The sequence below is a fragment of the Penicillium solitum genome (assembly GCF_028829755.1).
Source record: "Penicillium solitum strain IBT 25940 chromosome Unknown utg000005l_segment0_segment0, whole genome shotgun sequence".
Lineage (NCBI taxonomy): Eukaryota > Fungi > Ascomycota > Eurotiomycetes > Eurotiales > Aspergillaceae > Penicillium > Penicillium solitum.
This window is the reverse complement of record NW_027072125.1, coordinates 1,034-265,451: the sequence shown is the minus strand read 5'-3', so window position 1 is coordinate 265,451 and position 264,418 is coordinate 1,034. Positions and strand designations below refer to the sequence as shown.

The following is a 264,418-nucleotide window of genomic DNA, read 5'->3' as shown; positions in this document are numbered from 1 at the left end:
AGAACTGTCAAGCAAACACGCTATGGGCAGCGTTTTCAATGGCAACAAATCATTTCAAATCTACAATGCATGCGCTCAATCCAAGTTCAAGCCTCGTAGTTGCCGATGAGGTGGTGCAGCATTGTTGCTGCCCCTGCGGTGGAAGTCATGTCCGTTTTCTGCACCTAGTGCCGACTGGTACATGAGAGCTTCTTGGGGCCAATCGTCGACTCTCCCGCTGTCCTGTGTGCCTGGACGTGCTGGCTCAGCATGGGCTGTGCCAATAGGCTGGCCATTGTTTTGGTTCCATCCCTGATGGCTAGGAAGTGGCTCTCGTCCCATCGAGGGGTGTTCATCGCTAGGATATCCATACGATTGAGACTGGGCGGGGGTGTCGGCCATGTCAAAACTGAACCGGAAATCCCGGTCCGCATTGGCGGTACTCGCGGTGGAATCCAATGTGTCATAGTGATGGTCGTCAAACTCGGTTACAATCGTGGCGGACTGTGGCTCCTTGATGTGAGGCACACCGGGGCTAGGCTTCGGAACAGGAGTGGCAGCCACACTATTGTCAGTGGCACTCCCAAGTTCATGCGGCATAGACCCAGAGCGGTCGCCGTGATAACTAGCCGCGGGATGATTGGTCTCCACCAGTGTCACCCCAGCTGGAGAACGAGGGACACCCGCGTCGATATCCGGATTCATTGTAGACTGTCGGATGCTGGTGCCCATGGTGCTTCCAGGCTTGGAAACTCGGCTCATACGATGCTGAGGCAGGTCCGCAAATGGGCTATCGCCCTCCAGGTCACGAATGCTGAACTGAGCAATGGTTCGCAGCTTCCGGGTAACCCACGAGGCGAGAACCTTTCCGCGCTGCTTCTCGCCTAGACGGGAGCGGGGGAAGTCGCCACGGGAGACGAATGCGACAATATCCGCAACAACCTGGTGCTCCATGAGGATAGCATCAACAATGACGGGGACAAGGGCGGCTAGATAGGCCTTGCGGGTAACCTCAACAACGACGACAACCAAGCCACCGGCTTGGAAAATAGCACTGAGAATGTTATGTTAGCCTCTATGTCTGATCTGAGAGGAATGCTATTTACTTACCATCCTCCAGTCACGATGTTGCGGTGGCAATTCTCTACGGAGTTTTCAAGGTCCATAGGGAAGTGGTTGAGTCCATTGACCTCGAAGGTCTCGCCGATGTTGCCAAGGAGGAACAGCACTTGCATATCAACTGGCTGGCCGCCAGGACCGATCGGCCGAGTAACGGTGTGAAGGAAACCAAGATCACCAGTACGGACGTAAGGCACGCTGGGATCGCCGTCTGCAACTCTGCCGTTCAACCGCTCCGAGTCAAATTCTTGCTTTGACTTATAGAATCCCTGAGCGCAAGCGTCGGACTGGACCCAGATCTCACCGTACTCTCCAACATGTGCGAGAGTGCAGGTCTCCGGGTTAACAATCGCAATCTGTGTGTTAACTGGTACCATACCCGAATCCTGCAGCAAAAGCGCGGTGGGATCGGCATCGGGGTCTACGGGGTAGATAAGACCTTGACGGAGGCTTCGCAAGTCGAGCCATAGCTCGATCGGCTCAATGCACATGTATGACCGTGTGGTAACCATCGGGTTGAGAACGTGCGAGTAAATGACGTTGATCGAGGTACGGTCCAAGCTGGCGTTGGCGAAATGTAGGCGTACCTTTCCATCTGTGTAATCGGATTAGCTTCTCTTCATGGCAGTAATGGCGATGACACGTACAGATGTCCGTTCTAGGTCGACCCTCTGCGGAAATCATGAGGTTCTTCAATTCTTGAAGCTGGAAGCCTTTTCCAGCCATGGCACTCATCGCATAGTCCAACATCTGACTGGTGGCATAAGTGTCCTTGATCTTGTATCGAGCAAGTGTTACGAAGAGTGTCATTGGGTTTTGAGCGAAGTCGACTGGCGAAACAAGATATGTAGGTGCACCTGGGGTAACACGTTAGAATGGAAATCTTTATAGGTTAACAGCAAACTTACCGACGAAAATGCCCATCAGACAAGTGTGTAAAAATCCCAGACCCAAGGTACTTCGGACGCTTCCAAGCACTGGCCTCGAGCTTGTCATTTGGCAGGTTTCTTTTTGAACCTTGCACATGCCCATGATGGTTTCATGGGAAATTTGGACCGAGATTCTTCGCTGATCTGGGGTCCAATAAGTCCAAACCAGAGCGGGCTGGTTGGCCTGGAGCCAGGTATCCTTCACAGTGTAGCCGAGCTCGCGACATCCGTGGGACTGCTTCGAGGGCTTTGTGGTGTTGTAAATAGCAGGTACACCAATGTGAAGAACCTGGGCGGACTGCTTGATATGTTGCGACACAAGCTTCTGCCTCATGACATGGTCAACCTCGGTATTGACGATGATGGCCTTGACGTTGAAGTCGCTGATGATGTGCAAGAATGCAGGGGCATCCTCTGAAAGACGGTTTTGATCGATAGGAGCCATCGGGATGACAACGGCACCTAAGCACAGACAAGCATGAATGGCATAGATGTACTCTTCTGAGTGGGTGTACATCAGCACAAGATGATCTCCTGGTCGTACTTTCACCTTGTTCTTGAGGTAGGTCGCCACTGCAGAGACCTTTAGGTCAAACTTCTTCCAGGTGACGCCCTTTCCTTCCTTTCCACGACCATCGATAGAGCAGTAAGCCAGTTCTTCGGCTTGACGGGAAACTCGCCATTGAAGAAGGTCGACAATAGTTTTGAAGTTATTCAATGGAGTGGAAGTTCGGTCATCCATTACCACATCGCGATAATCCACACCCGAGTATTGCTTTTCTTGATAGGCAAGCAAGTCTTGTCTTGATGCCAGAGCAGTAGGGGACCAGATTCCACCCTCGGGGTCAACACCGATGGGCAGATTCAACACTGAACGTTCAACTCCAAACTTGACATGCACCGCTTGCAGCATGCCGGACTCGAAATCTTTGCGACAGAGCATGTTGCCAATTTCTTGTCTGCCGTTCTTGGTGACGCGCGGCAGACTGTTTGGGGCTGTAAGTAGAACACAATACACTCGCAGATGATGCTCTTGGTACAATACCTCCATACACCTGTCGGCGAGCGAATCAAGGAGAACCGAGTCGAGCTGCCTTGGCGGACCACCAGAAGTTGTTGGCGCCGTCGAGGCCGAGTAAGACTCCAAAACGATAACCGGAAGATGTTCTTCATTGACAAACACATCAAAGGCGGTACAATCATGAATTTTCGGCACCTTCTTGAGAATGCTAACAGTTAAATGTTGAACGAAGAAGTATCGATGTTCCACAATCTCTTGGCCGTGTTCAACCCACTCGACCTTTTGGCGGAGACGATCCTCGTAGAGACCAAGTATGAAAAGTCTGCCCTCAATCACACATCCGAGCAGACCAGTGCGCAGGAACTCAGGTTCCACGAGTATCGGGGTGGGGTTAGGCTCTTCGAATTTGTAGGGACGAGCATGGAAAATGGCCTCTGTGTGTTTTGGCAATGCCCAGAAGCCACCAGAAAGAGAGGGCGAATCAACCCAGATCTCACCAATAACATTTGGCGTACAGAGGAGATTAGTCTCCGGATCAACGACGGCCAGTGTTGCATCGGGAATTGGGTAGCCGAAAGCGCCAACGCGTACAGCATGCGGCATACTGCTGGCGTACTTTCGCGCATCCTCGCCCATGGCCAGTACAACCACTTCATTGCTCTTCAAGGCCTCTTTGTCTAAAAGGACTTCACTGAGCTCGTTCTTGGGGCTCTGCTTGATCGTAGAAACTCGTGAGCCACCGCCCAGAAGACTACTTCCGAAGCCAGTTTTAGTCTCAGATTTGGTGAGGCTCTCGTCTTCTTTTTTAGCGTCATCGCGACTGGCTGGGTCCATTTCATGGGTCAAAGCACATCCCATTCGCTCTTCACCACCGAGCCAATCACGCATACTAATAACCATACCTCCATGTTCTGGCAAGCAGAGCATCGGAGCCACAATTTCTCTAGCCCGTGGGTTCCTCATTGGACGGAGCCATCTGTCTGCTAGGATTTCATGGAACTCAGGGTCGAGAGTAAGGGTGTCGATGAGACAAATTTTGACGCTGCTGAAATTGGGCTCCGAGTTCTTCTTGAAATGTCTGGTCGACATCGGATCTTGCTGGTAGTTGTAGGTGGCGATCTTCAAGCCAGAGTAATCGGTCGCCATGACTGATGCCTTGTACTTGGTGATGAGATGGGCATACAAACCGGGTGTTTCTACCGCCCGGTCCTCGTGCCAAACGGTCGTATGGCCGCCGTAAACGGTCAAGAGAATGGCTATGATCATACCAATTCCTTGTCTTGGATCAAGGTAACTGATGATAGTCTCTCCCTTAGTGCCATACTGCCTGGCGTTTGACTCCGCAGGGACTGTAGAAATGATCGCACTCAGGCATGCCATTTGGTGCATGATAGTTCGGTGGCTCATCACAACACCTCGCATATCACCCGTTGGGGCTCTTGCAAACTCGATATAGGCCAGATCAGGGACCTGCAGCGCAGGCGTATCGTCCTTCTTCTTTGGATTGAAACTGCCGAACTCATTCGTCTTCCACCACTCAACGCCTCGTGGCCAACTGAGCTTTTGTGCTGTGATATCGCGTTGGAAGTTCTTCAGGTTGTTCTCGGTTGTCAAAGCTAGGTGTGCCTGGGTCGAGGTGAGCACGATATTCAGACTTGTGTAGTCATCCAAACTGTTGATAGGCACGGCGACAACTCCTGCAATAAAGCAGCCTAAGAGCGCGACAGCGAACTCGATAATCTCAGTTTCGCGATAGATGAGAGCGACGCGATCTCCGCGATATAGATTACTCTTATCACGAATGACTTGAGCAACTTTCTCTGCGCGGCTAGACAGCTTTTCCCACGTTATCGACGCAACCTCCTTGCCCTTTGCATCCAGCACCCAATATGCGGCCTGCTTGGGGTGAGCTCGAGCACGGTGCCGTAAGACCGTGGGAAGGTTGTCGAAGTTGGACATGGGGATATTTTTGTCGTGCGGATCGTTCAATGCGAAAGGAATCTCCCGAGGTTCGAGGGGAAGTAAATGCTCAATAGTTGGTCCATGGTGAAGATCCGCCCCGGCGGGCATCAATGGCGGGGCCATGTTTGCTGTTGGCGAAAAGGCTTCCCCGGACTGAGAATAGCGGTGGAAGCCACCGCCATAGCTATCCCTATAATCATCATGCTGTTGCCCCGCAAAGTCGGAAAAGTAGCCTTGTTGGGAATCAAGCATTGTTGACTGTCGCGTGGGTCCTCCAGATGCTGGATCGTAAGGTGCCACGCCGTCGTCCGCATACTCAGGTTGAGCGTGTTCGGCGGGGGCATACTCCTGGGGATATTCCTGAGCGTACTCCTCGGCGTACTCCTGAGTATACTCGGGCTGAGACATATACTCGGGCTGAGAATTCGGGTTGAACGCGTAGTTCTGACTCATCAAGGTTGCCGTTCTGGAGCCATCCTGGCCTTGCGACACTGGGATCGGGGGTTTAGGAAGGAATAGGGAGTCGTAAGAGCTTCCTGAAGGCGCGCGATCATGGGCTTGGAGCATGCCTTCTCTGCTATGAGACCCTAGCGATGCCTGCGACTGATCTTGCGTATGTATACCAGCACCTTGGGTATATCCGACGCCTCCGCTGCCCTGCGAGCCGTTGTAACTGCCTGCGTAGATAGGGGAAGCGATGTGTGGCAGGGAAGAATCGGCAGTTGGTGGGCGAACGCTCAAAATGGCCGGCGGGGCCCTTCCAGGGCTGGCTGGGGATGCATCATAGCCAAGACCGGTCTGTTGATTAATCTCAAGGGGCTTGTTGGGACCGAAATATTGCGAGAGTAGGACCGTACGTCGCTTCTGGTATCTTCTTGTTGTTAGTTTTCCAATGTATTTGCTGGTCCAAACAGCCCCTGTCGAAATAACCGTATCTATGACACGGAACAACTGGCTTGTAATACTGCTTGTGGCCTGGGATGGTGTATTTAGGCAAGTCGCTTACCCTTTCTCGGTGATATCGCCCTCCTGTCATGGATCATGCATGAGCAAAAGGATACAACAATTGCACAAAGTGTACATACCTCCAATTCGCGATCTAGGTTCCGCAAAGCGGCCTGGATCTCGGGAGACTCTTCCGCCATTTGGAAGGAGGGTCGGAAAGCCTCAATTCGGGGGAACGTATCAAAAGCGCGGGGGAGGGATGGGGGGTACGAAGTCAAGAACGCCTCATCGCAATGAGCGTCTCGAGGGCGCAGGAGAGGGGTGGCGGATTTGCCAAGTGCAGCCCTGATAGCCGCAGATTGTAGTTACCGGGGTGTAAGTCGAATAACAGTCAATCCGTCGTGTCTCTAGTCTCCGCGCAAGACACCCGCAACGTCACCCGCTAAGGCGGTCAGGCGAGCCGAGAGCCTGAGACATGCGATGGAGAGACTATAGCTCCATACAGGTATGGCTGTCTCAGTTATATATAGAACAGAAAGACCACATACTATGTTGTACATCTATAGTATGGAAGCCTATTACATTGAGTTCCGATGGAAATTGTGGCTGCTCAGGTACTGTCTGACTTGGGTGTATCGCGTGTCTTAGTCCAGGCTCGGAACTACTAGAAATGAGACACCAATTTTACACCAATTCGGGACTAGGTTTGTGTATTCAGACGGACAATTTTGTCTTGAATTGCACAAACATAGGATTGAGATTGGATCAAATACTAGTACTGTTCAGTAGCATTAGTAGACAAGCAATGTGATCAATATAAGGCTGTGAGTATTTGGTTTTCCCCGGTGTCAGGTGCTGATCATAATAAAGTTTGATTCTTCAGGCAGTAAGGCAGCAAGGCCACAAGGCAAAGATCAGGTGATCTCCACTCTCAGCCTACCCTAATCACATGACCCCCGCACAACCTAAGCGAGTCACACCAATTTCTTTCTTGGATACCCGGAACCTCATCGACGTTCAACCACCAAACGACAACCCGGTCATTTTCCCACGAACCCCTCCCGCACAGTCAACATGTCCGACAACGGGGACGTCGAGGTCGCCGCCTTCCCTGTCCTGCCCAAGGAGGTTCTGGCCGAGCAGGGCAGCATCAAGCTGTTCAACAAGTGGAGCTACGATGATGTCGAGATCCGGGATATTTCCCTGACGTGAGTCTTTCTATCAGGTCGTCTATGCGCCGAGTGAATTCCTGTTGTGTGCGAGAGAAAAAAAAACGAGTTGAATTGGTGGAATGGCAAGACTTTTTCGACAACTTGAAGGGGATATCGAAATTCTGTATCGGAGGAAACACAACACGACATGGGACTGGTTTTCTCTTCGCACACAGCAGGAAATCAACAGCGCACACAAGGACCGGCAATTGCGCGACTATCAGATTTACAGAGGTGCTGACCCGCCATCATAGCGACTACGTCCAGATCCGCTCCCCCGTCTACCTCTCCCACTCTGCCGGTCGCTATGCCGCCAAGCGTTTCCGCAAGGCTCAGTGCCCCATCATCGAGCGTCTCACCAACTCCCTCATGATGAACGGCCGCAACAACGGAAAGAAGCTCCTCGCTGTCCGCATCGTCGCTCACGCTTTCGAGATTGTATGTGCCACTCCGACCGATTCAACCATTACAACTATCCAATTCAGACACTAATCTTCAACTCTACAGGTCCACATCATGACCGACCAGAACCCTCTCCAGGTTGCCGTTGACGCCATTGTCAACTGCGGTCCCCGTGAGGACTCCACCCGTATCGGTAGCCAGGGTACCGTCCGTCGCCAGGGTAAGTGAAGAAAAAGAAGTCTCATCTCGCCACTGATATCAAATGCTAACTCCATTCCAGCCGTCGATGTGTCTCCCCTCCGTCGCGTGAACCAGTCCATCTCTCTGCTCACCATCGGTGCCCGCGAGGCCTCTTTCCGCAACATCAAGAGCATTGCTGAGTGCCTTGCTGAGGAGCTGATCAACGCTGCCAAGGGTTCTTCCAACTCCTACGCTATCAAGAAGAAGGACGAGCTCGAGCGTGTTGCCAAGAGCAACCGGTAAAGGGGTTGTGTTGGATTTGTTCTCCGTTTGGTCCTCTGTTTGCGTATACTGGAGTGGACGGGGTTTTAACCGGGATTCAGTGGATTCGCATGCATCTGCAAGGCTGTACATAATGTGATACAGTCAAGGAGGAAGCACGATCTTAAAAGGGAACGCATTCGGACGGCTTTCTTTGTAGTTGTGATGCGATCATGAAGACCTTGGGTCGTAAAGGCCTATTTCCTAAAAAAGAAAAAATTTCTTTTATTCTCGTTTTTGAATGGATCTAGCAATATAGATCGAACGTGGATCAGAATGTAGAATGTAATAAATGATCAAATATCTGATGTCTTAACGGCTTAAATGTTTACAATTTGATATTTTGATAGTTCTAGCCAAATCAGATATTGCCAAGGTTGAGATTTTCCATCGCTTATCGATACGGAGAATACGGAGAAAAAAAAGTTTCGGACCTCCAACATACCCTTTCCCAACCACCACATTCTTATTACCACCGTCAAAATGGTGAAAAGAAAGCTTGGAGCCTTGGAAAAGGTCGAGGCTGACCTGTATGTTCATCTTGTCTAAACCGATGCGCCCATGATCAATCGATCAGAGGCTTCAGTCCCGTGATACTAACATCATTTCTTTGCGATTTGCAGGCCCAATTTACAGCACAAGATTCGCAGGGATCCCAAGTAGGTTATACGCAGAGATTTTTCATGATCTATTGCACTCGATCGGGGACTAATTACCGCTTTGCGCTATTCAGGTCTTATATCGAGGATTTCCGCGCCCAACACTACCAATATGAATCCCACCGTGAGATTTTCATGGCGGCACCCTCATCCGCTACGGATACCGGTGTGATCTCCCTTCGGGATCTCATTGACTTCATTTCTCATGTGGCCGACTGCTACCCAGGGATCTGCAAGGACTTCCCGCAACAGCTCATTGACATGCTCATGCAGCACCACTTGGTGTTGGAGACAGAGTTGCGGGAGAAGCTGGTTGGAAGTTTGGTGCTCTTGAAGAAGAAGGATCTTATGGATTCAGCAACGTATGTAGACCCACTTGTCCTTACTTCCCTGCTATTGATTCTAACCGCTACTCCAGGCTACTCCACACTCTCTTCCCCATCCTCATCTCTACACCTAGCAAGACCCTACGCGCTCTGCTCTTCCAGAAGATTCTCTCTGAGCTGCGGACCGCAAACTCAAAGACCACTAACCACAAGCTGAACCGAACTATGCAAACCGTTCTATTCAACTTGGTCACATCAGACCGCACATCGGCTAAAGGCCTGTGGGCAATCAAGATCACCAGAGAGCTATGGAAGCGCCAAATCTGGACCGAGGCTAAGGCCGTTGAAATCATGAAGGAGTCAGCCTTGTCGCAAAATGAGAAGGTCATCATCGGTGGAGTTCGTTTCTTCCTTGGTGGCGATAAGGAGCGCGAGGAATTGGAGGACGAAGATAGTGACGAAGAGGTCAATGTTGGTCAAGTTAAGCACCAACTTACCATCAACAAGAAGACCAGAAAGAAGGCCCGTGTCGCCGAAAAGGCCATCAAAGCGGTCAGGAACAAGGAGCGCAAGAAGGGAAACCCTGCTCCCCTCAACTTCTCCGCGCTTCATTTGCTGCATGATCCCCAGGGATTCGCGGATAACATGTTCTTCAAGCATCTCCAGAACGGCAAGTCCAAGTTAAATTTGGAGCAAAAGCTCCAAGTGCTCCAGCTGGTCTCCCGCCTGGTCGGCTTGCACAAGTTGCACATCATGCCGCTCTATTCTTACTTCCAAAAGTTCCTTACACCCCGCCAACCTTCTGTGACTTCATTCCTGGCATCCCTGGCCCAAGCCTCCCACGACTTGGTACCCCCTGATGTTCTCGAGCCTCTGGTTCAGAAGATTGCAAACGAGTTCGTGTCCGAAGCATCTGCAGGTGAAGTTGCGACAGCTGGTCTGAATGCCATTCGTGAAATTTGTGCTAGACAGCCTTTGGCTATTGAAGAGACTCTGTTGCAGGATCTTGTCATGTACAAGAAGAGTAAGGATAAGGGTGTCATGATGGCCTCCAAGGGTCTCCTCAGTCTTTACCGCGATGTTGGTGCGCAGATGCTGAAGAAGCGTGACCGTGGCAAGGAGGCCGCAATGAGTCTGCGCTCTGGTGAGAGACAAGAGAGACGCTACGGTGAGCAGGCGGCTGGCGAAATCGAGGGCCTGGAACTCTTGGCCAAGTGGAAAGACGAGGAGCGCCGCAAGAAGAACATCGAGAATGGTCTTCCATCTGATGCCGAAGATAACGAAGAGGAGAACGATGAAGCCGACTGGGCAGCCTGGAACGTCGAAGATGACGAGGACAGTGATATTGATGGAGAATGGATCAATGTGGAGGAAGATGTTGAGATTGTACTGAGCGACTCCGAAGATGAAGGCAAGCCGGCATCCAAGAAGGCCAAACAGGAAGAAGAGGCCAAGAAGGCCTCCGAAAAAGAGGTGGAAGCCGACAAAGCCATTGATTTCATGAAACTGGCCACCACCCGCATTCTCACTCCCGCTGATCTCGCCAAACTTACGGAGCTTCGCGCCCAGGCAGCAGCTGAGGCCACTCTTCCAGGCAACAAGGGCCGCGTCGCTGCCCCATGGACCTCCCGCCATACCGATGACCCATTGACCGCTGGCGAGATCGAGGGTCTTGCTGCCCTATCTGCCGCCAAGGCCACTCGTGAGGAACGTATTGCCCACGCCAAGGAGGGCAAGACCGATCGCTCTGATCATATGAGCAAGGAGGCTCGTCGCAAGGAGCGCAAGGAGGAGCAAGGAAAGAGTACTACCAACAAGGAGAAGGCTCGCAAGAAGAACTTCCTCATGACGCTGGGTAAGGCGCGTAGCAAGAACAAGAGAAGTTTGGTGGAGACTCGTGCTGTGCTTCGGGCTCACGTCGACCGTGGCAAGAGAGGTGGACGCAGAGGAAACGTTGGCCAGTGATAGGCCTTTTATGTCCTTTAAAAATAATGATTTGTTATATACAGTACATTACTTTTGTTGCAGGCTCGCAGGATAGATTATAAAGAGCATATACTACCCTCATGACCATGGTTTTACTACATTCGAATCCGACCAATATAGAAAGACTGTGTACGGAGTAGTATCTTTGTAAAAGAAGTCCACTAATCAAATGTAATAGATTGGCTCCAAGACGCGATCTAAGTGGGGGTGGTAATATGCGATCAACGCGTACCGCGTTAAGTGGCGGTCCCGTTGCCCGAGCAGCCCTCGATTTTCCTTTTTCCCCTCTTTCTTCCCTTTTACACTCCACTACGTCACTCCCTGGACATTTTTGAGAGAATACTATCCTGAGATCTGAAATCACATACCTCATTCTATTCAAATACATATCTCCCGTGTCCCAAACCCCTATTCCAAAATGCCGATGCCACCCAGCACCGACTTGTCGAAGCGTCGACGCTTCCAACCTCCTATCACAACCTTCTTCACATCTGCCTCGGAACCAGTGTCTTCAGATACCCCTGCGGTATCGCATCACCACCATTACGCCGCAGAAACATTCTCTGCCCACCCCGTCGTGCCTGCCAAAGTTCAATCCTCACTCCTGTCCGTCGGAATGCGGGTCCGGAAATCTGTCGCAGATGGATATAGAACCCACATGTCCAAGACAGAACAAAAGGCCCCACTCCCTGCACCTGTCGCTCAGACCCCTCGTGCTCAACCTTACTATGACAGCAGACCTTCTGAGCTGCCGCCGTTTTCTGGCGCTGGCAAATCCTCTTTCAGCCACGATGACTACCTCGTCACTGACGATGGTGACGCATACTCGATCCCACCAAGCAGCCAGGACTCGACTGTGTCATTGGCCTTGGGCGGTCAAAAGCGGGCTTTGGAATTAGATGGTGATATTCTCGTCGATGAGGATGCTGATGAATCATTCAACAATTTCGGCGCATCCTGGCGCGAGAACTCTCATGGACGAGCCATCCTGTCTCCGAATTTGGGCCAAAATCGACGTATCCTTGCGGTGCGTCACACCAAGATTGAACAACCCACTATGGAGATGGATGATTTCGAGGAAGCTACGTTCCTCCGCCGCCGCGAGGAAGTTGATGCAGAGGATGTGCGGATGTACGGTGCTTAGACTGTTGGTTCTCGCTCCTCGTTTTCCTTCTGTTATGAGCCCCTGCATGGCATAACCTTTTATTTTCTTGCTTGTTCTCGGGGCCTGGAATCGGCTTGGTCTCTTTTGTCAGACTTGTATTATACCCCTTGTTGTTCTATGTTTCTATGTTGTATCATATTGTCTTGTATCATTATCTTTTCCCACCTGCAGAGCAGTGAATGTGACTTGTCAAGGCCGTTAGTTCATACTTTTAGATTCTTGTAATCAGGTTTGTAGTTATTTAACTTCAGGGTCTACTCCAACAAGGGGGTAGATGTCATGGATGCTCCAAAATAATCAGTGCAATTGTTACCAGGCATCACCTGGACTAGCCGCCCTCAAACTAACACTGAAATAAATAACACAAAAAATAAAGCAATTAGCTACATTTTGTATATAAAAGAACGGTCACCAAACGTTAGATATATCCCTACGTCTCGAAATATAGTCCCAAATTATTCCAAATCACCAACCTAGCAATCTTGTCCAGTATACTTGAATCTTCAAAAATCTCGGAAGTCGGAGAGGGGGATTATTATCTGATAGCACCAAAACAGTCTCCTTTTTGCGAGTACGATGGTCATCATTGACAACGTTAATGGTGTCCTTCAAGGTAGCGCCGAAATCAGTATCAACGTCGCCAAGCTCTCCCAACTCAATATCTGGATCTTCTTGCATGTCTTGCTTGAGCGAGTTCCGGTTTATTCGATATCGAACGAGAGGAGTTATCCAGGTGTCACTCGAGGCCATGGTTTAAACGTACAGGTATTTTAGAGATGAAAAGTGTGGGATAGAAAAGAGAGGTATGTAGATAGTATGCGGTATGTAGTAGTTATATATATATCTACATCCGTATATGTGATAGTAGCTAATTGACTTTCCACTTCCGTTGTATCGCCGCTTTTGCTCACGGAGTAAAGTATATTATGTTGTGGTTCATAGGTTATATACCGGACTACTGCATTTTCATTCCAAGGTTATGCTGTTAATTGTCTATATATGTAGCAGTATGTACCGGATTTTAGGCCGATGCCCGATTGGGATGGCCCCGCTTTATGTTTGGAATGACAAGCCATGCTTAATAATGCTCATATCATGCTCAGTGAACGTCCAGGATGTATGCAGTCAGTACTCAGGTCATCGAGTGCTTAGACTACAGTGTTGATGACCTCGGGACCAATGCCCAGGTGGTCCACAGGTTGGCTCCACAATTATTAGTCCGGGCAAACCAGTTTTGTTTGTATAGTTTGTATAGTTTGTTTGTATAGTTTATACTGTTTGTGCTGTTTGTGTCAGTTGCATAGTCCGTGATTTGTATTGATCGATAACTTAGGGCCTAATAAATGCTGATGAAAATCATAAAGAGAATTAACTCTCCAGCTGACGAGACAATTAACTATCCAGCTTACCAACCGTTCGGCCTTCCTGGGTACCGAACTGAGTAATTCATGTCCTGATGTTCCCGCCATTGGAGTATACCGGTGCTTATAAGCAGACCAACCCTCGATCCTTGTTGTCTCTGTATCAAACTATCTTCCTCCCAATTAAACAATCATTAATTTACTCGCCATGTCTCTCCAAACCATCACTCTCTGGACCCTCAAGGGCCACGCCGGCACGCCCAATCCCTGGAAGGTCCTCATGATCCTGGAGGAGCTCAAGCTTCCCTACGAGCCCAAGTTGGTCGATCTCGCCGACCTAAAGAAGGAACCCTATGAATCTATCAATCCCAATGGTCGTGTCCCCGCCCTCGAGGATCCAAATACCGGAATCACCATATGGGAATCCGGCGCCATCCTCGAGTACCTGGTGGACACATACGATAAGGAACACACCATCAGCTTCCCCGCCGGCTCAAAGGAGTACTACGAAAGTAAGCAGTGGCTACACTACCAGGTGTCCGGCCAGGGACCGTACTTCGGGCAGGCCGCCTGGTTTACGATCTACCACCCCGAGAAGGTCCCCAGTGCGGTCGAGCGCTATGTTAACGAGATCCGGCGTGTTTCCGGTGTGCTCAACCGATCTCTCCAGAACAAGGAGTACCTCGTTGGCGGAAAGTACAGCTATGTTGATGCTGTTTTTGTGCCATGGTTTGAGGTGGCTGGGCTTCTCTGGTCGAACGAAATAGATCTCGAGAAGAACTTCCCGCATGTTAATTCCTGGTTGAACCGTATAAAGGCTCGTCCGGCTGTTGCCAAGACCATTGATGATAAGGCGAAGGCCGCGGCTGCTGCGGAAGGGAAATAAGGCAATGTGATGGAAGTTGAAACTCCTAGATAGTAGGCAAAGTTATTAGTGTTGAATCCAAATATTGAACGGTACATTTTGCATTGCCAATTCAATATCGAGTCTGATAATAGTTAGATGAGAATCAATCCTGGAGCATGGTAGAGGCGGTAGAGCTCTGCTATATTCTTCTGCTTAGTGGATCGGCGGTGCTCGTACGGAGTATTCTTCGCATGAACGACGCGCCTGGTAGAGCAGCGTATCCCGCTGGGACTATGGTCAATGAATTGCAGCAAAACGGTGATAGCGTCATGATATTCTTATCGCGGGTTGACCCATTCAGCGGGTCTCTTCCAGAATTCTATGCTTTCGATGATGATGGTAAGGGTGTGATGTGTGAACCGATGTGTACTTTGTAACGGTGTGGGTATCACGTGAACACGCCCTAAATAAATCATGCCCACCTGTAGACCGAGCCAATCATTGTGCTTGTTTCCAACTCATCGTGTCTACCTCTCGTCTGGAGGATTTTAAACCATTCGGATGTCTTGTCTAAGATGAAAGTCTCACGCTATGATGGCTCGAGGCAGAAATCATGCCAGCAATGATCATATTCTAAAGCAAGGTGCGATCGTAAGCAGGGGAAATGCACTAGATGCACCCAACGAGACCTCTCATGCGTGTATCCTGTGGACATGGATACAACCTCGGCTTGTCGAATGAAGGCCTTTTTTATTTTCTCCACATTCTTTAATTCTACCTACAGAGTCCACTGCTCTTCTGACCCAATCAAATATGGATTTCAACTCCGGTGGGCCACCTGGACACCTTCTCAACTCACGTAATTCAACTTGTCATGTCCCCCGTTTCTAGGTCTATAAGCACAATGCTTGGCCTCTCAGAGAGAATATAAATTTCCCTTTAACCTTCAGATACCTGCCTATTCCTAACACTCATTTCTCGACAAAAGAATTGACGTCAACTTCATGTCTTCTTCACCCCAAACTGACCAACCAGAGCGTAGTACTTCTGATTCAACGCAAGCATCTACCACCCCAGAGCCACTTTACACAATATTTGATAAAAGACAAAAATGGTTGATTATCTTAATCGTTTCGTTCGCTGCAACTTGTAAGTCTCGCTATATGACATCTTCTCATGCCCATATGTCGCATAATTGATAATTTAACTTTTATCCCAGTTTCTGGCTTTGCATCGAATATCTACTTCCCAGCGCTGCCAACCACTGCAGATGACTTGAAAGTGTCCCTGGAACTGGTGAATTTGACAGTTACCTCGTATGTCATCTTTCAATGAATGGCGCCAAGTTTCTGGGGCCCACTGTCCGACGTTCGAGGTCGTCGGATTGCGTACACATGCACGTTTGTCGTATTCATTGGTGCATGTATTGAACACGCAGAAACCAAGAACTATGCTACTCTCATCGTGCTCCGATGTCTTCAGAGTACTGGCAGTGCCAGCACTATCGCTATTGGGTCTGGTGTCATCAGCGACATCACCACCCGAGATGACCGAGGAGGCTTTATGGGGATTTTACAAGCAGGACTTCTTGTACCCGTTGCCGTAGGACCGGATATTGGCGGTGGTATCATTGGGTCTCTAGGATGGAGGGCCGTCTTCTGGTTCTTGACTATATACGGTGGCGTCTTTCTTGTTTCGCTACTAGTTCTGCTACCAGAGACACTTCGGTCACTAGTGGCAAACGGGAGCTTGAAACCACCTAATCCGTTGACAAAATTTCCTCTTAACACTTATCAGAAGTCTACCAAACTCAAGTGGGACCATGAAGCATCACCACCGGAGCTTGCCGCAAGAAAGAAAATCGACATCTTTGGACCATTTCGCATCCTGAGCAGCAAATTTGCAGCCCCTATCATCATCTTCCTCGCCATCTACCATGCAGTCTGGCAGATGAGCATTACAGCCATGTCTTCTCTGTTCAAAACCCGTTATGGTCTGAGTGAAACCCAGATCGGTCTAACATCCATCGCCAATGGTGTCGGCTCGATGGTCGGAACTTTGATCACTGGCAATATTCTGGATATGGACTACCGCCGCGTTAAAGCCAACTTTGAATCTCATTTATCTGCTGTGGGGGCTGAATCTGGGAATAGTTCGTCAGATGTCCCATTTAACCAGGAAGAAGACTTCCCCATCGAAAAAGCCTGCCTTCGACTTGTTCCCGTTTTTTCTTTCCTGCAATGTCTTTCACTTATTATCTTTGGCTGGAGCATTAAAGACTCCCACCGCGTTCACATTGCCATCCCTATAATTTCCACCTTCATCGTTGGATGGACGGCTGTCTCTACACAGTCGGTCATCATGACCTACCTTGTCGATATTTTCCTAGGTCAGGGTGCTGCGGTTAGCGCTAGTCTCAATCTCGCTAGATGCTTGTTCGCCGCTGGTGGTACCAGCTTCGTAATGCTGATGATCAACGGCATCGGCGTGGGCCTCAGTTTCACTGTTTGCGTTATAGTACGGGCCGTCGCACTGATCGGGCCTCTTGTACAGTGGAAATTTGCTGGTGGTTGGAGAAAAGATACCGCATCTCCATGACAGCGGTGGTCGGTAACTATGCGAATATTTGAATAAATATAGACAACAAGAGCGTGGCTGACTCCGCGGTGGACCCAGCGCATGAAAGAACCCTGGCTTCTCTAGTCCCAGAGTTGGTTTTGACCACCGGGCAGCGGCGAGTGCCTCAGAGGGGTGAGGTAGAGGAAGCACGACCCGACAATCAGGCATTGCCAACACAGCACAGCAAGGTCCATCGTGGGACAGGAAATGAAAACCAGATCAATAGAGTAAGGCGATCCTATACTTAAATGACTGTCACATTGACGGGAAATGGGTTGGAATGGCATGTGCATGGGCATAGGGTGATCTCACAAGACACAGCCACGGACAGAAGATGAGACTTACTGGAGTTTTGTTTGTCTCAGCCATTGTTGCAAAATTGGTTCTAGTTTAAAGTGAATACGATCAGAGAGATGAAAAAGGAATTATGGTGGAGATGCACAATTTCTGTGTGAGTTGGTAGAAAAGAAAGAAAGAAGAAGAAAGAGAGAAAGAAAGAGAGAGAGGAGGAGGGATTGGGAAAGAGAGAATTACACGCGTAGAAATTACCTCCAGGTTAGTGATAGCACATCAAACAATATCTGAGAGTATTCCTCAATTGTCTTTCTACTATATGTTCAGTTTGTATTCACCCGCTGATCAGGCGTCTGTCACCACAACTTGCCTGAGATTCCAGCACTATAATCATCACATTTTTGGATATTAGGGAATAGGCAGTTTATTATGGAAGCTCTCCTAGCTTATACCTAGTTATATAGGCGAGGTGCTACTCAATATATACCACCTATGAATCAAGTTTTAATCCATACAAGGCCCTTGCTTAACGGGCCACAAGATGATCCACGTAGAACAAGATGAAGAAACAGAGATAGATGAAGGTGTTGAATCGATCTACGGCCATAGGGCCCTTTTATGCTCCGTGAGGACAAAGAGAGGTCTGAAAAGCAAGCAAAGCCTGACTGCATCATTGCCTTGTTGCTTGATCCATGTGCACCACAATACCCTTCATGTCACCTTTAGCTCGCCAATCTTCAATAACTCCAATCCAATGCTCAATTCCCGAGCCCCAAAGACCAGACCGCGCTAAGACCATCTGTTGCTCGGGTGGCACACGATCAAGGTCACCCTCCAGATTGAAGTATCCTGGTGTGCATCCAATTGCAACCCCCATCGGCGCAGAATGCATCATCACTTGTATGCCCCAAGCCTCTGCTGCCTCCGTGGACGGCGCAATAACAAAGTTTGCACCATTGGCCCTACGATTCGCTTCTGTCAATATGTACGATATGTGCTTCGCGTACTCGTCGAGGTTGAACCGATAGTTTCCACTTGTAGACGCCTGTTGAGGCCCGGAGAGGAAGAGATTGGGGAACTTGGCATCGATAACACCGTGTAGCGTTGTGGGGCCCGAGCGAGGCCATTCCTCGCTCATGGTGACTCCATTCAAACCTATGACTGACATGTTTGCTTTCTCAGATGGCGTACCAGCCGGTGGTGCGAGGAAGCCTGTCGCGAAAACAACTACATCGGCTTGGTAGGTCTTGTCACCGATAACCATGGAGTCTGCCGTCATCCGGTCGATACCCTTGCCATCGGTATCGACAAGAGTCACGTTGTCTTGGTTGAAGGTCTTGAGGTAGTCGTCGTGGAATAGAGGTCGTTTACACCATACAGGATACCAAGGCTTCAGTTTCTCTGCAATGGCAGGATCCTTTACCTCTTCATGCACGCGAGCATGGATGCGGTGTTGACGGGGAGTGTCAATCTCAACTAATCTCGCCGTATATGCGGGGATTTCTTCGGGCAATTTAGGTCCCTCTGTATGCCCAGTTAAACCAACTAAGCCAGGAGCGCAGGTCCACCCATCGTTGACCAGGTTGACTGCTGGCATTTTGCCAAGAGTGAAATGTTGGTGGAAGTTCCGCATTCGCTCGCGTTGCCATCCTTTCGATCTTGCAACCTCCTTATGGAACCATTCTTCATCTGTCTCTCGCTGGTCACGAACGTCAACCGAGGCCGGCGTCCGCTGTACGACATAGAGGTGCTTGCACCATTGTGCGAGCTGTGGAACGATTTGTACCGCCGTCGCCCCTGTGCCGATAATCACGACCCGCTTATCCCTCAATTTGGCAAGCACTGGGTCTTTTGGAGATCCACCAGTGACATCGTATGCCCAACGAGCAGAATGGAACATATCACCTTGGTAATCCAGAATCCCCGGGATGTTCGGCAGCTTGGGCCAGTTAAGGACACCAGCAGCAATGGTAACAAACCTGGAGCGAATCTGGAGAGTCTCCGGAGATTGGCCCTTGCGAGACTGGATTAGATCGACCCACCATTCTTTGGAATCATCATCCCAAACAATCTTCTGTGCTTGAGTTTGGAAAACGGCACAGTCTATCAGTCCCCATTTCTGCGCAACAAGATTGGCATACTCCCGGATCTCTTCGCCCTGCGAATACCGATGCTTGGGTACGTATCCCGTCTCCTCCAGATATGGAAGATATGTATAGCTCTCAATGTCACACATAAGCCCTGGATATCGATTCCAGTACCAGGTGCCACCAAATCCACCAGCCGGGTCGATGATGCGAATGTCTTCGGCTGGTACTCCAGCCTCTATCATGCGGACGGCATTCTGTATCCCACCCCATCCGGCACCGATAATGAGTATTTCGCTTCGGTTATTGATGAACTTGGCTCGGAGGGGTTGGACTACTGCTGGATCAACCCACGGATCATCGGCGAAACGCTCATACTGGGCTGACTTTGAAACTTCGATAAACTGTGCGTTTCCATCGTCGCGGAGACGTTTCTTTCTTTCTTCCTCGTAGCGGGCTTTTGTTTGGGCCAGTTGGGTGGGATCAACCTCCTCATTGGGGGTGGATAGAGTGTCCCTGTCTTTACTGCTGTTGGACATGGTAACAATGTGTATTGATGAGTTCAAGTTGAATTAAACGCTGGAGGTAAAAAGGAATAAAGCTAGTTTATTTAGACAGTTGCAAATGTTAAAGCTGAAGCCAGCTGCGTCAGCTAATTTCTTTGTTTACCCCGCGGCCCCCTGGGCAGCCACCGGGGGCTGAACGGGGGCTGAACTGTGATTATGGTGGATGGTCGGTTTCATTTATCATCCTCGCGAGCAATATACCGGCTACAGCAACTACATGTATGAGAAAGGCATATATGTAGAGTTGTTTGAGTCTACAAGAGTGTCCCACTTCCTAAAAGAACCTGGGGCCCAAGAAGGAAACCCAGCAAGTTGATAATTAGGCCAGAGAGCACTAAATCCAAGGACACTACTTGCTACCTAATTGGCTTGCTTGAAAGCCTAGCACAATAAACGTCAGCTTTCGCGATACTAAGGGATATACGGTTCGGTATAGCTGCTATCACTTGATGAGCCAAGGTTTTATTTTAAAACCAAGGATAATGAAGAGTCATTGCTGCGTATTGGATCTTTTAAACATCTAGGTCATTACAAGGACCAGTTCTCAACCTTGCGGTCTAGCCGGCGTTCCTCTACAATGTTCTTAATAATTTCTGGCAAAATAGCTGCCAGCTCCTCTACATCAGCATCAGAGAGGAAACCCCGGAACCAAATCAGCAAAGGTGGAACATTCGAGGCTGTATATGCTCTGACATACGGGTCGGTTCCGCACTCACAATTCAGCATCATACCAAATCCTGCATACAAAAGAACCTAAGCGTTGAGCCCAAACAGTGAATTCAGAGAGGTGTAGGGGTGTGCATTCTCAATCGGCAACTATCCCCTAATTGTATCCTCCGTATATCGACGAGTACATAATAAACTGTGCAAAAATAAGAGGGCAGGTTCCCCACTACAATGGGTAATCTGAGTATTGTGATCAACTATGATGGATGCCATCACTCGTTGAGCCAAGATCTTACTTCATGACTGTTACTTCATAACCAAGGATAATGAGGAGCAATGGTGAAAGAAAATCTGACTTTATTGATATCAAAAATTACCCCCGGCGCAGTCCCTGCTGGGCAAATCTCCGGCCCTGTACGAAGCCCGCAATACATTGACATGTCGAGGGATACTAACCAGTGCCGGTCACAGAGCCAGCCTCCGCAGCGACGAGGAGGGCTTTTTCGGCCTCTTTGGCTAGAAGAAATATCAGTACCTGTCTTGCTGTCTCTTGGAATGCATGAGATGCATTGATTCAATCCAGAGACCGTGAGACTTACCTCGAATCACTTTTTGGGACTGCACACATCAATGTATCTCATCATTATACCATCTCAAAGATTGATTGCTCACGTTGGAGGGGGCAGGGGGAGCCATGGTGGCCTGGGCACGGTTGTCAGTTGAGCGCATTGGCATGGGATAGCACACGAGACACGGCCATCAAAATAATATGAGACTTACAGGAGTTTTGGTCTTCTCGGACATTTCGACTCGAGGAGATGGCAACAAAATCAAAGAAAGAAGAGGTTCAGGTCAATTGGGACGGGTTTCTGTTGCTTGTCAAGAGAAAAGAAAGAAGAAGAGGAGGGAAAGGGAGAGGGAGAGGGAAAGGGAAAGGAAACAACCCCAGGAGGAAGGAGCACACTTAGGCAGGAGCACTACACATCACCACACATTCATAGTACTTCACAATACTTCATACTACCACATACTATCTTGAGGGCTGCTAGTATGCCCATCTGCGAGTATTATTAGTCACTTATTTTTTAGTTTGTGTTCACTTATTCCTCACTTTGTGTTCACCACGATGGCTTTCCTTGAAAGAACTACCCTAGCTGACTCTTACAGATGCTTTCTTGTCTCACCAGTCTAGCATGATGAAACCTGGCTCACGCTTGTCGAGTACGAGTATAAACATGTCCAGTATCCGGGAGACAATTTCCCAACCTCCACACCACAAGTCGTTGATTCTGAACAAAACTCCGTTTCTCAAAGCTGCCTCTACCTCGAAATTTGCCGTTCAGCAAGATGCAAGAATACGGCTCATGGAACAGTGAGAAGCGATACCCATAATTCTCATGTCCAAATGTGTTTGTGTCTGAATAAACGTAGACACCACCAACGATGTCTCCGGGGTCCTCTGCCCGATGTAGATGTGGAGGAACTGGCAGCCCTCTTGCCAGGGATTATCAAGAACATTATGGAGGAGCGTCGGCTAGACCGCAAAGTTGAGAACTGGTCCTTGTAATGACCTAGATGTTTGAAAATAAACAACAATGGGTCTTCATTATCCTTGGGTTTGAAGTAAAATCTCGGTTCATCAAGTAATAGCATCCATGATAACTACTTGGTCCAAACATGCATGGTTGCCTAATGAATATGCCTGGTGCATCAGGCTTCCAGTCGAGAGGTGCTTTCACTACAGAATTAACAAAGGATCAAATTTGCCTTCATAGGCCGCTTGACATTGAATGGTACATATTACCATGATAAAATATAATCTGGGATATTAAAATTAGAAAGAAAGACCTTGATAGTATTAACCCTCAAGATCAAATGAATTGGAAGATACCGTGAAACGCCATATACTGTACACCCCGGAACGCCATATGTAAACATTCAAGTCATATCCTCTCAACCAAAGAGATACTTCTGCCAGCTCTGTTTCCAAGGTTTCCAGGTCCCCCCAAACCGATGGTTAATACAAGCATGCTGACTATTGAAGTCCTCCGACCCAGAATGCCGCTGTCCATTACCCCAAGCGTTGACCGGTAGAACACACAGCCCCCCCAGCAGCTTGCCAGCCTTGGCCTCGGGACCCTCAACGCAGACCGGCTTTTGAATCCCGTGGAAAGGAGCCCACGTCACACGCTGTATAGACGAAGCCAAAGACGAGAACTTAGCGTCCGCATCCGCAGACTGCTGAACTAATGGATGCGTAGATGGCAATGTATCCGATAGAACATCGAGAATGGCATCTGTAAACACGCCTGGCCCGGTAATCTCCATCGTATCCATTTCGTTGTATCTCCCGCTCCAAAAATGACTCCCGTCGGTTCGTTTCTTCGTATGCGCTAGGACACGGACGATGATCTCTCTCAGTAGCGGACTGAACCGTTGTGGCGCATACATCGTGTACTGGATGAAGCCGTATCGCCGCGCCCAGTGCCAGTCGCGCATCTTCTGCGGCGATGCGAAGGGCTCGTCGATTTCGATTCCGACGACTAGCGAGACATTTGCGTTGACGGTGTTGTCTTTGAAGAGGGAGTCGCGTAGTGAGGGGCAGGATTTGATGCTTCGTGCAGGGTAGACGTCGAGGTCTGCATAGTACCCGCCGTAGTACCATAGAATCAGGTAGCGGAGGAGATCGCCCCGGTGGACGGAGTGTGGGTATGATTTGTAGTGTCGGGCGATGTCTGGGATGGATTCCAGAGTCTCGAAAACGAATTTGTCCGCCCAGTCGGCTTGGACGAGCTGCAAAATAATCAAGTCAGTCACGGTGACTCAAGCTGGTATTTAATTACCAAGATATAAATTGTTCGTTGTTGGTCTTACCTTGTATTTCCATTCCGAGTTCTTTTGTTCGAATTGGATTGAATCGTCGCTTCGCTCGCTGGCACCTGGTAGCATAATCTGCCACAGTGTGTCTGTCACATCCTCGTCGTGTCGCATTTCCCTTTCTATCTCCATAGTGCGTAGCGCATTGGAGAGGTTGATCTCGTATTCATAGTCTGGGGTCGCGCGAAATGTAGACTGGTGAAGATATCGTGGTCGGTCTTCCCCGTGCGACTTCTCATTGCGGGGGTCGAGCCTGTATGTTGGCGTGGGAACGGACTTGAAAAGAATGAACAGGGTCAGTATCGCGGCCACCAGGACATATTTATGCCGGTTCGGAGAGCCTAGAAACACGCGATTCCTCATGGTGAGTGGTGAAAGGACGATCCATAACACATGCGAGATACGGTAGAGGGGTGGATTTTCTTTGGGCTGTCAGCTTTAACCCCCAAACGAACCTCGGGAAGGCTTCGCCTCATTGGTTTCAGCTGATTGGTGTAACTGTGATGGACCCTGAATGGTGGGCTTTCAGGAGATTAGCTAGTGCTGATTGTGATATTTGGAGATCTAGAAGTTGATAAGACTGTAAGTAGGTATTGTGATTCTTCTCTTTGATTTCCAGTTCATTAACCTCCAATATAAGAATATAAGAATACGAATGGAACATCTGAACATTCCTGCATGTTTTTACTTGGGGGGGGGGGGTTCAGCCCGTGTGGATGTCTTGGCACAGTCTTGGCAATCTTAATCGGGAATTATGGAACGATAAGGCACGAGTAGGAACTCTTCTAGAAAAGCTTGGCTATGCTTTGTATAACATCATAATTTTTCATTTAATATATTTAGAATGAGTGTGAATCTTACAATTAGTACTATTCTCTCATTTCATTCAATTCATTCAATTCATCCAATTTATCTAATTTTTGAAATAGCAAATATGGCCTGAATTAGTTTGATAATCCTCGATTCATCTGGCTACCTAGTCCTCAACACCCAAAACACGTAAACTTCCAGCTTCGAAATCACGTGCCACAACAGCTAAGCAAGTATTGTTTACATCGAGTAGATGGCTCGATTCTCTCTTTCTCTTCGACAAGCCTTCATCCTCAGTCAAACCTCACCGTATATGCTCTCTTCCATAAGGGAGATAGCAAGGCCTCTACGGGTATGCGTGACCTCCAATAAGCAAAATATGAGACGGAAATGAGCTTACAATCTCATTTAGTGCGATGGCAACCAATCCAAGCATCCCCAGACAAGTCGCAAGACAAATTAGGCAACAAAACCAAACTCGAGGCCGTACAACAGGACGTTCCGGCGTCCCGAACTCCCAGAACAGTATCTACCGATCTGACCAATACCACAGCCCTATCAGGCCTGGTATGGGCAGCAGCCGCTTCGCCACTGTTCAAGATGACGTGCAAGATCCTTCTGAACCTGACCCTATGGAACTTGATCCGATGGAAATCGACACTCCTGTTCAAGAACCTGCACCAACTACCACCGAAGCTCAGACGAATGCGCAATCTGGGGAGAATGGAGTTTACAGCCACACCTTCTACATTCCCATTCGCTCTCGCCCCATGCCGACTCTTGACCTGCACGTGTTGACCGCCGCTCGCGTTGAAGTGGCTCACATTCAGAGAGTGGGACTCCCAGTTCTGCAAACCTTCCCCGAGCGACCTGGACCCCATGTCTACATTCGTATTGATACTGACCAGCCAAACCGCGACAATGCCTTAATGGACGCCAATCTTCGGATGGGTACCATGCAGGACATGATTCGCGATGGCTTCGGCTGGTTCTCGGGTTTGCCTTACCGCCATCCGCATTTTGAGGTTAAATTCCTCCGTGGTCGACGCCTCTAGGTTGAGGCTTTATGACTGAATGAATTTCTCAGCTTTATGACCACTGTTTCAGGGTTAGAAGTGGGATTGATGAGCTTAGTATGGAAGGTTCAGTGAGAGGGATTTGAGGTACTTTGACAACCAATGTGGTCTTGGGTGAGCAAGATTCGTTAGTTAGATATTGTTCCTGTCGTTCCTTCTCTTCTGTCTCTTCTCTCGTTCTCCTACTTCTTCTCCCCATTCTTACATCCAGATAACCACAAATGCTATTCTTAGTGATTTTACTTCATCCATGGACCATATAAACCTATCTACCTAGCGTACGGGATCGAGAATAGAGTAATCAGTGACGCATTCCAGAGTTCTACAAACCTAACTTGTGAACTTCGAGTGATCCCAAACACCATAGCATCATAGCTTCATAGCTTCTAGAACGCCATGACAAACTCCCGCAATGCAATTCCCATCCAATTCCACCGAAAACAAAATACAAATCTTCAATCATCCACTGGACGCAACACCAATGTAGTCTCCCTCTTCCCACACCCTTGCCAAGCCCGTTCAACGGCCTGGATAGTAGACCAGACCTGCTCACGAGCATCCTTCCGACTGACGCCCTCGTCGAGCAACTTCTCATAAGGCGTATGAACATGTCGAATATGCGCCTCAACGGCCAAGAGCGTCTTCTTCTCATCGCTGATCATCGCCGTCCGCCCTACACGCCCCGATCCCTTGAGGAAGGCATGCTCTAGGACGATTTTGAGGGTTTCCTTGGGCATAAGCGGGAATTCGGACTTTAGGAGTTCTCGCGATTTCGACAGGTCCTTGGCATCGCGTACTTGCACAGCATTGGCGCGTGATTCTTTGGTTGCGGCAGCTGATTCGAGAACTTCTGTGTGGATTTCTTCCGGCACTCGGATTCCCAGGGTTCTTTTGCCCGTGCGGTTCTGGGGTTGTTAGCGGTCTATCTCTTGGCCTGAAACTGATGATCTGGGTGAGGACTTACATAGACGACATAGACAATTCGCTCGGACTCTTTTGTCTTACTGCGGCAGTGTCGAGTGATGTAGACATCGCCCTTCGGGACTAGAATGTAACCATCTGGCATGGGTACTTGCTCAACAATGTTCTGGGTTCCATGTTTAGTGGAGTGTTCTTCAACATTGATATAGCTCAAACATACCTTTTCAAGTGGATCATCAGAGACAGGAATGAGCGCTGCCCATGTTTTTTTGGGTTTGCGACGCTTCGTCTCGTTGAGTACTTCGGCGAGCGGCTGGACTGGCGAGCCTCCGTCTATTGGGCGTGCATGACCTTCGCGAGTGCGGATACCACGGTTCTTCTTTCTCATACGTGGCTTGCGTTTGCGAACTTTGGGTTTAGTTGTTGGTGCCATGTTGAGTGTTCATGGAGCCAAGGAGGCTGCAGAGTTGATGGATGACACGGTGGTGAGATGCCACTGGCACACCGATTCCATCTAGGGAGACGTTTTGGCAGCACTGAGATCTGATTGTCATTCAATGTTATTTTTGGACCTGAAAGACTTCGGGGTCTTTGATACTTCCACCATTTACGGTCAAAGCAGATCAGGAACAGTGGCACTGTGGCACTGTGGCTGTGCGGCACTGTGGCTGTGTGGAGCCTCGCTTTGGTGTCTGGATAATCAGGCCTTCGGCATGCACAAACTAAGTTCGTCTTTCTGGCATCTACGCAATGTGAGAGATCAACGGTAATTACATATATAGATTATGATGCCATAATTCTAGCGCGAGATACTTGAACTACTACAAAATATAGATACGTAGGTGATTTCGGGTCTCCACCTTAGAACTCGGCTATGACTGTTTTAGACGAACTCGATACATCTACTCCGTACCCTCCAAAAGTACAAGTAGGATCCCGATTTATTCCCGTTGACCCTACAGAGTAGACCAGATGTGAATGGACTGGTCAAACATGGTGATATCACACATGAGATCAGCATAAACTGGAGAACCGATTATCCGGGGCTCATTGGTCGGATCCACCCCCCCTAGAGACAGATTCCATGGAATAAGATTAGGATCAACAGATCTCTAGATTGGGAGATCGGAGTTGACTTTTTGTTGAAGGTCTAATCCAGGACACTCTCGAATGTCCTCCATATGTTGTATCTACCATTCACATATGGAGTACAGACAATCGTCACCAGAGTCAAAGCAAAGCGATTACCGGGGAAAGGCGTGGAGCACGGAGCAAGTAATATGATCTTTGGACAAAGAGACGCCAAGACGGTTTGCTAGGGGCTTAGCTCAATTCTGATTACCCCAGCTGAACACGGGGTTGAATTTCCCCCTTTCACCCACGAGGGGGTTTTCAAGGTGGAACATCCGAATAGTCTGATAGTCTGATAGTCTGATATTCCGAAGCTATGAAGCTGGAAGCTCCGAAGCTCCAATATTGGCTCCTCCATACCACATACAAAGTACAACATTGCAGATACAACTTATATCGCATGTTCGGAGGCTCCACAGCTCCCATGTCGTCATTGGTGAGATTGGTCTTTGATCTCACTGCCTAGAAAGGCTGGACCGGAATCCCCGACGGCTCTTGTCCTTGGAGCACTATTGTAGGTCTAGATCGACAGACAAGGGGAAAGTCTGACTCTTGACTTCTCAAGGTTGATAACTGAACTCAGATGAACTGAACACAGTATAATTCATATTCTGTTCCTGCATGAAGCACAACATACTTCCAGATGTCGTACATACTAGGAACATCGAAGATCGGAAGATGAAAGAGCTTGTGGATCAGTGGATTCTGTTAGAAATAAAAAAAAAGCCGAGTCCCCACGTAAAAGAAAAAGAATTAAAAAGATAAAAAGATTAAAAAGACAAAAAAAGAATTTCAAAAAAGGGTATTTTTCACTTGAGCGAAAGAAAAAAAAAAAGAAACCGACAAACAGAGCAAAAGGAAAACATCTCTCTCCCCTCCGACTCTCCTTCCAATACTCCATTCCTCCCTTTATAAACTCTACACACACACACAATATGAATTAACTAATGACATTACTCGCTATTTCCAATCTCTGTCATTCTCAATCAATTAAAGTTGCCTGGCAGCTTGATCTTCAATGGTTACTGGGTCTGTGTTGCTGACATGAGTTGGGATCACCCTGTCCACAGGTATGCATTCTCCCTTGACAGACCCCCTTGTGTGGGGGTATCACATTTGTAGTCTTCTATTCTTTTTTTATTTTACCAATCTATACTACATGCCTATGTGAAAAAGACGCTCATGGATTCGTTTATGTTTAGCTTCAGCTACCCCAACGGTGAACCTCAAACTCCGACGAGGACTCCGAACACCTTCGACTCGTTTCACACCCCAAAACTCGAATCCAGCTTTTTTGACCCCCGGGTGACCTGGGATACCTCCGATCCATATGCCTCCAGCCCGGAGCTCCATCGCACACCCCAAAAGTTCGGTCTAGGCTCGTCGAATTCACTGAAAGGTCACAATGGGGAGACTACGGGTTACAGGGGGAGGTCTTCGGACCAGACCGATACGGCCAGACGCATTCGCTCGGTGAAGCCTCTTCCGAGTATGAGCGAGGATTACCCTCGGCCAGTGGGGTCGGCCAAGTCAGCAGCCTCAATGCAAACCCCGCCGCCGACGAGTGCATCAAGACGAAAAATCCCCGAATTTGACCAACCCGATGGACATACACAAGGAGCAACGCCGGACATGGGAGGTCATTTGGAAACACCCAGTCGTCTTCTCGGAGCCTCCCCTCGAATGTTCGGCAACCTCCAATCGTCGCCCGATCTTTTTCAGCTGGCTTCATTGGATCCCACGGGCTCACCTTTCTTCCCACAGCAACGACTATTCTGGGATCATGATCTAGACAATACTGCAAGCGAAGTTCCCTTACCTAGCAACGGGACCAATTTCAATGCTCGTCAGAATTCTGCCTTTACAAACGCACATCAAATCCCCCAATTACCAACCATTAGTGGTTCAATTCCCGACTTTGGCAACGGTTTTGGAATTTCAGCACCACCACCCACTGATGCTGCCCTATTTCCTGCGCCATTCTCGACCTCTCCCCGGCTTCCGGTCACTAAGGCTGAGGACCCAGCTCTGTTTCTCAGCTCCCCTGCTCGGAGATTCGGGGGGCCTCAAATGACACCAGAGACACGGTCTCTTCGTGGCCTTCGGCAGCCCTATCACCACCAGGCGGAAGAGTCAAGGCGGGAGGAGCTTATCCGTTTGCAGGCACCAAATGGCCACCGATCCGACCCTTTCACTGCCTTCCCGAGCGAGAGCGACGAGGAGGATGACGACTACACACCGAGGGGGATACGACCAGGTCTAACCCGCAGTATGACCCATAACGGCCTGTCTAGCTCATCCCGGCAGCTCAGTCAATCTGGGGGTTTGATGGCATCTACCAGCGGAATCCGAAAGAGCCCGTGTAAAGGACGTTCGTCTCCAGCAAAGCCCATGCGTCCAGCCCCCTTGACACGATCTAGTTCGACAGCCACCGGCTCCTTGACGCGCTCGTCGTCTGTAGTGCTTCGCATCGGTCGAGATGGCCGTGCAAAGGCTGAAATGGAGCCCCTCAGTGAGGCTTCTACAGGCTTGACTGATCCCCTAACCAGGATTGATCTGGATGGCTCTACAACCGAGAGTGAATCAGATCCAGCCGAGTTCTCGGAATACCCCGTGTTGCATCGCGCTCAGTCGTCCTTTTCACTTTATGACAGCTCAAGGCGGCCACTATCCCGGAGTGATTCAGGCTCCCGGCCTCCTTCAAAGGGCTCATATGCATCCACCGTCGGTTCATCACACTCGGGTCGGATGTCACCCTGGGCTGGCTCTTCTAGGGGAGGGGGGCGAGCAACGTATCGTGGATCTCCTGATATTAAGCGGACACCCAAACGGCATTCCTCTCTGCTGCACTCGGACTCGACATATACTCGGAGTAGCGTAGCATCAGACTTGTTGCCCGGGGAGGACGAAAGTGGTGATGCTCAATCCGCGCTCCGACAGGTTCTTAAAGAACGTGGCCGGGGACCAAGACCTGCCACGAACGCGTTTGGCAACCGACTTTCTCGATCGTCACATACCTTCACTCATCTCCGCTCATCACCGCCCCGCCTTAGCAGTGATTTTGACATACATCCCCGCCACAATACTTCTCCCACGACCTTAACCGACCCTGACCTGGCAACCCCCAGCACAGATCGTCACAGCAACCCCAGTAACGGTACACGATGTGTCTGCCGCTCGATGGATAACGGTGGCCATCTCATGATTCAATGGTGGGTCCCAGTCTCCGTCGGCCTTGATTCCAAAATTGATTGTGCTAACTTTCCTAGTGAATCGTGTACACACTGGCTGCATACCAGATGCGTTGGATTGGAGCGTGCAAACCTACCCTCCGTCTATGTCTGCGTCTTTTGCGCTCAAACACCATCCCGCCAAAACCGTGCCCGAACAACTTATGTCCCCACGGGGCAAGCCCCTCCCTCTCCCTTGGCCCACAAGTCATTCCGCCTCCGGTAACCCTGATGCGTTAACTACCGTCTTGGATGCATATATCTTTTGGAAAGACCTGTGCCTCTTGATTTCTTTTGTGTGATTCTTCCCCCATCCGGGCTCTTTTATACTCTGCATTAGCCGGGCCACCCTGCCCCATCTCATAATCGCGCTTCTGAGACCCCATTATCCCCCTTATGATACCTATGTACTATTCCCTCACAACCCTGGACAAAACCAGAATAGAATCATTTCTATAATTCTCCGCATATTTTCTCTTATCGTGATATGGTGTTGGGCGCTTGGCACGGTTACAATTTCAATTTACTCACAAACAGATGTATTCCAGTCTACCTATAGCCCCCCTGCGCCCACCACTGATTATTTATTTCCCATGTCCAAGATATTTCAACCAATCCGATAGCCCATGACAGAACCCTTGAGCGACGGCCTCATCCAACGCCTCGGGCTGCCACGAAGTCGAAATCGTGAGTCCATCCGATATACTCACAACACTGAGTGTCAACGGTGCCGAGCTCACCATCGCGCTCTGTGTGAAGGTCAACTGTGAGATATCGATATGACCCCATGGCGGCTGAAACGGGGCGACCTCGGATCGTTCCAGATTGATCATGCCCAGGTTTGACACAAACGTGAGCGGCCGCACCTTCCCGACAAGCCTCATATTTCTATATAAAAAAAACACCATATTAATTCCTCAATCCAAATGCCTGGAAGAGAGTCATTGGTGACTTACGCCTACAGCGATTGGTGCTTCCATTCCAGGTACAGAGTGCCCATATAGATGATAACAGAGCATCGTCGGAATAAATCAAGCAACTGCCTCCAGCCTAGCGTTGCAGTCGCTAAGACTATTCAAGTATGGCTAGGGCCCACCTTCACCGGACTCCGGGGCGATCGGAATAGCCGAAACTACCACCTGGGCAGTCAAGGCAGCGAAATAATCTCTTATATGTTGTACTCCGTACTCACTACCATGCAGAGATTTCCCCTCTTATGGAATTTTTGCTAACTAACGCCCAAGACGAAAAGAAAATGGGCCCTGAGTATAACGACAAGTTCGAGGTACGCTTGGAAGCTCTCGCGGATCTTCAAGTTCCCCGTGATCTTTGCATCTCTCCCGATGGGACCCAAACTGCCTATACATTGCAAGCTTACAGCAAGAAGGGCGAGCATGTCACCTCCGCACTATGGATCGCCAAAGTTGGCGAAGAAAACACCATTCGGGTCTATTCAATGATGAACAGCCCCAATGGTCTCCTACGGGAACAATGATTGCGTGGTCGCAGCGCAAGCGCATTATGGCACATGCGTAATGTGAAGACCCCAATCCTGATTCTTCATGGCGAGAACGATGTGCGTGTGCCTTTGGAACAGGCCATCGCGTTCTATCGCGCATGTGTTCGCAACAATGTGCCTGTTGACATGGTGACGTATCCTCGAGAAGGACACCTCATCGGTGAACGGAGACATCTCATAGATATGTGGGAGCGGATGAGGAGGTTCTGTTCTCTGCATTTGCAGTGATCCCGAAGGTCAACAATGGGCTTAGATAGCTATCTAGAGTAAGATATGATTGCGAGAGTGCGTTTCCGTATATAAACTCGATTCAAATGTAATCAAGTGCTTTTTTTGAGATAACATCAGGACAAACTCTTGCAAGTATATTATGGGTAATAGTGTTCTCTTCCTGCTTCTTCAAAACTCTTTTTCTTTTATGGCTCTCAAGTCTGTACTTTTCTTTTATGTGAGTTCGATTCTATGGGTCTTCAATCTAAATGTACCAGACTGACCTGCTGCAGATCCCTCTATGGTTCCAAACGACACGAGGGGTGAGACGTAATCTAGCTAGACGCTTTGCTTTGAGGGATGACGACTATGCGCTATATACAAGCGTTGTACTCAACTATATACATCGGAACCCCAACTACCAACAAGTTCAGAGATCGCCATCACCGTCCCAGGTACCTAAAAGCTCCCCCCAGTAATTTGTACAGCATAGTCCAACCCAGACTTGGCCTCACTAGACAGCTTAAACGGATCATACTGGATCAACTCCGCTGGCGTATTCACAACAACAAGGCTGGCCTCCTCACTCCCACCAACAGTCACCTCACCACTGCCATTCTTTAGATCAACGTATCTCACCGCCCCACTATCCTTGTTCCTCACGGCCAGCGTCGACGTAAACGCCGAGTTCGACTTCACAGTAACACTCACAGCCCCCTCGCCAGAGACTTGAATTGGGTTAATATTCGCCCCAAAGTACTGCGGTTGTCGGGCAGCCTTCACAGTATAGCTCTGGCCACTGCCATCCAGATTCTCATAGCCCAGAGTCTCCCTCTGTTCCAAGAACGCCCGGTTCGCAGCCTCATTCCCAATGTCGACATACGCCATATGCGCCCAGTATCTCCCGACAACCTGCTGAACCGTCGCCCGGTTCCCGAGCAGCCTCTGCAACGTGTGCAACGGAGTCTCGTTACTCCCAACTTCATACTCCAGATTCAACCTGAGCACCGCATCCTGGCCCAACCCGGTAAAGTTATCCGGGTTATTCGTCAAGTAGGCCAAGATAGGCCAGCTCTGGTAATAATTGCCGGAATCCACACTTCCGTCCACAATAACCTGGTGGCTATCCCCAATGACCTTCTTAAGCTCGATGATACTGTTCCCGGCTTGTTGGGAATACTTCTCTCGCGCACTCGCGCAAAGATCAGACGTCATCCACGTATCCGCGAACCAATTCGCCAGCGGCTCCCACCAAGCCCCCGTGGCAGTCTGATCGACCCAGTTCTGCGCGTGATACGTAAGGGCATGTCCGTATTCATGGACCGTAACCGACGGATCGGTAAGGTAGGTGTTCACGACCTGCACGAAGCTGAGGCCTGTCTCCGGGTCTGAGTTCATTACGCCTGCGGCGCTGTCGAGCGAATTCACGGAGTATATGTTCTCCTTGTACCAGATATCCGCAGTGTCGGAGTGAGAGTTGTACGAGAGACCGGAGGAGCGCCATCCGAGGTTGGTGACGAAGCAGGTATATGCAGACTCGAGCATCTGGAGGGTTTTGTCTGCTTCGTCACCGGCTGCGCTGTACACTCTAAAGCGGGCCGAGTCGGTGAACGTGTTGCCACCGGCGCCGACATTGGGGTTTGCTGTGAACTTGGAGGGTTCCGTGCTTGCAGCACTGGGGGTGGTGGAGGCTTGGGGGTTTGGAGTTGCGAGGACGCTGGCGGCGAAGAGGGCCGCTGCCGCGTATTTGGATGGGGACATAGTGGTAATTGGTGTTCACTAATTGGTGTTTACTAGTTACTGGTAGGTAGTATACTGGGCTTCATCGTGCATATATAGTGAGGGCTAAATTAGCCAAGACGGGCATATTATTCTGCAGGATTTGTTTCAGTGTCGATCCGCGCCAAGAGTTTGTGATAAATTGGCAACAAGAGCTTTTAACAGAATTGGACATGTCCATCTTTGCCTGATATGGTCAAGAGCATGCTGTACCTGCGCTAATTCCCCGGGAGCAGTCTGCAGCTGGGCCCCGTGAAACGGACTCACAGTGAAACGCACTAGGGCTGCCTGTGCCCGAACTCTGGCAGGACTGCGGTATTGGCCTTTCAAAGGGGTAATAATAATTACTCCGTAGTCATGCCGAACTGTTCGCAGGAATTGCATCTGCCTTCTTTTAAGTTTGATCTTCTGCTGTGATGTCCAATGTTTCTACGGAGTATAGCATGCCCTTTCAAGAATAATTCTACATTAATTCTTTCTTCTTTAATAAACTCTCTGTAGACCTTGGATCTGGTTAGCAAAACGCCAAGCACTTCTCTAACATGTCATCTAAGTCGTTGTTTAAATATTGCTGCTCTACCCCTTTGCATTCTTCTTCTCTGACTAACTACTCCTTATATCCAGCTGACCTGAAAGACAATGTTTCACAAAGTGCGATGAAGTGAAAAGATGCGGAGCACAATTTAGCTCAAACTAGGTTACTCTCCTATTTTAGGGGTCTCTTTCAAATTTCTTTTACGATCTTCTTTTTTGTTAGTAGTGGTGGTTATCATCGCTTCTGTTTATCTGCTGTAACATCCCCCATATAGAACCTGCCTCATACCCCCTATTAAAATCTCTACTTCCGGCATATATACTCCGTGGTAAAACTCTCCAATTTCAAATAGATTTGAATTATACTAATTAGACTAGTAAAGATCTCGAACTAGTCTTTTATAAGAGCTTTAGTGTTATGGCCTGACAGTAGGTGGGTGCAAAATAGTGCGACTCGTACAAAGTTACGGTGGAAAGACAGCCATTTCTGGCGTCAAAAGCTGTCATTTTCGTTGATTTCACAGGTCCTGATACCATTGTTGAACTAGGTATCTTGAGGGGATTGACAAGGGTAACAGGGGTGACCAAAGCCCCAGCATGGATGGTTACCTTTTCGGGGAGGAACACTGGATTTTTACAGCCATGGTGACTTGAAGAGCAAGCCTATAGCTTCATAGGCCATCATAAGACAATTGCAGGGCAATGCATAATAATTCTAGTGGCCACCAAATGTTTTGTACGGCGGCGACAGTCTGAAACCCGTGTGTTGCCCTAATTCCATAGGATGCAGAGCGTTAGACTGAACACTCGCAGCATTCAAGCGAAAATCCATTCTTCTTTAATAAGATAAACGTGCTGGACAGTGAAATTGTTGACACCGGCTTGTGCTATTAACTAAATATCTTGACAAGCTTCCATAAGAAAGCTAGACTTTCACACCCTCAATGCTTGCGAATCCATCCTTTGGGTCCGCCCCAAGTGCCTTTAACCATGGCCTGGTAGTAAACCCAAGGAAAGAAATCTTTTTTCAGATGGTAAAATGCGCGTCGGGGTACTACCTGGTCGATTCCAAGCATACTGAACGTCTCCTTTGGCACTCCACCATACTTGAACTCGGCGAGAAGAACTTTCCCGTACTCCGTGACTAGCGGACAAGAGGTATAACCATCGTAGGTGGCCTGGGGGGGTTTCTTCTCCAATGCCAAGAGGAGATTGTCGACGAGGGTCGGCGCTTGCGAAGTGATTGCTGCAGTTGTCTTTGATGTCGGCAGACTAGAGGCATCACCGGCAGACCATACATTGTGATAAATTTTGTGGCGAGTGGTGGACTCATCAACATCCACAAAACCAGCCTCGTTTGCCAAGGGGCTGTTCTTGACGAAGAGATGAGGACCCATTTTGGGCACGACATGCAAAAAGTCAAACTGCTTCCTCTGTTCCTTTCCATCTGAAGTGGAAAAGACCGCGGTATTGCCCTGGATAGCAACTAGGTCATGCTGAAACAGCCCCTCCACGCCCCTTTGCTGGCGTAATTCTTCCAATTTGGCATTGTACTTAGGTATCCCGAACATTCTCGGTAAGCCCGTTGCGAAGCTTATCTTGATCGGCGATGAGATGTGGCTTGAGGGGTCGTAAGCCCCTGCTCGCTTCCAATGATCCAAAGCGAGCCACATAGCCTTCTGTGGTGCCCCTGCACACTTGACAATGCCAATAGGTTGAGTGAAAATCGCGTTGCCCTTCCGGAATTTCTGGATTGCATTGAAAACTTTGTCACAGGTTTCATAGCCGTAAATAGTTGATACGAGAGATTCAGGGTTGGCAAGAGCCTCAGGCAAGCCTTCGATGCTGTCATAATTGATTTTGATGCCAGGCACGACGACCAGGTGCTCGTAGCTAATCTCGCTGCCGTCTCCCAACGTGACCGAATTTTCCGCGGGAGAAAATGAGCTCACACTTTCGTTGTAAAATTTGATGGCAGGGTCGAGTAAGCTGGTCAGTGGCTTGCGGAGATCGCTTTTGTTTTTCAGACCTCCGCCGACCAGAGTCCACCCAGGCTGGTAGTCATGCGTTGTTGACGGGTCGATGATTGCGATATCCTTCTTGGAGAATTTGCCAGACCGAAGGAGCTGATGACTGATGGCAAGGCCAGCCGAGCCAGCTCCAACCACGGCAACGCGGTGCTGCTGACCGATAGTACTTTTCAATGAGACTTTGGAGTAACCTCGAGATGTTGAATAGGCCAGTGCTGAGGGCCATGGAACAAAAGCCGCTGCCGTAAGTGTTCGAGGAATCATTTCTAGGACCTTCAAGAGATAGAGAGCAGCAGACGCAATATAAAGGCTACTGGAAGTCTTCGTTACGAAGGGAGTTCGTTGTGCAACAATGAATGGAGTGCATTCTATGATCAGGCTTATTTTATATTTGACATTTGACATTTGACATTTTATATTGATTCAACTATGGTTTCCGGTAAAGAAAATAAAACTGCGATCCTCGGGATCCTCGGGGCAACTGAGACAAAAATTAATATCAGACCAAGTGTTCGGGGACTTCAATTCTCGGGCACTTCACGTATCGGCCGGGCTTCAAAGTCAGTCCCCGGAACCTAAGCTGTTTGCTCGGCGTTTGGCGTATGGGTCGGCGTTCATTCAGCGAGACTCCCTTTCATTTGAGCGCCGATGGTATGAAAAGTTGAGATGAGTACTCATTCCCATTGACATGCTCCGGGAGTCCGCTCCATCAGCTTTCCTCAAGCTTTCACGTTATTCTACCCATAGACAAGAAAGTCATTCCACCCTATCTCTCTGGATCACGAGAAGCTACAGCACAACCAGGATTCGCACAGAATGCTCTTCCCCTTATTTCGTCGCTTATTACCTAGGCCGGTAGCCAATAATGGGTCGCAATTGCGCGACCACCAGGCCAACGAGCGCACTTTTCTATCTTGGAATCGTATGGGGCTAGCTTTTGCCGCCATGTCGCTTGCTCTGACTCGACTCGATCTCATAGACAATGTCTTCAACCGCAAATATCGTGGGGAGGCAACCACGGCTCCCGTGACATCCATGGAAGTTGTCTCTAAAAACCACAAAAACACAGCACAATTTTCCGTGGCTGAACACACATCGTGCCTGCTTGGGTATAGGAATGACGTTGTTGCCAGCCGCATTTGCCAGGCAATCAGCATGTGGTCTTTTGGTTATTCTATTGCTCGATATGTTTCCGTTCGAAGAAGTTTGTTGCTAGGACGCTATGTCCCTGCCATCTGGGGGCCTCTCCTGATCACATGTGGCTCTCTTGGTGTTTTTGGTATCACACTGAAGTCAGAGTGAATTCTAATCTCGCTTGCTGAAAGGAGAATGGGCTGATATCCATGGATGCTAATGGTTGAGGAATGTTGAAAGGTTACATAATGTCAAGGGGACCCGAAAATTGTTTGCCTTCTTGAGAATCACGGCATCGTACATTGATATAGCAACGCATATGAATTCAGACCATATCAAAGCCTATATCCCACATAACTGGTATTGCACGATCATCATGTGCTATCCTCGCGGGCCAAATATAGACCCTGAGGTGTTCTAATTGGAAAGTTTTTACTTCAAATTCTATCGTTGAAAACCGAAATTCACTATAGCCCGTCGAATACACGCGTGTTAGTAGAGCATACAGCGTCACCAGTGGTTGAGGACCTTGGTAAACATTGTCTCAGGCTGCAAAGTTCGCGGACGGTCTACGCTAGGTCTCATATGACAATATTCTTCGGACAACTAAACTCAGTCCCCGAGTGGACTTGGCAAATTAAACCCCGGTACAATGACACTAGTGCTGTCAATCTAGGCGAGTAGTAGAGAAGTTAAATGCGGGAATTCTCGACTCCTATCAATCGAATATCATATTGGTATTCCAGCCTTTCCCTGGAACATACATACTGGAAAGGGTTCCATTAGGGTCGGCGATCAAGATAAATTGGTCTTCCATTGTGTTTTCACCGATTGATACAAGGAGGAAAGATGAAATGCCTAGGTAAGAGACTCCGCAACCATCTCAAGTGAAACACATTACTCAGGAATTCTGCATCCTGTAGGGGATACTACCTCCGATCTACCTACGCCTTGTATGGCGAGCAGTTCCACTCCAACCCCCAAAGTGTGGCCTTACCTGACCGACGATATTCGAGAGGATCTATTGCTAGAAAGCGAGCTAGTCCTACTTTCTTTCGCCACAGGAATTCAGGATGCTGCTTCATGGTCTGACTACGGTTGTTTCGCATCCAATCAGACCGGGAATGCTCTTTTCCTCGCCATTGGGGCCGGGAAACTCGAAGGCAGCGCTTATAACTTGTCTCACGTGGGTATGAGTCTCGGTGCATTCCTCGCAGGTGGATGGGCCGTTGGCCAAATTGGGAATCTCTTCGGGGTTCGAAAGCGACTCTGGCTGATTACGAGCAGTGCATTCCAAACGGCACTGGTCTATGCGGCAGCGGCAATACAGTACAGTCTGCCAAGTCAGCACGGCAGCCCAGCAGCCCTAGCCGGCATCTTCCTCTTGGCATTTTCTTCGGGGGCACAAGTTGCCCTGGGCCGGTCGCTCAAAATCACGGATATTACTACGGCGATGGCTACAGCAGCTTTTATAGATGTTGTAGCCGACCCGGGCTTACTGAAGATTCAGAATCGTCAGCGCAATCGACGAGTCATATTCCTTGTGATGCTGGTAGCAGGTTGCTTTGTTGGAGCTTTTGCGCAAGCAGCTATCAACTCCACATTTGCAATTATCCTCTGTGCTATTTGCAAGACAATTGTTACTTTCGCTTTTTTGATGAACAAACCCATCGAAGAACGTCGATGATGATATCCAGACGTAGTTCCAATCCTATGATCTCTGCTTCTCTCTCACTAAAGCGTTGATCGTTCATTTGCTTCAACTTGGGGGCTTTTTATCTTCAAGCATTATCCTGATTCCTTTCCCCTTCAGTTCTTCCCTTTTGTTTATTATGCAGATCTGCCAAGCAAGGTGCCATAAATATACTTCAGTTATATATACATTTTACGGTAAAAGCCGACACCATGACCCAGAGGAGTGCAACGCTTGAGGAAGAGGGAAAGTCAACTTTCCCGACCATATAATAGAGGCCGCGGAAAAGGAAAAACCAAGCAATCCAAACGCCCAAGGGAAACGACCTAGTATCTTACAGGCGCCCGGCTAGGTAAAACGAAAAGCGAGGGCGTCTAGGCGGGACTGTAAAAGGGAGCCATTTTCGGCGTCGTTTCAGTGGTAGGTGAAATCTAAGGGAGTGACAATAAAACGGGCGCCAAATATCACGGCCGTACGGATGGAAAGATGGTCATTTCTAGCGCCAAAAGGGGTCATTTTCCCAGGTCTTCTTGTTCTACCTAGGTAGCTGTACGTACCATTTTTCCTCTGCCGGGTGAGGCTTTCCTATCTTGGCTGCCGCCGCTTTTATGAGGGCGCTCAGAGTCAGGCTCTCTGAGTAAATTTCAGTCCGGGCTCAGGCTCAGTGAGCGGCTCAGAGCCATCACGTGATAAATCAGTGAGGCCCAATGAACGATCACTGAGTGCTCACTGAGCACTCAGTTACTCTGATTGGCTGCTCACTGATCGCTCACTGATCACTCACTGATTACTCAGAGACTGATCAGAGCCATCTATTGAGCACTCAATCCACGCTCAGTCCATACCCAAAGAAGCCCTTTGCCCCACAATTCTGTTTATTTGCGAACTACTTTTTGATGGCCATCATTTCTCACCGTAAGCCCTACTTTTTGAGGTGCACGATCTTTCGATCTCGTCCCCCTCTCAAATTATAACGCACTAGAGCACGATGACGCAAATTGGAAGGCACGGAGTTCATCTATCACGGGGCGGCGCAGGAGAAAAGTCTTCGGTCATATCAAATTACTAAATTATAAAATGAAATTATTTCCCTACTCCAAGCCTCTAAGATAGTTTTCTCTGTTTTCTACCTCATTCTTTCAGCTCCTCGGCCTTTTTTTTTTTTTTGTATTATATGGGAAGTTTAACTGGCTATAGGCAGTAAACAATTCTTTGCTCAACAAGATGAGATCGCTAAAGAGAAGCGCCACAAACAACTGCAAGAGAGCAGCTACGTTTTTGGCGCTCATGCGGATAAGGATTCCATCCGAGAGAAAGATAAAAGGATACCTAAGACCAAGAGGATGTACTGCCGAGCTATTAAGCTTTGGATGGAGTGAGTTGACATTCACTTGTACATGAGGAATACCCGGCAAATGAGTTACTTACTTGCTGTTAGGTTCGTTGAATAGGAACGAATCGAGGGCTACAAAATGGGGCCAGGCTGTGCGATTCCAGACCATACACTTATCAAAGAATTTCTTCGGTGGTACAGTCATTCAGCGCGAGGGAAAAAAAGTGAAAATGGACGGCTAGTGATGACATCGGTTGTCCTTTGTGCGGAGAGGCTGTTTGGTGGATTTGAAGAAAAAATGTAAATTAAAATTGTGTCGGAAGACCGGAAAGAGATAACTAGTATAAGCCCCTTTATAGATCTTACTTTCTGTGTTCCGGAATGGAAGCCAAACTAACTTAGGCACAGTGGGTAAAGAGAATATTGACAGAAAACGAAGGAACGATTAAGAATGTTGAGGATCCAGCCCACAGCTTTACTAAGAAGGATTTTCTCCGAGTGATATCCTCTATATAGCGAGCGGATCATCGCCGGTTCATACCCGGATTACTTAAGGCTACTATCACGCTAGCTCTTCAACTATATCTTTTTACCGGAGTAAGGATTGGAGCTTTTATACTAGCTTACGAGGACAGAAATATAATAGGCCTAGACTGCGGCACGATCCACAATATCCGCGGATATCCACAATCCATATCCGCAAACTGCGGATATGGATATTTTTTGATATCCAAGATCCGCAGCCTTGCGGATTTGGATATGGACCTCATATCCATTGGATATCTGCGGATATCCAATGGATATCAAACAATACAAACATGCCTAGACTCGTGACCTCAAGGGGTGTGCATTATTATTATACATTCCTGTGTATTTTTCGTGTAATACTTGGTACTCGAGGTTATTGAATATCACCAGGTAAACCGTAAGTATAATTTCTGACCGAGGTCAGAAATTATGGGTAGAAGGTCAAGTACTGTTCTACTCACAGTAGTATACAATTGGAATCTCTGACCACGGTCAGAAATTCAGTCTATGCATTTTTTGGGGGGTTTATGAATTTGAATCTTCTAGGCCCTATTTGCTATTCATAGATCTAACTGGAAGCCATCTGGTAACCTTGGCTGTTTTCGAATCCGCCCTGAACGGCCTAGCATACTCCCATCGACCGGCATCTCTGGAAGCTTATCATCCTCTTCAACAGCCTCGCATGGTCGTTTTTGAGGTTGTTTTCCTTTTGCCCGTCTACGTCGCTCAGCACTATCATCATCCGAGTCATTATCACCGCTCTCAGTGTGCTGGGTAGCCTCGAGTCCAGTCTCTTGATCCTCCTCCTCGTTATCACTGATAGGCTCCAAGACCTCAAGCTGTGGTAATGATCTCCGGGTTTGATCTAGCAAAGCAGCTTCACCTTGGGATAGATGCTCTTTGATAATCCCTAGCTCCTCTTGCCGAAGATCAAAGTTGGTAGCAAACTGATGTAGCATCAGGCCACGGATTGTACTCGGCTTCAATTGACCACGACGGTAATAACAGATGTCACGAGCACAGTTGAATAGTCGTTCAACACCAGCACCACTAGCAGGGATAGATAGAATGTCCCTTGCCATCCTAGCTAGGGTCGGGAAGCTCTTCTCATGTTCCTTCCAGAAAAGTCGAGGTTTCTGTCGCTCAATTCCACGAGCAAGATATCGTGCAATCTCGTCGTCATCTGGTTTTGCAAGCTCTTCCAATGGCTGGTTCTGGGATGCACAAGCAGCATCAAGATCACAGTTATCATTCTCATCAATAGCTACTCCAGAAGTCTCCAGTGCTGCTGGGTCATTAGTATCATAGGTAAGTATCTTCCTATATCGATCAAACTCTCGGCTTAGGACCTCTTGATAACGATTCACATAATCAATATCACCCTGCCAATCAGTCGAGGAAAAGTACCGGAGCTTCTTTGATGGAGAGAAGATTGTTGCTAGAGCATAGATGTTACCATAAGGCTCGTAGTCGGTGGCAGTGTAGTACTTGGAGAGCTTTTTCTTTGCTGTTTGGAGTGCCCGCAACATCCGTTTCTTCCAGATCACACCTTTATTCTTAAGCTTCGCCTCGGCTGCATCGAGATGGGAGAAAAGCTTATTATAGATGCTGTAGATATTGTGTGCGGTAATATCCTTTGTCTTTGACAGCATCATCGTGAAATCAAAGAAGGGCTTTGTCAGAAGAAGAAGATACTCGACTTGACGCCACTCTTCTGGATCGAGCTTGAAATAAAGATATTGATGATCAGTACAATACTGATCATAGAATGGCTGGAGCTTCTTGGCCCGGTTGAGCATCAAAAATGTTGAATTCCATCGTGTCCGAATATCTTGGATTGGAATCAATGTAGGCTCCGGCTGAAGGGCCATAAATGCCTCCCGACGTTGTGGGCTTGTATTAATAAAGACTGCTAGTCCTCGGATCTTCTATACTTTTATTAGTCTAGCTATTATAAGGATCTAGGGGTAGAAGATATACCTTTTTTAATGTATCTGTGATCTGGATACCGCCGGAGGTATTGCGCTTATTCTGGAAGGAGTGGGTTTTTTCCTCGGACCACTCTAACTCGATCTCTTTGTTGCTTGGCACTGCCTTAAGCTTCCCAAGAAGCTCATTCAGACTCAGCTGGATCACATGCGCGATGTATGGGACACGGAAGATTGAGATATCTGATGAATGCTGAGACTGAAGGTAGTCCTGGATACTCTGCATCAAAGTATTGTTGTTGGTTGCGTTGTCTGTAGTCACTGATAGGACACGATCCGAGATACTATGCTCTGTTAGGATCTGGGTCACAGTTTTACTGAGATTTTCACTAGTGTGGGAGCCATAGAGAGGCTCAAAGCCTAGAAGAACCTCACAGTAATCCCAGTTATGATCGATAAAGTAACTAGTGATAGCCATAAAGGCCTGCTGGAAAGGAGAAGTCCAGCAATCTAAGGCTATTGATAGCCGATACCCCTCTGGAAGTCTCTGTAGAATCCCCTTCTGGTTATTCTGGATTGTTATATCGAGATGACGTCGAATGGTTCGTGCTGATGGAATTGTAAGTTTAGTGGATGATTGTTGAGCAACCTCTAATATGCGGTGGAATTGGGGGTGTTCGATCACTCGAAAGGGCAGATGTGCAGTCGAAATGAATCTCAGAATAGCATCGGAGAGATGGTCTTGGGTGAATGATATGCTAGTAGTACCTGGCTAGATCAAAGTACTTAATGTTAGCTGCTAAATTATAAAGAACTTGACTACTGTAGTAATGCCAGTTAAGTGCCCTGGTTAATATACCATTCTTTTGAGAAGCTGGTCGATTCTTGGGCCACTTTTTTTTGAACATGCTCCAGTTTTGAGGTGTGCTGTTATAGGCGAAGAACCAGCACGCCGGAATCTTGGATGGCCAATCGTACAGAGACATGCCTTGCATATAACCTTCGGCTTTCTATTTTTGTCATTTGCAACCTGGTAGAAGCTATCCTAGATATCCGATTTGCTTTTTGATTCCTATCGAATTGTGTTCCTAACATCAGACTGAGATCTATACTCAGTTGTAAGCCACTAACTAACGAATTTATTGCGTAAGTCCTCCATATCATCACACATAGAATCAGATGGATATAAAACCCAGTGCTTTTGAAGGGGAGGTCCGACGCGAGTAAGGGATAAGGGCGCAAGGGTTAAACGAGTTGAACGAGTCGGCGATATCGATGGGACTGGTGTTTGGATACCCAAAAAATCGGAGAAGTTGTCAGGGTAAATCCGATTAGAAGCTAAATCCACATCTGAATTAGTGAACGAGAACTGTGATTGAGATATTAAGAAGTTAACAATTATAATATATAGTATAGTAGGGTGCTTAAAAGAATAGAGAGGCTTATATCTGAAGTAGTAGAGGTTTTCAGGGGTAAAGTAAGCGTACTAGGATATTCTAACTTAGACTTACTTTTGATGTGGTTTACCTAAATGATTGGCTGTATTGTATATTAGTGCGGATAATTGGAGGATATCCTACGGATTTTGAGGATATCTTGAGGATATTGAGGATATCTTGCGGATATTTTGTGGATATTTTGTGGATATCCACAAGATATCCGCAAGACCTCGAAACTCGCAAAGTCCGCATTTCAAGAACTTCTATCTCGGATTTCTCAAGTTCTAGTAGTCAGAACAAATTGAAAAAATAATCAGTAGATAGCTAGGACTCTCGGCTTTTATTTAAGCCTAAGGTTGAAATAATTCATCCAATAATAAAGGTTTTGATTTTCCATGTTCTGTTTCTTACGAAGTTTATCATTGTTAACAGTAGTTAAATATATATTTCTATATATAACTTACAACAAAATCGTCAATCTACGGCCATCTTTACAACAAAACGTCGGACTAAGAAAACTACGACACTACCTACAAATACTGTATAAGGAGACCTTCGATACATATCTATTTCCTAAAATTTCAAAGGGCCGACCGTTGATTAAAGGGGTTGGTTCTGTCAGGACCAAACATGCGTTTATTTCAACGGTAAGGAAATATTGGTAAGCTGCATTAAGATCATGTGACAGGCTACAAGGGGGAAAGTAAGCGAGAGTTATGCTAGTGCGGATATCCAAGGATATCCGCATTGCGGATATGGATATCAACTCATATCCGCAGTGCGGATGTGGATATCAACTCATATCCAATATCCGCAAATTGCGGATATAAGGATCGATCTGATATCCATTGGAGCGGATATGCCGCAGTCTAGTTTAGATACTTAAGAATCTGACCACAGCGCTTATATATAACTTTTGGTGCTCCGTCCGAGATATTTGCTACTTATTGGAAATCATTCTAAGTAGTAGATTGATATGCTACGTCCTAGGGTATATTATGCTTTTTCCTAAAGCCAGTTTTAAGCCACTAGCTTACCTATTCGTTATAAACTATCCCGTCGTAAAGAAGATAGTTTTTCACGCGATTAGGGCTAACACGGGTTAAGCACGATAGAATTGAGAAAGGAATAGCCGGTCGGAGAAAATCCTCGGTTAGTAGAGTCTCCTAGCTCTCTAAGAAATCGGGAGTAAAATGATTATATAGAATAAGATTGTCTAAATCACTATCGTAGATAGACGAAGAGAAGGTTGACTGCTAAGTTTGAGACATAATAAGTTATAGAAGGTAAAATATAAGGGGAAAATAATAGAACGGAGGGAATAATACCTATAGAAAAGCTTTAGATCCTTACAAACGCGACTAATAAATAGGAGAAAGAAGAATTAGTTGATATATCGCGTTTCTAACCTATATCTCGCTACTAATTAGTTGACTAAGTAGGTCAAGCTCCACTATAAACCGCAATAAACCACTACAAACCACTACAAACCGCAATAAACCACTATAAACCGTATATAAACCGCAATAACCCATCGATAAACCGCAATAACCTATCGATAAACCGCAATAACCTATCGATAAACCGCAATAACCTATCGATAAACCGCAATAACCCATCTACAACCCGCAAAAAACCACTAACTCCTCTCAACACTTCGCAACCATATATGATCATCAAAACAGTAGCTTTGAACTTAGATATAGCCTCACCTCTAGTACCTTTCTAGTTAAAAATAATACCTGATTTTAAACTATGGAATTCCCTATCGAATGATACTAATAAGGTATAATAATAAGGGAAATCATAAACTGTAGAACCCCAGCTTTTACTTCGAGGAAAATCACTCAGCTTACACTATATCAAATATATATCTCCATGGCAAAACATATAAAAAATTACAACACTTAATTCAACACACTACTTTTGCTCAAAACTAATAGGAAAAAAGGCCAAATAATACAACCATAACTAAATTTTAATAATATCTGTAAAGCAATATAAAATTCGAATGTTTTGTAGCCCATCCAAGATAATAGTTGGAAGAGTACCTAATACAAGGTTAAAAAACAGTAATTTATGGTGATAAATAAGCAGAATTATGTATGCCAAGACCTTGAGTTTATGCAAAAATGGGTTGTAAATGGGTTTTTTGGGGCCCCAACAGAACCCATCAAAAACCGCAGTGCGGTTGCGGTTTGGCCGATTCCAAACCGCACCCAATGCGGTTTGGGGGTTGGGGCGAAGGTTTGGCCCCAATTGCGGTTTATGGCGAAGTCTAGGGTGGCGCTGGTACAGTTTTGCGGTAGGGTGCCTCGGTTCCTACCTGAGCTGAGAGTTGACCCCCTCGGAGACTGGCAGGTCGAGATAGGAGATGAAGATATCTACTTTGACTGCCACTTCTTTAGAATCACCTAGCTCTATGCGCCGGACGAAAATGAGCCAGTGATTGCAGAGTAAGGACCTGTGCCGTTGTCTATATCTAGAAGGCTGATACTAACTGATAACGCATGATAGTATCATTGCTATTGCCGGACTGGATGGACATTCGTATGGATCGTGGCAAGGAAGAAGAAATCTTGGTCGGATGTGGCTCCGTGACTTCCTGCCGAAGGATCTTCCGTAGTGCCGTACAATGATAAGAAGAGGCAGAAGTACCCCTGGGGCCACTAGTCCAAACCAGTCCTACTAATCCACGAGTCGGCCCAGCCTATTTACACGTCCAGATGTACGCCCAGGGTGACTATTTCCAAATCAATAGTCTGAAGACCAAAGCAAAGCAATACTTCGAGGAGTCGCTCATGAATTCTCCCAGTCGAGAGTCATTCGCCTCTGCTGTCACTGAAGTGTACAACTCAACAGGAGAGAATGATCGTGGACTCAGAGACCTTGTTGTCCGGTTGACGAAGGACAACCTGACGCTTTTGAGGACTATAGAGAATCCTATATTGGACAGTACTCTTTTGAAAATTTCTCCTGCCTTTATGTTAGAGATTTGCCTTTCTGTCCTGGAGAAGTGTGCTATCAAAGGCTATATGAACGTCGGGATTATCATAATTGTAGCTAGTTATCGGTAGAACTTAACCCCCCATTACACCCTGAGCCAATGTGGTATAACAACGGTAGTTTCTTGAGCTGGTTGTAAGTTCCGATATCCGTCACAAAACTGGAACCAGCGCTATACTAATTTTTCAATGACATGAAATAAGCGATGCAACGCAAAGAGGGACGAAGGCAGATTGAGCAGCCCCGATCCCCCAAGTGTTGGGCATTCTTCACCCTGGGGGAACGTCCAACACAATAGCCGCGAGCCTTATGGCTACACGCGTTTGCATTTGCTCGAGGACGAGACACCTGCCGGGCAACCAGGCATTACACTGATACTGCTAGCATGGTCACTTCCCCTGTAAGCAGCAATCGACCCTGACCCAATGGTACCCTGAATATTCGAGTCATATAGCTGAATTTCCGCACCCCACGTGTTCGCGAGATCAGGGAAGTAACATTCGATATCCCGGTCCATCTGTTGATAGTCCGATGCAGTGTTGAGCAAGTACGTGCTTTGCTGATTGTTGAAGCAATCCGTGAAATCAATCCCACCGTCCGAAAAGTATTCGTCGCTGTAAGATTCTCGTCTGGCAATGCTGCTATTGTCGCTCTTGTGACCAAAGCCCAAGGTCATGACGGCATGGTCCTCCTCATACGCAGAGAGAGTGAACTCCATTGTGGCAATCTTTATGCTCTATGTAGTGTCCTACACATTCTTTTAGCGCCATCACTCCCATAACGACCCTATTTTCAATCTCTTCTTTCCCGAACAGCCATGCTGTCTTTCATTCTAGAAATAGAAGGCTTGGATTGAGCTCTCTTTAGAATAATGAACCAGGATCTGTAATCTGCCACTAAACTCGCCCTGGAAGATAACTACTACAGTAGTACGATATACAGTACTAGAGAGCGAATTGAAAGAGTCCAAACCTTATTTGTAAGTTCCAAGGTATTTTAATACTGGTAACTAATTACTCTAAATCAGAGGCTTTATGATTTCTGAGACCATTTTATACAAAGATGTAGTTTATTCGCCCCATGATGGGTTTACGTTTAGCTAGACTCTAGGTCCGTGAAGTGGCAGCTGCGACGGCTTAGTGGCTCAGTTGTTCTAGTGGTTCAAACTTTCTGACGCTCTTCACGAGATCTAACCTTTGTAGGTATTCTCTCCTATAATATCTATTTGATAATTTGACAGCTGGTCTCTATTTATTGCTGTCTTGTTGTATTCAAATCAACGTGAAACTTAGACGCCAGTGCAGACGTAGTATCCAGCCCAGAGGTTACTGCAGCTGGCATCGACTGTGGGGTTCCATTTACGGAATTGAGCGAGAGTAATGCCGGCATCCTTGTTGATGGCAAAGCATCCCTCGCCGTCACCGACCTTATGGTACTTCTTGCAGGACTGGTCGAGCCCAGGCATCTGGGGCTTAGGGCCCTGGTTGCTAGGAGCACCGGGAATGTGAACACAAACGTAGTAGTCCAGCAAGAGGTTGGAGCACTCTAAATAAAAGATCAAACATTAGTTCAAGTTGTGTTTTAACGAGCGACACAGTTGCTAAAATTTGAGACGTACTGGCATCGATGACGGGATTCCAGTTGCGGAATTGCTCGTGGGTGATTTGGTTGCTGGACTCAATGGCGTCGCACTGGTCACCAGCAACAACCTTGTGGTACTTGTCACAGTCCTTAGTGATGCCGGGCTGGTTGGGGGAGTGGCCATCGTCAGTGGGCTCCGGGACGGCGGGAGTGGTCTCGGCGCCTGGGACGTGAATGCAGACGAAGTAGTCCAGCCAAAGGTTAGAGCACTCTGCACATAGAATGTTAGTGAATACTATAAGAATGAACGGTGTTATAGAGATAAGAGAGACATACTGTCATTGATATAAGGGTTCCACTGGGAGAACTGTGTAGGGCTGATACCGGCCATGGCCACAATATCGTCGCAGTTGTCACTATCAACAACCTTGTGGAACGTATCGCAGTTCTCAGCCAGACCAGGCTGAATGGGCTCGGGGTCGTTGGTAGGAGTAGTCGTGATAGACGGTTGGGTAGTCTCAGTAGCGGTGGAAGTAGTCTGAACGACCGTGGAGGTCGTGCTAGTTGTGGTGGGCTCGTCGATGTTGACCTCGCCCATCACGCAGTACTCCTTGTCGCCGTCAAGATTGCTGCAGTCGAGCCCTGGGTTCAGGGACTTGAGCTTGTTGACTGTGATGGCCCAGCTTTCGGCGAAGCTATCACAAGAGTCGCCCGGGTTGGCAGCTATGGCAAAGCTGCAGTCAACGCCGCGACGGGCGTAGGCATTGCCGGCTGAGCGGGCAGCAAGCAGCTCCGGGAGGAGGGCCAGGGCAAGGGCAAACTTGGTGTACATTTTATAGTATACAAAAATAGAAGGACTGAAGATTGGATTGACGTGAAGAGAGCTGATCCGAACTAGTCCCCCTGTTACATCTTATATGTCATACCGGAGAGATATATTCATACGTTTCATCGACCCGCAGCACAATACGCTTTGATAAAAATTCAGTTCCTGGCTTTGTCCTCCGCTAGTATCAAAACTAGCTAGTACTCCAGAAAATGTGGTGTCTTGGTTACTTCGGGCGTTGAACAGGGAAATTAAGGTGGATTCAACTTCACTATCGAGGAAATTGTTGTGCCAAGATCTCTATATGCGATAGCGTATTGAAGGACCTTGCACAACTGCAGGTAATACTACCTACATATGTAGTTAACTGGTGTACTAAGTGTTTTTGCCAAGACAGGTGGTGGCGAAAGGGCCAAGGTTCATAGAGCCCTAGCGGAGCATATCGGAGGATGTTAGCCCGAATTTTACTTTAGGCATCTGGGCCCCGTAACTCAATAGCTTGTCCAAGCGTCATAAATGTGTGATCCGAGACGTGCCCATCTGAGACATAGGGGCGCCAATTTTCGCCGGGGTGCTGATTGGGCACATCAGAATTGCCAAGACCCGACCGCCTCCCAACTCCGGTGGATCGCCAAGCCCTTATCAGCCCTACATGGCCCACCAAATTTTTACACAGACTATATTGTTCTCCCAAGGTCCAAGTGCACATACCACCGGGACTTAAGGGGGTCCGTCAGTCCGTCGATCCGTCGACCCGTCGATACTATACCGTATTTGCCCTGATCAGAGCCTCAGGAGCCGCTCGGTAATTGCTGTTGTGATATGGGGCTGGTGCAGATCAGGAACAAAGCCCCACCATCGAAATTTATTCCCGAGGTGTCTATACGAAGAAGCAAGTCGATTGGAAACCAACTTGGAGCTCATGCTGTATATAGCGCTTCACGTATTCCCTCTGGAAGAATAATTAAAATATACCTCTAAATTACAACAATTGCTGCCAAATTATCATCCCTCTAGCTGCATGTGCTAGAGTTCCATATTTTCGGGACTCGCTGCCCATCCAGGTATAGGTCCGGACGGGACGAAAAGTCCGACTACAGGGTCTGGCATGAAGGCGCATCAGATGGTCATTCTTTATAGTGTTGTGTTGTACTACCTAAATGCCTATGCAGAAGCTGCGCACGTCACCTAGAACATCCTTTCATTCCAAAAATGATGGCTTTATTCCTAATATCTCAACAATAGAGATGTAAGAAGTCTTTTCCTTATAGCCTAAGGCTCTTCAAGTTGTATCTAGGCTATTTAGGGAGTTTTGGGGATTAATTTAATTTAATAACTTAAATATATATATTTCTGGCTTGTGGCAGCGTAATTTTCGATACGACAACAATGTAGCCTTTACATTTCCTTAAAATTTTGATAGAATGCTCATAAGCCTTCTCAATAGCCATTGACAAACAATAAGACAGAAAATGAATGTGGTTGTTAATATATAAGGGTGGCATATATCGGAATTACTATGTGTTTTAGAGATGGCGGCTGGCTTACAATGGCGGTTCGCTCACTGAATACGTTACAGTATTCGAACTAACAAAATGTGTCGGAAAGGAGCCATACCAAGCCAGTGGTCCACCAAGCCGCCTGAACACCTAGACTGTTTGTGGCAGCTCCATTCGTCTTGGCTGGGCAGTTGACAGCGGGTGTCGCCGCGAAGCATTCGGCGCGAGTGAGGCTCGCTGAGATGCTTGAGGCAGCTTCGGGCACCACGCTTGCCCGACAGGGACGGGGAGTGGGCGCCGGGCTGGCTAAGAGGGCGCACGACCTAAGGTAGTCGCCACTTTGGAACCATGAGGGGACCTTTAGGGTCTGAGTAACGTTGAAGGCCAGAGCCTGAGCCTTGCCACAGTCATCACCGGTGGTAAGAGTGGTGAGGTTCGGTTGCCGACCCTCTTTACTAGTAGTGAAGATAATGCTTCCATGTGGCTCATATCCACGCCTATGAAAGCCATTCTGGTCGGAGGACCCGTGTTCATTGTCATAATCGGTACCGTTATCCGAGGTAGAGCAGTTGGTCCATCCTAAATTCCATTCGAATTTCCACGTGTCTTCAATGTTGACTAGGTTGGCGACGCCATTGTAAAGGAACTGTGTGGTCTGGTTGGCAGGCAGATCCTCGATAGGGAGACGCGTGAAGGACGAGAAGGTAGCGTTGCTTGGCTGATGTAGTAGCGACACCCTATACCGCAGTGTTGGGTATAGCTTCTCAAGGGCTGCGTTGTTTTGGACAGCAAAGACAATAGGCATGAGTGGCATAGGCTCAAAGGTGTCGTTACGCGGGAAGACGACGTCGACCTCTCCGAGGCCGAAGCTCGAGCCCATCGAACCCGCCGTAACCAAGGTAAAGACCAGGCTGAGCGCAAGAAGACGCGCCTTCAAGTCAAACATGTTGAGAAGTGGGACGATTAGAATTGGACAAATTCAGTAGGGGTAAGAGAGTAGGGGAAGAATGGAGGCGAGTAGAGAAGAACCCGAGGGTTTAGCAAAGTAGCCAAAATAGAAAACCTGAAATTATGTCAAACTCGTTTTCCCTAATAAAAGGTCTGAGGTTGCCTCGAGGGCGGAGTGCAATGAATATTATAGTGGAGACATGTCGGGGGGCAAGTTATATCCGAGGGCCTTAGCCGCTGCATTGATATCCGGCTAACTCCAAGTAGCCTACTGCATAGTACTATTTACGTACTTAGCAAGATCTTGCCCGAACATATGCGAGAAACAACTCGGGCATCTATCTATCGAAATGAACCGTGAGAGGTACAACTGGAACATTTCCTTGGCAGCCGAAGAATTCTATACTAGTACGACCTAGGGGGGAGCAACAATGTTCTAGTCCGCCTCGGTGGAATCCGAGTGGAAAGAAATTATCCTATATATTGCGGGTGTTCAATCGTCTTTCTATAGTTATTGTAGTCTCTCGCTTTCTTATTGCTCTCGAGACGGGCCTCCTCGTCACCAGTCACTCTTTTTTTATTGTTCTTTACACACTCATTTATACATAGACAATTTCTTTCTACCTTTCTACATAATCTCTCTTTCTTTTTTCATTGTTTGACAAGCCATCACTATGGGTCCTTTTTGGGGCGGCGCGGCCATGAGCCTGTTGCTGTCTGCTGGAGTCGTCTCTGGGCTGACACCATCTAGGCTCGGGGCCAGTCCGGGCTATCAAGGGCTCAGCACCGTCTGCCCGGAACGATGTGTTATCTCAGGCCCCAATCCTTCTAACTGGTCAGTCTACCACAGCATGGACCAGCTTGCAAATTGTAAGCAGACTATGTTTTACGGCTTCAACGTCTACGACAATGTAGATGATGCCGAGTCTCATCACCGCATCTATGCCTGCACTGCGTACGGCAGTGACTGGAACCGCGATGTCAAGGCTCAATCTGCCTTCTCACGCCCTGCCAAGGAGCAAAAGGTCAACTACGAGATTGGTTGGTGGTCTCAGTCCCCGGGCACTGAGTCTGACTACCGCTCTTTGATCAAGCAGATACTTGACTATGTCGCGAATGGGCATGCTTCGTCTAGCAAGACCACCATGCTATACGCTGAGTTTGGCGGTGCTGCCGCTGGCCTCTACATTGGTAATAGTCTCCGCAGCAAAGAAATCAGTTCCGTTGCTCTAGAGTCACTCGTGGACGACTCACACGAGTTTGATGGCCGGCGAGATTCCATGGCGATGCAGCTTTGCGGACCTGATTATGATTCCCAGCATGTCTTTGGCTTCATGGCCTTGAGTAACGGGACTTTTGGTGCAATTCAGTCTGCCTTCAAATCTTGGTCCAATGCCAACTGCCTTGAGTTTGACCACAGCACGAACTTTACTGCCAGTGCTCACTTCACTGCGCCCATGCTGTCGTCAATCAAGGGCAAAAACGCCACCGTTAATTCCATGAGTGCTAGCAACTCAACTTCGCTTGTCAACTCTAAGCGGTCGTTCAAAGGAATATTGGCTGCTAGGGCCGAGTGCAAAACGGAGAAAGTCGAACAGGACGATAGCTGTGCTGCACTAGCCACTAGATGCGGCATCTCGGGTGCCAATTTCACCAAATATAATTCAGAAAAGGGCTTATGCTCCAAGTTAAAGCCTGGTCAGCACGTTTGTTGCGCATCTGGTATCATGCCCGACTTCCGTCCCAGTCCCAACAAAGACGGATCTTGTGTTACGGTCACAGTCGGCGATGGCGAGAGCTGTTCCACAATCGCTGCAGCTAATAGCCTCACCAACGACGATATTGACAGCTTCAACAAACATACCTGGGGCTGGACCGGGTGCAAGAACATTTTCAAGGACGCCGTCATTTGCACCAGCGAGGGCTCGCCACCTATGCCTGCCGAGGTGTCTGATGCTGAGTGCGGCCCCCAGGTCCCTGGAACCAATCCTCCCAAGGAAATGACCAAGCTTGCCGACCTCAATCAATGTCCCTTGAAGGCCTGCTGCAACACTTGGGGTCATGTAAGTCCTACTATGTGTGCCCGCATAGTGCTAGACTGACACGAATGATAGTGTGGCACCACCGCCGAATTCTGTACTGACACCAGTACCGGTGCTCCTGGCACAGCCAAGCCCGGCACTAACGGCTGCATCTCTAACTGCGGCACGAAAGTCATGAAGGGCAATTCTCCTTCTGAGTACCGCAGTATCGGTTACTATGAGGGTTACCATTTCAATCGAGAATGTCTTTACCAGGATGCGATGCAGATTGATGGGTCCAAGTACACGCACCTGCATTTCGGCTTTGGCGACATTTCCCCAGATTACGAAATCAGCATTGGTAATGATATGATCAAGTATCAGTTCAACAACTTCAGATATATCCCCGGTGTTAAGAGGATCTTGTCCTTTGGTGGCTGGGATTTCTCTACTCTACCAGAGACATACCAAATTCTCCGTCAGGGAACCGCACCTGCTAACCGTATGAAGCTGGCAACTAACATCGCCAACTTCATTAAGGACAACAATCTTGATGGTGTCGACATTGATTGGGAATACCCTGGTGTAAGTGCAACCAAGCCCAAGCCGCTTTCCACTAAACTTTAAACAGTCGCTGACGGCAAATTAGGCCACTGATATTCCTGGAGTCCCTCCTGGTGATAAGAGCGAAGGCACTAATTACACGGCTTTCCTTGCGCTTCTGAAGAACCTCCTACCTGGAAAGTCTGTCTCGATTGCTGCTCCTGCCTCCTACTGGTACCTGAAAGGCTTCCCCATCGACAAGATTAGCAAGATTGTTGATTATATTGTTTTCATGACTTATGATTTACACGGTCAGTGGGACGCGGAGAACCCTAACGCTCAAATCGGCTGCGATGATGGGATGTGCCTACGGAGTCACATCAACTTGACGGAGACAATGACCTCTCTTGCCATGGTCACTAAGGCCGGTGTGGACTCTGGCAAAGTCGTCGTCGGTGTTAGCAGCTACGGAAGGTCATTCAAAATGGCATCTGCTGGCTGCGACGGTCCGAACTGCAAGTTCACTGGTGGTAGACTAGACTCAAATGCCAAAAAGGGAGAATGCACTGACACAGCGGGCTATATTTCTAACGCTGAGATCAACAAAATTATCGGCAGCGTGTCAACCCGCATCAAGAGGGGCTCATCCAATACGACGACCAACAGCCTCGGCATCAGGGGCTCGTCCCGTGTCAATAGGCATTTCGTTGATGCCAGCAGCAACAGCAATATCTTGGTCTATGACGATACCGAGTGGGTGGCCTACATGACTCCAGAAATTCGTTCACAACGCACCAATTTGTACAAGGGGCTCAATCTGGGTGGCTCGGTCAACTGGGCTACCGACTTGGAGGAGTTTACCGACCCGCCTGAGGGTGTTAGTAGCTGGGGAGAGTATAGGCGCGAGGTCAAGACTGGCAATGATCCTGTGCGCCGCGCCGGTGAACGCCATGGCAAGTGGACTACGCTCACCTGCAACGACCCGTACTGGGTGGAGACTCCCGACTACACGCCCGCTGAGCGCTGGGCAGCGCTCGGCGTGAGTGACGCTTGGAGCGACCTCATTGACGATTGGAAAAGATACAGGGACACCGCTAAGGGCAACCCGGATTTGAGGTTCTCTGATTATATAAGTTATCTCGTTGGTGGGTTCCAAGATACGCACTGCGAGGAAATCTCGGCCACCAGCAACTGCTGGACAACTCGTCCATGTGAGACACTCAGGAACGACAACAAGACTGGACCCCCCGCTGCTGCTTTAATCTTGAACTCTTTTGTCAAAATCAGCTCGGTATGTGATATTGAACTCTCTTTCATTCTTCTTTCATTTTTCTTTCATTTTACTGACGCGAAGTGCATCTAGACATATGCCCAATACCACGACTCTCTTGTGGCTGCCTCTGCTCTCGTCATTGATAACTCTCTCAAGGACCTCGAGAACAAATTTGCACCTGTTCCTCCCAAAAAGGATGATTCGTGGCTCAACATTCTGCTGGGTTTGATTTCTATGGGCACACCAATGGTTGGTGGAAAGTTCTTTACTGATGGTGAGCTGCCTGCCCAATATATTTGCCTGGTTTCCCATTAGAAAGCCGCTAATAACCCCTTCAGTTCTATCAAAGCTGCCTGCGATGGCTGGAACAAGCGCAGCATCCCTTGAAAAGGGCAAAACAGCGTTCAATACCATCCTTTCTGGTGGTGTCTTGATTGGCACGAACCTAAAGGGTACGCCCAAGGTGTAAGTTTGTAACTTTTACCATCTCTTCATTAGACTCGTGGCTAATCAAATTCACCTTCAGTGATGAGTGGACCGACCAAAAGCAAGATGAATTCTCTAATTATCTGGGTCAAAGCCTCTATGTTTGGGACAGCATCATAACAAAGGACCTTGACGACCTCTTCGATGGCTCCGACAAGTCTATTGAGAGGCTCACGACTCTTATCTCCGGTGGCACATTTATTGGAGGTATTCGGGATAATTCTGATAATCTTGATAAAAGGGCAAATGATAAACCCTCTAGTGGAGTATCAGATGAGCAGAAGAAGACGGTCTCAGCCAGTTTCATTACTGCCTTCTACGGATTCGCCATTCCTGCCGTTTGGAAGGCTTCCGGTCACCACCCTTTTATCATTGACACTGGTCGAAACTGCGACGACAAGGACGGCTCCAAGTATACCAAGGACTTGAAGTCAGCTTGTCATGAAGGACGGCTGTACCAATTGGCTGACCCTGACGGGAGATCGCACCCCTGCTCACATAACTGTGGCATTCCTGGAGGGTGTTCATGCCCCGATAGCTCATTCTCGTCGATGAAGGGCGCGAGTCAGCTAAATGGCAAGCGCTGGGGTGGGGTAAAGGTGGAGGATATCATTATCGGGTGCGTTTGTCGTTTTACCCTATGCTTTTATTCATTTTTTTAATACTAACCTGTCACTTATATAGGGCTGTCAAGACATTTAAGCAAAATGGCGGAGAAAACGGCGGTGGCATCGCAGATCCCACGAACCCTCGCTCGTTTGAAAACCTCGCGAAAGACGACATCACGACTCCCGGCTTTATTCGTTTGCCCGTGTGTAGCGAGACTCTCGCCCGCAAGTCGTGGGAAAACGCCGACAAGACTGACGGCACAAGAGACAAGGAGAGCTTCCCATGTAACGTCGACAACGGCAAGGACTATTGCGGTGCCTCGACCTACATTGACCAGACTAGTGGCGGCTCGCCTCCTGTGTCCGACTGCCTACAGATTGTCAAGAACATCGAGGGCACCGATGGCTCATGGAATAGGGACATCGGGATTCAATACGAAATCCCTCACTTTGGAAAGTGTAAGTTTGGCGTCGAGGGAAAGGGCCGACATGGCAATATCAATTTTAGCATCGGCGCCCAGGACGTCGTCGATATCATCAAGGAGTCCGTCAAGAGGTTTAGTAGTGACGGCAGGGTTGGTGCCAAGGGCACAATGTCATGCAGTGGAAACATTAAAGGGCAGGAGGTAGAATGGGGCCTGTACTAAGACAGCCACAACCGTGGTAACCTTTGGCTGAGGCTGGGGATTGGTCATGATCATTATAAATGTGGAACATATCTGTATAGCAGTACCTAAAGTCTGCTCTCGGCCTTTTTTTGGTCTTGAATATATTTCTCTTCTTGATTACAGTATTGAAATTCTCAGCATCGGCTTTCAAGGCTTCTTTCGGTGTTTGTTAGACAATTAGCTCACCAAGTGTTGAGACAGAGCTAAGATATGTATTACTACGTATATAATGATATATTTCCCCGACATATTCCCAAGTCATGAGTCACTGCCAAACGCCAATCTAATAGACCAGATATACCAGATAGGAAATCAAATAGGCCAAAATCGGCCAAAAGTCCGCGATCCCGCCCCCGGACCAATTGAGGGCTCGGCTTTTCCCCTGCTGTTCCTACCCTTGGCAAGGCTCTGCAGATCCAGGGTTGAGGGGTGGAGGGCGGTGGTTGGTAGTGACTGCTTGCTCGGTTGACAGGTTTAGATATGAGCCTAAGAGATCGTCGATGAGGCATTTTTGCCATTGGATACTTGGGATAGGGCGCAACACCTACAACCACTAGGGAAGCAAGCCACGGTAGAATAGAGCAGCGATCACGACCAGGCACCCCCGGAGAAGCGGGTCACGGATAAGGCACTAGTATAAGGAATTAGCGAGGTGGTAAATCATCGAATCGAGGAGGAGAGAATGATCGAGGGGAATAGACAGAGAATAATCCATTTTGTTGTGGTATGAAGCTGGTGCAGATCAGGAACCAAGCCGCACCGTCGGAATTAACTCCGAGGTGTCTATACGGACAACCAAGTTGATTGGAAATCAACTTGGCACACTGTTGTATATATAGCTTCATATTTCCCTCTGAAATAATAAGTCGATTAATCTTCCTTTGAACTACAACATAAATGTTGAGCCTCACACTCTTGCAACAGGACAATACCATCAGTACAGGGGATCCAACACCGCCTATGTAGCGAAACCAGTCTAAGCCTTTTATGTCCATTCTCGATTTCTCGCCCCTAAAGTAAGCCCGCACTTTATCGCTATTTTTGTATTCATTGATGGTTCGTCTTTAACCTACCGATGTACGAGGTTTAGCAGCAATGGACTTTAGAAGGAATGCCTTCCAGTGGGCAGGTAACTATTTTAAAAGGGAACGTCCCAAAAGGCCAAATCTCTTTGGTGCCATCGAGATTTGCCTATTTGGGATACTCCCAATTGCAACCAAATAACGTGGTTCTCGGCGGGTCTGTCATCCCTACCGGTCTGTCACCCCATCAAAACTTCAAAAATTTTATATTTTTTAAACGCCAATTAAACAACCAAAACACCATTAAATTGACAATTTAACCCTTCTGCGGGCATTTTGTAAAACTATGCCCCTTTACTCCACATTTAGAACATGTAATTTGCCGACGTACAGGGGGCAAAACAGGAAGTGTAGGTTCAACCTGGGGTTCAGGAGCAGGTGCAACATCAGATATATATCTTACACCAACACCTCCCGTAAACGCTTGATTTCATCCCGCATTAAGACATGCTCGTGAACTAGCTTAACCGACATATTGTAAAACTGTTGAAGATCACGTTTTGTAGGCGACGTGATCTTATCAGCAGCTGAACTTACACCAGAATTGAGCCTAGATTTGCGTTTTTCTAGCTGCCTAATCGTTCGAGGGATACCGGTAGAGATATTGCTACCTGATGTTGAACCTTGTGAAACTGGTCGATCCGGTAGAGGCAGAGATTGAAGGCGAATGTTAAGCTTTAATAGTACCCAATCGGGGTCTAATGGCACTAAACCAGTAGCTGCGAAGGCACTTTAAACGATAGACTCTTTGAATGAATCGTTACGAGCCGCTGGAAAGATATCAAGGAAGTCATCTTTCTCGATAGAATCGATGCCTAATCGGGTATATTCCGCAACCCGCCTTCCGTAAGAGCGCTTTAACACAGCAAAACAACCAATATCAAGAGGCTGTAAAAGATGAGAGGTATGCGGAGACATACAGATTGGTATAATATTGTTTTCCTAGCAAATCTTGTCGAATGTCGCTGTGAGATGACTATTATGCCCATTAAGGGCTAAAAGACAATGTTTCCCTTTTATCTGATATTTTATATACGGAATGAAGTGTTTTTGGAGCCAATCAACGCCAATTTTATTGCTCATCCAGCCGTTTGGACTAACGTTAAGAGCCTAATGTTTTGGAAGGTCGTCAAACCATAGTACCATAAAGTTTTTGCCTTTAAAGATAACGTATAGTGGGAGCGCTCGCCCAGAGGCGCAAATTGTTTTAATAACAGTCACCCATTCACGATTGCCAGCTTGTGAAACGCCCCTCCGACCGGTATAAAATGACTGTGTAATAACCTTCGTCGTTGCACTAACTCCTATCGCAAACCCCGATTCGCCAAAGTTATAGATATCATCCGAAGTAATATCATATTGAGCAATCGTTTTTACAACAAGCTTCAACCACTCAATTAGTATTTGGGTCTTCCATTAAGGCGCGTTTATAGTCATATTTGCGAGAGAATCGAGTGGTAAGCTCGGGATGTCATTTGATGTATTGTGTTGGCCAATTCTTACTAACGGTCTGGGGGGTATGATCTCCACGGTTTTTAAGTAGTAAATTGGCCATATCTCTTAACATAGCGATCGTAAGAGCAGCACCTCTATGATCCATAGAGGTTAACCAATCCTGGATCGATTCCTCTTCTAATTGGGTGATTTCATGGCCTATAGCCCTTGTGTCAGACCAACTAGTAATCCCTTTCATCGGGTCTTGTAGCGTAGATCGCGGGACTTTGAAAGAGCTAGCAGCAGCAGCAACGGAGGTAAACCGGCCATTTTTAATAGCCTCAATTGCTAGCAGGATTCTGCCTTCCTGCTCAACTGACTTCTGAGCTTTTTGACCGCGGATTGGCGGCATGGTAGGCGTTTGAAAATAGGAGGTTTGGTGAGGAGAAGAAAAATTGATGGGGTGCCGGAACGGCCGGGATGCCGGAACGCCCAGGAACCACGTTACCTAGTTAGTGCGGGACGACGGAAGATCAATTCGATCACTGCTCAACCATGACCCGCCTTCTCCAATTACCCGCTGAAATACTACTACAAATATACAGTAGTCTTGTTGATATTGACGATGTTCTTCGGTTAGGCCGCAGCTGCAGGAGAACGCACGCTGTCCTGAATCCAGTGGCCTATCGCCTGAGTATTTTCAGATCTGTCATTGTGCGGTCCCTTATGTATCATCGTCAAACCAGACATTGCTTGGATGTTTGATTCACAGGCTACTAAAGTAAAATACCTATGAATATCGAGTTCCCACGGCGTCTATAAGGAAAAGCAAAGATAGGATCGCCGGCAATCACCTGTTCGCGGCCTGCCACTCCACCTCTCCGCCTGTTTATGCAGGGCCTGGAGCTTTAGATGGCTTATAATTCTTTCATCATCTCGCGCTTCAGTCAAAATAAAACTTGATGGCTTTTCTCCCTTTTGTATCTTCGTCACAGGCGTGTATTACGCTTCGTCGTGTTGGGTCTTGGCGGTGGATCCCCGGTTAGTACTAAAACGATAGTGCAAAACGGACAGTGTACGGTCCATCATCCAGGAAGGACACAAGTCCCGCCAATTGCTAAAATTGCCCATTGAAATAATCTACTGCGAACGCAATCACTGAATACACCGACCTGAACTTGTCAAAGCACAATTGCTCGAACCTCGAACGTCTCAGTGACATATATGGGTATTTTTGAGACGAGAACCAACTGACTTAGGTTCAGGATATTTTCCGCGGTGTTGTGGAAGTAAAGATACTGAAAAACAGAAACCTTGATCCCGCATCCTATTTATTCATATAAAAAGAACATAACACCGATTATCATGGTGAAAGATTGGTATTTAGGCACGAGGTATCCAGTTTTTGTAAACCCTATACGTTCCCACGCTTTACTTCTGTCCAAAACCCAACATGGACTGGGCAAGGATTTCAATCAAATTAAAGCACTTCTCGATTGACAATTTATGTGGTGAATTGCATGAGCGACGTGATAATCTATGAATGAATTCAATATACCTGAACGGAAAAATACCCCATATGTAACCTTTTAAGCTTTTATAAAATAGGCAAGCATATATTGGCGATCTCTTGATGTAACATTCTCCACAATGGTAGATTTAGGGAATTTTCTAGTAGCAGAATTAAGACAATCGCTACATAATACTAATGTACTAGGTAATTATTATTATCGCATCTATAGAAAATCTAGCCTCCGTTTTTCTTGTTGACGTACGTACCCAGGCCATCGTCCCGGGGCCCACCAGTCGAGTCCACGTGATGGTTTGAACGTCCTCTTTGCTCCCCTTAGCTTCTATATATTAGCTTGAGGATGGAAACGGGTTCAGGGAGCAACGGAACAGAGTTGGCTTCATGTAATCCCTTGATGTGTGCACTACTTGTACCCACTATTTCTCCCTTTAGGAATTTGCTAGGAGCCGGGGGGCCGATGGACTATTTTGACTTTGGTCCCTCATGGTGTTTCAACCAGGGACGAACACATTTTGATGTATAATAATAACTAGACCTCGCCATATTGCTTTTTTGGGTACCCAGCGGGTACCCGCCAGCCCGCCAAGAACCCAAAAACATGTATTTTACCAGAATACAATCGTATTACATGCAATTCATTATATAAGTTTATGTAATTGGTATATAATACATGTATTCAAATTTCTTGGCGGGTTTTGGGTCAAGGGTCGATACCCGACCCGCGAATTTGGCGAGGTCTAATAATAACCATGGATCCGTCCCCACTTAAACCAGAGAATTCTCGGAATATAATCTAAGTAACCACTCCACACCTTCTTTATTCCAATGGCAGTGCTGTAAAATGCCAAGGATCTGCAGGGACTTAATGGGGTACTATGGTTCTAAGAATAGCTCAGACTAACTACTTGGGCCACGTAGAGCGACCACCCCGACTACAAGCAATCGGCGATCAGCATCAGAATCCCACACAGTAACGTCTCCAGCATTGTACTGGGAGAGGTGACATCTGTTCACTGCATCAATGCATTCTGGACAATGAGCGACTTAAGAAGCAGGGGTTTGCCGAGACTTGGAGCGCCTGGTCAAATTAACCCCAGACACTTAAAAAAAAATATATTTCGTTGGTATCCGCGGAAGACATGTCGCACATCGTGCTGGAAGACAAGCTAGCCTATCCGGTCCCTAATAACCAGGCTCAGTACTTTATTTGGTAACCGCTTTGTGACCATAAGGCACAAACTGTTGTAAAGCGCATCTCATGATAGGTCTCGTTCCTAGCTTGGTGGGATGTTCGGCATGAGCGGCATCAAGACGCAGTGACCACAAAGTAGCCATGGTGTCCTCACCGGTATTGTCAACCAGTGTGGAATAAGATGATAAATTAGGGGACAACCGTTGTCAAATTCAAAATAATAAAAACGTTCAACCAAGCAACCTTTGGCCTAACAGGCCAAACAAACAGGGCCCCACGGTTCATGTGGGGCAACAGGTAAGCGTGCATGCACAGCCAAGGTCGCGGTTGAAACGGTTACAGTTGTTAAGGAGCGCTGTTCTACTGTAAAACATAAACGATATTTGAATTCGAGTCAACCAAATGGCAAAATCCTACAAAATGGGCTGCAGTAGTATGGTCCTGCGAGACCTGGGGTCCAAGACGTTCAGCCTTGGGAAGATCTTCGGACATCAGGCCGTTTGCTTTCAGAAAAAAAAAGGTAGACCTGGAAGGCGCACTGAGATTGCACAATGTATATTAACGGGGAACCAAGGCACTTGGTGGTAGACTATCTATCCTAGGCGGTCGGCTGGTCTGGCAAAAACAGCTCACGTCTCCTATGCAATCGTTATCGCCAAATAAGAGCGAGCGATAAGAATACTCCCGCCCGCTAGTGCCAGTAACCACCCCCTGCATTACGAAACTTGACAAATAAATCAAGGGTTAATCTACTGATCTGGGATATTCTGTATTCAATACCATGGTTGTGTTAAATATATATACACTAACTAGGCCCGTAAGAAGTAAATACCAACTATCCTCCTTTCATCATTTCATCCCGGCCTCCAAGTATGCGAGTATCGTCCTGCTTCGTAGTCTGTGCCATTTCCCTGGATATGAATAGAGTCTACGCTGCACACTCAAGCACCGTATGCAGGATAACCCTCGAATAAGTGACAGCGCTGTAGACCAGGACCAAGTGCATCACATAGAGACTGGGCCGCCAACCATTCACCACGCCCATCCTCTCCAACGGCCGAAGCAGATAAAAGACAGCTCCAAGAGAATTCCAGATGGCGACTCGACCAAAATGTACCGCCAATAGTGGGGGGACTTGGATTGTTCCGGTCATGCATGAATGGTTGGTATCAGCGTAAGTAAGCCCAACGAGACAACTGTACGGGAAACGGTACCGCGCTGCACAGATACTATATAATCCGTGGCACTAGCCATCATTTAAATAAAGATAGTGACACAAATAACTTGTTTTCTATCTGTTTCCTACTCATTGTTCTCTTCTGCCATGCATGAAATCTGGTTGGTATTGGCCTTGATCGATATTCGATTGGTCGAACGGGCTTGCCTTGTATAGGGTTACTAACAGTTGAGATTGATAAGTATCGCTTGACGGATACAAAGTCAATTATAATTAAAATTTTGAAAGAAAGAAAAGGCGAGAACTAAATACCATTGAAAACGCGGTATGCAAGGCCTGAATGAGGGGGTGCTTGCTTTCGCTGGTTTTCCAATCCCATGTCCTAGATATATAAAGGAGCATGACCGTCGAGCAAACGTGCCTTAGTTATTCAAAGCCCATCTACTCATATTTTTCAAGTTACCTCTGTACTATTGTCTACAATGAACATCGTCACCGGAGGCAGTAACCACCACAGTTCTCCCCAGATATCTCTTCTGGATGTCCTCTTTCCTGGTCTCGGGGGGGGGGGGGGGGGTGTCTCTCCTCAGCACAGCAGCTGCTTGCTGGTAACCTTGACAGCTACAGTCGACTTTTCTGCACCTTCGGAATGTTTGTCCTCTTCACCTCCTACGCAGTCCGCTATGTTTGGGAGCTAGTGAGAAGCTACTTCAGTTCGTAATTCTCCCGACGGGATAGGATAGGGCTGACAGTCTGCAGCTTCGACAATTCACGTCCCGTATTATGACGAAGCGTACGACATGCTCGCCGATTGGATAGCTCACCAACCCTTTGTCCGCAATGCTCACTCATTGATTGCTCGTGTGAGATCTCCACAGCGAACAAGCATCCAATATCAAGCAAAGAAAAAGCCATTAACCTTTTCTCCTTGGGACGGGTCTTTCCCTTTCTGGTATAAGGGACATCTGCTCATCCTCCACTGCGCAGTCAAGGAACATCGAGAAGATATCTATATCTCCTCCATTGGCCTTTACCCAAATATTCTCAAAGAGCTCGTTGAAGAATGTCGAAAGAAATATCTCAATGACATTCAGAGAAAAGTCTCTGTCTTTGAATACCACGAAGGAGAGTGGAAGAAGGCTCGACTGAGACCGATTCGACCCATCTCTACGGTCATCATGGACAAGCAGGTAAAGGATGTCCTGTTGAGAGACATGGAGGAGTTTCTGGATGAGCCCACGCAGTGGTATGCCGCACGCGGAATTCCTTATCAACGAGGCTATCTCCTGTTTGGACCTCCTGGGACTGGTAAATCGAGTTTCAGTCTCTCAATCGCAGGGTAATTTGATCTGGATATCTATACCCTCCAATTAACGGGTACCTCCGACAGCAAATTGATGAAACTATTTTCTGAGCTTCCGCCGCACTGTGTCATTCTCCTGGAGGACGTGGACGCCGCTGGATTAGGGCGTAGGGACGACGCCAATGTAGACCAAGAGAACAATTCAAGCTCTGGAGTTACTTTATCCGGCCTCCTTAACGTTCTTGATGGCGTGTAATCTCAAGAAGGTCGGGTGCTTGTCATGACGACAAATCACATTGAACATCTGGACAAAGCACTTATTCGGCCCGGGCGCATTGACAAGAAAGTGCATTTCAAGCTTGCGGATGAGAATATTTCCGCTCAACTCTTTCACACTGTCTTCAAGCAGATGGCCGACCACCAGCAATCCAAGGAGGAATTCGATGATGAGAGGATTGAGGGTCTTGCTAAAGACTTTGCTGCTAAGGTGCCAGAGCACAATTTCAGTCCAGCTGAGGTTTTATCGTTCCTGTTGGAGCGGAAGAACTCACCTATTGATGCTGTTAATGGCGTGCAAGACTGGGCGGCGAGAGCAAAGGAGGCAGGGGGTCAACTGAAGAGAGAGGGTTCTTGGGTACAAGAAAGCGAATGTTAAATATGAGAAAGAGAGGGCGAAGGGAATGGAGGGTCAAAGGGGCGATTTGCTAAGGACTACAGCTCCCCGGATGCTGACGTGGGCCAGGGAGATGGCATTGTGAAAGACGTGTCTCGTGTCTGTTCTGGCAAAGGGTTTGAAAGTGGGTTTGAAAGTGCGCAGTGCTAGCGGTAGAAACGCTTCATTATCACGCAGTATGCAATCGGTATTGAAATACAAAAACACCGCTTCTCTCGTAAACACTTTACATCTTTCTTCCTCTGCTTGCAACAGTTGTCTCTTTGCTCATGCGTTGCTTTGGAGCTGGCCGACATTTCAATCTAGAGCGGGTAAAGTCGATAATTTAATGCCTGCCCGAGCTCTTCTGACATTGACACGCTGGAGGTCTTCCTTCTTAGATGATTCCCAGGGCTTTGATTTCCTTTTTCGATCATGATTTATGAATATCCTGACGAGATGAACGCGCCAGCTCCATCGACGCTGTACTTCCCTCCCCCCAGACATCGCGAGCACATGATGTGACCTGAAGGTGCAGACGTAAACGTCAACTAATGCAGTGGTGCATGGGTCTTAGGGCCGTCATGTACAGACAGTAGTTGAGCTGGACAGGAGCCTTTGTCTGCTTTTCCTCGCCCCGACGCGATGACCATGCGGAGTGTTGCCAACGATTGGTTCAAGAGCCCGAGGGCGCTTCAACCATTTCACGTCCTCCAAGTCAATAACAAACAAACGGCCACCCAGGTCATCCCACAGCATATTGCGCCACTCGTCGTCGCTGTGGATAACGCCGTGCGATCGGAACACGGCCAGAGTTTTGTCGCGCTCTTGGTGAAAGAAGCTAGAATTTTCATTGTTGATGACATGCTGAAGCCGCGTTCCAGACCAGCTCAGGATCATCATCTGAACCATTAATTCACCATGGTACCAATAAGCGACCTGTGGCTGAAAGATTCCAAGACAGACGGGGATCTGATTTCCTTGCAAGCTCCTGAGGTGACGATAATTGTTCGCCTCCGCTTGAAGGCGATGCTGCTTCTCCGTTGTGGTAGCTTTAATGACCACAGTGTACCCGTGTGATAGAAGGGTAGCTTTGACGAGGTAACCCGTCCGACCACGGACGTGAAGTTGTTCAAACCCATGGTTTCGGTTTCGGGCAAGTTGACGGTGAAGCCGGCGTGTGAACTCCTGCGGTCCCATAGAGTGTCTCTGGCCGCCGTGGAGTTTCCAGTTGGGGCATTCTTTATCCAGAGGTTCTCGGTTGACGATGCCGCGGATGCAGGCAATTGTGCAGTAGGGTCGTGCAGATTGCGTATCTTTTCGAGAGGTCTGTTTGTTGTCCCGACCGGCTCATGTTCTTTCGCTTTCCTTAGTTGATTGGCTGTTGTTGCCTCGGCCGCGGCTCGACCTGCTGCGAGCCGCTGCAGCGATAGATGGTGAATGCGATTCTTCATTTTTCGAGACGCGCGAAAAAAAAGGCAAGTAGTCCTGATTGCACATTGAAATTTTTATTTAACCAAGTAATAGGCCAAAACCTACCACTGGATCGCATTTATTGGTGCTCAAGCTATCCGAGATGCCGTACCTCGTCGTTTGCGGCACGTTGTATTTCCTCTGCTGGTGTTTTACTGTTGGCTTCCCGAGTTTACCTGAAATTTCTGGTCATATGTTCTTCCAGATGATCTGTAAGGGCCCTAGAACTTGAGTCTTTGTGCAGTGGCTAACAATGCTGAATCTAGTCTACGAATTTTTGTACACCCCAATCGGCCAGGCCATTGCTGCGTACGCTCCAAATGAGTATTCCGCTTCACTCGTTAATCCCCTTGTCCTTGGAGCTGGATTGGTCGGCTTCTGTGGTGTTGTTGTACCCTACGAGCAAATCAATGTCTTCTGGCGTTACTGGATGTATTATCTGGACCCATTCACCTACCTCATCGGTGGCCTCCTGGGAGAAGTTCTCTGGGATGCTCCTGTGAAATGCGCCGACAACGAGTGGACCTCCGTTGACCTTCCCAACAACCAAACATGCGGTTCTTACATGGAATCTTTCATCGAAACAGCAGGAGGATATGTCCGTGACGTTGCATCCACGACCTCGTGCCACTACTGTCAGTACTCGGTCGGATCAGAATACGCACCACAGTTCAACCTCAAGGCCAAGTATTATTCTTGGAGAGATGTAAGTTCTCACGCAATACTCTAGCTACTGTCAGAGTTACATTATCTGTTTGAGACCAGCCCCCTAATATGCATTTTTTAGACCGGAATTACTGCGCTCTTCTGTATCACCACATACATCTGTGTTTTCATCATGATGAAACTTCGCAGCAAGAAGACCAAGACTGCTTCCGATTAGACTGTCGTCCTAAGTCTCCGATCTCATATTCTTTCGCCCCACACAAAGGGTGTGACTTCTCATTCTCAATTGTTCTCCTTTCCTAACCCCCAGTCTTTCTTGATTTCCTTTGTTATATGTTTCTTCCCACTTTTCCTTTCATTCTATGTAATTGCTTAATTAGACATTATAAATATATCTTAATCTTTTTTCAATTGACCCCTGTGGACATTTCAAATAATCTTGATTTTCATATCGAATAAAATATGTTGAAAAATGCTTGCCTTTCGCATAATTATCGGTCTCCATAGAAACACAGTAGGATAAAAGAGCTGAAACCCACTTGACAATCAGAGCATGTTGTTCACTGGCTGAAACCAAATTCAATTTTCATTGGCGTGATGATCGAAGCATTCAGATTATTTGAGTTATGAAGACCATGCCATCATACTTGGCCCTGTATTGCAACTGTCAAAAAAGATGTTATGGAACAACGGCTTAAGCAAACTTGGCTAAGTCGTAAGCAATCCTCGTCTATGAGTGGCGATTACCATACCACCTATGCTAACACAGACTAACCCCGTTCCGGGCACGAGTCGACAAACAATGTTTTCAGATTATAGCAGTAGTCGATTTCCTGATGGATTGTAGTTGCAAAAGGCGGGAAGTCGAGAATGCCCGGAGCAAGTCATGTATGATATTTCCTACATAGCAGCATGTTAAACCTCGCGGCTTTTATCTAGGCCGTAAAAAACTTCACAGCTTGAATTCCGGCCAGATAACCATTTATCTAGGGCAGAGAATGAAGGTGGATATTAACGTCAATACATTTTGACAGCAGAATGATAATACAACTCTTGACTATCAGTGACAAGAAGGCAATACTGGCAATTAAGTTCCTTGTACAAATGCCGCTTTCTGAACTATGGAATCCAAAAGGGAGACTCCAAGCTTTGCGGTCATATGGATATCATATATGTCTTTCAAAACTCGAAAACATTGATCGAATTTGTTGAAATTCAACATCTGTTCAACCGCGTCCGCAGAGTTTACGAATGACAGATGAATCAGGGCTGCTTGATGCACAGATGTTGCTTTGATATGTGATAGCCGAGGAAGCAGCCCTTTTTCTTGCACGACGTTGCAGATTTCCAGTACTTTGGATGCAACTACCCTTGCTTGATGTTGCGAATAGGCCTGCAAATCGGAGCCCGTCGAGGTTGCATTCTGTACTGGCCACATCTGGGGTCAGTAAAGGGCCATCAAGGTCGTCAAGTGCATCAGGCTTGTCTCTGCCTGAAGCAATAACAGCGTTTCATCTTCGGAGGTGTCGAGTTGGTGACTGGCTTTTGCTCCAGTCCATTGGAATTCTGTATCCTCACATTTTATACAGAGAGCGAGTTTGTGCTCATACAGCTGAATATCTTGTCGCGTCGCTGTTCGGCGAGGAACAACTGTCGCCGAAGGCAATTCTCCGGTGAGGAAAGCTCGTGGTGAGGGTGTGTATTGTAGCATTAATATTTCACCAATGACTACAGACATCGCGGTTGTCCGTATAGTATCAATGCGAGCTTTTTCTAATATTCTGTATCTTGCAGCCCCATGTCTTGCCCTACTACATAGGGAATTGCCAGGTCCCCGCAATGAAGCCCAAAATCGTCGAGGGCAAGAATTGGTACTTGGTAAGTGTCATCTCGGATTCGACAAGGGTACTTCATACCCAAAGCGAGCTGTCTGTCTTGAGTAAACATACTCCACCAGATCTGTCGGGGGAGTCCTTTGTCCCCTTTGCAGTATCCGGGCGTATCCAAGTGAAAGTTCACTACCTGAGCAAAGGAAAGGCTTATACCTAGCCAGTGCCAGGAGTCTTTGGCGGCAGTTGGATCATCTGTCAAAGAGAGAAGAAGCGATGTCTGGATCATGGGTAATTGTTCGGTCTCGTACCCCACATTATATAGAGCCTGTATCAAATATTAGTCATTACGCGGACCCCGATTTTGGCAACGTCAACAGTCAGGACTTTCAAATAATTTATCATGTGAATATCAGTTTGAGCTTCAGCCTTACCATTACTCTTTGAAGAAAAACCTCTTGGGCCTGCTCTCTTGAACAGAAGCCCTCGGCCACAAGTCTGTCAAGTCTCGCGTAAGGAATTGCAGAGAGCATCACCGCTTGGAAAAGCAATAAGCTGATGGAGTGACGACCATCATCTGATACGATTGCCGAAAGGAATTCGAAGATGTTGAGGATTGGAAAAACATAATACACTCTTTGGATGAACGCTCGTAAAAGCTCTCTCCGAAACTCTTCATTTGGCATTAAGAAAGCCCCCTTCACTCTCAGATACTGCATTTCATGACTCTCGAGATGGGCGGGGCCCCTTTTGATGAAGTCTGGTTTAGGCTCGTCAATCAGATAACCGAAAAAATCCCATTCGCTCATAACCGGCGGCGAAGAAAGCATGAGGTCCTGCAAATTGGCCGTCTCGTCTTCAGATTCTCCGCCATAGTCTGTGAGATTTCAGTGAATTGTTCACCCCAATATATCGAGGAAGAAAACATATCGGCATCATGGGACCATAAAAGTTCCAGGCTGGGCATATATTCACCAGCGAGACGCAACGTACCTTCATAATTCGCAATTGATTTGAACAACCCTTCCACCTCGACAGCTTCCCACTCTGGAAGAGAAGCTATTGGCGAATTTCCTTCGTAACAACCCTTAAAAAGTGTCTCAAAGGTCTGCACCGGCGAGCCATTTTTAAATTTCCATGTTTTCGCTGGTACCACACATTCGACTCCAAAATGTGAGCAATTGGTGCAAGGTGATCCACGGACTATAAAGTCACACCGCACTTTTCTTCGCTGACAGTATTGACATACCCTCGAAGAACGCTGGCGGCGCTTTCCATGAACTTCTGAAGATGAGCCCATGGCTGCCAAATATTATGTGTTGAGATTCTTTGATATTGGCAACTATTCTGCCAATACGTAGCGTCGTCGCCTTTTGAATTGAGACGAGCGACAAGCTTTTTTAGTAGAAGAAAAGTACTATTGGACATCTATAGTGTACTACCGACTCGGCACCCCTTTATCAAACTAGCGACGGGTCTGCCGCGTCCGATCGGTATATCCGGCCCTGGGATATCTTTCTCGGTCTATAGTCCCGCATTGCCCCACATTCCATCAACCCCCCCTTTCAGCAGTCCCACATTTTGCCACCCACAGTGCCTCACACTTCAATGGACGATTCTTGGTCTCTTAGTTACTTGGCCAAGAAACAGATCTCGCTCGGGTTATACCCGCGGGTTGGGTTAGGACTGCAAGATCCGCGGGTTATCAGTCATGACGCACTAGCCTCCGACCATCCCGCGGAGGTTTTTTGCCGGTTGTGGTGAGGCCGAACTTGACTTCCCGACTTCATAATCCACGATTGAACGGTCATTAGCGGCCATACTTTCTCAGATCAGCGATTTATATGTTGATGTACCCCTTTGATTGACAGTAAAGGAATTTTAAATATTGAAACCTTTACCTAATTATTTAAGCTCATTCCGACGATACTGACAAGGTTTAGTTCAATGACCAGGTTCTTGTAGTTACTACAGAATTTGTGAGTGCTTAAGGAACATAGATACCAAGTTCATAATGCAGGTGTTTTCGAGACAGTGGTCATCACACATTTCAGCTAGTTCCTTCAATTTTAAGCTATGAAGTTTCGATACAATTGATCAATTGAAGCACATTATTCGATTGGCCTCGAAAACATAATTAGGCTGAGATTAAAGAGATTAGTATATCGTTTAAACTTTTGGGGATACTATATATCGGATACTATATATCGTGCCTGGCATACTTACTTGCCATCCGAATCCTCTTGCCACGGAACAAGAGAATAAAGGGAAAAGGCACGAACAACAAAGTAAGACAGCCAAGAAGGGTACAGGCCCACCCAACTCCCAAATTATGAAACATCGCAGTAGCAAAGAGCGGGAAACCCGCACCGAAAGAAGAGCGCATGAAATCATTTCCCGCAAGCACAGAAGCAGCATACTTTGGATATGCATGCGCCTGATAACAAAAGATACAATTAAAAATTAAACATCCACCCACAGCAAAAAGCCCAGAGGCAACAATGGGCACAATCCAATGGACAGTAACAAAGTTGCCAGTCCAACCAAACCAAAACAACGACATGGGCAAAGCGAAGCAGCCCACACATGCTGGGGGTATCTGTTGCTCCGGTGAGATGTTGCCATCTTTATCAAAGTGGCGCGATTGCCATCGGTATTTCCAGCAGAAGTAGGCTGGAATGGTGATGCATATTGTTGAGATGAGAATTCCCATGAAGGCGAGGCCGCCTTGACCTGGGTTGAAACCGTGAATTTCCTCGAAGACAATAGGAAAGGCTTCGAACCAGATGTATAGGATTCCATAGATTAGAGAGATATATAGATTGAGGAAAAGGACGATTGGCTCCATAAAGCAGAGTTGGAACGGGCGAACTAGGGCTTCAAAGAGGACATCCTGTAAACAAAGGTTTGCATGTTAGCTATGCAATATGGGAATGGGAGAAAATGTTGGCCACCTTACCCTAGGTTTAATTTCTTTGATCTCCCGTTCTGACTCGGACATATACTCAGAATTTTTCGTGATGCGGCGAACCCGACGAGCTCGCCGGGCGAGGATATTCGGTGCAAACGTCTCAGGGAGGAAGAAGAACAGCACAACAAAGGTGAATCCGGAAACCCAGAGTAGCTGCCAAATGGTCCACGTCCAACCCTTCGCAGAAGAGGCGAAGCCACCCAGCAAGGGACCCAGGACTGGCGCGGAGATAGCAAACATGCCCCAGATACCGATCATATAGTCGCGGACCTTGGGACTCCACATATCACCCATGGATGCGGCACCTGTTGCCAATGCAGGAGAACCAATGAATCCGGTCAGGAAACGGAAGGCCAGAAACATTCCGAAGTTCGTTGCGTAGATCACGCCGAAATTGAAAAAAACGAAAACGAAAAGTGTCAGCACGTAGGTCGGGCTTCGGCCAATCATGGGAATTTCCGAGAGAGGCGACCAAATCATAGGTCCTATGGGGGAAGATTCAGGGTTAGTATATTATATCTCAGGTGAATCGTATGTAAGAAGAATCAATGACGAACCGAGTCCGTAGCCAAAGACGAAGAGGGTCAACCCCAGTGTGGCAGCTACCCTGCTTACGCCGAACTGTTCTGAAACACCGGGTATACCTGGCGTATAGATCGCAGAGCCGATATAGATGGCAAATGTGAGCAGCCAAATTTGAGAGCTGACCAAAGTCTTCTTCTTGACACTCCAATTTTGCGGGTTCTTTGTAAACCAAAAGTTAGCTCCTCGAGTTCAACACATAATAGTATGCAAGAGGCCAATGAAGATCACGGCATAACAGTTGAAGCGGAAAACCAACCTCAGGATCGTTCTGCCCACGCCAACTAATCACCAACGCTTGACCACTGTTCCCCAACGTCGACGAAGATAGTCGCCTAGACCGAGTTGTGGCCTGTGACGTAACCGTATAGAGGCCATAGGCCTCGAGGTCCTCGGGGTTCTCATTCGGTGTAGGGTGATATCCTTCCTCTTTCTCCCGGGTCTCCTCTTTGAGATACTCAGGCCAGATTGAGACATCTTGCTCTTCCGGGTATTGCATCCATCGCTGGTGACTGAAGACACGCACCAGCTTTCCAAACGCGGTGTCTCGTATGGTCTCCATGGAGGTAGCAAATGTGCCGGGCTCGAGGAATCACAACAACTGTGATATGAGTGGCAGAATGCTAGGTATAAATGATGTATAGAAATCTTGATATTTAATGTTGCAAGAAAACAATGATATGTCTGGAAATTTTGGGATCATAGTCGCAAGAATGTTACATTTATACGACATTTGATCTTCCATTGCTTGGAGCTGAAATCTGGTTCCGTATCCGGCTTTGTGAGCTAAATTCCCCCATAAAGCCGTATATCCGGCTATTTCAATAACCTTAACAGCACAGCCTTGAAGTAGTGGCAAAGACGGGCCCAGAAGGTCGATATTTCTTTATTTTAGATCGCCAGAAAATACATTGCGATAACTCCCAAGGTAATGTTTGGGGGATTATTACCTATGATAAGTAATGGTCATTATATAGGTAGAGTACAATTCGTTTGGTTGACGTCATGACTGTAATGAACTAACTGTAAATCTAGTAGTATTATCCTACTAAGTTAAAACTATACTGGTAACTTATTTCCTAGCGTAAGTATTAGTTGCATATATTGATATACCAAAACCTTAGTTTGTATATATGATCGATCCATAGATGCATATTGCAAGCGGGATACTTGCTCATCTTGGCAATGCTTCAAGTGGTTTCCCTCGTTGCATAGCTGAATATTCCCGGTCCGTAAATCCTCATTTGTGTATATGTTGCCAGCTGTTGAAAGCGGTTGGTGGAGTTGACCTCACTGAGAATTGCAACGGCGGCCCGCGCAAAGGGCAGGGGAGGATAAGCATCCTATAAGCTATAAGCGTGTGATTGTCAGTAATGCATCTATCCGGAGGCCAAAAGGCATATAGTCCAAGTAAATTCTATCGGTTTGGCCACCTCCGACGCGCTGGTCAAAATAGTACCCGAAGACAACAGTCTTCCCGGGCAATTGCAGCTTCATGATAGTAGTATTCAAGTCCATCATATTCCAAGAGTAATGGTGGGCCTGAGCCCGAACTCCGGTATTGATTTTATAGATTACTCGAACGTCCTTGCTCATTGGTGACTGTGAATATCGGTGTCCGCGTGAAGACTAATATTGACCACAGGCTTTCAGCAGATAATTTACACGTTTGGTCCGCGAGATTCGTTGTGCCATTGTAATTTAGCAGCGCGATTCTTCCCGACGTGCACGTAGGAAGCCACCTTTTGGACGGCAAGCCTGAAGAATATCTTTGTCGGTGGTATGCAACTAACAATAAAGAGAACCCACATCTCAGACCTGATATCCTTGTTACAATTTAGGAAAAGCATGAGGCGCAGGAAATACCTACTGATTCCAGACAATTACCTGAGCCAAGGTCTCTGGCGTATGAAACGAAATAAGCATGTGCGGCCGCAAACAGAGAGGACTTTGAGCTGCTAACTTACACGTTTCGTCTGCTGGTTTCGTGAGTAGGCTTAGCCTGGCGGATTTAAAAGACGCACAGATGGCTGCACTGCTATGGGTTAAAATTCTGCCAACTCAGCTTATTAAACTTTTCAGTGGCAATTACCTGATACCAACTCCCATCAAAGCACAAAGGCCCACTTTTCTCTTTGTTGTGAAGGCTTCGATTCCCCAGAAAAGCAGCATAGGGTACATTGCAAGTGCAATGTCACAAAACACTGACCACGCTGATCCATTAAACAGTACCGTAAGTACATATTGTCAGGTGGTGAGGTTTGTAATTCGGATTTGGGAAAACTCACACCCCTGAACGTAACCAAATATTTGCACTCGTTTCCTCGCCGAACATTCTCCCGGGATACCCTCATCCCAGAGCTTTTGTATTGGCGAACATTGTACAAGGGCTAATATGGCCGCAATACAGTTAACAACGAGATTACTTCCGGCAATGAACCATAAGAAAAATGTTCTCGTCGGTGTGTGGACGCCTTCAATTCGTAAGATAAATGCGACGATAGCAATTTTCGAAAGGCCGATGGCCACGAGAGCAAGCACCTGATTGACCCAGCCGAACAAAATTGCAGAAAGACTATCTTCCGGGGTCAAATGAGACCGAGGTAGACCAAGCCCATGAGCAGCTCCTACGGTGAGAATGGCCATGCTCGCGGTTCCCACCACCTAGTTGACAGATCGTAATCAGTGAATGGAAATTGGGTAATATTTGATGGCTCACAAGAGTTGAACTGGCGAAGTAAAAATCGTTCCCGGTACGCTGTAGGATTTTCCGGCATGTATACCATCTGATACAAAACAGAAGTAATGCTAAACCAAACTCAACCCAAGAAACCACGAAGAAAGGCTGTTGGAAGCCTCTCTTTTCGAAGCCGTCATTTGCCACCAAACGGACTTCCAGGGACTCCGGGCCGTTTGAAAGGGTTTCATCCTTCATCCTGAGATATCATTCTGTCTGCTGTTCAAAATCACAGGTCGAGAAGGCGGAGCAAAGGAATCGAGGATGGGCAGCACATTGGCTGGTTACGTCATACAACTCCGACAGAATGTACCAGCCAGTATTATCGTATTTCATCACGTGGGGTCCCCTGGGGCCCTATACAAGCGAATTCCATTATCTAGATAACCGAAGGAATGACGCAGATGTCAACGTCCCAAAACCCGTGGTATTTCCCACGATAGACGTGGTCCGACGATCGATCTACTCGTGGGAATAGACGTGATCTGACGACCCATCTATTCGTGGTCATATCTAGGTTATAGTCTGTCGTAGGATGCGTAGGATCGTCGTCTCACATCTACCGTGGGAAAGACCACGACTTTGGCACATCTAGATATTCCTACGAATAGAACAATAGTTGGATCACGTCTATCGTGGAAAATACTACGATTTTGGTCGTCTGGGTTTTGGATGTTGACGTCTGCGCCTCTTGAGGGAAGTGTCCCTTGGGGAAATCGTGGTATGTCGTAGGAAGCGAAGCATCGGACGATTTGTCGCACCCCGCAATAGGCCACGCTTGAAGAGATGACTAGATAAAGTCACCTGATTAACCGAGGGACAAATTCGCTCTTATCCTTTCTCCGCCTTGGAGTACTATATCGGGCCGCCTTCTCAACCCGTACTGTGAAATACTCAGTGAGCCTAAGTGCCCTCATAAAAGCGGCGGCACCCCAATCGGGAAATTCGCGACCGTGGCCTAAAATCCGGTACATACAGGTACAGTTGTAAGTGCAGCCCTGATAACAGGCCAAGCCCGGCGTGAAATTCAGCCTATCCTAGACGACCTCTACGCGCCATTGTTGATCGCTTCCGCTGGGAGGACCGGAAACTGTCCCGACCCCACGCCAGCCAACCAGATGTCTCTCCAATATTTTTAGTCAAGCAAACTATCTTTACTAGCCCCGAACTAGTACCCCGCTGTGCAAAAAACCGCGCCCATGTTGGTCACCAATAGAACCTCGGAAATGGCATTCCTGGCTAGACTGGTCGCTGTTTTTTTGGGGGCCGTTCTTGGGGCCGCGGTTATTTGTCATACACAGATCTTTTCAACAGATGAGAATTTGCTGCCCTGCCCATACGCTTCACCCTCCGAACATATTCCCATTCTCGCGAGATGTGCCGCATTCTCAATCTCCCTCCCGAGATTGTTGTGTGGGTATAGACTTCCGCAGAGCCCATAAAGCCCAAAGCCCAACCCAGCCCAACCCCCAAATGGGTTGGGTTTGGGCCCAATTCTCGGGCCCACCGATGGGCCGTGGGCCTATAGTAAGGGCCCATGAGGCTTTTGGGGGGGCCCATTGGGCCCCAAACAGTGCAAACATGCCAATTCTTGGCATTTGCATAAGTGATGTAGAATTTCCTAGTATTTTTGAGTATTCAAATTACCGTCTGAGACCCCAATTGACTGAGTTCTCATGAGAATCGACTGAATTCACTGTTTAATGAGATTGATAAGATCAACTGACGAGATCGATCGATTAGATATTAGTGGAGGTTAAACTATCTACATGGATCTAATAACGTTCATACAAATCATCCTCAACATGCTTCCTCTTCCTCCCCGATGTCCGTACCTGAGACGGTGCAGCAGTGAATCTGATAGTAGCATCGTCATCGTCAACCCCATCGTCATCGTCATCGTCAACATCGATCAGATCCCCAGACCCAGAACCAGGTCCATCACCCTGCTCTTCGGTGTCACTAATCTCTTCAGTATCGACATCATTCGGTTTCTCAACACTTTGTTCTCTCAACACGTCAATCTCATCAGATAAGAGGTCTTCTGCTACCTCCTTTGCCTCCTGGACATTAAGGTCAAACCTTGATGTGCAGAGGAATAGCATCAGCTCTTCAATAGTATCAGAATTCAGTTGACCGCGGCGATAGTGGCAGATATCTCGTGCAGTGTTGAAGAGACGTTCTACCCCAGCGCCCGTTGCGGGGATTGCAAGGACATCCCTTGCAAGTGCAGCAATAGCTGGAAAACGGTATTGATTCTCTCTCCAAAAGGAGAGCGGTTCTGAATCAGTCACATCTATATGAAATTAGTATCAAGTGGAGAGATAGCTATAGAGATAAATATGGAGATAGTTATGGAGATGAATATAGAGATGGCCACGATATGAATAGAATAGTTCAACTTACTACCGTCAAGATACTGCGTCATCTCATCATCTATGACTGGGCCTAGCGTTGATTTAGAGTGAGGCTTCTGTTTTCGAGCCAGGTTACGAAGCAGTGATCTTGATGCCGATCCAGAGGAAGGCCCTTGTGGGCCTTGGGCACTAGTAAGACGTTCCTGGATAGGAGTGAGGGCATCTCGGAACGCTACTCGATACTGATCACGGAGTTCTTTGGCATCCACCCAGTCGTCAGAAAGAAAGAACTGGAATCTACTATCTGGTGATAGTATCGTACAAACCGCATAGATATGCCCGCGCATTGTATCAGTCTCTTTGTAGTAGTCACGTAATTTAGCATGGCTAGCTTCGAGAGAGCTGAGTATCTGCTGTTTCTAAAGGACACTCTTTCGCCGTAGCTGCGTCATTGATTTCTCAAGATGCTCAAAGAGCCTATTGTAGATCAGAAAGACAAGATGCGATGTCACCTCTCGGCTCTTTGAAAGGGCAAGGGTAAAATCAAAGAACGGCTTAGTGAGATATAGAAGGTAGTCAATTTGGCGCTATTGATCATCATTAAGTGCGAAGTCTTTACAGTTAAACTGATCACAGTACTTTATGATGAAGACGCGGAGTCTTTTTGCCCGGCGTAGCATCAGAAACGTTGAATTCCATCGAGTTCTGACATCCTGGATCGGTATAAGCCCTTGCCCTGGGGGTTGGATAGCAATGAAGGAGTCCCGACGCTGAGAGCTCCCGCGGATATAAAGAGCAAGATACCGTACCTTTTTTAAGGTATGCGAGATATCTTGCTTCTTAGATGCCGCGTTTAACTTTGTAAGGGTGAATTGGCTGTCTGTCTATATCTCAGTGGCATCATTCAGTGGGACTGCTTTTAAACGATTAAGCAGTTGGTTCAAACTCAATTGGATCACATGGGCAAGACAGGGGATCCGGATAACATTGATATCATTAGGCAAAGACTGTTGAAGAGTATCAACCAAAGTCTTGTTATTTGATGCGTTGTCAGTGGTCAATCCAAAGACTCGGTGCTTAATACCGTACTCAGTGAGCGTCTTCATAAGCACAGCACTTAGGTTTGCGCCCGAATGCGTCCCATGAAGGGGTTTGAAACCGAGCAGCACCTCGCGGTAGACCCAGTCGGCGTCGATAAAATAGCCAGTGATAGCCATAAATGCATGTCCAAATGGAGATGTCCAACAGTCTAATGCAACTGAGATCTTCGCATGCTCTGGAAGCATCCTAAGTGTATCTTGTTGTCGATCTTTAACACAAGCAGATAGCCGACGTCGAACTGTATCAGCGGAAGGAATGTTCGGGGGGCTTGGGGCGGATTGGGCTCTCGAAATAAGACGACGGAAGGTTGCATTCTCGACGAGATTAAACGGAAGCCGGTTGATTGTGATGAATCGTAGGATTTCATTATCCCATGCCTCTTGCGAGAAAGGTTCTTCGGTCGTATCGCCCTAGTCAAATACTAGTGAGTAGTGTTGATTCTTAAGGGATGATACGTCTTTAAATACCGTTTGAAGAAACCTAGTTATTCCATCCCTCTGCCGGCGTCCACTTGCAGCCCTTTGACAGGAAGAAGTATTGACATAGCGAATCATCGTTGTCGTACCATGACGACTATCCTTCCTCGAGCTCTCACCTTGTCCGGCCCTCTCCTTCCTAGTAGCGTAAGGGTGTTCAAGAATTGCAGAGCAGTTCTTACACATAACCTTTGCGGTACCATGAACAGAGTGCGCGACTTGGTCAAATTCCTTCCAGATCTTCGCCCGACCATGCTGCGAGTCCCAGTTGATCTTGCTCCGAGATCCGTAGTCAGTCTGCAGCCACCAGTCGACCCAATCGTTATGGAGCATCGCGTCGTAAAGAAAATACTGGCCTCTGCTAGGACCGACACGTTGGAAGCGTTCAAGAGGATCTAGGGCGGCAGACGAAGGAACAGACGGCTGAACGAACGACAAGTTGTCAACCTGCCGAGACGAGAAGCTGTCAACCTACCGAGAGGTAGACGGGGTAGCTGGGCAAACAGAAGGCGTAGCAAAAGACAAGTCGTCTGGCTCAGAGTCGAATAGACTTAACTGAGAGGATCTAAACTCCTGGCTTTGCGGCATAATCAGTGACGGTCAATGGATTCAGAGTTGAATGAATGGCTTTAGGGCAATGGCTTTAGGGGAATCAGGGTCAGGGAGGAAGAACTGACCTACCTTCTTGGTGAGAGAACTGCCGACGCGGTAGGCAAACAGAGGATGTAAACAGAGGATCATACTCCATAGTGCCAGTCGACATTGAAACGGAGGGTTATAATACTGGCATCTCATTGGCTAGATAATGCATATTCAGTGGATTCGGCCCATCTAAAGCCCAAGGAAGCCCATAGATAACCCATCTCCCCGCCCATTTTATAATTTGTTCGCCTAAACATTTCACCCCATGGCTCATGAAATATCTTCAAACCTCTCTTACCTCCGGAATAGCTAGAATATCACGGTTCTGTAAAAAGCAGACGTCGAGAGTAAGAGATTGGCTGTCTTTTGGTATAAAATTCAAAGCTGTAAACCTACAATTCATAGATTTGACCCTTAAAATGATAGTTCAACAGAAAGATGTATCTACTGTTTAGATGAGATATATATATATATGCATATTGACACTTAGTAATTCTCTAAGTGCTTGAATACTACGAAAACTTGGTGAAATTGTAAGTTTTTTGGGTAATTTTAGTAAGCTGTAGTGCCTAGTGTAGCTGCTTTTATCCATGATCTTGATTACCAGGTCGCCGCGGTTGAATCTTGATATCTTGATTCTTGGGGGAGTTGAACCCCCAGATTAGGCATGGTAAAACGTCGGCCCGAGGTATGGGCTTACAGACCGGAACATGCGTAAAAAACAGGCATTAATCATCAGGTTTATGAACGCCAAGACTGTGCTTATGCATGAAATTGGGTTTTTGGGGGGGCCCAAAGCCCAACCCCCATGGGCTTGGGGGTTGGGTTGGGCCTTAGAGAATGGGCCCAAAGCCCATGGGGGTTGGGCCTTGGGCCTAAGATCTAGGCCCAATGTTGGGCTTTGCGGAAGTCTATGTGGGTATTTGAGTCGCTTGATAACATAGATGACGCCTTACATCTTGCCCGATGCTGCAAATATGCCTTTTCTGTTTTTGACGCGACTAGCGTTCGATTGAAGATTTTTAGATCCATCATCATAAGAACACCACTTCTGCTGAACGCGATCTGGTGATTGTCTGACTGTGAAATAGTCACATGCTTCTCAACACCAGCATGATCTTGAACTCAATCAAGCTGTCCATATGCATGGCCATTTCTCGTCTGAATTTTACAGTACACCATCAATTCCAGGAAATGCCGTTCGTCGCAGATGGCATCTCAATATGCTGGAACCTCTGGAATATGGCAAGGATATACCAGAGGAGGTTGTTTGGGACATAGTGTCAGATGGCATGGAATGCGTCTTCTCTTTGCTATTTACCTGGATAAAGCCATAAATGAAGCCTAAGTGAATTCGACTTTCTCATATACGTCCGGTGTGAATAGACCGGATACAACGGAGGCATCGGTTTGAAGCCACCAGTTAACGAATTTCGCGTACATATCGGTAGTGAAGACGATATACTCGTTAATACTATCTGGCTTGATTCGCGTAAGGGTGTCTAGGGCCTGAGGTCCTGCGCGAGATCGGACTTGGTTTTCTAGAAGGTCTGGAAGGTCTAGAACTAAATCAAACTGGTTTTCGCGTTGGGATAGCGTATCGTCAGGGGTAAGGTATTGTAGCGCGTCTAGAGGTAACCCTTCGAAGCTAGATGATGCGTAGGCGTAGCCGTCGGTGATCTGAGACATAACAACGTGAGTAAACCTGTGTAACTTAGGGAGGATAATAAGGAACTTACTAGTTATTCTGTAGAAGTTACGGGGTCTTCTTGGGCATCTGTTTATCCCTGTTCTATAGTTCTCAAATTGATATATCAACTTTTATAAGCCCTATCTATATCTGATTCGCTAGTATAGTGGATCACTATAGAAGGGGTGTCCTGATACGATATGGATACGAGTGAGGAATGTGAGGTGTGCCTGATATGGGTATGATGATATTCAGACTAATCGCTGGTCCTCCTAAGAGGATCCAGCGCCTCCTTTCTTAGGGGATCCCCTCGTGCTTATGCAAGCAGGTAAGCGAGGTGATGTATCAACAGACAGCTCCTCCACATTCCCTATACCTCATTGCATGGTTGGCGTAACACCCCAGAATGGTTGAGTGAGTTTTAGAAGACGATGCTACCCACCTTGAAAGACCATTGAGGTTGGCACAGTTGTTGCAGCAAGACCTTCGCTCCTTCTTGAACGCCTTCGGCACTGCTGCAAAAAGTGCCAATAGAGTCATATTCGTATAGAAACAACTCTACTCCCCAGCGGCTGTCTCCGAATGTCATGCCGCTTTCAGCCATCCTTCAGTGAGCTGCGCGTTGGACGGTTGCTGCCACGAAGAGTTTGAGCACTTTCCATCTGCATCCATAAAGCCAAGGCCATGGACAGATATCACGCTGCTCAGAGTGTAAGCTTTTGCTCAATTGAAACTAAACAAGTCGTACTGTACTTTATGGTATGTCGACCTAGGTCACTTTTCGAGTCCGGATAGATTTGGCGTAGAGTCTAGGACAGTTGTTTAGCAAGCATATTTCTGATAATAATGGCCTAGGGCTAGTGAATTGGCTAACTTACCATGGCGAAGTCGGCACAGAACAAAATTGTGTAGTAGTTTTCAGATTTAAAGATGTTTGGCAAGAATGATTTCCCACGGCGAGGATAGACGACTTTATAGTTTATCGTTAGCTATGGAAACTTTCCCGAGCCCCAGCTGATTCGCTTTTAGTCGCGTCTTCTCGTGACCAACGTATTAGATCGGGAATACATACTTTATTACGAGGCCCAAATCACCACCGAGCTTCTGAATGGGCTCAGGAATCCGAAGGATGCAACAAGCCCCATGAAATGGCCTACAATTCGGCGTAGAAAAGTTTCATACAAGCCTTATCATACATTCGCCGGCCGACTCGTCGCCGAGCTAGTGGCGCCCAGTCCTTTACCCTTCCACGGCCTCGTAAATCCATCAGATGATGTGAACGGTGTCATCGAGCACGGTAGGAAACGACCGCACGAACAAGAAGACAGCGGATCGTACAAGGTAAGGCGAATTTCAAAGAGATGAGCAGGCGGTTAATAAGGGGACTTGGAGCAGGGGATTTATCCGCATGTTGAAGATTTCGGATGGTGAATTTTTAGAGGTATCTCGGGGAATTGTACCAATATTACGCGTGAGTTGAGGATAAGTGACGACTGTATAGCACTCCTCAAACACTTTGCTCATGATCTTTTGGGATACATGACTCTCTTGTTCCTTGCCTAGCGAATGTATCCTTATGTCAGACTTGTGCCACTGACCCACCCAGCGAATGCGAGCAGGGCCAAGTCCGTAATATCTTGACCAAATCAACATGTAATCACTCGTACTCAAGGGCGGCTTTGGACCGACGTACCTGGACCATGGCAGATCCATTATCCTTGAAACTTTCGTCAACTGGCTTGAATAAAAGCAGGAAGGTTGAACAGTTACCTCTGCCGAGACATATCATTATGATTCTGTTTTACAGCTATTATACCTGAAAGCCAACGTCAAAGACACTGAAACTATAATTGTACTAATTTCTCAGATCTACATGTGCCAGGCCGATCATTAATGGTCATACAGTAGTATTCGAAATCAGTTTTAACTCCACACTCTTACGACTTGATTCGCGAACCCTAATATGAAACACGCTAGTTTACATCTAGAATAGTGGTTGATCTATGATTTTCAAGAATAGACACTGTATTTTACAAAACGCAGGTGGGAATCAACTCAACAATGACGTAAAGGCAACGGCTATTCCCGAAAAGGAATTTTTAATGTCAGCAGAGCGGAGAGTTGCTTTATCCCCGAGATGTCCGGGGTCTACTGCGTCAGCGGTATTTTGTCACCAAAATAAACCTCTTCCTTCCCCCCCACCTAGCGAATTATAAAAGGTGCGACGGACCGGCTTACTGGTATAGCAGCAAAAACAGTTACAACTAGCAGAGAAACTTGAACGTACTTTATACGCTATCATTCGACCCAGACGACTGTCACTATGGCGGAGACCATCAAGCCTGTCAAAATCCCCGGCATTGCGTGGGATATCGCCGCCGACATACACTTCCCACCAAACTTTGACGAGACAAAGAAATACCCAGCAGTCTTGTCGGCCCATCCGATTGGCTCGTGTAAAGAGTAGACCTCGGGTAATGTCTATGGCAAGGCAATGGCTGAAGCCGGCTTTGTGGTTGTCGCATTTGACGCATCTTTCCAAGGTGCCTCTGGCGGAGAACCCCGGTTCCTAGAGAACCCCGAATTTCGCGTCTCCGACTTTCGCTACGTGGTCGACTATATCCAAACGCTGCCATATGTCGACCCGGAGCGTATCGGCGTGCTGGGCGTTTGCGGCGGCGGTGGCTATGCTTTCAACGCTGCTATGACCGACTACCGCCTCAAGTGCTGCGCCGGCATCACAGCGGCGAACTTTGGCCGGCTGGCCCGGGAATCCCTTAGCGGATTCGATCCGGTCGGTTCTCTTGAGAAAATGGCCAAACAGCGCACCCTCGAAGCCCAGGGTGCTGATCGTTATATTTTCCCATTTCTTCCTCCGACAGTCGATGAGGCTAAGAAGATGACGTCGGATCCTGATATAGTGGAGGCGACAGAATACTACAAGACCAGTCGCGGCCAGAAACCATGTGGTGCCACGAGCGGCCTTTTCTCATTCAATAGCGCCGCCCTTGCATGGGATGCTTTCAATCATGCGGAGGTCATTATGACTCGTCCCTTCATCGCCGTTATTGGCGATATTCCTGGCGGCTTTGGCGCCTATCGTGACGGCAATGAGATTTATAGTCGTGCCGCTTCTAAGGAGAAGGAGCTTCTTGTGCTCCCCGGCGTGTCGCACTATCAGCTTTACGACGAGCCAAATGCTGTCAAGGCTGCGCTCGACAAAGTTCTACCATTCCTGAAGAAGCACCTTGGCGATGCTAAATAGAAACAGTCGTGACTGCAAGTGATCGTTTCTCTTGCTTCTGTCTCTTTGACTCTTTGTTATCTATACCTGCCTATCCTTGCCTCTGAAAAATCATCCCGACAGCTTATCCTACTTCTATTCCGTATAGTTTAGCTATCTCCGAAAATGCAAATACAGCTTGACCGCGCTAGCCTTGTTCCGCTTAACGCGTAGTCTAGCCTAGATAAGATAAATATCTCGCTTACTGCTATATATGTGTACCACCAAGGGCTGATGATGGCGAATGGCCATAAAATGATCCCTAGGTCTTACTCGAGTTATTCAAACGCTCAATAGCATTTGAGATGGCTCAAAAATGTGAGAAAGCGTATTTCAGAATGAACCTTGACTTGGTACAGCACCCAATCGCAGTACGCGCGACTCATGCGGACACTCTATCCTGTTCTGGAACATTGTTCGAATAGGAAAAAGAGGGCTTAAATACCCAGATAAGCTAGAAAATTGAATAACGCATGTTTGAATAGCAATCACTGCTTTATATGTTAACTTCCCAGAAGCATCCTTCTAATATAGACAAACTTAGTGCGCACTATGACAAGGGATTGTGACATCGCCACTTTAGTGAACATTGTTGCTAAGAGGCCAAGGGCAAGCCTGAAGGAAAGTCGTCAAAGGGCGCGAGCTACGAGACGGCAGTATCTTTGGCAGGAAAATTACATGTAATTTATAGAATCTGTTATCACGTGATTCATACATGAAACTGAGCTAAAGTCTTAGATAGATTGGCGTGTTTCTAAAGAGGGTTCGAGAAAGATACTATGAGAGTAAATTGGTGAAACTGATTTCGATCCATCCTGTATACCATTTAGAATTCTCTTTTAGTTTAATCTGTTTGCACGATGGATTCGATTGCACGATGGATTCGATTGGTTTCTATGTGAAATTACGGTAACATAACAATGGCTCATTATGGTTACTAGTGAATACGAAACAGCCCTATATGGATTAACAGGGAAAGAGCTAAAATTAGATTAGCGTGTCTCCATTTAGGGCCCGGGAATTAATTCGTAAGAGTGTGGAGTTAAAACTGATTTCGAATTCCACTGTACCTTGTTGTATGCACCCGTTTTGCACACCTCAATTATCCAAGAGCTTGAATTGTATGGCAGTTTCGGGTAAATTATAGGGTCTGATGTCAAAGTGCAAGGTCAAATACATGGATTTACAAGGTATTATACCATGCAAATCATGTGACTTCGAGTACCATGCATACCATATATTACGTTTAGTCATCAATACCGCTCAGATTGTTGAAATAGCGGGTTTTGTCATTTTAGTTAATTAGAGTTCTTCATCTATGCCATTTGTACCCATACGTTGCAATACAGACAGATTTCTGTCAGTTATGAGCCCGGAATCGTTCCATTGAAAAGATCTATCTGCATATAGATCACCTTACAACCTCGCTATCGCCGAAACTGAGGCTGATTTGACTACTTGTCAATCGCCTAGCGACGAAGCGAACCCCTGAATTTGAACTTCGAAGAATCGGAGATCTGTCAACAAAAGTCAACAACCATCAACAATATGGCCGAATACCTCTCCGCGGGTCCATCCTCTCGCGTTATACTAAAGGATACAACGACATGGGATGCATGGCTAGCCAACATAGAGTCAATTGCTGTTCAATTTGACGTATGGGAGCTATGTGATCCTACCATAGAGGAGAGACCAGAACCTCTCCTACCACCAACAAAGATTCTCTCAATAGTGGAAGCACAGAGAGAATACAAAGAACAATGGTTTGAATCATTGAAAATGCTTCAAACACAGTGGGCCATTGACAATACGGCCTACACCCAGCAAAAGAAGGGGTTAAGCATAGTAGTGACAGCTATTCGAAATAGCGTTCACGCTAGCTACCAACCTTTTATCATCGACTACAAAACACCATACGATTTGCTTCGAAAACTACGTCAAAGATTCGCCGCAGAATGTGATCCTACAAATGCCGCTAGACTCCGTCAACAATGGAGGAATCTAGATAGGGGATTAGATCGAAATGTCGATATTGACAAATGGTTATTGAACTGGGAGACTATACAGATAAGGTGTAAGAGAGCGAATATGCCGGAAGCAGACGATGCCCCGAGTCAATTTCTCGATGCTATCTCTGTTATGTCACCTTCATTCCACGATACATAGACTCTTAGGCTTCAAGATCAACCTGAGATGTCATTTACCGAGCTTCTCAATCGGTATAAAGCTCACTGGAGTATTACCCACGGTAGACCAGCCGTACAAAGGGGGATCTCTAAAGCTGCATTTTCAACATGGCAAGGCCACGAAGAAGCAAAGCCTGAAGAAATACCACTGTGGAAGAAACCCTGCCCTTGTGAAAGGCCTAATTCTAGGCATTCACCATGGAAATGCTGGGATGTATACGCAGAGAATAGGCCGGCAACATACCAATTGATGCCGGCATGTAAGCAAAAATGGGAAAAGGCTATGAAAGCTAATCCTACCTGGAAGGCCCTTGTGGATAGCAAACGTATCCAGATGGCAAAGAGCAAAGAGACAAGCTCTCAACAAGCAAATGCCACATTTGACGAATATGCATATGGCTTCTTCTCTACAGAGGCTAGCAAGCCACAGGCTAGCAAGCCATCGGCTACCAATCATTTGGCTAGTAAGCCAGAGGAAAGCAATCAATTGGCTAGCAATCCAGAGAAAAGCAATCAAATTGACGTCTCCACCACCATTATGTCCACCCAAATCCAGACCACAACCAACGATTTTGAACCCGTTGAAAAACGGTGGGTGGTAGATACAGGCGCACAAATGCATATATGTAACAATCGAGAGCTATTTGTGACGTTCGAAGACGTACAAAGCAGCGTCAAAGTGGGGGACACAGAGACAACCGTTGACGGGGTAGGCACTGTAGTCATTTATAGTGTCAGCCCTAGCAATACAGCAGTGAGAATGGAGTTGTACAACACCAGATACTCTCCCAATTTCCATAGTAATCTGATATCCAATGGATTGATGATGAAGGGGGGGCTCTTGATGAACTTCAGGACGAACTGTATTGAATCTAAAGATGGAGAACCAATCTTTAAGATCTACCAAGATCTGAAGCTATCTTGGTTGGCACAACCTAAAGAATTAGTCTTTGCAACTAAGAGGTCAGCCAAAGAACCACAATCAGAAGCATCAATCTATACCTGGCATAGACGCCTAGGCCATATTGGCAAAGAGCGGATTGCTCAGCTGGCAGAGATGACGGAAGGGATCACTATTGAAAGCAACCCAGGCAAAGAATTGCAGGTATGTGAAGCTTGTCAATTAGCAGATGCCCCGAAGCAGATCTCTCGCCGGAAGATAGGCCAAACATATAGTAGATTTGGAAGGGTCTATTTTGACCTAGTACAAAATCAACTTGCCTATAATGGTCATATCTGGATGACGCATTTCTACCTTGATGGTATTAGATGTCACTTTGTCTTCACACATACAAAGAAGAATGACTGTCAGATGGTTGTTAGGAAATTCCTAGCACTAATCAAGAACTGGCTAAAGATTGAGATCAGAGTGTTTCACTATGACAATGAGCGAAGCGCCGGTCATGAAGTAGAGACAATGATTGAAGCTGAAGGATGCACAATTGAGCATTCACCACCCGGCTTACCAGAAATGAATGGCCCTGCCGAGAGATCTGGGGGGGTGGTAGTACGGACTGCCAGAGTATTGATCAATGATACAGAGCTCCCCCACAATCTATGGCCCGAAGCAATGTATGCAGCAGCATATATATTGAATAGGACGCCGACTAAAATCACCAACCAATGGATCATACCTTGGAAGGAATTGATGAAGCATGCCGCGCCAGATGGCATTCAACATCAAACCATCAATCTATCAAATATAAGGTTGTATGGATGCTTGACGTACTCGAGAATCATCAAGAGAGTACAGTCAGATAAGATGTCACCCAGAGCAGAGATAGGATATCTTGTTGGGTATATCTCAAAGAACCTGTACAAAGTATGGTTCCCCCACAAAGGACGTACTGGTATAGGGAGGGTAGACGTCGTCAGAGATGCCGTATTCGATGAATCGAGGCGGTATTCGAAAGATAGGCCAATTCCTGATGAAGAAAATGCTATTAGTACCATAACAGATGGACTAAGTATATGGCCAACAGTGCTTACCTCTGAAGAAGCACAAAATGAGATGGGCATACAATTCCAGATGCCAAAATCAATCGCAAAAATTGCTCTGAGAGACGAATCTGAGCTTCAAAAGCAAGTTGATGAAGCAGTTGACGAAGCAGTTGATGAAGAAATTGATCAAATTGATAGGGAGAAAACTCCATTGCAAGCAGTTTTGAAAACAGCATCTGGTTTGCCTACCCCACAGTCTATTATTAGACCGAGAGAGCAATCAGATAGCATGCCAGGGAGCTTCCCAGCAGAGATATCATCACCATCATCACGAATTGTCTCATCATCGCCAAATCCATCGATCCAAACGATTCCATCACCTCGAGAACCATCATCGTCACCAGATCCGATCTCCGTCATACAGTCGATCGAAGCTGGGGGGGTGGATAATGACGAAGTGAGAGATGACGAAGTGAGAGATGATGAAGAAGAAGAGATAGAGCGACAGCTCCAGCAAGAAATGGCATACTCGCTGTCACCAGAATTGTCATCGTCATCAAATCGAGCACCGAGAGACATATCTGGAGATGTCAATATGTCAAATGTCATCACAGGCACTAGATCCAGGAGACTAAAGATGGATCCAGATTACGCTACACATCTCTCTCTAGATCTGTCAGATCAATTAGATCCACCAAGCCTACTTTATGCCTTCACCACAGGCATGAATAAGCGATTTGACAAAGAGACAAAGCTTCATCGTGACGAATTACCACCACCACCAGAGAACTGGACGCAGGCGAAGTGCCACAAATTCGCTAAGTACTTCATAACAGCTGCCGAATTCGAAATAGAGACATTGAAGAAGAAAGAGACCTTCTCGCAGGTTCCAATCCCGAACAACAAAAGCACACAGGTACTACCATTGAAGTGGGTATTTACATACAAATGTGATGCCGACGGCGTGCTTGAGAAGTTCAAAGCACGAATCTGTGTTAGGGGAGATCTACAATGGATGTCTACAGAAGAAAAGAGAGCCGCCACACTAGCTGTTAAGACAGCAAGGGCTATCTTTGCACTAGTGGCAGCATTTGATCTAGATATGATGCAGAGAGATGTAGTCACTGCATTTCTGAATTCAGTGCTACAAAGTGAGGTGTATACAAAGTGCCCTCCAGGATTCGAAGCATTAGATCAATGCTGGCTGCTCCACAGAGCGCTATACGGATTACGCATGTCACCAAGACTGTGGCAGCAAGAAGCAACTAGGGTACTAGTAAAACTAGGCCTTACCCCAGTGCCGGAAGATCCATGCATCTTCACCACTACCGGCATCATCGTCTTCTTTTACGTTGACGATATCATCATTGTGAACCATCCAGATCCCTACTACGCAAAACAAGCAACTAAGCTAGATCAAGAGATCAAGAAGCAATGGGAGCTTCGAGAGCTAGATGCAAGCTGGTTCTTGAACATACGAATCCTCCGAAATAGAGAAGAAAAGAAGCTTTGGTTGTGTCAAGACAGCTATATTGAGAGCATGGCAGCTAAATACAACTTGATTACTACTAGGAAAGTGGGATCTCCCCTAGCTGCTGAGCAACTGATTCCGTACGATGGAGTGGCATCACCGAGTCAGATCCATGGTTTCCAGGCCAAGGTTGGATCTGCTCAGTATGCAACTACCATCACCCGGCCAGATGCAGCAAAAGCAACAGCTAAACTAGCTGAATTCTTGACAAACCCCGGTCCAAAGCATATTGATGCAATTGACCGAGTCATTCATTACCTGTACGAAACCAGGTACTGGGCCATCGAATATGGCACCAGAAAACAACAAGATCAACATAACAAAAACCAAGGTCTCCAGCTTGCTGCAAAGTCAGTTGAATTCGCAAGCGATGCATCGTTTGGAGACAATAAGGATAGGAAAAGCTCCGAGGGTTATATCTGCAAGTTGTACGGCGGCCCAATTGATTGGAAGGCGTCAAAACAAAAGACAGTGACGACGTCGACAACCGAAGCAGAGCTCCTTGCTCTAGCAGAAGCCGGTAAAACCGTCCAATGGTGGCGCCGAGTCCTCGATTCCTTAGGTTTTAGACCTGACCATCCACTCTCCATTATGTGCGACAACCAGCAAACCGTCGATTTGTTGACAAAGGAGGGAGCCACGATGCATACAAAGCTTCGACATGTCGACATCAATCGATGCTGGATGAAGCAAGAAGTTAGTGCAGGAAGAGTCAATGTGGACTGGGTTCCAACTGCGGCTATGCCTGCAGATGGCCTTACAAAAGCGCTTCCAAAGCAAAAGCAGCATCTCTTCAGAGAGATGATTGGAATGAGAGAGATCAGTCATCTGATCTGGGAAACAGAGGCTGTTTGAAAAAGACTGCAGAAATGAGAGAATTGACAGCTCTTGAAAGCCATGAAAATGAAGGCTTCAAAAGCTGGGGGGTGTGTCAAAGTGCAAGGTCAAATACATGGATTTACAAGGTATTATACCATGCAAATCATGTGACTTCGAGTACCATGCATACCATATATTACGTTTAGTCATCAATACCGCTCAGATTGTTGAAATAGCGGGTTTTGTCATTTTAGTTAATTAGAGTTCTTCATCTATGCCATTTGTACCCATACGTTGCAATACAGACAGATTTCTGTCATCTGACGTTAGGGATCGTATTGTAAGACACCTCTACTATTTTAGGTAAGCGGTCTGAGAGGCGGACTGGCACCGGGTTCCCTATATTGGGACTAGCGCATGTCGGACCCTGCTCAGGAATCAACGAAGAGTGTAGAGGTAGGGGGACGGTCCCGTGACACGGCCTACCTCTAGCTGAATTCGAAAACTACTGTACCACTCCCTCTAATTCATCACTCTCCCTCAATTCAGCACTCTCCCTCAATTCAGCACTCTCCCTCAATTCAGCACTCTCCCTCAATTCAGCACTCTCCCTCAATTCAGCACTCTCCCTCAATTCAGCACTCTCTCCAACCTATTATTCTATCCATATTCATCTTTACGTGCCCCAGTCCTATTTTTTGGACGTTCAATATTAATTTGTTGGTTTGGGACAGGGCGACCAATGAGAGATAGGCGAGATAACCGAAGATCTGTAGATGTAGTTCCGTTGGAAGATCCAACAACATTGGGCCTCGAGGGTGAGCCATAGCGAAGATGTGGCGATTCTCGCGGTGGGACAAGACGGAATTTGAAATAAAATGGTGGCCAAAGTCTGCAGGCAAATAGTTGAGAAGCTTCGGCGTGTTTATGATGATGTGTTGGCGAAATAGACGACAGCATTACCCCGCGTTTGGATGATTTGCATCTGTTATATGGGTAGCCCATTTACATCATAGACACCTATCTACCGACTGTACGTTCGCTAAAAAAAATATGATATGAAAGGTTGGCTTCGGTAAGAAATAGAGGTCGATATAACGATGAATCGATGATACAACTCACTCTGTCTGATGATCGTGTTCCGCCAAATTGGTGTAAGAGACAAGCTACAGCAAGCTTTTTGCCCTTCAGTCCCGCTTGGAGGATTTTAGTGCCTCTCGAGACGGCACCCTCGGGTAAACGATGAATGATCCAGAATAGGCATGGTCGGGTGGACGATATCGTTGTGCTAGGCGGTTAAATCCTGCGATCCGTAGGATGAAATCATAAGCTTGAAATACTGAGCGAGTGTAGACAGGAAAACTGGAAGTAGTGAAAGCTTTAGTGGTTTCCGAGACGCAAAGAGCTCCTCGGGGTCTAACATTTTCCGATCACAGGACCCTAGATTCCGCCACAAAGCAGGGTATAGACAAGAGAGATGAGAGGGGCGATAGGAGAATCGGAAACGATTCTTCTGATGAATAGCTGGAGCTCTTCCAAGCGCTTTAAAAATCACGCGCGATGGATAGGTCAGCTGCAGCGAGTGCGGGGCATCACATTTCTTAACCTGGGTACATATTATTTTCTGAATTTGTGTGAGGGAGGGGCATGGAGGTGAATCACGACTTGACGTTCCGTACCATACGCTGCACATGAGAAAGGTATTTTTGGGTCCGGTAAGGGAGTGGTTGCTGGTGATCTATCCCTTGATTGACATGACAGCAGTCGATACACATTACTTGAAATTCCTTTCCAGGACTAAGCCCCGTCAACATGGCGAATCCTTTCAGAAGGAAAGATGTTGCTAAAGCATTCTTTGATCTTAGCATCTTTGATACCGAGCCGTTAACAATTGGCAAGAAGCCTAGGCAGCCTCACCGCGATCCTTCTAGCCAGCCTTCGATCATCACAAGATTTGAACCTGAGCAAAAACCCACGCTCCTCACCTTGCCAGCCGAAATCCGACTTCAAGTATACGAGCTACTTCTTGTAAGCTGGTGCAACCGGGAAGACGATTGAATCCATCGTCGGCAGTGGGAAACACTTGCCAAAAAAAAGACTTTCCGGGCATGATCCGAAATGGGTCAATGAAACCAGCAATTCTGCAAACGTGCAAGCAGCTACACCACGAAGCAATCTTGATACTCTACTCACGGAACCTTTTCTATATCTCTTCGCCGGACGAGATGTTTGCATTCATAGCACAGATTGGCCCTACAAACGTCAAGTGTATAAAATCACTGGAGGTTTGGGTACCATGCCGCTCCGAGATCTTGCCATGACTGAGGCTGCTAGAGACTCTCTCTGTGAAAGCCACTGGACTCAGGTTTGTCGAGATCGCCTGGGATGCGGACTGCGAATTTCCTTGGCAGCTTGTTAGAGGGGCCAAGGAGAGAGGCCTGGGTGACAATGTACTCTTTGTGCGTGCTTTAGCAAGAATTCAAGGGCTGGAGAAGCTGATAATCGGTGGTTATTATGGTAAGCATTGGCCATCATACCTGAGTCAGGAGATGTCTGTGCAGTTGCGTGCTGAATGCGGCCACCCCCTCAAGTATGCCGGGCCCGAGGAACAGCATGAGACGTGGGTACTTGAATTAAACGAGAAAAACCTGCAAAGTTTTGAGAAGTATCAGAAAGGGACAGAAGACCTGATGCCATAGAAATTTTAAGTAGTTTAGCTGGGCTTGATCAAGTGAAACAAGTACTTGTATGTTCGCGCGGATGTAGCGAATGAGCATAAGGGCACCTTTATTAGCTTGTTTGGAGTTTGCACAAGTTGGAGATATTACCTACTCATGCTGTAACTCTCAACTTTCTGAAGAAAATAATCGCCTTTGCCACTGCCAACCAATATTTCCTTTATGGTGCACGGTGAGCGTACAGTCTGTGTGTGTGTAATTTTTTCACTGTAACCTGACCCCTCGTCAAGTTGGATTCTAAACCACGACCCACTAGGCTGGATACGGATTCGTATCTTAGTCTAGTTGGAAAATCAACTCGTCAAAACTATATGGAGGCTACAACAAACTAGAAACTCATATATGTACATGTGTCGCGTACCACTTCCTAAGCGAGCTTAAAGCCTCGCCAGGGCCTGTCGTGGCCAAGTGGCAGTTGTTGCATTCATGCTCTCCCCATGGCGCCCGGCTTTGGAATCCTTGTGATGCTTCGGCAAAATCCAAGACAGCTTCCACTATCTTGGTCCATGAAGCACCATTAGCCTTACCTCTTCCCTCTTCTCCCGGTCTTTCCAAAGGAGTGGACATGTTGTTGAACACGTCACCAACCTTTTCTCGGAGCCCCTATCGTAGTTCTATCAACTGCGGGCAATCCAGCAACTCGTGGTGAACACTTTTCCACTCGCCACAGACGCTCTCGTCATGGGAATGAAGACATTGGGAGTTCGAGATAGTTATAGATTTCTGGTCTTCGCGGTTGGTGCCAGTTTTGCGAATTCCATTTGCAAAGTGGAAGTCGTCTTTTAGAACCGTCATGCCATTCGAAATAGATAATCACGTACATGTCAGTTAAGTGGCCAAAAATAGTAAAGTACAATGCCAGCCAGTGATGACTGGAAGACTAACTTGGGAGCTTGCGAGGTCCGCGTTCTAAAATCACCACCGAAATAGAGCAAGCCGATTGCCCAGAATTTTGTCGTAGAGATGTAAGTCCGGAATTGTCTGCAGTAACAAAAGAACATACTACATCACGCACAGTGCTTTGCTCTATGAAGTGATACGGTATAATGTTTTCGACAGTTCCATACCGAGGATGCTAGTCTGGCTGATTCAACAAAGACGTCACTGAGCTCTCCCAACTCATCACTCTCCCTCAATTCATTACTCTCCCTCAATTCATCACTTACATGCCCCAGTCACTTTCTTGGTACATTCAGTATCAATAATTCTGCGTAAGCGATCGAAGTTTTCCTATCTCTATGAACGTCTACCCGACAAAGGCCCACCAATTCATCAAATCTGCTGGGAGACCAAGACAATACAGCCATTTAGTACTCCCAACCATATGATTGAACAAATCATCTTGTCCATGAGCTACAAGCCTTTATAGCATGGATTGAAACAAGATTGAACCTTCCATGTCAGTACTATTAGACAAGTTTTGACCAAATGGAATCCATAGTGCCATAAGTGATCCAAGCAGGCCAACCAAACATACGAAGAAACGGTTCATGACTGAAACATACGTGTTTCGAACATACCTTCACCGGTGTAAATTTCCGCAATTGTGGCTCGTCGTAATTTACTGTGGCTGTGCCTCAAGCATCTGCCCTCAGTACAGTACGGTACATACCGTGTAACGGAATTCCCACTCAAAACTACCATAGAAATATATTACCGATCAAGGGGCCATCAGCCAAACATTCAGTCTATCCAGTCTATTCAATCCAACGTCTAAGACATGCTTCGAGACCAGTATATGATGACTAATCCGTGGGTAGGCTTAGAGTATCAAATTCAGCAAATTCGCAATGCCGTGGTGAGCTGGGGGTCCCTAGTGTGAGGCCATCATATCGACAATGATAGCGTTGTTCATCTTTGAGAAAAGGGACAGTGAAGGGGGGGAGGTTGGAAATATTTTCATGCTGCGATACATAAGCATGCGATTATACAACTTGATTACTGAGAATCTCACCCCCGTAACTTCCGAAATGTCGCTGGAGTTTGTCTTGCCATGGATATGACCAGCTATCTGGTTGATATACATGTAAGGCGGAAGGAAACTCGGAGAGAGAGTAAGGGTGTCTCATGTTCGCCAAAGGATGGGTAACGGGGATTCGCCCCCATGAAGGGCTTCATCGCGTTGCAGGCATTGGCAATCACCGGTCATTGCATTGATAGCATCAATAGGAAGCTGGTCTTCTTCCTCGGTATAGACTGGTTGTCCATTGCGCAAGCGACTGATCTCAGACAAGAGCTCACCAATGACATTTCGATGGTATTGCGTCCCAATCTCGTATGCTTCGGATTCGCGAGCGATGCGTTTGAGTGCCAATCGTCGGTCCTGTAGCACGTGTTGCTTCCGATTCATGTCGATCGCTGCTGAAAATAATTCATTCTCTCTGGACAATATTGAGGTCCACTCCACTCCAGAAAGAGCTCTTGAGATAGAGAATTCATCCAATCTGATGAAATAATTAGATTGGCGGTCGATCGATTATCGAAGGTTTCATTTTTCACATACAACACCGAGTTTTCCTCCGCCATGAGTAGGGTATTTTGTAACATCTGCAGGCTTTCGCTGAATAGCCGCAATTCCGTTTCTTCGAATATATCAAAGCTACCAGAATCCGATTCGTGCAAATAGAGCGAGGACGAATGATCTTTCAACTCTTTGAAAGTACTCAAAAACCTTTCACATGTATCTTGGGTGTTCGAAATTGCCGCCCGAAGATAAATGTTGACTTTGCAACTGAGTTTGATATCGCAAGAATATGTACCCTCTACCTCTGGTATAATAGTCTCCAATCGCTTTTTGACGGAAAGTAGTTGACGGCCAACTTTGTTCAAGAGTTCGCTAGGGCGCTCACTAGCTTGAATATTCTCTAATAGAGCATGCACGCCGCGCTGTGCAGCTTTGGCAACTTGGGCTGTAGTTGCACCAGTACTTGTCAGGTCGGGTATCATGTGTTTGGGTAACTGTAGGTAGCGAACTTGTTAAATGAATGTCTCAATCAGTCAATACACGCAGACTCACCATAGCAAAGAGGAGTAATTGCTGTTTATATTCTCAGATATAGTATTGTTGATCGAAGACTACGAAATATTGTAAATGATAGAGATGGGTATTCTTTGTATTATATTTATACAATAGTATCATTGATATCCTCTGGCACGTCTATAGTCTGTGGATATGGGAGAGTTCCTAGGAAGTCTACCTAGGTCTCTTGCATAATGGGTCTAGCTGGGCGCACGGCAGGCTCCTAGGAACAAAGTTCGTTCCAAAAAGCTATAAATATCACGGACATATATGAGGAGTGGAGGATATGCGCTACAAGTGACCCACATAGCTTATCTGGGCTCTCTTAGACATAAGGAGGCCCCTTTCCTTTACTTCCTAGCGCGACCTCTTCTAGAGTCAAGGAGCGGCTGTTTCTCCCGACATACGTGTGGGCCCTCACATAATTGACTGTCCTGCATACATTGAGGGTGGTAAACAGTCCGAGATCCTAGGAATATGGTGATTATCAGCGAATGAGAAAACGGCCCAAATGATAGTTGCAATTTAGCCTCCGCGCGCCGGAAATCCCTGGTAAGTCCTTGCGGGACGTGCAACCGGCTCCCAGAAGCAAGAAGTTTGGAGTATCACAAAGGAATTGCAATTGCTTATGGAAGTCTATATGCATGCGCTTATTGGCGGACGGACGGTTCCCTGTCTCCACATTTCAACGATCTTTCTCAGTCAACCTCTGTGCCAGGACATGTTGGGGATCTTCAAGTATACTGATCTAGTATCCCTGGCTCCGGTAGTCCTCCAAAGCCTGATTAGGAAATCGTGGGACCGAGTAGACAAAGTATTCCCAGGAGCATCGAGCATAGAATGGTAATGCTGATTGGGTGGCCAAGTAGCAAACTTCATCATGGCGTATTAGACTGCATTCAGTTTATCTGGATTAATGATCATGTTGATCATGCCAGGGTTTTTTTGATGGACGATGGGGCCATCTAAAAGAGGAGGGTTGCACGTGATGGGACTAGCGTGTTGCATTTTATTGATGTAGCTTACTCAGGCCGCTCACCCCTAGGCTCAGCTCAGGCTCAGTGAGCGAATCAAGGCGCTCAGATCATGATCAGTGAGCGGATCAGAGCGCTCAGCTGACGATCAGAGCATGCTCAGTGTTTATGTAATGCTCAGTGAGCGGATCAGGGCGCTCAGGGGCGTGCTCAGATCTACTCGGTGAGCAAAAAGCGGCAAGGTCTGAGCACTAGAACGGAAAGGGAACGCCAAGAAGTGGCAGAGGAAATCTGGTATGTAGGTAGTTATAAAACTGCAGAACTCCCCGCATATCGGGGTAGCGAACCGGTCTCGGGAGAGGAGCCGGCCCGGGTTGTCTTCCTAACCCCAAGACCCCGGCTGATTTAGTTTCATAATAGGCCATTCCCTCTTCCTTGATCGCTCAATTTTACGCTTAGTCTCCTACCTAGATAACTGACCGGACCTCACTGTGCTTGGAGTAGACCCTTTCCAAAACAAAACAAAAAAGAAATCTCTTCCAGGTACCGGACATTCCAAGGTTATATAGATCGGGCTGCACTCTGATTGGCCCACCCACACACTTATCGGCTCACCGCCTTTTTTATCAAAAAAGTGCTTTTCTCCCCGCGGAGTCAGAGTGCCCTCCCGCTTTTTCTTTGCGCGCCATTCATTCTCTTTGGTCTCATTCCAGTTGGTGCTTCGTCATTCACTCGCTCTAATGTCTGCCTCTCTCCCTGGTAGTCGGGACCTTCCCCCATCGCAATATGACCTGAAGACCTATTGGGGTCGCGTGCGCCATGCCGCCGACATTTCTGATCCTCGGTAAGTTCACAGAGAAGAGATTGGTCGCACCGAGAGGGTTGTCCGGCATATACTAATCATGCCATAATCTTAGGACCCTATTCGTTTCGTCCACCGGTCTTGAAAGCGCCAAAAGCCTCATTGCTTCTTACAAGCAGAACCGCATCCCGGGCATCACACCGGAGTTGTGGTCGGCGAAGAAAGTGGTCGATGCGACATTGCACCCTGGTATGGACTCGTTCAATCTGACCAAATAGCCATTGGCTAACTCATGACCGACCAGATACTGGAACGCCCGTTTTCTTGCCCTTCCGCATGTCATGCTACGTGCTCACCAACTTGGTCGTCACAGCAGGCATGTTGACCCCAGGATTGCAGGTGAGCGCCTCTCTACACATATCCAAACATATATACTTCGGAGCAATATACTGACGATATAGACAACCGGCACCCTCCTCTGGCAAATCGGTAACCAGTCTCTCAACGTCGCCGTCAACAACGCAAACGCAAACAAATCTACCCCCCTCTCCTTGTCGCAAATCGGCAAGTCATACCTCATGGCCGTCTCGGCCTCCTGCTCCGTCGCTGTCGGCCTGAACGCCCTCGTCCCCCGCCTCAAGAGCATCACCCCAAACACCCGCCTCATCCTCTCCCGTCTCGTCCCCTTCGCCGCTGTCGCCTCCGCCTCCGCCCTGAACGTCTTCCTCATGCGCGGCGAGGAGATCCGTCAGGGTATTGATATCTACCCCGTCCTGTCAGAGGCTGAGCGTGCCAAGCGTGAGCTCAGCGAGGACGCTGAGCCAGTCCAGAGCATCGGAAAGAGCAAGAAGGCTGCTACCATTGCCGTCGGTGAGACGGCTATCTCCCGTGTCCTGAACGCCACACCTATCATGGTCCTACCGCCGCTGATCCTCGTTCGTCTCGAGAAGACGAACTGGCTCCGTGCCCGTCCCCGCATGATCATGCCCATTAACTTGGCGCTGATTCTGGGTACTTCCATCTTTGCACTGCCACTTGCGCTCGCTGCGTTCCCGTCTCGCCAGGCTATCAGTGTTGATAGCCTTGAAGAGGAGTTCCGGGGTCGTGGCGGTGATCTCGGCATGGTCGAGTTCAATCGCGGAATGTAAGTTTTGGATTTTCGGCGTTTCGCAGCGTGCATATTACATTGTCTTTGCATAGGTCAGAGAATTATATAGACCCGGTTTCCGTTTAAATGTCAATACTGTTGTCCGTTATAAACCACTCAATATAGAGCAGGCACCGCTCTACCCTTAAGAATCCTCTCGGCCCGCTCTGCAATATCCAGCAATTCATCATCCCCCCAACGCCGGCCCATTAGCTCCAATCCAACAGGAACACCAAGCACAGCAGACGCAGTCGTAGGGCTCCGCCCAGCTGTACTCCCCATATTAGCCCAGTACTAAACATCGAATGGAATCACCTACCGGGAATACAAATAGCAGGCCTCCCCGTCAACGCAGCCAAAACACCATTCCGTCCAGACTGCATCTTCGCACCGATCTTCACAGGGAGCTGCCTCTGGTGTGGATATACCAGCACGTCGATATCATATCTATCGAAGCATTGCTTTACAGACTGTTTGAGAGCAGAAATATACTCTAGTCGACTTCGATATGCCTCGCTCGTGAGTGAAAATGTCTCGGGATCTTCCAGCGCCGCAGAGAAAACATGCGTCATGGCTTGTCGATCAAACTCGCCGCTCTGGTAAATAGATTCCAGTGATCGGTGCGGTGTCGACGAAACAAGTGGCGACTGCAGGAACTCGTCGAGATAGTGCTTGAACTCAAAAGCCTGTGTATCCCCCTTTGCAAACATGGCTCCATAACTCCAATCCGGATGACTAGATGGGTCAATAGATACCAAGGTAATATCCGCATCTTGTTCACGTATCGAATCCAAACTCGACCGGATAATATCCTGCACGATCTGGTTCTCGGCAATATACTCCGATTCCACAGTTCCATCTGGATGGACTTCAGGCTGGAAATAAGCCTCCAAAACTCCAATTCGAACTTGACGACCACTCCGTATCCCTTCAGATACCACTTCCAAAGACCCTCCATTCTTCCCATCTGGCCCCTTCATAGCCCCATACATAATCCTAACATCCCCAACACTCCTCCCCATCGGCCCAGCAACATCCTGCGTCCGCGAAACAGGTACAATCCCAACACAAGATACCCTCCCCGTCGACGGCCTGAACCCCACAATCCCACACGCAGACGCAGGTGATCGCAGTGAGTTCATCGTGTCCGTCCCGCACCCCGCGAGCCCAAAATTCGACGCTAGCGCTGCGCCTGTCCCGCCGGAGGATCCGCCCGGTGTGCGGGTCTTGTCGTATGGGTTCAGCGTTTGTCCGCCGAGTGAGGAGAGGGTTATTCCTTGCAAAGCGAATTCGTGGAGGTTGGCTTTTGCTAGGACTATTGCTCCTGCGGCGCGTAGCTGGGAGACGACTTCGCTGTCTTCTTTTGTTTGTAGGGTTTTGAGGGCTTGAACGCCTGCGCTTGTTGGTAGATCTGATGTGCTGTAGTTATCTTTTAGGATTATGGGCACGCTGTGTAATGGTGGGTATGGTTTGTTGGTTTGGTTGAATGTGAGTGTTTCGGTGGCTTTTGATATGGCGGTTTCTAGGGCTGTGCTGTTTATTGCGATGAGGGATTTGAGGGTCCCGTCGTGTTGTTTGATTGCGAAGAGATATTTATTTACCAGCTCCGGGCCGATTGAGGGGTCTATACGGAGTAGTTCATGGAATTTGGTGATTGTCATCTCTTCTGTTTGCCATTCTGGAGAGTCCATGGTGTTGATGTTGAGTCATGGATTGGATAGGGAGAGGATAGAGGGGGAATTGGTATTGGAGTTTCCCGGATGTTGATATAGCGATCGACTCAATTCACGCACGCCATACATGGATCTGCAATTTGATTGATGGAATCAAGTCTCGCTAATGCACATGTGCATGTTTTGGTCCCTGAATTAGAAATGTTAATTGTAACAGAACAAGTGACCTTGTCACTTCGATATAGATACCCCTCTCAGTGGACACGACACGGCTTCGGGTTATTCCGCTCCGATGTATACAACAGAAACCGAGACGAACGGGGTAGCAGAGTCATATACAGATCTGAGCAGAATTAGAAAGTTGAAGTGAAAGAAAACATATATACACACACCATACGGTTAACAAATGGACGCCACAAACAATCAAATGGTATAATCATCCAGACTTGGCCTAAACCCTCCAGGGCTCCCAAAGCCGGATTCCATAAACAGGACAAGAAAGGCAGAATAACACGTAACCGGCGCCTTTAAGAATGGGATAGAAGGATAGATAAAAGCAAATAAAAGTAAGACCGGGTAGCATCAGGGGGATAGGTCCCTCAAGGATACATGCAGCGATTGCGGTTGATAGCGGTTGCTCAAGGGTCAAGGGTCTGATCCCCTTGCCATGTGGTGTCACAAAAACAGCCAACAGCCGAAGCCTGCATGAGGTACCACCTGCAGGAGTCGAGGGGGCGAAAAAAAAAGCCCAGGGACCGAAAAGAAATTAAAAAGAGAAAAAAAAAAAAAAAAACATCGTGATCATGATTTTCCGAAGTGCAAACAAACACCATTCCGTCCCATTCGCGATAGAGAAAAAGATTACCCTCAAGATATGAGCCTTCTATCCGTAGCTGGATCCTGTTCACGCCGGTGAGTTCCCTCCTGATGCCGTTGAAAAAGCCGAGTATTGGCTGTAGCTGTGCAAATTGGATGTGAGGCCTAGGTGCGTCCTTGGCGATGCAATCCTTGGCCGATACGGTGAGCCTCCGTGCCGTCATCAACGAGTGTCTCCTTGAACCATGGGTGCTTCAATGCCTCCTTGGCGGTGATCCGGTTCTTAGGATCGTAGACAAAGATCTGTTGCAGCAAGTCCAGGAATGAACGGTTGAATGGTGTGTTGGTAGGGATGAACTCCTATAGTAGGCGAAATCGGTTAAAGAAAGCCCCACAGGCAGATATGCGAAACACTTACTGTCAAAGATTTCATCGCGCGCACATACTTCCGCGAGGCCCGGGTCGTTTCAGTGTTGGGATAGTCGATCTTGCTTCGGTTGAAATACCTGGTAAAGTTAGTCACTGTCACAGAAGAATTGGAGGGGCCATATTTACTTGGAAGCAGAGTTGCTACTACCACCTCGGCCTGCCATGACTTTCTTCACCAAAGCGGTGTCGATTCGATTCCCAATGACGGATTCCATCATCGCCAGGTGTTCAAGGTTGTCATGTGTCTGGAACAGGGCATCTCCGGTGAAGAATTCCACCAGGATACATCCAATACTCCAGATATCACATGGGAAACTCCAGCCCAGGTTTAATATGATTTCGGGGGCCCGGTAGTGACGAGTGGAGACGACAGATGAGTGGTATTCGTCATCGAAGGTCGCCGAACCGAAGTCGATGAGTCTTATTTCACCATCGAGGAGAACGCGGCGCTGCCGCGCGTTGCGAGCTGTGGCGTGGGAAGAGGATGGTATGGTGCGGTTGTAAGTGAAGGTTTGATAAGCGTTGCTGACAAGGAGGATGTTTTCGGGTTTGAGGTCGGTATGGATAAGGTTTAGGTCATGAAGGACTAATAAGTCAGTGGTCTGAGATATAGGTATAAAGTGATGGAGAGCATACAGGCAACACTTGTGAACAGCTGCCGAGCAAACTGTTGGATCTGACTGCTCGGGAATGGCACAAAGCCATTTCCCTTGAGGAAATCGAATACGCTTTGTCCTAGTAAATCGGTAACAATGCAAATGTGATTCCGGAAGTCGAAGCAGTCCCGAAGGTGAATACATTTGTTGCGGTTGCTTTTGTCGTTAGAAGCCAGGGTTGACAGGACTCGCAGCTCGATTCGAGATGCGTCACGATACTTTTGGATCGAGCGTATGATTTTCACTGCACAGCGAGCCTTGCGCTGCTTGTCATAGGCTTCGACAACTTTGCCAAACGTGCCTTGTCCTAGAAGTTTGATCACCGAATCTCGAAAGGAGTTAGCATAGTCAACAAGATCCTAGAGAGGTCTCTTGTTACTTACATCGATCTGTCAATGGGGTGTCGGGCGTGACAATGTAATGGCCATCGTCATCGTCAAACTTCTTGTTCTGGGAACTGGTGTACTGGTCGAGCAAATCTTGTCAGTGGATTCGCTCGAACGAAACGGTAAAAAGACAAAACACTCACATCGCGAACAACCGGCACAGGCACATCCTTTGCTTTAATCGGCGGCTTCGGGGGTGGGACATAGCTCAGGAAAGCGTCGCCTACGGTCTCCAGCTCTCGTCGCTTCTGTTCGTCGCGGGTGGATTTCCGAGTGGCGCGTTTCCGCTTTTGACCGACAGAGCCATCATCATAGTATACACCATTGCTCGCCCCCGAACTGCCCTGTGAACCAAGCGAAGTTGGGGCTGTTGTGTGTAGAGATGCGGTTCGATCAGTCGATAAGGATGTGGCGGAGGATTCCTCGCCGTAATGTTGGGGATTGATTGAAAACGACGGGCGGTCATAGTGGCCCAGGTCATAGGCAGTTTCAATCCCCGTCCGTCTCCTCTTTCCAGCGGGCTGGGGAGCCGCAGGAGGTGGTATGGCAGATGTAGTTTCAGGAGGAGCTGGGGCACCATTGGATGGCTCTGGACCGGGACTGTCATCGATCACAATGACTTCCTTGGGAAGGCCATTCTTGTAGAACTCGGTCCAGTCTGGTTTCTTCCTCCGACTCCCAACTGAGGGAGCCGCGCTGGAGCCACTCTGGTGGGTCATAGCCGACGGAGTTGTTGTCGCGGGAGGCATTCTCGGCGGTTGCGTGTAGGGAAGGGTGGTCGTTGTCGGAGAGGGGACAGAAATGGCGTAGGGGTTCGCGAGGCGAGGTCCTGTGGCCGTGGTCGAAGACGGGTAGGAGGTATTCGGTTGATACGAAGGGTGGTGAGGATATCCGTAACCCTGATGATGAGAAGGATGCGTTGCAGTAGCCGTGGACGGGGTGGACATTGTGCACGAAGGTATCCCGTCACACGAACGGTATAAAGGTTGTGGAGAGAAGAGAGGATTGGTCTAATTTATGACCGATAGTCGATTTCGCGCGTCACTCTTCCTCGGTGGAGACGGGGATCTCAAGGCAGGACTAGCCAGCCAGAGAGGAACCAAGCCGACAGAGATTGAGGTTGACAAGCGTGTCCGGAAGGAGATTCTCTGGAGACGTGAAGATGACGGGCTGAAGCGGTCGGTGAGAGAGGGGGATAGACAGTATCAAATTCGTTGCATTTCCTCGACAATTTGAAGACAAGGAAGTGAAGCAAAGATCATTGGAGAACTTGGCGACATCTGTGGTAAACGAGGTGGGGAGGGAAGGGCCTGGAGGCAAAGATGAGTGATGATGGAAGAGTCGGAGAGATGGGACCCGTTGCCGATCAACCTGGGATTTTGCATTTTGACCTATGAATTCTTAGTATCTTCGTTATAATTCTAATTCGTTGCTTGGAATACACTTAATTAATCTTATTAATGTTTATATTCTTCATTTTTTAGACCTAATTCAACTCCCTAACTCATTAAATACGCATGTTATACGCATGTTATACGTTGTTTCCCTAGTCTATACATGCGCAATGGGAAAACCTCAACCTAGAGGCCCATGCGCCTCTAGGGAGAAAGGATATGACCTCCTCATTCCAACACCTGAATGTAATAAAATATAAATTAACTAAAGGATTTAGAGCCCTAGAGGGGCCTTGAGGGGCCTTGAGGGGGGGGGGCCCGCCACCGGAAATGGAGCATCGCGTCCAAGCCCTGGCTTAGCCGAAGTCCACAAGGAAGAACCTCGATGGTTAAGAATATCGGGAATATCAAGAATACCGCAATCCAAAAGTATATCAAACCTTATAACCAGGAAATCCTAAGATTTCCTGGGCGATATCAGGAGTCCGTCACCCGGGTATATCACCTGGGCACCTGACATTCCAACTGAGTCAGCATCTAAATTGCCCAGGTGGGAAATACGCAATGGGCTTGCGTATAGGTATAATAGTAATAATACCTAGGCAGAACGAAAAACTGATGAGTTGGTCTTCAATGGGCTATTGGTTTAATATAAGAGAAGAAAAAAAGGAACCGGAAGGGAAGGGGGTTGTATAGGGACCATAGGAAAATAGTAACTGGATATATATAGAGTATATCAATTGGACAAAACTCACTAATAATTATATGTATGATTGTCTAGTTACAGGCTGTTGGGCTACCTAGGTACACACACTGGATTAATGCAGCCAATAGGGGTCGAATTTCCAAGATATATTTACAGAGTTGAGGCAATTCAAAAGTAACCCCAAGTAGATATTAGTGTCTACATATGTACTAATCACAACCAATATATGTTGACATCCAACTGATTTAGCATATAGTAAATAATACTCGAATACCTTTGACCGTTGCCTTGGCTCTAAACAATTCGTATTGCCTAAACAAGATATATCTACGCCGGCCTAGCGTGTGGCTGTGAGAACTAGAAAGTAGTAACTCTCACCAGGACCATACCTCTCTGGACTTGGAATTTATAATCGAGAATCAGATACATAGAAGATGGAAGAGCCACAGCAGAGATATTGACAAGATCCGGTTACTAGTACGTGTGGCCAGGGAACTATAAACATATCCAAGAGCAACGAGAGAAGGATAATGTAATGAGGTACAAGAAAGTTGCTAGTTCCCCTATCCTCCCACGAGAGACGTATGCTCATCCTGTAGTTGAATGGAATTAAAGATCATGGCTTGACAACCGGACAACCCCCATAAGCCAGCCAACGCCACCATACACAGAGAATGCAAGAACTCCAGATGCCCGGAGCCACAGGGCTCCCATGGGCAAAAAAAAAAAAAAAATGAGGGGCACAAGAAAATAAGATTACAAACATTTATGACCCGGTCAGTTTCGATCCCGATCCTCTTTGGGGTCCTTCAGGTAACCCCTTTGCACATGCCGGGTCGCCCGTCCATCCGCCTCCAGCATGAACAAAACATCTCTGACCTGAATACCCAACCCCTTCTCTTGATCTTCACGCCATACTCCGAGGCGACGTTGTGTCTGACTGGGCGTGGATTCACCGGCACCGGACTTTTCAGGGCCAGCGGTGGGTGTAGAAGGAGTCGGACGCGAGGGAGACGAGAATCCACTGGACTTGCCGCCAGGCTTCAGCCATGAGTATGACTTTTTGGCACCGAACATACTGCGGCCGCCCCCGGACAAAGCCATGCGGGCCGTCTCCACAGACTGGGCATGCTGTTGGGCCTCGGTTGCTTTGGAATCCTGCATTTTCTTCGCGTCTTTTTTGCTGACTGACTTTTTATCGAGACTAGGTGCCCTTTCGCCAAGGGGCGTCGAGGGCGCAGACCCTATTGGATCTACAGACTCAGCTCGACCAGCCTCATCAAGAATAGCATTGCTGTTGCGTTTGGCACGCTTTGCTGCGCGTCTTTCCTCTTGCGAACTCTCCCGGTGGATGAATGCTCTGTATCTTGCCGCATTGGACTTTGTGTTGGAAGAATCCATGGTACCATGAGGACCTGCCGAATTAATTAGTATCAAGTCAGTTGAGTGGGTATGATGAACAAAATCGTACGTTTCACAGGGGTTTGAGTGCTCCCCGTACCCTGTCCAAGGGGTTTCGCGACATCTTTCCACTCATTGGGAACTACGCCATGCGAATGTGCTCGGCGACTTCGAGCAAGAGTCGAGGCGTAGTCAATGACGCCCCTGAATCTTTCTTCAGTGGAAATAGATAGAAGATTCAGTATGTCCACGAGAGGAGCACCTTCCTGGTTGAGAATTGTCTGACCAGTGCGTACCACAGAAGAGCCATCTGGACCAGTAACTTCAATCGGCTGTGGCCGGCCAGGTACGGGATGAAAGAGACCCTCTGAGGGGATTCGAACACCCAGGTCAAAGCCTCGCTTCTGAAGCTTTTGTTCGAGGAGTTTTGTGATCAAGAATGGTTCTTGGATGTGATACTGTGCTCGCCTTGCGGCAATAGTGTCCTCGCGAGTGGGTTCATTGGGGTCCTTGAAAGGAACATGTGCCTGAGAGGACGTGCTGGTGAACGAATCGTGCGTGATCGCCGGTTTGATTTGAGGTAAATCACCGAAGCTGGTCGAAGCCGAGGGGGTTCCTGGGGTAGAGCCTTGAGACGTGAAGGAGGTGTTGATAGGTGGCGGGTATTGAGACTGTGGTCCTCGATGGGAAGGCTGCGCCTGCGCATTCTGCCCTGAAAAGCTCTGTGTGAGAAATGCTTCTTCTTCCCTCACATCGATTCCAGATGACGCTAGGACATCCGTCAGCTCAGCAGCATCTGTTGTTTTGTCCACTGGGCGAGAAGGAGGACCCATGGTTCCGGGAGGAGCGGGGGCAGACGTCGCAGACATGTTCATGTTCATGCTCATATTCATCGGTGCTCCGTTCATTGGAGAGGGATTTTGTGGTAGCTGCACTGCGTTGAAGCTCGGAGAACCGTAAGGAGACTGGGTTTGAGAAGGCGGCAGAGGAGAGAGGCGAGGTCGTTTGGATGGAGGGGGTGCAACGCCTCCATTCACGGGGGATGCTACCGAGTTTGGGGATGGCGACGAGACAGGTGGGGAGAAAGGTTGAGAGGAAAACTGCGGCGGCGGGGGTGCCTGCTGCTGTGGATGGCGAGCTTGTGCCATTGTGAATGCCGATTGAGACCAAAATTGAATGTCAAATGAGATAAAGGCTATTGCGCGGAGCCGTCGTAGCCTTGCAGGTGAATGGAGGTCCACGCGCGGTCGTTAAATTGAGCGGATTGCTCGCACCACCAGCTTCCACCACCTTTGACCATCTCAATATTGAATTTAAACCATATACGCGACACTTGAATCGTAAAATAGTTGACTCGAGCACAAAAACCAACAGTAATCGGAGAGACAGTGATGCGTGATGTGGTAAGGAGCTTTCCAGGTGGTCGAACTCTGCTCCGCGGATCGCGACACACGTGACTAGCTTGACTAAGCTCTCCAAATCTGCGGGTGTCTCGCTGTGAAAGAGATCACTCTTCTATTGAATCACATTCAAGTCGTCACAAGTGCATTGGAGGCCTACTTTTATACCTGGACCAGCTGCCTATATTATAGCCTTTGTTGCGCAAGTCATGGGTGTTGCGCTGAAGATCATATTGAGATCTTAGGCTTTATCGTGCGACGCGCGGGTGCTAGTGCCATTCAACTAGGCTTCTCAAACTCATACTAAGAAATCTGTCAATCTCCTAACATCTTACCCAATTAATTCTCGACATCATGACATCCAAACGCAAAGCTTCAGCAATGGGAACGGCTGTTGACGATGAGCCTGTTGACCCATCAGACGAACTAGCATTCTACTGTCTCGGCGGCGGCAATGAAGTTGGACGGAGTTGCCACATCCTGGAATATAAGGGCAAGACAGTGATGGTAAGCCTCAAGCTGGAACAAGGACTGGAACAAGGAATGATCTCGCAGATACTGACCTCCTTGGCTTCTGTAGCTCGATGCGGGCATGCACCCGGCAAAAGAAGGCTTCTCCGCACTACCTTTCTTCGATGAGTTCGATCTGAGCACTGTGGATGTTCTTTTAATCAGCCAGTACGTGCATCTCTTTTATTTACATTATATACGGAATCACGGCAAGCACGATGGGAGATCATACTGCACTTGCCCATATGAGGCACCTGGGTTATTTGGCAGTCTACTGCCTCAGCTGCCTCAATGGAAGAACACATTCCCCTGCATATATATGAGAATTCCCAATACAATTCAATGTCATGCCTATATTTCTTGTATCACTGTACCTTCTTGAGTCTTGAATTCGAGCGCTTTCTCCTTCGGCGTGCTTGTTCATGGTTATCGAATTTGACTAACAGTATGATCTGTATAGTTTCCACGTCGATCATTCTTCCGCTCTCCCATATGTTCTCAGCAAGACAAATTTCAAAGGAAGAGTCTTCATGACTCCGGCAACCCGAGCAATCTACAAATGGCTCATTCAAGACAATGTCCGAGTCAGCAACACATCCTCTTCTTCCGATCAACGCACCACCTTATACACCGAGCGTGATCACTTGTCGACACTTCCCATGATTGAGACGATCGACTTTTACACAACACATACGATCAATGGAATCCGTATTACCCCGTATCCCGCAGGGCATGTTCTCGGAGCTGCCATGTTCAAAATTGATATTGCAGGACTTGTGACTTTGTTTACAGGAGGTGAGCTTGCCTTGTTACACCTCTTCTCACCTATATTGAATAATTATCAATCAAATTGCTAATCAACCGGCTAGACTACTCTCGCGAGGAAGATAGACACTTGATTCCCGCCGCCGTGCCCAGTGGCACGAAGATCGATGTTCTCATCACAGAATCTACATTCGGTATTTCATCCAATCCGCCTCGATTGGAACGCGAGGCCGCCTTGATGAAGTCAATCACGAGCGTTCTCAACCGCGGAGGTCGAGTATTGATGCCTGTGTTTGCTCTCGGACGTGCCCAAGAGTTGCTCCTTATCCTTGATGAATATTGGGAAACCCACCCAGAACTCCAGAAATTCCCTATCTACTACATCGGAAACATGGCACGGCGATGCATGGTCGTGTACCAAACATACATTGGTGCCATGAACGATAATATAAAGCGACTCTTCCGGCAGCGCATGGCCGAGGCCGAGGCCAGCGGCAATAAGAGCGTGAGTGTCGGACCATGGGATTTCCGATTCGTTCGAAGTCTCCGCAGCTTGGAGCGTTTCGACGATGTTGGAGGATGCGTCATGCTTGCCTCCCCCGGTATGTTGCAGACAGGAACAAGTCGTGAGCTTCTGGAAAGATGGGCACCAAGTGATCGCAACGGTGTTGTTATGACCGGTTACAGCGTCGAAGGAACCATGGCTAAGGGATTGCTTAATGAACCTGATCAGATCCCGGCTGTCATGTCCAAGGTTTCCACTGGGCATGGTCGTGGTCGTGTACCCGGAGTGAATGACGAGGATCAAAAAGTCATGATCCCCCGCCGTTGCACTGTTGACGAGGTTAGCTTTGCAGCTCACGTTGATGGCGTTGAAAATCGCACTTTCATCGAGGAGGTAGCAGCACCAGTTGTGGTAAGTGTGACATGCTCCGGTCTATTTGCAATTTTACTGACTTCCCCAAGATCCTCGTTCACGGCGAAAAACATCAGATGATGAGGCTGAAGTCGAAACTGCTCAGCCTTAACGCAGACAAGGCCGTCAAAGTGAAAGTGTACACCCCAGCAAACTGCGACGAAGTTCGCATTCCTTTCAAAAAGGACAAGATTGCCAAGGTCGTCGGCAAGCTCGCAGAGCTTGCGCCTCCATCGGAGAATGATGATGCCCAGCTTATGGCTGGAGTCCTAGTTCAAAATGGGTTCAACTTGTCGTTGATGGCCCCTGACGACTTACAGGAGTACGCAGGCTTGACAACTACGACTATTACTTGCAAGCAGCATATCACTCTCAGCTCCGCAAGTATGGACTTGATCCGATGGGCCCTCGAGGGAACTTTCGGGGCCATTGAAGAAGTTGGAAACAGCCAGAAGACTGAGCCCAATGGGAAGAAAGGCATGGGTACTGATGACACCCCAAAGCAAGAGGATGCCGACGAGGAGATTCCATCGGACGAGACACAGACATTCCTTGTAATGGGGTGTGTGTATCTTCGCCATCACTCACGCACCCGCGAAGTTGAGTTGGAATGGGAAGGTAACATGATGAACGACGGAGTGGCAGATGCAGTTATGGCTGTTCTGCTCACAGTCGAAAGCAGCCCAGCCTCCGTAAAGCGTACGAATTCCCATCCTTTTCCACCTTTTACTTATGCTAACTACTACCGTTCTAGAATCGGCCAAAAACAAGCACCACCACCATCACCATGGCGATGATGATGACGACATGGAGATCCCCTCGCTCCCAAACCCTCATTCTCAATCCGGACCCCAAGAGCGCCTTGCTCGTATGCTGATGATGCTCGAGGCCCAATTCGGCGGTGACAATATCGGCCCAATTGAGCGCCCGCGAGTCCCGGCCGATCTCGCACTCGGTCCACAAGAAGATGGCGAAGAGATGATCGAAGAACGAATTGCCGATATTGAGGCTGCAGAGCTGGATCGTCTTATCACAATGGGTGTTCCCGTCCCTGGTATTGAAATCAGGGTGGACAAGCATATTGCCCGTGTGTGGCTCGAGGACCTGGAAGTCGAGTGTGCAAACCCTGTTCTACGAGACCGCATTCGCGTAGTCGTCGAGCGGGCCATTGAGACTGTCGCTGGACTGTGGGCGGAGAGCTCCATTCATCAGGACGCGGCACTTAGTGGCTCTGCCAACGGGCCAAAGGGGATTGAACTGGCTGATAGGAAGAAATCGGCTGCCATTGAGGCTCATGCTTGATCTCTCTCATGTACTTGTAAAATAATGAAATATCCTAGCATTCACATGGTTTGCCTTGACTTTTCTATATTAGCTTCGTCATCTGGTATTTCTTCCGGCAGTTATTTTTTGTAAACAAAATGAAATTGATTAGATTATTGCACGTTCCAAGGCTATGAAAGTGGACTTTTGAAATAGATGTCAAGCGCGCTCTACAGCGAAGCAAAAACCTCCTTCATAACTTTGTCCAGGGTGTTGACAATAATATCAATTTCCTCTTTCGACACGATGTAAGGTGGTGCGAGTATAAGATGATCTCCTTTAATTCCATCCACGGTACCAGAGCAGCCATACAGTGAGACACTGTGCCCTGGCTCTAGACCCTTCTCCTGAAGCCGGTATGACACACGATCCTTGGGGTCAAAGGGCTCTTTCGTGGCCTTGTCTTTGACAAATTCAAGCTGGAAAATGTTAGCAACACTTTTTTTGTTCGTGCAATATCGACGACAGGGACATGCAACTTACACCCCAGAACAATCCTTTTCCACGAATATCTCCCACGCAAGGATGACTCTCGAATCGCTGTTTCAACTGTGCCTCAAGGTAAACACCCATGGTCCGGACATTTTCCACCAGGGACTGTTCTTGAATAGTCTTTTGCACAGCAAATGCAGCAGCACATGAGATTGGATGACCTTGGTAGGTTTGTCCGTGGCGGAACTGCCCGGTACCTTTGTCCATAGTTTGCACAATAGAGTCATTAATCAAGACGGCCGACACAGGGGCATAGCCGCCACCCAGACCCTTTGCAATAGTCTGAATATCGGGAACAATATCCTCTTGCTCCCAGACATGCAAGGTCCCGCAACGGCCCATGCCGCTCATAATCTCGTCAAGGATCAACAAAGCACCGTACTTCTCGCAAACGGCTTTCATTGCACGGAAGTACCCTGGTACTGCGGGGACACAGCCGAGAGCCTAACGAGTATAAGTTGTGTGACCTGGTAGTGTAGAAAATAAGAAGTCATACCGCGCCAACAACCGGCTCTGCAACGAATGCGCACACGGTTTCGGGTCCGACACGTTGGAATTCAGCGTCTAACTCGGCTGCTAGACGCGCCACATAGTCTGCATCAGACTCACCCTCCCGCTTCCCACGGTATGCATAGCATGGGGAAACATGTGATACATTCTTGGAGAGAAGTGGTTCAAATGGCTCCCGACGCTGAACATGGCCACCAACTGAAAGGGCCCCGAGCGTGGTGCCGTGGTAGGATGGAAGACGTGCAATGAACCTGGTACGCTCAGTTTGGGAAGTGGGAAGCTCCAAGAAATATTGGCGTGCTAGCTTAAGTGCAGCCTCAACAGCCTCAGACCCTGCATAGCATTAGCGCTGTATGCGTGAACTGAATTTTCGGTTCTTGGAAGGGCAGCCTCGACTTACCCGAGCTGGTTATAAAGACCTTGGATAGCTTTCCTCCAGTAGAGTCCACTAGGAGTTTGGCAAGATCCTCGGCTACCTGAGTACCGAAGAAGGCAGAATGGCAGTAGGATATCTGGTCCATCTGATCCTTGATGATCCGAGCGACCTGCTCGTTACCGTGTCCTAGACAACATACAGCTGCGCCACCTGTTGCATCGAGGAATTTGGTCCCATCTTCCAGAAAGATGTAGCATCCCTTGCCACCAATGGCTTTCTTTGGGACAAAGCGTGTGTCCCGGTGGAGAATAGCACTTGTCTTGGTTTCTGGGAAGTATATCAGGATGAGGAATATGCCAAGATATTGCATGCATTAGACATACCGTTAGTCATGATTGAAGTTTAGAAAAATGTAATTGAAAGAAAGAAAGCTTGAAGAGACGAAAAGCCTTAATATATAGGCGTGGATATCTCTTCGACGTTTCACCCGAGGCAATGGCTTTGCGGGGCTAAGTGGGTTCGGCATGCCGAAAGGAAGAAGCCGAGCCCTTAATTGGTCCGGGGGCGGGGGGGACGGACTTTTGGCCGATTTAATTTCCTATCTGGTCTACTTGGTCTATCTTGTTCGAGGAGAAAGCTTTAGATTGGTGTTTGGCAATGACTCATAGCGTGAGAATATACCTGGGAAAGATATCACTATATATTGCTGCGTATTACAAGAATACACTTAGCTATAGTTCAGTTTTGGTTCCTAAATAAGACATTACATAGAGCACATGACTCCTATTTTTCATACAGATTGAAGGAATGGATTGAATGTTAGATTCAAGAATTATTATTTTAAATTATAGACATAAATGTACTATACTAAATACAAATTGATGTGCACTTAAGTACGTTGAGCATCCCCACGTCCCACCGCCCGCACACTCTGCATTCTGCCCCTCTGACTTGGCCACAATTCCCGCGGCCTTCCCCAGACAACTCCCCCATTCCACAAATTCAACCCTCCACAATGTCGCATCACGCCCAAATCGAGGAAGTCTCCGACTCCGACCCAGAAGAGATTGCCCCCTCTTACGACTCCGACGAGGACCTCCCCAGAAATGCCATCATCTCACCCGTAAATATCCCAACCAGGGCTGCACCTCAACCCCAACCCCAACAACAACAACAGATGCCCATGCCATCGATGCCGGTGCCTGAGCCTCAGCGCGAGATTCCCCGACACTTCTCATGCTTGTACCCCGTGTACTTCGACAAGACCCGATCGCGCGCCGAAGGCCGCAAAGTGGGCGCGGAGCTCGCAGTGGAGAACCCTCTTGCGCGAGATATCGTCGATGCCGTCCAGATGCTTGGCTTGAATGCGGGCTTGGAGCCTGAGAAGCTGCACCCCAAGGATTGGGCGAATCCCGGTCGTGTGCGCGTGCAGGTTAAGAACGAGGATGGTCAATTGGCCAACCCGAAGATCAAGAACAGTACGTGGCTGATACCTTTGATGGAGTGAATGGTTTTTTTCTATTGGACTGGAACTGACATCGTTGCTCAGAGCACCACCTTTATATTCTCGTCGCACAGTTCTTGAAGGCTAACCCTACTACCGAAAAATCACCCTACCGGCTACGAATCCGTGGTCTGCCTATGCCCGAGAAGCTTCCACCAGCTCCCGCTGCCCCGCGGGGTTGGAAGATCGGGAAGATCCTACCCATCCATTCGCCTGCCTACAGCGGTGGTGGTGTCAGTGACAACCCCCTCAAGGACGCAATGGCCGAGATGCAGGGCATGCAGGGTAGTGAGGGAATGCCTAACATGTCGGAAATGATGAGTCAAATGGGCGGAATGGGCGGATTGAGCAATATGTTGGGTGGACTCGGTGGATTGGGCGGAATGGGTGGAATGGGTGGTGAGCCCTCAGGGGCAGGCGAAAAGAAAAAGAAGGAAAAGAAGAAGGTGATCAGAGCATGATCTAGCTTCCCCTTTGTCCTTTATTCCGTGTTCCACTTGCATTGTATGGCGATGGGCGTTGCTTTTTTCTCCCTAATGTTTGATGCACTCGAGAAAGGATACTTCCTTGATACCACAGACCTGCATCTGAATTGATCTCATTGTACATCCTCAAATCATGTCCAACATCTACGTGGTAGTTGCATACATCCTACATTTTATCGATCCTAGATGGCATATGGGTTCCGAATGTAAACGCGATGAAAATGCTTGGCTGTATAATTCCACAGAAGCAGAGAAGCCGAGTCATGCACTATCCCATCGGGCCAAAATTGGTTAGGGCTATGCCAGACCACCATGAAATACCAAAGCCATCATCTAGAGCCCCCTGGATTACCCGTGTCTCATATGTATCATATCCCCTTGCATAACTCAACTGGCAGGTGTCAAACGCACAAAGAGCGGCTTCTTCTCCCACAGCTCATAGTTCTTTTGATCCAGCCAATTATCTTCATTGTCAACAAGGCTGATATCAAATTCGAACGGGATAGATGAAATGATAAGACGCATCTCGTGGTACGCAAGGCTGGGGGATATATCAGAAAACAGTCCAAGTCTATAGGAACCGGGAACTCACTTCTTGCTCAGACAACTTCTAGGACCGAAAGAGAATGGCTGGAATACCGATTTCTGATCATCCTGGAATCGCTCGGTATCAGGAAGCCAACGTTCAGGTAAGAACTTCATAGGGTCAATGAAATTCCTTGCTGAATGATAGGCTGCAAGATGGGGAATGCCAACTGTGACCTGGACGTAGGAAGAAAAAGGGTCAGTACATATGTATGTATTGGGATATCTCGCGAAACTCCGAAAACTTACACCTTCAGGAACCATTTTATCACAGATGATTGTACCACCCTTGGGAACCAATCTCATACTTGCAACTGGAACAGGTGGATACATTCTGAGACCCTCCTCGAGACAGGCGTTCAGGTATACTAATCGCTGCAATTTGGCAATAGTGAGACTTTATCTACCCCCAAGGCCGCGAATCTCAACTTTGAGCTTCTGCAATGCTTCAGGGTTCTTGCAAACCAGCCAAGTAAAACCACTCAAAACAGTCGCTGTGGTCTCGGTTCCCGTAATCATGAATGTGCTCGCATTTGAGTACATCTCACCTTTGGAAACATCCTTGCCGGCATTTTTGATGACCAAACTCCAGATATCGGGTTTATCCGTTTTGGAAACCATCCGACAATCGACCTTTTCATTGGCAAATCGGATGTGCTCCTTTCGTTTCTGGTTGATCGATTTGGAAAGAAGCATTTTGAAAAGTGGCTCTAGGTTAAACCTCCGCATGGCATGACTGAGACTGATGAGCTTGACAGTTGCAAAGATCGATTCCACCCATGGAACATATTCACCATCTCTGAGCATGTTTAGAGGCTCAGCAAAGGCTAGGTCTCCCATGATGTCAAAAGTGGTGAAGTTGAACAACTTCACCATATTAGCTTGTGCCTGTTTCGATGATGAGCTATTCTCTTGCGCCGCGGCGATCATTCTAAGTCTCTTGACCAACATTTCGACATATTGGCGGATCATCGACTCCTGCTCCCTTAAGGCCCTGTCTGAGAATGCATGAGAGAATATACGTCTTTGACGAGCGTGACTAGCATCGTCTGAACGAATGATTCCCTCTGAGCCAGGAGGATTAGGGCCCAATTGAACAGGATCTTTGGGGAAGCTTGGTTTGCCTCCGGCCCGATGTCCAAAAATGTCTTTCCATGCCTGACTCTCGATGTAACTTAGTCCGTTGGGTGAGATTCGAACGATAGGACCGTACTTTTCGTGAAGTGCCGGAACTACCTTGGCCCCCAGACCACGGACTCGATAGTAGTAGATGGTGAATGTGGATGCCGCAAAGAGTTTCGGCCCTGGATACTCTCGCAGTGGATGGAAAAGCAGATTGTAAATAATATTCCATAGTGGGTAACCGACGACCTGCATGATAAAGGTATCAACTTTGGTTAGAGAGATGTTTCTACTCCATTATCAGGGTTGACTTACAAGCAGCAATATGGCCACGCCATATTTGTATAGCTTCACGTTGACTTCCATAGTAAATCTACAAAGACAAGATTTGTATCTTTATTTGGGGCAAAGTAAAAGATTTATCCGGTTAAGATTCCATTGGATCTTTCAAAAACGCCGGGACCTTATAATGTGAGACTAAATGTACAGTAAAAAAGAAAATCCGTCATAAGTCGGTTCTTATCAAAATACTACATGCTAATAAGGGTTACACAGGGGAGGAAACGACGAAGGCAATTGACTTAGAGCAAACTAATTCACCCGACTCCGAACATGTAGGTGTGCCCTCAAACTACGTGCTGTCCAGAGTACCGAAGAACCTAATTTGGAATCTCGGACATCCAGGCGTCCGAACTCTGGATTGACCAAGGGGACGTAGATCATTATTTGTGAATATATATAGGTGGTGCTTTATACACTTACGCAAACTTTTATACAGACCAAGAAAAAGATCGAAGTAAGGCGTATCGCAAGCCTAAGGGGCTCACATATACTACCCGAAGTTAGGTAGAGCATACGGCATGTGAATTGCCCGAATAGGGAGATCGCTAGGTTACTAGGTCATCAACTCGTGGCGATTGTTGAGTATTTACTAGTAGTTCCTAGTAGTTTATAGGGGTTATTATGACCCGGTGACAGGCGAAGCTAACTGGTTTAGGTAGATTGCCTTACAACTGACTAGGTTACCCTTGTAATGACTATAGGACTAATAGTAACTACTAAGGATTAGAATAATAATCTGCTAACCTGCTCCCCACTAGTCAAAAAAAATTGATATGGATTAAATCCTGGGACCTCCCTGGAGAGCTATGGTTGGTGAAGACAATTACCGGACACACCCAAGTCTCTGCAGTACATCCGACGAGGACCCTACCTACAGTCTGTTAGATAAATGGACTTCACATGTAACTACTTTGGAGGTTCTTATTTGAGCTTGCGAGTTTGGATTTAGCGGGACTCATTTAGAGAACAAAAAAAGACATATTATATGCCCTGCAAGGGGTTAATTTATACTAAAAATAGACATGTTCATGGGTGTCACCATTATGCTGTGCCTCTATCTCTTTCGGGCATCCTCCATTTCTATACTGCCAAAGGCGGCTGAAGTCCTTGACACGCAGTACTCGATCCCCGCCATTAGTTTGTGACCGTTGCAGGCTCAATGCGGCGGGGAGAAACGCCTCGTCTCGGGCTATAGTGGGTTGATACCTGACTCGGTGCGGAGGGCCATCATATCCATTTATACCGGCAGTTGCCCATGGTTCAACTTCCATATCCATGAATGGATTGGAGTCAAGGACTTTCATGTCAGGGCCTAGGGTAAACATGTTGCTCAGATAATGCATGTTAAATAGGTGGCCTGAATTCGGGCGCACGAACAGCCGGCCCATGTATCGATTTGGGATGTCCACGAAGTGGAGCACTCCTCCCAGAGCTACAATATCACCCGCGTTGGCGTAATGCTCGATATGGCCGATGGATTGGCCAAATTGATGCACTAGATCAGGGGTTGAGATCCGTTGTGGCCTTGGTAGTTTTGTCCATCGCGGGTTGTTAAAGTGATTCGCGGCATTTCCGAAGGTATATACCTCCAAATGGTAAAGAAGATCGTGTGGTAGCTCATCCAGAAGCCAGTCCAGGACAAGTCCCCCTTCGATACCGCCTTGGCTGTGAAGAAGCAGAACCACTTTGTCACATTCTGGGTCCAAGAGAGCTTCCTTAACCAAGACATATGATCGTCGTATATCGTCAGTTGCGTAAGCGAAATCCCGTTGAATCAGACATTCGATGAGATCAAAGACAATGCCCGCGCTAATTATCATTAGAGTTTGCTACCCTTGAGATCGAAGACGCCACTTACGTGCGATTATGCACACCCGTCACTTTTCGACCAAAGATGTATGACAGTTGATCTATGTTCATCTGCACCCAGTGATGCCTAGAGGTAATTTGATTCAGCAACTGAAAACAAGCAACCAAGGGGATATCTCTCCTACCCAGCTGCTATTCCATTTATATATAGCCAACGCTCCCGCTCATGACCTGATTGCTCAACCACAGGCACTTGGGATACCAGAATCTGCTCGAAGCCGTTCAACATCAACATGACAATCGCATAATTGATAGTGAAAGCAATAGTTGAATAAGCAAGGATCCACAGGCCTGGAAGCATACAGATAACCATGATCGGCAACGAGAGCAGGAAAACAAGTTGATAAGCCACGAGAAATATATGAATCAACAGGGTAGCTCCATTGCGTAACGATGGATAGAGCTCGTCCAACTCACGTGTGCGAGCTAGATTCAGGGGAAGTAAGATACCTGGAAGCGCCCATAGCTTGGAAACAAACAGGGACAAGTCACTCCAGAGTAACTTGATGGGTGAGGCAGTGTAGGGCAACGGAGTACCCTCCCTCCCCGGACAAGTCATTGTGAAACGTATAGTCAGGGGGAAGTGTGTAACGTCGAGAGATGAAAGATGAAAGATGAAAGATGAAAAACAAAAGAGGAAGCCTAGTCTTGTCATGTGATACCGATGGCACCTGCCTGTTCTGAGATTCTATGGCTTGTGACTTACATCCGCTGATTGATTTACAAGGATGATCACTTTTTTATTCATATTCATTAATTCAAGTAATATTATTGTTCACATCCTTTCATTGATTTCCTTCATTGGGGAATGAAACATATTTCTTGCCATCAAGGGAAGGCAACTGGGACGACAAACCCTGAGGTGACAAGTTTGCAAGTATCAACGACTTTGCAAGTATTGTGAGGGATGGGGATGTTCTGCTAAAAGTCAAAGCAAGATTAGATATAGATTGAGACAATGGTAGAACAAGAACGGAGAATCTTAGCGAACAAATTGACGCTTCTTTCGACGCTTCTGGTTGTTGCCACGGAAAAGATATTTTCGGTTGATCTTCATACCGGCATGGCGCATTTCACTCTGATGCCATTGTGCAACGACCTTGGCAGCGGCGGCAATCGAAACATCGGTAGGATCCCAGTATCCTGGGATACGTAGAGATAGACACCATTTGACATCGTGATGGACCGGTTCGGATGAAATGATACCGTCGCGGGCGTTGATGCGAGCCACAACAAGATCCATCAAATCTTCGTCGTTGTATTTGTGGTCGGCCCATTTAAAGAAGACAGTCACCCAGTGGTTTGCTTTGGTCGGATTGTGTTCCTCGGATATGTTTCGTCCGTTTGGATAATTGAACATTCCTCGAAGCTTGGTGCGCTTTTTTGCTTTCTTTGTGACTCGAGAGGCGTCCATGGCCGAGGCTTGGTTTCCCATGGTGGAATGTCTGAGATAGAGATTGATTTGAGAGAAAAGGAAGAAAGAAATGAGACAAGAGGAAGAGGATGGATGAGACAGGGTAAGCCTAATATATTGAATGAGACGAAAAGAACAAAGACCATTGATGAAGTTTATTAATAGCACAATTCATTGTGTTCGCCGAGATCGATTAATAGGATCACACCCTTTGACGCAATAGACAATAAGGCGTTTGTTCTCTTTGAGAACTGAAAAGACATTGTTTAGTGGTCTTCACATTATGAAAGCACACCGAGAACACCCCACTTCAATCGGAGTATATAAATATTCTTGTTAAGACGGAACTTTTCTCTCCAACGGAATATCAAGACCAACTGCAGACGCAGTAAAGCGGCGGTGCACAAAATTGATTACTCGAGTGAAGGAAGACAATTTAGTGACTATACCCCATTCCCAACAAGTATAACTTGAAACTGATCTTCTACCCATATATTGCTTTCTTTTAGGACAAGCATATATCTTCCAAAGTCTACCACAAGGCTACCTCCATCCAATCCTCCTTTAAACCCGCGATAACCAAAAGCAATGGGGAAAGATGGAGGGTGGTTCGAAAACAGACGAGACACAGTCGGTAGACATAGATCCCTTTTCTCAGGACAAAGAGACACCCGGTTTGTCACGGACCTGAGAAGGGACGAACTGAAAAAGCTAACAGAGATCCTGCAGATAGACATCACAAAGGCGAAACACACTGACGAGGTCATCAAGCGTATGATCCACGAGTTGCCAAAGAATATGCGCCGTGATCGCTGGTCAAGGGCAAACAAGGATTTGTGTGATGCCCATCAGGGTCTGAATGCATATCTCATGGACAATATGTTCACTCTCATCCACAGGGAGGTCGGTCACCACCTTCGCAAGTTTGACGCGTACCCGGAATTGCTCAAGCCTCTCGATATATTGATCCTGCAGAAACTACAGGCTATCCAGGGCATGTGGGAAAAACCTAACCCGAAAGACCAGGGTATCTCAGAAGCTTGGCAATATGAGACCAACGGCTGTCAGGGGTGTATGGTGGCTCGGGTTGCGAGTGACAAGCATGCATTGCGCAATCTTCGAATCGCCCTGCTCTCTCGCACGCAGACTCGTTTGAACCATGCCCCACGAAGACTTATGAAGTTCGTCGACACCTGTATTGACCTATTCCCTGATGATGTGGATGAGTTGTATGGCACATCTAGTCAGTTTGCATTCATCCTGAAGGATACCCGCAAGGCCTGTAGCAAGGCTTGGTTTAAAGACCCAGCGCATGCGGATCCGAGACCCCCACAACGAAGGCATACCGATCATGACAAGATTGGAAAAACGGACAAGGGTGACAAAAACGAAAAGAGTGGCAAGAGTGCACGTAGCCAAAAGCCGGCTAGTGAGTATAACCCGAGGAAGAAGTATCCCCAGCCACCACCTCCAATCGCATTATCCCACCCCACAGAAAGGTATGTCTCCAAACCCTCCTCCTCGTTATCCCGATGTACTGACACTGACACTGAAGGGCGCAGAATATATCATCCGACATCGAGCCCCTGCCGGAAGGCTTCGAGATCATCGTACCACGTAAAGCGAGACCGACGCTCAGACCCGAACCCGGATCGCACCACTAGGTTCATGGATTTCGCCGATGACAATTATCAAGGCTTAGGAATAAGCATGGGAACGCGGAGTGCAAGCACCGCCTCTCGGCCCCCAGAAAACCCCCCGTCACCTGGCGCTGCAAGCACTTTCTCGGGAACTATGGAGGAAATCGATGAATTGCTTGAGATGTACAAGGGCACGGGGACAGACCCTGACTCGCGAAGCACAGATTACTGCCCAATGCAGGGGAGTAGCAGCGCCCCATTACGATGTCGCTCCCCTTCGATCTGTTCCACCGACAGTGAGTGGAGTGATGAAGATGAAGACCGGGGAGAGCCGGAAAATAGCTCAGCAGCGAGGACTACTTGGAATCTGGTGTGTGAACAGTCGAATATGATTTGATCTCTCCTAGTCAATTTCATTTGTTTTTCTTCGCATCTCGTCTGGGCGCTTTGTTTCTTGTGTACTTGTTGTCATTTCCTTCTTGACATGTCCTTTGGCATTGGCGCTTTCTGAATGTCATTTTGCTTTTTTTCTTTGTTGTACGCCCAAGGTTTTTGAGAATAATTCATGATATTTGCAAGTGTGTCGAGTAAACACGGAATACCCAGAAGAGAATGTAAATGGCAAATAATAGACATTATTAACAGTAGGTCATAGAGCGAACCATGTACAAAGTATTGACTGGCGCATTCTGAAGTATTAATACATTGGGCCATTGATCCCATATACAAGAAATGATGGAAAGCCCCACGGTCTGGCGGAGACGGCCAGCAGCTCCAGGGACGGGGTTGGGGGATGCATAAAAAGAAATCAACACATGCTCGGGCTTCATTACATCACGGGTTTAGTTGTGGAGAACACTTCCGGGAACCCCATGACTCGGGCCCTTGAGACTATCAACAGTCTTTCGGCGCAGCCGAGTGCGAGTTGCAGGTCCCTCGGGTGATACCACTACCCGCTCATGTTCGCGTTCTTCGGTCACAGTCACAGCCGGAATTGTGCTAGGCGCCTGAGCAGCATCTAGATCCACCTGCTTCTGGGCATTCTCGCGGGCTCGCTCGTAGCGCAGCTTGACCTCACCAGTCCACTGAGTGCCAAGAAGACGGTCCCAGAAGATAAAGAAAGGCTGGGAGAAGTTGGTCTTGATCCCCCAGCTTTGGTGATGAATGTCGTGGTAGGCGGCGTTGTTGGAAGTAAAATGCTGGAGTGGATCCCAGGGGAAGGCATAGCCACAGTGATCGTCGACCGTTTTGATAGTCGACATTGTAAAGAACCACATGGCCTGACGGGTACTCATGCCGGAGATCAAGAATCCAACACCAGTGCCAGCCGTATCCAGGAGGAATCCCTCAACTGGGTGGTTGTAAAGGGCACCGAAAGCATAAGGAACGTAAAGACGGTGGTGGCGGGAGTGGAAAGTCACTAATAGTTGGTTAGTATGGAACCATCAATCGACTTCGAAACGTCAGACATACCATAGAGCCACCGGTTCAGATGCATAGCGCGGTGGAGGAAGTACTGCCAAGTATCCACAATGGAAATCGCCAGGATGAACTGGAGGGTCGGTACAAAGTACCAATATATGAAACCGGCAACTGCAAGTTCCCAGCTCGCGAACGCGGGCGCTACGGTCTTGGCTCCGTTGTCGAGGATTATGGACTGGGTCACACCGGGGTACGATCCACCAGCCAGAGCTCCGGCCAACATGGTATAACCGTTTTGGGATACCGACTTTCCAAGACTAATAGCGTCAACTCCAACAAGAGCTAATAATGATGGAACAGCCTTTTGGGCGATCCGCAATCGCTGCGCCCACACGGCCACATCATATTCCTCTCTCCCAACAGTTTCCTCGGCATCAAAGTATACGAACGCAAAACCGGCCACGGTTTGAATCACTTGTTGTAAGACAACATCCCGTACCACTTCCCAGCGGGTCACTTTGTTTCGTTTTAGGACTTCTGCGGGGGTGTGGAGCCGGTATTCGACGAAGTAATCATTGACATCGAGGAAATGATAGATCATGGACAGGCCCCAATAAGCGACGACGGGCAATATGAGCGTAAGGATATTATCAGGAAGAGGAGCAAGTAAATGCTCTCGCGCAGTCAAGGTGTAGGTTGGTAGGGGAGGAAGGTCGAACGCGACGGATGCGTTCACAGCCATGACGGAAGAATGGCGATGCGTTGAGTCGGTAGCACAAAGGATCCAAGAACGACGATCCAAGAGATCTCAGAATTCAATATCTTGGATATTGAAATGGCCCCAAGGTGAGAAATCAGGTAAAGAAAAGAGAGTGGATGTTCGCAACTGCCCACCACGCCTAAGTCCGGATGATGACGGGTAGGCGCGACGCAGAATGATTCCGATCAGTCAGAGACCTCTCGGCGCAGGCCGGTACATACAAAAGGAAGTATGTAAAAAAGAAAAAGAAAAAGAGAATCCGATAATGATGAAGGAAAGAATAGGAACGTAGGAATGCTCGAAGATAAAAGATAAACGTTCAGATCAGGAGACGCCCGGATTCGGGTGGCGCGAGCCCGAAGCCAAGACAAAAGCAGGATAATACATGTATTAACGGTATCTTAGGGTAGAATGGGTGAGGCAACAGAGTGATACAGTATGGTACGGTATGCCATATATTGATGCTGACTAAGTTATATACTTCGACTTGGACAGCCCTGAAAGGAAGTGAATTGGTTGTAACTGCGAAAGCAAACATCAATTGATCTTAATTAATTATTTCAGTCTGCTTCTATTGTCACAATTGAGCATATGCCAGTTTAGTTGGTCTTTTATATACACCATTTTTATCCCCAAAAATGACATTGTACCTAGGAAGTACCTTGAAGTACCAAATACTGCGCTAACACCAAGCCAGTGGCGGTGGCCCAGACTCCCCGATACCCGTCGGGTACAAACTGAACAAACACAAGTCCCCCCGCTCTATTTTTTTTTTTTTTTAAGAAAAACCTCGTCCCCCCACCTTGAAAGTGTTTTTCTTCCCTTCCCGTGCCACCTTACTTTCTTACACCCTTCGTCTTCTTAACATATAATTCCGCCAAAATGCTTATCTACACTGTATGTTTGTCAATATCAGATCTTTGGATTTACCCCTCTTCGTTTGCAGAATCTCAACTGACAAAACCCACTAGGACATCGTTTCCGGTGACGAGATCGTCGCCGATACCTTCAACCTTGTCCCCAACAAGGATTTCGATATCCTTTGGGAGTGTGACTGCCGCAAGTACCTGAAGCGTTCCAACGAGGACTTCCAGCTCGAGGGTGCCAACCCCTCCGCTGAGGACGCTGAGGATGACGGTGGCGAGGGTGAGGCCACCATGGTCCACGATATTGAGGACCAGTTCCGTCTGGTCTGGCTCAAGGTTGAGGACGGTGCCAAGCCCTCCAAAGAGAACTACAAGGGCCACATCAAGTGTATGCTCACCCTTTGATCTCCGCTTGGTTCGCGCAAATTACTGACTTTTGTTGTTTAATACAGCCTACCTTAAGAAGCTTCACAAGAATGCCGCTCCTGGTTTCGCCAAGGCCGATGATCCTGAGGCCGCCGAGAAGGCCTGGAAGACCAAGGCTGCCGGCGCCATGAAGAAGATCCTTGCCAACTGGGACAACTACGATGTTCTCATGGGCCAGTCCATGGACGGTGATGCTATGTTTGTCTCTCCACATTATGACTTTACAACCGAAATTTGAAACTGACTGTTCCTAGGCACGTCCTGATTGACTTCCGCGAGGATGGTGTTACCCCCTACGCTACCGTCTGGGCTGACGGTCTCAAGGAGATCAAGGTCTAAGCAACTCTTATCATCCCAAATCAGGCGATAGTAAAAATACACGCACCCTACACGAACAAATACGTCTTGGAAGAATTGCGAGTTACAGCTCAGACGCAGCGGCTACTTATTCCCCTTCCCCGGGCCTGTCTGTTCTAATAACCCTCTCGCACTTTTCGTATCCCGAGTTAGTGATCCATTGGATCATCAAGAGTTACGCTTCATGAAATCATCTGTCATGTCTTATATTTTGGCTTGTACTATGTAGTCTGCCTTCAGTCTTATTGATCCAGTAACAATCTTACATTGAGAGAAGGATACTCATTACGAGACTCCTCGCCTCTGTCCTTCCCCCAAAAAGGCGTCTGACATGTGACCAAAATGAGCAAAGCGACACCAATCATTATGTTCATATATATATTTGCGGATTTGACAGATATATCGCTCATAATCCTATGACCACATATACCCCGAGTGTATTAAGAATATCCCGGCCAATCAGTCCCATTGTTCCCATTCCATGACGGGAAACTCTCTTCTGGGGAGGCGGCTGGAAGTGGAAGACCATTGGCATATGAAGTAGACATGTCGACAGGGCTAATGCCATTAAATGTTGAGGCAGTTCCAGCATGGGTGAAATCAAGGCCCGAAACGGGATCCAATTCCATCAGATCATCTGCAACGGGAAGATGTTGTCCGAACACGGCATCCCACTGGTCCCAGTCGAAGTTGAGGTTGGGGTCAACCATCGAGGGCGGTGTAGGAATTCCCAAGGGTAAAACATTAGGAGATGTAGGGTTTACGAAGGAAATGCCACCGGCAGTAGTAATATCAGGATCTGAATGCTGAGCATGTGGGGCGGGAGGAGTGGATGTAGAAGATAGTGTCGGCGGAGGTGCACCAAACAAGGAGTCCGTATTGGGCGAGGAGGTGCGAATGCGGGGAGGTATGGAGTTATCGGCTGGGGTAGGATGGAGTTGGGAATGTGAAACTGGGGGTAAGGGTTTATCCTGTGGTTGGTATTGGTATTGGTATCGTAAGGGACTTTTAGTAGCATCCGGGGTGACAGGATTCGAGAACGTGTGGGAGCGGGTGAGGTTGTAGAATGTTTTGACGAAATCGTTGGGTTGGGGGTTGTGTGTTGGGGGATCGTCGGGCGATGCTGAACCTGGAGAACCGGTCTGAGAGGGATCTGAGCAAGGAGAGTCAGAATCCCCGGGAGTGTCAGTTGACGAAGCGACTCCAGCCTGGATCTGGTCTTGTTCGGTCCAGAGCATTCGCGGATTCAGGCCAGCCTTTTGCCAGGCCTTCTGGCGAAGACGGCGGATCATATCCCAGGCTTCACGGCCACCGTCCTTTAGTGGCCGTTGTGTTGAGACACCGTCTTCACCACCTACGACACCTCCATCTGGACCAGAAAGTGCGAGTATGCTGTCGATGAACGCGCGGGACCTGGATGCTTCAGGGCTGTAAGGTCGCTCATATAGGTCAATAAGCATGATCCTGTATCTCATTAGCATGGTTACCAACACCTGATGATGGAGTCATACATAGTAGCATGCATTGGTTGATGATTGCTAAAAAAAAAAGAAACATTAGTTGCCTATTATTCTTGGCCAACATACTACCTAGCGAGAAAACTTACCCAGGCCAGCTCCAATGAAAGGGCTGGAAATCAGAATCAGTTGCGAGTTGGATGAATTTTTCCATGAAACCATGGCAATGGCGAAGTGCACTATCAATATTAGCATGTAGACTCATTTCCCGATGGTGTGTGCTAACCTCTGGCGTGCCGCTGGCCAAATCCGGCTGCGAGCGTTCTTCAGAAAAGGCTGGTAGGCCACACAGAAGGCCTATAGGAAGGTTAGTTGGGTATGAAGACAGCAGACGTTGGAAAAGCACACCTTGTCAATATACAAAGAAAGAATGATCCTCGCCCATTTATGGAAGCAAACCAGAACCGGTGAGTGATACTGTTCTGGGCATCCGGTGGGACCTTCGCCTGGAAGCTCTGTGTCGGAAGAGCGGCCGTCGGGAGATTTGGACATAGAAAAAGCTCGGCCTGAGGTTGATAGGCTATCAACATCCTTGCCCTCTGGAATCCTGTTGATTATGGAATTCAGTTTCAGCTGCAAGTCAAGAAGTATGGACCGGAGTTCCTCCATGTCCTGTCTGGTGAGGGGCTTTATTCCAAGCTGGATTTTCAATATTCGGCGGATAGCGCCTGGCAATAATTAGCGGGTGAATTTTGAGACGAAAAGGGGCACCCACGAGCCATGGTGTATTTCCCTCTTGCGGTTAGGTAGTAAACGTTGACCATTGATGGTCCGCCGCAAATAGTGGGATCATCTGGATTATCAGGCAGCCGCTCCCGTGAAGCAACCTGTTTCATGTAGGACTCTGCAGCAGGGGTACCTAACATTGTATCTTTGATTTCATTTGTCTCGCACACATCCCAATAATTTTCGTCGTTGACAAGTGGTGGCAGACCGCTTGACATCGCAACGACACCATCCATGTGCATAATGTGCCACCACAAACGGCGTCGATACTCAGCTTCACATGGCTCTATTCCAAACTTAGCTGGATCGCGATGCAATCCCATGGTTTGCGCAACCCTCATAGCGAGGCTAACAAAGAGACTAGTGGTCAAAGGCTCCTCCTCCTTCGTGACAATTGTCTGCACGAGAAGATAAGCAGCGAGGCCTTGAAGTGAAGGGCTGCGCGGGAATTTGATCTTCGTAAGCCATCTGGTAACTTCCTCAGTATAAATTGTTGAAAGGGCCGACCGCGAGGACACATTAAATTCAGCTTTGATTGCTCGGATCGAAATCGTCACTGAGCCGCCATACCATATCGCGTACAACAATGGAATGAATGATGGATTGGGGCACGACTCTCCTGAATAGCTGGTATAGTCATACCAATCCCAGAAGGAATTGTAGAGCTTGAGGATAGTTGGAGGGTGAATGATAGGACTGATGGCGTGTATACCGGAAATGAATCCTTTGTAAAGGATATGGCTTTGCCGTCTCGTTGGAATGTGATCGAGCATTTCTGGCTCCACCATTTTTTCATTGACCGTGGGAGAGTCACCCGAAGGGAAGATTACAGATTGTTGGAAGGAACGAGACCTGGGTGCGGTTGAAGGTGTCGAGCTGCCTATTGATTCCCTCCAGGACTGTCGGCCATCGGCATGCGAATCTGTTATGTTTTCATTATTCTTTTCAGAAGTAGACTGATCGTGCGAGCTATTTTGGTCTCTCAACAATTGATTGAGCTCATTGATCTAGATGCGAGTTAGTCAAAATGGTCGACCAGTAGGAAAGTCCAGTGGACAGCATACTTCGCCTGAGATATAAGCCCAATACGTGGTACCGACATATCTAGTTATAGTTAGAAACTTTTACGTTTCGAACACAGTAATTCTGACCAACCTTGACCTTCCACCGTCCTCCAGGCTCAAATGGCCTAAGTTCAGACTGCCAACCGGGTCTACTAGATCGGTGGCCTGACCCGATGGGATTGGAAATTCATCACTGCTCGATTCTGTAGCAATACGACGTGGGCTGGTGGATCTTGATGGTGTTTTATTTCCGTTCGGATCATTGCTCGCTCGTGGGTCATCCAACTGTGTGGGTTCCACTTTCGCATCCAAGGCCGTTACCTGCATCCCCACGTCCTCGAGTGTTTGACCGCTGCCCCCGAGGCGCTCAATCATTGACATAAGCTTGTCGAGTCGTGATTCAATGGCGCTTGGATCGGGCTTTTCGCCTGTCGACTCTGCCCGCCTCAACTGTCCGTAAAGCGACTGGAGCTCGTCGACGTCCTCCTCCAATGTCCGGGGCATTTCTCTCCTTCTTTTGACGCCATGCGCATTTTGCGAAGAGCCGTCGCGCCCATCGTCATCTTTTTGGGATGACACATCATATATACACTCGGTGCTGTTTTTCACGCAGTTTCCACATATCGGATGTATCTAGAAGGAAATATGTGTTAGTCTGGTACAGGAATTTCAGTGTTGGTGACAATCTGATCAATCTACCTTGTCGCATTTGACCTTCCGACGCCGACACGTGTGACAGCTGTAGCTCGCACGGTTTCGGGTGATCTGGCGACCTCCAGCCAAAGGTCCCCTCAATGATGACGGAGCAAACGAGCTGCCGGGGATGGAAGGACCCGGTACGGGCTGAGCATTGGGCGGGCTCTGGTTCATAGTCTCTTGCAAGACATGAAAATATATTAAAATGCTGTTCGCATGGAAGCGCGTAAAAAAAAAACGGGCACTACGGCGACTGCGGGGGTTCCCTGACGTTATCGGAGATCCCAGGGGGACGGCCAATGATATCACACCATCGCGAGGTCATCATTAATGCCTGAATTATGTCTTAGTGATGCCTTATTCATGCCTTAGGCCAAACTAAAGATAAGGATTTGATGGCCCCGGGGCTTCATTGGTTTCAGTCTTTGCTAGAAACGACTTTCACATGATTAAAAGCAGATACATTCGAAACCCCCATCCTTTTTTTTCACCTTCCTATAATATTAATCATATTCGCCCTTCGTATTCGGGGGTTAAACTTCCAAAACAAGATCTGCAATCAAATAGAAACAGTACTAAAAGCTTCACTGTCTAATTCATCTAACCCTAAATCTTCAATCTTCAAACGCCCTTGGTTATACCTTAGCGCCGGTTTCCTTTTCCATCCCTTCCTTAGGATCCTTGATTCCATACTCCGTCTCCAACTCGGTTCGTAGTTTGATCTCCTTCTTAAAGAAGGTAATAATGAATGCCAGAGCAGCAAAAGCCAGCGAGACATACCAAACCAGCTTTAGGGTATCGGTGTATACGCTGACTACCTCCCGTTGAACTTGGGGAGTAAGAGACTTAATAAAAGTTGAACAGACGTAAGATTGGTGACCGTGCCCACCGACCCAGATTTCATTGCTTTACAGGCAATCGAAGTGCGTTCTATCAGCAAGGAGGGCGTTGTCGCTCAGCTTGGACGGGTGGAAACCTATATCGCGGATCAGCAGGTGGTGAACTTGGTGGATGGAAAGTCGCGGTATCAGAGCTGTGAAGATGCGTCTTCGGTTGAGTTTACGCTATGAGTATGTTGATGCTTTTAAGAAAGTTTTCAAATCTTGCTATTGCAGGTGTTACTATATGTTTCAATTCCCGGGGTATTTTGAGGTTTATTGCTCCTTGGACCCGATTCCGGATCATACCAGACACAATGTCAACAAGCGGGAATAATATAGGCGGCAAAGCATAGAGCACCGATGGATAGAAAATTTGTGTATGTGCACTTATCAGCAGCAGTAGCCATATTGATTTCAGATTCTGGATATGGTTAGAAACTTGGTGAAGCAAAGAAAAGAATATACGTAAAAAAAGAAAACATATACGCAATCACGAAGAGAGGGAAAACCCCATTTTTGCGGGGACCTAAAAATAGTTGAAACAATAATTATGTTTTAGCGCCGCGGTATCATTGCAATCAACCACCCACTGCCATTGGCAGATATGTATACAGGATCTTCATTGGATGGATTCTCTCGCACTAAGGTGACCCATCTGCCACAAAAGCGAAAGTACATAGACAACTCACACGCTAATGCAAGAAGCACCTTGAAGAGGATCTCTAACAGCCAATTAATCCTAACAACCGAACACCAGGCAGATGTACATACCTAAAACGTGCTAAGTAGTCCAGAACTTGGGGTTCGCTGTAGAATAATAGCAAGTCTGACATATTCGAAATCCAAAATTTCTCACCTACTCCCCCCAGGCAATAATACATCGGAGGTCGAATAATATCCCACGATGAGTTTCGGGTTGAGCATTGGGGACTTCGTTTCCGTTATTACGTTGGCTAATAAGCTCCGACGAGACTTCGTTGGTGCCCCAAGCCAGTTCAACAACATTTCTAGAGAGTGCGTGCATACTGTACACATAAGTCGTTGGCCAGGAACTGATGCTTTTCGTCTATATAGGGTCAGAGGACTAGCAATCATCCTCGAAGACATCGATATTCAACTACCGGGTTACGATATTGATGATCGCCAACGCACACAACTAGAAGAAATCAGTCACAGCTGTGGGACCCTGCTGAACGAGCTTCAAGATGTCATCGAGAAGTATAAAGTCGTTGAATATTGCGGTACATCGATTCACAAGAAAGCTAGAAGTATTTGGAAAAGGATCGCCTTGGAGCCGAATGACATAGGCGAGCTTCGAGATCGGTTATTATCTAACGTGACATTGCTCCAGTCATTCTTGAGTGCTATATCACGGTATCATATATCCCCCCCCCCTTTCTACCCCACCTGGCACTTGGACACGCCTGACAATGACCAACATCTAACATCCATAGTCAAACGATAGCTGCGACGAAACATACACTGGGACAGCTCAACCAGCGACAAGAAAGCAGTGAAAAATCTTGTATTCTTGACTGGCTGTCCGCCGTTGATTACACTTTGCAGCAGAGCGACCTCCTCGCTCGACGGCAAGACGGAACTGGACAATGGCTTCTCGTTTCGGAAGAATATAACCATTGGCTTCGCACACCCCGAGCCACTTTGTTTTGTCCAGGAATTCCGGGTTCGGGAAAGACCATATGTTCTGCTATCCTTGTCGATGATATGACTACACGATTTGAGGAAAACCCAGATGTCGGCATAGTTTACATTTATTGCAACTTTAATCGACAAGATGAACAGAAAGCCCAAGACTTGCTTTCAAGTCTATTGAAGCAATTGAGTCAGAAGAGAACATCTGTCCCTGATGCAGTCAAGGACCTCTACAAGCGCTACAAAGCTACATCGACACGTCCGCGATTCGATGAAGTATCGAAAGCTCTGCACTCAGTTGTTTCCACGTTTTCAGATGTTTTTATCATCATCGATGCCCTCGATGAGTGTGAATCCACTTGCCGTACCAGGGTTTTGGGCGAGATCATGAAAGTCCATGCCGGTGCCGGGGCGAATATCTTCGCCACATCAAGGCCCACGGAGATAGATGCTTTGTTTAAAGCAGGCGGACTTTTAGAGATACGGGCTCATGAGGACGACGTTCGACGATATCTTGATGGTAATATGTTTCGACTCCCGGGATTTGTGAGCCGAAATCCTACATTGCAAGAGGAGATTATGACTGTAATCTCATGCCATGTACAGGGAATGTGAGTCCACTTCATAAAATCGATTCTACACCTAAGGGTTAGATTGCTCATTTATCCTCAGGTTCCTTCTTGCACAGCTTTATTTTGAGTCGTTGATCGGTAGAAGGTCAGCTAAATCTACTCGAACTGCTCTGAAAGAGCTGTCGAAGGGGCTTAATGACCATGCATACGACAAGGCTTATGAAAACGCTATGACACGCATTCAAGGGCAGCTAGGGGAGCAGACCGAATTGGCGATGCAAACTTTGTCCTGGCTCGTATGCGCAAAAAGACCGCTTACTGCATTAGAGCTCCAGCATGCGCTTGCAATAGAGGAAAATGAATCTGGCATTGATGAGGAGAACATGCCGGAAGTTGAAGACATTCTTGCTGTGTGTGCTGGACTTGTTACCATTGAAAATGAAAGTGGGATAATTCGATTGGTCCATTATACGACGCAGGAATACCTCGAGCGGAAGAAAGATTTACTCTTTCCCAACACCGAAAGTGACATCAGCAGGTTGTGTGTCACCTACATTTCATTTGACACATTTGGATCTGGGATCTGTGAAAGCGATGAAGCGTTCGAGGAGCGTTTACAATCATATCCATTCTACCCTTATGTGGTATGGCATTGGGGCCACCATGTAAAACTGACCAAAACTTTACATCCTGGTGTGATTGACTTTTTGAAAAATCAGCCCAAAGTCGATGCTTCAGAACAAGTAATCCATGTTAGAAGGCACTCGGTCCCAAAGGATTGGAGCCAGAATTTTCCGAGGCAAAGGGCGGGACTGCATCTAGCGGCATACTATGGAATTGAAGAAGCAGTGTCTTACTTTCTTCGAGATGGGTCCCCCGTGGATATTTGTCATAACGGTGGTTGGACTGCTTTGAAACAAGCCATCTCAGGTGATCATCCGAATGTCATCCAGTTACTTCTTTCCCATGGAGCGGATCCAAACGGAGTAAGCCAGGATAATTTCACCACCCCGCTTTCACTTGCTGCCCAGTGTGGCCAAGAGGCCACTATCAGACTTCTTCTTGAGCGCGGGGTCGACATTGATGCCCTGACTGGATCGCACCAAACCGCACTCATCGCAGCATGTTACAACGGTCATCTAAATGTTGTTGAGATTCTCCTCAAAAGCAATGCAAATATCAATTCCGAGAGTGAGATATATGGTACACCCCTCGCTGCCGCATCAGAAGCGGGGAGCTGGAGGCTAGTAACCTTCTTGCTTGACAAGGGCGCTATGCCCAATTCTCAAGGGAATGGGGGTGAAACAGCTTTGGAATCTGCATCATTACAGGGCCAGGAAGACATCGTACAAATCTTGCTCAATCACCACGTGGATGTCAACCAACGAGAAGGAGCTGCCCTCATAGCGGCTTGTCGCAATGGGCATGAGCAAACAGTACGAAAGCTTCTGGATAATGGTGCCAACCCGGATGCGGAAACCGAAGGATACAACAGCCCACTGGTAGTAGCTTCGGTGAACGGCAATCAGCAAATAGTGCGCATGCTACTTGAAAGCGGTGCCAACATTAACGCGGACAGTTATCTGGGTCCAGCACTGGTTGCTGCTGCAAAAAAGGGACAAGGCCATATAGTAAAGATGTTACTCGAAAACGGTGCCGACATTCACGCCCGTGGTAAAGTCCAAGGATGCGCATTACATGCAGCTGCTTTCTGCGGAGATGGTCAGATAGTGCAATTGCTGCTCGATAGGGGCGCTGACAGCTCCATTCGTGCTGGTGTTTACAAAACGCCCCTGCGAGCAGCCATGATGAGAGGTCATGGGGAAGTTGCTGCACTTCTCAAAAGACAGGGGCAGCAGTTAAGGGTCTGAACTTTGAACTTGCATTTGTGTCGTTATGTTGCTTTTATTTTTTTTAACCAGTAGTTTCCATTGTTGCCATTGTCCTCCTCTGAGTTGATGGCAAGCGAAGTGTAGATGTAAATATAGCAGGAATAGTGGGCCACTTATGCGGCCTTGTCATGTCTTTTTATATGTCTCTTTAGATGTATACGAAGGCAGCAAAAAAAAGGCATACTCTGCGCAAGAGACTTTTCTATGTATAACATTTGATAGTGTGGAGTCAAGCGCCATCTGGCCTCATTCTGCGACCTCCTCAGATGACCCCATGAGATTATACAGCAACCAGTCCATATACGGCTTTTACCCACTATAAATAGAACAAAAACTAGATCAGATCAATGCTAAGCTATGATATAGATCCAGGTGGCGAAAAGACTATGATCGTGGTGTATCTGTTTGGACAGGGTGATATACTGAAAAGATATGTTCCGTTCAGCCCGTATGCTGAATTTATTTATTTGACTTCAAATATCGATGCATAGTTAATATACAAGGGAAGCCTTCTACAGGTGTGAATCAAGCATTCACCATGACATCATGTTATGAACACATCCATCAAAGGCTGCATTATAAATTTACCATGAGGCTCGTTCTCTATTCGCGCCCTTTACTAGAGTGTCAACATGGTACTTCCGCGCCCCAATGGTGGTACTACGGGTGTCAATCCACCGTTAGTATGTCTCCTATGTGGCATGGAAGTCCCAGCCACGTATGATTCTGGGATTGCAAATATATATGAGCATAACCAGATACTCAAACAAAGTCAATGGAAAGGGATTTGGAAATCCAACCTAGACCATGTGATAGTACCATCTCGCGAGATAGAGGAGGCGTACTTCAGCGATTTCCCTCGGCCATGGCCATGCTTTTGTCGAGTCAGTAAGTTCTCAACAAGGGGCTTCCGATCAAATCTTCCCAGATTCTCTAACTAGCACAGTAATCAGGGAGTCCGATACCAAGTACCGTCTGATGGGCATTAACATAGTGCGCCATCATGTAGCTTACCCCTAATATACCCCAAATGATCCAGCAATGGCAAGAATTGGTGGAAGGAAAGGTTCAGATAATCAAACAGTCGATGGGAGGAGAATTAACCAATACGACGATCCTGGTTTCACTCAATTCTATGCTGCAAACATTGGAAGACTGCCTAGTCAATATAAAGGGAAATTGCTTGGATATCTCATCCATGCCCATTGCTGGGTGCTCTTCGGCCGAGTCGAGGGGCTGAAACTGAAAGAGGCTAAACTCGCAAAACTCGTTCAAGTCTGTCGGAAACACTGGCACTGGCGCAACAACAAGTTGTGGCGATTAGAAGACTACAATCTGGGATTTATCGAACCTCGCCAGGTCCTATCGGAGTTTGAGTATGGCTTCGATATCTATCAGAATCCACTAGTCGTGCCCGAAGTTCAGAAAGCCATGAATTGCGCACATGTCAAAAGTCTGCAGATATTAAGAAGTCGTCAGCTACCTTCTCATTTCAGCAGCATTCCATTGGAAATTACCGTTCTGATCGCTGAGTGTGTCTTTTCTGTCAAGTATACCCTGGATGATATAAAGAACACAGGGAATATGCTTTTGGTGTTTGAGTGGGAATTACCGGATTGGTTTTGGAAAGAAAGATTGGATGAGCGCTTGTTTATTGAATTGGATAAACTCAAGAAGGCGAGATCTCCAGTGAGTTAGCAATTGCGGCTGAATTTGATGTGTCTTGTTGTGGATCGAACCAGGTTCAATTCCAATGGTCTAGCAAGTCGTGAACGGGTACTTGGAGTTATACTTGATCTTGAGAAAGCCTACTTAAATCAAGCTAAAGCCAGCCAAGGAGAAAAACCTGCTTTGAAAGGAATTACCAATTGAGCGAGAAGAGCGGCGAAGTCAATGATTGCCTTACCTGTTTTCTTTTTTTTTTTTTTTTTGTATTTTTTTCGCCTTCCAAATTAGGCATTTGTTCTAGCCTTCCCCCTGTCCTATTACATATATGTATATAGTCAGTTTCGCTGTCTTATTTGTGGAATAATAAAACAGAATGTTTTTGTCTTTTGAGAAATCGCAACATCCCCGAGGTCCATTTGGAGATGAAGTACCAGCCAATCGGCTGTATTCCATCATGTGGGGATCTGCAACGTCCGTGCGCGAGGTTATCTCAGGGCTACTGGCTCGATCACAAGTATGACCAGGTGCTATCTTGACCTTTGTTTTATTTCTCTTGTTGAGAGGGCTGTATATATGATGATTCCATAACCGAGAGTTTTCTCATTGCTACCATTCACCAAAACATTAACATATATTTAACCATATATCATATTCAACTACAATATACACGGACGAAAGGCATCTTTCACGAAGGAAGAACAAGTTGCTCCTCCTTTGGCCAAGTAGCAATAGTGGTCGCATCACCAGTTAAAGTAAATGAAAGCACGGCCGAACGTTCATTGTTCAGCGCAAGTTCATACTTGCCGGGATACACAATGCGGTTACCATTCTCATCGGTGCGAGCTACATTGTCCAGTGAGATGGGGATTGTCATGGTCTGAGTGACTTGGGGCCCAATTCCACCAAGACGATCAAAGCCGACCAGCCACCTAATGGGATGCGGGCTCGGTCCAGCTTTTGTGTTGACAAAGGCCATGGCGGTGTAGTCAGACGTGACATCACCGGTGTTCTTAACTTCGACGGTGTAGTTCATGAATGGAACTTGTTCAACCACGTTGTATCCGGAATTTGAGCGTGAGAGAAGCTTCACAATGTCGAAGGAAGCCCCATTATCGGTTCCGTGGGATTCGGGGAGTGATGCCTTGAATGTAGTGTAGAACAGCCCATGGCCAAATTCGTAAACTGGCTTGCCTGTATACCATATATAGGTTTGCCCAGGGTTGTTGCCATTGGGTCGCAAACTCATATCCGTGGCAGGGAATTGAAGAGCATACTCAGCAGGGTATTGAGTAACTGTCAGACGACCAGCTGGCGCACGCTTTCCAGTGAGAATGTCCAGAATCGCAGGACCCCCGGATTGGCCCGGGTAGCCACCCCAAACCAGAGAGTTGACGTTCTTGTTGTCCTTGAGCGATGAAGAGTCCACTTGGCCACCACCCATCTGTAGAACAACTAACGGCTTGCCCAGCTCACTCAGCTGATCAATCAGCTGGAGCTGATTACCAGGCCAGGTGATGTTCGCACGATCCACCCCCTCTGCTTCGACCGTGTTGTCAATTCCACCGGCGAAGATGATCACATCAGACTTCCTCGCAGCTGACAGAGCAGTTTCAAACCCAGAAGTGGACTCTGAGGAAATATTGGTGCCAAAAGCGTAGTTGACGTCAAGGTCGGAGGCCTGCAGGGCAGCGAGCGGACCGGTAAGATAGGGGGCTGCGCCATAGTAATTCCCCTGTAATGTAGTTGTCACATTTGCCCATGGTCCAATCAATGCAACACTGCGGGTGTTCTTTGACAGCGGTAGAGTGCCATCATTCTTGAGAAGGACAATTCCTTCTACAGCAGCCTCGTATGAAATGTTCCATGCATCAGTGGCTAGAACGTCAGACCAATCAAGATCTCGGTATTTGCTGTTGTTGCCATCAAAGTAGCCCAAGCTGGCGAGGTTTGAATAGAAACGAGTGACAGCACGTTCGATTTCACTGCGGGAGATCTCGCCCTGGGAGACCGACTCATTCAGATAGAGTTGATATGTCGCCCCACAGTCAATATCTGTCCCTGCCTGTATACTTTTTGCCGCAGCGAGTGAGGCACTGGAGGCATATCCGTGGGGATTGAAGACATTGTAGATAGCGTCGCAGTCAGAAGAAACATAGCCATCCTCGACAAAGTTCCAGGTGTCGCGAAGCAGCGTTTGAAGCAAGAAAGAATTTGCCGACGAGGGAACGCCATTGACTGCGTTATACGATGACATCACGCTGTGGACTCTTGCATCCCTCACTGCCGTGACAAACTGAGGGGTGTAATAGCTAGCCAGGTCATATGAACTGATGCTCATATCATTTCCTAGTCTTGAATGGTTGTCCCAATTCTCGAGGTCATAGCCAGCGTAATGCTTCGCTGTGGCAGCTAATTTCAGATCCTTGGGGTCCAAGCCACCCTGAATGCCTGTTATGTACTCAAGCCCGTAAATCGAGCAGAGTTGGACATCCTCGCCTGGAGTTTCCTGCCCACGGCCCCACACTGGGTGGCGGAAGGAATTGATGTTGGGCGCATACACATCGAGTCCATACCGACCCCCATTGTTGAATGCTCTCCCTTGAGTTGATATAATTTGACCGATTTGGTTGATCAAGGTGCGGTTCAGGGCAGCCATGGTGAGGATGGGGGATGGGAATGAGGTAGCCCAGCTGTAGTCCCCGGATTCGGTGAGATTTGCTCGATCCAAACCATGTAGGGCTTCGCTCCAAACCTGGTAAGGTGGAAGGCCCAGCCGGGGAATTGCGGGAATGACGTTTCCAGTACTATTCACGAGTTCTTCAAAGGTGAACATGGAAATGAGGGCAGCCGCTCTGTCGTGTGGCTTTGCGGTAGTGTCACAGACAATTGTCTTGCTAAGTGGACCATTGAAGCAGTCTGGGAAAGAGAAATCGACTTTTGCCATCGTTTCGGGGTAAAGATTCGGTTGTGGCTCGGTATTGTAGTCCACATAACTGGAGTTGCCCTGGGACAACACAGTTGGCGCGAAGGCCGCTAACAAGGCGAGTAGTGAAGTGACAGGCATTGTAGAAAGCTGCCTTTGTAAACTAATAGTCCAACATTTTTGCTCATGATGGAGGTAACAACTTATAGTCTGGGGTTAGAGATTCCCCACACACATTTGGATCAAGTTTGGAAACTTCACGGCCGATCCCAGGGATCCCACGCGGGGTTTCGGGAGTTGTAGACACTTGGAAGTGAACAATTTAGCCTGAGATTCTTTCCATTTACCGATCCCTGTCGATCAGGTCATCTGTTGGTTGTTTAGGGGTGCAAGGGGGTCAAGGTGCATGGGTAACTACTAACTCTACACCGGGGTCGACATCAGCCGGCTTCATCTTCCCTGAACTTCATTTTAGCCTTATAATAATTTCAACAACCGCTTGAGCATCCGGATTAATGCTCTCTTTATAGAAAGCGGTGATTCCTAAAAAGACCTGATACAGTGATACCTGAAGTCATAATTAACCTCCAGAACAAGCTATTCAAGCCATAAGCCATCCGCTGAAGAAATAATAGGATTCGGCCAGTTTAGCCTGAAATGACCCCCTCATGTTAATGATGAACGCATCTCCAGCATACTGCATTTATCATCAGAGGCCCAACCCGTGGACCCCCGCAGGGCCGGCTAATAGACAGGATATATCCGAGGTTTTGCCGTTTTGGCGAGGTCAATGGCCCAAAGCCCTTGGGGGATGAACTGCCTTGTAGTTAATCAGAAACGTCCAAGTACACAATGTCCTTCTCGCGTTTTTTCGAGGATAAAACCCAGTAGAGCCTGGTTGAATAAAAACTAAATACCCAGAATTTCATGGTTTCAATGAGATACGGAATGTCGACTAGGCTCATACCAACCTTGTCATAGCTTACAAGGGTGATGGCACATCCTACAACTAGCACGTTGATTTACATGTAAGACAAGGACGGTAGTGCATAAACCATGAGACTGCAAGACTTGTGAACATATTATGATACAAGAACACGCTATGAATGCAGACCAACACGTAACCACTCATAAAATACAATAAATCGCAAACACAGATCAGGCCACACTAGCCACGCTTGACCTCTTGCTCAAGCTTATCCAGAGCCTTAGCGTATTTAGGCTTGAGTGAGTCTAATGCGTCTGTCTTGATCAGGACACGCTCGATGTTCGAGGTACGCGTGATCCGGCCGTCCACACTGGCTGCGATCTCGTTGGCAAACCAGCGACCCTCGCGGTGAGCAACGAGGGACCACGCAGAGCCTGCGCGGCCAGCGCGGGCGGTACGTCCAACTCGGTGGACGTAGGTGGTGATGCTGGTCGGGATATCGTAGTTGATGACATGGGTCAAAGATTCCAGGTCAAGACCACGGGAAGCACGATCAGTAGCCACAATCACCGATATGCGGCCTTGTCGGTAAGCCGTCAATGTCTTGCGAGACGCAGAGGATTTGTTGGATTTAATGATAGTTCCCACGCGCTTGGCTAATGCGGGATGCAGAAGCGAAATGAGGCGGGCAAGTCGGGATGCAGACTCGGATGATTTGGTGAAAATCAGAACAGTCTTACGCGAGGGCGAGGGAACGAGTTCCATAGCATCGGATTCCGAGTCAGATGAGTCCGAAGAATCAGAATCCGAGTCTGAGTCTGAGTCTGAGTCTGAGTCTGACTCCGAATCTGACCCAGAGGATGAAGTGTCGTCATCAGATGATTCGTCGGAGCTAGTATCATCGTCGGAGCTAGTATCATCGTCGGAGCTAGTATCATCGTCGGAGCTAGTATCGTCGTCGCTGCTAGTGTCATCATCTGAACTAGAGCTGTCAGAGTCGGATGAATCAGACACGCTTGGCGCTCGGTCCCCACTAATCTCAATGTGAGAAAGAAGAAGACGCAGCAGATAAAGTGGCTTGAGAGATCCGTCGCCAACTTGAACAATGTGCTCGGACAGGGTTGGAGGTAGGGCGAAGTGAGCATCTGGATGAATAGTAGAGGAGTCTTCTTCGTCGGCAGCATCCTCAGACCCGATGATAACCATCTTGGGGTTAGAGAGGCGCAGAGAGTTGAGTTTGGAAATGTCGCGGGTCATTGTTGCACTCAGAACCACCTTCCGAGGAGGCTTAGCGTCAATCGGAAGTCCCAGTTCAGACAAAAGTTTTCCACCAGGCCCAAAGGTCTCCGGGGCCTCCCGACTGTTCAGCGAGTTCATGACAACATCAACCCACTCTTGGAAGCTTTCGTTCAAGAGACGATCTGCTTCATCAATCACCAGCCATTCAAGATGCTTGAGGGTGAATCCCTTGGTGTAGCGAATGTGGTCAACCAGACGACCAGGAGTACAGATAAGGATGTCGACATTCGGTTCGGATCGCTGGATGTGACCGGGAAGAGACCCGTTAGAACCAATTGCCTCACTGACACAATCTTCCAGGCTCAAGTTCATCCAATCGTTTCCGCTCAATCCGCTACGCTGTTGCATCTGGATAGCCGGGTTGTAAACCTGGTCCACTCGCATCAAGAGTTTCTGCTCGTCTTTTATAGCCACATTACCGACCGCACTTCCGATATGAAGTCTGGATCCAGAAGCACATAGTTCACAGGACTCGCGAGCTTGTTTAACCAGCTCTCGTGTGGGAACTACAATCAATCCTCTAAGTCTGGAGGCAGGTCTCGGCGGCAGAGCGGTGACAAGAGGGAGAACATAGGAAAGTGTTTTTCCGGATCCAGTCGCCGCAGAGATACAAAGATCTCCTGGGTGGTTCTGCTCTCCTTGCAGAAGGAGTGGAATGACAGTAGACTGCACAGCAAAGGCTTCTTTGTAGTTCTGTTGTTCCAGGATTTTGAGAAGATCTGGCTTGATTCCGAGCTCAGAAAATTTCTTGGTATCCTGAGCTGATTTGCGCAACGGATTGGCCAGCCACGGGGGTAGAGATGAATATGTTGGGAGTTGCTCTGGCTCGGGTGGGTTTTCAGGCTGAGGTAGTCGTTCAAGACCCTGTGCGTAGACAGCTTCGACAGCAGGTGTCTCATCTTCAACGGCTTCGGGTTCAACTTTTTTGGCTTTGGCGCTGGAGACAGTTTTGGTGCGCTCGAACTTTGACATGATCCCCGAATGCTTGTTCTTCGATTTGCGCTGTTCGACTTCCGGCGCTTCAACTTCTTCATCATCATTTCCTGTAATCACAGATGCAGCCGCAGCATCCAAAGTGTCGTCCGTTCCAGGGCTCTTTCGCTTGCTCTTTTTCGATTTCCCTGTCGTTTCACTGACGCCGTCGCGTGAGTCTGCAACAGTCGCTTTTCTGCGGTCTGACGAGAGAGTACTTTCTTTCCGGGACGTTTCCGGGGAATTCGATCCTTGAAGCGCATCCTTGAGATGCTTGCGCTTCTTGGCGCTGCTATCATCTGTGACCTCTGCGATCGGCAAGCTTTCGCGTTTCTTGTGCTTCTTCGTCGGCGTGGGAGTCGCTATAGGCTGAGAGCCATGGGGATCTCTCTTGCGCTTCTGAGACTTTGTGGATTTGGGGGTCACATCAACTCTCTTAGAGGACTCAAGTCCCGAGTTTTTTTCGACCATTCTCATGTAATTCCCCCAATGTCGGAGTTGGCGTTGGATACCTCGTGGGGAACAAATTCCTTTTCTCTGAATCTTTTATGCCGGCAGAAGACATAATAATATCACCGCCCGTACTACCGCCCTGCTTATCGGGACAGCTTCCAGATGTCCGCGGGTGTGTCTCCAAGTCTCCTTATTTATTGGCTTGGATGGACTGGTGTTTTAAGCAGCAGATCTGTTAGCCATGGAAAGGAATTTGACACAAGTAAATTCGATACCTCGGAGTCCTCATCCCGAGAACCACAGCCACGATGCCGTATAACATCGCGTTAGTATTTTGTTCTATCTACAAGTCGCGATTACTTGCTAACATCGCTCTGGATATAGAATGGTCAGTGACTTCTTTTTTCCCCAGTCCGGTATGCCTCGTTCCTTCCCTTGCAGCTTACGCAATTACTTATACTTTTCTAGGTGGAATTGAGAGTCACATATACCAATTGTCGTCCGTAAGCACGCTACCTTGTCGCTCCGTCTGCGCTTCTCCTAATTGCTTCTCAGAAACTCATCGATCGAGGACATAAAGTCATTGTTATTACCCATGCATACAAAGGACGCACCGGAGTCCGATATCTCACTAATGGACTGAAGATCTACCATGTTCCATTCTTCGTCATCTACCGCGAAACGACATTTCCTACCGTCTTCTCTTTCTTCCCCATATTCCGCAATATCGTCATCAGAGAGGAGATTGACATAGTTCATGGCCATGCCAGTTTGAGTAGCTTCTGTGGAGAAGCTATTCTCCATGCTCGAACTATGGGACTGCGGACTGTCTTCACAGACCATTCGCTCTTCGGATTCGCTGACGCAGCATCAATTCTCACCAACAAATTGCTCAAGTTTACTTTGAGTGATGTTGATCATGCGATTTGCGTTAGTCACACTTGGTAGGTCTCCCGCGAATGTACTGCGCGACTCAACTAACAAACTGTAGCAAGGAAAACACAGTACTTCGGGCTTCGTTGGATCCATTAATGGTGTCAGTCATTCCAAACGCTGTGGTAGCGGAGAATTTCTGTCCTCTGTCTCATACTACTCGTGCGCCTGATCAAGGCCTGAGCTCACCTGCCGATGCTCCAATGTCCCCCAGGCCAATCGGACCCGACGATACGATCACAATCGTGGTCATCTCCCGACTCTTTTATAATAAAGGCACCGACCTTCTCATCGCATCTATTCCGCGGATTCTTGCCTCCAATCCCAACACTCGCTTCATTATCGCAGGATCAGGTCCCAAAGCAATCGACCTGGAGCAGATGTTGGAACGGAATGTGCTTCAGGACAAAGTCGAACTTCTAGGTTCGGTCCGACACGAGGAGGTCCGAGATGTGATGGTCCGGGGTGACATTTACCTCCATCCTAGTCTGACAGAAGCATTCGGGACAGTCATTGTTGAAGCTGCCAGTTGTGGTCTTTACGTTGTCTGTACCCGTGTTGGAGGCATTCCAGAAGTTTTACCCCAGCATATGACAACGTTTGCGAAACCGGAAGAGGACGATATTGTGCTTGCGACTAGCAAGGCAATCGCGGCTTTGCGCTCGAACAAAGTACGAACGGACCGATTTCATGATCAAGTGAAGATGATGTATTCATGGCGGGATGTGGCTGCGCGCACAGAACGCGTGTACGAAGGCATCATTGGCGACATTAGCCCAGAGGAGTTTTACGGTTACTACCCAGGCCAGGGTTGGGAAGCGAGTGGAGATCGCGTCCGCAGCTTTGCGCTTATTGACCGGTTGAAACGCTACTACGGCTGTGGTGTCTGGGCAGGAAAACTGTTCTGCCTATGCGTCGTGATTGACTTCTTGATCTATGTCTTCCTTGAGATGTGGTTTCCACGAGCCAACATTGACATCGCACGAAGCTGGCCAAAGAAGCCACCGGCGAGTAAAACCCAGACCACCAGAAGTGTTCGCTGAAAAAAAAAAAAAAAATGAAAGAAAACAACCCTCGGCGCAGAAAACACCGGCTTCTGCAGGAAGGTCTACTCTCGGTTCTGCGCCTCTCCTGCTTGTCTTGGGCGGCTGCTAACCTCATCTAATCACCCATGTCCTCTCATCCTCCGTGGCCCACTTTTACATACCCTCATCCATAATACCACCCACATACATAATGTCTACCTAACGGAATAAAAGGCCTGGAATCATTCCTGCAATAGTTTCACCCGCTTGAATGATACGGGTGGCTGGTAGTTAACTTAACTTGATATCGAATAGACTCCATTGGTATATTAACAGAAAATGTAATTATCATGAACAAACGCCATTATGCATCTATGCTGCGCTCGATATCATGTACGAGAATTGTCAGCAGCCCCAAGTTCGAATCAACGCATCACTGGAGGCCTGCCCTCTTTGTTCCACTTGACACGACTTTGTACCCACTCCACAGCCGCCTGTACACCAGACCCAAGCAGCGCGCTGACCGGCAGCACACGGCTGTCACGAACGCCGCCTCCTGTTTCTCCTTCAAACACCTTCCGGACAAGCCCTTCCTTGATGCGAACCACTTCGACACAGTCCTCGCGGTCTTGCTTATTTGCCAACACTAGGATAGGAACACCAGCCACGTCGGCACTCTGCAAGACCGACTCGAGCACTTGACGGCACTCGTCTAATCGCCCGAACTCACTGCTAGCGGCGTTGATTCCGACGTTTTGCTCTGAAAAGGCCTCGGCACTTGTGCTCCCTCGTGTGCCGTTGCGCGCTGGACCTGCCACGGAGCTTGCGCGCCGAGCAAGCCGCGCGATATCGGGATCTTGACCAACGTCGGCACTGTCGACCACGAAGATGATCGCGTGACAGCTAGTGTAATAACTCTGCCAAAGTCCGCGCATGGAGATCTGACCTCCAACATCCCAAATCTTCAAGTTCATGTCTGGTAGGGCTATCGTTGCGACATTCTGCCCGACGGTGGGGACTGTTTTCCCGGGGTTGGGTGCTGGGGCGCCGTCGGAACGGGGTTGGTACAGCGCCTTGATCTGGGAGAGGAGTGTTGTTTTGCCGGCGTTATCTAACCCAAGCAGGATAACAGAATACTCTGTAGTTCAGGGTAATCAGCGTGGAAGGTTATGCGATAGGAGAGGGTGAGTTACCTTCTTTGCTCGTGGCGGCTAAGTACAGCGACTTGGCCAGGTGATACATGATCGCGTTCCCTATGGGGAGCTCAAGGCCAAGCGCAATTGTAGTTATAGAAAAACAGAATCAGAAACCGAAATCATGACATCGCAGTTCTCTGACGTTGAAGGGCTCATGTTCCCCGGGGCCGCGTTGCAGGCCTCATCCATTTTGGGAAGTTAGGGCTTAGGGTTGAACGTTATCTGGGGATGTTCCAATGCCAACTTCCTATGTACACAGGTATGTACATATACATTAGACATTTCCCTTTGTATATCATATGCAATTCACATTCAACATTCAAATATATTTATATTCAATCTCTTAAAACTTCAAAAATATGACACTATAATGATGGACGCCACACTTCCGGCCAATACTTCCCTCGGGTTCGGTTTCCCAAGGTCATTTACCAAGCGGCGAATGGAAAATCGTCGACTTTCCCGATTCTCCTCTTCTCCACCGAACAACTCCACTTTCCCAGGGTTTGTCAGCTTTTGATTACTGATCGCCGATACGAAGTGCCCCCCATTTTGTCCGGGGCATTCACTTTCCTTGAATTCCCTGGGCTACAAATGTCACATTCCCTCATGGCCTTGCTGTCGATCTCTCATGAGAAGGCAGTGTGACAAGGATCTCATCCTGTTCTGATTGGATGATCTACCTTATTTTTCTTTAACCCTGTCGCATGTCTATACCAGTATGCCACACGCTCCATCTCTTATTTGATATACATCGTCAATGGAGGTTGACACTATCATCGTCGGTACGTCTATCATGGTCGTCGTCCCATGTTGAGGCCATTCAGGACTTTTGCTCTGTTTGGGCCCCACATTCCACCCCGCACTGTGAAGATAAGATGTCTTTGGGAAATAGCAACTGATTGAATCGATTTTACCAGGCAATGGGCCGTCGGCCATGATCCTTTCATACATCCTCCATGGACACATTCCTTTCTATTCATCCGATCCTCCACATCCCGATCATCTATTAGACGCCAAGTTGAAAGCTGCGCCAGAGATTTTGAATGCCGATGTGAATGCTCTCACAGCGCATTTCGATGCCTCACGCCTCTCATACTCGACTCAGGCTCTCCCGGTGAACGTCTTACTGGACACACTTGTACGGCCGAGTGTTGATGTAGATGAGCCTGGATGCATCTCAAATATTGATTGGCGCTCGCAGCCTGAGAAGGCTGTCTCACATTTGGTTTTTGGAAAGTCGTTGAAGCCTGGAGGCCAATGGACCGAAGATCCATGGGGCGCAAATTGGGATATACAGACATTGAGTTATGCGGCAATGCTGTCATTGCCCGGATACTCCTTTGCCGACCATCACAAAAAGACCACGGGCAAGGACCTACCATCATACACAAGGCCCACACGGCGCGAGATCGCCGATTATTTTGCTGCTTATCCGGAGGCTGCGCACATCGATGATGCGTTTCGGTGTGGGGAAGAATTGAAGGGCATTTCCCGCACCGCCACTGGATTTTATGTTCGTTCTCATAACCTCCACTGCAAGCGCCTCGTCCTCGCGAGTGGAATCTTTTCCGAGATCCTCTCGCCAGAGCCGGTGTTACGTCCATTGCTTGAGACGAAGTCCTCGCCTAATGTCCCCCTACTCGTCGTTGGATCCGGCTTCTCCGCTGCGGATGCCATCATCTCCGCCTCCCCCAACCAAAAGATTTTGCACCTATACAAATGGTCTCCGAATGACCGCCCATCGCCTCTCCGGGCCTGTCATCAGCAAGCATATCCGGAATATGCCGGTGTCTACCGTCTTATGAAACGACATGCCCTCACAGCCGAGGCTGCTGCTAAAGACCAGCGCCCAAAGTACCGACGCGCGGCTTCAACGCCATTCCTTGAAAGCCGGAATTGGGAAGACCTCTATGAAGGTCTCCCTAATGTTGAAGTGACAGCTGTCGAAGTTCACGGCGATCTGGCGACGGTCACATTCCGCCGCCAAGATGGAACTGTTTTCTCTCGAACCGTGGGCGGCCTCGTATATGCTGCCGGTCGGCGAGGCAAGCTAGATTATCTTGATTCCGAGCTCCGCTGTGAAGTGCTGGGGCAGGGCAATCAAGAGGATCCAGCCGTCACCGGCCAGACCCTCCGTGCGAAAGCAATCGAGGACCTCGAGGTCGCACCGGAAGTTTACATCATCGGCAGCCTGACTGGAGATTCTTTAGTCAGATTCTCATACGGCGGGTGTATCTACACTGCTGGGCATCTGATAGATGGCGAGCGGGACAGCCGCAGTGTCTGCAGTAGTTTCACGTCATCTGCAAAACTACATGGCTCTTCGCTTTCCGTGATGAACGGCATGGATGGTCACCATGTCTATCCAAATAGCGATACATCGGGCCTGACTCGTGAAGATACCTTCAGCAAAATGCCAACAGGCACAGACCAGTCTGCTGCCCGTGGTTGGTGGAAGACATTCTCCAGCATGTGGAATGGTCTTACACGATGAGTGTCTCGACCAGAATATGTTGCATGTATATCATGATCCTCAATGTAAAATTCTAGAAATGCCATGAAAAGGCATATATCATATATATATTGTTTCATCTATCTTATTTTCGACGATTTTGTTCCTTGCTCCCTCTCCCAAACTCTTTGATTGCAGTTCACAATCAACCCCCCAATTTCCACTTGATTTTCAAATGAAATATGCACTGAAACTGCTAATAGCAGGAGTAGAATGGGCTGACCAGCCGTTCGCGTTAGTTTCTCTCGCTCCAATCGATCAGAGAACTTACTCGTGTTCACCTCTCCACCCAACACATTTCCAGCAATCAAACATACGAGTCGGGTCATATTGATTCTTAGCCTCCAAAAGCCTTGGATAGTTCGACCCAAAATATGTTTGCTCCCAATCTGGCTCGAGGTAAAGTGCTTCATTAAAGTACGCACCACCACCAGGGCTCAATTTCTTCAAAGGCTCGAGAGTCTGCAAAAAAGCCTCTGCCACACTTGTTTGCTCATCGGCCTCCAAAGGCTCTATCCATTCTCCAACCTAAATGACATGCCAGAGCGCATCGCGCCAAGCCGGATGCGCAGATGACATCTGGTTCTTATCGAGATTTGAGACTGGCGTTTCCAAGACGATTTGGGTTCCAGTGAGATTCAGGTGGCTTCTAGCTGTTGCGATGCCTTGTATGACACCTTCCACGAGCTCATGGATGGTCCCAGAGGCATCGAAGACTGTGCGGGGAATCAAGCGCGATGCCAATATGGAGAAGATCCCCGACGGCTCCGTGACCTTGGCATCGGCAGCGGTGACGGTGAGATAGTTGGCATAGTTAGGGTAAGATTTATATTCATTCGCAGAGACAGAAAGGTCGGTTCTGTTGCTTAGGAATTCGGCAAACGAGGCGCTGGCTGATCTCAACTTTGAGCCATTATCGCCATAGAGCAACACCATTGAGATGGCTATTTTCTCTGGGAAGTATTCCAGTTGGCCGGTAACAAGTTGGGCTGACCACTCAGCCTGATTCTCTGCATGAGCTCCTCTATAGCACATGCACCCTTGGGAGACTGTCATCATACTATGTGGATGTTCGAGATGCCTCTCACATCTCTGCGACACTAAGATTTGCACATGCCCACAACATTCGCATCAGCGTGAAGAACACTGGCCACGACTTTTTCGGACGATCATCTGTTCCCAACACACTCGCCATTTGGACTCACAATCTCGATTCTATTGCATTCAGTTCCAACTTCACTGCAAATAACTGCCTCCTGGCCAACAGTCAGAATGTTGGGGAACTGGGAGCTGGAGTCATCGCAGCCGACGCATATCATTTCTTCAGCTCGAAGGGAATGGATATCACAGGAGGGTACGAACAATCAGTCGGACTGGCCGATGGTTTCGCCCAAGGTGGTGGTGTCGGGTCATTCACCACCACCTATGGTTTGATGGCCGACAATGCCGTTGAATTCGAGGTGGTGACTGCAGATGGAGAAATTCGCACCATCAATCAATGCAACGAACCAACCCGAGCTGTTCTGGGCCATGCGTGGTGGAGGAGGCGGCACTTTTGCTGTACTCACCAAGTGCCGAGTTCAATTGTACCCTTCTCTGCCGATCCACACATACACATTCACAGCCAACTTCACCAGTTATACGAGCGACGCAACTCAGGACGTTGCTCTGCGCGAGATCCTGACAGCTCTGATGGTTGAGTTTCCAGTAAAGCACATCCCGCATCGCCACAGGTCTCCCAATTCAACCAGTATGTTTGCCCATAGTGTATTCCTCTCGGGATACTGTCCCCATAGTAGTTCTCCACGTCCCGACATACGGCTTCGTCATAATGAAGAGAGCTTTTATAACAAGGGGCTGCGATTGGAATAGTCTCATACAAATGCCCATCGATGGTCGCATTGAACTTTTGCCATTCTTTCGATGATGGCCAACATTTTTGACCTGGGCGACAATTATAACCGGGGTCGATGGTAGCTGAGGCTCCCGAGGCCAAGCAAATTGGAATAAAATAAATCAAGGATAACATACTCAAGAGCTCTCAAAAGGAAGAAGCCAAAGTTCCTGGTAGACATTCACTGAATTAGAACTATTGGCTCTCTGGGTACCTATAGATGATTTTGTCAGGCTACACGGCTCATTTGGTTTGGTGACACCCCTAGTTCTACTGTTCTAGTTTACCGTAATCAGCCTCACAGCCTCTACCGTAAACATCCTCGAAGCGTCACCAAATCTGAACAAATGACGTATCCTGTATCTTTTTTTTTTAACGAGTTTAGGTTCATACGACTCAAAGGATTTCAGATTAAGGCAACCGTATTAAGGGAGTGGATATTCTTTTGAGTCATGGCTCATGGTGTTCGTACCAGCACCCTTAGAAGGTTCCAAGGTTGGGGAACTCACAGATTTCCGAAAAGGGTAGGTCTTTCGGAGACCCACATATTCGTGGACACTAGTCCCAACTAGGAAAGGCGGGTGGTGTTCCACATGGAACCCAGAAGACCCCGAAGCTTAGATTTGCTTATTTTCTTCTTTCTTTTCTTCGGGCGTTCAAGTATGCGGCTGAGCTCCAATTCGGGAATGGAGTTCAACAGTGTTGCCTTGTTAGGTTGGAATTCTCGACTTTTTTCAATGGACCCAAGCGTTAGGAGAATCACAACTCATATATAAAGAAACCCATCTTTCTTTAGTCTTCCAACTCTGCATTATACTCTTGATTACTTGACAAGACTCTCAAATATTTACCAGTCATGGCCGTCATCACCGCAGAGCACGTTGCCATCGCAGAACTGATCGTCTATATCCCAACGGCTTTGCTCACCATATGGGTGGTTCTCCGCCATGGCTTTCACAAGCAGTTGGGCTGGATTTACTTATGTATCTTTTCAGGAATCCGAGTTGGGGGAGCCGTTATGGAGATCTTGAGTACGAAGAACACAAATAATACAAATTACAAAGAATGGGCAGTGATTTTGCAGTCTGTTGGACTATCCCCACTGCTTCTGTCAACACTGGGTCTGTTAAAACGAGTGTGAGTCCAAGTCCCAGCCACTAGCCTTTCAAGCGAGCTTGTCTAACTGACCAGCTGATAGGTTTGACGAAACATCGCAACATGTGCCATCAAGTCCAGACTCCAAGGGCAACATCCTTTTGCAAGGATTCGCATCATCTGGTATTCCTGGCAAACTGTAAGTAGCCCTACTACTTAATTAGTACAAATCCCGAATTTACACTAACCTATTCTACCTCCTCCAGGATGAAAATATATTCGAAGAGAGCCACAGCTACTTCAAGACGCAGCAAGGCTGTTCAACTATTGCATCTCCCTGCGCTTATTGCCCTGATCCTCGCTGTCAGCGGTGGAATCGATCAGGCCTCCTCAAATATCTCGGACCATGTTAGTGGCAAAACCAAGACCCGTGTTGCAGTCATCCTCTTCCTAGCCATCTATGTTGCAGCCTGCACATTATGGACCATCACAGTGCGGGATATCAGCCTCATGGTATCGAGTCAAAACCGAATCTTCTTCTGTATGCTCATCGCACTGCCTTTCATAGCGATCCGGATTCTCTACAGTCTAATCAGTGACTTTGGGAACAATCATCAATTTTCGTTGGTCGACGGTGACGCCAGGATTCAACTGGTGATGGCCACCCTGGAAGAATTTGTCGTTGTTTTGATGTACACGATCTTGGGTGTGATTACCCCTAAGTCGGTCCCAAATCCTGGCATGACCGATTCCCGCCAACAGGAGACATATCATGCGACCGAGGATACTGAAGATGGCCGTCATCATAGAAATGCTGATCGCCCTCCGTATGACGGAGTCACATATGCCCAGGCGGCGGCTCAAGCGGCCTATGATCAACAATATGTGCGACGGTAATTCTAGATAGATGGTCGAAGGCGGTTGTTATGTTTGGTGATATGATTGAGTTGGAAAGCGGGATCTTGTCAATTCGAAGCGTTGGACTATAGCTATCTCTTGTTATTACTGTCAATTTTGATCCTCAAGTCGTCAAAATATTTGTTTAGTCTTTCTTATAAAAGCATTATGTTGAAAGTTAATTTTTCTCACCCTCTTCAACCATCCAATCTCATTTTGCTTTCCACTATTGAATTTTTTCCTGTATATCCTTGGTAATAAGTTATAGGCACATTCATACCAGTTTGAGCTCTTGTGTCGAGACCATCTCGATCATCCAAGAGCGGTATTGTATTATAGTGTTGTTGTTGATTTATACAAGTCGCGTTGTTAGATGAATCTAAATTGTGGGCAATATATATGCTGCTACGGTTATCTCACACCCCTGGCTTGTGTTCTCATGATTAAATCCGTTAAATTTACGAGGTTTCCATCTCTCTTTAAATCATTATCCAATTTATTGTAACTATGTAGATATAAGACTGGAAGAACAACAGGCATCGAAAATATGACGAGACAAGCAATATCCTCAACAGCACAAGTAACATCTCACTGAGTGGCATGGATTGGAGAGCCACCTGGCGATATCCAGGCCCGAGAATCCATCCCATCCCGCAATAATTGTGCCATAGCCAACGCTTGATTGATTCCCATAGAATGTCCAATTTTCTCCAGACAACCAATAATCCATTTACGCAGCTCAGGAGATGCAAATCCAGAGTTTGCAGCAATCAACAGAGGCCACACCAGAGTGACGCCTCCAGCCCCTGAGACCTCGAAACTAGGAGGGAGAGGCGCGGCACAATGGTTCTCTGAATTCATCATGTTCGTGCTGGGCAAAAAGGCCCCAAGGTGTGCTGCGTCTGTTTCGAAAGATGAGCTTCCCTCGGCGGATGGAAATGCGGGCATTGGCATCCATGGAAAAAGTGTGGTCGGAAATGAGCCCTCTGGATTTCCCGCGACAGGATAGGATTCATAACCAGCGTTTTGGCTGGAAGATTCCCACTCGTAGGTATCCTCCATACCCATGCCCAGATGGAAAGGCACACTAGCGCAGATATCATCCACCAGTTGATGCGCAATCTGTCGGCTTTGAGTCGTAATAATTTGCTGTTGATGGAGGCTGCTGCTCCCCGGTGATGAATTCTCAAGTGCTTCCACAGCCTCGAGAAGCATTTCATGCATTATGAGTCGCGCAGCGCGAGCATTGTTCCAAATGCCGCTCACAGAAAGATCACGATACACATGATAACTATCGCCCCAAACGGTGCGGGTGATGGGCTCTCCGTCTACCAGCGGAACCTTGACTGTTCTATACCCCCATGAGGGAGGCATAGTAAGGAGTATTGACATGAGGTCCGCGTCAAGGTTCAGAGTACGGCGGATAATCTCGCTGGGCTGCGTGATACTGCCATCTTTAAGGGCTGCGCAAAAGTTGGTCAATTGGACGACCACCCGGTTAACATCATCGATTATTCGGTCGTCTGGGTCTCGGTATTGCTTTGCCAGTTCTGTGAGCTGTGTCATAGTTGGAGAGCTGTATTTCTCTTGGTATATTTGGCTGATGTTCTGGGTAGTAATATCAGAATATTGTTGATTGGCCTATCCAAATGGTGGGAAACATACAATTTGTGCCCGTAGATTGGTGAACAAACCTAAACCCTCCGGTCGAGTCAATTGTTCTGAGCCTCGATGTTCAATTATCTTTTTGGCTCCGTCCATGTGCTTGATCCATCGGTACATAAAAGAGCTATCACTGCACGTCATTACCTTTTTAAAGAACTCCCGTTAGTAGAGCGGGATAAACAAAGAAAAGAAAAGAAAAGAAAAAGCAACTCAACACTTACCTCAAACATACCCAGTAATACCACCGCTGCCAATGTATCATCTCTCTTGGATAGAACATGGTCTCTGAGCGCATGATTGGTCTGAGATAGTGCGGTCGTATACTCTTTCCTAGCTTGGAGCATCATTCGTGGAGAAAGACGAATGTTGGACAATGCCGCTAATCCCACTGCGCCCAGCGCGGTGGTCAAAACGGGTGAATTCCGAGAGTCTTTCATCAAAGGCAGCAGATAGGACATGTGGCCCCCGCAGGGACCACCGGACATGTAGTTCACGAAGAGATGGGCCCTTGCTAATTCCTGGATTGGGTAAATAAGACTGTTTCTTGGTGGAGTCACATTCTGAACGTTGGCAGTGGAGGTGGTGGAGGTGGCAGCGATGGTAGCGGCGCTAGAGCTGCTAGAGCTGCTAGTGGCGGCTGTGCGCTTTCTGCGTGGGGGCTGCTGAGACTTGCGGATCACATCTTCACTCTGATCTCGAAAATTCCAGTCCAATGGATCTCGATATCCCGGACAATCCACTTGAGCCCGCATGCATTGGGTACATGATGGTGATCCTTGATCGCACTGGGGCAATTTTAGCGAAGGGCTTTCTCTTCTGGCCTCAACTTTCATACTTTTAAGCGACGAGTGCGACAGCGCCCACAGGCAGGACTTGGCTTGCCACAATAAACCATATAATGACGATACTATCTCAATCTTAGCTGCGTAAATGTTAAAAGAAGAAATGGATACATTGATGGGTTGAGATTGAGATGGAAGAGAAGAATCGATTTTGGGTAAGCACCTCGTTTTACAAAAAAAAAAAAACAGTTATAAGCTCTTCCAAGCTTATCTTATTATTATTATTATTATTATTCTCCTCCAATAAGCAATACCCGTGGACAACAGCTACGCCACTACTAAGCTTAAGTGTTGCCAGTCACTAATTAGTTGTTAGTAATATTGATGCCTACCTAGGTACCTATATAATTGAAGTATATATAAAAAAGGGAGTATACAATTGAAATTGAACTCGAATGCTTCGAGACGGTGAGAAATGTGAGAGTTGTGCGCCACTTGACCCAATGCGGTCAGCAGCTCGTCAACCCTTACGGAGTACTAGGGCTGCATATACGAACTCCGTATATAATCCCTGCACTATAAATTCAGATATATACTTCAATATACTTCAATATACTTCAATATTAACTATGATCTACAGACTACTACCTGTTCCATGGTTTACTATGTTCTAATTATATCATTCCAAACAAAACGGTTTTCTCAACCGTTTTTTAGCTTACTCGCTTAATATAAACTGCCCCATACATACTAACGGTAACAGGACGGTCCTAACCGTTTCCCCCCTCAGTTGCCGATAAAACTGCCTTGACAGTCTTTTTTGGGAACTTGGCTCCATTTCCCTGTGTCGATCTCTATTGCGAATGTCTTCCAAGGGACATTACTCCCGCGTTTACCCCCGAGGATTTCCCATGTATACATATATAGCACCTGTCCTCTTTCTAACGCATCCTGGGCCAATTCATACTTTCTACTATATTTCATATCTAAACACGCTAGTCTCTCACTTCATTCTCTTCCTTGAAAGATGACTGAATCCACCACTATTCTCTTTGTTCCAGGCGCATGGCACAGCCCTGACTGCTATGATCCAGTGGTGCAACGCCTTGAAGCAGCAAACTACAAAACCGACAAAGTCCATTTGCCCTCGGTTGGTCCAGCCGAGCATCACTTGAGCTTTGATGCAGATGTGGCACAGATTCGCACCCAAATCGAGCGAGCAGCGGATGCCGGCCAAGAAGTCGTCGTGGTTGTTCACTCTTACGGTAGCTTGCCTGCAAACGAGGCAATCAAAGGTCTAGACATCAAGACACGCCAGCAGAATGGTTTAATTGGAGGTGTCACTCACCTATTCTTCTGCACTTCCTTTATCATTAAAGAAGGAGATTCGCTGATTGGCGCTTTCGGTGGAAATGACCTGCCATGGTTCATCGTTAGCGACGACAAGTTGGAAATCAATCCTGCCGATCCAGAGAAAACCTTCTACCACGACTGTGATGCCGGCCAGATTGAGGCTTCCATTGCTGCCCTGAAGCCTCACAGTTATCAGACTCTCCACAGTCCTTGCACCTATGCCGCGTGGAAAGACGTACCCAGTACTTACCTGTACTGTACTCAAGATGCTGCTATTCCCCTGATGGTTCAACAGGCAATGGTTGAAGGAACCGCGAACGGAACTGGAATGAAGACAGAGTCGGTGGACGCATCGCACAGCCCATTCCTCAGTAAGCCTGATGAAGTCACTGCGACGATTCGGCGGGCTGCTGGGGAGATTGTTTGAACTTTGGGGTGGTTTATAATGCGTTGTGATTCTATGTTTGGATATTTATGAACGAATATCATTATATTTTAGCATTGAAAAGTTTTACTTGAATTGTCACATTGATCTATAATGTGAATTTCATACTTGATGTAGAGGCATATATCAAAGCGGGAACTATCCCGTAATAATGTACAGAGATGCCCTACACGAAAAGCATGTATCTTACACTATGTAATAATAGTCGAATTGGTGACAAATTCTCTTCTCGAATTCCACAAATTGCAGCCAACACGAGATGGTTTCCCTTTCCGGTCAACAATTCGGTGGCAAGTGAGTCATGGTTACATCTTCAGCCCGAGAGGCTACATAGTCCGGGGTGATGTTGCTTATCAATTTGTTATTATAATAAATAATCTATATTCATGTTTTGCCTAATATTGATGAGAGAGAGAGAGAGAGAGGGGGGGAAATAGAGTATAAAACCCAATTACCCCCAAGTTTCCATTGACCAGAACTATCCTTCCTGACTCGACTTTCTCTCTCTTCGACCTCAATATCAAAAGATGTGGCCTTCCAATAACCCAATCTCAGCCTATGGCCTCACAGCTGTTCTATCATCAGCTACTACTCTTCTCGCGACAGATCCCCCAGCAACGCCTGCTCCATTCATTACAGTGACCGAAGTACCGACTCCAGAAACGCCCCTCGCCCAGCGGATCAACAAGTATGCAAAGTCTCATCTTCCTGAGCCGACATACAATCATTCCCTTCGCGTTTATCATTTTGGGCTTGCGATTAAGCGGTACAGATTCCCTGAGTGGGCCTTCACCGATGAAACATATTTTCTTGCCTGTCTGCTTCACGATATCGGAACAACCCAAGATAACTTGGAGGCTACTAAAATGAGCTTCGAGTTCTTCGGAGGCTTGAAAGCACTGGAAGTTCTACAGAACCTACAACCTTCCTTTGTAGGAGGCTCGGTCGCAGTTGCCCCGAAAGATCAGGCAGAGAGTGTGGCAGAAGCAGTCATCCGGCATCAAGACTTGTGTGAAAAGGGTAAAATCACAGCTCTCGGTCAACTGCTTCAGCTGGCAACAATCTTTGGTATGTTGGCCCTCTATCAGAGTCGGTTGCTTTGACACAAGATTTCCTTGAACCGCGACCAAATGCCATGCTACTATTCACTAAACTAACTTATTGGAAAACAGACAACACTGGCTCATATGCCAATCTCATTCATCCCTCAACTATCCAAGATGTTTCCGACCATTTCCCTCGTCTGAAATGGAGTGGGTGCTTCGCTAGTACCATTCATGAAGAGAATCGGCTCAAGCCTTGGGCACACACAACGACACTTGGCGAAGAAGAATTCTCCAATAAGGTGCTAGGAAATACTCTTATGGCACCCTATGAATGATGGTGTCTCGAGGATTCCCGAGGACTAGTTGTGTGCGTGTGATTGGTGCCTGCCATGGAGCTCGTAGAGCTCCTAGCCATTGACAATAAACACCGACAACCGAGAGGAGTTGAAAAGCACGATAAAAATGAGCATTTTACTTTATTTGAATCTCAAGAGTAGCAAAACTGACCAGTTGATGTAGAGATGGGCGAAGTCCGAACTACATGTAGATATCTCCCGCGAATTCAGACCAAACACCTTTATGGATCCTCCAAAGAAGCCAAACATGCTTCAAGCCATTCTTACCACCTTCTTTCTCCTCGTACCATTTTATTTCATATACAAACCCCCAATTCTGCTTATTCATTACTGTCAACGTCGCTGGCCCGACGTGCTCTTCCGCTTGGATACAAACAAAAAAGTGGTTGCGTTGACAATCGACGACGCGCCCTCCATACACACACCTGCAATTCTTCGTCTATTGCAATCGCACAATGCAGCTGCGACTTTCTTCTTGATAGGATCCCAGATGCCAGGACACGAATCCGTCTTGGCCGATCTCGTCCGAGCTGGCAACGAACTCGCCAACCATGCCATGTATGATGAGCCATCGCGTGCACTCGGCGACGACGTCTTGGCAGATCAGATCCGAGCAGTCCATGCCAGAATCCAGGAAGCATATGTCACAGCTGGGAATACTTCACAGCCTGAGAATTGGCTCTTTCGCCCTGGCTCGGGATTTTTCAGCTCCCGGATGAGAACTCTTGTAAAGGAGCTGGGGTATCAGCTGGTGCTCGGCGATGTGTATCCGCATGACCCGCAGGTGCCATTTTGGAAACTCAACGCGAGTCATATTTTGAGTATGGTCAAACCAGGGAGCATTATTATTTGTCACGATCGGAGAGAGTGGACGGTGCCTATGTTACAGAAGGTGTTGCCGGAGCTGAATCGCAGAGGGTACCGCGTTGTCACAGTCTCCGGGTTATTGAAAGAGACCGGTTCAAATTGATAGCGGAATGAATATTGCGGGCGATGAATTTACATGTCTTTTTCTTCTCAAAACGCTATGGGTATATTCGGACACTATTCTCGACAGGCTAACCCATCATCTGCAATTGATCCTCCGGGGGCCAGCGGACTTGAGCAAAGCTCAAGCAGCGCTTGATACTCTGTAGATACTTGCGGGTAATCTCGTCACTCAGAATGTGTGCCTGCTGGTCACTCTGATGCAGCTTCTCTCGTGCAGATCGCTCGTGAATACCAACCATGGTCACACCGATGGGCCAGGCTCTATAGAGATGTTAGCATCATTCTCAAGTTTACCAAAGTGGGGGGATCAACATACGCTTTACCAATGCTCACTCGTAGATAGGCATCATTTGCATCAACGTATCGCCGCTGCTGCGCCTTGTGCACAATCTCCACAATCGGTTCTAACAGTCCGTCCTCCAACTCGGACTTCTCAAAGAGGCGGAACAACGGTGTCATGTTTTCGCGCGATTGGGTCATGGCGTTGAATGCTTGTTTTCCCTGGAAGCTTTCCCGCACCGAGACGTCACGCTTTGCTAGTGCCAGCTCCCATTCCGACAAAACCATGTTGAAGTAAGATCCCAACTGTCGGAAAAGGAACAGACGGCTCTCTTGGTCTTTCGGAATATTGGCCGGAATGATCATCTGTCCACCAGACACGGGCTCCAAGGTGGTGGGAATAGGTCCGTCAGTCACCTTCTTCTTGGGGACAGCGGCTCGTTGAATCAGACGACTGTATCGTCGAAGACGGGCTTGATGGTCTTCCCCGAACAATTTTATTGGCGCGTTCATCTCTCGTAATTTTGCAACAAGCTCCTCCTCCTTGATATCTTCCTCTTCGTCACCGTCGGCTGGGGTATCCTCAGGTAGATCAGGTAGACCGAGCCTGCGCCGTCGTTCACGTTCTTTGGCTCGTTCTTCTGCCTCTCTCCTTGTCTTGGACTCCTCGGCTAGTCTTCGCTTCTTCTCCTCGCGTTCTCGGTTTCGATCCGCTTCTTCGTCTTCGAGCTTGCGCTTATTTGCCATGCGCTCTTCACGTTCACGTGCGAGTCGCTCTTGCTCTTCGTTGTAAGCTTCAATGCGGGCAGCTTCGACATCGGCTCGTCTTAGGTATTTCTTTGTTGGTACTGCGGGGGAGCCTTTTCCGGTATCTTTGGCAGATGGCTTGGAGGAATCGCTACCTTTGGCCTTCGAGATTTCCTTGGACATCAATGCGGCGAAATCCATGGTGGCGGGGTGATGCAGCGAGCTGCTTGAATAATGCGACTGTAGCTCAAGGTAAAAATTATGTAGACAATAAATAAGGTCGAGTTGCGTTAAATGAAGATGGGTGTGGAGGCAGATGGCAGGAAAAGAATGTTCGGCACGTCAGAGAACCCGCAGCTTTTCGACGCCGCATTTGTCTCTTTCCAGTCAACTCCCCCTCAACCAAAATACCCCAAACATCTTCCTTCAAGGACCTCTATCCAAGCTTCCATTTACATTCCAGTCATCGCATCCTCCATTCTCTTCTGCTTTCCCCCTGTCCCTGAGTCTCCAACCTCTAATTTTCACCTACCATCCATCATGGCCGCTCCGTCGCGAGATGGCCCCAAACCCTCGATCAACCGCCAGACCACCGCACCTTTCCATTTGAAGCTCTTTTACCGAGTTAACAACTACAATCCTCTATCCGACTATAGCATCCCCGTGCAACCCCGTCGTGGAGGACCAGTCAGCGGACCAAATGCCATTCGTCCAACATCACCTGTCGCATCTGCAGCGCCGCTCCCACCACATCTAGAGATCTACACATGGCAATCGTGCACACTTCGCGAGCTCTCACAGCTTCTCACCTCTGCTCTTCCATCATTACTCCCCGATCCGCCCGTTGGCACCCGTCTCTGCTTCCGGCTCATTTACCCCGACGCGCGCGGCGCGGCAATGGGCGGCCCCGATGCGCGTGGCCGATACTTGAGCAGGGATTTAGGCAGTGCTATTGTTGGTCCGAGAGATAGTACACTGCGCGCGGAAGATGACGAAGATAAGGAAGCACGACCTCGCCCTGGCCCGCTCCGTTTCCAGGGCTCCGAAGCCGACAGACCCCTGCAGGATGCCCGTTTCATCGTTGGAGACTACATTGAATGTGCAATTCTCGCACCGCTCGAGGACGGATCTGTTGCGCCCGCGCTCAATGGCGCATCAGGCCCGATCACGGGACCCAGAGGTGGAGGTGGAGGCGGCATGCGTGCGTTCCGGGATAATGGTTACCCCCGTGGCCCTGGTCGTGGCGGTCCTCGTGGAGGGCGAGGAGGAGGAGGAGGTGGTGGTGGTCCTCCCCATATGCCCCGAGGTGATTGGCATCGTGGTGAACGGTTGCCGGAAGGTGCACGCGGAGGCCGTCGTGGATGGGCACCATACTAAGAAGGGCGAAGAGAAATTTAGTTCAAAAGCAAGTTTGTCAAAAGGGCGATGAATACCCATGTTGAGACATTGTATGATTATCAAGTTTAGTACCAATGGAATGAGTGCCATCTACTACATGCAGTATCCTCAAAACATAATGATGTTCCTCCTGCCTCGGCCGTCTACCACTGCCAAAGAGGCGACTATAGCTTAAAGCATTTTAACATTATATATTCTAGGAGAAATCTACTTTATTAAACCTTTGATTCGGCCTCTTCAACCGCAATGAGTAGCTAAGGGTGACGGGCCTTCATCCTGTAGTCATTACAAGTGTACATACTCATTCTGCAACTCTATACGGCATCTTGGGATTCTGCTAGTCAGGAGCCTATCAAGCGAGAAAACTTGAGTATGTAGTAATTACTAGTAAATGCTTACCAGCTATTGCCATAAATTACAGGCAAGTGGCCTGGCAAGTAGACGCCTATCAGAAGTCCCGAATAGCAACAGTCACTTAAATGGATGGTGGCCATCTTCTAGGTGAAATGCTCCGGGGCTTTATGTTTGGCCTTGGAAGTAAACCCCAAGTTTCACGATCGTGAACGAGGTCAACAAAGTAAAGAAATCCATGCGGTATATGCTTGTAATAAAGTACACGGCCCACGCAACGAGCACCGGCACAAAAGAAAAGAGTCGGGCAAAATCCCCTCAACACACGAGTATCTCCAACCTCTCAGTGTAGTTCTCCATGTCGCGTCATGTCACAGTCGCTGCTCGGTACGGGTTTGATAACAAAACAGGAATTGAATTATGGCATTCATCGCTAAACGTCTACCACTCGGAGATCGTATCTCCCCTGCGCTTGCCACGGAACTCGAACTTGCCCTACATATTGTTAGCGCGTGTTTCTCCGCGGGATTAAACCACAAATCGCAATCCGGCCACAATGTGTCATTACATACCTCGTACTTGTAGGCAAAGTAGCCCAGGACGCCGGGAATCAGGCCCATGTAGACGAACGAGAGCATGGCATGACGCGGGGTCCAGCGCCAGTACTTGTAACGGTTGGCATTGAGTTCTGTGGGTCCGTTAGTCAGTCTTCAATCGAGAATATATGTCGTGTCGCGGGGTGCTGAATCCGAGGAGCTGCTCCAAATAGCTCATATGTACGCTTGGGCTAGCGTAATGCGCGAGGTTCATCCGGAATCCTGGATCTTGGGAGATGGGGTTGGGGGGCATGTACCATAGTATTTCTGGAGGGCCGGGTCAAGGATCAGAGCTGGGACAATGGGTTAGCAATCCATGACATTTCACTCATGGGGCTCTCAAGACTCACACTTGCTAGGACCAGCCATTGTTGCGGAAAGCGTTGAAGCGTGGACACAGAATAGACAACGCTTGCAAGCGTCGCCGGGATTGAAGTTGAAGGTCACATGATGATGAATCAGCTGAATGACGTAATCAGATTTGGGGTTCTCGCTCTTTATACTACGATGAGCTACAGTTGTACCTTTCAAAGATAAAAAAATATGCATAATATTGTGTTCCTATCTTCATTCTTTCTTTCCGTACTCGCTGAATATTCTCATTGTCGATGTCTGTGGTTGCAAAGGTGTGCAAGCATATCCGAGATCATCCGCCAACCAAATGTCCTCCATATCTCAGCACTGACACAACAAGGGTATAAACGAGGCCTCAATAATAATTTACAAAAGTCCATTGCGCCGTTTCCCATTTCCCATGACTTCTAAATTACATAGAAGCTGAGAACTTTCCCTCAACCTCCTCAATCTTCTTCACAGCACGCTGGTACCCCTCATTTCTCTCGAGGCGTTTGGCATACTCGACAAGAAGAGGGTATTTACCCTTGTTCTTCTCATCCTTCAGTGATCGCATGGTAACAGCAATGACTGGGAAACTCAGCAGGATATCGGCAGCTGTCAGCTCCTTGCCGCAAATGAACTCGCCACCCTCGGGAGATGTGCGGAGCTGCTCCTCAAGGAAGGAGAGGTTGCCCTCCACGTTGCGGGTCAGGAACTGATTCTCAACTTGCGAGGCAACAATGCTGGTGATGGGCCGAACAAAGAATGGAGGGGCGTTCCGAATGGCTGTTGAGAATGTCAGCGGTGTGCTCCCAAGGTTGGGTTATCAACGCCATGCGAGAAGTTACGGGTGGACGCTCTTAACGGAAAGTGACTTACAGTCGTTGACGAGGGTCATCACCAAGTAAGGCATCAGACTACCCTCCACATAATGCATAAAGTAGCGATAGCGCATCCATTCCTCGGTCTCTCCGCCGACTTTGCCCTCGTTGCCGGGCGTGTACCGTTGTGGTACTAGCGTCGGTCGCGCGCTACTAAAGTGGTCACAGAGATATTCCACGATTGCACCAGACTCCGCTAATACTAGCGGTTTGTCGGCGCCCGGTGCCTGGATGGTGATCACGGGTGACTTGCCCAGCGGGTGAATCTCCTTCAGCTCAGCAGGGGCGAGCTTGTCAGCGCGACGCTTGAAGATCTTGAGCTCATATTCCAATTGCAGTTCTTCCAAAAGCCAAAGGATTCGGTGACTTCTAGATTGCTCGAGCCTGGAATGTGAGTTAATATGATTCTGAAGAGACTGCGAGGGGAGCGTACCAATAGAGAGTAATCTTGCAACCTTGATTGTTAGCCATGTTGTTATAATCTTACAATTTTATAATCCTAGAGATATGAAAATGGAAAACTGTACGTAAAGACGAGGAAACCCAGACTTATAAGTTCCCGCACGTGGATGATGTCAAGATGGCCCGAGGCTTCCAAGTTTATCTCCCAAAAGGGACAAACCCCCGAGGCCTGCAGATCTTCAGTTCCTGAACAAGTCTGATTATTAGATGTCAGAGAGTCTAGGCCTACGTATAACCAAAACAATCAGATCATTCTCCAATGATTATATTGTGTGAAAACATAATACTTGGTATAGCGCAGGCCACCCCATGCATTGCCAAATTTGGAACTAGACTAGTCAAAATTACACCCCTTCTATAGATACCTACTTTGTAGATATATATTTTATTACTCCTCACCCAATTTCCATCCTATGCTACCAGGGGTTTATGCACTCGTCCGTGCTGATCTTCCCCCGCACTACCGAGGCTTCACCCGGTTATAAATCCGCATCGGCAGATAATTAAGCAATGATGTGAGAAAGACCTGAATCGCCCGAGGCTTCACGTCTCTTATAGTCGCGCACATTCCATCATACGACAGGAGGGCCTAAACTGTATTTGGAGAAGCGCAAGGCTAGTTTGCATCCAATCTGCATGAGCAGAGTCCTCAGAATCTTCCGTGGTGGTCAAAAGTATATATCAAGCTGAAATCGCAGGTCTTGAAGGAGTCTAAGCTATGGAGATATAATTATTCAAACTTATTCAAACTTATGATAAAGCTTTTACAAGGCCCCTCTTGCAGAGTTGCGTCAGAAGTCATGGTTAAGTCATGGTTAAAGGGGGTTTTATCAAAGGAGTATAGTTAAGAGCAGAAGAAGAATTTCAAATGAAGTTTTATCTTCATTTCGATGCCTCATGACCCTCAATAATCACCTGTCTCTCACATTCCGCAAATTTAGATTGTTCGCACCAGAAGGTCCAGCTGGTGCACGCGGCGCATCGCGAACTGCGACTGGCCACCAAGCAACGATCCTCAGCGGGCGGTTAGGGCACGTGCATAGATCAGCGTATAGATCAGACCCCGGGGTGTATGCACTTGGATGTATAAAGGGGGTTGTTCACTGTTCGTGACTTTAATCTGTTGGCTTCAAAACACCTTTGCATTCCCTCAATATTCGAACATTGTATTCATGTCTCACAATGGCCGAGTATACGCCTCTCCTCTCTTCGGAGGGCGCGAAGGGCGAAGGGCTCCATCTCGACTTTCCTAGTACCCTGCGTGGCAAGAAGATCCTCCTCGCTACAGAATCATGGGGCCCTGTAAATGGGGTTAGTCGCACGACGCGCAGTCTGGTCGAGTATCTGCGCGACAACGGCGCGGATCTCATTCTCGTCGCGCCTACCTTCAAAGGCGAATCGTCCGAGCAGAAGACCTGGGAGCACCGTCTTCCAGGCTGTGCGCTGCCCTATAATCCAGATCTCACGGTCGTCTACCCGTTCCATCTGGATAACCTCTTCAGCCAGTCTTTCCAGCCAGACATCATCTACCTCGCCAGCCCGGCCTCGCTTGGGTTTCAAATGCTGCTGCAAATCCGCCAACTGCGCTGTCCTCCGCCGGTCTTACTCAACTTTCAGACTGACCTGTCCGCCTATGCAGAAATCATGTTGCCCGCACCGTTGGACAGATTCGGCGTATGGCTCCTCGCAACAGTCCAGGGGTTTCTCTTCCGCACCCGCGCTGTACACACAATATTTTATCCATGCTCTGCGATTCGCACATATTTAGAGCATGCGTGTGTGCCGGTCGATCGACTCGTTCAGCTGGGCCGCGGCGTTGACACTCTTCTCTTCTCACCCACCCAGCGCGACGAGTCATACCGCCGTCACATTGCACCTCATGGCGAAATCATCTTGATATGCGTTTGCCGCATCGCCCCAGAGAAAGGATTCGAGTTTCTCGCGCAGGTCGTCAAACGGCTAGCTGCAGACAAGCTGCCCTTCAAGCTACTGGTTGTCGGCGGGAACCGCAACCTGGCTGTTGAGGATAAAGTCCAGCGCCTGTTTGACGGGGTTCGAGACCATGTCGTCTTCACTGGAGTTCTCACCGGATCTGCATTGTCTCGTGCGTATGCTTCTGCTGATATATTCCTCCATTGCTCTATCACGGAAACTTTTGGGTTGGTGGTTCTTGAGGCCATGGCCAGCGGGATCCCCGTCATCGCGCGAGACCAGGGCGGGCCCTCTGATATTATCCGGCATGGACAGACTGGTTATCTGATTCCGCCGCGCGATTTAGAATGTTTTGTTCATTTGGTCAAGGAGGTTTCTCTCGATCCAATACGCCGAGCAACACTGGCGGCGGCAGCCCGTCAGTACGCGGATGATGCCACCTGGGAGAAGATCAACTGTCGGGCAGCATGGCAAATGGCCGAGGCATTGTCGTGTACTGACCAGGAATCCCAGGGTGCTCGGCGAGTTGTTCGACCAGGGGTGATTGGACGGGTCTTCGAGCAACTCCGTCTAATGCTTGCTGTGGGGATTGTTTGTTTTATGTGGCTGATCTCTGTGGTCCCACTGATCGTTCATGGAAACTGTTTCCTTCCCCGAGCTAGCCGAGCTGTTCAGGGTCAATTCCAAGGGACTCGTCCATTGCGCAGTTGAAATGTATATTGGTGCATGACTATACTCGAGCGCATACCTACATACTTAATACTACCAAATTTCTCAATTATCAACGCATCCATGGATGGGTGCTTCATATCCAAATAATACTTCTTGGGCTTCCTTTAGAGCCTGACCGGCTCTGTGTCGGTGGGAACTAATACATGTCCCTCCGTAACCAAGGAGTTTTTGCACGAGCGGGCCGCGACCAAATCAGACAGATTGCCAAGTGTGACCTCGGCGATCTCTGCGAGGGCCTCGCGCGTGAAGAACCCCTGGTGACCACAAATCAAGACATTGTGGAAGGTCATCAGGCGCATCAGCACGTCGTCGTCGATGATCTCCCCAGAGTGATCGTTGTAGAAAAGCTCGCCTTCTGCTTCGTAGACATCCAATGCCAACCCGCCCAGCTGCTTTGTCTTCAGCGCCTGAATGACCGCCGTGGTATCGATGAGTCCACCGCGCGAGGTATTGACCAGTAGAGACCCTGGTCTAATGCGCGCCAATGTCTCTTCATTGATGAGATGCTTCGTGCTCTCCGTGAGGGGACAATGCAGACTAACGATATGGCTCTCCTTTAGCAGGGTGTCGAGGTCAACTAGCGTCCCGTACTGGCGGAACTCTTCGCCGGCAAAGGGGTCGTGCGCGAGTAGTCGGCACCCGAAGCCGTGGAAGATGCGCGCGGCTGCAAGCCCGATGCGCCCCACGCCGACGATCCCAACGGTCTTACCATGTAGAGTATTCCCAAGGAGACCTTCGATGTTGAAGTTGCCCTCGCGCACCCGATTGTATGCCCGGTGAGTCTTACGATTCAAGGTTTGAATCAGGGCCACTGCGAACTCCGCCACGGCTTCGGGGGAGTATGCCGGGACATTCGCCACGAAGAGGCCTAGCTCTTCGGCAGTTGCAAGATGGACATGGTTAAACCCGGCGCAGCGGAGCAGGATGGCACGGATCCCGTAGGCATGGAGAGCTCTCAGTACGCGCTCATCTAGGGTGTCGTTGACAAAGACGCAGACCGCATCGCACCCTTGGGCTAGTGGCACGGTCTCCTCCGACAGCGCAAAAGCATGGTATTCGATAGTGCACAGCTCAGGAAAGTGCTGCTCACGTACCTGGTCGAGATAGGTGCGGTCGTAGGATTTTGCGCTAAATACCGCCAACTTCATGATTGCGCAATCGTATGTGTTGTGATCTGGGGATTTGGATATTGAACTATAATTGCAAAGTCATGACGACATGGGTGTTTTCGTATGACGCCTGCAAGCGGCCATTTTGGTGAGTACCTACTTAGGTACTTCCCCAGATTTCCTACTGCAACCTCCCGCATTCCAGTGCAGACCTGATGTACATAGCCTATATTGGTCTTTTCAAACCCGAAATCTTGAAACCGGGGTTTGACCTATACAACATTGGAATATGCTACCTCCTACTTAATTAAGTAGTGATTTGTTCTTAGGTAGTATGCGTATGCATCAACCGGGAGTACGGAATAGACAAAATAGTAATGCAGTTCTAATGGTAACTTCCAGTTCTCTTCCAAGGTTCTAATTTTACCTTATTTTCCTATTTTCTTCAGATTGAATCTTGAAGATCTAATATTAATGGACCACCTGGGCATTGACCTCGGTAAGCCCAAAACCAAGATGCCCACAACTTCCCGAGGTCTTCTGGATGATTACTTTTTTCAGACATGCAGACCATTTTTGAATTTATTTCCATTCCCTACGATTTGATTGGATACAATCGGTCTCTGACTTCCGCGGGGCTCCGGTAGCCGATGGAGGGTAACCTTGGAAAGCCAATAGGATGACAGAGATCAAAATGGACCAATCATCACTCGATGATAAGAAGAGACGCCACGAGCTATCTAATTGGTCATTAACTACACGCTAGTGAACCTAAGGATTCCCGAGAAAGGAGCGACATTTTCCCTTTTTTCCCTTGATTTCCCTTTTTCTTTTTCCAGTGTGTCTGAGATAAATGAACTGCATATTGCCGGCATGTTACATTGTTATTATTGGATTATTTACAAGCATTATTCTATAGGGTCTACGGAGTATGCAGAGTATCAATGAGAATCGTAGAGTCTTAAACACAATATAATTATGGTTACAAAGTAGATCGGAATATATTTCCACAGGTTGACCCATTGCGGATTTAAGTGGAGAGGGAGGGACCGCAAAAGGAAACCCGTCACTGGGGCATGGAAACCGGTCTAAATCCTGGGTCATCACAAAATAGCGGTCAAAAGAAAGTCGAGGTATTTCAGATCTCTTAGTCCAGATTATGATTTCATATCGGGGAAGTAGATTTGAATCGAACAAAAACACCCTTGAAACCAAAAAAAAAGTACGTACAAGAACGATGTACTCGATGTACGGTGGAAAAGACATACGGGCTACTTGGCCCCTGCGCATATGTAGTACCCGCCACCAAGTACCCAAAAGTAGAAGGCAGCCAAGTTCGTACTCTAATTACTTCATATTACATACAACATACAAAATACAATACCCCAAGAAGGTAACAGTATCACAGCAATGTACTCATAGAGTAGTACTTTCATTATGTACTCCGTAGTGTATGTACTTCGTAGTGTACGATATGAACCTCTCATCTCCCTTATATTAAATGTCCCGTTCTTCCTAGGCTTCCTTTTCCCCTTCTCAACACTGTCAACACTGTTCACCCGTTCTCATCTCCAAAAAATATCCACTTAAATCCACTCTTTGCGTACGAAGTACACAAATCTTAGCTCCAACGTTCCTGTCTCCACTGGCTTGTGACCACTGACAGTCGACCTTTTTCTTCTTGCCTCTTTCCCCGGCTGAACGGCTGTGTGGTACTTCGATTACTCCGTATCCTCCTCCTTTTTGCCCCTCGGTATCTGGATACTTTTTTGCCGCTGAGCTTGAGATTACTTTAAACTCTACATTCCGCCACCTTTTTTTCCAATCCGTCATAACATCCTAATATCCCTTCCTTCTTCCTAAACCTCTTCTCAACCTAATATTCTCTTATCATTCTCTATCATCATGGCCACTCATGTTATGACCACCAACACGGCTACCAACCAGATTTCGGTTTATGGTCAGCCCTCCCCAACCAACTCCGCTACCAACACTCCCTCCAATAATTCCCCCACCTCCCCTCGCATGACAACCGCTTCACTGCACCAACTGCCTCTGCAGTCGCGCCAGCTGCGTCCTCTCAAGGGTCCCCTCTATGTCCCTGCAGCTCTCCGACCCACTGAGCGACCCCAGAAATCGTCTCCTATTACCCCACCACGCAGCGTGCATGGCTCTCTGGACAGCTTGAACGAGGACTCGTCGGAACCTATCAGCCGCCGCTCCACCATGGAGAGTCAGTCCAGCGAAATTAGCCAGAGCGCCCAGCATGAATGGTTGAAGAATGAACACCTGGGTGCGGTCACCGGCCTTCCGACCCGCACACACTGGAAAGTGAGTATCTCGAGAAACCCCCCAAAAAAAAAGTTTCCTTCTTTTTCCCTTCCTTCGGCGCCTTTATAGGGATTGGGTTCGGTTTGGATTGCGCAGTTGTTAAAGCAAATGTCGTGTGAGCTCGTCATTTCTCGGAAATGGCGTGCTGCAGTCCACCGCCTCAGCCCTGTCGCATCCCAGCCACATATCCTCCGATCACATTGGTCACTTCCAAACGGACAACAATGGCTAACTTTATCCAGGCTGACTCGGCCTCTTCCAACTGTGATTCGCCAACTTGCCGCTCCTCATTCGGCATCTTTCTGCGTCGCCACCACTGTCGTCACTGCGGTCATGTCTTCTGCGCCTCCCACACACCTCACCTCGTTCCCCTTGATCAGGATGCTCGCTTCCACCCCGATGGTGTCCCCTCCCGTGCCTGCGATCTGTGCTGGAGCGCCCACCAACGCTGGGAAGAGAACCGCTCCGACCGTCTGAGCAAGATCCAGAACACCATCGATACTCAGCAGATTGGCATGTCTGTCCCCGAGGGCATGAATGCAGAGGGTCCCGAGTCCACTGTGGGCCAAACCGGCGAGGTCGCTGCCTCCGTTCCTCGCGACTGGAACTGGAGTACCTTCTAAACGCATTGCCCTGTTTCCTTTGGTTACTGTGGCCAACAGGACTGCTGCAGATCGGCGTTTCACTTGATCTATCTTAATATTCTCACTTTAGTCATGCTCACGCGTGACCTGTTTTTCTCTCTATTGGCGACCATGGCTTCGGCGTTTCTGACAGGCCCTGGGCCCTGGGCTTTGTTTCTTTTCTTTCGGCAGTCATGTTATGACTTTGCATGCCTAAAGGGTTTTCATCGGTCCTCAAGTGGCCCGGTTGATTCCTTTTTCTGTTTCTGCTTTTTTTTTTTTGTTCTTTGCGTTGATCAGGATACCCCGTCGGTTTTTATTGCGCGACGATCTCATTTGATGTTTTTTCTTTACTGGTCCCTGATCCATGGGGGAATGTGGCAGATTTGCAATTCTCTCGAGTTGATATCTAGTTCGGTTTAGTTCGATCTAGTTGAATCCATTGATATTGAACCTTGAGTTTTTCCTCTACTCGTAGACTATGCCTGCCCCCTATTCTATTTTCTCTGTAGATCCTTATTTATCCAGGACCACCCGTCGGAACATACCCACATGCTCAATCCCTTCTTCGTCCCACCGGCCCATCGATTGATCGGTTTCAAATCCAAGCCCAGCATACATTCTCTCCACATCCACCTGAGCATGCACGAGGACCAACCCCCGCCACGGAATCGGAGTAACAGGTGACTCCCCCCTTGCAGCGATCTGCGCCGCCGCCTCGTCTATCTCCGCCGCATGCACAGCCGCCCACCCCAAGGCGGTCTCCACTAATCGTCGCCCAAGTCCAAGACCGCGGAACGACGGCATGATCGCCACCCGAGTCAGCTTGGTACAGGGTTCATGTGTCCAGTCATACTCGGGCGCTCCCTGTGCGACTGCCGATGGCGGTTCCGTGACATGGGCATGTGGCACCTGTGGCGGGGGAACCAGGCGGATCACCCCCACGGGCGTGGAGCTCGCGGTGGAGTTATCGTAAAGTACCCAGTGCCAGCTGCGGGCATCGTCACTGTCTATCTCGGAGTCTGCGGTGCAGTGCTGCTCGTCGATGAAGACAGACTTTCGGATTATCATTGCATCGTTGAAGATAGTGGGGTTGGTGTTGGTACTGGTGTCTGATGGAAGGACTAGCTTTACGCTGAGCCCTGGAGGCGGCTGTATTGAAGTGCTGAGCGTTGGTTTTGATGACATTCTGGTCGGAATGTGATATTGAACACTAAAGGTCTTCGATGGAAATGATGGTGAGGATTTAGGGAGTGGATGGAAAGTCGTGTAGCAGAAGGCGGATCTATACCTAAGTTATATTATATATTATACATAATATAGATCTCGTCGAGATCAACTACAATACATTGAATGCTACCCCTCATTGATCTAGATATAATTACAGAGGGATAATCTATATATAGTCTCATCGTAGCTAAGCTCAATATAATAAGCCATATAACCGCTATATATTCTCAATGGTTCAACCCAACCCAATGCAAACAGAACAAACAACGTCAAAATATCAATTCGATCGCGGAAATCCTCAATTTCTCCGACCAACATTCCATACTCCCAATGTCCCTCTACTTCGATGCGGTCGCTATCTTGACTGCACCCTCTTCAGGGGGTTCGTTCAAGTCCCGGGTTTACAGCGCCCGGAACCTGCGCGCATCTCCAGCGCAGATCTATGCCTTGACCACCGAGGCTGCTAAATGGGACACCGTGCTAGCAGATGTCATTGACAAATCAGGCATTCTCGCCCTGGAGCGCAAGGTGAGATGACCCCTAGAGAAACCACTGGAGATACCTACTGACTGACTAAGTGATTTCCATTTAGCTCTCTCCCCTCCTCGCTCTCCTCCTCGTTCATGATCATCTACTCGCGAAGAAGGGCATTGCCGCGCCGGCTACCCACACACTCCGCCAGACCGTGGAGCGCCACAAGGCCAGGCTAAAGGCTGAGTTCACCAAGGCCCGTGTCCGTCGTGGGTGCGCCTCCGTCGAGCAATTCAAGGCTGTTGTTATGCGTGAGAAACGACTGGCCGATGGAACTAGCCATTTCGTCTACCCGCGCTGGGTGCGGATAAATAACATTCGCACTACCCTCGAAGACCAGCTGAGCACTACGTTCAAGTCTTACCGTCGGGTAGACACCCTTGCAGAATTGGCCCCAGAAGACGAACTGGAAAGCCGAAAGCCAGAGCCTCGATTGTTCATCGATCCTAATATTCCAGATCTGGTGGCGGTGCCTTTCGGCGCAGACTTTACTGCCTCATCTGCGTACAAAAATGGAGAAATCATTCTCCAGGACAAAGCGTCCTGCTTCCCAGCATATCTCCTGTTGGGTGACCGTGGACCTAGCGACCCATGGGAGGGCGACTTGGTTGATGGCTGTGCTGCGCCAGGGAACAAGACTACGCACTTGGCTTCGCTTCTGGCCAAACAACAAAAGGGCAACAAAAACAGCAATCAGAGAATCTTTTCTATGGATGCATCTACCATGCGTTCCAGAACGCTGCAGAAAATGGTTGGTCTGGCTGGGGCTGACTCGGTCACTGTGCTGCAAGGTCAGGATTTCCTCGCCCTTGACCCAGAAGATGAACAGTTTGAGAAGGTTACTGGGTTGTTGTTGGATCCCAGTTGTTCAGGTAGCGGAATCATCGGCCGTGACGATGTCCCTCAGTTCACACTTCCTGTCGCGGCAGCATACAAGGCGCCCAAGTCACACGGAAAGAAAAGGAAGCGTCCAGACAATGACGATGAAGCAGATGGCGAGCAGTCGAAAGCCACCATGGGAACGCCACAGGCAGCGCCCACAGATGAAAATGATATCGCGGATGGGGCGATCGACTCGGAGCGACTGACCAAGCTATCAAGCATCCAAGCGCGGATCGTGGAACACGCTCTGCGTTTCTCAAATGCCACGCACGTGACATATAGTACTTGTTCTATTCACCTGATTGAGAATGAGGGCGTCGTGGCTCGCATTCTGAATTCCCAGGTTGCCAAAGAGCGCGGCTGGCGCCTCCTGCGCCGCGATGAGCAGCCTGAGGGCTTGCGTCGATGGTCCAAACGAGGCGTGCGAGAGGAGCGGTCAGCCGAGGGAGAGACAGGGCCATCGGGCACGGTAGATCTCTCTGACGAGGCGCTAGAGGCGTGCATTCGATCCTGGCAAGGTGATGCAGAAGGGCTTGGAGGATTTTTCGTCGCTGGATTCATTCGTGACCCTGCTCATGCTGTCACGGTCGTTCCCGCGAAGGGACGTGGACATGATGAGCATGATGAGCATGATGAGAATGACGAGCACGGCGAGAGCGATGAGAGTGACGAAGATGGAAAAGATGAAGACGATGAAGAATGGGGAGGATTCTCCGATTAGACAAAATTATATTAATCCAAGTTTGCACGGCCTCCAACATTTCCCGAGGGCCTCTGTTTGATATCATACATTCAAGTCTTGTGGCGTATTATGCAATTTAAGACTTGAATAGACGTACAGGCGACTAAAGGAATTTCCGTGACTGGTTTCGAACCCGCGAACTGGTATAGATGTCCAATTTGACAGCCACCAAGACAGCCTCGTATGCCCCGGTAGATCCTCTCTGCACTTGCAATCGCCATTGCCCTGTCCGAACAACCCAGGGCCCATCATCCGTATTATCGACTCGTGGGCGTTTAGCAGGAGGCACACCACCTACGCCAGCTTCGGCCTGGGCTCTCGATATCATCAAATGTTGAGGATCTTGTTCTCCATCCACCGTGAGATCAGTTTCACGGTCGACACGGACTTTGATTGGAACCTGGCCCAATGGGGGATGTGAATCAGGCAGGTTCATTTTTTTGCCTACCGTCTGTAATAGACTGGTAATTCTTTGCTTTGAAAGATCTAGGAAGTCAGCGCGCATGCTCCCCCGATGGATCAGACTAGTTTCGTCGCCGATCTCAACCACCAGATCGGCGGCGTTCTCGTCTACACAGGGGCGCGTGTAGGTGACCATTCCACCCGGTGCAGGCGACCCAGAAGCTGTATCAAAGGCAAACTGAATCCCAGACGGTCGCACATCCTCGAGCCGGATGACGATTTCCAACCGCTGGGTGAAGGGATTCGTTGTTATCTGATGCGGTATCAACTTTTGTTCCAAGCCGCGCAGGTGGAAATAACGACAGTCGCGTAGGAGCGCAGCCCGATGATCCTCATTTCTAATGTGTAGCGGATAGCCGCGCAGCATATGCAGGAGCTCATCAAAGACATCCGCAGATCGGTTTGGAACGCTTGGGGGGACGATGGCCGGAGGTCGCAAGAGACCCTGGCGGTCCAGGCCAGGGAACACTGCAGTCGGGCTAGCAAAGAAGGCGGCGAATCCGAGGGTAAAAAAATTCGGGCTATCACCGGGACCTGAGAAGATATCACGAGGGATCTGGAAGTGTCGGTCGCCGATTTGAATAAAGCATTCGGACTCAAACAGCTGGGACATCAATCGGGGCACTGTTAGGTCAGCAATTACTTCCAGGGTACCTGGGCAAGGGATGCTCACATGTATAAAATTGTGCATCTGCGAATAGCTTCACGAATTGTGCGCCATCCTGGGGCCGGACATAGTAGCCTGGATGCACCCATCAGCCTCCTTCACGTTGTGTTTATCCATGGACTCTCATACCCTGTAGATGCCTAGCGATCTCGCGGAACGTCGTGGGGTCGCGATCGATATAGAGGGTCCTGACGTTGGCAGCATCTTGATTCTGAAGCAACTGATCCTCGAAGAAGCGTGAAAAGTAGGATGGAGCTGTTAGAAGGGGTCAGTTCAAGTTTGAACGGGGGGAAGAACATGCGCGTTTACCGTCAGAGGCAATTGAAGCACCCGAGAGACGAAAGATCTCAGAACCAATTTGGATAGAGAAGACTTTCTCTGAAGGCAGATTACATTTACTAGAGCGACTGATAGTGCGTATATCCATTGTGTGATGAGACAGGTCGAGGTGCCGGAAGCGGAGAAGTTACCATTTTGCCTGTTCACAACAACACAACTACCCTACTACCTAGTTACTACCTACTACCTACTACACAATACACACAACAACTACCATGCCATGCCATGAAATCGAAATCGATTTGATCTGGAGTTTCTTATGATCAAGGTTAACTCGAGTCTCAGCGCCAAACTGAGTTTTCTCTCACATGGCGCTGGAACTCGGCAAATTCCCCCGCAAATGAGCCCGGGAGCGCCCTTATTTCGGAGAAAGAGGGGGATCTACCTCTCGAGGGGATTTAGGTGGGAACCTAGTCCTTGAAATTGTTGGGCAATGAAGATTTGCACGGTCTTAACTGGTTGACAGGAGATTCAAAGACTCCACCGTCGCAGGAATCAAATAGCCATGCTCAACTACTTCTCCACTCAACCGAGGCTTCACCCCCGGATTATGGGTTGGTGTTTGGCTTATGATTGGAAGGAACCACGCATGACAATCGCATGATAGAGAAGTTTATACTCTCTCCATGATCATCCATGCGAAAGATGAATCACTTTAAATTCTGACTATTGACCTCTTGTCATAGTGGAACCTTGTCGAGCTAGTTATATTATAATCCGTCACCCGTGCCCAAGTGGACTTCGTCTCTCTTTGCCCCACAATCTCGTTTCTTACTCTTATCTTTTATTCCCATTCCACCTATATATACCATTGGAGTTTGGTCTACAAGAGTTTAATTTGCTCTGGTTCTTGCAAACATGTCAACCCACGCGGTGTCCACATATAACCCGAGGGATGTCCCTCTTCCGCCAGCGCCGTCAGCCAATTACTTCTCGGAGTTGCAGTGGAAGACCTTATATGCGTTGGCCGACGCAATCGTGCCCTCCATCCACAATGCGGCAACTATCAAATCATCAAATGACCGAGTTGTTTCAGATGCAGAGTGGAATTCTGCCGTGTCGAGCTTGTCAACGATCATTTCTGGACCCGATGCCATGAACATTGCCACCCAGTATCTGCAAGAAAATGTTTCTTCGAACCCGCAATTCCGGGCCATAGTGGAGCGACTCATGGGTGACCAAGTGCATGACCAGGGAAGGAATGGGTTTGGGTTCATAATGACAGCGCTCAACACCCGCGCGGGCTCGCTGATTATGACGGGCTCGACCACTCCGATCCAGGACCAACCGGTGGAATTCCGGGAAAAGGTTTTACGTGGATGGGATACCTCTCGATTGGCCCCTCTCCGCGCCATCTACCGAGGTCTCACTGCCATCGTTAAGAAATGTTGGGTTATCAGCAGTCCAACCATAGGCCCGGTTCTGGGGTTCCCACGCATTCCTGTTCATGGCAAGCCTGCCGACGGTTTCCAGTATGAGTTTTTGCAATTCCCTCCTGGGGACCAGCCAGAAACGATTGAAACCGACGTCGTTATCGTGGGGAGTGGCTGCGGCGGCAGCGTGACTGCAAAGAACCTAGCTGAAGCGGGCCATCGAGTGCTGGTTTTGGAAAAGTCCTATTCCTATCCATCCAACACGTTCCCCATGGGCCCGAATGAGGGGTTCCTCAGCCTATTTGAGAACGGGGGTGCGATCTCTAGCGATGATGGCTCGATGGCAATCCTGGCGGGCTCAACGTGGGGCGGTGGTGGTACCATTAACTGGTCGGCGTCTCTTCAGACCCAGGGATATGTCCGACAGCAATGGGCGGATACTGGTCTGCCCTTCTTCACCTCCCTCGACTTCCAGAAAAGTTTGGACCGCGTCTGTGATCGCATGGGTGTTAACGAGGAGCACGTTGAGCATAATCGCCAGAATCGGGTGATTCTTGAAGGCGCAAGGAAACTTGGCTATGCTGCCAAAACCGTGCCCCAAAATACAGGCCACGGCGAGCACTACTGTGGGTATTGCACGTTGGGATGCGCCTCGGGTGGAAAGAAAGGTCCAACGGAGTCGTTCCTTATGGACGCTGCTCAGGCTGGCGCGAAATTCATGGAAGGATTCTGTGTCGAAAAAGTGCTATTCACCCAGATCAACGGCAGAAAGGTTGCTTCTGGCGTGCAAGGAGCATGGAAGTCGCGGGATTCATACTTGGGCCTTGGTGGTATTGCGGCAGTGGAGCGTAAGGTGATTATCAAGGCCAAGAAAGTAATTGTATCAGCTGGCGCATTGCAGAGTCCTCTTCTGCTGCTGCGTAGTGGTTTAAAGAACCCCCAGATTGGCCGAAACCTTTATCTTCACCCAGGTAAGCACTTTTCACTTCCCCCCACAGCACATGTCACAGGCACTTACTCTGTTTTATACAGTTATGGCAGCTAGTGCTGTCTTTGACGAGGAGACCCACCCCTGGGAGGGCTCTGCACTGACAACGGTTGTTAACGAGCTTGAGGACCTTGATGGAGATGGACATGGTGTGAAGATTGAGTCTCTCTCAATGATGCCCCCCCTGTTCATTCCCATGTTCCCCTGGCGAGACTCATTGGATTACAAGCTATGGGCGGCCAAGATGCGTCGCAGCACGAGCTTCATCACTTTAACCAAAGACCGCGATTCTGGTCGTGTGTACCCGGATCCCGTTGATGGACGCTGCCGGATCTCTTACGCGGTCTCTGCCTTTGACCGAAAACACATTGTGGAGGCCCTCATTGCCAGCGCCAAGATTGCGTATATCACAGGCGCAAGAGAATTCCATACCGTTTACCGCGATCTTCCCCCGTTCACCCGACCAGAGGCTTCAGACCCCGAGGGCCCTGAAGGTATCAACGACGCGGCCCTGCAGAGTTGGATTGCCGAGCTTCGTCGGAAGTCGCCTTTGAACCCGGAGCGTAGTTTATTTGCCAGTGCACACCAGATGGGCACCTGCCGCATGAGCAAGTCGCCTAAATCAGGCGTGGTGGACCCAGATTGTCAAGTCTGGGGCACTGACGGTTTATATGTTGTGGATGCATCCGTCTTCCCTAGCGCTAGCGGTGTGAACCCAATGGTCACCAACATGGCGATCGCTGATTGGGCCAGCCGAAACCTCGCGCGGACGATGGGAACGGTACGAGGTGAGGGCAGGATGGCTCGTCTTTGATGAAATGGCTCGTTGGAGATCTCTTCAAATTTTGTCAATATATACTGTCTCAGTTGGACCACTTGAAAGCTAGTTGTTTATATGTTATGATGTTCCTAGCACCATTCTGCGGTCTTTTCGTTTTATATGATTCGGGCGCTTCAGGAAGCGGAATATGATGGTTTAATTCTTTGCTAATTTATACTCTCTTTTTTTTTTTAAGAAAAAACACGTTGAGCTTCAAGCCTGGGGACCCTGACGCTTCTCAATGAATTTCTTCTCGCCAAAGGCCTGCTTGACGCCCTCAGCCTCGAGGATCCGCTCGTACCAGGTGACCACAGAGGGGAACTTCTGGCGCATCTCAGCGTCGATGGCCATGGAGAAACCCCAGACCAGGGCAGAGGCAACAGTGATATCGGCCAAGCTGAGCTTTTCGTTGCTTACGAACCAGGCACGGTCCTTGAGGTGAGTCTCAAGGCATTCCAGCGAGCGTTCCAGACGCGCGAGGTTGGCCACCTCGATTTTCTCATCGTAGGGCCGGATACCGAGACGCCACAGCGCCAACTGGGTGACAGGGTCCAGAATCTCACCCTGTGCATAGCAGATCCACTGCTGGATGGTGGCGCGCTCGGCGGGGGTAGCTCCAATGAGCTGCTCGGCAGCCGGGCCGCTCTCGGCAATGTATTGGGTGATGGCATCTGACTCGAACAGGGTTGTTCCATTGGCAGCCTCAAAAGCGGGCACCTTACCCAAAGGGAACTTGGACAGGAAGTCCGGGGTGCGATTGGTCTTGCCCATGGCGAATTCCGGAACCGCTATCTCCAGGCCATTCAGGTTGGCCGCAGCCTGGGCCTAGTATGGGGGTTAGCTCAGGGTTCAGGGGCATTGACCATGGTTTGTTTACCTTCATGACCCGAGGACTGGGCTGATAGGAGTAGATAGTGCCGAATGGTGCCATTGTGGATATGAATGAGGTGAGATATACAATCTGTGTACAATCTACATAGTAAAATAGAGGGGTTTTTTTTATATGAAGCCAAGGAATGGGGCAGAATCAAGTGGAACCCGGATTTCTAAGCAGATGAATTGACATTAGGAATTTGACTAAGATCATACAGAACATTATAAATGTAAAATTTATATCAATTTAGTCCTGGAGACCTCGGGAGATATAGTTAGAGATGTGACATGTATACTGCTTATTGGTGCTTTGGTCTGAAAGTTCAAATATTCCCCAAGATTTAATTTGCTTCGATTTTCCAAAACACTCTTAAATATTCTCAAATATTCTCAAGCAACGTACATTCAACCTTTTTTTTTATATATTCTCCGATCATCAAACAAACTTCGTGAACAAGTCACAAGGGGTGGTTATGCGTCGAAGAGTGAAGCCCGGCTTGTTATGACTCCAGTGAGATGATTATTATCGTTTCCTATTTTCTCTTCTTCTTCCTTTTTTGTCCATTCTCAATTCGAACCAAATGAGATATGCATTGTCAGGATAAAGACAAAATAACGAATTCCAATTGAGTGTCATAGATCGACTCATATTGAGGATCTCAACTCATACCAAACGCCAACCCATAACAGTCGAGGGTCTAGTTATTGTCCAAAAGGAAAAGTAAAAGGCAAGTCCAATATTACACGAGATCAAAATCAAAATGCAATGAACTCCAACACATCGCAGACCTACTAGGCCACGCCTAGCACGCCTCTCCGAGACGCATATAGTTCCAGCAAACTGCAATTCGGGTCAGCTTTTCAATTCACACAATTTTCGGACGATAAAAACGCACTGGTATGTCCCATGTCTTTGCCGAACAAGGTCTTCATTAGGTCTTCGCCCTCACGTGTGCCCTCACCCGGCGTATAACTGACGGCCGTTTTGCCGAGAGCTAGACCCATCACAGCCGGGAATGGCTGCAAGGTCTGATAGTCTGGCTTTCCTCCAGTGCACTCTGCCATCATGTGCTGATGGATATTAAGCGCTGCGTAATGGCCCATATGCATTGCACCGCCACAGCGCTTGATACCTTCCCACGCAGTGAGATCTCCTACTGCCCAATGATGCTCTGGGTTAGGGATGGCACCAGAGAATTGTAGTCTGGAGAGATATTAGAAACGTTCTGTCAACAAATTGGTCGAGGAAGGAGCCTTACGAGCGGTGCACTTTGATGTATCCCTCCTCATTCAATGCCTCTTTCGGCAGATATGTTGATGTCGGAACAGTTTGAGAGACAGCCTTTAGAACATGACCGGTTTTGATTTGTCGGCCATCGCTCAGCGTGAGGTTCCAGGCCCGTGTCCCATTTTTCGTGCCCACTGCGGTCGTGTCCATGACGCGCTGTCCTAGGATGACCTCGACTCCGGTATCGCGTAATATAGAATCCACGCGCTCGGCAAAGTCATCCGGCAACGGCTCCGAAGATAACAAGCGCTTTCGAGAGTGGACCAGGGTGACCTTCTGTTCTGGGTAAAGGATCTTCAATTCGGCAGCCATCTCCACGCCTACAGCGCCTATCCACGGAAAACGGATGTTAGCCAGGGGTGAAAGTGGCAGAGAGTGACAGATAATGCATACCTCCACCGATAATAACGATGCCATCCTGGGCTTGCTTCACATCCGTCATATGTTCTCTGGCTTCCTTGAGGAACTCCTCTCGCCTCAAGGATTGGGGAACAGTGGGGAATGACCGACGCAGCCCTGAACTTGCTATCAAGTAGTCATAGGGCTCCGTGCGGCTGTTCTTGGTCTCTGCATCAACAATATGGGCCTCTTTGGCGTTGAAATCAACCGAACTGACGCTTCCCTGGATAAAGCTGAGATCCGGAGACTTGAGCCCGGGAATATCTTGGAAACGAGTCCATGCTTCGGCCGCGAATTTTTCAGAGGCCAGGGCCTTTGGAGATCCGATCAGATGATCTACACATGTGAGCGGAGGTGTTATGGTGGAAGAATGGTTGATCTTCTAGAGAGCTTACAATAGCCATCTCGCTTATCAACTACAGTTATCTGTATCGGAATGCGATGTGTAGGAGCTTTAGCATCGGCATTGTAGTTGAAGCGGGTGAGGCGACCCTGTGAAAGATCAATGAGGGCTAATGCAGCAGATAGACCACCATAAGAGCCACCGATCACAAGTATTCGGAAGCTGCGAGATACAGTTCGGACAAAGTCGTTGGAGGGCATGATGAGTTGAGAAGGAGAGGTGTGTGTGACACGAGCAATAACCCAAGAGAGAGATCGACAGGAAAGCGAAAAGGAGAATGAAGAAGAAAAAAAACCGAAGAAAAAAAAAAGCCAAGGAACTGAGCTATGTAGCCCGAACAAAAATAAAGAAAACATATCGTCACATCATCGGATTATGCGGGTCCGGATCTAATCAGATTGAAACCGACATCGGATATAGCGCATCCATGGTTGCTTCCTTGGCTTCTCCTTCCAGGGTCCTTGGCTCGGATTATCAGATCCGATGGCATCCTAAGGTGAAACATCCCTCGGTTGTAATTGACTTGAGACCCAACTCCGATTACTCAGGGGTTTTCCGGGACAGTACAAAGCTCAGACTGGCGAGTAGTATTTTCTGGCAGAACCGACATGGTGGCTGATACCTAGAGTACACATGCAAAAGACTTTTTGCACCTGTGCATCTAGGTCTCCTTTTATGCTATGTAGAAGAGAGCCCTGGAGAAATGACAGGATTACATTGAATATTTAATATTTTGTGTGGACCAGGAATTCGTTCACGGTTGGACCCGATGACCGTAATCCGTGTAAAGTACAATACAGGTTTAATTCCATGGTTCAATACAGCCACCCAACCAAAAATGGCAACGATCATCGATCAGACAAGATGAGCATCTAATCTGATTCTGGGAAGTGCCCAGGCGGACTTCTAAAGCCGACGTAACAAAAAAGAAAATGCCGCATTTCGCTGCAGGGTCCACTTTTCGTCATCGGTACTCGGCGTTACAAGTGTTGGACTGGGCGAATCACAATAGAATCTGATAAGATACGCCCCTCGTTTAATTACCTACATAGGTAATTTGTCTCAAATGAAGATTTTTTTGGTTTGCAATTACAATGTATTATGTTTGCACAATTAAGCAGTTGGTCAATGGGACTGGGGGTATGGGGGTATTATTTCAAACTCTAGAGTTTCTATACTAGCCGAACACGAGGACTGTACAATTTGTGCTCCTTCTTCTTCTTCTTCTTTTGTTCATGCCTTCTGGCGTTCGGCCAGAACCGCCATCGCCATTTGCCGGAGCTCCACCTTGCGAACTTTGCCGCTCCCTGTCACAGGAACCGTGCTCGAAGCCCCCTCTTCTCCAAATACAAACACATGCTGCGGGGCTTTGTGTCGACCCAATGTCTCACGTGTCCATGTGCGCAATTCCTCGTCGGTCGGACGACCGGCGCCCGATGCGATCGCGATAAACACTCCGACAACCTCGCCATACTTGGGGTCGGGAATACCAATCACAGATGCCAACTCGATCGAGGGATGCGCCGTCAATCGTTCTTCGATCTCGAGAGGATATATGTTCTCGCCGCCTATCGGATGCCGGAATTAGAAATCACCGTTAATGTCCATGTCGTGGGTTCAAGCTTACCGCGAATAATGATGTCTTTGAAGCGACCGGTGATAGTGCAGTACCCTTCGGCGTTAAAGGAAGCCTCGTCGCCAGTCTTGAGCCATTTGACACCCTCGGCATCGGTTATGAATGTTTCTGCCGTCTTTTCCGGGTTATGCCAGTATCCCTTGGTGAGCTGGTAGCCGGCCATGCAAAGCTCACCACGCTGACCGACGGGAACAATATTTCCCTGCGCATCGATGATCTTCGCGCGAGCGTGGGGCAAAACCTTTCCGACGGTGGTCAATCTTGTATGGATGCTGTCGGTGGTGAAAGCATTGAAGCAAGTGGGCGAGGCCTCGGTGAGACCTAGAACTTGGGTTAGCACTTGATCAGCAGGCCAGTTGGGGGGGGGGGGGGGGGGGTACCATAGCTACTAGTGTATTCGGTCATATTCAATTCCGCAAAGAGTCGCTTCATGAGTGGCCGTGGGACTGGGGCCCCAGCAATGATGCCTGTGCGGAGGTTTGAGGTGTCAAAGTTGGAGGGCTTGGGAACGGCAAGGATCGCCTCAAACATGGTTGGAACACCGTGCAGAGCAGTGCACTTCTCGTCAGAGATGGCATGTAAAACCGCCTTGGGGTCGAATGTTTCGCTGGGGAAGACAATCTTGGAACCATGGGTGACCACCGCGAGCATACCCAGAACCAGCCCAAAGCAGTGGAACAAGGGTGGCGGGCAGCACAAAACGTCAAAAGACGTGAGGTTCATGCGATCACCGATGAAACGCGAGTTATTAACCAAATTGCTGCGGAGGAATTAGCTAAAATTTAAAAACGAAATGTCGTACATGGTCCACATACTGATGTGTCAACATTGCAGCTTTAGGACTGCCTGTTGAACCGCTTGTGAATTGCAGGTTGCAGACATCATCCGGCCGTAATTCGGCCTCGCGGTCTTGGAGCACATGCGCAGCTTGCGACAGGCCGCGTTCCATGACATCGTGATAGGTGGTGAAGTTGTTGTAGGTTTCGCGGAGAATGACGATTTCCTCCAATGATTCCGAGGTCGCAGCTTTTTTAGGGTTAGGACCGAGTTGGTTCAGGACTTCCTCGAGGTTATGACGTCCAATGCGTGGTGTCATGAAAAGCATTCGACATTCTGAATGAAAATAGAACAAAAAGCCGAGGTTAGCAGGGGGTCAATAATACGGGAAGTGGATATCACCCACCACTGTGATTGAGAGCGTAATACAGCTCGGAGGGGGTGTACGTGTTGTTCAAAACGACCAAAATAGCCCCGACTCGTGCGGCCGCAAAGAACACCGAGATGTATTGCTCACAATTGCCCGCCATAATTCCGACGCGATCGCCTTTTTGAATACCCGAGCCCAACATTCCTCGAGCTAGACGATCGGTCTCATCTTTCAGCTGGCCGTACGTCCATCGCGCACCGGTCCAGGGGAAGACCAAGCACTCAATTCTCCCATATTGTAGTGCTTGAAGTGTCAGCAGCTCGCCCAAGGTAATATCCAGCAGCTGTGGCTCCGTCGGGCCTGCGACAAGAGACAGCTGCGGAGTAACAGGAGGCTGTACATGCGACAGTGTCTGCTGCAAGCGCTGTACACTTCTCGGGGCCGCCATGGTAAGTAGATGAAAGTTGAGAGAAAAACGAAAACCAGGAAAAAAAAAAACCTTTGGATAAAGCGGGTTTATAGATGTAGCCGACAATGCCGCGACAAATTTCGCACAAGATAAATTGCATTAATTCCTTTTCCCATCAGATTAGCCCGGAGCTCCACATCGGAAGTTCTGTATTGGTAATTTCACGGATTTGGCTTTTATGCTTGGTTGGCTCTAGATCTTGGCGTCTTACAAGACCCCACTCAAACTTCAAGCGAACTTTGGAACCTTGGCAGGATACGCAAGCTCCGTCTTTGAAGTTGATGTACGAGTACCGAGTACGGAGTATACGGAGAGTACATCTTGGTTCCTGCATATGCAGGCAGTATTCAGTGTTAACATGTTGCTCTTGCATTTCACAGCCAGAACATATGCAAGGTACGAGTAGTACATTTTGGAAATGCTTTTTATACGACACACATAATACGCGAATGTCGATCGTTCAAAAAGGCTGCAAAACTCTGGCCTAACGAACGCTTGTGAGAATCTATTTTATAATGCCAATGTTGTTTCCTGGGGTGGACTGATACCGGAGATCGCGAATACCCAGGCATAATATGAAATGTCTAAGTCTGCTCTTTTTTTTTCTAAGCAAGATGTCCGTTTCGAAATACAAAAGTTCTCTCGGTCCCCGGGGATCGTTCGGTAAGTTTCCCGTCACGGTAGTATAGTCTAGGATTGGCTGTCAAAATGTAACCGGCATTGAAGAAAAAAAAATTCCATCCTCGTGGCACTGGACCCCACTCAGGATCTGATAATTTGCCTGCAGAATCTACGGAGTAATGACAGGGGTTTATCAATCAGTTAGGGAGATGTCGAGTGGAGCCCATTGTCTACAATGTACAAAGTAGGTAATATTTTGGCAGTCCGGGACACACTTCCGAATTGGCGTGAATAATTGCAGCACTGAAGCTTGGCAGGTCTCGTCATTTCGAAAATTGTACGGAGTAGTGCTCGCTTTTCGGAAGACGAGGGACAGTGCCCAGGTGGGCCACACATAGCCTGGACCATCTCTGCCAGGTACTGCAGCCCTAGAACACCCAGTATGGGGTGCATAATGTAATGATTCAATGCTCAGCTTTGTTAATATTCCACTCATCTCAAAATATAACATCCTATCATCCATTTATTGTGCGAATGTGCTGACCTCGCAAATCTAATCAATCGGGATGATCTAATCAATCATTTCCGACATCGGCGACTTTCGTATTGGACCCACCTAAAAATACTACAAATACAGCAAATACCGCAAATACCTTACCACTTGAAAGATTCAATGAATGTTCCAGCCTTGAGGGAACTGGAAGGAAATTATATTATTTTATAAGCTCATTCTCTCGTAGGGCTGTCTGTCCAGCTGTTAAGAGTGGACTGGTCTTATTAATGCTTGTCAACAAAACAAAGATTCCCCATACGATCAGATTAATAGATAACCAGGTGCAAAGCGCTCATCTTTGGCATACTCTGAATCGAAGCACCGATCACGAGACGTGAATATATCTCAGGTAGACGACACATGAAGGCATGAGATTCTACATGCCGAAATTTTCGCCCTTTGGTAGAGAAAGATGTGGACAGCCTTTCCAGTCGCAAGTGTTCTGCTAATAGTCAGCATAAGTGAGTGAATGCAAGAGAGCCCAAACACACCTTGTGAACATCTGTTCCCCACCACTTGAAATGTTTGCTGGCTCCGGTGAAATAAATTGTCAAGAAAATCAAGGCACCAGCAATTCCCACAGATGAGTCCATGGCAGAGCTTAGCACAAAGTTATACTTACTCCACCAGCTATGCAGGCGCTTTCGAACGAGCCAGCCAAAGGTGAGCCCGACAACTGCCCAACTGCCGTAATTCATTCCGGTCGCAGGGGGTAGGTAGCTCAGGCCACCGAGGAATAGGGGGACATGAATCCTTCTCCACAGCGACTTGGGGTATCGGCGGGTTAAATAATAGACGGGAATGGGTAAAATGGCACCGATGATGAAGAAATAAAGCAAAGCGGAATAGCCAATTTGGTTCGAGAAATAGCGACGAGGGCCTACTGCGCCCCAGATCAACGAAGTATTGAAGTGGGTTCTGCTGTAGGGACAACTGAAACCATTCACAGCAGTGCTAGTGCAGATGCCGGTGATGTGGTTCATGGCCCAGTTGAGGACACCCAGTGAGGAGAGGGTGCCGACCAGCATTCCAACGCATTGAACCAAGAATAATTTTCGTTGAGGGATCTTCGGAGTATCAGCATGGTTTAACTATAGTAAGAAGGGAGAGGGCTTACATGACAATAGTAAGCCAGTTTCATATCCTGGGCAAAGTAAAGACCCTTGATGGTCGTGATGTATCCGATGTCAAAGAACCAGATATTGGCCAGGACCTTGCCCTCAAACACGAAACCCGCCATGATACGGCAGAAAATGTCGATATTGATCTTGAGGTTAGAAGTGGCATAGACCAAAGCCAACTAGGATTGGTCAGAGAGACGTGTCAAATGTGTAAATCGGTATATTGGGTAGGCTCACGGCAGGATAGAACACCAGTGCCACAGCACATGCCAGCAAAACACCGTACCATCTCAGTTCGACGTTCCACCACTCGACGGCGAACATTGACATGAACAAGGCTAAGACGCATGCAACCAAGTACCACCATAAGGGCACATCCGGGTCTCCCCTCTCGTCCTCGCTGTACGCTCTGGAGCGACCGGGAAGGGACTCCAGGACCAGCCGAGGCACCCTTCTGGCTGCATCGGCCATGACATGACGCTTTTCAAGGACAACCCAAACAAGAAGAGCGCTGAGGGTCGCAAACGATAGCCCAAACATGTTCAACGCGTATGTAACTGGCATATAGACCTAATTTTTGCGCAAGTTAGCCGGATGTCAAGTTCTTGATTTTAGAGAATGTAAAGATACCGGGGAATAAGCAAGATACTTCTTGACATCGAGCTTGTAGCCTGAAGCTGCATTGACAATCTTTTTGACTTTGTAGATATTTCCGGTATTGTCGAATACTGTTTGCACAAGTCAGATGTGGTTGTCCCAAGAGCTTGAACGGATAGGATGTACCTTGAGAGCTCTGAAAAGGAAGGTAGGCTGTGTTCCACACGTTGGTATAGTAAAGAGCAACAGCCACAATCCAAATCCAGAACACCAGTGAAAGGAAGACGTTGAGAACTGCCCACGAGGGGATGAGCAAGGGAGACCCAACATAAGATATTTGGCTCCCTATAAGCCCTGTCAGCACGGTAGTTAAATTTGCAAAGTCGTGACACTCACAATCAAAGGTAATCGGCAACAGTCCCATTCCGGAACTCATTCCGAAGATCTGATTGACTACTTTGCTCTCAGGCTTGATCCAACACGGAAAGCTGAAATAGCTAAGTGCCGGGAAGATGAAGTCTGGGAACCAGTACCAGCAGAACGAGACGCAAAATGCTATAGTGAAGAAGGCATAGCGAGACATTTTCCAAGTATTATAACTACCATCCATCAGTTCCATTGTACTGAGGTAAACAAATCCAGGGGACTTACCGCACTTGCACTTGTTCCTGATTGACATGGTGCAGGGTTGAGGTCAACGCAGTAACCCCCAGAACTCCAGGCCAGATCAGCTCTTGGGGAACGACTACGATCGCCCGGAATAGCCCAGCAAGACAGAACCCGATGAAGAATGTGGAGAACGTAATGAGAATTTGGAATCCCCATCCTGCCTTGTAGCCGTAGAACATTTGCTGCTCTGTCAGAACATCGGCGCCGAGACGAACGTAAATACTGAGGTTGGACATTATATAGATCAAGACGTGCTCCTATAGCAATAATTGTTAGACTAATCACTGTGAGCTTTGCCAGAGAACTTGCCTTTGTATTAAAAGGGCCCGGGTTGAGATCAAATGCCAATCGCCCTAATGGAACGGTCCAGTTCGGGATTGCTTTCTCCCAAAGCTTTCCCAGAGGATAGGCCAACAAGAGTACCACCGAGCCCGAAATTGTCAACGAAGGTGTACGAAGCGTGTAAAGTGTGTTCAACCCGCTAACGATCATGCAAAAGCCAATTCCTAACACCCACATACGTAGAGTGAGAATGGGCTCAGTAGGATCATCTTTGGCTATGCCTATACCAGCAGCCCGCAAGATTTCGGTCTGTGAATCTGCATCTGTAGTGATGTGAGAACCCCAAAACGAACAAGCAGGGGAAAAGGCCACATCGGACTTACCAGAATCAGTATGGTTTCCATCCTGGACTTCCTTTTCCCGAATAGATTTCTCCAGGACATTAATGTCTTTCTCGTTAGCCTCCATGGTGATGTAGGGGCATGAGGAAGGGAAAAAAGGGAGTAGAGGAAAGGATCAGATAAAAGGATCGGATAAATGGGGGAATTATCAGATAAGATGCAGAAATAGAAAAAAGTAGAAAGAACGTGTAATCCGGATGCAACCTCGGACTGAATCCGTGGGACACCACCTGGGAATGTCCATGGTTCTCAGCCCTATAGGGCTATCAGGGGAGACCCCCGGGATCCACCGAATCCTTTCTTTTATTTGTCTGCCTAAAAGTTCCAGTATTTTCAGGTTTATTTTCAAAGTACATCACCTATATACCTATATACATACCTACATGTATGTTGTAGGTTGGTATTAGTGATAATCAATCGAAATTATATCCCAGCCAAACCTTGGAAATTGTCTTCTGAGCTTGGCCATGGAATTTTGGGAAACAAGCTTTGCAGAGAACTCCATTTTCCATCGGTATGACCGGGTTGAGAAACCCACAACTCCACGCATCTAGGCCACTGTTCCCGACTTTTTCCGAGACACAGCAGGATCATGGATCTAGTCAATAGATGTTCATAGATATCCATAGGCATTTTCTCCTATTTGTACGGAGTACTAGACAATTAGAATCGGACAGCGAGGCATAAGACCGAACTCGGTATGGGAGATCAGTCTTATTGTTTCGCAGACGCGTGGGCAGTTCACGGAAACCATAGAAGACTTTCGAAGAACAACCCTACCTAGGTGTCAAGGGTCAATGATGCCTGATGGCCTGGTGTCTGCCTTATCTATGCCGTATTTGGGCTTAATTTCGGCCTGAATATCCATGGATATACCGCTTCTAGGCATCAATTTACAGTGTACGGAGTATTATAATTGCTTCGGACCGGAATAACAAAACCCGGCATTTTCAACCGGGGGTTCTCCACCAATATCTGGTCAATTGATATAATTCTAATTGCATCGAATAGGGAATTTCTTAACTATCCATCATGAGAGGTTTGATATTTTCAAGGGGCAGGCTTTGTGGTTCAAATTGAGGGAAAAATTCACCGCCAGGTCCGGGGGGGTATACGATGTTTTGTATGGTGGGAATAGCGTCATTTTATTGAACTTACATGGCACCTGCAATTTCCAAGGTTAGATAGTTACTTTGCTTCAAGGCACCCGTTATTGTAATTCATGGATGCATTTTTGTTTTTCTGCCAGGTCAAAATAAGGCAGAAACTAGGCATTCAGGCATCATTGACCCCTGAGCGCTAACTATCCTGGGTAAACAACCTCAACTCTACCAGCCCTACTCCGTATTTATTTTTCACCTACAAAACTATTCTCAGCCAATTTCCAATACTGTGACATCACTACGCACCCCTCTTCATCCTTATACTCTTCGCAAACCTAACACAGCCCTGAGATCAGGCGCCCAATTATTAGGCGCCCCATTAGACCAAGCAATACTCCGTACTTCGTTCTCATAGGCTGGCTCGAGAAAGTCTGCCACAGATTGGCATGTGCAGGGCTCTTCCATTTCAGCCGAAATTGCCCCTGAGTAATGAAACATAAGCATTTTCTTCACAGCATGCTGCGCTATTGCTTGATGCTTGAATATTAGGCCTCCAGTCTTAAAAATGCCTCATCACACATACCATTGCCATACTGACACAGATGTCGATCTACACTCAATGGGGACAATTTGGAAAGCCTAACATAATTTTTTTAACAGGGAGACTGATAAATAATCGCGGAAGGATCGAAAGAATGAAGATTTAGCATCCAATTCTTCTTCACAGACTGGCCCGACTCACTATGGCCAAATTGAGTGGCATCACAGCACGCACCCTCATTCCACTAGCTGTACTGTTTGCGAAATTCACCCTTGCAGATCACGATTCGCTCTGGCAACCTGCGCAAATCGACGAAGCAGTTGGATATTCACGTGTAATCGAGCTCCAGCATGCAGGTGGCGCAAATGGCAAGCTCCTCGCTACTTTTGAACACTGGTACACCGGTGGTACGCCAAGTAATTATATTATTCGGGAGAGCATCAATAACGCCACAACTTGGGACACATTGACAAATGTGACCGCCTCTGGTGACCTTCCAACTCAGAAGTACTACCAGCCTTTCCTCTTCGAGTTCCCCCGGCAGCTTGGGAAGTATGCCGAAGGTACCATCCTCTTGGTTGGAAATTTGCAGGGCACAAATGCCACCGACTTCTATTCCTGGCGATCTACAGATCTTGGCAAGACATGGGATCCAGTAGGCGTTTGGCAGAAGGGGTGGGCCCCCGGCAATGTGAACGGTTCCCACGGTATTTGGGAGCCATTTTTGTTCTTGGATAGCCAGAGCAACCTCGTTGCGGTTTTTTCGGATGAACGCAAAAACGAAGTCCATTCTCAAAAGCTAGTTGAGGTTGTCTCCAAAGACGGTGGTGACACCTGGAGCAATGCCACGGATATCGTCGTTGGCGCGGAACAGACCTTCCGACCTGGAATGGCGACTGTCGCCAAGATGGACAATGGAGAGTATTTCATGAGTTATGAGTGGTGCGATACCCGAAACTATCCAAAGCCTTGCCCCGTTCATGGGAAAACATCCAAAGACGGCGTAACGTGGGATGCAAGTGACGAGGGAGTACTTGTTTCTTCGCCTGACAGCGTCCAAGCGTACGGGAGCCCGTATAGTATCTGGGATCCTGTGGGGAAGCAGTTGATCGTATCTAGCCAGTCAAAACGGCGGTTCTCCAATGCTCCCTACTTCGAAAACCCTCCTTACCTTGTTGAAGATCGACATGCCGTCCATATTAATCTGCATCACGGCAGTGGCGATTGGCACTGGGCATCAGCACCTTGGCATGTTCCGAAGGCAAATAACTGCAACGTTAATTACAGTCCCAACTTGTTACCATTGCCAAATGGAACAGTTTTGTATTCGGCGAAGACACCGGCTCCCCAAGGTGAACAATGCGAACAAAGCACTGGGGCAGCAGCCATCGGAATTCTACCATATAACTCTGACTTTCCAGTCACTGGCGACGCCGGGTGGATTGACTTCGACGAGATCTGGTCCGTTTCAGACGATCAGTACAAGTTTCCACCCGTTACTGATCCAGCCACGATTGTTCTCACCGGCTCGTCGGGATGGACAGACTACGAGATCAGCGCAGATGCTATCGTGACGAGTTCATCCGGCGTAGTGGGTCTCTTGGCGCGGGCTTCTCATCTATACACTGCTCCCAACAACATCACAAGATACACTGCTGCAATTGATATCAACCGAGGCAACTTCGCCTTGTATCGGGTGGGCAATAAAGGAGCAACTACCTTGAGCTCAAAGCCTGTTCCTGGTGGCATCAAGGCAAATCAAAAATATCACCTATCTCTTTCAGTGAAGTCTGCCACCCTTGTTGCCACCGTGACCGGAAGTGGAGGTGCAAAGACTAGCTTCTCCGTTACCGATGATGGCTTGGGACGGGGTATGGCGGGATTGTTTGGCAGCTACGGCAGTGGTGGTTTCAGCAATGTTCAAATTAAAAGGGTGACTTGAACTATAAGGCTGGGTATGTGAGTATATGCAGTTATCCACAATCTACACTTTAGCAAAACACTTCTAGTCATTCATAAGCTTCTAATGTATGGTTTCGGAGTAGGACGCTATTTTTCGGGCCGGTGGGTTTATATAGGAAGATATCAGGCGGCGCCCGTAATCCGTCTAGTCTTTGAAGCTATTATCAAAGCCTCTTCGTTAACCACCCGTATGGACTGGAATAATTCAATAGTCACAGGGATTCAAATCGAAATCCTAGCAGTATGTAAAAGATAATGGGCCAACTCCGCGTCCTGTGCTTTTCCACTCACCGGGCCAATAAATCTTCTTCTACCACTGAGACACGCACTTTGATGCCCCAGCCATTCCGTCCACCAATCCAATTCTTCCGCTTTCCGACCTTTTGGATTTTCTGCACGTCATTTTCGAGCTCTTCTTTCAGGTGAGACGGGTCATATGCAACTTCCTGAATGGCAATTGTCAAGTCGAGGCCTTCTTTCTCGCCACTCTTCCCTAACCCATTCTTCCATTGCGCCGAGGGAATAATCCGAGGCTTGGAGGTGTCGATAGACCCGGTTGGGTACAGCTGGCTTAGGACGAGGCCGACTTTTCCGAGGTAACGGGTCCACCAAACCTCCTCCGGTGTCAAAATTCCCTGAAGGTGAGTCTTCAAGTCCGCGTCCCTGGGTGGCAATTCTCCACCGTAACGCTCCTGAAGCATCAGTGCCAAAAGAGCACGGTGGGCATGTGGAATACCATGCGTGGAGGCTAGGATCCCAGTGCTAGTGCTATATAGTGCGGCACTAGAAGAGAGTTCTTTGGACATTGTGGCATGATAATAGAGGGAATTAGCAAAAGCCTGAATAAGGTGAAGAGTGATGGAAGCCGGGAACGATCGGCTAGCGGATGGTCGAGGGAGGGCCGCCAACAGTAAAGCGGCCAGCGCCTCAGCCGACGAGGGCGCATAACGGGCCGTGGCAACCTCCAAGGGATCCTGCTGGCGGATAACCGGGAGCATCTCACGGAACAGCACTCCTTCCCTTACTCCACCTTGGCAGAAATGGGCCTCTTTGATTCCATGTGGTAACGATTCAGCCAGGGTCTTGACTAAGAACGCCACCGAGGACACTTGCTTGCGTCGCCGGTCGGAGACCCGGAAGATTTCGTGTGCCGTCCGAGCCACCTCTTTGAGAGCTTCGGTATCCTCGAAGTCTTTCTTAGGTGCAGAATACCCATTAATAATCGAAATAGGATAACTTTGGCCTTTCGTCTGGTGCAGGTACAACAGAAGATAGCCCCATCCCCGAAATCCTCCCCCTGAGAGGTATAGAGGAAAACCCCCTTGATCTCGCGCCCTTTGAACGAGGTGTTCAGGAACATTGAGGGCATCAAAAGCGGCGCGGAAGTTGCCTGCCATTTCCTCGCGGAATTGCTCCTGGGCTTTGTGCGCTTCCTCTTTATTTTTGCCCCGTTTGAGGTTTGCCAGTTTCTGGGTCAATGCGGCTGCTCCATAGGGAAAGCTGACTGATCCTTGGGAACTCATATGCACGTTGCCCGCATGCGACGTGATCCAAGTCATCTGCATGCTCCCACCCCCCAAATCAAGGGCGAGTCCCTCCACATCTGAAAAGCTGCTGGCAATACCCCATGCTCCGATGATTCCCTCCTCCTCCTTTCGTAATGGCTCCACCGAAATCCCGGTTTTGTGGTAGATGGCACCGATGAACGCAGAAGCATTGATAGCAGTTCGAGTTGCTTCCGTGGCGATGATCCGAATGTTCTGGGCAGGAACTCCAATCTCCACGCAGACAATCTGAAACCGAACTATGGCACTGACGATTCGGTCAATGACATGCTGTGGAATGGGGATTCGGTTGCCTGAGTCGGGGTCCATCTGAGCCTCGTAGAGCGAGACGTTGACCCGATGAAAATGTACAGTAGGGATGATACGGGTGGTTGGGGGTGAGAGGTCTGAAATCGAACAACGGATGCCATTGCTGTGATATTTTGAATCAGTGAACAATTCTCACCCGGCTACCTTGGAAAGGGCAACGAAGAGGTGGATTTTGTCTGCCTACCTGCCCAAATCGACCACCGCATTAAGGTATACATTCTGCCCTGGATCAGATGACACCTTTTGGCCATTCATTGTTGGGATTTGGCTTCCTCCTCCCATTAAGGCGACCAGTTGAATTTGCTCGGTGTACGTTGTACTCCGTACAACTGCTGGATTTCAGCTACGGATAGCTCTCTGCCCAGGTGGGAAGAAAATCCCCCCGCGTGACATCATCATTCTCGACCGCCCGCTGTTCTGCCGCATAATGGTGGATGGATGTACTAGTTATATCCACGGAGTAGCTTCCAAGTACAAAAGATAATGCTGACGTTAGCTTTTTAAAAGGTATATTTCATTCCAGTCTCTTCTGTGTCCATTCGAATCCATTGTGGTCGGATATATCCAGTACATCGTAGGATAATGGAGTTCTTCTTGGCAGAGGGCAAGGCATTCATTTAGGCCTTAAGGTGTCAAGGCTTTCAATGGCAAATCACATGATCAATTTTCGTAGTCAACTTCTTTCAAGGAACCTTGGATTCTTTGATTTAATTTCAAATTTGGGGCACGATGTACGCAAATCAATTATTGGCGAGTTCAGCTATGAAAGTTTTAGTGGTTACCATTTGACAAGGGCTGACTTTGTACCCCTTGGTTCGTGTATATATATCTTCAACATTATCATTGTATGTACAAATTTATACAGCAAAAAAGGATAATAACCACATCCACAAGTAGAGTAAATACGTATTTATACTACTTCAAAACAAAATTCAATACCAACAGAGTACTCCGTAAATATACGGCTGTTCACTTGAAATTCCGACTGAAATGGGCTAAGCCAATCATGGTGTCACGTGGCTGTTGTCTAATCAATCAGATCAGATAAGACGTCCAAATTCTAGGGGGATTCCGAAATTCCCCACACATTCACTCGGTTTCTCTTTTTTCTTTTCTTCTTTCTTTCGAGTTCTATTGGGAAACTTTGTATTGTAATCCAAATCATCCCTTCTTCTGGTCCCCTTGGGAATTTTGGTCCGACAAAATCCAAGGGTCAAACGGCTCAGAGACTTCGCTGATCCACATGGGTCCACCTGATTTGTAGTGCGATTATCGGTGTACAGCCGGTGCTCCGCGTTTCCTCTTCCACCGTTTCCTCCCTCACCCCCCAGACCGGCCTGCGATCTGGGGACTCATCATGTTGCTCCGTTGGTTAGTAATCGCACTCGCCCATGGTGTCTGGGCCAACTCCGAGGACGAGCTGTGTGTGACAGCTGTCTACACGGCATACAACTACATATCTTTTGCTGGAGTTCCCACAACAGGCAAAGGGAAATGGGAATCACAATGCCGGAATCCGCTCAAAGTCGCATCGATATACGCTGCATCCGAAATATATTGCAATGAGCGGGAACGGGCGGTAGGCCTGACCCAGCTGGCTGAGCAGTGCCAAGAATTTGGGAACCTAGAGCTGTTGCCGAAAGAAGCCGTCGCCGAAAATCTGACAGAGGATGCGATAAAGAATATGAGAAGGGTTGACTATCAAGAGTTGTCCCGAGGCGATCCGGCGGATGCGCCTGTCCTTCTTTCTGCGTCTTACTTCGACCTAATGTTCAATACACTTGTGAGACCCGCTGGAACTCCTTGGAATATAACAGTACCAAAGCTAATTGACGTTCTAGAAATCTTGGGAATTTGAAACTTGGTCACATCATGCATTTGGGTAAGTCTGTTCAAGCTGGCAAGGAAAAGAATCCATATATTGACTATTCAGTTATGTCGGCTACGCATATTGGGGTGGCATACTGTCACTGGGGATGGCCTATCGCCTGAGTGATTGGTTATTCCACCGCCGACAACGCCGTGCAGAACGTGCACTCGAATCCAATGTGTATCCTCTCATAAAGTTGTTAGAAAATATCCCATTGGTGGGGACGTCTCTTCACTGGATCCAGACTCATCTGATGATTCCAGCGCCTTTAGCAACAACACATGGTCGAAACTTGCTAGGCTTCACATTTTCCACCAGAGTTGAGGCGCTTATAGTCGTGGGATTTTGGATAATCAGCATCGTATTGAGTGTCGTGGGGTATCACACTTTTCCTGGAAATATTTAGTACGTACCGAGCCCGTGGGAGTGAGATGTGGAAATGCTGACAGATAGTCAAGCTGGCCTGATGTCCCGAGCCAGATCCTGCGTTATTCTGCAGACCGTACTGGGATCATGTCATTTGCGAATTTGCCTCTTTTATGGCTCTTTGGGGGACGAAATAATATTTTCCTGTGGGCCACCGGATGGAGCTTTGCATCGTTCAATATATTCCATCGTCATGTGGCCCGGGTGGCTACGGTACAGGCAATAGTGCACTCTATCCTTTACGTTGTCATGTTTATTCAAAGTAAGTCCTGGCAACTTGACCTTTTCATTCAGGCCAGAATACTCACAGTTGAAAATCGCAGCGGGCAAAGCTTGGAGGGGGATGTCCAAGACATATGTTTTATGGGGTATTTTGGTAGGCTGCCAATCTGGCTGATCTCAACTTGATCGATCTCCAATGCTCACGTCATATTAGGGCACATTCGTGATGATTCTGCTGCTGATCACCTCATTGGATCGGATTCGCATTGCGACATATGAGCTCTTCTTGATTGCTCATGTCGTGCTTTCGGTTCTCACTCTTGTCGCGTGCTTCTAGTGAGTACTCACCCCTGACCAAACCTCCCTCATATTTCTAACATTTGGCAGCCACACGGTTGTATTTGAAGGCAACGAATATTGGAAGTACCTGTGGCCCTCGGTAGCTGTATGGGTCATTGATCGCTTCCTTCGAATTGTGCGGTTGTGTTACTGCAACCTTCATGTGAGTATTTCAAACAAAAAGCTCGTGAAGGTTTCTGCGAGCCGCATGGTTTATGACGAAACGGCCGACGTGGTGCGATTGGAGGTCACACCAGGGATACCTTCGCTACAACCTTCACCAGGACAGTACTACTTTTTATACCAGCCATTCCGGCTTACCGGCTGGGAGAGTCATCCGTTTACCATTGGAGCTTGGTCTTACGAAATAGGGGACCGGACGTCATTGGTACCAAAATCCGAGGGAAAGCCGATCAACTCGCTCGATGTGTCGCATGTGCCACTTCTTGCAGGCGGTGCCTCCGACCGAGATTACCAAGGCAACCCAGAAAGAGGCACTCCGAGTGAAGAAGAATTGAAGTTGAAATTGACTTTCTGGGTCCGCCCGTATGACGGTTGGACCAAACAGTTGCGCCAGCAATGTTTGAGCTCACCAGACAAGACAAGCGAAACAACCATTCTTCTTGAAGGCCCCTATGGTGAAACCTTTCCACTGTGGAGGTATGAATCGGTCTTGATCATCGTCGGTGGGACGGGAATAGCGTCAGCTGTGCCTTATATCCAAGATCATCTCCGCCGGTCTGTTGAAGACTGGAACGGCAGGCTTGAAAATGAGAAAACAAGAGTACGAGACATGGAGCTTGTTTGGACCACTAAACAGGCGGCGTTCATTCAAAATGTCTCTCGCCGGGAATTGAAATACGCCCTCAAACGAGAGGACTTCAATGCCTCCTTCTACGCTACGCGTGATTCCACCGCATCCACTGAAGATCCTACCGATTTTGGAGTCGATATCCAGTCAGGTCGACCCCACCTCCAATCCCTGATTATGAGCCGGGCCTGCGATGCATGCTCAGCTGGTACTAGCCTTGCGATCCTCGTATGTGGCCCATCAAGAATGGCGGATGAAGCACGGGCCGCCACACATCTTGCGATGCGACAAGGCTACCGCTCTATTAAATTTGTGGAGGAGTCTTTTACGTGGTAGGCAAGGGGCCATATGGGAACTATGTGATGGATATACGATCCCATGCATATACTGATGAGTTGTGTGGAGATTTCCATGGTCAGAAATTGACCTCTTTTGTTAGATATGCACATATAGAATACTTTGCCCGTACAGTTGTATGTGGCGACTCCAGACAGGGGTTTGATGGCTTTAGGTTTCCGCCCATGGGTTTCACCAGACTTGAGAGATCACTGAATTGTGATTTGACCTACCTACAACATATCTGGGAAAGCAGTTGTGGTTGTTGGTGGCTGACAAGGGTGCGTCATGCGCAACGCAGGAGATTCCTGCGCCACGCCTGCGACTATCGATTTTTAAATCGGAACCAACAGCGCTAAATTGACCTGTCAATTGCTTAAACACAAAAACATGGGAAATGGATCATCAAATAAACAACTCACCCAACAAAACGAAGAAGATCTCTGTGTTGGGAAATGATGGATCAGATTCATCAACTGAGCAGTCCACTCCCCGGAAGAACCGAGACGTCACACGCAGGGTCAAAAGCCAAAAAGCAAATAACGCTACTCCAAATGCCGAAGATGAAAATTAGCGACCCCGACTTTTAGGTTGCCCCGACCTCCATATGCACCTATACGCATCCCTTCCCGTCGGGGTCTGGGGAACATACCGGCAGGGTCCGTTGATCGGCAGAGGAAAACTTGGACACATTTTCATTCATACTCCATATATATGCCTATCTTTGCGCATGGATCGCCTGAAAGTCGATAATCTATGTTGGCCAAGCACTGCTCTGCTGGCCGAAAGCAATAATTCACGAGGGCATCCACTTCCCTGCAGTGTTAGGAGCTTAGATGCTGGGAGGCAATCGGGGGCTTCTTGCCTCAGAAGCATGAAGTGCAAAAGCGAGAGAGCAGAAAAGAGAACCAGAAAAGCTATAAAAGGCATGATCTTTCCAGTGATCGTTCTTCATTCATTATCCAACTCTCTCATTTTCAAAGTCTTCCACTCTCTCTCAATCTCAACCTTCTTCAATCGCTATTCGCCCTCTTCAAAATCACTATCAAAATGAAGTTCTTTGTCCCTGCCTTCCTTTTCGCTGCTACCGCTATGGCCCTGCCTGGCTCGGGCTCTGCCGCCGGCGTTGCTCCTCATTCCAACAACGAGGTCGAGGACGCAGTGAACAAGTGTGGTGATGGTGCCAAGATGTCTTGCTGCAACAAGATCAACAAGAGCGAGGGTATCAGCCAGAACAACATTGGTGTCCTTTCCAACGTCCTCGGTGCCATTGGTAGCGAGGGTCTCGGTCTTGGCCAGGGCTGCACTCAGCTTGACATCCCCGTCTCTGGTAAGTGATATATCTACTCCACTGAACTGAAGCGCGAGGCTGACCATATTATAGTCCTTGGTGCTGCTGGCCTGACCGACTTCCTCAAGAAGAACTGCCAACAGAGCGTTGCCTGCTGCCAGAACTCCAACTCCCAGGCTGTATGTGCTTCCCCAAGACCATGGAAGAGGAACAGAGTCACTAATTTCAATAGAACGGCAACCTCGTCGGTGTCGCCGCCCCTTGTGTCAGCTTCGGCAGCCTTCTGTAAATTGCATTTCGTCGAGTGCAGCCTTTTCCGCCATGGAAATATCAACGAGAACCATCAAACTTTGTCAATTGCAGCGGTCTCTGCGGGAAAGGTTAAAAATGGATACCAATACGGAGCACATATATGTACACTTGCACCTTCAGGGGCCTCCCTTATCCGGTCTTGTTAGGCCAGCGTTCTCAAATCTGCAAGATCGCTGTTCCCGAGAGTGGACTTTACCATTCATTTGTCTTTCGTTTGTCACCAGTTTCTGGGGCTTTTAACCATTTATGTATTTATTTCTATTGAGAATAGAAGGTCCTTGTATTGATATATTCCTTGTAAAGTGTCTTCATTCTGAATTGTTCTCATAAAGGAGGGAACCCGATTCTATCCACTCATCTCTGTGGGCCGAAAAGATCCACTCGACCATTATTCCATTTGACCTATTAGACTTACTGTGAGCAAGTATCTCGGGCAGCACGGATTGCTTTATTTGCTGACCGAATGAGGCAAGAGTCCCAATGAAACCCAACTACCATGGCCAATGTAAAAAAAATGGATATGAGTTTCATTCGGCTGATTTTGAAAGCGCAGCACGTCATGACAGCTATATCACTTGAGTTCTAATCGGATAGCATCGTATTGTACATAAACAGTGGCAGGGAGAATGGCAGTCTCTGTATCCGTTGCGTTGAAAGGTAAATGCAATCGCAACACATTGTCTCCGACATGTAACCAATCCGCAGGGAACTCCATTCTTGACCCAACTTGGTAGCAGCTTACAGCAGACCGCACAATGCAGCTGCTGGATTGATTGAAACCAACAATGAGAGTCAAGGGGTCTGCCTGATTGTTGATATAACTTTCTAGTGACAAATTGTTGTATGGCTCGCCCGGATTCCATACATCTGTGTTGCCTGCTGCGGTCTTTGCGGCCGCTAACTGTAATGTCAATGTGGCTGTTTTACGCTTGTTCAATTGCTTCGAGTTGAGCTTGAAATGGATGTTCCAGTCGTTTGTTGTGTCATAATCGATGTGGGAATCATTTGCCGTTGGCCCGAAGACTGACCAATGGGCAGAGTTAAGATCAGTCGCAGGGTCGCTAGTACCGACGGTGTAGTTGATACCACCAGGGAAATCGGCACGCCAGTCATAAGCCCCCCAATAGATAAGATACTCGGGAGGATGAAGCGGATGGGTTGGGTCTCTCGCATTGCCACGTCGGAACTCGCCTGACGACTTGTCGGGAATCCCAATTCGCCAGACCTCGGCCCCTGCCGACTCCTGGTTCCAAATATCATGTAGTGCAGTCTGCTTTCCTGCATGAATAATGATTCCGTCGCGCACAAAGTCACCAAAAATTCCCTCTGCGTAGACTGTGAGTCGGTATTTCCCTTCCTTAACACGATCAATGCTAAAGCTTCCATCTGTATTGATATCGGTCCAGTACTGATAGGAGCTTGGAACGGCGCTATTATCTTGGAAGTATTGGCCGTCGACAGTGAGAATAGCAATTGGGCGAACGGCGCCCTTGGGAAGTTTCACGGTTCCCTTGACACTGCCTCGCTGGTTCGAGGGCGCATATCCAACGACATGCTTTGCAATTGAATCATAGAATGCAGCGTTCCAGTGGGGATTTGCGATTTCCTCTGCCTCAGATCTCAGTTCCTGGAGAGATGCCGAGCCCTTGCCGCCATTGAAAAGGTAGAATTGCGGACCAAAGGTTCGATCAAAACCATTTGTGATGTTCGGCGTGCCCTCTCCATGATGGTTTGACACGATATAATTATAAACAATACCGTCCACTGTCAAGTCAGAATGGAGTGGACCCTAAGAGATGTCAGCTCCTGCATCCCACCATGCTCGATATCGCTTACACCATAATATGTATCCTAGAACAAATTTGTTAGATAGGATTCGATCTTAGTGAATATTGAAGCAATATGACCAACCTTGGTATTCATCACCAGCCATGCTCCATATGTTGCCCCATTTGAGGTGCTGCCATCAGCATAGAGACCGTGAACAGTATTATTTCTCCATTCTAAAAGGAGACCGTAATTTAGCCAATGCACCAATCAGTAACCGAAGACGACAGGAGATCAAGCATACGGTTTGAGAATGTATATTTAGTAAAGTACTCAGAGAACTGGGTGTAGTACGCATCGCCTGGCGTGTTGTTGAATGTCCACGTTGCATCTTGAACGACAATTTGCTTCGAAATGGCGTCTTTGCTTGGCAGGGGCGCGGTCTGGACCTCGCTAGACGTCAGATGCGTCCAGAGATCACTATTTGGACGAAACAAGGTTCGGAACTCTTGCAAGTTGCGAAGGTAAGGTGTGGTCTCGTTGTGGTAGGCCAATCGGCTGAACATATGCAATCCAGTCTCGCCATCGCGCAGGAACCAGTACTGTTGGAATTGTTGACCCGTGGGAGTGTATGTGTCACTCAAAATCATGCCTGCATATTTGGTCCCCGTTGAATCTGTACCCTGGACTACCTCCATGCTCGGGGATGTAGCACCAGCTGTGTAGAAGCCAGAAGGGATACAGTAACAGTCAAGATAGGGCCCTATTCCTGTGGATCCTGACTGAGCGCCCAATAAGTCCTGGCCATCGAGAGTGAGATCGACGATCTGACCAACACTCTTCTGAAGAACAGCTGCGAGACGATCATTGGCTAGGGTGATGTAGGTCTGGTTTTCTGCGACGTGTAGCGCTGTGGCAGCAGCAGCCCCCGCCGTCAAGGCTGTCAAAAAGGAAGCCCGCATGTGGGGCGTTGGAAATTGGTGTCCTTTTTTTGACACAGTCATCGTCATGAATTGCTACCTTGTCTTTATAAATGATCCCAACATGTCGGGAAATCAATGCCCCGAACAAGCCGATTGCTTATGGAAGCAAAGAACAGTTCCATTTCTCTTTGCACACGGATTTTGAGATCCGCCAATGGATTGGAAATCCGCCATGAATCATACCAATCGCCTTCAGGTTTAAAATGGGGAAAACTCTCTCCACATCAACCCCACCGGGGGGAGATTATATGGGAAAGTCTGGGGATGCGGGGGGTTGACGGAGAACGGAAAAATAGGTCGGTCATTGTTCACCCGAGATTGTTCTTAAAGTGAATATTCTCATTTGCGAAAGTATTTGGTCAACCGCAGTGGGAGAGAAATGGGACAAATGGGACAAATGGGGGAAAAGGGATAAAAGAAAATGATGAGAGGCCCAGAGGACTTTGTTGCCTGAAGTATCAGGCACCACACATTCGGCTTGTCTGACTAGCTGTCTACCTAAGCAACGTTATTAACCTTGGAATAGAACAAGAAATCTTGGAATCTTGGAACTCAATATATTAGTCACACTAATATACATCATTTGCTCCATCAAACTATCGCTAACCCATCATTCGGCCATGAAAACTGCCGATTGAGCTCCCAGCCTCCATCGGAAGGCCAACCCCGATGGAATCCAGTTCAAGTTTGACACCTTCGCTACCCAGTAGATCTCCCAAGTTCCGTATATGCCTTGATACACCTTATGAGCCACTCCAATGGGGTGGTAGAGTCGACTAGATGTAGGTATTGGGAAGTTATCCGGGGGTTCGGGTCACATCCCGAAGGCCTTCTGGGCCAGGGTCCGATGGTATACCTCTAACCTCGGGTTGCTGCACCGGTCTGGATCGGCAATATCAGCGCAGAATTCAGTTGGTGCTCCAATGAAGCTTCCTGATATTGCAAATGGCCAACATTAGTGCGGCGGCAATCCGTTGCCAAATATTCCCCCACACCCCGTCCGCACCCCATCGACAGCTCCCATGGGGAGTCTTGGGATCTACGAAGGGGAAATTTAATATTTAGCATTGCCCCTTTACCACCTCCTTTGCTTCGTTCCCGGCCTGTTCATTTCTATTTTATTTTGTTGGAATTATTCTCTCTATGTTTGGCACGGATCTTGACTATGAGGTATTGCCGCAAATCTACTGAAAATTCAATATATTGTTCATTTGGCTGGGGCTTTCGCTCGTCTACCCCAAGATGACAGTTGGTATTACAGAAGATATTGCCCCTGGTAGAACCAGACCAAGTCACAACATGAAAAGGACTAGGTCCAAGACATCAGTTCACTTAGAAAATATGGAATCAACTCCCCAAGAATGCAAGGTCCCAGATGACGGAATATGGGAGAACGAATCACCACAAAATCCACACAATTGGCCCCGGTGGAAGAAGAATGCTCAGATTCTGATGGTGGCATTTCATTCAATGATGGGAACCTCGATGGCAGCCGGTATCATCCCCGCTTATGATACCTTCGCGGAGCAATACAATGTGACGGTACCAGATGCCAGTTATTTAACCTCATGCCAGGTATGTGTGCTGTCTGTTGAACTCCTAATCTTGCTTTGGCAACTTTCTCATCGAACCATCAACATCATCTAGATCCTCCTTCTCAGCCTATCCCCCCTGATATGGAATCCTGTCACTGATGTCTATGGCCGATACCATGTCACGCTCCTCTCTCAGTATTGGAAAACATGGTTTGCAAAATTGGGGGCGCGAGGTGTACTTCCTACGGCGGACAAATGGCTACTCGAGTTCTGACGGCCTTTCTGATCTCCCCCCTATTGGCAATGGGAGTGGTGTAGTAACAGAGCTGTCTGAACCCGAGCATCGGGGGAAAAAGCTAGGCTGGTGGACTCTGATGACCACCATTGGTACACCAGCAGGCCCATTCTTTATGGGATTCGTGATCAAACATATTGGTGTTCAGTGGATCTTTTGGATCTTTGCTATCCTCAACTTTTGCCAATTTTTGGTTTATCTTGCGATTGGTGATGAGACCATCTACAATCCCGACAACGAGCGCAAAGAAACTGGATTCTGGGATAAGCTAATTCCACGGAAGATCAGCTCTCATTCTCTTAAACCTCTGGATTTCGTTGCACTGTTTTCTCTGGCGAAGTATCCACGCATTCTGACTATAGCATGCGCCCATGCTATTACTTTCTGCTATGGCAATATTGCCTTGATTGTTGAAATGCCTATCGCGTTTGGCGAAAAGTTTCACTTCGATGCTCAGCAGATTGGATTACAGTTCATTGCTATTATTATCGGTTGTGTGTTGGGAGAACAAGTTAGTGGACCTATGTGTGATTGGTTCTTAGAGCGCATTCGCAAATCCAGGGGCAAGTCATGTCCGGCCGATCGTCTATGGTTATCTTACATTGCCTTTGCTACGGTTTTCGCTGGTCTTTTGACCTTTGGCTTCCAGTTACAACATGCGACCACTTGGAATGTCACGCCCTGTGTTGGTGCTGCCATTGGAAGTTTCGGTAATCAGATGCAGACGACGACTCTCACAACATTTGACGTGGAGAGTAGACAAGAACGGGCTAGTCAGGTTGGTGTCTTTGTCAATGTTTGCCGACAATTGTATGGATTTGTAAGATTATACCGAGATTTTGATACTTCATGTTCGATCACTAATATGCTACCTACAGGCTGGACCGTTTTATTTCCCCGACATGTTCACTGCGTTGGGCTTTGGTGGAGCTGCGGGTGTGATGGTTGCGATTATTGGTGGATGTGCTCTACTTCCAACCATCGCAGTCCAATTCATTTCGACTCGTGCGGAGAAGCGCTAGTAGCAGTTGGTCCTGCATTTTATTAAATTGTTTCGGAATAGTCTGTCGGAATTGATGGCTTTTTGCCCTGGACCGTAAAAGGAAAACCATCGGGATAGGCATCGTCTCAGCTAACTAGACGCAATTGAGTGTATTTCCTGAATCCTCACTTAACTAACTATAGACCTTGTAAATCCAAGGGTTTAGGTATCTAGAAAAGGTTGCTCGGAACACTGTTTAACCACGACATATCTTGAAAATCAGGAAACTCAAAGCTATCCAAGATAGCCGCATTCATTCCTTCGCCGAAGGACATATCATTCACTGCACTTGCGTTGGCTCCTATCTCACTACCAGGCATGTGGTTCGTTGGCAGCAGACCTTCAGAGGTAACTTGCTCGTAAAGAATTTCAAGGGCCGCTACACAGCGACGAGCGGATGTGCTATAACTTTGGTATTTTCGAAGAACTTCCAGTGCATAGTTCCAAGACTGCGCGATGGAGGTTTCTGTGACCTCGGCAAGGATTGCAGAGCACAAACGGCCAGCGATTAAGACAGTGGCAGAAGTATAAACGTCTGGATAAGTCAGAATCTCGAAGTAGTACACCGGGGAAAGTCTGAACGAACAAAGGATGTTATACCACCAAGCTGGCAGGGGCCCACCGGTCCCATCAGCAGGGACATTATTGTAGATTAATTGGATAGACTCTTGGGCAGCTTTGACACATATGATAGAGCACTGTAGCGCGACACGATGGGGGAAGGAGTCATTCGCCGAGATTAATGGATCTGTTGTGGCATTATCTCGAACAGCACAGTATTTAGAGAGTGTTGGGCGAAACAACAGCATCCGCACGTGTAGAAATCTGTAGGAGCACATTGGTTAGTTATTGCAGACTGCCTCGGACATATCAGTACAAATCACGGACCTCGCACGCAAGACAATGCTTTGACGGTAAAATATAGGATTTGTGGATACCATTGAGGAATCCCAACGCAGGTGTGGGAGAAGGCTTCGTGTCCATCGAGTGAGAGAGCGGTCGAGCTCAAAGATAGTCCGCTCTCCCTCGCTTGGAACATTGTCGAAATAAAAGTTATGGACATCTTCCGTATGATCGTCGGAAATTGGTTTGTAAAGGCTAAGAAGCACATCGTTCATGATCTCATAAAGTTCTAATGATTTAGCGTAGAATGCCATCATTGAAGGTCGATCAAGAGGCTGGGAGACCTCTTTACTACACCCAGATGGAATATATTCATCATCAACAGCGGCTGGCAGAGGAACCGCTCCACTAGAAGCCTTTGAGATCATCGCAGGGCGACCAAATGTCATAGATATCACCCTTTGAGAACATTTAAATAAGAACCATGCAAGAGATTAGCCGGTGAGGGCGTAGTTTTGAACATACCGATCCATTAGAATACAACCGTGCCATATTTTGCGGGCCAATTGTTGCTCTTGGAAGCTTCGAAGGCGAGCAATGTTCTGGGGAAGATGGAGACCCAAACTTTGAGCATTACGGATCGCGAGTCCGGTGACAATCCAACACTGATGTGCAGAATCGGTACTTTGCAGATACTGGGCCATGAGAAGTAAACATTGAATCAAACCTGCTGATCCAGTATCCCAGAGGTTAAATTGAAACAAGCCTTTCGCCCGCGAGAAAAAAGCATCTGCTGACGCCTCACGCTCTTTTGGTGGGACAAAATCTGCCAACTGACTTGCCAAGGCGAAGATGACATTCAGCGTGCACATCAGCATGTTTTCGTCATATTCCAGACTATCACCGGTCCAGATTTTCATATACTCAGTTTTCATCTCAGCGGGGATGAGAAACGGATATAACGGGAAGACGTATTCCCAGTAAACCTCCATGAGACTATCGGCCATTTTTCGAGGGGGAAGCACATAGTTTGCGACCGAAGACTGATGTCTTTCGCCCCGCGTTGGCATCAGGCTTGAAGGAACAGCTAGATGGGGAACTGAAGATCTTCGGTGAGGTGATGCAACTCTCCTGTCGACCGCCGTTCTAATTTGACGCATGAATCCTGCTGCGCTAGAGCTTCCAAAGAAACCTTGACTTGGGCGTTCTTCCTCTACAGCTCCCATCATAGCGTTCACCCCGTCTCGCTGACCCGTGGGCGTGGATATGTCAGCCTGGCTGTGGGTGCTTCGTGTATAGTTTCCAGGCGTTTCCGGCTGGATATTACCAGGTGTTGGCGATAGCAGATTTGTCTGCTATAATAAGACCCATTAGACAGTGGAACCAAAGCGGTATGATACACCAACCGGCGTCCATTCTGATCCATGACCCTTCTCTGAGTATCGTGGGCTTTCAAGTTGTTGGATCCGAGTTTCTAGCTTGGATATATAACTATCAGAACAGAGATTAGCAACCAAAGGCTGATTTAGTCGTAGAATTGTTAGCGCTTACGTTTGCCTTGCTCGCTTTTTCTCTAACTCCCCTGTATAGACGCATTGGAGCCCCTGGTCGGTTCTCTTGCTGCATGGCCCACACACTTCATTGAGTCAGCACGGGTCGCATTCCGTCCGCACCCATCGCAAGGAACATACCCGGTTGTATCCCATCACAGCGAACTTTTCTTGCTCGACAATCATCACATGCAACAGCAATCTTCCGACGTTTTGTTCTGGGTTGGGAATCAGACAATGAGTGGTCCATGATGGCAGTCATAAAAGGAAGTTTGGAAACGAAGAAGCATAGACAGTTCGGGATTCTATCCGAGAGATTCCATGCGGCAGATACCAGAGACCAGGGCGACCTGAAGCGCATAATATCACGTGCTGTGTTTTAGGTAAGCCCCGCCGAAGATGGGGAATTGATAGGGACACCCCAACTTTTGTAAGGACACCTAGACTGCGACATCGCCCGTCCATGGGCACCTAGGAGGTGCCCAAGGCCCGTCCACGGTGGGCCTTGGGCTATTTGGATTTTCGAGTGCCCGTCCATAACGCCCAAGGCCCACGGGCATGCCCACGGCGGGCATGCCCACGATGCCCACCATTGCATAAAGTCACCCAAAATGGACGTATAACTCGCTGACTTTGCATAATAAATAACTGTTATTTACACCTGTTTTGCCAACTCCATGTAAAATGGCAGTTTTAATCTACAATATCTATAAATTTTACTGAAATATCTATGTATATGAGAAACTAGTATATATATGATACGAATTGGAATAAAATTTTAATCGAAATATATCATGTTGTGTGGTATTTTTATTAACTTATCAAATCATACTGTAACAGCTTGAAGATATATATTCAAGTCAGTGGTATATGCCTGGCATTTTCCGTAAGTAAAATACTACTTATGGATTCTACTTTATCTCTCACTCTGGTATATTTCTTATAGGTAGATCGAAAGATAATTAGTATAATTCTTATTTTATAAGCTTATATCACTAAATTCTGTCAATTATATCACTCAAAGACTTGTGTTATTATTCTGGGAGTTTTAAATCCTTCGATTGTAACTCAAGATGGGCGTTTAGGTATGTTCCCATGGGCGTGCCCACGGGCGTACCCACGGGCATGCCTATGGACAAAGACACTTATAGCCAATTAGCTTATAACATATAGTGGGTCTACACTCAATTTACGATCTATCAGATCTATACAAAGCACCCCTTTTACTAGTAATCCTCGTTTTATACGGTCGCAAGTTACCTATTGTAAGTTCAGATCACTCACTCTCCTATAGTCGTTATATTATCCCTTACATCACATTAACCATGTCCCAACCTAGTGCCTATACCGTAGGGCCTTCTTCACTTCCTCCGAGCTCCCAACCAGACCTCTCCTACGTCGCCGATATATTTGATCCTAACCTTGATCCAAATATTGATCCCAGTCTCTTCAACAGCTAACAGACTTCTATCTCACTGATAGAGTCCGAGTTCACTCAACCGGCTATTCTTGATTGCTCTCTCAAACGCGTCGGCCCCGATCGGAGAAAGTAGTTTATCCTCTACGACGCGATGAATAACGCGTCTAAAGTAAAGTTTATCGAGTGGTGGCGTACCATAGTACGCGGTAGTAGTACTGAGACACAATAAAGGCTACGATGGGATGCAAAACATATATCAGATGTCTGGGAGAACTTCGACCAGGTAGCACATCATATTATAGGCGAACCTTTAGTTATGTGTCGGACGTGTGGGGTTATATTGCCTCATCCAAGTATAAAGCAAAGCGGCACTAATACACTTAAGCGGCATCTAGCCTTAGGCAAATGCTAAAAGGGTGGTAAAAGTAAGTCTATATAATAGTCGATTAAGGAGACCATACAGTATATACTGGTAAGTCTTATATGATTATACCCTTTAAGATAACTAATATATTATATATTAGGCACTAGAGTTATCTTATAACTCAAAATTCTCGAATGATGAATGGGAAAGAGAGCAGATTGAATGTCTTACTAGTCTGAACCTCCCTTTCCGGATACTTGAGAGGAAGCAATTTGCTTCCTTGATTCGAATGGCATAAAAGGCTCTAGCTGAACCCACTTTACTCTATCCTCGCACTGCTTAACGCCGGCTTAAGAAATTGGTCGACGAGGAGTAATATACAATTATCGCTACCTTACCATAAGATGCGAAGCTCTCAATCGCCCTCGACTGCTGGACATCGCCTTTTCAGTAGGCATTCATAGCAATCATAGGGTACTTTATCGACCGAGACTGGAATTACCGTGAGCTCCTACTTGGTTTCGAACCACTTGATGGGGCGCATTCTGGTGTGAATCTAAGTGAAGTACTTATGGAGATCTTTAAGAAGCTTGATATTACTGATCGTGTGTTAGCGATTATATCAGATAACGCGTTAAATAACACAACTTTAGTATAGGCAGTTCAAGACTCTATTGACTCCCTTGAACTACCGAATAGCCCGGTGGTTGTTCGAATCCCTTGTCTTGCACATGTTATCCAGCTAAGCCTTCGCGAGCTACTTGGATCGGTGAAGGCCGATCCCTAGAACGATACCACAGATCGGAATGTTTCAGATGTCTAAGCCTAAGCCTAAGCTCGATCGCTCCGTACTTTATAGAGTGAATAAGTCATTGTACAAACCCTTATCAAGGTAAGTGTATCACTTTGTTTATCACTTAATATATCTAATAACTATCTAGATTCGAGGGCTTGCTGTGTTCATTAATGTAAGCCCCTAACGTCGCGATGATTTCTTCCGTCTCCAGACTAATGGAGCAAAACTTGCGCCTATTTAAGATGTCCGCACCCGCTGGAATTCTACCTTCTTGATGCTTCGTCGTGCGAAACGCCTTAGCAAGCCCTACGATGAATACTATGATAATATTGGGACTCAGAAATATAAACTCAGTAAGGCAGAATGGCGGTAGGTCGACTACCTTCTATATATCACAGAGCCGTTCTATCGCTTTACCACAGTGCTTTTAAAGACTAAAGAGATAATAGTATATTATGTTTTTAGTATTTATAACGCCCTCTTTGAGCACTTCGAGGAATCGATTGCACGACTCACTCCGAAAACCATACCTTAGAAGAAGGCGATGCTATAAGCCCTTAATGCTGGGATGGTAAAGCTTACCTCTTACTACACAAAGACGAAAGAGATCCATGGTAGTCTCTACGCGATTAGAACAATTCTTGTACCCCAGTATAAGCTTCACTTCTTCTTAAGTAAGGCGTGGGGTATATCGGAGAACGACATAAACTGGAGTGATCAGTATAAGGAAACGCTTCGCTAGTTCATAGCTCCTTACGCCTAAAGACACACTCAGACACGGTCCCTACGAGAAGAGCAACCCCCTAAGCGTCACTCAGCCAGTATAAGTGACCTAGACGCCCTCCTTGACCTTCTGCCTCACATCCACTCTGATCTATTAACGTCGGAGCACGAACTTGCTAGATACCTTGAAAAGCGTACGTTATATTCACTGTTATTACGAGTAGGAATACTAATACCTATGATAGTAAGGAGAAAGGTCGATCCTTTACAATTCTGGAAGGAATATGAGAATGAATTCCCAATTCTTTCCAGTGTTGCTCGCGACATTCTCTCTATTCCTGTAACAGGCGCTGGAGTTGAACGTCTTTTCAATTCAGCACGGGATGTCTGCCACTACCGATGTGGGCGGCTGAGTGCGAAGACAGTCCAGGATATCATGATGTTCCGGTGTAAAACCCAGTTCGACATTGAAATAGAAGAACTACCCGATGAGGATACGTCCTTGGATTCAATGTAAGAAGCAGACGAACAGAGAGAGGCTGAGCTTACCACTAATATGCCTGAACCAATCAGCGATGGTGAGGATTCCGAGGATAATGATCCTGTTGGACTGATCGAGTATGAGTTTATAATGGAGAGTCAGCTTCCTCGTCCTTCTATAGTGCTAAGTACGCGGAAGCGACAGAGAAGTGAGCTAGTCGACAGCGAAGATGAGAGCAGTCCTCATCTCCCTCATTATGGAGATAAGGGTAGCACTCAAAAGCGCCCTGGTTTAAGAGAAGCAAGGAAGCGTGGCAAACCTAATGATGATCAATTTGTATCGTATTAGTGTGAATGTATGAATATAATGAATGCCTAAGTCATTATGTAAAGGCTTCCAAGGCTCATTTCTGACCCCGGTCAAAAAAGTGACAATGTGTCAAGTTGTTGTATAAAGGCTTCTAAAGCTCATTTCTGACCTCGGTCAGAAAATTGACAGTAGTATCAAGTCATTGTACATGTAATCGAATTACTCAAAAATACAGAGAAAAAATGCACAAATAATGCAGGTCACGAGGTCAAGAAATTCTGCTTACTAAAAAGGCCCATGGGCGCCCACGGTGTCCATGGACAATGGGCCCTAAGGATAGGGCCCGTCCATGGGCGTATGGATAGTGCCCATCGCCCGCTTACATAAGGCCCGTGGGCACTGCCCACCCGCCCGTCCATGGGCGATGTCGCAGTCTAGTTTGAGCCGCTTAGTGGAACACACTCTAGTGTCAACTTTAGTGCTGTTCTATTACAGCTTCTACAGAAGTACAATTTAACCGATCGAGTGCTTACAATCACTACCGATAATGCATCAAATAACAACACCTTGGTAGCAAGCATCCAAGAAACGGTCCAGTCCCTTAACCTTAGCGATAATATAGCAATTGTTCGAGTTCTATGCATGGCCTATGTTATCTAACTAAGTTTGAAGCAACTTCTCGGTTAGATGAAGGCAGAGCCAAAGAATAACACTACTCAAGTCGAATAGACTGACTGCCAGGAGCAATCAGTTCGTTCTAGGCATCAGAAGCGGGAGATCATTAACACTCTTAATAAGGTTTGCTCCTCTAAGAGTTATAGAAGATCTAATTCTAACCTAGTTTTAGCTTCGAAGCTTAGCCGTTTTTATTAACGCGAGTCCACAGCGCTGTGAAGCTTTCTGTAGTCTTCAGATAAGCTCTAAAGCCCTTGTTCCAATATAGGACGTCCGTACGCGATGGAATTCGACGTTCTTAATGCTTCGCCGTACTAAACGACTGCAATCTACCTTAGATGAGTTTTGTTCGAAGTATGGCCATCCTTACCTCCAGCTTGATCAAGAGCAATGGCGCCAGATTGATTATCTACTCTTGATCACACAGCCATTCTTCCGGTTCACGACTGCACTATCAAAGACAAAGGATGTCACTGTCCATCTTATCTTTGCTATCTATAACAAGCTTTTTGATCATCTTGAGAAGTCGATTAAACAGCTTACAAGGAAGAACGTAGCCTAGAAGAAGCTCATACTTACCGCTCTTTATGCGGCCGAAGAAAAGCTGAGACAGTACTATAGCAAGACAGAGGATGTCCATAGTGATCTTTTCGCTATTGGTATAATGCTTACTCCACAGTATAAACTCCGGTTCTTCCGGAGTAAAGACTGGGGCGGCGGCCCCGAGTTGGTTACTAGATATCGGCAAAGCTTTATAGACTACTTTGAACCGTATAAGCAACGTCGATCGGAGGAACAGACCGGTAGCAGTCAAGAGCCTTCTACGCTTAGTTTAAGCCTAGATCTTAATTATATGATTGGCCTTCCGGTACCTCCAGCTTTTCAACAGGACGAGCTCGCAAGATATCTTGATGGTAGTAAGTATGCTCTCTCTGCAAATTACTAAATTTCGCTACTAAATATACATTAGCAACTACTCCTACTGTAGCAATACGCACATTCTGGAAGGAAAACCAGGCTACATTCCCCACACTTGCAAAGCTCGCGCGTGATGTTCTCTCGATCCCTGCCACTGGCGCGGGTGTTGAGCGGCTATTTAATACTGCTCGGGATGTTTGTCACTATCGACGAGGTTCACTGAGTGCTACAACAATTCAGGAGCTTATGTTGTATCGTTATACAATAGAATTTCAGATTGAGGAAGATACAATTGCTTTTCGGAAAGAGTATCTTTCTGAGGGGGAAACAGAAGTGGAGAATAAAGAGAAAGATAACCAATAACTTGAAGATACCGTGGAGCCGATTAGTGATAATGAGGAGGATAACAGCGATGGTACGCAAGAGGTTGTACTCTTTGTTCAAGCTGAATCAGTAACGCAAGGTCTCTCAGAACGTGTTCTTGGAAAGAGGAGAAAAAGTGTTACATCTGAACCGGATATTGAAGGATATAATGATGACAACGAGGAAGAGGTTCCTCTACCCGAGACTCAATAGCGTGTCTCTGGAAGATCTAGAAAGCGCCCACGGCATCATGATGATCAGTTTATAGTTTATTAGTTAGTTATACAATTGAAGCTGTTCATACTCAATCTAGTTCCTTCAAAAGTATACCGCTTGTAAGCCAAATACATATAAATACAGCACAGAAATGTACAATTTATGTATATCACAAGATTATCTATGTTTGCATTGTTTATCAACCCGTGGGTAACCCGCGGGTTGGGTACGGGTCTAATATCAAAACCCGTACCCGACCCTGGGTCCGAACTTTGAACCCAAAACCCGCCAAGAAATGGGTATGGGTCGGGTAAAACCCGTCTACCCACGGGTAAGGGCGAGGCCTATTCTACATAACTTATGCATATCACGAGGTTAGTCGTGTTTGCACTGTTTACAGTGCTGCAGCACTCCCGCTGCAGCACTGCAGCACCGAACCAAGTGTCTGGTGCTGCCAAGCCTTGGTGCTGCAGCACCGGACCAAAGGCCTAGTGCTGCGGGACTTGTCAAGGCCTAGGCTCACCTACACCGGGAAAGGGTGTAGGTGAGTGCTTAGTCACAATTAGATCCTCGTCCTGTCTCCTCGTACAAACATGTCAAACATCTACAAGTCGGAAACATCTGGCAGAAAACTCTAAAGTCAGGGCGGCTAGTTACGGCAGAAAGTACGGTCCAGTCCCGATCGTCACAATATTATCAAAAAGGAGGTTCTAATATGTGCCTATATTCGGCTAATAGATATAGATATTATATATATATTTCGATATATATATTAGGAAAGCTTCTAATTTTTATATAAAACTACTAATATCTCCCTATATAACTACCTATACTAACTATATATAGCCTATATAAGAACACCTATCTTGTTACGATCTGGAAGAGGTGCGAAGGAGGATTCTGCCATTAGATTCCGACTTCGATGGATGTTTGCATAGTTTGTTTGTTGTTCGACCAGGACCCCACAAAGGTCCTGTGAGACTTGTTTCCTCTCTTCCTCTTTTCTTCCTTTCTCTGTACTTAGTATTTTCGTTTAATGCACTCTTTACTTTGAAGAATTGGCTGGTAACATATCTTATTATATAATATAATAATTTTTAGTAATTTTTAGTAATTTTTAGTAATTTTATATATTCTATATATTTTATTTAGAGAAGTAACTATAATAAATTCCAAATGGCCGCAATTTATAATACCTTCCCGCGTAAGATACCAATACGGTATTAAATTATTAGTACTACGCTCCTAATATAAGACCGATACGGAGCGGTATCGCGATCCGTATCAAAATCCGCCGGTCGCACCCCAACAAAAAAGAAGTCGCGATTTCAACTTAACTATTTAACCCCTTCCCGACTAGATATCGACTCCAAATTAGGCATAAACCCTCGTATATAACCAGAATAGAAGTATACAAATTTTCAGAGCGATTGGACCCCGGGAGTTCAGGTATTTCTGACCCCCAAATACCTGAACCTGCCCCACTCTCCGGGAGCCAATCAGAACACTCCAAATCCAAATACCTGGCAGGTATTTGATCGGGGAATAGAGTTAGGTCAAGGAACAGCAGTCCCTTAGCTTATGCAGGGGCCATAGGATCAATAGCGCAGAGAGATCGGTGTTAACCAGGCCCGAGGCATGTTAAACAGTGCATCGGGGTTAACGGACTTAAGGTGCGGTCCTGCGTTGGTCCCAGTGCGGCCCATTTTGTGATGGGATTTGTGATATTTGTTTTTTTATACTTCTTTGATGATTGGCCGTTTGGACGTTTCTTTCACCTTTTTATTGGGCCTGTGGGTATCCCTTTCACTTGAGACGTCATCGGCCTAGAGACTCTTATGTCCGATGGGGATCTATAAGATACGGAGATGAAACGATTCGATTCCCTCTTATATCTGAATCTCATCTTCGACTTGAGGGGTTACCTTTTCTGCATTCTTCTGCTTTCACATATCTAATACTCTATACAACATATTGCCTCGTTTCGCTCTCCCGAACAGTCTCTGAAAACCCTTCGCTCTACTGTTTATTTTACGACAATGACGGTCGCATCTCAGAAGATCGTGCTGATCACTGGTAATTCAAAGGATGCGAAATGTTATACATCGAGACACCGAGGCTAACCCGCCGAGTTGGACTCATACAGGCGGGAACCAGGGCATCGGATACGAAACAGCCAAGAACCTCGTGCAAACATCAGCCACCTACCATGTCATTCTGGGCAGCCGGAGGCTGGAGAACGGAGAGGAGGCCGTGAAAAGGCTCCAGGCCGAACCAGACGTAAAGGGAACGGTGTCCGCAATTCAACTCGACGTCACAGACGACCAGTCCGTGGATGCCGCCGCGGAGAAGGTGGCGGCAGACTACGGCCGTCTGGACATCCTCGTCAACAATGCCGGGATTGTGTCGCTGGCGAACCCCCCGTCCAGAGAAGAATATCGCAAGGTGCTGAACACCAACGTGGTTGGCTCTCTCAGCATGACCGAGATCTTCCTGGAGCTGTTGCAGAAATCTAAAGAGCGCCGCCTGGTGTTCGTGTCCTCCAGCGTGGGCTCAATCTCCCAGGCCGCCGACCCGACCTCCAAATACTACAGTGCCAACGGCTTCGAGTACCGATCCAGTAAGGCAGCATTGAACATGCTCATTGTGCTCTACTGGAACCGTCTGCAAAAGGAAGGGTTCAAAGTCCACGGGGCAGACCCCGGCCTGTGTGGGACGAACTTCACCGGGAACGCGCAGTCATTGCTCGACCGGGGTGCTGCCACCCCTGCTCAGGGCGGCGAGCGTATTGCGACTGTGATCATAGGTGAAAAGGATGCTGATGTAGGACGGGTGATGGGAGAGTATGGGGTTTCTCCTTGGTAAATGTACATTCCATCTTGTAACACGCTCGAGTTGGTTTGGCCGTCACCCTTGAGTCGGACTCGTTTGAATATATGTTGTAGTGGAGTACTACGTGGGGTAAAAGTAGAAGAAGAAGTTGTTAATTGTCAAACTATTAAATCAGGGGTTTAAATACCCTCTCCATGTAAAACCATCCGAAGACTACTCAGTCTGTCAAACATAGACACCTGCATGTTCAACGATATCCACTGGAAATTGCCAGGCAACAGATGGTATAAACAATGCATAAATGCACAAATGCATAACTATTTTACGAACCGAGCCGTGACCCACTTCCCCTCGTAGGAACCTTGGAACTTCCCCACGTTCAAGTTTAAATCCTTAACTTAGATCCCTTAAACCGAGTCCCTTCAACAAAGCTATCTTTTTCACTATGGGAGGCGACCAATACTCCGTCCCGGCGGAGGCTCAGAGGCTCCTGGAAGAGGGGATCCTGCGGAATCTTCTGATGCCCGACCTCGTCGGCCCGACGTTTTACCAGGCCTGATCCAGGGATTCAACTAATCAAGGTCATAAATAAACATGGCTATATTATACACTAGACTTCATAGAGAGTGCTTAAGAAAAGTCCAATTTTATTAAAATTTTATAGTATTCTAGCACTTAGAGATTTACCACGTGTCGATATTCAAAGATATATATCTTATGTACATAGTAATAAGTGCGTCTTTCTATCAAAGTATAACATTTTCAATAGTCAACTTATTTATAGCTTTATAGTGTTGAATAATACACTACAAAGTACGTGTCAAAAGTAAATTGTAATAATGTCTAATCTCATCATACATGGAAATGAAGCCATATTTATGTCTTTCCTTTAGCCCTGTAGAATCATCTATGTCTTTCCATGACAATTGCTTTTCGTGATGAGAATCGGAAAGAATTGTAGGCAATGAGCGGTGTCATTCCTAAGCACTGTATTCTTCCATGTTCTCATGGTTCGTACATGGATTGGTGAAGGCGACCATGCCTGGGAGCCAGTCCGAATTGCAATCTCGAGTCATGATTTCAGGATCCTCGAATTGTGTGGTGGAATGGTTGATAAAGGCGTCAAACTGCATCAATGCCGCTAGTCTCAATTCCGTAGGAGTCTTGAATTCTTGGCATGTAGAAAATGCAAGATTTGACACGTTGCAGAAGAAGCAACAATATATGCATGGAATCAATTAGGGTTTAGCGTTGAATAAAGTCCATGACAAATCCAACATGTTAATTATGGCGAATTACCTTGAACTTTCAACATATAGTATTAAAATTAAAGCTAAAAGATAGCTAATCATCCCTGATGTCAGGTGATCCTGTAGGTCATGCAACTGATCCGATATATCAGACATCCACAGGCATGCCCAACAGATCCCAAAACGGCAGCGGATCAGTAGGGTTTCACCCTGCGTTCCCGAAACGGTAGCAGGCTGATAAGGTGTCATCCTGCGAGTCCCGAAACGGTAGCGAATCGGTAACATTTCATCCTCGGCCCTTGGCATAAATAGTTGGGATCCCCCCCAGGATAGGCTGGCAAGAATTATTCTTGCAATTTTACAAGGCAATACAAGCACTGTCTCTCATCCTCCAATTGGAACCATTATAGCTTACCTGGTCGACAGGCCTTACACCTGCATACCTGTATACCTTCACACGAAAGGAGCGTAACCAAAGACTGCGGAAGTACCATAGATATAGTGACACCATTGCCGAGGTGTTTTGCTCAATCTCAAACAATCCAGGTGTCTCACGTCCATGAGTGGCCCCGTTGCTGTGGTTCAAGTCTAAAGTCGATGACTATCAGCCCATTCTTGGACTATTACACAAGGGATACCACCCCAGAGGACTTCGCCGTTTGGAATCCATTTTTTAGATTGAAACTACTCTTGGATGTAAAATTTATCTTTGAAAATGATAACTGACGGAAGGGCCCATCCCTAAGCATTAAGAGCTCATCGATAAAGCCCAGAATACAGTACTTCCCGAAACTGGTGTCACCACCCACACTCTTGGATCGTTTATCTAACCCTAACGCTAAGATCTATGCCATATTAGGAATGAACTCGGAATAGTAATATTCCTGTAAGATTACCCATAGTTACAGTCTTTTACTTTAAGGATACCTAAATTCATGTATCGTAACTGTATAGAGCAGCTATTATAGTTAGAACTTTCCATATGGATTGGACGCAAACAAGTCAACACGTTAATTAATTGTGACTAAGCACCCACCGACAGTCGGTCCCCTCCTGTCGGTGAGCCAAAGCCATTTCACAAAAAAACCATAAAAATCAATTTTAAACCTATTTATCACCCACCATACCATCTCTATTTACCATATAAAATAGCTCATTCTCAGTATCAATATAATCTTTACCCCCTGATGCCTCTTCTTTTTCCTTAAGAGCTTCATTGGCGCGACGCCAATAGTCTTGAACTCGTGCAGATCGGATATCGAACCGAATGTCTACTCTTGATTCATCTGTACAACGACGACGAATTTTCGAATTGCCTTGAATTGACGATAGAGGGGACTTGGAAGCTCCCTTAATTATACGTCGTGATTTTGAAACCGGATTTTTGTGTTTTTGCATCTTTTTAATCGTCGAGTTTGCAAGGTTTAAATCTTGAACCATTTGTTTACCACCGGAAATTGCTCGATTGATATGCTTTTGAATCTTTGGAAGATCCAATTCTTCGTTTTCGAACAGTGTTTCAAGTTTATCCTCGATTTTAGAGAATCTTTGATAGGTATCCGGAGGTGAATTGGTTCTTGAGCTTGGAATTTGCGTGTCGTCAGATGAAAGTATTTCGCCGTATGTTTTGATAATTGGCTCGTCTTCCTAATAAGGATCAATTAAATCAGTAAAAATTTTAGGATTCTAAGGCCAAAAGCCAGTATCTTCAAATGCTGATTTAATTGTTCGTGATTTGAATGTATCTTTGCGAATAGCTTTAATAAGTCGAAGGAAATTTCGCTTGTCGTTAACGTCACCACCCTATCGTACAACCTTATTATTCATTCTTCGAAATTTTTGTTTAAGAACTGAAAAAGGTTTACTATCAAGAGGTTGATATCGATAAGTCAACTTCGGGAGAAACCAATAAAGTAAGATATTGAAGCTTTGACAAATATATTCAAACTCCGGAGTACTATAGGAACCGTGGTTATCTATTAATAAAACTCTTAGTCTTCCTTTTGTAACTCGTTTTTTTGTGGTAAAATGGAAATCCAAAAGCCATTGAATTGCAGTTTTATCGTCAGTCTATCCTTTAGTAGTTAGTTTAATAACTCGATAGCCCGAAGGGTCGTCGTCGCTATCGTACCAATCTTCCATTTGCTCAGAACCACGAATTAAAAACCACGGATACATGACCCAACTATCGGCCGAAATACACTCAATCCCAGTGATATTTTCGCCAATACCTCCAGTTCTAATTGTTTCCTCTTGGCGAGTGGAAATAACATTTTGTTTGGTTCTAATTCCTAACTGAAACCCGGTCTCATCCCAGTTATATAGCTCATTAGCTTCAATTTCGTGATGATTAAGAAATTTAGCTAAAACTTCGTACCAATGAACCAATACACCATATGATTCAGCTTCAATTCGCGATTTTTCTATTGGCTTTTATGTACGAAGAGTGATATACGGTGGTAAACGTCGAATAAAGTTGTAACCGTACATTTTACTAATACGCCGGTCGGAACCAGAATATTGTAAAATACGATTTGCAGCACCTTCAATATCTAAAGCAGTTGGAGCTGAATAGACGGAAATAAGGAGCTCAATCCAACGGATCAACGATTTTTCTTGCGAATCATTTAATGCTTTATTGTGGGTTTGACGGCCTTTTGGAGTTGACCTTTTGTCCTTCCGGCTTCGAAGCTTCCACTTTGACACCCCAAAATGGGCAGCTGCAGCGTCGAGGCTTTTAAATTTTTTTAAATTATAGGCATTGAGGGCAATTGCGAGCTGATTTTCTTCTTCTTCGGTAGAAAACGGCATTGTTTTGATGTAGAAATTGAGGGTTAAAAATAAATTGATGGTTTTTTTGTGAAATGGCTTTGGCTCACCGACAGGAGGGGACCGACTGTCGGTGGGTGCTTAGTCACAATTATGCAGCTACGATAAATTGACATGTTTGTATTGTTTGGAGCCCATCATGGGCCAGAATGGGCCCGGTGGGCTTCATCCCGGGCCCACAGCCCACCGATGAGCCCGAAAGTAGGGCCCAAAGTGGGTTGGGTTGGGCTGTGGGCTCGGTGGGCTATTGGGAGGTCTAAACCGGTCACATGACTACCAATAAAATTGTTGAGCTTGTTACGTGTCTCATTCGTGATCTTGGGCACTGGATTAGGCTCTAGGTTCGAGTCCTGGTTCAAATTTGGCGCGGGACACTAATATTACTGACAAGAATCTAGAAGAGGCTTAGCCGACGCAAGAAAGTGCAGCCATCTCGGATGGAGCGGCGCCTCGAAGCACGACAGAATTAGAGCAATGTGATTGTAAGAAAGCGGCCCTGACAAGGTTTCACTGAAGCTTTCGAACGACACTGTATAATGTCTATTAGCTTGTGTTTCCGCTAGGGCGCTAGGGAAGACTACAACAACTTACAAGTAAGAAGCCTCGCCTGCGTCCAGAGATTGCCGAAATGCTTGAGCTGTAAATGAAGAACGGTGATATCGTGGTTGATACTAGAGCGGAGGCGGTCATCTAACGCTGTCGCCGACTTCCTATGAAGATCGAAGAAGATAAGGGTTGTGAAAATGGTAAAGGTGATTGCTGGGTCCACAGCGAGGCAGAATGCACTATCCCATTGACCGGCCAGCGCGGCAATGTCCTGACAGGCCTCGAGAACGCGCTGCCAGCTCGACAGCCAGTCGTCTGCTCCTTTGTGACTGCAGTCCACGACGGAAAGAAGCAGTTGGGCCATCCGCAGATGGAAAACAGTAATTAACCTTTCATGGTGGTCGATGGGGGTCTCGTTTGCAAAGGCATTGCGTCGTGGGTTCAGCCAACCCGGTGGAAGGGCAAGGCGAAGTGTAGTTAGCTGTCGCTCGACATTGGCGACATTGTCGACTATTCCATCTTGCCATCGCAGCATGTGCATGCGGACGACTAGACCGACCTGACGCATGGTGCTGATCGTGATGTTGTGAATATTGTTTAGCAAGGTGCCAGGGTCCGATGTGATGGCGGAAAGGAGCTCAGATAGGCCGTCCGAGTTAGTAGGTAGGAGAATTCCATTGAAAGCACTCCTTGTCTGACCAAGAATGAAAAAGGTATTGATGACCGTATCGTCAATTAGATACGGTGTTCCGGACGCGAGATTGGAGTATGTGTCGAGCCGGTAGATACACCACCATAGCGCCCGCCATTCTTGGATGTCTTCATCGCTAACCGTGCTCCAGTTGGAGAAGAGCACACGGATACGGTCAAGTCGGTCCAGGCCGATACGATATGCCATGCGCGTTACCCTGCCAATACGCAGCCAGGACTGGTGGCCTGGAAATTGATGAAACTCGTAGAAGGCTAGCACGTAAGCCTTGCGGAACTGATCAAGGGATGGGGTGTCTCCAATCAGGTCATCTTCTAGCAGGCTTGAGCTGAGGAGTGAGTCCAATCCAGCATCTAGATTTGGCCCGTCATCGTACGCGGAAAACTGTGTCAATTTTGCAGTAATGATGGCCAAAGTCGAGATAAGATCTTGATTGCATAGCGAGTTCCGATAGCGGCGAATGAATCGCTCTTTCGAAAATATAGGATTCGCATCACGGGCGATATCGAAGAAGCTTTCAACGCTGGAAGAGTACCGAAGCTTAGCTCAGCCCCGAAATGATGAGAATAGGTACTTACAGGTATTCCTCCTGCGCCGAGGGGAAACTCAGGTAGCTTGCACACGAAGGGCTGCTGCTAGCGTCCAGTGAAGAAGCTCCACGGATAGACTGCTCATGAAAGACAGGATGTGCGGAAGTGGGGAGGGAGCCTATAAGGGAAAGGGCGCAGTCGGGCACTTGAAGTGTGGCGCCACCATCTGGTGGAGCTTGACATTATATTTTAGTTCTCAGCATCCATTTAGGGGAAATGGTAGAGCTACCAGATGACGTGCGTGACCTGGATCGGCGAGTTGTATAGTGCGAGCCACGAGGAGGACCGGGTCGTCGTTTGACTAGGGTATAGTTGCATGTCTTCCCGAGCTCAAAGCAACGAGAGCAGGTCGGTCTTGTCTGGTTACCTGCGGAGATTTTTAGTGAGTGGATACCTTGTATTAGTAACACTAGTCTTACATTTGACTTTCTTTCTGCGGAATAACTTAGGTGAAAAGCACTTAGTGGATAACAGGGGACTATGGCTTACCGGATGCACCTATCACAGACCCTCAACGGCATAGCTTTGGTCTCCAGACGAGGAGAGGAGGCCTTAGAATGTTCCATATAGTAGGCTTGAAGAGCAGCTAATTCTCGGAGCAAAAGAGGAAAGAAAATATGACCTCTCAACACGATAAAAAGACCACCGCAGAAGCAAGGCTCAATTATTGAACAGAGATTTTGCAAATTCAGTTATTCAGCATCGTAAATTTCATCGTCACCATGAAAGTGGGGCCGAAGTTTCTCCTCGGCGCATCTTTTTGCCCATATCTACCGTATTCACCAATAATAGTCGTTTTTGACAGAAATCTGTCTGTATTGCAATGTATGGGTACAAATGGCATAGATGAAGAACTCTAATAACTAAAATGACAAAACCCGCTATTTCAACAATCTGAGCGGTAATGATGACTAAACGTAATATATGGTATGCATGGTACTCGAAGTCACATGATGTAAAGATATACTACTAGTCGGGGTAGATGCCTGTCAGTCAGGTAAGAGAACGGAAGTCAACAAAACTGTCATGAAAAGTCAAAGACTGTTTCTTGAGGTCCCCTCAAGTTTTCTCTATGATCCTTCATTATATAAAGTCCTCCCCGGATGGATCGGTAGGTCGGCAAAACCGGATGTACATGACGAAGGGAATTGAAGTCACCTCTCTACAGGATTTCCTTGGCGAGAGGCGGGCGGAACACAACCGTTCCACCATCGAAAGGTTACCGCTCAGTCAGACACTGCATGCCTGAGGCATCCTTCCGCGAATAACTTCATGAAGATATATCGTAACACATGATTTGCATGGTATAATACCTTGTAAATCCATGTATTTGACCTTGCAATTTGACATTATACCATGCAAATCATGTGACTTTGAGTACCATGCATACCATATATTACGTTTAGTCATCATTACCGCTCAGATTGTTGAAATAGCGGGTTTTGTCATTTTAGTTATTAGAGTTCTTCATCTATGCCATTTGTACCCATACATTGCAATACAGACAGATTTCTGTCAGCCATCGCCAACGTGTGCTTAGAAAGTGATACAATACGTGTAAGTTCATAGAGAAAGCTCTGTATGTATTCTGGTGGACGACGAGGAGAAAGAGAGGACGAGAGAGAGCAGGCAAACTATCTGGGTTCTATTTACATGTTATGCCTTAGGCATCCGGGCATCCAACAGAAAGTGAGTCGTCTAAAAATACGCCATCTTTCAACAAACATTTCTCACTTTCGCTGCGTGAAGTTACTTTCACACGCCATCACATAGCAAGAATAATTATCTTTTTCACATTAAAAATTGTTTCTTGTTTACAACGCTCTCTTAGCCTGTTTGGTGTCAGATCGAAGGCTCACCTCCTACACATGCACTGCTACTAAGCGTTATTGATGTGTTGCTACGATTGACTCGTCCGCTTGCCAATTGATTCCTTCACAAGGTCCAGCTTGAATTCCCGGTACAGAAGCAGATTCTATGGAGATCATCAGTAAAGCTGCACTCAGCACTGCAGCAAATTGACATACCAGCAGCCGCAATGGCAAAAAGGTAACAACAAAACGAAGAAAGCGCGCCATTCCGCCCTCCCAAATCTCAGGACTAACCCGCAGACGCATGAGCTTTTCGACAATCGATGCTGCATACGCGCCTGCTGACATCCCGTTCGCATTGCCCTGATACTTGATATCTGCAATGGCACCTTTGATAGGGAGATAAACCGATCCCTCCGGCGCGTGGAGACCACGATGAAGAATGCTGCTCTGGACAAATCCTGTGACAATCTCAATCACCTCGATCCCTAGCGATTTCACTTCCTGCGTCTTAATTAGAACGATTCTTTCCGGCCACGGGGTGAAATCTTACCAGTCGAAGCGTCCTCGAATACTGGCTGAGCGCAGCCTTTGATGCATTATAGGCCCCTTGCCAAACAACTGGTATGTTCCGCGTCACACTTCCAATCTGCACAATTTGACCACGTGGTGACCCGGCGAAGAAGCGGTAAAAATATCTGGCACAGGCGCATGACAGCAAAAACGTTGACTTGGAATAGAGCTACAACTTCGCCCATCTCTAAGTCCATGCCAGTCCCTGCATAGTGCGTTCCTGCATTGTTAACCAGAAAGTCGAGACGTCCACCTGTTTGCTCCAAGAGATTGTCCTTTAGCCTTGTAATACTTTCTGGATCGCTTACTTAAAGTGCCAAAGCTTTAATATTGCGGTATTTGACTGTGAGATCGTCGAGGGACTCGGTGCGACGTGCTGTGGCGAATACAGTGACTCCTCTGGCTGCGAAGGCTAGTGCGAGTTCTTTGCCGATTCCACTGCTACAGCCGGTGATGAGCGCAAAGGACACACTTTCTGTCATTGTGCAGCTTGTATGACGAGACAGTTCATAGGATGGGTGGTTGATGGCTCGGGGGTTTCCGCAGTTATAACCGCGTATATTTGTTGTATCCAAGGCCCCAAATGGCCTTAGCCACATGTATCTCTTGCCATAATTAGTGACCACTAGCGCCGGAATTTATAATATATTCCAAGGTTTCTTGACATTATTTTGGGATACTCCGAGAGAAAGTCTTTCCGTGCAAATTACGGTAAAACCCCGGCCCCGGCGCAAATTATTGTACCAACACCAAGCCATAGCGAGGCAGAAATGCAACCTCGGCTGTAAAGCGTACACAAGGACCTGTCTCATCTAATATGTCAAGAGTCACACGATCCGGGGTAGATGGCGAAGAATGTTCTTTGTAACTGGCTTTGGTTACAGCAGAGCAGTATACAACTTCAAGTTGTAGCGGCTTCTAATACGACTGCAAGGGTCCTATAGGAATGTTATATTCTTAAGAACGTGGAACTGGATCAATGTGTGGGACCAAAATTTTAGGCAAATCTGTTGCTAATATCGCGATGGTGTTCAGTGAGGCTTTATTCTTCTACAAAGTTCTAGGGATAAGGGAAGCATGATGTATTGGCGAAGAAGAGCTATTGTAGAGCATATCCGAAGAAGCCTACGCCACAATTCTGTAGGAAGGTTACAAGAGTATGTGTTAAATGATGAACAGATTATTGACTATTTTTCTGCGGAAAGCCGTTGCACTATGGTCTTCAAGTTGCTAGTCCTCCCCGTCGCCGTTGAACTCTTAATAAGGGTGTATCCAACTAACCTTTCCTCTCATGCGCTCCTCTTTGGCCACATAATCCAAAACCTGCCCCTTGCGAAACTCTGGCGCCATAACAAATTTCATGAATAAATCCTCAACTATCTTCGGGACCATCAGATACCGCGAAAGAAGGTAGTAACATATGTTATGCCACGCGTGCATCCTCGTCTCCAGTCCAGATTTCAGAACATCCCCTTGAAGAGAGCACACAGAGCTCATACGGACAGCCTGATATTTTTCAAAGAGACCCGTTAAGGTATCAGCATCAGGTGCGCTACCAGGGACCGCTAGAAGAGCCTTCCGGAGGCTATTACACAGTACCACCACATCCTGGATACCGTGATTAAAACCTAATCCCAGGTGCGTGGTCATCTTGTGGCATGCATCACCAACAAGTACAATACGCCCAAGACTCCAATGTTTGACAATCCCCTCATCCAAGTTTGTCAGACCAGCCCCTAACATTTGCGGCCAGACATCCTTGACCTTGACCGTTCTCGTCAACGGGAACTCCGCAAACTCCGCCGCCAAAGCTTCGACATCCTTGTCCGTATAATTTGTTCGCTCACTCGTCGGCCTCGGTAGCTTCTTATAGAGGAAGAACCAACCCCGGTCCGGCCCGCTGAAGTACATTACCGCCTTCTCCTTTGACTGGATATCGTACCCCTGACCAGCCGTAGATGGAGACGGGAATGACCCATAGAGAAGTTGATATGCAGCCGTGTATGGGTGCTGGAGATCCCACGACCGAGTCGGGTTTTCTTTGAGAGCAAGGTCGCGCATTATCTGGCGTGTTTTGCTGTAGACGCCATCAGCACCGATAATGATCGAGCCGCTGAAGATGCTGCCATCGGTGCAGGTTGCAGTGACTCCATCTTGGGTTGTTGTAATGCCCGTGAGTTTCTTGTTCGTTAGGACCTTTTCTTTGGCGTTTCCAGGAAGACCGTTGTACATGATTTCGATTAATTCGGCACGGTGGAAGGCAACCGGGCCATGGCCGTGACTGGAAAAATAGTTATTAATAATTAGCCACATCCTCAAAGAGAAGGTTGTATGTGAGCAATAAAAGGAAAACAGGGCGCATTTTTAGACGACTCACTTTTCACTTAGCAGGGCATATCGACTGCCCTCATTGAAGACGTTTCCGTCAGCAGTAAAAGATAGATGATGGTTCAATTCCGCGCCGCGAGGTAACAAGTCATCTAGTATGCCGAATTGATGCAACACACGGAAGGTATGAGGGTGAACGATGAGACTGGCACCCCTGTCTTCAAATATGGCGGGCCGGCGCTCAAGGACGACGAAATCGATACCTGCTAGGTGAAGTGCATGTGCGGCTGCCAGTCCAATCGGGCCGCCGCCTATGATTATAGCCTTGAATGGAGTGCTTGAGCTGCTCATTTTGACGCATGGATTTGCTGCTCGTTCGTTCAGAATCTCAGTACTAGGCAGGGTATTCCTTGGTACTTTATATTTGAACAGACGTTCCGTATGAAAATTTGTGGGCCGAGGGGTCACAGGATGGGCGAGCTGAAGAGATAATCCAGGTCGACTCAAAATCTGCCATTCAAATGATACTGTCTAGTATGCTTTTGTGGGGGCCTACTGAAGATCCCCCGAAGAACTTGAAGTTGCCCCGAGAATCGCCCCACTTCAAGTTACTCCGAGGAAGATCCCAATCATGTCGAGTATATCCAGTATATCCACTTAATACTTGTGTTGCAAACGCAATCGGGTTTGCTTCATTTTCATGAATCATACAAACGGAGCACCCTCGCTGTTTATCCAACTAGAAAGAACAATCAAACCACATCATCATGTCCAAACCCATCTCTGTGATAGTCATCGGCGGCTCCCACGCAGGCCTCGCAATAAGCCAGAAACTGCTTCGACAAACTTCCAGAGCGGCGATAACCCTCATCAATCCCTCCGATGAATACTACTTCAACATTGCGGCTCCAAGGTTCATTGTCAAGCCTAAAAGCCTCCCACAAAGCAAATATTTCTATTCCATCCCAGAGGCGTTCCGCGAATACCCAGCGGGCGCTTTCGCCTTCGTCAAGGGGCTGGTGACCAAGATTGATTATTCCTCCAAGTCGGTCTCGGTTGTTTTTTCTGTAGGCTCAGGCCCCGCGATCGCTACTTCGTTCGTTTTCGATTACCTTGTCATTGCGTCTGGGAGTACGACGCCGGCGACGCTTGGACAGGCGGGTGTGAGACTCCCATTCAAGGCGACTGCGTTCGAAGATACGAGGCAGGCAATATACCAGGGGCAGGAGATGCTGAAGCTTGCTAAGAGGATTGTTATCGGTGGCGCGGGGCCTCTGGGAGTCGAACTCGCCGGGGAACTGGCTGAAGCTGAAGGATCGAAGAAGATTACGTTGGTCTCTCGGACTAGTGTGCTGCTGGAGGGGGCCACTGACCCAGTTCAGAGAACGGCACTATCACTCCTACGGCGGAAAAATGGTTGACGCTTTTTGGATGCCTTGTTTGGTTTTTCAAGGGGAAAGACTTTTTGACTTATGAGGCGCCAAAGTTTTTGCGAGGCCAAATGCGGTGATTTTTTAGCTACTGTTTTTCGTAGTGTTAAAACAATACATGTTAATACGTTTACTTCACTGGTGCTCAACTAGATAACTTCATTTTTGATATTATTTAACGGTACTAAATACTAAGCAAAACTACTTCGCTTTATTATCCCCGAAATCCTTGGGCAATTCAGGCCCCCAAACAGACAATGGTCCAACGGGCTCCCTGCGTGTCGCATTATCGCGATTCACCACATCCCCATCGGCATAGTGCTCGATCTTGAACCTCGAACTATCAAACCAGTAATCGAAAATCTGACTCCCGAGGATATGCCTCCCAACGCCCCAAACACTTTTCCAACCCTTCTTGGCCAGGTAATGGTGTCCCATTAACTGTGTATCAAAATCAGCCACCTCAAACGAGGTATGATGGACGTATGTCTTGCCCAACGTCGGCGACGCCCGCTGCAGGAAGAAGGAATGGTGGTCTGTATACTCCTCGCCAAGATCAAGGTGCATGAAGGTCATGACATCCATCTGTGGGAACTGCGGGAGGTTCAAGATATCCGAGTGCACGAAGTTGAAGTTACTGGTGTAGAACTCCAGCTCCACATCAAACTCCTTGCAAACGTACCCGTAGTGCCCCAGCTTATGCACCAGCGCCGGCCCATCATGATATCGCTGGAACTGTCCTTTTCGCGGTTTCTCAAACGGTGTATTGAAGGGACCCTGAGAATCGTGCGTCGCTGTCGGAGGCGTCTTCACTTCAACATCCCGCTCCGTCTGCCCATACACAACATGGAAAAACGTCCCATTCGGCCGTTCAAACGTAACCATCTCCCCGCCTCCCGGTGCGTCATCTAGTGCCTTGCGAACTGCCCCCGGTATCGCGGCAGCTTTGGTAAAATTCTCCTCGTCCTTAGCAACAAAGGCAGTGCCCAGGAACCGAGATCTCCGCGTTTCGCTCTGAGACGCTACGTATATATAGGGGTCCTTTCCGTACCCACGATAGTAGATTGTCTTCTCATTTTGCGCCGCCTCGACGAAGCCGAAGTCCGCGGCGAACTTGATGAAGGTTTCGAGATCAGAATGCTCAAAGTAGACGTGGGCGATGCGGCTGAGTTGAACTTTTTCCGGGGAGTTCTCGACGATGGGGATACTGGAGGGTAGAACAATCCAGTTTTGCCATTTCGAAGGGAGGAGGGTGATTAAATCGAGAAGCCAGAGTGACATGATTTTGCGTTTCTTTTTCCCAGGGGGGTGTATTATGATGTGCTTGCGGGCGAGGAAACCAGCTTGTGTGAGATAAGGCAAAAAAAGTATGTGACGGCACAGAATCTAGTATTTGATTTGATCATTTATACGGACGTTATCCTGGAAACCAGCCGACGACCGAGGCCTCTTAGCGTGAAGGGGTATGGTTGATTCGAATTGCCGTCACATACATACTGGGCCCACATTCTGGTGAATTAAAATTCCAATCAGAGCTCGGTACAGGCTGAGGAACCAAGCGAAAATCACGCCTCTTTGGATACGAACATCGTTGCAATGTGGACTCGGACCCTCATCAGAGTAGATAGTTACTCCGCGGAGGAACTTTTGAGCTAGAAGAACCAAAACACTAATTGGCTCACATGTAAAATCAACGCCAGTTGTGATAGGAACCTTCATACCTTGCACTTGTTGAATTTTAAAAGCCTTCCTACTCGTCTTGTCTTTGCTGTCCTCCTTAGAAACCGATATTTCACCATTTGCCATTCCGGATTTGAATCCCAGAACAATGAGTTCATTCCGATACTTGTGTCATTTCGAGACAGAAAATGGCGATAGGTTCTTCGCGAATTGCACCTCGACTAGGCCTGTTATCGGAGCGTTAGTGGACGCATATTCAACTTACGAGGACTTGGATCAGGGCCAGAATGCTACTACAGCCACGATAGCAAAGGTCAGCCGTCACTTCAAACCCGGTATGTGGACTATAGGCTGACTGAAAAGTTTATAGCTTCTTCCCCCTCTGCCAAAAACAAATATTCCGATCTATTGCGTCGGGCTCAATTACAGGAGCCACGCGAAAGAAGCCAATGTGTGCCGTATAACCCCACGAGTAGGTAGGAACATTACGTCTAATGGCTAGCAGCTCAATGTCCCCGCCAACCCACCCGTATGGACCAAGCCGCCAGCGGCTCTCGCATCGCCAAATGAAGTCATTCCTATCAGTCGCTTCTGCGCCTCACATCTTCCAGACTGGGAGGTGAGCCCATCCACACCAATCACCCAAACCAACTGTCGCTAACTGAGACCAGGGCGAACTTGTCTTCGTCACTTCGCGCGAATGCCGCGACGTGACACCTGAGGAAGCCTCCAAGTATATCCTCGGCTACGCAATTGGAAATGACCTTTCTTGTCGCTTCTTCCAGCTCCCTGAGCAGTCCGGTGGCCAGTTTTTCTACGCGAAGGCCTTTGACAAATTCGCCCCGATCGGGCCAGTCCTTGTAAGCCCTGATGTTTTTACGAAAGAGAGAGCATCGGCTACTCTTGTTACCCGAGTCAACGGAAAAGTGAAACAGGATACTGTGATTGGAAAGGATATGATCTTTCCGCCGGAGAGAGTTCTTAGCTGGATGAGTCAGAGTAATTTCACTCCGCATTCTTTATACATTCTCTAGAATACCTCTAACACGAATCCAGGCACAACTATCCCAGCTCATACGGTAGTCATGACAGGAACCCCGGCGGGAGTAGGGATATTCCAGAAGCCGCGGCAGCTACTAAAGGATGGGGACCAGATCGAGATCGAGATTTCGGGACTGGGGGCGCTGAAAAATGGGGTGAGATTTGAAGAGGGGCAGGATTCAATCATGTGAGAATAACCGCCACCGGGAGAATCGATACTGATTTGGATTATTCTGTTACGGTGATCAGGAAGCTCGCTTGGACTTTGGTGAAAGCAAAGATTTGGTATAAGTTTAGTCTTTGGTTGATGTGAGGACGGTATTTGAGTAATAGATCGTTGGTGAGACGGTGTTCGTATCTACTATTCCACACATTTTTCCCCTTCAATCTCCAGTATCTTCCGTACTGCGGATCTAAAGTGAAAGTCTTGGTAGTTTTGAGGAGATTCTAGAATAAAATTGGTAATTAACCTGCTCGGGAGGCCCTGCGGGGGTGTTCCATGGGCCTATGCGTTTGGAGTCAACAAGGGTCCCAATCCTTCAAACATGAATCTCATCCTTCTCCGACGCCATATGCAGCCCAAGTGGGGGCTCAAAACTCTTGTTCGTACCTTCCCAGTGATTATGGTGTGATGGTAAGCCTTGCATATCAACTAATGCACACGGCATGGCTGATAGGGGCGCAGCAAGTGAGAACCTCCCCAAGCATCGCTGCACTTTGAAAGTGGACGTATTTTGTATTTATTTTGTATATTACATTGCAGACCTCGCTTATTTGTTAATGAAGGCGCCGAATTTGCTAGTCCATTTCGATGGAACGTGGCTTCGATCCACGTCACGGCTTTGCAAGGATATGATATATGACCCATGCTAAAAGATGAGGCAATGTAATTTTCAATTTTTGAGGACATATCGGATATCCGCCTGATTTCTTGAGTTTGGGCTTTTGTTTTCATTTATTTTCTCACGCCTACTCATATTGGCATTCATTCTGTGGCCCACTATATAGCCCCAGCGAAGATGATAAGGTCAACGGATTTGCTCATACGACGGAAATCGGCGAAGTTGCATAGATTATTGCGCATTCCAGACATGGGGCACTTTGCTACATTCCATCGCAGGGTCAACATCAAACTCCCGCAAGCCAGTCCATCGGACGTGGAAGGACTTGCCCTTGTTCGGAACCCATTGAAACTACCAACCAAGGTTCCACAACCAATTGCTACACGGCATATAAGGATCGTCGCTCTCAATTCCCTTTACTGTCCAGCTCTAAATGTCGACCTTCCTTACCCTTACACGTCCGAGCTACAATAATACCCAAGCACTACCGAGTATGAGATAACTAGTCGTATTCAGCACGCCGATATTGTTATATGCACGGGTGTCCGTATGTCAAAAGACGTGTTGGGTGAATATGTCTCTGCAAGGCTTAAGATGATTGCGGTAGTCGCATCAGGGACCGAACATATCAATATGGGCATGTGCAAGGCACGTGGTATTCATGTCGCTAACTCGCCGACTTGCAATCCCATTGCAGTTGCAGAGCATGCTCTTGATTTTTATTTCTCACTCAGATGCTCTAATGTTCTGTCAAATAGACTGGTGAGAGCTGAATCATTGGTTAGACATGGAAGGCATACAACGGCTATTCTTGAGTCGTTGAGAGATCCAGAAGGCAAGGCTCCAAGGATCTGCTCTGAGGAGGCTGTCGGCATTATCGGATACGGCGAAGTTGGACAGCAAATAGCTATTAGAGCAAAACTACTGGGGATGCAAATCTGGGTGTCGGGGAGAAAGGGAGCACCAAACAACGCACATGCTGCACGCGTCCCCTTCGATGATGTTCTGTGAAACTATTCTGTTGTTTTCGTGGCCTGCCCAAGCGTCCGGGACACAATGAGACTGATCTTCCATACCGAGTTTAGTCCCATGCCTCGTCATGCAATTCTAATCAATGTCTCACGAGGAGGGATAGTTGACTAGGGGGCTTTAATAATGGGTTTGAAGGTGAGGCAGAGTGCGGGGGCCGCGACTGATGTCTTCCTACATGAACCCGCTGGCCTGGAAAATAGTGTCCTACTGGGTGCTGGAACTGAGGATTTTAACTTGGTAGTGACACCTCATTCTGCGTGGTTCACGGAAAGCATTCGTCTGAATTTCATGGCATGCCTCCAGAAGAACATTGTCAGCTGGATGAAGGGTAAGCCATGCAACTTGGCTGTCTGAAGAAACGCTTATGCTCCGTTGTTTCTTGTCAGTTAGAAATTGAATAAGAAGATTGGTCCTTGCAGCTGTAAATGTGATACGTCGATTCGAGACCCTGCTACGGGCGATTAAGTATGCCACGGGTTCATAACTCTCTCATTGGTTTATATTGCCAGGCATTAATTTACATCCACTCGCACTTTACAAGTATGCGAAGGTATATCCCGGCTAGGGATCGGAAACTAATTATACAGTCAAAGGTTATATGAAGGAGAGTCTCTTCTATGGAATATGTCTTTTTACCGCCCTTATTTACACCTAAAAAGAGCATCTAAAAAGAGTATCCAAAAGACCACCAAAAAGACATGACAAGGCCACATAGGCGGCCGACTACACTTCATGTTGTATACATATGTATGCTTCAAGAAGACGGCGAGGTAATATCCAATGAGAGAATTATGAACCGGTGGCATACTTAGAAGCCCGTCCACGGAGGTACACGGAACGGAGTCTATGTAGCTGAATGAAGATATGTGGGTTTCATGATTGTAAACGGTGAGTGAACCCTTAAGTCTGGAGTTTTTACAATTACCATCAGGAATATCCGAAAGACTTCATAGAAGACTATACAATTGTCATGCGAGGAAAGATCTAATACCTAGGTATGGAATTCTAGTGGGAAACCATAGAATCTACTAGGACTTGCAAGCCCCACTGACCTGGGGCTCGCTCTCAGGGACCTCATCATATTTCGCACTGTGGTGTCCTGAACTGTGGTGTTCCGTGCCATGGTGTCCCCAGCCGTGGCCATGTTTCCGCCCATGACCCCTGGCGATTCCGGTAGGAGTGCCGCTCGGGATGGCATTGACAGCACTGCTTGAAATGGCGCTCTGGGCATCAGTGGGGACTTCGCTCACCGCGGGAACCCCACTGGGGGTGTCGGGAGTATAAATAGTAGTGGCAGCCGGAAGTTCACTGTCTGGTCCACTTGCGATCACATCCACAATGCCACTGGCCGCTGAGCTAGTAACGGCCGTTGCGATTTCGATCACAGAACTGCTCGATGTGTTCCCAGATTCGCTTCCGATGGCGGCGACACTCCCACTTGTAGCCTTGGCTGCGGGCTCGGTAGTCTGACTTGTAGGTTCGATAGTGGTTGCACTGGAAGCAGCGTCAGCGTCGGTGGTCAGGCTTATTCCTTCGATTGTGGTTGCACTTGAAGCGGCTTCAGTAGTCTGGCTTGGGGCTTTGACGGTGGTCTCACTCGAAGCGGCCTTGTTGACGGCACTCGCACTCTCGGTAACGGCGACCCTTACGGTCGCGCTAGTGGTGACACTAGCAGCCGTAGTTGTCGAGGAATCTGTTGCACCATCGAGCCCTACGCAAGCAATGCTCAACTTTTTGCTAGTCACAGAGGACGAGGAGTCATCAATGGACTGCGAGAGGTCCCAAGTCATGTTGACATAGGGCCAGCAGATTCTACCATCTGACATAGTCACCATGTCACCAGAAACGTAAACGTCGTCGGCGCTGAAAGCTTCACCAACCTTGGAGCCGGTAGAGTCAACCTGCTGGAAGTAAGTTCCAGCAAAGGTACCACGGCATCCCATGGCAATGAAGTCACAAGTCGGGTTCGAGATCTCCTCCCAGGTGATGAGGGCATTGCTACTTCCAAAGGCGGCAGCGTGAGCGTTTGAGCAATCGTTCGATCCAGAGGTCACCCAATTGACCTGGCTATCTCCATCCTCGGAGCCGACCTCAGACGTGGCCTGGGCGCCAACCTTGGTATACTTATCAGAGAAAAGCGAAATAGCAACATTGCGACCGTTCGTGCGGTTTTGCACGTTCGTGTAGCCACTTCCCATCCAGGCGTTCTCTGTCACATCAATCGCGCCGCGGGAAACCCAGGCGAAGATATACTTGGTAGTATCCGCAAACCGAGCCAACGCACTGTAGCTACCAGACATACCACCCATAGGCTCACCAGACGCGCCGTTTGTAGTGTTCTCGTTGGAAATTTTGACTCCATCGGTGGACATCCCTTGCGTCTTGGTGTTCAACCAGATCGCGCCCTGATCTTCGGCGCAAATACCGGCGAAGGGGGCGTCGTCGGCTGCTTCGAATGCAATGCCGGTGTTGTGGCTGCAACCCCACGCACTACTAGCACCAGAGATTGTTTCCAATTTTCCGCTCGTCGAGACATACTCCACGCTGTCACCGAAATGGCCCGATGCGTCACCGGAGTAATCAGTGACGACAAAGTATGCGCCGTAGAGCTCTGCACTCTCGGAGTAGACGAGGTCGCCGTTCATGTCGGGAGAGGCAGAAAGTCCTTCGGACTCGTGGACGCCAGGTCCACCCAGCCAGGTCTTCCATGTCTGTTTCCCTGAGGTATAGCGGTAGAGTACGGGAACAGGGGTGTCGCTCGGCGGTGCGTTGGTGGTGCCAGAGGGCATGGCCTCGTTGGTCAGAAGGGCAAATCCATCATTGTGAGCCACAAGACCTCCAGCTATACCATGTATTAGTGGTTCCCCTTTTTCATTGCTTGTGGGCGAGCGGGCAACATACCTTCCTTTCCACCAGAGACGGTCACAGTTGTACCCGTAGCAGCAAAGGTGGTAGGATCCACCTTCTGCACATGAACATCCGTGGCACTGGAGTCAAGATAGGCAATGTACGCTGATTTCCCATCGGGCGACACCGCAAAGGGGGTACGACGGTGATGAGGATATCCAGTCCAGTACGCCGCCTTGACTGGATTAAAGGCGTAGTCGAGTGCCAGCACATCGACATGAGTCTTGAGGTTAGACTGAGAAATAGCAGCGCTGGCGCCCAGCGCCGCAGAAAGCAAACAAAGAATGAAAGTTCCACGCATGTTGGGGTGGTCGGTGTTGCTGTCTGTCTGCCATATTTCATGACGGATCGGCGCTCTTTAATACCCCATTTCTTCGGGGAACTTCTGTAAGGCCAATTCAAACTGAGAAATCAGGAATGTCATCCTTCTGTCAAGTGGGTGGTGAAAGTGGATAGTTGAGGACACCCCTGTCTGGTTTATAGTAGTTCCAAACGGAATGGGGTCTTCATCCGGGAGAGTGTTTCAGCCTCGTTATGTATTCCGAGCCTCCTGTAACGCCACGTCTAATTTCTCCTTAAGCCGGATCCCACCAGGGTATACGGAGTAAACTGTGAGTGGGTAGAGAAAATTATCCACGAGTCAAGTTGATCCTTCGATAAAATTGGGACTCTCAACGGGATTGAATCAGTCACAAGGGGTATCCAAAGTACTCATAGTTGTCGATACTACGGAGTACTCAGCATCCGTATACAATACTCTCTTGGTGCACACTTGGGGTCTCAGTGCACGGCCTCTACCATTAATATGGCCAATCTGCCATACCTTTCAGCTTGAACAACTTTGCTGAGGACTGAGGTTTTCCAACTCATTAGTTACCCGAGAGCATGGGGGTGTTTGTAACCAATGATCCAACCTTGGAGCCTCTCGGGATATTTATTCCGGCTGACTCAGCCATCTTGAGCCCCATCCATGGATAGGTAGGCCCCACCTGCTGACACTGGATTTAGTCATCCATTAAGGGTGCCCAGGTACACTGGGCAGCCTTGGAAACCACCTGAACAGCAAAAAGATGGATGCCTTTATGAATCGTGAATATTATCCATTATCCATACTTTTAGGTAGTGTAAATAATATGTGCTATAGCACATTATGTTATTTGACTTTCAATTATGAGTGCTTACTACCCCTCTTTTTAAAAATTTCCCCTTGACTTGTTTCACCAATAAACCTGCAGTTTTTAATCGTTCCTTAGTTTACCAAAATAGCTCAAATTGCTGTAAAAATAAAAAAAAAGTATTATGCATCATAAGATTAGAAGGGGGGTTTTTGAAATTATTAATTATCTATTTTTAGTTCATAGAATACCAATCGCATTAATTGGATTTTCCTTTGCAGGAATCCCATGATACTACTATACATATATATACAGAGTATATATATCTAAATACATACACACCAAGCCTACTCCAAGCTATCCAAGCTCTGCAATTTCACCAACTCAAAATACCTCCCCCTAAGCTCCATCAACTCTTTGTGCGTCCCCTGTTCCACAACGTTACCGTCATGCAGCACTAGCATAGGTTAGTCTCTACCGCTATAAAATGGAATATTGGTTTCTTACCATAAATACAATCGGCCTTCTGCACCGTGCTTATCCGATGCGCAACAGCGACCGTCGTTCGGCCTTGAGCCGCCGCATTCAGAGCATCCTGGACAACCCTTTCAGACTCCGAGTCAAGTGCAGAAGTGGCCTCATCTAGGAGGAGGATACGTGGATCGCGAAGAAGCGCTCGCGCGATGGCTATTCGTTGTTGCTGCCCGCCGGAGAGCATGCCACCCCTCGATCCTATCAGCGTTGAGAAACCATCACTGAGGCGAGTGTTAGTAGATATTCATCTCAAAGCAATTAGAAAATATAGAGCAACAGAAGCGAAAGAAACGTGCAAGGGGGCAAGGGAAAAAGGGTGGCTTACGGCAGAGATTGGATGAAATCGTAGATATTGGCATCCTTGCATGCTTTGGTGATTTTATCCTCGGAAACATCCTCGTCGTCGGTCCCCAGGGTAATATTCTCCTTGATGGTTCCTTGATACAGTGTCGGTTCTTGGCTAACGAGCGCAAGGTGACTCCGGTAGCTTTTGACATTTAACTTCGAAATATCTTTCCCATCAACCAAGATCTGTCCCTCTTCAGGATCAAAGAACCGCTCCAGCAAGGCAATGAGAGTGCTCTTCCCACACCCACTCGCTCCCACAAGACCTATGTATTGTCCTGGTTGAACACTCAAGCTGAGGCCGTTAACAACCACCCTCTCCGGTCTGTTAGGGTATCGGAAATAGATATTTCGCATCTCCAAGCTGCCATCAATTTTGGTTAACAGATCTCCAGTTTCTCGACGGGCATCAATGTAAACAGGTCTGTCCAACAACCTTTTGATATCCTGGGCTGCCTGGCGAGATTTGCTCATATCTGGCGCGAAGGAGAAAATAGCACCGGCGCTGAATGCGCCTACGACAATAGCTGCATAAGCGATGAAAAACTGCACCATTGAATAGCCTTCGTGGATGATGAGACTTCCCCCATACCAAAAGGCTAGCGCAATGCAGAGAAAGTTGGCTGACTGTGAGGCTGCATAAAACGTTGATGATTTCAGCGTTGAAACGACCGACTTTTGTCGTTGTGCTTCCAATATGTTGTGATACTCTTCCAATACATGGCTTTCGAGATTCAACGATGCAACCGTCTTGATGGCCGAACTTGCCTCACACGCATAAGTTGCCGAAGCTGCATACACAGCCTTCGACTGTCGAGCTATTTCACCAAGGATCTTGAGTCGGACGAGACCACAAGTAAGAACAACTGGAATGGTTGCGGTACAAACGAGTCCCAGCTTCCAACCTATCGCAATTGATACAGCAATGCCAGCAATCAAAGTCGTTGAGACAATGAAGATAGACCCTAGTGTCACACCACTCATGCCCGCAAGGTTGGTTGCATCCATGGATAACGAGGACGTAAGCGAACCGGCCGAGAAACCAGCTTTGTCGAACATGGAAATATCTTGATGGAGAATTGCTCGAAAAGAACGATCTCTAGCACGGTGAATCAGGCGCTCGGAGCAGTAGGCGAAACAGAGACCCGATGCTCCCCAGCCTAGGAATGCAGTACCTCCCAGCATCAGATACATTGCACTCCAGAAGTTGACATCATGGCGTAACTTCCCATACATGTTAGGGGGTAGCGACATTGCTGCAATTGTCTTACCGTAGAACACAGCCTGCCTAGGGGAATGGTCAACATCAATATTCTGCGCAGCGTGTGGAAGTGGGATTTTACGTGGGATTTCCGGCGCCTGTGACGATTGAGAAAAGCAGACCACAAACCATGGTAAGCGTCTCTTCCTTGTTAAAGTTGGCGACGAATTTAATCAACGTCCATAAGGGATATTCACAGCCATCAGCATCCCCCTCTGAGCCTCTCTCGGGGTCTTGGGTTCCCCGATGCTGCCGTATCTCGTGCGTGTACTTGTTGGACTCATGGACCTCATCTTCCGAGTCAGGAAGCTCGGAACCTAGGTCGAGAGGGGAATTTGCTTCGCAGGTGACGATACTCCTTTCAGTCGACATGCGCTGCTTCTCCACTAACTCGTAATACACCGATCGTTTCTCAAGTAGCTCGTTGTGGGTTCCTTGCTCAACAACACGCCCGTGAGACATGACAACAATATTGTCCGCGGCTGTGATGGTGGATAGTCTGGGTCATAATGAGTTTTGTGACACTTAAAAGTTAATTGGTTACATACCGGTGACTGATTGTGATCGTTGTCCGACCTTTAGCGGCAACATCAAGCGCCGCCTGTACCAGCCGCTCGGCCTGGGCATCTAGAGCTGAAGTAGCCTCATCCAGCAGCAAGACCTTGGGATTGCTAATAATAGCCCTTGCAATGGCAACTCGCTGTTTTTGGCCACCCGAGAGTAATGAGCCCCTTTCACCAACACTGGTATGGAATCCTTCCGGCAACGCGGAAATGAATTCAAAACAGTTCGCTTTCTTTGCAGCATCAAACACAAGTTTTTCCAACACACTATGGGGGGAATTTTCGTGTTCAGTGCCGATCAGACCAAATCTGATGTTGTCGAATACAGTTGTGGCGAAGAGCGTGGGCTCTTGTGTGACAATCGCTATTTGTTGGCGTAACCATTGCAAATTTAGGGACATGATATCGTGGTCATCGAGCACTATCATGCCATTGTTAGGACCGTCTATCTTTCAGGGGAAGAAGACTCACATATTTGGCCACTTATTGGCTCGTAAAATCTTTCAATAAGACCTGTTAATGTACTTTTCCCACACCCAGAAGCACCAACGATGGCAGTGGTCTTTCCAGCTGTAAATAGAAGATTTACCCCATCTAAAGTCAGTACGTCTGGTCTAGAGGGGTAAACATGGCGAATGTCTTTGAGTTCTATTGTCCCTGACACAGCTTGTAGCTTTCTTCCTGTGGAGGATGATGGGTCCAGTGGTGACTCCCTGGACACGGTTGCAAGGATCTTTCCTGTTGCTGCCACGCCCGTTGCAAACGCTTGGAAATTGGGTGCTATGTTACCAAACGTGAACGCCCCAGTCAGCGTAGCAAGGAGAATGGTTATAATAGCTCCCAATTCAATATCCCCAACGACAAGATAGCGAGACCCTTGCCAAAACGTGAGTCCGTAGGTTAGGAATATGACACCATTCATTATGGCCATCATGACCGCAAGGGCAATGCGACTTCTCAGACCATAAGCCTCTGCCGTGTTCAGAAACCTCTGATACCGATCGGCCAGCTTGTCTTGGATCCCAAATGCAGTGACGTGCTTGATTGAACTGATGGCCTCTTCCGCAGCTGTCGATCCGTCTCCATATGCTGATAAAGACATATGGGTATACTTGACCATGAACGAAGAGCATACACTCATAGATCCAGTTTCTGCCACGATTGCGGATATCAGGATAAGAGCCATGCGCCAGCTTTTCACAAAGCTGATGATGAAAGCCGTCCCAAAATTGGAACAGGAGTACAAAGTCAGAGAAAGCTTGCCCGTCAAAGAATCCTGGATCAGATTCATATCAGCAGTAATTCTGGTTGTGATTTCTCCAGCCCCCAGGACATCAAAAAATGCCATGTTTTGGCGGAGGATAGCGGCGAGATATTTCTCTCGAAGTCGTTGAGTTATATTTTCCCCTCCTATCATGAATCCAGCGGTCGAGATGTATACCGAAACAAACTGTCCAATGGCGATGTATACATAATACAAGGCGAATCTTGCGACCAAAGATGAAAGGTGAGAGCCGGAAGACGTTCCTAGGAAGAACTCTTTGAATGCTTGCGCTAACCCCCCTAGAAAGAGCTGTATGGTGGAGATTAGCGAGGGAGATCGGATGTCTGTGAAGAGCAGCTTACAAAAGATATGGGTTGAAGAGCCCCTCCAATAATCGCTGCAATTGAGCTGATGATGAGAACGAATAGTTCATAGGTTGTTGCACATGTGTACAAAAGCTTTAAGCGACTGCTCTGCGACTCTGAAGTGTGTATTTGGCGGTCGAGAATATTTTTCTCGTATTCTTTTAACTGTAGGCTAGGCGCCACAGGGGAAGAAGAGCCCACGCCTGCGCCTGCGCCTTGGTCGGACATTTCAATAGTCTGGCGCTCGAGAAAGCACGGGGGGTTTCCACAGTGAAAACGATTGCTGCTCTAGAAGATTGCAACAACAGCATGGTGAACCAGGTGAGGTATAAGTATTGTTGTGTTCGTTCTCTTGCCATAGTTGTCTGTCCAATCGCAGGCGACACTGGCTACTCATCGTGACTCATATTACACCATTCCCATCTGGGTTTAGATAGTTCATTTTGTCCTATCACACCTCACAAGAAATTACAAGATGTGCCTCGATGGGATGTAGGAATGCTAGCGAGAGTTGCGACAACCAAGGGAAAAGTTTGTCAATCTGTAGGGATCGAGCTTGAATCCCTAATCCGCAGCCAATCCGGAGTCCCTATTAAGGGTAAGGTGGGTTCCTGTAAATTATCACGACATTGCAAGGGTTCACTAAGAGATATCCCGGGATGTTTGGATCCTACGAAAGTACCGGCCCGTCCCCGGGTTGTCAATCCTTTTAGTCAGCGGATTGGTTTCCTGGATTCCCAGGCCAATAAGATGAGTCAGCCGGAACCAATTCCACCTGGGCAACCTGGGAGGATTCCGAGGCATCTTGTCAGGGGCTGTGCGGTGAGCAAGCATCTTTTTTTTTTTTTTTTTTGAGACTTGGTTAGTCCTATTGGTCCACTACCAATTATATGTCAACCTGAAATCCTGCGATCGACACATAAGGTTTACGGTTATACGTATGCCAAGGCATTATAAGCACCATGCCAACGGCTTGGGGAAGTATGTACTCCATACGGAGTACTCCGTACAGCTTATAGGTATCCACCTGGTTGACGGTGAACTGCGCAACAAAGGCACTTGGGCAGTCATGTAGCTTACGTGGGCAAGGTCTCATTCACTTGCGCCAAATCATTTCATCATGGTCCCCTCGCACCATCCCACAGCCGACTCCGATTTCAGAAGTGGGCACACACAGCCCGATCTTGCCACTTTTCCTTACTGAAAAAAGAAAGAAAAAAAAGCAGTGACCTTCCTGACTTCGGCTTACTCTGGAGGCATTGGGAGTCGGCCTCGCTCGACTCTGCCGTAGCCAGCATATTCAATCATGGTCTACTGCGGGCGCCCTTCGGCAAGTTGCGCGCAATGTCGCACCAGCAAAAGACGCGTGCGTACTTTGTTCACCACATATAGCTTGTCCTATCATCACTGACCGCCCACTACATCCAGTGCGACAAAGCGGTTCCATTCTGCGGACAGTGTACGTTGCGATGCTCCCGTTCCCCATTCCATATGAGCCCCACAACTCATCACGTCCCCCCGCATCCCAGGCCGTCGGACGGGCCAGAATTGCCCAGGCTACCACGATCCATCGAGCCTAATCTTCCGCGATGAGACGACTCGGGTCATCGACCGCGCTCGCACTCGCAAGACACGGCGTGCGAATTCACCCTCTAGCCAAAGGACATCTGCCACACCATCTCCCGCCTCCTTCGAGCTGTCGTTGGTCGGGTTGCGGCCCGCGGCTTCATTGTCTCATGACTTCGCGACCAGGTCCACACAATACGATAACGATAATGACAATGACAATGACAATGAAAATGACCCGAACATCCTAAAAACCTCGAACCGAGAGGATGATGGGAAATATGGACAGGACAAGAAACAGAGAGCAGCACACAAATACAAAGGCTGCAGACGATCTCGTGGATGGCATCATGGAAGACGGTAGCCCACTTGGGCCAGAGGACATGAGCATGTTCCTTAACGACACGGGCATGTTGTGGGAGCCAGGTCAGCTGTTGCCCGTATCATTGTTGTCGTCTGGCAAACCCGCAACACCAAGCCTCGACTTTGACGGTCAGGTTCTGTCAATGCTAATATCTCCCACAATGCCGTCTCAGAGCGTCGACGAGCTGGGGATAAACTACTTCATGGCCAACTACGTCATAAAAGTCTCCGGGCCGTGCCCCGGCGTGTTCAACTATGCCAGCAACATCCTCGCCGGCCCGGTCGGAGACGCGGAGCTGGCACGCGTAGCCATCCGGGCAGTAGGCCTCGCCGGGCTAGCCAGCACTACGGGTGCCGATAGCGTCATGCGCAAGGCGCGCTCCAGCTACGCCCAAGCTATCGAGAGGGTCAATGTGGCGCTAATGAATGCCCGTGTGGTTAGGAATGACAGCGCCATCTTCGCTGTAATGGTTCTGGGACTCTTTGAGAGCATCACATGCTCGGGCGACGAATCTCTTGAGGCGTGGAAGTGCGACATAAACGGCGCCGCTAGCCTGTTGATGCTTCGCGGCACGTCCCAGTTCCGTACAAGGCAGGGCCTACAGATCTTCGGCGAGGCCGTCTCCCACGTACTCACACTATGCTCGCGATACGACCAACCTGTTCCACCGCGCCTACGTTATTTGCGTGTCGAGATGGAGCGTAAGGTCAATGGCAAGAGTCCGTCTTGGATACTAAGTACTGCGCACATCGAGGTCATGAATCTGTACAACCAAGTGCAACCAGAACACGAGACACCCTTCCTGGCCGGGGAGTGGGAGACGCTGCTCTCCCACGCCACCGAGCTCAGTCAGCGACTCGAGAACCTCTTCGCTGAGCTGCCTATGAGCTGGCGTTTCAAGACGGTCAGTGACCCTACGGCGAATCCACGCCTTGTCTTCCAGGGTAAATACCATATCTACTACAACACGTGGATAGCAAAAGTGTGGGATGGGATGCGTGCATGCCGCATTATCTTGAACCAGGTTATCTATTGCCCACTGCTACGCGAGGGACTTGCATGGGCGCCACACGAATTCTCAGACGGCGGTGCCTACACGAGCCTGCTACAGAGGACATCGGACACAACGACGGAGATGCGCGACGGTATCCTCGCGTCGGTGCCTCAGATGCTTGGCTTTATCCAATACGAGGCCACAACTGGCGCCTCGTATATTGACTGTAGCAGCAGCGCTGACCCAACACGCTTGGTCCCAGCCTCGGGCGTGTATTTTGTTGTCTGGTACTTGTACCTTGCCGGGAGCCTCCCGATCAACATGCGAGAGACACGATTTTGGATCGTGGACCGCCTTCGTGCCATCCGCTCTACGACCAGCATTCAGAAAGCAGCCTATCTGGCCGACATGATAGAGAAGGATGCTGGCCGTCTTACTGCCATGCTGCCGACGAGCGACTTTCTGCCTCCCGCCTTTTGATATATTCAGTTATATTCTTGGTTATTGCATGTGTTATACTCTACGTAGGTAGCGGTAATTGGTCTTTTTTATACAGCGATGGGAATTTAGCGGATATCAAGCGATGGAAAGTGAACGTTTCAATGTCCATAATGTTGTGGACATAGTGAACGTGATGAGATAAATTGCGTAGCGGGTACCTAGGTACTCTACCTACGACATACATAGGTGCAGAGTAGGTATAACCCTAACCAACTAAGCGTCTAACATAATCTGGAATCGAACTAGGTAGTTATCAGGTGGAACCCTCCAGAAGCTGAACTTTGGAATTCCTAAGGATCCCCACACACGCTAGTCCCATTGGGGTATGCAGTTATACACCCCTAATCTCCTTAATATGCCTCCATATCACCATGCCTAGCTCGTGAGTATCTGGTTTTATTCCAACTATCTCCATTCCCTCCCCCCACTCGCTCACCGCCAATCGCCGCAATGACTGTGTCATATCGCACCGCCATCACCATCGTTCAATTCATCTTTTTTGTCCCTTCCGCCATCTACGCCATTTGGCTCAGTTTCCACTGTGGCCTTAAAGCCGCAGGCACATGGCGATTTATCGCGACGCTTTCTTTGCTACGTGTAGCCGGTGGCATTTCCTACTTTGTGTCGTTAAGCAATCCTGGCCTTAATGTCATTGTATCCGTCGTCGTCTGTGAACTTTCAGGCTTGGCACCCCTCTGTCCTCATGGAGATTATTGCCATTACCATCATGTACACCACCGTATATTTCGCGCCGCTGCCGAAAGATGCAGCCGCGGAGCGCATTGCGGGTGCTGAGAGCGGTGACACTAACGAGTTGGCTGAGCGACGGACATCCTCATCACTCACTGCGATAGAGCTTGGGAGCGAGAGTCAAACTGCCCTTAAAGAAGAGAGCCGCAGGAGCAACGAACCTTAGGTGGCTTGGGCTTTAGCTAGCGGGGGTATATATTTTATGTCAGTTTAGAAGCCGACTATCTATCAAGGCGCATTTGTAATTAGGTTGGTATTTTTTTGCGTTTTATTCTTCACACTTGGTGCATTGTGTTCAGAAAAATGTATTTTGAACACAGAAGCAGTCATCGAATTGTGTGCATAGGGCGCTGATAGATTACTTCCCCCTCACTTCTGAATTTTCAATTATCTCACATTCATACTTACATACTATTTAGTCCTAGTAGCCATTCATTCATAGAGTATAACTCAATATTTGTTGGTTCTTTCTCGCTTTATTCAGTGCTATAACAGGCCTGTAAGGCGGCTTTCTGATCCGCTTGTCTTATTGGCAATCCACCCATACTCTGATTTATCTGCTTTACCGCGACCACTGTTTTATCTCACCACACCCTGATGCCTACATACGTAGGATACGCCTTGAAAGTTAAAGTTAACCTAATTTTGGGTAAACGATACATCCGATACAAGCTGACGGTGATGGTGTCTTCAGCCTAACCCACAACTTCTTATTATGTGTAAAGTTCTATACTCTCCGTTCATCAGATGATATTATTCTCTATTCCAAGGAATATAATGCATGATTTTTATTTATTTAGTCAACTTTTGGCCTCACATAAAAACGGGTTTCCGCCACTTACCTAGGTAGCGTTGATGTTAACCTGGTGATGGCCACTAAAGATAAAACTACCCCTTTACGCTACTGTATTTCGGCCTCCTTCGGTGGTCAGCCACCTGGGCAGGGTGGAGACAGTCCATCCATGGATCTTATTGTAGCCACACTCTGGGCACCCAATAAGCCTCCACTACTGCCCCACATTCCTTACGGCCCCTGCCGTTAAGGCTTGCTGTGCAGGTGACTCAAATGGGAAAGTGTGTATGACGATCATCGCTACTGCCATATTCTACTGCCACATTCTACTACCCCATGCGGTGCTATATGGTTTGCTGGTATTGCGTGCGAGTCTCCGTGCCTTAACAGGTTCGTGTTGCTCAGCGCTAGGCAGGCATACGTAGATAGGCAGAAGCTTGTTCGTTGCATGAGGTTTGAGTTATTCTGGAAAGGCGAACACACATTCCCTCTTGGGGGTCATGTTGGACGACTTTCGGCAAGGCTCTCGATTCACAGAAGCCCTGTCGCTACTCAGCCTGACTATCCTGAGCTCCGACTTACACAGATTCGGAAAGCATTGAGACGAAATAAGGTAGGATGGATCTATATAACATATAAGGCTGGGCACACAAGAATCAATCATATCAACCATCAATTGATTCAGAATTCGCCAGGCTTTTCCAAATCAACAAATCTCTCTCAGTTTCCGATTATTCACCTCAAATCAAATCAAAATGGCGGCTCCAGGAAATATCACCGTCGATGATCTCACTGGCCGGTGGAGCATGGTACGTACGACCTTGGAATACACAAGCCGCAAATACCTTCCTGCCCCAAATAAGCAAAAAAAAGGCTGACTCTTCACTCCAGAACCTTCAGCTATCGGACTCCTATGACTCCATCCTCAAAGTCCAGGGCGTTAACTGGCTCACCCGCAAGGCCCTCAACGTGGGCAGCATCACCATGACCATCAAGCAATATGCCGACGAGGCCGGCTTTACGCACCTCACCATTGACTCCAAGAGTGGATCCGGCCTACCAGGCTCCACCGAAAGCCGCCTTCTCAACAACGAGACCAGACACCCCAACCACCCGCTATTTGGTAAGATTACAGGCCGCACAGCCTGGGTCAACCTAGCCGACCTTCCATCCCCATGGCTCGCGGATGGCTGGGAGCAGGGCACTACTAGGGCCATCCTCATGACCACTGAGCACCTCGACATCGATGGCGTTACTTACCAGGCTGGTGGGTTCGAGCAGCTCAACGGCGAGCACCGCTATGTCCGCCATATCGAGGTTCGCAAGGGCGGCGAGGCCCTCAAGGCTAAGCTGGTCTATGACTACCTAGGCCCAGTAGAGGAGTAAGACGAGTGATTACTGTATGGTGTTTAGTAGCATGCAGGGTTAGCAGCAACCGTGCAGGGCATCTGACAACCAAACTGGAGTCGGAGTCCTGCGGGATTCTGGAAGGAATCGAGAGGCGCCGAGAATACATTCCGGCATGGATGGATGCGCATGCACTAGATTATGTGGATTAGACTTGAACCATGTAATGAATAGAAGGGATTCTATACTCCCAGCCTCCTGACCTGCCTGAGCTTTTGCCTAAAATTTGAACGGCGTAAGAGGCTGCTAGTAATTAGTAGATTTACAACACCGGGAGCTAAAGATGAAGTGGGGGCTAAATGCCGGGCCACGGGTAGAAGTTGAAGAGTGGCCACAGGGAAAAGATAGTTGCCATTTAATAGATAGTTGCCATTTAATTTAGAAGTTTCAAGAGGACAATAAACAAATAATTGACAACGTTCCACAATATTTCCTTAAGGAATGTATTGTATGCAGACGCACGTCGTGCAAACCGCAAACGTAAAGGCCCAATGTAAGCAAAGTGAATGAATACGGTGTTGCCCGAGGCTCCTAGAACTAGTTAGAAGATGTTTGTGTCTGGCAGAGGCAATATGTGATAGAGTGGTCATAGATTTTGGTCTTCTTTTCCTCCGTTTCTCCAATCTCCAAAACTCAGCCCCTGAACCTTCCAAGTTCGGAAGTTCAACCAAAACCTTAGTAAGCACCCACCGTTTCCAGCCCTGGAGAGCTACCCAAGTATCGCTGCCCTCCAGGGTTACCTACAAGGTATAGTTACATATGTAGTTGTAGGTAGTAGTTCTCATATACAATATATTATATAGGCTCATTTCATCCGTTGAATGTCATTGGAATGCCATTGCTGAGAATTATTTGGATTTTTCCAGAGTTATAAACTCTTTTATTTTCCCTACACCGACATTATCTTTGCAGGCTACATCTCCTAAGAAGCAACTTATACGGAGTGGTGCATTAGACGATGACATACCTTTGCCCTCATTTCCCCAAGGTCCTACCTGACGGTCTTACATAGATCTGATTCCCGGTAGTGAAACATTGGAGAATGTTTCACCCCCAATTCGCTTTTCGGGAAATGTCTCACCATCTTCCCCATCCAAAGCGATCAGCTTATATTAGCTGTGTCAGCAACAAAACTGGATATTGTACATGTTGTGTGTGATAGTTAACTAGTTAACTAACTAGTAAAGTAATCCCAAGATCGATGGGACATGAACAAACCCCACCGCTAACAGGGCCATATCTGTGCCATATCTGTGACAAGAAAATGAAATCCAGGTAACTGCAGTACAGTAGCGATGACAGGTTTGAACCTGCTATTAAATCGAGCACCCGAAGTGTTAGCATCACAAATAATAAAATAATATTGTCCAAGTCACACACACATCCCAACAATAATAACCTTGGAATACGAAGAGTGGGCTGCCCAACCCCGCCACGGGCGGGGGCCTTTGCTTCTTGGAAGTCTTCGGAAGTCTCAGGCATAACGCTATTTTTACACATTTGCCTGTTGATTCTTGTTTTTCGAGAAGGAAAAAAAAATAGGGCGTCCAATGACCCCATTTATCAGACGGTTGCAAGGTTACATGCGGAGAGTTACCTAGGTAACGTTATGAGCTGAGCCCTTTGTCTCTCTTTCGAGCTATCAGAAACCGCCCCACTAAGACTGGGCACACGTATGTGGGAGTAGAATTGTTTTCGAAATTCGATTGTTCTACATGGGACGACTTCAGCTGTAGTGAGACCTGCCGTGGTATAAAACCCAAGTTTGGCCCTGGACTCGGGTTCTGGAGTTTACAAGACCATATCTTACAGTCTTCACAGCCCCTGACAGCTTCTTTCGCTCTTGTTCAAATACTGCCAAAATGGATTTTATCCGAGTCATTGCGCTGTTCTCTTTCTTGTTCACTGCTGTCGTGGCATTCCCCCAGCAGACTGCCGCGGGTACAACAACCGCAATTCCGGCGACAATCACCAAGGCTGCGTCGCTCAGCTGCTCGGACGGCCAGACCGCTGTCTATACGACAGATTGTACGATGGGAACTCCTACATCGTACTGCGCTAGACCGGAGCCCCCCATCCAGTGCTCGGAGGGGTACTTCCCCTCGGTTTGGCACCCAGGTCATTGCATGGAGCAGTCGACCTGTTTTCCCGTTGATGCGTCCTGGATCACGACTGAGTGCTCGCATGGGGCAATTCCTTGGACAACCTCGACCTTGTATGAAGGCACCTTGGCAGGAGGAGAGTCGACTATTATCAGTGGTAAGTCCCTTCCGATCCATGATCCTTGTTCTTGTTCAATTTGTCCAGCACTAGACAATAAAGCTAATATACCTGATATTTTTAAAGCTGTTTCCTGCTCCTGTGCCAGGGACCAATGGTATAGCATGACCATTCTCCCAGGCGCATCCACCGTCGACACTTTTTGCATGCCTTCAAGCTCCTGTCCAGCAGGCATGACAACCTCAGTCTCGACCAACACTTACTGCGCAACGGCGCCGGCAAGTGTGTGTTCAGATATTCCCTTGGAGACCAACTATTGCAAGTGCGAGTCCGTAGCGCAGACACCCGTATATCCCGACTCTGTTGGGGCGGCTCCAACCGGATGTAGATATTGATCAAAGAGAGAATGGTTCTTTGCCTAAAGGGCTATTGGTCACAGTTAGATGATGATCTTGACCTCGAGAACGGGAGACGAATCCTGCCTCGGAAATTAAATGTATATATCTATTGAATAATCTCTTAATAAAACCAGCGGAAGTCATCGCAAGCAGGCCCATCCTTGAGATATTCTGTAGGGATATCCCTTGCCTTAATGTGAACACCTTGCAATCGGTCCCTTTTCTTATTATCCGCCATCATCCAAAGCCCAAGACAGAGTGTCAAGACAATACCAACCCCGCCAAATGAGGCTGTGGTGATTAAGGCAGGAAGATATTTGGGTGCATCCTGCTTTCGAAAGATGTTCGAGCTGACAACCCCCATCAAGTTCGCCAATGGGACTGCAATACTCGTCAATACCACACGACGCCCTTCATTGGCAGTGTTGTTGTTATACCAAGTGTCGAGAAGAACGGAAGGCGCAGAGGTCCCCCTATATAAACTTGTCAGCTTCTATCCCATGAGTGAAGGGGGCTGAACCAACCAAGTCATCAGAAATGAAGCAAAGTAGGCTACATTTATATCGTGCTCAACATCGATAGTCGCATAGATCACGAACCCCACGAAGGTGAATAAAAAGCCGAGTGCGATGAATGGGAATCTCCACCTCGTCCAGTCACTACTGAATGCCAGGATGAGGAGAACTACAGCGCCTGAGATGTTGGGAGCCACGGTGAATAGGTTGGTTTTCACGGTACTATATCCAAGGCGCTGGATTATCACTGGAAGGAATAGCTGAACAGCTTGCAGAGGAACACCCAGGCAAACTTGAATTCCCAAGATAACCCAACTAGTTCCGTGTTTAAACACCTTGAACGCATCGCGGATGTCGAGCTTTTCATTGACCACAGAAGAACTATCAATTTGCAAACGAAGGTATGCAAGTTCTTTCTCTTCGGGTGTCAGAAAGCTTGCCTCTGAGGCCGACCGAGGTAGATACCACAGTGCGAAGAGCGCGAAGAGAACAGTCCCTGCGCCTTCGATCAAAAAGAGATACCTCCAAGGCGCCAAAGGTCCCGTGTGGATGCGGAAAATTCCAAATGCCAGCAATCCAGAGAAGGCAGAGGCGATGGTTTGAGCCGCGTAGAAAATGGCGAGTCGGCGAGCTAGCTCACCCCGGCGATAGAAGCTAGGTTTGAATTAGAGATGATGCAATTTCAAAAACTTTGAAAGGATGGGCTTACGTCGTTTGGTAATAGATCACCAACGGGAAAAAAGCGCTCTCTGCCATACCCAAAAACCACCTAATGGCGAAGAGACCGCTAAAGTTGTAAACTGCGACAACAAGAATTGTGCAAACGCCAAAGGCGAGCATCATGCATGGTAGCACAATGTTCGGTCCATATTTCTTTCCCAAAAGACCGAGAAAAGGTGCAGTCAACACGTAAGGGACAAAAAAGATGCTAAGAAGAAGATTATATTGATTGCCCTTGAGGGAGAGTGTTTCTGTCATTGTCATTCATGTCAATGTGGTACTCGTCAGTTATCAATCCCAGTGACGGCGTACCTTCAAGTCCAGCTGTCTTCGCGTTTCCCAAATTGGATTTGTCCAGGCTGTTGAAAAGATACATGATGGCTAACACAGGAAGTAGCCGAAGATCAAACTTCCATACTAATGCTCGCTCTGCTCGAGGGTCGATGTCCACGCTCGCGATAGTGACTGGTACATCTTGTTTTGAAGGCAGGTGACTTGATTCGAAGTCGGTAGACATGGCTCCAAGCACAAATGAATGTAATGATTCCAATATAACGATATCTAGTCTATTTAAAAGGATGTTGGGGGGGGGGGGGGGGGGGGTATATACCATCACCTCCATAGTTCTATATCGATAAGCATTCCACAGATGACACAAAAGATAACAAATCCAAGCTTAAACAACATAGTTGTCTTGGCACTTCTTGGCTGATAAGCAACGGAGACGGCACATTCCCTATCTCTTGATGACACACGGAAAATGCGTTATAATTGGAGTAGAATATCCATGGATGGACAGAGTACGAAGTACCAGTACTAGGGTCGGGATCTTACGGCTTCACTATGGAGTACAGTTGACATTATAAGATTGAGTTCTTGTGTAATACAAGTTATAGGAACATTATTGGAGGAAACATAAAATGCCGATCTCGTCGAACAGTAGATACACGCCTGCACTGTGTTCAACTTATGGAATTTGTCTACATATGTACGGAGTACATCGAGAGAACAAGGCAATGATGGAAACGCACGTTTTAGTACCTGCGACCGGGTCACAATCTTTGAAAGTGATTTTATTCGAGGCCGTGACACATCGTTATCAGAGTGAAGATCATATTCCATTCATGGAATAGTATTGGAGTACTCCGTAGGTGTACTCCGTACGGAGTAGTCAACCCCATTTCCCCGCCCATTATTATACTTAAGAGGGGTCGGTTTATGTGAGTTGGTACATTATTATTCTAATATGATTCTAATATTTTATTTGATTTCTCTGAATTCTCCGGTGAGACTCCAAATCCCAAAACTCGCCCTTTTACATGTGTATCGTAGGGGGAATAGGGGGAACTTATGGGCTATATAGTAAATTCCATTGCAGTCATCACTATGAATGCACTGTGATTTGACAGAACTCCAGAAGGAATGAGCAAATAGGTCCCATCCCCCAGTTTCTGGGGACCGAGGCAGAGTCTGGGGTATGAGGGGTTTCATGTGGATTTCCGATGATCATCTACTTTGTACGCGCTAGTTTGACTAGATTTTATCACTTCCACCATCAATGCTCTTTTGGTCTTTTAGGATGTTCGTAAACACCACAGCATACTTCCCAATTTAAACTCGTCCTTCAATCTCAACTTTGATCCATTCATTACAGGTCACGTCCGAACCTCCCAAGAAAAATGGCTGCCGATGGTCCCAAACCCGGCTTCTTGGGCAACCTCAACAAGGACCAAGAAGCGAAGTTACAAAGGCTTTGGTCAGTCCTACTCAAGGCAGGTCAAATATCCCTAACCAACGAACCTATCAATGCCTTCGCCGAGGAGCCTTGGAGTCCAACCCAACCCCAGAGACGGCTGTCGCTTCTTGGCCGTACACAGAGCAACGTCTCCGAAAACGCCATGCCGACACCGAATACACCATATCACCAAAACATTATGAAATATCTAGGAGAAATGGGGGCTGGTGTTGCTGAATCCAGCGCAATCAAAAAGGCCCTCTCGGAGATCACACCCATTGAGCTTCGGACGGGGGTACTTGACACTCTTAAACACGACCACCCCGATGGCGTGCTTTTACGTTTCCTCCGTGCTCGCAAATGGGATGTGCCCAAGTCATTTGCCATGATGATGGAAGCAGTCGTTTGGCGATTAAAGGAAATGCACGTAGACGAAGATGTGATGGCAAAGGGAGAGTTACATGCCCTCAAGCAGACCCAAAACAAATCCAGCATAAGTGAACGGAAAGCCGGAAATGACTTCATGTCTCAGATGCGCATGGGAAAGAGTTATGTGCATGGTATTGATAGGGCTGGTCGTCCAATTGTGGTGGTGCGAGTCCGCTTACACAAGCCTGGGGCTCAGAGTGAAGAATCTTTGGAGCGACATATTGTCCATCTGATTGAATCGGTCCGACTTACAATGGCTCCTCCGGTTGAGACGGCAGTATGTATGTTGCTTTTGACAGCGAGGTAAAACGGTGTCACTGACTCTAGGTTAGGCTGTTCTATTTGATATGACCGGCTTTGGGCTGTCCAATATGGTATGCTATTGTTTTCGGTCCACGCACTATCACCGTCATTCCTTTATCTTTACATGGCTAACGCTTTCTTTGGGGACAGGAATATCCACCTGTCAAATTTATTCTCAGATGTTTCGAAGCTAACTATCCCGAATGTTTGGGAATTATGCTTATTCATAATGCCCCGCGGGCTTTCTCAGGTCAGTCAATCAATGACAATCATTTTGATCGAGGCCAAGGTTACCATATCTGGCTTATCTATCTTCTCTTTTTTTTTTTTTTTTTGATCTTTTGGAACTCACCATTTCCATATTCTAGGGATTTGGCGACTCATTCGAGGGTTGATGGATCCCGAAATTGCGGCCAAGGTTGAGTTCACAAATAGTGTCACCGACCTCGAGAAGTTCATCCCCCGTGGTCAAATCGCGGAAGAGATGGGCGGCGACGAGAAATGGTCATATAAATACATTGAGCCCAGTTCTACCGAAAACTCAAAGATGGATAATACTACGATACGGGACGCCCTGAAACGCGAGCGACAAGCTATCAATGAAGAGTTCTTGGCTGCTACATCTCAATGGATCAATGCGACTAAATCAGAGGACATGACGAAGCTCCATTCCAGCGAAAGCGAAAGAGCTTATCTAGCTGAGCGACTGCGCGTCAACTACTGGAAACTTGATCCCTATGCTCGGGCCCGTCTTCTCCTAGACCGAACAAACGTCATTCGGGATGGTGGCAAGATTGAATTTTACCCTAAGACAGCTTCTGTGGACAGTGACGTTGAAATAACCAAGGCATTGGACGTGAAACATTTAGAGCGGGTTGGTGATGCTGCTCTCGTCATGCTATCGTAGATATACATTTCTAAAACCTGGTGTTATACGGTTACCATTGAGATTTTCACAAGTCCAGTCGGCCATTTATGCGGCCTCTTCATGTCCGTTTGCTAGATTTGAGTTTATATCCCTCTCTTAGATATCTTCTCCGCTTCTTAGTGTAGTTAACTATGCAGTTAGTAGTTAGTTACATAGTGCGTTGTACCCCTGGGGGGCCCGACACGAACCTTAGTCATCCAACTCCGAGTTCCGAGGACCGAGCTCCGACACCTACATCCATGAATACATGTAGGTAACACTTCAACTACTTCCAAGTTTGTCTTTTGACTGCCATCCCCTGATCATATCAGGTTCCGGTACAATGGCGACCCCCCGCCGCAATGGTCAATTATCATCCTGCGAGCCATGTCGTACCTCAAAGTTGCGATGCGATCATGCAAGTCCCATCTGTGGACGATGCGAGCGCCGCAATCTCCATTGTACCTATCACCCGGCACCATTGACGCAGACTCTCACTGGGATACGCCCCAAAAAGAAGCGCCGTGTTGTTTGCGAATCAGATCACCCTACTAACGTCAATCGACTACACAATGAGAACGATATATGGACTCGGAAAAAAGCATCAGTCTCGACCCCTGGATTTTTGGGGCAAACTAGCTACTTCGATGCGTTTACAGATACGAGAACTGGACTCGTCGTAGGAAATCCATACGTCACAGGTCATGATGATTTTCCTGTTGACCAAAAGCGGATCAATCTCGGTGCTCGGGTCTTAGCCCTTCTAGAGAACCTCCCATTTTATAGGGAAGTGGTCACCGCTCGATTCAAGATATGGACTGGATGGAGTCTTGGCTGGCCAGTCACGAACATGGTTTTCACTCTCGCCGAAAAGATGTGGAACTCCGTAGAAACTGAGGGCATGGACACAAACCAACGAGCTTTCTTCTTGTCGAAAAGACTTTTTGAAACACATAACCGGGCACTTGAGGTGCACCCTTCAATGACCTGGGAGGACTTCCAGTCCGCTGCTGCCGGGAGATGGGAGTTAATTGGGCTACTATTTACTCTGACAGGCCTAGCCACGGACTGGGTCCCTCACAGTGACCGCATCTTCATGCGTCCAAATATGATGGATCCGAAGAGTCTCGCCATAACTGCTACCGCTGTGGGAGACATATGCCTTCAGTTCTGCGATAGCACTGGAATTGTGAATGATATTGTGGCCTGGCTTCTACTGCATCATACCACGCTTTTGGCAGTAGTCTATGGTGAAAGTGGTCTGTTATTCCATTCTTTGCCTGCCAACGTTGCCTAACGGAGTTCCTAGACTTTCGACCGTGGAGAAAGTTGGGAGAGTTATCGACAACGGTGTTTGCGCTCGGGCTTCATCAAGATTCTAGCGGAAAGGCTCCGTTCTTTCTTTCTGAGATGCGAAAAAGAACTATGGTCGCGGCGTATTCAATGGACAAAGTGCTTGCCACTTTCCTGGGTCGCCCACCGCTCATAAGCTGGCGCTATTGTGATATCCAAATGCCACTTGACTTGAGCGTTGAGGAGATATTCGCCGATCCAGTTGTCCGTGATGCGGCAATCGCTCGACTGGATGAAACAGACGGATGGAATTTGGAGTCAAGCTTGGCGAAGGGTACGTGGCCTCGAATTGCCTTGATTACTAGCGTTCTCCGTGAGAAGGTCTTGGAACTTTCACTGAGTTGGCAACTCGAGAATCTCAGCCAGAGGGTAGAGTACACTAACGGTTCAATTCCTACCACACCTAGGACATAGCTGACGTTTGCAGGGAGCTTTCACGCGAATCCCGTCAATTAAGACAGGGACTACCAGAATACCTCCGTTGGAAACCTGATATTGACGTGGCAGTCGTTTCCAGAGTAGAATATGACATCCTTTTCGATGTTCATATAGAGTTTCTCTACAACGATTTCCTGCTCTATCGGACCCTAGGGAAACGTACCCAGACACAGCCTGAGGCAATCATTGACATCGCTCGAGAGATACTCAAAGCATTGGTCATTATGATTTCCGAGAAAATTCGCTCTGGGCATCCCATCAAAGATACTGGGTTCAATGTAAGTGGAGCATATCTTGGATTGTGGGCGAAAAGCCGAAAAGCCTAAATCTCTAATGGCCATTAGGTATGCTTACCGGGTCTTCCCTCTGCGGGTGTTCTCTGTGCAGAATTACTTCGCCGATCCCGATCGACAGTGGTAAGCTCTACACTGGAGTTTCCTCGTTCGGAAATCATCCAAAATTTGACCCTTTTCGCGGCACATCTGGACACCATCGTTAAGCCCCATGACGGTAACTACCGTGTCGCACAGCAGGGTCAGAAAGCAATCCGCCATGTCTTGGACCAAGTTCTCTCCGTTGATGGTCATGGTCTCTCCTCTGTCGTGGAAGACACCGGAACGAATGACAAATTGATTGATGATTCCAGCTTGCTCGACGGTGTGAATTTCGACGATCATGACTTATTTCTCGGTTGGCTTGATGGCAATATGCAGCACATGTCCGACTCTTGGCTGGCATGGGTCAATTTTACCTAAATGTTGTCAAGCATTAGCTACATTCCCATTTAAACAAATAATTCATGGCATAGCTGTACAATTTCGAACATTGTAGATACATAAGCTGCTGCGTGGCCCCAGGCCTTCCAGCGGGAACCTCATGGGTGACATGTTAGGTAAGCATCTTCGGGGAATTGATAGGGACACCCCAACTTTTGTAAGGACACCCCATATTATGTAATTTGAATTATTAGATAATATAAAATATCATGTGATCTGTATCTGAAATACCCTTATTCTCTCCATTATTTACACAGTACACGACCTTCGTGTATGCCCAACTATACCGCATGCAGTACATTTTGATGGTGCTTTTTTCCTCTTCTGTATAGGCTCTTCAACTTTCTTTTGCTCTATCTCATCCCGCTTACGCTTCTTAGGCTTCGGCAATGGAACCAGGGGCTCTAAGAGTGGAAGATGCTCTAATATGTCCTGTATCACTAGACTGCGACATCGCCCATGGACGGGCGGGTGGGCATTGCCCACGGGCCTTATGTAAGCGGGAAATGGGCCCTATGGATAGGCCCATGGACGGGCCCTACCCTTAGGGCCCACGGGCCGTGGGCGTCGTGGGTGCCCGTGGGCCTTTTTAGTAAGCAAAATAGCGTAGCACGTGATTTTTATGGACAGATTTCAAAATATTTCAACTAAATTTGTATTTTTTACGTATTTACAATCATAATTCCGGATTTTTAATAAGATATATATAAATAAATATACTATAATTTACTATATATCTAATTTTTATATATATTTAAGACAACTTTATATAGAGGTGGGCGTTATGGGCATGCCCACGATGGGCATGCCCGTGGGCTGTGGGCGTTATGGACGGGCACTGGAAAATCCAAATAGCCCACCGCCCACCGTGGACGGGCGATGGGCACCTAGGAGGTGCCCATGGACGGGCGATGTCGCAGTCTATGTATCACTAAGGCCAATTCGCCAGAACGGGTGGATATCTGATAATGGAATAGCTGCATTACCCTCTAGTAAAGTAGCAATCTGATGTGCGCAAGGTAGACCCATCGTTCTTGAGAATGTATTTGTACAGGGAGGTATAGGAGCTATTTCTGTAGCTCTTTTAGCCTTTGAAACTTGCTCACTAATTCGTCGGATTGAATATCGAGAGGTCCTAGTCATAATATTAGTATAAAGCTGTTGTGATAGTACTATTACCTTTTCAATTTGATCTCTTATAAGGTCATATTCAAGCGTAGCATGTTGGGCTTGTAAAGCTTGTGAAATCCTTTCAAATACAAGTAACATATCCCCTGTTGAAGCTCCTATATGCTTTTTTAAAAAGGCATGCGAGCTAGACTTCCGCAGAGCCCATAAAGCCCAAAGCCCAACCCAGCCCAACCCCCAAATGGGTTGGGTTTGGGCCCAATTCTCGGGCCCACCGATGGGCCGTGGGCCTATAGTAAGGGCCCATGAGGCTTTTGGGGGGGCCCATTGGGCCCCAAACAGTGCAAACATGCCAATTCTTGGCATTTGCATAAGTGATGTAGAATTTCCTAGTATTTTTGAGTATTCAAATTACCGTCTGAGGCCCCAATTGACTGAGTTCTCATGAGAATCGACTGAATTCACTGTTTAATGAGATTGATAAGATCAACTGACGAGATCGATCGATTAGATATTAGTGGAGGTTAAACTATCTACATGGATCTAATAACGTTCATACAAATCATCCTCAACATGCTTCCTCTTCCTCCCCGATGTCCGTACCTGAGACGGTGCAGCAGTGAATCTGATAGTAGCATCGTCATCGTCAACCCCATCGTCATCGTCATCGTCAACATCGATCAGATCCCCAGACCCAGAACCAGGTCCATCACCCTGCTCTTCGGTGTCACTAATCTCTTCAGTATCGACATCATTCGGTTTCTCAACACTTTGTTCTCTCAACACGTCAATCTCATCAGATAAGAGGTCTTCTGCTACCTCCTTTGCCTCCTAGACATTAAGGTCAAACCTTGATGTGCAGAGGAATAGCATCAGCTCTTCAATAGTATCAGAATTCAGTTAACCGCGGCGATAGTGGCAGATATCTCGTGTAGTGTTGAAGAGACGTTCTACCCCAGCGCCCGTTGCGGGGATTGCAAGGACATCCCTTACAAGTGCAGTAATAGCTGGAAAACGGTATTGATTCTCTCTCTAAAAGGAGAGCGGTTCTGAATCAGTCACATCTATATGAAATTAGTATCAAGTGGAGAGATAGCTATAGAGATAAATATGGAGATAGTTATGGAGATGAATATAGAGATGGCTACGATATGAATAGAATAGTTCAACTTACTACCGTCAAGATACTGCGTCATCTCATTATCTATGACTGGGCCTAGCGTTGATTTAGAGTGAGGCTTCTGTTTTCGAGCCAGGTTACGAAGCAGTGATCTTGATGCCGATCCAGAGGAAGGCCCTTGTGGGCCTTAGGCACTAGTAAGACGTTCCTGGATAGGAGTGAGGGCATCTCGGAACGCTACTCGATACTGATCACGGAGTTCTTTGGCATCCACCCAGTCGTTAGAAAGAAAGAACTGGAATCTACTATCTGGTGATAGCATCGTACAAACCGCATAGATATACCCGCGCATTGTATCAGTCTCTTTGTAGTAGTCACGTAATTTAGCATGGCTAGCTTCGAGAGAGCTGAGTATCTGCTGTTTCCAAAGGACCCTCTTTCGCCGTAGCTACGTCATTGATTTCTCAAGATACTCAAAGAGCCTATTGTAGATCAGAAAGACAAGATGCGATGTCACCTCTCGGCTCTTTAAAAGGGCAAGGGTAAAATCAAAGAACGGCTTAGTGAGATATAGAAGGTAGTCAATTTGGCGCCATTGATCATCATTAAGTGCGAAGTCTTTGCAGTTAAACTGATCATAGTACTTTATGATGAAGACGCGGAGTCTTTTTGCCCGGCGTAGCATCAGAAACGTTGAATTCCATCGAGTTCTGACATCCTGGATCGGCATAAGCCCTTACCCTGGGGGTTGGATAGCAATGAAGGAGTCCCGACGCTAAGAGCTCCCGCGGATATAAAGAGCAAGATACCGTACCTTTTTTAAGGTATACGAGATATCTTGCTTCTTAGATACCGCGTTTAACTTTGTAAGGGTGAATTGGCTGTCTGTCCATATCTCAGTGGCATCATTCAGTAGGACTGCTTT

At 47.7% G+C, this 264,418-nt stretch overlaps 106 protein-coding genes across 106 annotated transcripts in view; 56 read left to right on the top strand and 50 right to left on the bottom strand.

Annotated features, from left to right (window-relative positions):
• The window catches only part of N7455_007694 (putative AMP binding domain protein), a 6,297-nt gene extending 81 nt beyond the window's left edge, over positions 1-6,216 (bottom strand). The window contains exons 1-6 of the mRNA XM_040958447.2: positions 6,096-6,216; positions 6,017-6,039; positions 2,007-5,881; positions 1,746-1,955; positions 1,090-1,693; positions 1-1,033 (exon numbers count right to left, since the gene is read on the bottom strand). The exon at positions 1-1,033 is cut by the window's left edge and continues 81 nt beyond it. Of these exons, the coding sequence (XP_040811014.2) occupies positions 76-1,033; positions 1,090-1,693; positions 1,746-1,955; positions 2,007-5,881; positions 6,017-6,039; positions 6,096-6,155 (5,730 nt within the window). The 5' untranslated portion in view covers positions 6,156-6,216 and the 3' untranslated portion in view covers positions 1-75. The remainder of the gene's footprint in view (positions 1,034-1,089; positions 1,694-1,745; positions 1,956-2,006; positions 5,882-6,016; positions 6,040-6,095) is intronic.
• An 813-nt stretch (positions 6,217-7,029) lies between these two features.
• On the top strand, positions 7,030-8,051 carry N7455_007693 (40S ribosomal protein uS7; the record flags this gene model as incomplete). The annotated part of the gene is made up of 4 exons (XM_040958494.1): positions 7,030-7,163; positions 7,421-7,604; positions 7,674-7,788; positions 7,849-8,051. The coding sequence occupies 4 exons, from the start codon at positions 7,030-7,032 to the stop codon at positions 8,049-8,051; spliced, it is 636 nt and encodes a 211-aa protein (XP_040811054.1).
• A 501-nt stretch (positions 8,052-8,552) lies between these two features.
• Positions 8,553-11,019, top strand: N7455_007692 (SDA1 family protein; the record flags this gene model as incomplete). The annotated part of the gene is made up of 4 exons (XM_040958521.2): positions 8,553-8,599; positions 8,693-8,728; positions 8,803-9,090; positions 9,147-11,019. The coding sequence occupies 4 exons, from the start codon at positions 8,553-8,555 to the stop codon at positions 11,017-11,019; spliced, it is 2,244 nt and encodes a 747-aa protein (XP_040811091.1).
• A 439-nt stretch (positions 11,020-11,458) lies between these two features.
• N7455_007691 (uncharacterized protein) lies at positions 11,459-12,184 on the top strand (the record flags this gene model as incomplete). The annotated part of the gene is made up of 1 exon (XM_040958461.2): positions 11,459-12,184. One exon carries the CDS (start codon positions 11,459-11,461, stop codon positions 12,182-12,184), a length of 726 nt encoding a protein of 241 aa, XP_040811055.2.
• Positions 12,185-12,670: 486 nt separating this feature from the next.
• Positions 12,671-12,955, bottom strand: N7455_007690 (uncharacterized protein; the record flags this gene model as incomplete). Its single annotated transcript, XM_065605709.1, has 1 exon — positions 12,671-12,955. The coding sequence occupies one exon, from the start codon at positions 12,953-12,955 to the stop codon at positions 12,671-12,673; it is 285 nt and encodes a 94-aa protein (XP_065460658.1).
• An 819-nt stretch (positions 12,956-13,774) lies between these two features.
• On the top strand, positions 13,775-14,452 carry N7455_007689 (glutathione S-transferase family protein; the record flags this gene model as incomplete). The annotated part of the gene is made up of 1 exon (XM_040958540.1): positions 13,775-14,452. The coding sequence occupies one exon, from the start codon at positions 13,775-13,777 to the stop codon at positions 14,450-14,452; it is 678 nt and encodes a 225-aa protein (XP_040811113.1).
• Positions 14,453-14,589: 137 nt separating this feature from the next.
• Positions 14,590-14,850, top strand: N7455_007688 (uncharacterized protein; the record flags this gene model as incomplete). Its single annotated transcript, XM_065605708.1, has 1 exon — positions 14,590-14,850. The coding sequence occupies one exon, from the start codon at positions 14,590-14,592 to the stop codon at positions 14,848-14,850; it is 261 nt and encodes an 86-aa protein (XP_065460657.1).
• Positions 14,851-15,417: 567 nt separating this feature from the next.
• N7455_007687 (putative MFS multidrug transporter) lies at positions 15,418-17,011 on the top strand (the record flags this gene model as incomplete). Its single annotated transcript, XM_040958422.2, has 3 exons — positions 15,418-15,562; positions 15,633-15,729; positions 15,760-17,011. 3 exons carry the CDS (start codon positions 15,418-15,420, stop codon positions 17,009-17,011), a joined length of 1,494 nt encoding a protein of 497 aa, XP_040811015.2.
• Positions 17,012-17,996: 985 nt separating this feature from the next.
• Positions 17,997-19,952, bottom strand: N7455_007686 (flavin-containing monooxygenase; the record flags this gene model as incomplete). Its single annotated transcript, XM_040958516.2, has 1 exon — positions 17,997-19,952. The coding sequence occupies one exon, from the start codon at positions 19,950-19,952 to the stop codon at positions 17,997-17,999; it is 1,956 nt and encodes a 651-aa protein (XP_040811132.2).
• A 1,928-nt stretch (positions 19,953-21,880) lies between these two features.
• N7455_007685 (uncharacterized protein) lies at positions 21,881-22,212 on the top strand (the record flags this gene model as incomplete). Its single annotated transcript, XM_040958522.1, has 2 exons — positions 21,881-22,017; positions 22,077-22,212. 2 exons carry the CDS (start codon positions 21,881-21,883, stop codon positions 22,210-22,212), a joined length of 273 nt encoding a protein of 90 aa, XP_040811139.1.
• A 386-nt stretch (positions 22,213-22,598) lies between these two features.
• N7455_007684 (uncharacterized protein) lies at positions 22,599-23,885 on the bottom strand (the record flags this gene model as incomplete). The annotated part of the gene is made up of 2 exons (XM_040958525.2): positions 22,599-23,438; positions 23,520-23,885. 2 exons carry the CDS (start codon positions 23,883-23,885, stop codon positions 22,599-22,601), a joined length of 1,206 nt encoding a protein of 401 aa, XP_040811136.2.
• An 863-nt stretch (positions 23,886-24,748) lies between these two features.
• Positions 24,749-25,387, top strand: N7455_007683 (uncharacterized protein; the record flags this gene model as incomplete). The annotated part of the gene is made up of 1 exon (XM_040958474.2): positions 24,749-25,387. One exon carries the CDS (start codon positions 24,749-24,751, stop codon positions 25,385-25,387), a length of 639 nt encoding a protein of 212 aa, XP_040811096.2.
• A 476-nt stretch (positions 25,388-25,863) lies between these two features.
• Positions 25,864-26,762, bottom strand: N7455_007682 (DUF2293 domain-containing protein; the record flags this gene model as incomplete). The annotated part of the gene is made up of 3 exons (XM_040958459.2): positions 25,864-26,313; positions 26,373-26,495; positions 26,550-26,762. The coding sequence occupies 3 exons, from the start codon at positions 26,760-26,762 to the stop codon at positions 25,864-25,866; spliced, it is 786 nt and encodes a 261-aa protein (XP_040811123.2).
• A 1,742-nt stretch (positions 26,763-28,504) lies between these two features.
• On the top strand, positions 28,505-30,916 carry N7455_007681 (PHD finger domain protein; the record flags this gene model as incomplete). The annotated part of the gene is made up of 3 exons (XM_040958546.2): positions 28,505-28,530; positions 28,663-30,672; positions 30,730-30,916. 3 exons carry the CDS (start codon positions 28,505-28,507, stop codon positions 30,914-30,916), a joined length of 2,223 nt encoding a protein of 740 aa, XP_040811006.2.
• Positions 30,917-31,274: 358 nt separating this feature from the next.
• Positions 31,275-31,690, bottom strand: N7455_007680 (uncharacterized protein; the record flags this gene model as incomplete). The annotated part of the gene is made up of 2 exons (XM_065605707.1): positions 31,275-31,578; positions 31,653-31,690. 2 exons carry the CDS (start codon positions 31,688-31,690, stop codon positions 31,275-31,277), a joined length of 342 nt encoding a protein of 113 aa, XP_065460656.1.
• A 255-nt stretch (positions 31,691-31,945) lies between these two features.
• N7455_007679 (uncharacterized protein) lies at positions 31,946-32,185 on the top strand (the record flags this gene model as incomplete). The annotated part of the gene is made up of 1 exon (XM_065605706.1): positions 31,946-32,185. One exon carries the CDS (start codon positions 31,946-31,948, stop codon positions 32,183-32,185), a length of 240 nt encoding a protein of 79 aa, XP_065460655.1.
• A 693-nt stretch (positions 32,186-32,878) lies between these two features.
• N7455_007678 (uncharacterized protein) lies at positions 32,879-34,180 on the bottom strand (the record flags this gene model as incomplete). The annotated part of the gene is made up of 1 exon (XM_040958543.2): positions 32,879-34,180. The coding sequence occupies one exon, from the start codon at positions 34,178-34,180 to the stop codon at positions 32,879-32,881; it is 1,302 nt and encodes a 433-aa protein (XP_040811120.2).
• A 1,493-nt stretch (positions 34,181-35,673) lies between these two features.
• On the bottom strand, positions 35,674-37,026 carry N7455_007677 (NAD(P)/FAD-dependent oxidoreductase; the record flags this gene model as incomplete). The annotated part of the gene is made up of 1 exon (XM_040958444.2): positions 35,674-37,026. One exon carries the CDS (start codon positions 37,024-37,026, stop codon positions 35,674-35,676), a length of 1,353 nt encoding a protein of 450 aa, XP_040811115.2.
• A 681-nt stretch (positions 37,027-37,707) lies between these two features.
• N7455_007676 (uncharacterized protein) lies at positions 37,708-38,064 on the top strand (the record flags this gene model as incomplete). The annotated part of the gene is made up of 1 exon (XM_065605705.1): positions 37,708-38,064. One exon carries the CDS (start codon positions 37,708-37,710, stop codon positions 38,062-38,064), a length of 357 nt encoding a protein of 118 aa, XP_065460654.1.
• A 787-nt stretch (positions 38,065-38,851) lies between these two features.
• Positions 38,852-39,583, top strand: N7455_007675 (YoaK family protein; the record flags this gene model as incomplete). The annotated part of the gene is made up of 1 exon (XM_040958418.2): positions 38,852-39,583. The coding sequence occupies one exon, from the start codon at positions 38,852-38,854 to the stop codon at positions 39,581-39,583; it is 732 nt and encodes a 243-aa protein (XP_040811137.2).
• An 8,553-nt stretch (positions 39,584-48,136) lies between these two features.
• On the bottom strand, positions 48,137-48,541 carry N7455_007674 (uncharacterized protein; the record flags this gene model as incomplete). Its single annotated transcript, XM_065605704.1, has 1 exon — positions 48,137-48,541. The coding sequence occupies one exon, from the start codon at positions 48,539-48,541 to the stop codon at positions 48,137-48,139; it is 405 nt and encodes a 134-aa protein (XP_065460653.1).
• A 570-nt stretch (positions 48,542-49,111) lies between these two features.
• N7455_007673 (LysM peptidoglycan-binding domain-containing protein) lies at positions 49,112-50,236 on the bottom strand (the record flags this gene model as incomplete). The annotated part of the gene is made up of 3 exons (XM_065605703.1): positions 49,112-49,368; positions 49,442-49,675; positions 49,741-50,236. The coding sequence occupies 3 exons, from the start codon at positions 50,234-50,236 to the stop codon at positions 49,112-49,114; spliced, it is 987 nt and encodes a 328-aa protein (XP_065460652.1).
• A 1,020-nt stretch (positions 50,237-51,256) lies between these two features.
• On the bottom strand, positions 51,257-52,675 carry N7455_007672 (uncharacterized protein; the record flags this gene model as incomplete). Its single annotated transcript, XM_065605702.1, has 2 exons — positions 51,257-51,333; positions 51,880-52,675. The coding sequence occupies 2 exons, from the start codon at positions 52,673-52,675 to the stop codon at positions 51,257-51,259; spliced, it is 873 nt and encodes a 290-aa protein (XP_065460651.1).
• Positions 52,676-53,351: 676 nt separating this feature from the next.
• N7455_007671 (chitinase) lies at positions 53,352-58,255 on the top strand (the record flags this gene model as incomplete). Its single annotated transcript, XM_065605701.1, has 7 exons — positions 53,352-54,740; positions 54,792-55,283; positions 55,348-56,532; positions 56,605-56,788; positions 56,853-56,979; positions 57,041-57,619; positions 57,685-58,255. 7 exons carry the CDS (start codon positions 53,352-53,354, stop codon positions 58,253-58,255), a joined length of 4,527 nt encoding a protein of 1,508 aa, XP_065460650.1.
• A 7,086-nt stretch (positions 58,256-65,341) lies between these two features.
• On the top strand, positions 65,342-66,251 carry N7455_007670 (BCS1 and AAA domain-containing protein; the record flags this gene model as incomplete). Its single annotated transcript, XM_065605700.1, has 3 exons — positions 65,342-65,405; positions 65,452-66,031; positions 66,083-66,251. The coding sequence occupies 3 exons, from the start codon at positions 65,342-65,344 to the stop codon at positions 66,249-66,251; spliced, it is 813 nt and encodes a 270-aa protein (XP_065460649.1).
• Positions 66,252-66,275: 24 nt separating this feature from the next.
• Positions 66,276-66,650, top strand: N7455_007669 (uncharacterized protein; the record flags this gene model as incomplete). Its single annotated transcript, XM_065605699.1, has 1 exon — positions 66,276-66,650. The coding sequence occupies one exon, from the start codon at positions 66,276-66,278 to the stop codon at positions 66,648-66,650; it is 375 nt and encodes a 124-aa protein (XP_065460648.1).
• Positions 66,651-67,229: 579 nt separating this feature from the next.
• N7455_007668 (uncharacterized protein) lies at positions 67,230-68,199 on the bottom strand (the record flags this gene model as incomplete). Its single annotated transcript, XM_065605698.1, has 2 exons — positions 67,230-67,963; positions 68,187-68,199. The coding sequence occupies 2 exons, from the start codon at positions 68,197-68,199 to the stop codon at positions 67,230-67,232; spliced, it is 747 nt and encodes a 248-aa protein (XP_065460647.1).
• A 24-nt stretch (positions 68,200-68,223) lies between these two features.
• Positions 68,224-69,003, top strand: N7455_007667 (uncharacterized protein; the record flags this gene model as incomplete). Its single annotated transcript, XM_065605697.1, has 3 exons — positions 68,224-68,332; positions 68,387-68,826; positions 68,908-69,003. 3 exons carry the CDS (start codon positions 68,224-68,226, stop codon positions 69,001-69,003), a joined length of 645 nt encoding a protein of 214 aa, XP_065460646.1.
• Positions 69,004-70,230: 1,227 nt separating this feature from the next.
• On the bottom strand, positions 70,231-70,524 carry N7455_007666 (uncharacterized protein; the record flags this gene model as incomplete). Its single annotated transcript, XM_065605696.1, has 1 exon — positions 70,231-70,524. The coding sequence occupies one exon, from the start codon at positions 70,522-70,524 to the stop codon at positions 70,231-70,233; it is 294 nt and encodes a 97-aa protein (XP_065460645.1).
• Positions 70,525-70,559: 35 nt separating this feature from the next.
• N7455_007665 (fungal specific transcription factor domain-containing protein) lies at positions 70,560-71,492 on the bottom strand (the record flags this gene model as incomplete). The annotated part of the gene is made up of 2 exons (XM_065605695.1): positions 71,050-71,492; positions 70,560-70,943 (listed from the first exon to the last, which is right to left on the bottom strand). Exons 1-2 carry the CDS (start codon positions 71,443-71,445, stop codon positions 70,560-70,562), a joined length of 780 nt encoding a protein of 259 aa, XP_065460644.1. The 5' UTR covers positions 71,446-71,492.
• Positions 71,493-72,752: 1,260 nt separating this feature from the next.
• Positions 72,753-74,730, bottom strand: N7455_007664 (MFS transporter; the record flags this gene model as incomplete). Its single annotated transcript, XM_065605694.1, has 6 exons — positions 72,753-72,757; positions 72,842-73,052; positions 73,095-73,508; positions 73,575-74,071; positions 74,144-74,330; positions 74,428-74,730. 6 exons carry the CDS (start codon positions 74,728-74,730, stop codon positions 72,753-72,755), a joined length of 1,617 nt encoding a protein of 538 aa, XP_065460643.1.
• A 10,764-nt stretch (positions 74,731-85,494) lies between these two features.
• On the top strand, positions 85,495-86,436 carry N7455_007663 (alpha/beta hydrolase; the record flags this gene model as incomplete). Its single annotated transcript, XM_065605693.1, has 2 exons — positions 85,495-85,627; positions 85,676-86,436. 2 exons carry the CDS (start codon positions 85,495-85,497, stop codon positions 86,434-86,436), a joined length of 894 nt encoding a protein of 297 aa, XP_065460642.1.
• Positions 86,437-94,743: 8,307 nt separating this feature from the next.
• On the top strand, positions 94,744-94,989 carry N7455_007662 (uncharacterized protein; the record flags this gene model as incomplete). Its single annotated transcript, XM_065605692.1, has 1 exon — positions 94,744-94,989. The coding sequence occupies one exon, from the start codon at positions 94,744-94,746 to the stop codon at positions 94,987-94,989; it is 246 nt and encodes an 81-aa protein (XP_065460641.1).
• Positions 94,990-95,227: 238 nt separating this feature from the next.
• N7455_007661 (uncharacterized protein) lies at positions 95,228-95,630 on the top strand (the record flags this gene model as incomplete). The annotated part of the gene is given in 2 exon segments (XM_065605691.1): positions 95,228-95,296; positions 95,307-95,630. The coding sequence occupies 2 exon segments, from the start codon at positions 95,228-95,230 to the stop codon at positions 95,628-95,630; spliced, it is 393 nt and encodes a 130-aa protein (XP_065460640.1).
• A 2,104-nt stretch (positions 95,631-97,734) lies between these two features.
• Positions 97,735-98,615, bottom strand: N7455_007660 (uncharacterized protein; the record flags this gene model as incomplete). The annotated part of the gene is made up of 2 exons (XM_065605690.1): positions 97,735-98,113; positions 98,173-98,615. The coding sequence occupies 2 exons, from the start codon at positions 98,613-98,615 to the stop codon at positions 97,735-97,737; spliced, it is 822 nt and encodes a 273-aa protein (XP_065460639.1).
• Positions 98,616-100,331: 1,716 nt separating this feature from the next.
• N7455_007659 (sideroflexin family transporter) lies at positions 100,332-101,687 on the top strand. Its single transcript, XM_040958481.2, has 4 exons — positions 100,332-100,506; positions 100,580-100,713; positions 100,769-100,863; positions 100,926-101,687. Exons 1-4 carry the CDS (start codon positions 100,403-100,405, stop codon positions 101,610-101,612), a joined length of 1,020 nt encoding a protein of 339 aa, XP_040811057.1. The 5' UTR covers positions 100,332-100,402; the 3' UTR covers positions 101,613-101,687.
• Positions 101,688-101,728: 41 nt separating this feature from the next.
• On the bottom strand, positions 101,729-103,302 carry N7455_007658 (amidase; the record flags this gene model as incomplete). The annotated part of the gene is made up of 2 exons (XM_040958514.2): positions 101,729-101,880; positions 101,931-103,302. The coding sequence occupies 2 exons, from the start codon at positions 103,300-103,302 to the stop codon at positions 101,729-101,731; spliced, it is 1,524 nt and encodes a 507-aa protein (XP_040811060.2).
• A 963-nt stretch (positions 103,303-104,265) lies between these two features.
• N7455_007657 (putative protein kinase (Lkh1)) lies at positions 104,266-106,518 on the bottom strand (the record flags this gene model as incomplete). The annotated part of the gene is made up of 6 exons (XM_040958467.2): positions 104,266-104,460; positions 104,519-104,606; positions 104,656-105,115; positions 105,166-105,513; positions 105,569-105,650; positions 105,715-106,518. 6 exons carry the CDS (start codon positions 106,516-106,518, stop codon positions 104,266-104,268), a joined length of 1,977 nt encoding a protein of 658 aa, XP_040811118.2.
• Positions 106,519-106,588: 70 nt separating this feature from the next.
• Positions 106,589-106,807, top strand: N7455_007656 (uncharacterized protein; the record flags this gene model as incomplete). The annotated part of the gene is made up of 1 exon (XM_065605689.1): positions 106,589-106,807. One exon carries the CDS (start codon positions 106,589-106,591, stop codon positions 106,805-106,807), a length of 219 nt encoding a protein of 72 aa, XP_065460638.1.
• Positions 106,808-108,448: 1,641 nt separating this feature from the next.
• N7455_007655 (uncharacterized protein) lies at positions 108,449-110,220 on the bottom strand (the record flags this gene model as incomplete). Its single annotated transcript, XM_040958408.2, has 2 exons — positions 108,449-109,086; positions 109,143-110,220. The coding sequence occupies 2 exons, from the start codon at positions 110,218-110,220 to the stop codon at positions 108,449-108,451; spliced, it is 1,716 nt and encodes a 571-aa protein (XP_040811038.1).
• A 606-nt stretch (positions 110,221-110,826) lies between these two features.
• ysh1 (cleavage polyadenylation factor subunit YSH1) lies at positions 110,827-113,965 on the top strand (the record flags this gene model as incomplete). The annotated part of the gene is made up of 6 exons (XM_040958455.2): positions 110,827-110,979; positions 111,053-111,150; positions 111,443-111,777; positions 111,852-112,663; positions 112,714-113,362; positions 113,418-113,965. 6 exons carry the CDS (start codon positions 110,827-110,829, stop codon positions 113,963-113,965), a joined length of 2,595 nt encoding a protein of 864 aa, XP_040811100.2.
• Positions 113,966-114,156: 191 nt separating this feature from the next.
• On the bottom strand, positions 114,157-115,757 carry N7455_007653 (aminotransferase, class III; the record flags this gene model as incomplete). Its single annotated transcript, XM_040958490.2, has 5 exons — positions 114,157-114,405; positions 114,470-114,922; positions 114,975-115,321; positions 115,389-115,691; positions 115,748-115,757. The coding sequence occupies 5 exons, from the start codon at positions 115,755-115,757 to the stop codon at positions 114,157-114,159; spliced, it is 1,362 nt and encodes a 453-aa protein (XP_040811051.2).
• A 602-nt stretch (positions 115,758-116,359) lies between these two features.
• On the top strand, positions 116,360-117,329 carry N7455_007652 (RNA-binding signal recognition particle subunit SEC65; the record flags this gene model as incomplete). The annotated part of the gene is made up of 2 exons (XM_040958523.2): positions 116,360-116,842; positions 116,914-117,329. Exons 1-2 carry the CDS (start codon positions 116,380-116,382, stop codon positions 117,327-117,329), a joined length of 879 nt encoding a protein of 292 aa, XP_040811092.1. The 5' UTR covers positions 116,360-116,379.
• Positions 117,330-117,621: 292 nt separating this feature from the next.
• N7455_007651 (cytochrome P450) lies at positions 117,622-119,426 on the bottom strand (the record flags this gene model as incomplete). The annotated part of the gene is made up of 6 exons (XM_065605688.1): positions 117,622-117,696; positions 117,765-117,894; positions 117,946-118,115; positions 118,188-118,306; positions 118,346-119,309; positions 119,376-119,426. The coding sequence occupies 6 exons, from the start codon at positions 119,424-119,426 to the stop codon at positions 117,622-117,624; spliced, it is 1,509 nt and encodes a 502-aa protein (XP_065460637.1).
• A 986-nt stretch (positions 119,427-120,412) lies between these two features.
• Positions 120,413-121,830, bottom strand: N7455_007650 (uncharacterized protein; the record flags this gene model as incomplete). The annotated part of the gene is made up of 3 exons (XM_040958506.2): positions 120,413-121,211; positions 121,261-121,338; positions 121,397-121,830. The coding sequence occupies 3 exons, from the start codon at positions 121,828-121,830 to the stop codon at positions 120,413-120,415; spliced, it is 1,311 nt and encodes a 436-aa protein (XP_040811141.2).
• Positions 121,831-122,253: 423 nt separating this feature from the next.
• Positions 122,254-122,706, bottom strand: N7455_007649 (uncharacterized protein; the record flags this gene model as incomplete). Its single annotated transcript, XM_040958442.2, has 1 exon — positions 122,254-122,706. One exon carries the CDS (start codon positions 122,704-122,706, stop codon positions 122,254-122,256), a length of 453 nt encoding a protein of 150 aa, XP_040811089.2.
• A 577-nt stretch (positions 122,707-123,283) lies between these two features.
• Positions 123,284-124,722, top strand: N7455_007648 (uncharacterized protein; the record flags this gene model as incomplete). The annotated part of the gene is made up of 3 exons (XM_065605687.1): positions 123,284-123,359; positions 123,419-124,184; positions 124,248-124,722. The coding sequence occupies 3 exons, from the start codon at positions 123,284-123,286 to the stop codon at positions 124,720-124,722; spliced, it is 1,317 nt and encodes a 438-aa protein (XP_065460636.1).
• Positions 124,723-124,909: 187 nt separating this feature from the next.
• Positions 124,910-126,790, bottom strand: sur2 (sphingosine hydroxylase). Its single transcript, XM_040958534.2, has 2 exons — positions 125,799-126,790; positions 124,910-125,745 (listed from the first exon to the last, which is right to left on the bottom strand). Exons 1-2 carry the CDS (start codon positions 126,487-126,489, stop codon positions 125,168-125,170), a joined length of 1,269 nt encoding a protein of 422 aa, XP_040811097.1. The 5' UTR covers positions 126,490-126,790; the 3' UTR covers positions 124,910-125,167.
• A 599-nt stretch (positions 126,791-127,389) lies between these two features.
• Positions 127,390-128,138, top strand: N7455_007646 (translationally-controlled tumor protein; the record flags this gene model as incomplete). Its single annotated transcript, XM_040958530.2, has 4 exons — positions 127,390-127,404; positions 127,479-127,761; positions 127,826-127,997; positions 128,054-128,138. 4 exons carry the CDS (start codon positions 127,390-127,392, stop codon positions 128,136-128,138), a joined length of 555 nt encoding a protein of 184 aa, XP_040811142.1.
• Positions 128,139-128,596: 458 nt separating this feature from the next.
• Positions 128,597-132,333, bottom strand: N7455_007645 (putative C6 transcription factor; the record flags this gene model as incomplete). Its single annotated transcript, XM_065605686.1, has 9 exons — positions 128,597-129,620; positions 129,668-129,694; positions 129,763-129,852; positions 129,900-129,970; positions 130,022-130,341; positions 130,389-131,406; positions 131,464-131,503; positions 131,555-132,096; positions 132,163-132,333. The coding sequence occupies 9 exons, from the start codon at positions 132,331-132,333 to the stop codon at positions 128,597-128,599; spliced, it is 3,303 nt and encodes a 1,100-aa protein (XP_065460635.1).
• Positions 132,334-132,794: 461 nt separating this feature from the next.
• Positions 132,795-133,063, bottom strand: N7455_007644 (uncharacterized protein; the record flags this gene model as incomplete). The annotated part of the gene is made up of 2 exons (XM_065605685.1): positions 132,795-133,004; positions 133,049-133,063. The coding sequence occupies 2 exons, from the start codon at positions 133,061-133,063 to the stop codon at positions 132,795-132,797; spliced, it is 225 nt and encodes a 74-aa protein (XP_065460634.1).
• Positions 133,064-133,944: 881 nt separating this feature from the next.
• On the top strand, positions 133,945-137,136 carry N7455_007643 (ankyrin repeat domain-containing protein; the record flags this gene model as incomplete). Its single annotated transcript, XM_040958465.2, has 4 exons — positions 133,945-134,054; positions 134,115-134,414; positions 134,495-135,304; positions 135,366-137,136. 4 exons carry the CDS (start codon positions 133,945-133,947, stop codon positions 137,134-137,136), a joined length of 2,991 nt encoding a protein of 996 aa, XP_040811031.2.
• Positions 137,137-138,198: 1,062 nt separating this feature from the next.
• N7455_007642 (uncharacterized protein) lies at positions 138,199-138,855 on the top strand (the record flags this gene model as incomplete). The annotated part of the gene is made up of 1 exon (XM_065605684.1): positions 138,199-138,855. One exon carries the CDS (start codon positions 138,199-138,201, stop codon positions 138,853-138,855), a length of 657 nt encoding a protein of 218 aa, XP_065460633.1.
• A 655-nt stretch (positions 138,856-139,510) lies between these two features.
• On the bottom strand, positions 139,511-141,889 carry xlnD (beta-xylosidase XylA; the record flags this gene model as incomplete). The annotated part of the gene is made up of 1 exon (XM_040958509.2): positions 139,511-141,889. The coding sequence occupies one exon, from the start codon at positions 141,887-141,889 to the stop codon at positions 139,511-139,513; it is 2,379 nt and encodes a 792-aa protein (XP_040811076.2).
• Positions 141,890-142,916: 1,027 nt separating this feature from the next.
• N7455_007640 (putative ATP-dependent RNA helicase DBP6) lies at positions 142,917-145,418 on the bottom strand (the record flags this gene model as incomplete). Its single annotated transcript, XM_040958470.2, has 1 exon — positions 142,917-145,418. One exon carries the CDS (start codon positions 145,416-145,418, stop codon positions 142,917-142,919), a length of 2,502 nt encoding a protein of 833 aa, XP_040811099.2.
• Positions 145,419-145,708: 290 nt separating this feature from the next.
• N7455_007639 (phosphatidylinositol N-acetylglucosaminyltransferase subunit A/GPI3) lies at positions 145,709-147,376 on the top strand (the record flags this gene model as incomplete). The annotated part of the gene is made up of 5 exons (XM_040958552.2): positions 145,709-145,725; positions 145,785-145,816; positions 145,869-145,903; positions 145,956-146,344; positions 146,392-147,376. 5 exons carry the CDS (start codon positions 145,709-145,711, stop codon positions 147,374-147,376), a joined length of 1,458 nt encoding a protein of 485 aa, XP_040811050.1.
• Positions 147,377-147,783: 407 nt separating this feature from the next.
• On the bottom strand, positions 147,784-148,600 carry N7455_007638 (ADP-ribosylation factor family protein; the record flags this gene model as incomplete). Its single annotated transcript, XM_040958537.2, has 2 exons — positions 147,784-148,496; positions 148,552-148,600. 2 exons carry the CDS (start codon positions 148,598-148,600, stop codon positions 147,784-147,786), a joined length of 762 nt encoding a protein of 253 aa, XP_040811013.1.
• Positions 148,601-149,135: 535 nt separating this feature from the next.
• Positions 149,136-151,182, top strand: N7455_007637 (uncharacterized protein). The gene is made up of 2 exons (XM_040958430.2): positions 149,136-149,339; positions 149,475-151,182. Exons 1-2 carry the CDS (start codon positions 149,315-149,317, stop codon positions 151,049-151,051), a joined length of 1,602 nt encoding a protein of 533 aa, XP_040811049.2. The 5' UTR covers positions 149,136-149,314; the 3' UTR covers positions 151,052-151,182.
• A 548-nt stretch (positions 151,183-151,730) lies between these two features.
• Positions 151,731-152,769, top strand: N7455_007636 (FAD-binding oxidoreductase; the record flags this gene model as incomplete). The annotated part of the gene is made up of 2 exons (XM_040958510.2): positions 151,731-151,865; positions 152,071-152,769. The coding sequence occupies 2 exons, from the start codon at positions 151,731-151,733 to the stop codon at positions 152,767-152,769; spliced, it is 834 nt and encodes a 277-aa protein (XP_040811022.2).
• Positions 152,770-153,819: 1,050 nt separating this feature from the next.
• On the top strand, positions 153,820-154,955 carry N7455_007635 (uncharacterized protein; the record flags this gene model as incomplete). The annotated part of the gene is made up of 3 exons (XM_040958445.2): positions 153,820-154,100; positions 154,162-154,257; positions 154,325-154,955. 3 exons carry the CDS (start codon positions 153,820-153,822, stop codon positions 154,953-154,955), a joined length of 1,008 nt encoding a protein of 335 aa, XP_040811098.2.
• Positions 154,956-155,543: 588 nt separating this feature from the next.
• On the bottom strand, positions 155,544-157,372 carry N7455_007634 (uncharacterized protein; the record flags this gene model as incomplete). Its single annotated transcript, XM_040958411.2, has 3 exons — positions 155,544-156,563; positions 156,621-156,764; positions 156,842-157,372. The coding sequence occupies 3 exons, from the start codon at positions 157,370-157,372 to the stop codon at positions 155,544-155,546; spliced, it is 1,695 nt and encodes a 564-aa protein (XP_040811130.2).
• Positions 157,373-158,429: 1,057 nt separating this feature from the next.
• Positions 158,430-159,349, top strand: N7455_007633 (alpha/beta hydrolase; the record flags this gene model as incomplete). The annotated part of the gene is made up of 2 exons (XM_040958532.2): positions 158,430-159,176; positions 159,320-159,349. The coding sequence occupies 2 exons, from the start codon at positions 158,430-158,432 to the stop codon at positions 159,347-159,349; spliced, it is 777 nt and encodes a 258-aa protein (XP_040811020.2).
• A 378-nt stretch (positions 159,350-159,727) lies between these two features.
• Positions 159,728-160,581, top strand: N7455_007632 (cyanamide hydratase; the record flags this gene model as incomplete). The annotated part of the gene is made up of 2 exons (XM_040958526.2): positions 159,728-160,268; positions 160,373-160,581. The coding sequence occupies 2 exons, from the start codon at positions 159,728-159,730 to the stop codon at positions 160,579-160,581; spliced, it is 750 nt and encodes a 249-aa protein (XP_040811146.1).
• Positions 160,582-160,849: 268 nt separating this feature from the next.
• N7455_007631 (chitin deacetylase CDA4) lies at positions 160,850-161,572 on the top strand (the record flags this gene model as incomplete). Its single annotated transcript, XM_040958428.2, has 1 exon — positions 160,850-161,572. One exon carries the CDS (start codon positions 160,850-160,852, stop codon positions 161,570-161,572), a length of 723 nt encoding a protein of 240 aa, XP_040811045.1.
• Positions 161,573-161,594: 22 nt separating this feature from the next.
• On the bottom strand, positions 161,595-162,819 carry N7455_007630 (mRNA splicing protein PRP18; the record flags this gene model as incomplete). The annotated part of the gene is made up of 2 exons (XM_040958425.2): positions 161,595-161,853; positions 161,909-162,819. 2 exons carry the CDS (start codon positions 162,817-162,819, stop codon positions 161,661-161,663), a joined length of 1,104 nt encoding a protein of 367 aa, XP_040811034.2. The 3' UTR covers positions 161,595-161,660.
• A 93-nt stretch (positions 162,820-162,912) lies between these two features.
• On the top strand, positions 162,913-163,995 carry N7455_007629 (SAP18 family protein; the record flags this gene model as incomplete). The annotated part of the gene is made up of 1 exon (XM_040958501.2): positions 162,913-163,995. One exon carries the CDS (start codon positions 162,913-162,915, stop codon positions 163,993-163,995), a length of 1,083 nt encoding a protein of 360 aa, XP_040811116.2.
• Positions 163,996-164,808: 813 nt separating this feature from the next.
• Positions 164,809-165,332, bottom strand: N7455_007628 (uncharacterized protein; the record flags this gene model as incomplete). Its single annotated transcript, XM_040958492.1, has 4 exons — positions 164,809-164,862; positions 164,940-165,055; positions 165,221-165,256; positions 165,314-165,332. 4 exons carry the CDS (start codon positions 165,330-165,332, stop codon positions 164,809-164,811), a joined length of 225 nt encoding a protein of 74 aa, XP_040811053.1.
• A 397-nt stretch (positions 165,333-165,729) lies between these two features.
• N7455_007627 (glutathione S-transferase) lies at positions 165,730-166,651 on the bottom strand (the record flags this gene model as incomplete). Its single annotated transcript, XM_040958531.2, has 3 exons — positions 165,730-166,085; positions 166,179-166,564; positions 166,614-166,651. 3 exons carry the CDS (start codon positions 166,649-166,651, stop codon positions 165,730-165,732), a joined length of 780 nt encoding a protein of 259 aa, XP_040811070.1.
• Positions 166,652-167,824: 1,173 nt separating this feature from the next.
• On the top strand, positions 167,825-169,285 carry N7455_007626 (glycosyltransferase family 4 protein; the record flags this gene model as incomplete). Its single annotated transcript, XM_040958441.2, has 1 exon — positions 167,825-169,285. One exon carries the CDS (start codon positions 167,825-167,827, stop codon positions 169,283-169,285), a length of 1,461 nt encoding a protein of 486 aa, XP_040811104.2.
• Positions 169,286-169,410: 125 nt separating this feature from the next.
• On the bottom strand, positions 169,411-170,454 carry N7455_007625 (2-hydroxyacid dehydrogenase; the record flags this gene model as incomplete). Its single annotated transcript, XM_040958454.2, has 1 exon — positions 169,411-170,454. One exon carries the CDS (start codon positions 170,452-170,454, stop codon positions 169,411-169,413), a length of 1,044 nt encoding a protein of 347 aa, XP_040811093.1.
• Positions 170,455-172,320: 1,866 nt separating this feature from the next.
• On the top strand, positions 172,321-173,369 carry N7455_007624 (FYVE zinc finger domain-containing protein; the record flags this gene model as incomplete). Its single annotated transcript, XM_040958528.2, has 2 exons — positions 172,321-172,746; positions 172,989-173,369. 2 exons carry the CDS (start codon positions 172,321-172,323, stop codon positions 173,367-173,369), a joined length of 807 nt encoding a protein of 268 aa, XP_040811039.1.
• A 516-nt stretch (positions 173,370-173,885) lies between these two features.
• On the bottom strand, positions 173,886-174,557 carry N7455_007623 (GNAT family N-acetyltransferase; the record flags this gene model as incomplete). The annotated part of the gene is made up of 1 exon (XM_040958483.2): positions 173,886-174,557. One exon carries the CDS (start codon positions 174,555-174,557, stop codon positions 173,886-173,888), a length of 672 nt encoding a protein of 223 aa, XP_040811114.2.
• A 372-nt stretch (positions 174,558-174,929) lies between these two features.
• Positions 174,930-176,733, top strand: N7455_007622 (rRNA (cytosine-C5-)-methyltransferase RCM1; the record flags this gene model as incomplete). Its single annotated transcript, XM_040958450.1, has 2 exons — positions 174,930-175,127; positions 175,192-176,733. 2 exons carry the CDS (start codon positions 174,930-174,932, stop codon positions 176,731-176,733), a joined length of 1,740 nt encoding a protein of 579 aa, XP_040811074.1.
• Positions 176,734-176,857: 124 nt separating this feature from the next.
• N7455_007621 (uncharacterized protein) lies at positions 176,858-178,344 on the bottom strand (the record flags this gene model as incomplete). Its single annotated transcript, XM_040958435.2, has 4 exons — positions 178,193-178,344; positions 178,013-178,138; positions 177,890-177,958; positions 176,858-177,840 (listed from the first exon to the last, which is right to left on the bottom strand). The coding sequence occupies exons 1-4, from the start codon at positions 178,308-178,310 to the stop codon at positions 176,858-176,860; spliced, it is 1,296 nt and encodes a 431-aa protein (XP_040811030.2). The 5' UTR covers positions 178,311-178,344.
• A 736-nt stretch (positions 178,345-179,080) lies between these two features.
• N7455_007620 (GMC family oxidoreductase) lies at positions 179,081-181,397 on the top strand (the record flags this gene model as incomplete). Its single annotated transcript, XM_040958539.2, has 2 exons — positions 179,081-180,566; positions 180,628-181,397. 2 exons carry the CDS (start codon positions 179,081-179,083, stop codon positions 181,395-181,397), a joined length of 2,256 nt encoding a protein of 751 aa, XP_040811033.2.
• Positions 181,398-181,616: 219 nt separating this feature from the next.
• N7455_007619 (glutathione S-transferase family protein) lies at positions 181,617-182,334 on the bottom strand (the record flags this gene model as incomplete). The annotated part of the gene is made up of 2 exons (XM_040958421.2): positions 181,617-182,228; positions 182,281-182,334. 2 exons carry the CDS (start codon positions 182,332-182,334, stop codon positions 181,617-181,619), a joined length of 666 nt encoding a protein of 221 aa, XP_040811107.2.
• A 690-nt stretch (positions 182,335-183,024) lies between these two features.
• Positions 183,025-184,869, bottom strand: N7455_007618 (putative pyridine nucleotide-disulfide oxidoreductase AMID-like). Its single transcript, XM_065605683.1, has 4 exons — positions 184,359-184,869; positions 183,958-184,299; positions 183,536-183,893; positions 183,025-183,480 (listed from the first exon to the last, which is right to left on the bottom strand). The coding sequence occupies exons 1-4, from the start codon at positions 184,720-184,722 to the stop codon at positions 183,138-183,140; spliced, it is 1,407 nt and encodes a 468-aa protein (XP_065460632.1). The 5' UTR covers positions 184,723-184,869; the 3' UTR covers positions 183,025-183,137.
• A 730-nt stretch (positions 184,870-185,599) lies between these two features.
• sidI (putative long-chain-fatty-acid-CoA ligase) lies at positions 185,600-187,597 on the bottom strand (the record flags this gene model as incomplete). Its single annotated transcript, XM_040958513.2, has 5 exons — positions 185,600-185,934; positions 185,994-186,323; positions 186,383-186,762; positions 186,818-187,115; positions 187,186-187,597. The coding sequence occupies 5 exons, from the start codon at positions 187,595-187,597 to the stop codon at positions 185,600-185,602; spliced, it is 1,755 nt and encodes a 584-aa protein (XP_040811028.2).
• Positions 187,598-189,168: 1,571 nt separating this feature from the next.
• N7455_007616 (uncharacterized protein) lies at positions 189,169-191,929 on the bottom strand (the record flags this gene model as incomplete). The annotated part of the gene is made up of 10 exons (XM_065605682.1): positions 189,169-189,234; positions 189,284-189,883; positions 189,910-190,092; positions 190,151-190,483; positions 190,544-190,641; positions 190,697-190,855; positions 190,907-191,133; positions 191,162-191,436; positions 191,465-191,784; positions 191,845-191,929. 10 exons carry the CDS (start codon positions 191,927-191,929, stop codon positions 189,169-189,171), a joined length of 2,346 nt encoding a protein of 781 aa, XP_065460631.1.
• A 1,779-nt stretch (positions 191,930-193,708) lies between these two features.
• N7455_007615 (uncharacterized protein) lies at positions 193,709-195,448 on the top strand (the record flags this gene model as incomplete). The annotated part of the gene is made up of 1 exon (XM_040958479.2): positions 193,709-195,448. One exon carries the CDS (start codon positions 193,709-193,711, stop codon positions 195,446-195,448), a length of 1,740 nt encoding a protein of 579 aa, XP_040811008.2.
• A 258-nt stretch (positions 195,449-195,706) lies between these two features.
• On the bottom strand, positions 195,707-197,662 carry N7455_007614 (putative transcription regulator (RTG2)). Its single transcript, XM_040958451.2, has 2 exons — positions 197,527-197,662; positions 195,707-197,445 (listed from the first exon to the last, which is right to left on the bottom strand). The coding sequence occupies exons 1-2, from the start codon at positions 197,622-197,624 to the stop codon at positions 195,756-195,758; spliced, it is 1,788 nt and encodes a 595-aa protein (XP_040811027.2). The 5' UTR covers positions 197,625-197,662; the 3' UTR covers positions 195,707-195,755.
• A 1,037-nt stretch (positions 197,663-198,699) lies between these two features.
• Positions 198,700-201,346, top strand: N7455_007613 (ferric reductase family protein; the record flags this gene model as incomplete). Its single annotated transcript, XM_040958413.2, has 7 exons — positions 198,700-199,125; positions 199,184-199,224; positions 199,276-199,617; positions 199,671-199,900; positions 199,962-200,014; positions 200,075-200,196; positions 200,248-201,346. The coding sequence occupies 7 exons, from the start codon at positions 198,700-198,702 to the stop codon at positions 201,344-201,346; spliced, it is 2,313 nt and encodes a 770-aa protein (XP_040811052.2).
• A 1,050-nt stretch (positions 201,347-202,396) lies between these two features.
• On the top strand, positions 202,397-202,926 carry N7455_007612 (hydrophobin family protein; the record flags this gene model as incomplete). The annotated part of the gene is made up of 3 exons (XM_040958484.1): positions 202,397-202,676; positions 202,731-202,816; positions 202,870-202,926. 3 exons carry the CDS (start codon positions 202,397-202,399, stop codon positions 202,924-202,926), a joined length of 423 nt encoding a protein of 140 aa, XP_040811127.1.
• Positions 202,927-203,438: 512 nt separating this feature from the next.
• rglB (polysaccharide lyase family 4 protein) lies at positions 203,439-205,678 on the bottom strand (the record flags this gene model as incomplete). Its single annotated transcript, XM_040958517.2, has 4 exons — positions 203,439-204,738; positions 204,786-204,800; positions 204,861-204,952; positions 205,021-205,678. The coding sequence occupies 4 exons, from the start codon at positions 205,676-205,678 to the stop codon at positions 203,521-203,523; spliced, it is 1,983 nt and encodes a 660-aa protein (XP_040811082.1). The 3' UTR covers positions 203,439-203,520.
• Positions 205,679-207,410: 1,732 nt separating this feature from the next.
• N7455_007610 (uncharacterized protein) lies at positions 207,411-208,551 on the top strand (the record flags this gene model as incomplete). Its single annotated transcript, XM_040958433.2, has 2 exons — positions 207,411-208,349; positions 208,408-208,551. The coding sequence occupies 2 exons, from the start codon at positions 207,411-207,413 to the stop codon at positions 208,549-208,551; spliced, it is 1,083 nt and encodes a 360-aa protein (XP_040811026.2).
• Positions 208,552-208,741: 190 nt separating this feature from the next.
• N7455_007609 (transcription factor domain-containing protein) lies at positions 208,742-211,214 on the bottom strand (the record flags this gene model as incomplete). Its single annotated transcript, XM_040958434.2, has 7 exons — positions 208,742-209,106; positions 209,158-209,396; positions 209,460-209,873; positions 209,940-210,769; positions 210,821-210,905; positions 210,966-211,050; positions 211,106-211,214. The coding sequence occupies 7 exons, from the start codon at positions 211,212-211,214 to the stop codon at positions 208,742-208,744; spliced, it is 2,127 nt and encodes a 708-aa protein (XP_040811109.2).
• A 3,609-nt stretch (positions 211,215-214,823) lies between these two features.
• N7455_007608 (uncharacterized protein) lies at positions 214,824-215,096 on the top strand (the record flags this gene model as incomplete). Its single annotated transcript, XM_040962708.2, has 1 exon — positions 214,824-215,096. One exon carries the CDS (start codon positions 214,824-214,826, stop codon positions 215,094-215,096), a length of 273 nt encoding a protein of 90 aa, XP_040806849.2.
• Positions 215,097-219,268: 4,172 nt separating this feature from the next.
• N7455_007607 (putative short chain dehydrogenase/reductase) lies at positions 219,269-220,094 on the top strand (the record flags this gene model as incomplete). The annotated part of the gene is made up of 2 exons (XM_040958550.1): positions 219,269-219,305; positions 219,376-220,094. The coding sequence occupies 2 exons, from the start codon at positions 219,269-219,271 to the stop codon at positions 220,092-220,094; spliced, it is 756 nt and encodes a 251-aa protein (XP_040811064.1).
• Positions 220,095-224,520: 4,426 nt separating this feature from the next.
• On the bottom strand, positions 224,521-226,551 carry N7455_007606 (transcription factor domain-containing protein; the record flags this gene model as incomplete). Its single annotated transcript, XM_065605681.1, has 6 exons — positions 224,521-224,669; positions 224,732-225,918; positions 225,974-226,151; positions 226,215-226,352; positions 226,405-226,418; positions 226,475-226,551. 6 exons carry the CDS (start codon positions 226,549-226,551, stop codon positions 224,521-224,523), a joined length of 1,743 nt encoding a protein of 580 aa, XP_065460630.1.
• Positions 226,552-227,885: 1,334 nt separating this feature from the next.
• Positions 227,886-228,851, bottom strand: N7455_007605 (uncharacterized protein; the record flags this gene model as incomplete). The annotated part of the gene is made up of 3 exons (XM_065605680.1): positions 227,886-227,960; positions 228,013-228,300; positions 228,714-228,851. The coding sequence occupies 3 exons, from the start codon at positions 228,849-228,851 to the stop codon at positions 227,886-227,888; spliced, it is 501 nt and encodes a 166-aa protein (XP_065460629.1).
• Positions 228,852-229,626: 775 nt separating this feature from the next.
• Positions 229,627-231,048, bottom strand: N7455_007604 (FAD-dependent oxidoreductase; the record flags this gene model as incomplete). The annotated part of the gene is made up of 2 exons (XM_065605679.1): positions 229,627-230,650; positions 230,747-231,048. 2 exons carry the CDS (start codon positions 231,046-231,048, stop codon positions 229,627-229,629), a joined length of 1,326 nt encoding a protein of 441 aa, XP_065460628.1.
• A 416-nt stretch (positions 231,049-231,464) lies between these two features.
• N7455_007603 (uncharacterized protein) lies at positions 231,465-232,118 on the top strand (the record flags this gene model as incomplete). Its single annotated transcript, XM_065605678.1, has 1 exon — positions 231,465-232,118. One exon carries the CDS (start codon positions 231,465-231,467, stop codon positions 232,116-232,118), a length of 654 nt encoding a protein of 217 aa, XP_065460627.1.
• Positions 232,119-232,328: 210 nt separating this feature from the next.
• On the bottom strand, positions 232,329-233,408 carry N7455_007602 (2,4,5-trihydroxytoluene oxygenase; the record flags this gene model as incomplete). The annotated part of the gene is made up of 1 exon (XM_040958548.2): positions 232,329-233,408. The coding sequence occupies one exon, from the start codon at positions 233,406-233,408 to the stop codon at positions 232,329-232,331; it is 1,080 nt and encodes a 359-aa protein (XP_040811151.2).
• Positions 233,409-233,955: 547 nt separating this feature from the next.
• N7455_007601 (fumarylacetoacetate hydrolase family protein) lies at positions 233,956-235,039 on the top strand (the record flags this gene model as incomplete). Its single annotated transcript, XM_040958519.2, has 5 exons — positions 233,956-234,120; positions 234,178-234,258; positions 234,313-234,426; positions 234,479-234,806; positions 234,864-235,039. The coding sequence occupies 5 exons, from the start codon at positions 233,956-233,958 to the stop codon at positions 235,037-235,039; spliced, it is 864 nt and encodes a 287-aa protein (XP_040811129.2).
• Positions 235,040-236,323: 1,284 nt separating this feature from the next.
• On the top strand, positions 236,324-236,701 carry N7455_007600 (glycerate dehydrogenase; the record flags this gene model as incomplete). The annotated part of the gene is made up of 1 exon (XM_065605677.1): positions 236,324-236,701. The coding sequence occupies one exon, from the start codon at positions 236,324-236,326 to the stop codon at positions 236,699-236,701; it is 378 nt and encodes a 125-aa protein (XP_065460626.1).
• Positions 236,702-236,845: 144 nt separating this feature from the next.
• N7455_007599 (uncharacterized protein) lies at positions 236,846-237,076 on the top strand (the record flags this gene model as incomplete). Its single annotated transcript, XM_065605676.1, has 1 exon — positions 236,846-237,076. The coding sequence occupies one exon, from the start codon at positions 236,846-236,848 to the stop codon at positions 237,074-237,076; it is 231 nt and encodes a 76-aa protein (XP_065460625.1).
• A 674-nt stretch (positions 237,077-237,750) lies between these two features.
• N7455_007598 (uncharacterized protein) lies at positions 237,751-239,930 on the bottom strand (the record flags this gene model as incomplete). The annotated part of the gene is made up of 2 exons (XM_065605675.1): positions 237,751-239,564; positions 239,624-239,930. 2 exons carry the CDS (start codon positions 239,928-239,930, stop codon positions 237,751-237,753), a joined length of 2,121 nt encoding a protein of 706 aa, XP_065460624.1.
• Positions 239,931-241,091: 1,161 nt separating this feature from the next.
• Positions 241,092-245,304, bottom strand: N7455_007597 (ABC transporter B family protein; the record flags this gene model as incomplete). Its single annotated transcript, XM_040958527.2, has 7 exons — positions 241,092-241,201; positions 241,252-241,499; positions 241,604-242,911; positions 242,967-243,383; positions 243,433-243,868; positions 243,919-245,020; positions 245,074-245,304. 7 exons carry the CDS (start codon positions 245,302-245,304, stop codon positions 241,092-241,094), a joined length of 3,852 nt encoding a protein of 1,283 aa, XP_040811111.2.
• A 1,078-nt stretch (positions 245,305-246,382) lies between these two features.
• Positions 246,383-247,006, top strand: N7455_007596 (Zn(II)2Cys6 transcription factor domain-containing protein; the record flags this gene model as incomplete). Its single annotated transcript, XM_065605674.1, has 3 exons — positions 246,383-246,442; positions 246,505-246,535; positions 246,606-247,006. The coding sequence occupies 3 exons, from the start codon at positions 246,383-246,385 to the stop codon at positions 247,004-247,006; spliced, it is 492 nt and encodes a 163-aa protein (XP_065460623.1).
• Positions 247,007-247,031: 25 nt separating this feature from the next.
• N7455_007595 (uncharacterized protein) lies at positions 247,032-248,480 on the top strand (the record flags this gene model as incomplete). The annotated part of the gene is made up of 1 exon (XM_065605673.1): positions 247,032-248,480. The coding sequence occupies one exon, from the start codon at positions 247,032-247,034 to the stop codon at positions 248,478-248,480; it is 1,449 nt and encodes a 482-aa protein (XP_065460622.1).
• Positions 248,481-248,951: 471 nt separating this feature from the next.
• Positions 248,952-249,417, top strand: N7455_007594 (uncharacterized protein; the record flags this gene model as incomplete). The annotated part of the gene is given in 2 exon segments (XM_065605672.1): positions 248,952-249,167; positions 249,184-249,417. The coding sequence occupies 2 exon segments, from the start codon at positions 248,952-248,954 to the stop codon at positions 249,415-249,417; spliced, it is 450 nt and encodes a 149-aa protein (XP_065460621.1).
• A 1,382-nt stretch (positions 249,418-250,799) lies between these two features.
• On the top strand, positions 250,800-251,430 carry N7455_007593 (uncharacterized protein; the record flags this gene model as incomplete). Its single annotated transcript, XM_040958415.2, has 2 exons — positions 250,800-250,853; positions 250,936-251,430. 2 exons carry the CDS (start codon positions 250,800-250,802, stop codon positions 251,428-251,430), a joined length of 549 nt encoding a protein of 182 aa, XP_040811042.2.
• Positions 251,431-253,313: 1,883 nt separating this feature from the next.
• N7455_007592 (uncharacterized protein) lies at positions 253,314-254,066 on the top strand (the record flags this gene model as incomplete). The annotated part of the gene is made up of 2 exons (XM_040958471.2): positions 253,314-253,710; positions 253,798-254,066. The coding sequence occupies 2 exons, from the start codon at positions 253,314-253,316 to the stop codon at positions 254,064-254,066; spliced, it is 666 nt and encodes a 221-aa protein (XP_040811083.2).
• Positions 254,067-254,190: 124 nt separating this feature from the next.
• Positions 254,191-255,821, bottom strand: N7455_007591 (putative MFS transporter; the record flags this gene model as incomplete). Its single annotated transcript, XM_040958499.2, has 4 exons — positions 254,191-254,542; positions 254,594-255,238; positions 255,294-255,555; positions 255,617-255,821. 4 exons carry the CDS (start codon positions 255,819-255,821, stop codon positions 254,191-254,193), a joined length of 1,464 nt encoding a protein of 487 aa, XP_040811046.1.
• A 1,162-nt stretch (positions 255,822-256,983) lies between these two features.
• On the top strand, positions 256,984-258,678 carry N7455_007590 (CRAL-TRIO domain-containing protein; the record flags this gene model as incomplete). The annotated part of the gene is made up of 4 exons (XM_040958535.2): positions 256,984-257,745; positions 257,801-257,842; positions 257,922-258,021; positions 258,140-258,678. The coding sequence occupies 4 exons, from the start codon at positions 256,984-256,986 to the stop codon at positions 258,676-258,678; spliced, it is 1,443 nt and encodes a 480-aa protein (XP_040811019.1).
• Positions 258,679-259,021: 343 nt separating this feature from the next.
• Positions 259,022-261,224, top strand: N7455_007589 (uncharacterized protein; the record flags this gene model as incomplete). The annotated part of the gene is made up of 4 exons (XM_040958533.2): positions 259,022-259,937; positions 259,988-260,405; positions 260,459-260,747; positions 260,814-261,224. 4 exons carry the CDS (start codon positions 259,022-259,024, stop codon positions 261,222-261,224), a joined length of 2,034 nt encoding a protein of 677 aa, XP_040811040.2.
• Between the last annotated feature and the right edge of the window lie 3,194 nt (positions 261,225-264,418).

Coding starts and splice junctions, on each gene's coding strand:
- N7455_007618 (XM_065605683.1), bottom strand. CDS start 184,722: ATGTTTTCTTTATTTTTGTTCGGGCTACATAGCTCAGTTCCTTGGCTT. Junction 183,894..183,957: donor CATCGTTATTATCGGTGGAG/GTATGCATTATC, acceptor TTCCGTGGATAG/GCGCTGTAGGCGTGGAGATG. Junction 183,481..183,535: donor TACATCAAAGTGCACCGCTC/GTAAGGCTCCTT, acceptor ATATCTCTCCAG/ACTACAATTCTCTGGTGCCA.
- N7455_007614 (XM_040958451.2), bottom strand. CDS start 197,624: ATGGGAGGAGGAAGCCAAATCCCAACAATGAATGGCCAAAAGGTGTCA. Junction 197,446..197,526: donor GCGGTGGTCGATTTGGGCAG/GTAGGCAGACAA, acceptor AAAATATCACAG/CAATGGCATCCGTTGTTCGA.
- N7455_007637 (XM_040958430.2), top strand. CDS start 149,315: ATGGAGGTTGACACTATCATCGTCG. Junction 149,340..149,474: donor GGTTGACACTATCATCGTCG/GTACGTCTATCA, acceptor CGATTTTACCAG/GCAATGGGCCGTCGGCCATG.
- N7455_007659 (XM_040958481.2), top strand. CDS start 100,403: ATGTCTGCCTCTCTCCCTGGTAGTCGGGACCTTCCCCCATCGCAATAT. Junction 100,714..100,768: donor CGATGCGACATTGCACCCTG/GTATGGACTCGT, acceptor ATGACCGACCAG/ATACTGGAACGCCCGTTTTC. Junction 100,864..100,925: donor TGTTGACCCCAGGATTGCAG/GTGAGCGCCTCT, acceptor CTGACGATATAG/ACAACCGGCACCCTCCTCTG.
- sur2 (XM_040958534.2), bottom strand. CDS start 126,489: ATGGCTGTGAACGCATCCGTCGCGTTCGACCTTCCTCCCCTACCAACC. Junction 125,746..125,798: donor TCTGAACCGGTGGCTCTATG/GTATGTCTGACG, acceptor ACCAACTATTAG/TGACTTTCCACTCCCGCCAC.